Below are 268,710 nucleotides of genomic sequence, written 5' to 3'. Positions count from 1 at the left end.
TAGTAACGAATCAGTCCATATATCAAATGATCCATCAATCAAAGATCTAGGCTGTTAATACATTATTTATATGATCATTAATTTCTACAAGGTAATTTGCTATAATTTAATGTAGCTCTGATTCACTAGATGAATTGATCTATCTATTCCATCAGGTGCTGAATCTCGCACCCTGAGATAAAAAATATATTTATTACAAAGAAATCTATTAGAAACTATAGAATTTAATTTATATATTTGGATTACTAGTTTGTCAATTATCATGCTGACTTAAGAAATTTAGATTCTAAATAGAATCGTCCAAGTTGACAAGTATCAGCAAGCTGATATCGAAGCTGCATGCAAATAAATGCATATGATCATAAAATGAAAGCACATGGTAGCGTTTCGTGCTATAGAACTTAAAGAATAGTATTGGCCTGTGCTATTTTATTGATTTCGATTATTGTTTTGTCTTATATTATATATTTCTATCGCTCTATATATTTTTGCTCTGATTTATTTTTGAGATATTTGTTAATATATGTATCAAATTTTTTATGGTGTATGATTTATTTTTTATTCCTCTATACTGTAGGCTATAAGCTTTATATATATATTTTTTTAATAAATTATCAGTATTATTGTGGAAGCTCATATCTGGGCCTATAAAGATTTTTATGAGACTATATCCTAGTAAAAACCACGACCTGATTTTTATAATTATTAAAATATTTTCATGCTCTACCGATTGATGCCAAGCAGGAGGCTAATCGTTATTTAATTATAAAAAATAACGTGACAATATATATATATATATTATATATATATATATATATATATATATATATATAAAAGCGAAATGGCACTCACTCACTCACTGACTGACTGACTGACTGACTCACTCACTCACTCGCAGAACTAAAAATCTACCGGACCAGAAACGTTCAAATTTGGTAGTTGGCCCTTTTAGAGGCGCACTAAGAAATATTTTGGCGATATTTTAACTCTAAGGGTGGTTTTTAAGGGTTTAAAGTTCTCTTAGCATGTATATTCTTCTTATTCCAATATCTTAAAATTATAATAATTGAAATGTCATACCATATGTTGATATACAACTATAATCTAGAGCGAGTACCTCTTCGAAACAGTTGTTCTGGTAACTAAATCAAGAATTTTGTCAGGTTGACATTAAGTTGAGTTGACTTTGTTAGGTTGACACCAAGTTGAAGATTGAAATGCATTTATCCAGGACCTCCTGAATTCCAATTTATCCAGTTAGCCAAAATTAGCGTTTTCTCAGCTTTTCTGCGTTTCCTCACCTTTTTCAATAATTTATTGATGGGAATATATTAAAAAAAATTCTATACACAGGTTTAGCCGAGGTGGAAGAATTTTGTTCATCAAAGATACGCCGATATAGTAACAGGTGTTTTTCGAGATCAAATTGACATAATACTTTCAAATTCGGTACAGAGGTCTACATGCAGGCGAGCGAAGCGAGCCCGCTGATCTCATTTTTGGACGATCCAGTCGGGAGTCCAGGGGGCGGAGCCCCCTGGTTAGACGGATATGGCGAGCGAAGCGTGCCTGACGGCTAGTCTATTATAAAATAGTCATGTAAGTTGTACAAACATTCATCAATTAACACTGCTATCAATATTTTCTTAAATTGTGTGCATGTGAGTACTTTCAAGTGGTTAGGTGTGGAGTTATTATAATTTGATAGATGCGAAGTGCCAGTTTCTTTGTGATTTAGTAAGACTGAACAATGGAATTCTCTAACAGTCAACAGAACACAATTATCTTAATGATCGTGTTTATATTTCACAGCTGGCTGTATGCCATCTTATAAATTTCGGGGATGCGATATTTTGATTTTTCACATCCTCACTCGCTCACTCACTTTTTTGCCATCCACAGCAGTTTTAGCCAAGGATGAATTATCCTTTTAATGTCGTTCAGCGAGTTTCCCCAAGGATGAGACCTAGTGCAATCGAATTGTTATATCATAAACCTACTATGTTCCAAATTTCGTGAAAATCCTTACAGCCGTTTTCGAGATCCGTTGAACATAAATATATACCCATATAACCATATAATCACATAACCAAATAACCAGATAACCGGATAAACACATAGCCATATAAATATATATACATATATACAGAAATTGCTCGTTCAATATAATAGGATTATGGCCTAAACCTTAAATATAAGAAAATGAAGAAGAAGAATATCTTGTTTTTTGGTGATTTCCCCAATCCATTATCTCCATGTTTTTCAATCAAGGACCATGCAGCCTATGTTTTTGTTTCATATGTTCCAATCTAAGTTTAATTTGAGTAATCATTTAGATAGAAGTCGGATAACATGTCTTGTCATGCAGCGTTCCGATCCTACTCATGACCGACATCTATCTGTGGAATGGAAGAGTGATGGTGGGACAGATCATGTGACGGACATGTATTGCATGTACCATTCTAGTAGGCAGTTGTCATTCGGAATCGGAATGCTGCAAGAAAATTGTGGCCCGGGTGTGAGCACCACCTCCGTAAACAAAGCCATAGTGCATTCTGGTGACGTCAGCACAGGTAGGGCTCTTACACCAATAAAAATTTGTTGATTTCAGCTGATCTATATCAGCTGGTGTTTTTATTGGTGTAGGAGCACTAACTGTGCTGACATTACCATCAACCAACAGTCATGCACTATGGCTTTGTTTATAGAGGTAGTGACGTGAGGCGCTATTTTGTGGGTTGTGGTCAAGAGGAGTTATGGAAAAGAGTGGAATAGTTCTCGAAAAGTATAGAATAGAACGACTTTATTTGATGATGTAACAAAGTTTGAACATTAATGTCCACTCTACCACTTGACAACGATAAGTATTGCATGTCGTAAAAGAAAATAATATGAAGGTGGAGTGAACTATAAGTTTCAACAACTACAAAAAATATGATCGAGGGTTTTATATTTGAGTGATGCTTTTTATGAAACTGGATTATTTCAATGTTCAATGCATGGCACTTTGAGGATGAAGTAATACGCGTTGTCTGCTTCCTTATATTTTTTTTATTTTCCTTATATTTCTAAAAAACATTGAAGTAATCCAATTTCATGCTTTTTTCAAATAAGGGAATTATAAATACTCATAGGTGTTCATTTTTCGTCATTAATTTTTCTTTGAGGTGGACTAACAGATTAGGTGGATGAAAAGTAAAATTATCTCCCAGAAGAGGTCATGATTTTTCAAGCCAAGATAATCTAAACGTTTTAGGTCTATTAGCTTCACAAATAAATCTTCCATTCAAATAACAAAAAGCTTTTTTCATGAGAAGGAGGAACATTACTCCGGATTTGATAACTTGAACTGCATTCCACAAGATCAGACGCAAACACCATGCAAGAACGAGATAAACGCATGTTCAAAGCTACTGGGTTATTTGTTAACATTTTCATCAAAATACAATACTTTCGACATCTCAGAATGCAATTCCACCCATAAGAAAGAACTCGCTTTGTCTTATAGCAGTTCGTCTCTGCTTTGTTGTAAGATACAAGAGAAATATAACATCACTCCTCCAGTAGAACTGAAAAACATTCAACACAAACTCCAGTAATTCCATTTTAGATGAAGACTATTCATAAAATTCCTCTCACCAGATCACAGAGAAAATTGAGACTCCTGAAATAATATTTTTGTGAACATCCTTATTGAATTTTTGAACTTATTGAAAGGTGCTCCGTGATAATATGAAACTATCACTCCATGGAAAACTCATGAAAATATAATCTCCTTCTCATCACGTAGTTGATTTTCTTTCAAAAGCACATATAAGCGAGGTGTTGGAGATAAGTCAAGATCAGTGTATTGATCAATAGTATACATGTGTATGCATTTGATGCCAACATACATTATGTTGGTGTTTGGTTTTCTGACATGCGGGGAATATTTGGGTCACGCTTATCAGATCTGTAACATTGTTTGCTGTTTCGCAGGCAACGAGATGCTCTGCAAAACTAAGAGCAGAGCTGGCAAGATTGATCTGCACTTAATCCTCAATATGTGCGCCAAGAAAACCACAATATCGAGATAAGATTGGTTAAGTTTCCACCGCGCATGATAGTTTTCACATAACAAATTTCTCATTTCACTCTTGTATAGAAGCGTCTGACACAAGTGTTCAATATCTTGCTGTAGATGGCAGGATCTAATGAATTTGGCTGGACGATGGCTAGAAAGAAAGTTCTTGTCTAGTCTTTAGTCAGCTTCATTATTGAACTAGATATATTGTTAGTTCTATATTCATATTTTCTGCCCATAGTTCGATTAAAGTTCACATCTTTAGGAATCCTATTATATAAAGCGAGCAATTTCTTTATATATCTATATGGTTATTTATGTCCAACGGATCTCGAAAACAGCTCTAACAATTTCGATGAAATTTGCTAGTCTATATAGGAGGTTCTTGATATAAGAATTCGATTGCACATGGTCACATTTCTGAGAAAACTCGCTGAAGGACATGAAAAGGATAATAATTATTCATCCTTGGAAAAACATATTATAATTTCGTCGTCTGTCGATAGATGCGAGTGCGTGTGTGGGAGTGAGACAGAATTATGTTCAGCTGTTGAACTATTTGCAATCAATCAGCTTATCTCACGAGAAATATTATCTAGAAATTTTAATTGACTTGATCAAAATAATCTGATTTGTTGACATGACATGGTATATCATTCTAAATTAAAGTAGGCTATATCAGAATTTTCAAAGTTAATCATTATTTTACAGTTTTGAGTGATTAGTGAGTGTTATTTTGTTATCCAATTTGGTTGGTGAACAATCTGAATTAGAACTTTCCTGTTTCCAAATGTTTGGACCTGAATTCAAATGTATGGGACATACTTTTTGGACTATTTGTAGTGTATAAATCAAAATTCAAAATTGAACAGTTTTGGGCTGTGCATATTAGTCCTTCCCCAATCATTTAAACAATTGTGTTCTGTTTATCAATAAATAAATAGATATTAGCTATGCTTTCGTACTCCGGAGCGAAGCTCGATACCCCGATATTTAACGTTCATTCGTTCTCATGAGTAGAAATATAGAAAATACAATTGGCATTGGGAGGTTCATGAAAAAGTATTGACATTGGAATGAATTATATTATACTTTTTCCTCAGTTCAGTTTCGAATGCCAAGCACTGAATAGCCATATCAATTATAATCGCTATTCAGTATTTTCAAAGCAGAGCTAATGAGGAAGATTTTCAATATCTTGAATGATACCGTTGATAGAATTCAATTCTATATATCTGATAATTCCAGTGATATGACCAGAGTGTGTGAAATGTAACATTAATTCTATACATGATAGCAATCCAAATCAAAAATTCAACTTGATCTCCCAAATGCTGGATCCAGACCAATAAATTCAAGTTTGAAAATTCATAATTTGTCATGTCGTTTGCCGGCACTGGCCCCTTGCCGGTGCCCTGTACTTGAGGAGGTGGATCATGCCAGGTATTTAGGTATCAGGTGTATCAGGTATTAAGTGTTATAATTGATTCCCATCTAAGGTAGAACTACCATATTGATGAAAATGTAAAAAATTGAAGTATCCAGTTTTCAGATTTTATAAGATTAATTTGTTAAATGACATAAATATAGCTAAATTGATCTATGTGGCATATGCACAGTCTGTCTTGCAGTATGGGATACTGGCCTGAGGGGAGCGGCCAGCTGTCATATGAACAAAATTTTTTTGGTGCAGAAACACATAATAAGAGCATCCCTGGGTGAACCTAGACGCTATCCAAGTAATGAACATTTTAGAGATTTGGGAGTGCTCACTATTAAAGAATTATATTTTAAAAATTTTATTCAATATATAAATAAATGTAATTTGAGGCTCAACATGAGAGACACACCATACAACCTAAGAACAATGACCATAAATCAGGTAAGAATGGATCTAAATGTATGCAGGCAACAATTCAAATACAAAATTAATAAAGTTATGCTCCTGATTCCAGCGAGGATCGTAGAAATCAGCTGCAAAAAATATTATTCTAAAGAAATAGATCACTGGTTGAGGGAAAATGGTGACATACTGGAATCTTTTTGATGATCTTAAAAATAGTTTTTACCCCAAAACAGAAATAATCATACAAGAAACCCATAATAATAATAAAATAGTAATAAAAAATAAATCGAAATAGTAATAAATGTAACTAAATAATGCTAATAATGAAACATAAAATCTAATAGTAATAATCAAAACAAAAAAAATCACACAAAATAGAACATAAATAATAGCAATAAAAATCGCTGTATCGGGAGAAATTTTTCAATAGGTTTCTTTTGTTATTCATGTTTAGTAATGTGTCAATTATAAGAATTTTTTAGTAATATTGTATTTTTTTGTTTTTGTTTTTAGAATAGAATTATAATTATATTTCTTTTCAGTTTTATGAAATAGCACAACTCGCATCCGCGCTCAGATTCTTTCTTTGCGGATGCTAATCTTTCCATAAAATGTAATTTATATTTATGTTTGTAAACTGTATTTTAAATGTAAATAAATTTGATTTGATTTGATTTGATGATACATTCTATTAATAATTAGTGAGTTTAACCTCTGACAGTGCTATTTTCAATACAAATTTCTGAAAGGAATTGAACACAATTATTGTAGTGGAACCGGAAAGTGGCTAACACAAGATCAGTGGTTTGATCAAATCAATTCATTCATGTAAGATTCTCAAGAACCGCTGCATATCATCTTTATAAGTATATATATGGTATAAATAAATATTATATCTTTATCAGTATTCAATTATTTTGAGAATTCGACAAATCAAATCTGTTATCACCATAAAGATTCACTGACAGTGATGCAACAGAAAAAAATAAAAATTAATGCTGTAATACATTTATTTACAGCGGTTCATGTGTGTCCCCAAACCAACTTCTTGTACTACCACCCCTTTGGTTCCGCAACTTTATGTAACACCGCTTCAAGACACCCGTTCAGACGACAGGTCTAGGGACGTAAGAGGACGTCGCCGTCAAGCCAAATTCAACCGGTAAAAGTTCACCGCCAAAACAAGGTACTGTAACCCCGACGATAAAGCAACGTACAGACCAACGAAAGTGCAGTGTAGTGAAACAAAGGTTCATTCGAGAATGTCAATCAAAAGTGGGGATTCAAAATTATTATGAAATGGGTTATATGGGTTACTATCGACGAAACTTGGGTTCAACGGGCTTTTCTTTCTTGAGTAATTCCATGTTGAAATTAACTTGTTATTTGATGACTGATATTGTTTGGTTTTGTGACGTATTGCTATCTAAACGGGGATAGTAATGCGCCCCCGAATCAGATGAAGAATGTCAACAAAGTAACATGAAATTGTTGTTTCTTTTGTTCGATTTTAGTTGCCAATGTTTATTGAAGCTGTTTGTATTTTTCAATTATTTCAAATTGTAGTGTTATTCTATAGTATAAACCTATTAAATCAGGCATGGCAAGATTAATGGAAGTTTTCTTGACTCTAGCCCGTTCACCTGCATGAATTAGGTATAGAGTCAGGTATTTTCTAGATGTGTCGGCCTATTTTCTAAATTCTAAATTTTATTCAAAATTATCTTCTTTATCACCTTTAAAAAGGTAAGGCACACAACTGCGCCACTGCTGCTGAATGTTTAGCGAAAGGCACACAAGTGTATAAATCAAAATTCAAAATTGAACAGTTTTGGGCTGTGCATATTAGTCCTTCCCCAATCATTTAAACAATTGTGTTCTGTTTATCAATAAATAAATAGATATTAGCTATGCTTTCGTACTCCGGAGCGAAGCTCGATACCCCGATATTTAACGTTCATTCGTTCTCATGAGTAGAAATATAGAAAATACAATTGGCATTGGGAGGTTCATGAAAAAGTATTGACATTGGAATGAATTATATTATACTTTTTCCTCAGTTCAGTTTCGAATGCCAAGCACTGAATAGCCATATCAATTATAATCGCTATTCAGTATTTTCAAAGCAGAGCTAATGAGGAAGATTTTCAATATCTTGAATGATACCGTTGATAGAATTCAATTCTATATATCTGATAATTCCAGTGATATGACCAGAGTGTGTGAAATGTAACATTAATTCTATACATGATAGCAATCCAAATCAAAAATTCAACTTGATCTCCCAAATGCTGGATCCAGACCAATAAATTCAAGTTTGAAAATTCATAATTTGTCATGTCGTTTGCCGGCACTGGCCCCTTGCCGGTGCCCTGTACTTGAGGAGGTGGATCATGCCAGGTATTTAGGTATCAGGTGTATCAGGTATTAAGTGTTATAATTGATTCCCATCTAAGGTAGAACTACCATATTGATGAAAAATGTAAAAAATTGAAGTATCCAGTTTTCAGATTTTATAAGATTAATTTGTTAAATGACATAAATATAGCTAAATTGATCTATGTGGCATATGCACAGTCTGTCTTGCAGTATGGGATACTGGCCTGAGGGGAGCGGCCAGCTGTCATATGAACAAAATTTTTTTGGTGCAGAAACACATAATAAGAGCATCCCTGGGTGAACCTAGACGCTATCCAAGTAATGAACATTTTAGAGATTTGGGAGTGCTCACTATTAAAGAATTATATTTTAAAAATTTTATTCAATATATAAATAAATGTAATTTGAGGCTCAACATGAGAGACACACCATACAACCTAAGAACAATGACCATAAATCAGGTAAGAATGGATCTAAATGTATGCAGGCAACAATTCAAATACAAAATTAATAAAGTTATGCTCCTGATTCCAGCGAGGATCGTAGAAATCAGCTGCAAAAAATATTATTCTAAAGAAATAGATCACTGGTTGAGGGAAAATGGTGACATACTGGAATCTTTTTGATGATCTTAAAAAATAGTTTTTACCCCAAAACAGAAATAATCATACAAGAAACCCATAATAATAATAAAAATAGTAATAAAAAATAAATCGAAATAGTAATAAATGTAACTAAATAATGCTAATAATGAAACATAAAATCTAATAGTAATAATCAAAACAAAAAAAATCACACAAAATAGAACATAAATAATAGCAATAAAAATCGCTGTATCGGGAGAAATTTTTCAATAGGTTTCTTTTGTTATTCATGTTTAGTAATGTGTCAATTATAAGAATTTTTTAGTAATATTGTATTTTTTTGTTTTTGTTTTTAGAATAGAATTATAATTATATTTCTTTTTAGTTTTATGAAATAGCACAACTCGCATCCGTTATCGCCATAATGATTCACTGACAGTGATGCAACAGAAAAAAATAAAAAGGTGATAATGGAAAACAGTAGTTAATTATTTATTTATATTATGTCCTCAATAAAAAGCTGTGGTCTTCATCGAAATAGACGTTATTCATGGAGAAGCGGCAGAGAGGGAATCAGAGCAATCACTAGCAATCATAGAAAATTCCCAAATTATAATTGAATGATATTGGTTCTATACAATCTCATTGAAATCATTGAACGAGCATAGTGAGCTCTTACTGATGACTAGAGCCTTGAGTCGTTGTCCGTTTGTGTGTTTTTGTTCGACAATAACTGGAGATTGCTTTCTAGTTTCAAATTTACAAAACATATAATTATAAAGATCGAGTTCTACGGCCAATGAAATTGACTCAATCATTTGTTCTTCTTAAGGATGTTACATAGCATTCAAAATTAATGAGAAAAAATATCAGTCACAATACTACCATCCCTGAACTCCAGGATAGACAATGGTCAATTCAAGGATATGGAGTTGTCAATTTTGCTACATTGAATGCACTCATAAATGTGAGAAAAAATTGTTATTTTGTTGTTGACAGATATAATATCAAATTCTGGACAATGTAAACAACGATTCATACTGAAACATGATTCAAGGAACACACGACTTGTATTGGGTAATTATGTTCGATCAGCCAGTTGTTCAGCCACTGATATCTCAGTCATTGACAATACAATGGAATGTGACAGTCCAATTACACCCAATGTGAATTGATTCCCTGTGACCTGGATTGAGGCTAATTTTGTGCAAATGGTGCATGAGAACATTGGAGGAGCCGCATGCATTGGACGTCTTCTACAACCCTGGAGCAACGACAGTGAATCTGGAATAAACAGAGATTCAAGGATGGAATATCAAGTGTTGGCTCATGAGTTGTTGGAATTTTTGCTCGATGTTATCGTAGATGTTACAAGTTGTAACGAATCAAATTCTGATGGGTAAATAAAAATCCCTACTGAAACATGATTCAAGGAACACACGACTTGTATTGGGTAATTATGTTCGATCAGCCAGTTGTTCAGCCACTGATATCTCAGTCATTGACAATACAATGGAATGTGACAGTCCAATTACACCCAATGTGAATTGATTCCCTGTGACCTGGATTGAGGCTAATTTTGTGCAAATGGTGCATGAGAACATTGGATGAGCCGCATGCATTGGACGTCTTCTACAACCCTGGAGCAACGACAGTGAATCTGGAATAAACAGAGATTCAAGGATGGAATATCAAGTGTTGGCTCATGAGTTGTTGGAATTTTTGCTCGATGTTATCGTAGATGTTACAAGTCTTTGAATATTACCATTGACTATTACAATTCAATTGTTTTTCAGTGGAAATGGACCAAATTTCAGAAAGTGAAATCATAACCCTATTTCGGACTCTTAAAATGTTATCTAAATTTTGGAAAGAAATAAAACAAGGAGTATCATTCGTTTTTCTCCCCCGGTCAGTGCTATCTTGTAAAAATAATGAATAAAAATAAATTTATTATTAAAAATGCAACAGTGATAATTCGTACGAGTGTCGTGATCCTTCTAATGTTTGAGTAATACTCTTGAGAAAAATCAAGGTTTGAACTAATCCAATAATCACATTCATGGACATCTCTTTGTTCATCAAGATGTACAAAAGTTCCTTGAATAATTTTTAATTTTTGAAGAATGTTGTGCTATGAATATTGAAAAATCAAGCACATAAAGAACATCAATGATAGAGTTTGTGAAATTAAAATTTCTTTGAATTTTAAATTCTATTGTATGTTATAGTGGATATTAAGATAAGTGCATCACATAAGTGTATAGCATGAGCGCATAAGATGGGTTACTGTAATAATTGATATCACAGTCAGCCCAGAACAAAGATGATTTGCATGGAATAATGAATGGAATCTTTCTCCCATTATTTGCAGCTATACTTAACCTGAAAGTTCATGAGTTATCCTCATTCACATAAATGCTTTGATTCATTCAGCATCTATCATTGAAAAGTTCTATTCTTGTGAATGATAAATATCCGTATGTCTCTGGAACCACATTTTTGTGAAGTTTATTAATCGGCAAAAGCAGGGATTGAATCACTTTTCAAAATTGCGTGCTCAATCACATTCCAGAAATAGGAGTTGGAATGTATACAAGAAAAATACTGACAGGAACCAGAACTAAATTATTGAAAAACAAATAACTTATGTTTTCGTTGTTTTTTAGTGAAAATGGACTAAATTTTAGAAAAGTGAAACCATAACCCTATTTCTGACTTTTAAAATGTTATCTAAATTTGGGAGAGAAATAGTGCAAGGAGTATCCTCAGTTTTTCTCTCTCAATCAGTGCTTCTTCGTAGAAATAATAATAATAATAAATATTTGAACTACTCAACTGATTCCTCCTCATTGAGTTCATCATGGAGTTTACTTACAGAATGTTGGATTGAATGCATCGAAGTCTCAATGAAAGAGTGGATTCTGAACTCTATGAAGTATTCAATTTCAAGTTGAATAAAGTCCTCAACTTATTTTTACTATCGTTATTAATCAAGTACAGCTTCTCTTTTCAGTGCTTGAAAAGTATGCACTCGATAAAATAAGTTGGATCATTATCGTTGAGAGCGCAGCTCAGTATCCCAGGGAATTCACAGTAGGGTTCTTAATGGAATAGCACAGAATGCTCTTAGCTGACTAGAGAAACAAACAAATAACTCTCCATCATGATCCACTCCAATACTATGCACAATGATGGATGATGTTTGCTATCAGCCCTTTGCGACTCAGGCTACTATTTCTGTAGAAAAAACGACGAATTTATCTCCTGTCGTGGATGAATTTCAATAAGCAGTATTTTACATTTTTTGGAGAGTTGGAGTTGGTGTTCAGTATTGAATGTTGGAAGTTTTCAAGCTCTAGTATGTTGGAGCATTTTTGAGATTTTGTGTTGAGGCATTTTAAGCAGTTTCTTTGGGCAGAATTCATCAGTTCTGATTACTGATATCATCTTCTGTGATGAGAGCTAATCATCATCTTATTTTCCATGTATTGCATCATTCTCTAAACACAATATTATGATAATTATCAAGGTAAATGAGTGTTGATGAATTTGAGAATCTCTCAAAATTAGAACTTGTACATCTCGGTTGAGAATGTTCTGATTTTTTCCAGATATTTAATGGTGAGTATTAATATAAATTTGGAAGTTGATTATCATGATTCATATAAAATTTTCGTGTTATTGACCACGCGTTGAATGCTAATCATATTATTTATTTATTTATTTAGCGTATGGCAGTATACACAACACATTTATGATCACAAAATTCGAAAAAAAAGAAAACAATAGAAAATTCATATATAAATCGAATGAAAATATCTTAGTCACTTTTGACCTGGAAATTAGAGGCATGCTTCCAGGGTATTTAAGTAGGCTATTGATGCTGGTTTAGCCACCAGGAAATCTTCATGTGCACCTGTGTATGCTGATCTGGGACATTCCTCCACTATGTGTCTCACAGTCTGGACTGCTCCACACTCACAGAAAGGAGAGTCAGCCTTCCCCCACTTATGCATCAGATAGGCACATCTACCATGATGAGTTCGTACCCTATTCAATGCCGACCATGTTTTACGAGGCAAATCGAAGCCTGGTGGCCTTTTGGTTACAAATGGGATGTCAATGTTCTGCTTTGCTGACCACGCTTGTTGCCAGGCCTCAGTTATATGGAAACCTGAATCTAAGGCTGTAATTGCCGTCCTAACCGGTGGCTTACGAGATTGCAGACGTCTCTGATTGGCATCTTGTATATCCTCATGTATTGGCAGGCTTCGATTTTCCTGTATCTTCTTGTACTCTCTAGTAAGGGCATTCATGCGTCGAAGATTTGGGGGTGGGATGTGACTCAACACCGGGAGCCATTCCACAGGGGTAGATTTTAGAACACCACCTATCATTCTCATTGAGTTATTTAGCTGAACATCAACCCTATGAACATGAGAGCTATTCATCCAGACTGGACTTCATATTATAGGAGTAGGCTAATACCCTTCTATCAAACCCAATCTTTAATCAAGTTATGTTATCAGTGAGAAGGAAACTGGAAACTGCACTATAATCTTGTTTTGGCATACCAAACAGAAGTACTCCCTTTCAATGGGAAGAAGAGCACTCTGAGAAGAAACTAATATACTCCAATATTATTATTATTAGATAATTAGTCATATTGACGAGAATATAATATGATATAGTGGGTTATTAACTGTATATCACTACAACAGTATAGTTATATGGACGATAATATAATAATTATAGTCTATAGTGTATATTACTTCAACAGTATTGACTGTGAATAATAATGTGAGTATGGTGTATAGAATAGTGTGAATAATAACAGTATTGACTGTTTACAGAGAATAACCCATATTATAATTCTCGTCCATATAACTACTTCTTTAATTATAAAAATATTGAAGTTACTGTATACTGTGCTTCCATATTATCCCTCAATTGTTAATATGTTATGTACGGTTCATTGCAGAATACTGCATTGAAAAAGCTCAATACTTCAGTATTCAAGCTTAGAATGTCAGGTACATTATTTGATAATAAAAGCATGTCAAAAATCAATCTAAACAGGAAAAACGAGTGAGAAATCACAGATTCCTGGGAAGGAATCATCATTCCTGCAATACTGGAATTGCATCGGCGCCACACTCAGCACCTACACATTACTTCGATTATATCCAGCCGGTATTAAAACGGTTCAACTTCGACACCTGTCAACGTTTCCACCTACAACAGTCGATTCACACCAACCCAACAACAACAACAACATCAGTCCAATGTCAACAACAGATGAAGCAGAGTGATCATTGATTTGATGGAGTTGGAACCCTTTCACCGCTCGGCTACTAACAGTTGAGTTGCAACTCTGCTACAACAAATGATGTTGTAGCTGTAACAACTCGCGTCTGTCCACGCCGATGGTACTTTGCTGACAGCGTCATTACAAACGGCCGGCCGGCACTGTATTGATCGTCCACAGTAAAAATACATCGCTTTAATTGGCTGCTTTGATTTGTTGCAAATGAAGGGGAGTGTAATTATCGGTATATATATATTATGTTAAATTGCCCTCGTCAACTGTTACCATGTTCAGAAACAGCTGATCAAATCCTTGACCTGACAATGAAATAATATATTATTTTATTTGTACCTGTACCTTGTGTAAATGACTGTAAATATCGGTATATATTATGTTTAATTTATTGCCCTTGCCAACTGTTACTATGTTCAGAAACAGCTGATCAAATCCTTGACCTGACAATGAAATAATATATTATTTTATTTGTACCTGTACCTTGTGTGAATGAGTGTAAATATCGGTATATATTATGTTTAATTTATTGCCCTCGTCAACTGTTACCATGTTCAGAAACAGCTGATCAAATCCTTGACCTGACAATGAAATAATATATTATTGTAATCGTACCTGTTCCTGGTGTAAATGAGTGTAAATATCGGTATAGTATATTATGTTTAATTTATTGCCCTTGGCAACTGTTACTATGTTCAGAAACAGCTGATCAAATCCTTGACCTGACAATGAAATAATATACCATTTTACTCTTGCCTGTAACTTGTACTTTTAATTGTAATATGTACCTTTCTATATATTCTAGGGACTACATTCTCAATATTGTCTCAGTTCAGGAGCAGTGGCTCAGTTGTGTGATGTGTCCAGAGGAATGTATGTAAAGAAAACTCTACTATAGCGGTGCAGGATAAAAAACGTAATCAGTAAAACAGGAAAAACCTCACCACACGCTTTGTTATGTATGTCATATCACAGGTAACGAAGAATAAAATGTGCAGTTCACTTGTTTTCCAAGACATAAGCTACACATTATTATCTAGAAATGTCAGTCAGGACAACTTATCGACTTCATAGCTCATCGTACAGGAACAATTAATATATTCCAACAAGAATATTATTCGGCTTGGTACAAGTCAGCTATTTTTTATAGAAAGGTTATTTGAAATACAGAATACAGGAAACCCAATACATTTAAAGTTAGCATGCCATGGGTAGAATTGACAAGAGCGGGTTCCAATCAATTACATTTCTCCAGATCATCATTGTTCCCGGAATTAGGACGAAATTCATTTTGAGGTGAACTGGAAAAATTCTTTTATGATATAAAATGGTGTTAATTCTCTTGAATATATCCTGTTCTGAATTCTCAGATGAAACGTATTGAGCTTCAGTATCCTGAAATCCAAAATATTGAACAGTTTCATAATATTTGTATTGATAAGAACAATATAATAATATCATGTTATGATGAATTTATATAGGTAGAGGTTCCGGTCAGAGTGTAAGACACAGAATTAAATTCTATAGAACATAGAATATAAAGTATAAAACATATAATTACAATCTATACACTCGGGCTCCGCTCAGCTTACCTTCAGCTCACATTGAAGAAATTGACCCAAGCTCATTGTTGTTAATTGGGGATGAACGTAGAATATTTTCCAGCTACTCATGAACTTTTATGGGTGAACAATCATTATTACATGATTGAGATAATAATCTGCTCTTCCTCTCTATACTTCTGAACTCCTATCATTAGAACAAACAATAATAAAATATGTTATGCCAATGATTCATAACCATGTTTTAATTTGAGGGTTCTGTGTATAATGGAGAATGCCATCAAATTATTAATTTTTCTCTGAGACTTATAAACATTATGTATACCCTGGTCACATGTTTGTATTCGGCTTGGAATCGGATCTTTATTCGTGCAGTTGATTCGAATCCATGTATCACGTGATTCCAGTCTTCTGGTCCATCAGTTCCTTTGGAAGTTGGTTCATTCGTATCCTGCAGGAGTTTGCCAACAAACTTCTCAATGAGTGATAACTTTACTTCCTACGACCCTCTATTCTTTTCCCTCCTAGTTCATTATTTTCACCTTTCTTCAACTGGTCAAGAAGTGCCTTCAGAGTCATAACATTTCCGAGGAAGTCGTTAATGAGTATTTGAAGTTGCAAGTTATGCACTCTCTGCGTTTTCATTGGTGTTGTTAAACTTCCACTTCCTCCTTCATCTGTGTACAATTGGATATTCTGATCAAGCGTTTTTGTTCGATTTCTATTTTTCCTTGTCTTCTTTGGTTTTGAATCGTGTTTCTGTGAATCAAGAGATTCGTAGTAAAGGAGAGATTGGTTGGAAAAGTGGAATCCAGATGCAGGACACGTATCCAACCACTTTTTCTCTTGGTAAGCCTGTAATTTTTGGGGCTCGGAGTTTTGATTTTGAGGGCCGAATACTACAGGATTGTTCGATTGAAATGCGTCTTCTCGCTTCGGTAAGGGATCTTCCACTGCATTGAATGGAAGAGTATCAACAAGCAGGTTTTTATCTTATTCGATTTGAGTGGCTTCCTTATTACATGACAATCTGTGGAAAATAAAACTCCAATGATTTATTGCCAGGTTTTTAGTATGAGTTATTGGAAACCATTGTTGCAAAACGGTATCAGTTCTATGATATTATGATAAGGTTTCGATTATATAAATAGGAACTAAAATTGATTGAAGATAGCATAAAGACTTCTCCCGTGGATTAGGTTGTTCATATCCAAAATTTCAAGACAACTTTAGTCAACTAAAGCCGATTCCAACTACAAACTGTCAATTATTAGCCTACTGTTTTGGCTGAATGAGAGTGGCTGAAGCTGCGTTTGCACCAAAGTTATAAACAAAATGTTAATAACTTAATCCTTATAGTTTCTATTAGATTAAACATAACTTATTTTACACATGATGAACATATGTGCTTGTCAAGTTCCGTTAAATCTGAAAGAATCTATAAAGATTGAGTTATTAACATTTTGTTGATAACTTTGGTGTAAACGCGGCTCGATTATGAGAGATACCAGCGTCAAATAGCTTCAATAGGATTATCGGCTGAGTTAACAGTGATATTTTGAAAATAAAAGCCATGAACCATGCCTATAACAAGCCCTATACAAAATTTTTTGCCGTATTTTCTCTATGGTGCTTGTTTGAACAAACTTTTATGATCGTGATTTTAGGCCGGTAAAAGAGTGTGACTTTGATAATGACTATGAGAATGATTATCATAACTTTGCACTTACCTGAAAGATACGGCATCCCACATAGTTGTAAAACTGCTATGGTTGTGATCAATTTCAAATAAGCGGAAATCATCTCATGGGATGAAATTTGTGTGATTAAAAGTGTAGATCAATTCCAATTTAGTGAACCATGATAATTTGTCGTTGTGTAATGTGTTAATTTGTGTTGTGGATTTGAGGTGAACACCTCAATATTGTATCTTTATGAATAGATGTAAACAAAAACATGAAATATTAATAACCGTAATAAGCACATGATTGCGGCAAACATATGATCACTTGAATAATATACATTTTTCTTCAATGTTGTTTTCTATCACGAACTGCTCATTATTATATCAATTTTTGCTATTAGAAAAGCTCGTTGTCACAGTGAGTGATTAATTCATTTATTGTAAAATATCTGACTGCTAGTCGTTTTTTCTAATAGCAAAAAGTGATTCATTTTTCAGTAAAGATTGGTAGTACTCATCAATTTTATTTACTCCCGAATTGTTCTCCAGAAGTAATTATTGCTCATAGGGTGTTCCAGCTTGAAGGCAGACAGCCAGCAGCGGCAAACAGATGTATGCAGACAGTGGGAGGGAAATCCCTCCATAGATGTTCAAATGTTGCAATGCACACTAAACACCAAAATTATTAACAAAATGTTTTTTCTCCGTCCTTATAGATTCTATAAGATTTAACATAACTCATCATTCACATGATGAACATAGTTATCTGTTTGTCAAGTTCCGTTCAATCTAATAGAATCTATAAGGACGGAAAACGCAGCTTTGTATCTGAATAATATTATGTCTGTTCACGCTTGCATGTAGACGTTTGATTTTTCTTTGTCCGTCTGTTTACGGATGTCTACTGCTGCGTGCGTTTGAAGAGAGATGGGAGAAATAACCTCTGAAAGTACTAACTTATCTCTCAGGTTCGAGATTCTACAGTGGGCGATTTCCCACATATCAGTGTAATTGAACATGACTGGAACAGTAAGATAATATTATTCCCATTAGTTCGAATTGGATTTATACTTGCTCGGCTAGACTGAGTGGGAATAGTTCCTTTAAATTTCATTGAAACCATTGAGATTATAATTATTCTCACAATAAAGGTCACTGAATCACATGTTGATATGTGGGAATCCGCTTTTTATTCAGTGAGAATAACATTCCTTCACTCAAATATAATGCAGTTCATCAATATATAAATAAAAATCGAGCCTCAAATTTTGACACTCAATAACTTTTTTATGTGTGCACCGAATTTTATGATTTTTTCAGTTCTGTTCGTTATATGTTCAGGACCAGGCCTATCAAATTTATAATCCGACTTCAGGAATCTTTCCTTCGGTCCTTGAAAGATTACATGTAATCCTTATGGGAGGGAATTTGTGAGCTGGCCACACACAGAAATAGAAATCAGCTGTTATAAACATTGCGTCATTCAACAGACGTCGGCAGATAGTAGACAAGAGTGTGTGCTGCTCCATAACTGCCCATGTATTTTATTCTAAACGCCCCGACTAAAAACAAAATGACTTCTGTGTGTAACCATCCAGCAGTGCGGCCTTAGGTTAAGACTGTGCAAAGGCTAAAAATAAACTTTCTACTGGTGATATTTTTCAAGGTTTTTTGATTTGTATACTATCAAGCTATCAAAATGAAAAATTTCTCTTAGGAAAACTTTTTTTTCCAATCATTACTTTTTGAGATATGAGCGCATAAATTTCAAATTTTCGGGACAGAACATTTCAAATTCAGTAAGAGATGAATCCATGAGATTTAGAGGATAGATTCTTCATGGTATTGTTGATCTAGTTAAGAAAAAAATTTCTGAAAATATATATTTTTTAAAAGTTATTTAATTTACCAAAAATAACTTAACTAAAAGTTACTTTTGGTAAATTGAATAATTCTCTTAAGAATTGATATTTCCAGAACATTTTCGTTTTACTAGATCAACAATACCATGAAGAATCTATCCTCTGAATCTCATGGATTTATCTCTGACCGAATTTGAAATGTTCTGTCCCAAAAATGTAAACTTTAGTCGCTCATATCTCAAAAAGTACTGGTCGGAAAAAAATGTTTTCCTGAGAAAACCTTTTTATTTTAATAACTTGATAGTATAAAAATAAAAAAAAACTTTGAAAAATATCACCAGTAGAAAGTTGATTTTCAGCCTTTGCACATCTTTTCAGACTTGCATGTCAATTTCAGACATTGCCTTGTTTGGAATAATTGTGCTGGCTTCGGTGTTCAGAATTCATTGATATTCAGTAAATTATCTATTTTTCAGTTGGAAAATTATCTATATAAATAAAATGCATCCAGTTGAAGTTTGTAATGAGATGCATTAAACTATTTCGCGGTACGAAGTTCGCCGGGCCAGAAAGTATCATAATATAACTGGTGATATCACATAAGTATTTGGTTCGATGTTACATTTTTTATTGGAACAATATCTCGAACAGGAAAACATTCACGGTATATATTTTCATCTAAATACCGTGGTAATATTTATAATAGTAGTTTGAGTCCCCAAATTCATATTTCTACTTTAGACACGGTATATTCCATGTAATTTTACCAAAGTGAATTCAATAATCTCATTAATCACATCATCAAAACAGAACAAAATTAGCTTCAACACGCGATAGGACTCATTATTCCATGCCAGGTTGAATAATATAGTCTTACTCATATTAACTAGAGTAGAGTTTATATGTGGAGTTTAACGGACAAACCTAGCTTGAATTCCACACCACTCCAATCTCATTATTCAAGGATTTATTTATGACTGCTGAGTACTTCCTTACAGTCCTTAAATTGAATATTACCGAGCAGTGAAGTGGGATTTAACGTGTTTGCTTAACATTATGGGTGGGGGAGTAGGCCGCCTATACGGAGTGGCTGGAGCCGTAACTCATACATTATTATTTGGGTGGAGGCTGCATCTGGCATCGAGCATAAAATCATGTTGGCAAGGTGAAGCGCTCTTAGATCATAAGCCACTTATCTGGCATGGTGAATCGCAGAGATACCATGGAGCGATCTACCATAGCAGCAACAAACCATAGCGATTTTAATATATTATTGTGAATTTGAAAGCCATTCCATAGACATGACGGACAAAATTTTCCAGCAAGGAAAGTATTGAAAATATCAAACATTTCATTAAGGTAGTGCTCTCTAGTCTATGTGGGTTCTACTATTCATATTTCCTCTTATTAGTATTGTATTATTATTGAATGAATAAAATTGGATTGAGAAGATTTGAATAAAAATGGATCTCATTTTTCATAACCTTCATGATATTGATCCAAAATATTGATTGTAATCTCGAAACTTCATATGTATGATTAGTGAGCGAACTTCTAGGTTCTATTTTGATCCAGTGAAACCGAACTTCAATATCAGTATTGCACTACTATCATATTTTTTTTCAAAATAATAGATTTTCTTCATTCTCCTAAAACTTCATTCCATTATTATGAGAGACCTAATGCAAAATTTATTCACTTTGTAAATCTCTATTTGCATTTCTAATTATTTGTAAATTCTGACGAGATTTGTATTTAAAACATCTTTGATGATTATGTCCTATACATGAACTCACCGAGATAATTCATTATCCAGCTAATTGAATAGAATTGGCGTGTTTTTCACCGCACTCACTTCCGTGTTGAATTTGTTTGAGCAACTAGTGTGTTAATTTTCAAAATTGCTCAACATCTGGAAGGAATAATGCTAAGAATTGAAAGGCTAAAACTAATTTCGGACTATTTCTGTCAACATTTTGAGTGAAACAATCCTCTGTATAGTATCTTATATTGCAATGTTTTTCATTATAAATTTAAATTCGATTTTGGGTTTGGGAGGGTCACAGGCTTATCCTTCCCCTTTCATTCATAACAAGCATGTTTATCACATGCAGCACGTTTATGAATGAATAGTATCAATGAATAGTACCAATGCGGTACTGTAAGTTATTCATTATCATGAAAATGTCGAAATGATAGGATGACGTAAGTAGAATTTTTATGCAAAGCCCACAAAAAAGTGTCTGATGCAGATCGATGAGTTTCAGACTAAACTGTAGCTTTGATGATGATGGAATCGCATGTAGATGTGCAGGTGTCTGCTGAACGGTAAATAATCAACTAGCATCACAACCTACCATCTCATCCAACCGCTGTAAATCAGGTTAACCAAAGCGGCAAACCCTGTGATGTGTTATGTTGTGCTGGCGCTTGTTTGATCGCTCAAACCACCACACCACCTCATGGGCATCCATCATCAATCACAGTGTTGCTCCATTGACAATGCATTGTTCCAGCTCCTCCTTAGCTCAAAGCTAATTCCTTGCAATCATCTCCGTATTCAGCCTATCTGGTTTTGCTAGTAAATCACGCGTTACCACACAACAAGAGGATCGTTGGAATTGAAGATACTGTTGCACCTTCACAAGAAAAGTGGCTCAACTCGGGGAAGTGTATTTCTTATCGGAAGCAAAACAGTGCTTGAATCGAGTGTCTTTATAAATGTATAATATCGAGTGGTGAGAGCATGTAAACGAAATGCCAACAGAAAGGATTCTCTTAAAAATTCTTAACTACCACCCCATAGGAAAAAGAGATATTGGTTAACCTAGAAAAAGATGGCAATAAAAAGTGAAATATGTTATAGCTGCTGAGAATGTTGATTTCAATTTTAGAAATACTGTACCAGTAATAATATAATGAATTGGATATGATAATATAATGTTGTGAGTCAGAACAGTCAAGAGCCCAAACCTTGGATGAAAGAAGAAGACGAAAAGAAGTCGAATTAAAAATTCATTATAATATACGATGATATCGCAATTCAGTTGAAATGCATGATAAATAGAAATAAATGTTCATCATCAATAGAAAAAAATTCATGATCAGAATTTTAAATGTTCTTGTTTGTAAGCTTGTTAAACTATTGTAATGATATCGATAAAATGAGTTCGAAGCTGATATTTGATTCCAGAAAGTACCGTTATCATTGAAGAATAATTATTCTTGGTTTATTCTTAAACATTTCTGAAACTCTTTCATCAGTGAAGAATAAATAATTGAGATGATATCTGATGATGATACTAATATCAGAACTAGATTCTGATCAATAGGTTATGATATTGAGTGTATTATGTTATTTGATATTCTGTACGTTATGATATTTAACGCTTGATAGCTCGCATTTTGACATTGGCATGATTCATAATCCTCCCAGATACGCACTCTAGTAATTCACGCATGCTCATCACGTTTCTCACAACAAACCCTATCATAACTTGTGTACCTAATTGCCTCATAGTGTAACTCAAACTCCAGATTAACATCAATTTCTCCAATCCAAAATGAACTGGATGAATGGGTCAACAGTTATAATTCGAATCGATTGAATTGTCTGTAAAGCACATTTCGAAGCTTTAATTCTACTTTTTCCATTGCGGATGATGCCTACATGAGCTTTTTGCTTATACGTGGGTAATGGAAAGTGCGTTTGTGGGTTGATGAGATGATAATGATAATATATTGTATATTTCAATTAGAATAAACTGGATGAATCAACAGTTTCACATTTCTTGGAACAAATCAATCTTCATCCACTCGATCTCTTGAGTATGAAACTCGAGATTCATGTACCCACTACTAGAAAAAGCTTTTCAACAGCTTTCGAATAATCAACATCTCTTCGACTCCGCTCGCACTTGGCATTCACACTTGATATTCTTCTGTAGTCTTGCGCTGGATTCCCGCTTATTATTCGTGCTCGGATACGCCTAACTTTATTGTACCACCTCTGTGCTGTTCTGAAGCTTGCATCCTGCTCTTCAGCTGCGAAAGTTGTGGCACAGTTTAGAAGTACCCACCAAACTCGGCTCAAACAGCAAGTGCCAGTTAAATACACAACTTTAGCCCGAACCCCTCCCCTGAATCTTTGGCCCATTGTGAACCTATTACTGCACCGAACTTGATCCGTGTTGTAATTTTCCGGCGTGTTACTAATACATGCAACGCGCTCCTGTGAGTTGCCTGCCGCTAATCCAAGTGTTTACATCTCACAAATACGATTAGTTGGTCGCAGCTAACTGAGGGGTTGACAGTGCAAATTTGTCACTGTTCCACTTCTAATAGACCGCCGCTATAATTTATCAGGAAACAGTGATGCATTGGGTCGGGCAGCCGATACAAGCAGGCTGCCACACTACACTACTTCTAGTCAACAGCTCCCTGCTTGTTCGGAAACTTTCCTGTGGGTCAAAGTGTAGCGCTTGAATGATCAAACACTGATTCGTTGCACAATATCATCGAGTAGAGTCTGAGTTTGTTATTTAATATACAATGAGAGCATATTGAAAAATATGAAAACTTGTCTCTATCTGAAACATTTATTTGATTCCGCATTCGATTCTCAGAACATTCACTTTTAAACTCATTTACCCCGATTTTCAATGTAAAAACATCTCTCACTTTTATAGATTTTTTTCTGATGATCGATGCTCATGAATGTCCAAGTGTAGATATGAGTGTGAGCCAAGAATGTGGATGGCACACAGTTTTTGCTTGAACTTCAAACTAGAGACTCACCCCAACATATAAAAATATATATAGAAAAATGGAACAGGTAATTAATTGTTCATCACACGTCTAAGATATTCTCGTTCAAAGTTTGATGTTTGATGATTAATTAAAGGTAACACATACTGGTCTCCCTAGAAATTGAATGAAAATAATTTAAAACAATAGATTGAGTATGTTCGTTCACAAATTAAAATTCTTGTATTAGAACTTGCACTATCCGTTTCAAATTATCTCCCCAATTTGTAAAAAGTAATTCAATTGATAAGGTACTTGTACGAGTATATTATGTTTCTTTTTATGTGAATATTCAATTGAGCAGATAAATGCATTTATTCATGGATAAATTAGTGAAAAGTTTAACGGAGCTCCATAACTACTAAGAAACATAATGTTAGAGGATATGAAATCTGTGGTTGGAAAGAGCCACAGTTATGAATGAGTTTGTCTCTAACATTCGAATATATTAATTATTTTCCTGGAACCAAGCAGCTAAAACTGTCAATGTTGCAATGAAAAAACTTCATATACTGTCACAAGAAACTGTTGTATAGACTCGAGTATCCACTCAATTTATTTTTAACATTATATTCAGACTTTTCCTGATGGAAAATAAATATTTTCTCAATCACCAATACCTGTTTCTTCGAACTGTGAAATCAAATATTGCACACAGCAATGTTGTGCTTGTTGTCAATACGATTCAGAGTTCACCTCGAGAACGAGTTCTTTGATCAAAATGACTCCCCACTACACGGAGCAATCATTCAAAAAGAACTCTTGAGATTGTGAACTCAACAAAGCCTTCACGCCCCTGAGCAAAGGCAAGCTCTTTTCACTTTTTCTCCTTGGTTGAAATCTCGACTTCATTCCCCAGAAGGCTGGCTGTTCTGTTTTTATTATACATGCCAGAAGAAAGCTAATTTTGAGAGCGTGATTTTTCTCTATCTCCCAGCTGCGTTTCAGATTCTCTAGAGAAATCTCAAACTTTGATTTGAACAAAGAATTGTAAATCTTTGTAATGATGAATATTATACTTCACTGAATTCACATTAACCCCTGTGTCGTTAGTGAGAGAGTGTTGGATAATAATTATTACAATAACCAAGAATAATTAAGAATCTAGAACAAAGAAATGCTTAGTAACATCACTCATATTCCTTGTTATGAGAAATATTTTTCAGTAAATCATTTGAGTAAAAATACACACTTCTTTCAATGGAGTTTGAATCATTTCCGTTTCATATGATAATAATTATTGATTCTATGTAATGCATTGCTCTTCTGATTCCAAGTTCTCTCAAATGCAGATCAGTTTCAGGAATCTATAACTGAATAAATCATATCACAATAAATTTGAATTTAATGTGGTATCCATAGCTGCTATCATGAAAAGTGAGAGAATAGAAAAAATTCAAATTATTTTAGAGTGTATCATTTATCCTTTTTGATGAAAGCAAAACAGTTCAATAGTTTTTGAATCGTCTCATATGTTGAGTAATCCACATGTACTCTGTGAATAATAAAACTTCAAGTTGAAAGCTTTCCAAGGATGAGGGGTAATAAGAACTCACGGATATGAAGAAAACGTTTATTCAACTTCCAACGTTGATTTTTTTGACAAATATTTTCAATTTACTATAAAAATATCAATTATTGATTAGTTATCTATCTACTGTACACCATAAGTTTCAAGATTTATCAAGATGGAACACGGATATAAGAGACTCTTGAGTAGAATACAGTGGAATATTTTCACAAATGGATCAAGATTGCATGATATTTGAGCTAGTTGTTGGATTGGTATTTACAAGAGTTCGGTTACAGAATTTCAGATCATATTTTTCAAAAGAGTACATTCAAATATTTACTTCAATTTACAAAATGATTGGTTCGTATGATACAATGTATCTCACTGACTTCCACCTTGAATGCGTGTAAGAACAATGATTATTCCGAATGATTATTGATGAATGATCTTCTCCAGCATACAACACATTTCTCAACAATGAAATACAGGAAATCTCTGAGGAATAATGTCTTATATTTTGTTTTCATACTTCAAAAAAGTCTAGTGCTTTCACAAAATTCTCAATCTCTTCTATCTTAAAGACACAAAATCTCAGTCCTAGCAGTTAAGAAATTCTAGAAGTTGTCAATGTAGTTGTTAAGAGATTAATTTTTCAAGGAACTCAATTCATCATCACAAGAAGAAATTTCCATTGTACATCTCGAATTCATTGGATAATTGGAAAAAGTTTTCAAAATTCAAGTGATGTTCCATTTAATGTTTATTGGAATTTATTGAATATATGTTTGATGGAATGATAAATTCTGATTGATCACATTTTCTTGATAAATTCATATTTATTGACACATTATAGCATTATTCCGATAAGAGATATTTCAACCAAAATTCAATTTTTATCACCATCAGATCAATTTGCTCAGACGAGTACGGAAAGACGATTCTAATGAGAAATAAACTGACCTTTTCAAATTGAATCAATTCTCTCATCACCTCACATGTAATCCATTCTATGGCAAAGTAATCACTTATCGAAATTAGAAATGGAATTTGCTTGCTAGTTCTCCTCTCGGTAGGTTCAGTTGACAAATATTTATCGATTACTCTAAAGTAAGTGGAAGCAAAGCATAACTACCCTGAAGCCTGGTTCAAACTTTACGATTCGAGTTTCTGAAGTTTATACTGCAAGTCAACAAACTAATTACAGATCAAATACCATCACCCACACTCTTGAATATTTCTTGATGAGATAAGTAATCAATCTTGAAATTATGTTATCATGGAGCGCTGTAGAAGGAACTTGCTAGGTTTCTGGTTCCAATTCCAGCAAAAGCTGATTTGCATGTTTGTTTGTAATAATTACTCATTATTTTGAATGCGATATGGAACATTTTATTTAGTCAGTCTATCGCTCTGTTCATATACTCGATTGCAAGATTAATCTTCAAACAATACTTGATTACAGAATGAATCTTTAAACAATATCTCGTTATAGAAATTTAATGAGTTCATAGAAATGTTATTTGTATTCCCATGCTGTACAAAACATCAACGAAAAATATGTATCTAAGAAGCTGATACAATTCTCAGTCCTTACAGATACATGACAAAAAATGCTACGGAATGAGATACCAACCAATGTGATTGACTTGAGTGAATTTATTTTCTAATGAATTACTGTATTTGTTTTGTATCTGATTGATCTCATGGAATAAGAATGGATGATATAAACTAGAAATATTTCTATTAGAAAGCTGTTCCTTGAACGAATCAATGTCTTTTCCTGGAAATTCAAGTTGAAAAGATCTCATGAATTATAAACATTCGATTAGGCCTGATTAAAATACAATATCCATAATATTGTATTCGAGTATCTTACAAAGAATATTTTTTCAAAAGGGTCCCATACACATGACATCAATATAATATCCCTGGCAATTCTAGAGCCTGACTCTGAATCAACTATGAGTAGTTCACGCAGAATGCTTCCTTCTAGAAGATCCCCATTTAAACTATTCCTATAAATATCACTGGGAATTTGAATGAATTATGACCCTGATATAATATCACTCTCTCATTCAAGTAGTTTTCGTTGAATGCCGTTCTTGTGAATCTGATTAACCATACTTTTATATTATAACTGCATCCTTCTGAATTTTTGGATAGAACCTGATGCAACTTTTCTCTCACACGAATACCGCAGTTTACATGGTCATCTTCGTTCTAAGAGGAATCATTACATATTAATTTTTAGAAACTACATAGACATTACTTATTTGTCTGCGATGAAATTATAGAGATTTACTGGAAATTATAGATTTGATTTTGAAACGACAACTTTTTTTGTGTAGCCTAAACAGAATTTCTCATTATCTACGAATATTTCTTTATTTGTGTAGCCTACATGAAATTTATCATTCTCTATGAAAATCTCTTTATTTATGTAGCCTACACAGAATTTCCCTTTTTCTATGAGAATATCTTGAACTTGACACTTTTATTCCAGAAACTTTGAATAACTTGGACCTTGATACACTATCCAGAGACAGACTTCGGTAATACAAATTCGAGAGCCTCACAGAGAATGTTTCATTCTTGAAGAATCTTTACATATTTATCCTATAATCATCCACGATAGGCCTGACATCAGCACAACTCCCATATCATTTGGATAGCTTACACAGAATGTTTTATTTTAAAAAAGTATCATACACATCTCTTTCATACCTCTGGAAACTCTTACAGGCATGACACTGATACAACTATCAAATTTGAGAAACTTACACAGGATGTTACGTTTGAATACAAATTTCTCTTGTATCTTGAGAAACTCGGATAGGCCAGACACTGTTACAAATCCCTTATTAAAAGTAGCTAGCACAGAATGTTTCGTTGAAAAGAGTCTTATCCAGTAAGTAATATACATCTCTGAAAATTCCAATAGGCTGATCTGATACGACCCTGTATTTGAGTAGCTTACACAGAATGTTGCGTTAAAAAAGTCTCATACAGAGCTCTGAAAATTCGTAAAGGCCCGATAGGACAGTTGTATTTGAGTAGCTTACCAGAATGTGTCGTTTTTAAAAGGGTTCACGAACTACACCGATATCTCCTGTATTTGGAAGCGTTTTTTGACAGTGCCGCCTCCGAGCGGATGAATGGGGTTCTGGGTCATGGGTCGTGGGGGCGGTGGCGGTGGTGGCGGGGGTGGAGGCGTTTCCATGGAGGCGGCACTTTTCTTTAGGCGTCCGGCTTTCTTCTGACGCCGCTTATCGTGCTGGCAGTAGAGAAACGCGAACACTAGCACGTTGAGGAGCAGGAGGAGGAAGCCGACGGCTAGAGTGAGACCCAGAGCGGCCGCCTGACTCTTCCTGAGCAGGGCTTGACCCTCTTCGTCATCACCCACGTCACCCTCTCTGTCGCCGCTCAGCAGCGGTGCCGTCCCGTTATCGCTGCACTCCAACAGCATCACGTCCTCGTCCGACGGTTTCCCCGGTGACTGGGCAGGCGGGGAGCGCGTGAACGATTCGGCTCGCACCACTCCTGCTCGACACACAATACTAGCGATTAGACAGTGTACAGATAAGTTCGTTATTGAGCCGCTGCAATACACCCTAATGGGGAGGTTTAGGTATTATAGATTGGAGAGTTTCATAGATAGGCTCAATTCTACTGAAAAAGATAAGATCGAAATGAAATTCAGGTAAATGATTTCAATTAAATGAATAAATAAACAAATACATCTTAAAAACCAATTCCAATATATTTCCTAATTTACAATAATTCATGTTCCTCATAGGCTAATTTGTATGATCACACTTGATTATTACAAATTGAATTAGTAATAGAGAAATGTGAGTCATACATAATGGATGGATATGATATAATATTGGATTGAATCAATATGTCAATTTAGCAGCTTTCATGCACGCAACATTCATGATGATGAAACTACTAGGCCTAATTTTTCAATAAATAAAGTCACATTTGATAAACATCAATCTCACTCAATAATATGAATATCTAACGAAGCATGACTCTCACACACCACAGAACGTTAGTCAATAGTCATTACAATGTTTTCACAGAATTTAACTTTCGTGGAAAAGTTTCGAGGAAGGTGGAGTGAATATCATGTATACTATGATCTATCAAGTAAAAGAGAGTCAAAGATCATCATTCCAGTTAGCCTTCGAAGATTTCGAACTTCATTTTTAGTGAACTATCTACTTTCGCATCATACTGCTTATAATAAAGTTAGTTCATATGTGATTCAATTAGTGATATTTTCAGACGATTGATTGTCTATTATAAATCGAAAATGAATCGAGACGGAGAATATTATACCTGCTGAACACTTTCTATGAAACACATTTTTTGTCAAACTTGTTCAGGGAATGTCTAGGATATGGTAGAGAAAAAGATAACATTGGTATCTCGATTTCAATTCACGTCTCAAAGAAGAATGACTTACAATAAAATATCTATTTTTAAGTTTGTATGTAACTATTGAAAAGCATCAGGGGATTCTGGAACAAACAACGTATCACAACAAATTGACGGTGATATTTATTTTACTTCTCAACAAATTTGTTGCCGTTATCTTCAATTTACTACGAGAGCCATTGTAGAACGGGGTTTAAGAAGAGGTCGTATCAAACTACAAAACATGTCCTTTCATCCCCGTCTACGATCGATAGTGCATTGGAAGAAAAAGTACTCTAGTGACTCACACAAGTTTACTGCGAGAGTAATCTGTACACCCACACATACACACATTTTGCCCTTTTTCCGACCAATCCATTGATTCCTCTTTCAATTCTTTTTTTGCTAAACGAGAGTAAGTAGGTTACTCTGTGAATGGGAATCCGATGTCAGTGAAGCTTTTTCGTTCGGCAGTATTGTGGAGAAGATTCTATTGAAAGGAGGTACAAGAACTGACTGAGATTTGAAAGTGATACTATGGACTATTCCCATTTTAATTTTATAGGACTCAATGACTAGTTTTGTAGACTACATCAATTTATTATTTATTTTAAGAAGTATGGGTACTGTGGGATTCCAATTTCATGATAAGAGAAACTCTTCATATTTGTGTACATTGAGCGCGATAATACTTATCATCCAAAATGCTAACAAGCTCTCTCCAACCATCAAGAAAATAGTTAGCAGCTAGTGTCAAATTAAATAAATTTCAGAAAAAATGCTTCATTCTTCATCCAAAACGTGGAGTTTCTCATTTCACTTGAGTTAAATTATGTGATCGATAGGAAAGAATACAGCATTTTTACAAACTTTTCATATTGATCCAGGCTTTCAAATTCATCAACAGGATCCCTTTTTTTCGTTCACATTATCAGATAATGCCCGCATTATTCACTTGTTTGTTAGTAATAAACTATGTTGAGATGACGACATAATCTAAAACCTTGCACTTGGCAGGAATCAAACTACTATTGTTATCCATTGCATAGTGATGGTTGTTATTGTATATTTTGTCATTGAATACTGTTACAAGATACGTATCACCAGATAATCTGCTCAATTAAGTCTGTGAAATCTTCGTATCATATTCAGCATGTTACTAGGACCGAACAGAGTAATAGGATAACAGTGCTGCTGGCACAATGAGCTGGCAAGCTCAGTCGGGATCAGTTTTGACGAGAAGTTAGAGAGACAGTAATGAAAGGAGAGCGTTATGAAGACGTGCTTACCAGAATAGTAATAGCTCTCCCTTTCATGGAAGTGATGATGCCTCATGCTGACGTCACCGTCGCCCGGTTGATGAAGCTGTGGTATCAAATTCAGCCAGATAGCCATGCGATGTCCCCGGTAGTGACTCTTCAATCTCGGTTTTTGAGCTACAACAAACATTGCAATCCCTCATTTAGAAGCGCTGTCACGGAAACTATTCAGCGCTGATGGCTGTGCATGCAGAATCAAGTTCTACCGGTCTGGAATTAGTAGTGTATTCACTACAGCAGTAACATTATGCAACGACAGAATCAATCAATTGATAAGATGATATTGTTTGCAAACGTCATTTTGAATGAGAGAAAAAAGCGTATTCTACAATGGAGTTATCAGAACATAAAAATGCTTATAAAATGCAATTCAAATTACTCATATCATTTACAAACATCAAGTTGAGTGAAAAAGATGGCCATTTGGCCAAGCCTTCAACCAATGAAGAATATTTCAATTATTTACCATAAAACTTCTTCAGACAGATCGAAGTACAAGCTTGATGCTACCAAAAACCAAAGATTCCTAGAAAAGTGAAGGTTCCTAAAACAATCATCAATCCTGGAAATTTTATTAAAAATCTTCTCAGTATTGAAATATCATCCTCCACTCATGAAATTTTCATCCACTGATGCTTATTCAATACTTGATACACTTTCCATGTCATTCAACTTCATATGGTATTCATCCTTCCAATTATTATTTCAGTTACATAATTTTGTTCAATTTCTGAGCTATGTCAATTCAATATCGTTGATTACAATAAGTGTACAAAAATCATAACGAGCAGAAAAATAACTTTTCTCTGAAATTCAGATACTCCATTATTCTCATTGTAGATAATCCATTTCTAACATAGCCTACGGCTATACTCAGAATGAGAATGGCAGAAATTGAACCCTTCATAATAGATGATTTGTAATTATGGATGGATGTAACAATGAAAGAGACAAAAAAATAATTTATAATATCAGTGATTATTTATTATGAATTTATTAAGCTTTTGATAATTATCATCAAATATAATGAATAATATTATATCACATCTTATTAATAATCATGAAAATGTTCAGAGCTGCCATCAAACAAAGAATAACAACCACTGACAGCAAACTCCATTGTGCTGAAAGATCGACCATTCGCTGCTTCTAGAAAATACATTCTGTCGTTTTATTGAACTGTTGAAACACTCCGATACAACATTCGATGAAAACAATACCAGTGTTTCCATTTCCAATTCTTGGAATCGAATCGTTCTATGTTGTTCATTCCCGCCATCTACGCTTCAGGCAATGTTTTCGTATGAATTTTGAAGCTCTTCATCGAGAGCGTAGTCGTATTGTTTGCAAGAAATCTTGTAACTCGGGAGACAAGAAAAATTAGGATAGGGTGATATAAAAAATGGGTTCATAATAGAATCTCAACGCACAGTAATCAACCGGAATAATTCCAGACAAAATTGAATGTCAGAGTAATTGACTCAATGGTTATGACTCGACTCAGACTTTGCAGTTTTATCGGAGAGGATGATGTTCTTGCTTTGACTTGGCTCCACCAAGTGATCGTGTAATGGAACGATGAACTCATTAGCGACGGTCTACATTAAAACAATGAAGCGGAAGAGAAGTTGAGGGCTAGAGATGGAGAGAGATGGAGCGATTACAGCGTTTCTTTGCAAGTCCAGACTAAATGAGCAGCTCCTTCCTCTACTTAGAGCAAGATTTTGATATCGAGAATGTAAGAGATGAGACTCTGAGAGCCTTTCTGGATGAGAAAGATGTTCGGAATTATAATTTTTGATGGATATCTCATGATTACCGTTATGACACACCTATTTTCTCTAATCTCTCGTCCCATCAACTTTATTCAACTCCGTCTCTCCTTATCACTTCCTTCCCTTGTAAAGTCTATCACTGAGAAAATTTTCCATTCTCTCGTGTTTTAACATGGATGTTCATCGCTACGTGATTTTGTTTCATACTTGTTCAACAGAATTCATTGTCAATTTGTAGAGGTAATATTTTGTGCGAAAAGGAATGTAATCCTGAAGTCAAGAAAATTGAAATATTTATAAGTCAATATTGAACCTGAAGTTTCTCCTGCTTGTACAGATAGATTGATCGATAGTCTTATCAATGATACTCACTTATTGGATCTGTGAAAAATTTTCAGGGTTTTCTCTTCGATCTTTTATACTAGGAACTAATTATTTGTTGGACTGGTAAGTTAGTTCAATAGATGAATTGATATTTATTATGATAAACTGTAATGAAATGATAAATGAACTGTATTCAGGTGGATGAAAAATATTGAGAATAGAATATATTTTGTACTCCTCAAATTATTCCTAAAAACCAAAGTTACACTCCATTGCATTATATTTGGTGGTAGTTGAGCCCTAAGTAGTATGGAAATTATTTGTCTCGTGAATTCGTATCAGACCTATATGCACCATGTTCACATTCTTGTTCAGGGCTATTCTATTTAAATAAAAATCAGAAACCGATGTACCCTTTTTCTGATATTTATTCTGAAAAAATAGTTAATAATAGTTGATCATTTGTTATGAAAATATTTTCAATAATATATACTTATTTTTTAAATATACGTGTTAAAAAAGTGAACTTTGATTTTTAACTTTCACCCATATACACTATCTGCGTTTAACCATAGAGAAAAGATAGCATATTAATGCTACCCTTCCTCTATTGGTTCAACGTGAAATTTGGTTTACATGGAGAGTATTGTCGCATTCTATTATAATTGTTTACATACCTAGTTTCAACCAACAGCTGATTAATCTCCGTTAAAACCAGGGTGGTGCATACGGCCTAATATCGGGGCTTGAGTTCTACAATATCTTTGATACTAGGGTGAGTGTTGAACTGTATTCATTGAACAAGAACTATACAATCGAAGCACTTAACACCAAGAACAAAGGAATGTCACAAAGATAATATTGAAATCAACGTTGCTGTAGCGACAGGCAATGTCTCGAGCCACGGCAGCAGATCATGGTCAGGTTTGAACGATTGATTAGCAGGCCGGCTACCTGTGTGTGAGCCAAGTGGGCCAATATTGACACTGTTAATTCGTTGCCCCGCTGGGGTTTGATTTGGACTTATTGTGGGGGAAGCGAGCGGCACCAACACCAAAGATGCTGGGTGACGAACGAGGTCAATTAGAGCGCCTGGCTGGCTTGATTAGTCGCCGTTCCACCAATCAAGCGTCTCACAGACGTCGAACCCGTTCGCCCCCCAACCAACCCTAAATTCACCCAAAAAAGAAAATAGTCGCCTCGGGAGATTGACCTCTCACTAGAAGTTCGTTTTTTTGGGAGACTGTAGACGTGTGTGTCTCTCACGTTTCGCCTAGCAAATTAGAAAACTTTCGCTCTCTGCTATGGCGAATTTCGCCTGGCCTCGACTGCATGACACCAGAGCTGGAGCCCATCATCAAACAGATCTGCGCTGAAATGAATTCTCGCCTTCTCCAGCTGAGAATGGGTTTGCTTTTCACTGTTCTCGATGACTGAGATAATTTCGTTTGCATTTATTTATCTCTTCTCCTCCTCTATCATTGCTTTCATCTACAACCTTTTCTTCTTGACTTTGTTGAATTCCTTTCCACCAGAATGTATTAGTATAGCCCATTCTGCCTTCCACACCACTCTATAAATAGTCTATCCAGCTATCTTATTAGTTTCTTTCAGTCTCGACTCCCTCCGATTCTTCAACATTCTGGTTTTACTGTGACTCATTTTCGTTATATTTTCATTTCATTCTATCCCTTCTTATTTAACTTCCTTCAATCTCCACCCTTTCCTCCACCAAACAATTTTCTCTGCCACCATTTCTCTCTTGCTGTCTCACTCCCCTACACTATTATTTTCATTTCCTTCACTTACATTACTATTTTTCCCTTCATTTGTCCATCTTTACTCTTTTTCTCCCATTGAGTAATCTCCATCTAAGTACTCACCACATCACCTCCACTTTAAACGGAATTCCCATACCTTCCCCACTTTTTTCTTCTACACTTCTCCTTTTCATCGTTCTCCCTCCTTTTTTTCACCATTATCTCCATTTTCATGCCTTTTTCAATTTTTTCCTACACTTCCCATTTCCATAGTTCTCCCTTCTTTTGCATCTCATGGCACTCTCTATAACTTCCTTCATGAATTCACCGTGATGGGTGTTTATTTCGTGGATGTTTCCCACTTTCCCCTCCTAACCCCCTTTCTCTTACCCTCCCACTGAATCCTATATTTTTGTCTTTATTGTGACTTTCTACTATCATTAATAAACAGTATTTATTTCTACTCATATATTTTCTTTTCCCCTTCATCCTTCTCGTATTTCCTCCTCTTTTCTCCATCACTACCTCTTTCTTCCACTCTTTCTCAAATTTCCTCATTCTTTTATGAAACGATTTCCCCATCTTTACTTCTCTCTTGCTGTTTCTCTGTCTTCTGTTCTCTACTTTTCCCTATTTTTTTCAAAATTCCCTTTTTCTACTCACTTCTCCCATGACTTCCTAGCTTGAGTTTTTCTCTCCACTTTCACTCTTCGCTATATTTTCTCTTCATTCATATCCCTCCCTTTCATCTTATAAAAATCTCTTTTATCATTCTTCTTCATCTCATCTTCTCTCTCCATCTTATATTTTCCCTCCTCTTCACTAGCAATGTTCTCTTCATCTCCACTCCTATCTTGCTTTCTCTATCTCTCCCACCCTCCTTCTCCTCCAGATGCTCTCGACTTGTGCAAGGCAATTGGGAGTCGTTCCACGCGAATGACGTAATAGGCCTACATTTCTCGAGACCGATGAGAGTGATACACTATTGTGTTCATCAATTTGAATGTTGATGTCGTAGATAACAAGGATCCTTCAAGCTTTGTTCTAACTCGAATGGAATTCAACCAAGGACAGAATAATGTCTGCAGTAACATGCAGAACCCTGGAGCCTCAACTGAAATTGGGTCGAATGAATTCCGAGACTAATGCTCAGTTAGAATTGCATTTTCGCTGTATGGATTATTGCTTTGCATTTACATACTTTTTTTTCCAGTGTGAATATTATTGTTTGGTTCCCACAAGTATAGATAATCAAATGAAACAAATTATTCCTTTTGGGAACACAGATTTGGTGAGAGAGACACAGTAAAGAAAGACGAAACTTAGTCAAGAGTTTTGATTTGATGAAATGGCATAGATAGCACCTGGTTTCATTTTTTATTTCAGGAATTTACAATTCCTCTATTCATCCAGAGTGCTGTTGATTATTTCTCCATTACTCGAATAAACCACTCTCATTCATGATCAAATTCCGTCAGGTTTTGCATGGTTCTACCTTATTTTGGCACCACCACGATTATTCTGATTCATCAAATAACAACCGTTCTATATCAATGGGCAAATATTCTACAAAGCAAATTCATAAATGAAACAAATGAACAAACAGAATGTATTAGTAGTGGTTTTTAAATTTTATTGAAGATAAATCTTGTAGCAATCCAAAAGCATCCGGCAGTTTGTAAAACAGACATTCTCCCCATGTGATGTAGTCCACAATACGCATTTATAATAGTGTTTGAATTGAAAGAATGAGGTAAAAATGTCCGTAGTAACAGGGTTATCAGTGATATCTGCTTAGAAAGTATTCTATTAAGTACCTTTACTAACTGAAAAATCCATGCAAAGTATTAACTGATAAGATCTGTGATCAGAATCTATATTGCAGTATGTAAGGCTCACATGGAGATGGAACTAAAATAAAGATTTGAATATCAAATTATTATACTCACCAACATTCAGATAGAATTGGGTTGAAGGCGTGAAGGCTTCCCAGTACAAAGATTGTCTATGCCTTGTTTTGTCCTCACCGGCTTGGCGTTCATTAGGATTTCTGAAAAGTAGAAGAAGAATAATTCAATCAATTTTAATTCAATTTGATGCTAGGTATTATTCTTAACTGGGTCTGACATAGCAGTGGATGTGTATTGCAGCAATTATTCCATATTATCATGTAGAATCAACGAAATATATCAGTATTTAGTTGGAACTGTTATTTCAGAGGTAGAAATATCCAATGTACCAAGTATTCTAGGTACATGGCATATTCTAGGTACATTGGAAATATTTATATGGTGTATGTGAGGTGAGTTGAAATAATGTACATATGACCCGAATGTTGGCATGAGAATTTTGGTTAGTTTTTGATGACTGCCGCAGTCAACAAGTCAAAACAAAGGCCACAAAAACTCAAAGAGAGCATGATCATTCACCAACCGACTACAAACGAAAGCAGGATAGGTATGTCATTTTAAATAAAATCTGTATAACAACTCATGTGAATGCTCCGTTTGCGAATCAAAAATAATAAACAAAATTCAACAGGGAAATCCAGTGCTTGTTATCACTAGCTTTCATTTGTATGAATATGAGGGCTTCACATTCACTTTAAACGGAATTCTGGAATAGAAATACCAATGTGATGAATAGGGTTAGATCAGCCCACTTGCTTGCCAGACGCCGCCATGAAACGCCACCAAATTTTATAGAGCACAAGTCCCTTTTTGTTAAATTGTATATTTGAAAGATTTAAAGTTTGAATTCATTAATTAATTTGTATAAGACTTAGTGATGCTGTATTAAAGCGTAAGTCATATAGAAATTTATTTATTCCCTTGGATAAGACGACTTCGGCCACCAGAAAATCCAGGACGACAGGAAATTCGGATCGCCACCATCATCTTGTGAATTTCAGCACGTGAGTGATAATTATCGAGAAATATATGAATTTAGGGCGCCCTCAGTGCTTCGAGTGAAATAAGATTTTAAAAAGCTTGCTCGTCGAGGGGATATAAAAATATTTAAATTATATAAAACTTGCGCAAGTCTTAAGAGGTACAAAAAACGTATTCTATTAATTAAGAACTATATCAGATTTATATATCTAAGGTGAGTTGAAATAATGTACATATGACCCGAATGTTGGCATGAGAATTTTGGTTAGTTTTTGATGACTGCCGCAGTCAACAAGTCAAAACAAAGGCCACAAAAACTCAAAGAGAGCATGATCATTCACCAACCGACTACAAACGAAAGCAGGATAGGTATGTCATTCTAAATAAAATCTGTATAACAACTCATGTGAATGCTCCGTTTGCAAATCAAAAATAATAAACAAAATTCAACAGGGAAATCCAGTGCTTGTTATCACTAGCTCTCATTTGTATGAATATGAGGGCTTCACATTCACTTTAAACGGAATTCTGGAATAGAAATATCAATGTGATGAAGATAGATACAATAGAAATTCATAATTGAATTCCATTAGAGGTTCCGATTCTAATAACAACCTTACTAGGTTAGAATTAATTGGATATAATTATTCATATAACCTGAAACACAGTTTTGGGGCTTGATTACTCACAGCTTTCGAGTTTGACTCACACTTACGCGACTCAGGTCGAGAAGAGACTCGACTCTAGTCGAGAGCATGTGTTTCCAAATGGTGACACTCAGGCCAGTCGATTCCAGTCTCCGCGACTGTCACCATTTGAAAACACATGCTATCGACTAGAGTCGAGTCTCTTCTCGACCTGAGTCACGTGAGTGTGAGTTGAGCCTGAGATTCAAGAATCAAGATGCAAAAGACTGTAAAATGGAATTATTTTAATTGAGGAAAAATAACAATATTTAGAGGAGAATTTGACTTTTCCTACAATCTAATATCAAAAGTTGGAATAGAAAATGACCACTTCACATTATTAATAGTTTTTCGTGGCCACTCTATTCAAAGAATCTGTCCAATCTGAAAGCTTTTAACCACATTTAAATATCATAATAAACATAATTTCTCCTCAATATAACCTGCCCACAATCCTATTCGTCCAGTATTCAATATTTGAGCAGGAAGGAGTATAAAAAATTTATTTCAGAATCATTGTTGTCCCACAAATAGTTATCATGTCAATTCAACCACGTTAAATCTTGCCATCATCATGAGATTCCAAATTTAAATTGGCTGCCTCAAGTTTGTCATTCGGATTTTCTGGTTGATTCGATGGAATATGGCCGTCTTTCTACCAACGGTTGGCTCCAGAGAAAAATAAGGTAGTGAAAAATGATGCCGGCACTTACATAAATTCTCATCATCCCTATTACGATTGAAATTTTCCAAAATTAAGTGAGCTTGTAATGAAATTCCAGCTTCCTTCACAATCCTTGAGTTATTCGCATAATTTTCAGCTCCCCTTGCAAAGCACAGTGTATTCAAGAGTTGGAGACGGAGCGTGCAGTAAATTGGATTTGCTCGTTACGTAAATATTGTACCCTGCTCCATGAGGATTATTTGAGAATCTGAGATGGTGTACCTCGATCCTCTCCTCTCCACCACTCTTTCTCACTTCTTGACATCAGATTTTTCCATCTTTTTTCTCCAAATCATACTCTGTAATCTCTTACTTTGAGCCGGCTTCTCCACTTCGCCTTCTTCTTTCGAACTTATGAAAATTGTATTACCTCCACTTCGCGTACATCTGTCCTAGATCTTGCTAGATACTACTGCAAGGTAAATCATCAAACTGAGGTTTGGCGACTTTCCTCAGAGAAAAATCATCTTCGAAGAAGGAGAATATGTATGAGTTACAAGAAAACGAAATCAGCTCGTCATATTACACGGTTTGAACTTGGTCCCAGATACATTTGATATTCTTCACTTCCAAGTAATTTACGTCATTAAATATCTCAGAAATAGGTCCTGAAGAAAATCTTCAAGATTTATGGTTATTGAAGTATCAAAGGGATGGTTGGAAAATATTGTCAGTATCCATTTTTAAAAAAAGGAATATCGCGAAAGATGTGACAGAGACATGCACGTTTTCTGGTGCGAACAGACTTATTATGTGTCATGAACACGCGCATTTTACTTCTCATCAGCTAATGAAAAGCTTATTATAAATGGAAAGCTCAACAGAAATCGATGTGTGTGTAAATGGCTCTACATCCTGAAAATTAATATCAGAAAATAGAATAAAAATCAAAATTTAACGTTGTGGATTTTAGTTGCTCAAATTCCATCTATATTAGGGGTATTCAGGATGTTGGAGTTAGCTGGCTAAGTCTAGCTATCCGCTAACTCCTGATATTTGCTAAGTCTGTATTAACTCAATGCTATAGTAGTACGTTAGAAAAAAATTAACAGACGAGATAGCAGATAGCGCAGGTTTGAGTCCGCTAACTCTGTTAAAACGGCGGCCATATTTGTTTTGGTCATATTTGGTAGCAAAAGTGAGGTTATGAACTTTGAGTTACACAAATTATCCGCTTGGAACGCTATTGCAGTGAGCTTATAGCAGTTGGTTTTAGATGGAGCGTTCACAATTCAGAGTTAGCAAATAGCACTTTAGCTGGCTAAAACGACATTGTGGATATCCCTAGTATCATTGAATGTGGGTTTCACAGAAATTACTATTAAACATTACTCTATTATACGCTATGGTTCAAGCTTAAGCTATGAGACATTCATAACAGTTCTTATTAATTGTCACTGATATCCACAAATGAAGTTGAAAAATAATGGAATTCAATACTTCATATTATCATACCTCATATCCTCATTATTGTTCCCCACGATCATGTGATTGAAAAAATGGATTCAAAAATTCTTCTGTTGGTCAATACCATAGCCATCTAGTCTAAAGAATGATGAGCTCTTTTTCTGTTCTAAAATACTAATGAAATAAGAATTGAACAATGAATTCCTCATTAGAAACTCTTAGTGCTATTGCTTAATTAATATGTACACTCATTGTCTGCACTATAAGAACTGAATTCACCCAATCACTGCTCAGCTCTTTCACTGCACACTACTCGAACAAGAACAACACTAGTTCAAACGGTTTCCGCCTTTTGAGCCTAAGCACCAATCCTCCACTGGCCTCTCTCCGCATGCCTCTGGATCTCGGTGAACACCAGGTCAACGTGCTGGTATCTATAAAGATCGCTGCTCCTGACATATTATCGAGGAGCATCCACAATGTTCCTCAGCACCTTATTTTGGAATCGTTGTATAACATTGATGTTGCTGTCTTTGGTACACCTCCAAGGATTATAAATTAAATATTCATTTAGAAGAAATGTCTAGTCCACTTTCATCAAAGTGTATATAATCAAGAATATCATGATCTAATAGGCATAAAAGAAAATAGCAATGCAGATTTATTCGTTTAGGCTATACAGTATGGTTCCTATAATTTCAAGAAGAGAAAAAACAGGAACAAAAGTTATTATTAGTTACATTCTGTATGTGGAAGATTCCTCACGGCATTGTCGAGAACTGGTCAGACTTGCAACAACTCATTTCGATTTCCAACACTTGAAAGTGAAATCGAATCAAGTAAGCTCATTCATTACTTTCTGAAATATCAGAATCCTCTTGCGGGCCATAGATTTGGAGGATTTAGGCAACGGGAGAATTCAGTCAGTAAAGCAGGAGTGCTGGAGGAAAGCACTGAGCTATAGGTCAATCCTGCACTTCTATCGGAACTGCTGTCTGAGTAGTGAGTGTAGTATGCTTTGAAGAGCTTTCCGTTGATTCCAGATAGACGAGTTGGAGCTGAATCCCTTGAGAGAAAAGGCACATTTCGACTAGTGAATTCAAAAGAGGGAGAGAAGTAATCACTGCTACCAACATTCCCACACAAGAAAATCAACAAAAGCCCCAAAGACTTATCACATTGATTCGTAGTGACTTCTTTCTGTCGAAGCGATTCACATTGCACAACACTCTCATCGTTCACAGGTTCGGTCAGAGATCGGCATTGATTCAAGTGAAGGCTACTTGACAGGATTATTTCAAAAACATTATCTAATTATTATTGAATGAAAATCCTAAATAAATGCTGCAAATCACCACGAAGACCGAAGTTCTCATCGAATTTCCATCTAGCTGTTAGCCCTGTTGTCAATGTCTGCAGTAGCAGAGGTCTTCGGGGTGATTTGCAGAATTTATTTAGGATTTTCGTTCAATAATAGTTATATATTAATTAGCATTTGAATAAATGCATTCTCTATTTAATTCCATCTGTAAAAACATTATTGTTCCTCTCACTGCGGCGGTCATATTTAAGCTTCATTTAATGCAGAGGAAGAAAATTGATGTAATCCTTTTTTCGAATGTAATATCGTATCGTATGAAAAAATCTGTTGTGGTACACTCACACAACTTTCCTTGCTCATTGAACTGGGAGCCTCATTTTTAAACGACAATAATTATTTAGAGAAATAACATAATGACGATTGGCGGCAACATAATTTATTATTTGAAACTACGATCAGACTACTGTATAATGTGTGTATATAATTGTTTTCAGAGTATTTTTTCCTTTGTGTAGATTGTGGATTCCGATGATTTTTTAAAAGAAGTCAAAACAGCTGTTCTTCAGATGAAATATCTCGACTATGTGTTATTTTATAGACTGCTCTACCTACCTACCTCATGCATGAGAATGAGGTTACAAAGTACATTTCTCAAGGATGGGGTGAACCCCCCATTAGTTTCCCAGAAAGGAGACTCATGCCAGTTGATGGAGCTGATGAATAACTATACAGAGTATGAATTTGAAATAAATCAGTCGAGTAATTTTTGAGAAAATCGTGAAAAATATGATTTTTCAGTAATTATCCGCCATTTTTCTCGAGAATATTACGCAGCTCCTGCAATTTTCCCAGAAATGAGACTTATGTCAGTTGATAGGGCTTATAAATAGCTATACATGGTATAAATTTAAAGAAAATCGTTAGAGCCGTTTTTGAGAAAATCGTGAAAAACATGGTTTTTTAGTAATTATCCGCCATTTTTTCCGCCATCTTGAATTGAATTTTATTGAATTTCTTATTGTCGGGTCCTCATGGTATAAGGACCTTAAGTTCAAAATTTCAAGTCAATAGGAATGGAGTTATCGTGTTCACAGACATACACACATACACACATAGACACACACACACAGACCAACACCCAAAAATCATGTTTTTGGACTCAGGGGACCTTGAAACGTATAGAAAACTTGAAATTGGGGTACCTTAATTTTTTTTGGAAAGCAATACTTTCCTTACCTATGGTAGTAGGGCAAGGAAAGTAATAACAATGGAGTTGTACGGTTTTGTTTTATTGTAATACAGTAACAATCGAATGGGACGGTTTTGTTTTAATTACTTTCGAATATCGATTCGTGGTATTAGAGGATTTGATATTATAAAAGAAGTGTAGAAGGTGAATAAAAAAAAATTTAATTGTAAATTGAATGGTTCCAATGTAAAAAGCTGTTTTGGAATCGTGGAGAACAATCTTCTGATTTTATTACGTTGTCACAGAAAGAAGACATCATGAATAGAAGGAGATATTGAAAATGTTTGATAATTTTAGAATTTTTTAAATGTTGATATTCAAGAAAAGTCCACTATAGTGAAAATTAATAAGGGTAACCGTCCACTGGAACCGTATGCAACTGATCCGTTCGTCCGTTGGATCGGACGAATCTACCGGCCGTTAATTCGGTCGAACACTGTCGTCCATTGGAACAGTTTTTGTCAGTCTAGTTCAGTAGTTGGCTAGTTACCAGAAAGTGAAGTGACAATCTAGTTAGTAGGGAAAGTCATTCTTCTGTGTATGTTTACTCACAACGATTATGAAAAAAGATTTATGAAACCAAACAAGTTCAAACAACAAAAACAGACAAGACTGTGAAACAATTTTGAGGTTAGGATGATGTTGTCTCAGACTCTCAGCTCGACTTCGTCGGGATAGAGCCCGAAAATCCCAGTCAATTCGGATCGTGAACTTGATCTGCCGGAGACGGCCGTGCACGGACATGAACCTGTTGCAATGGACGATCATCTTTATAGCTTTCTTTGTTGGGGGATCGTTCAGGCGAGTTCGGTAGTTTTCGGCCGATGCTAGTTCGGACGAAATCGGTTCCAGTGGACGGCCCACCTAATTGTTACTAGATCCATGAATATCTAGTGGAATCCCTTATTTAAACAAAAACGTACTTCCAGTAAATCGATAACAAAATTCATAGAAGAGTTTTTTGACCATTTTTGAATAGGAGAATACAGGAATAACGATCACTTATGTTTCATTTTAGAAAGGCAAATCAGTGGATCTCTGTCCACATCATATGAAATATCATCCAATTTTTCAGGGTGTGTGGGACATCATCATATTACTTTAAGCTTCGCTTTTTTGCTGCTATGATTAAGCGATGGATACAACAGCTTCAAAAGCTTTTCACCAGATTGGTCGTCGTTGGAAAGTGTGAAAATGGAGTTTGTTGGCTCTCTAACACAAAAAGAAGATTCATCACAATTTTTTACTCAGTGGATAACTTTTTGGTTCTGAATGTATTCGCAAGTTATAACACGTTTGATTACAGAATGATATATCCGTATGATCATCTCTCATTATTCCATGATCATCTCTGTCCGAACAGTACTACCATAGAATAATTTGATCGTGCATCATCAGTAAGTAGTATCAGAGAAAACTACTATATAATATACAAATCTGTATTCTGTCGTAGTACGATAGAGAAAATAGAGTGGTTAAATATGAATTCTACAGGTTTTTAATGGGGTTGAATGTTAATATTGCAATAGGTTGACATTAAAATAGTTTACACGTTGATAATACATAGATTGAAAAACTACTTTAAACACTGAAAGAGATTCTGAGTGAATAAATGTCACATTCTCTATGCAATTGTACTACTCCTTCAAGAGTTGATAAATTTCAATGCTCACCTGATTTGGAGTAATAGGATTTGGTGTATTTGTTTTAACGGTACATTAAAAAAAAATATCCAGTCATATTCACAGAAAGTTCTTTCAAATGAACAAATTCTCAAAAAATATCCTTCAAATAACAATAATACTTATCCTCAAAATATTTTTTCGGACGATGATACAATCACATATTATAATAATTATCATATTACGGACGATGATACAATCGCATATTATAATAATTATCATATTAATCCTACTTTGGACATTTATAGAATTCAGGAAGAGAAGACATTTTGGAGATAAAAATTCAGGGTCTCAACAGTTTGATACAATCTTGAGCATGTATAAGCATTCTATCACACTAAAACCGATTTTAAAAATGGAGTCAATCAAGCATCTCAAACCCCAATATGAATTTTCTAAACTCGAATCAATTAGAATTTCAAGAGAATCGATAGATGATCACAATCACCTCAAATTTTAATCACATTTTTCAAATGCTCATGAAATGAAAGTCACTTCCTACAGAAGTTTCTTCATTATAGAGTCTTCGATTGACGTGTACATTTCAACCAATGTTTACATTGTGGACTAAATACGTTGTACATTTGAGACCAGCATTGTTGAGGGTTTACTTTAATACTATTGGATTTGCAACTTTTTCCTTCCAACACATTTCAGAGAAGTTACATTCACTATAAAAATGTCATATCACACTTACACAATAAGCTACTACATAACTACAGTAAGAGTACTCAGCTGCATAAAAATCCTCCACGGGTGCCCAACTGCCCAATCCCCCTCATACAAACGCACCCATAAATTTGAAAAAAATTCTTCAGTCCTTAGCTAGTCGCATATTGAGATGTGAGACGTGACATGACGGGACCGTACTCTGCAATATAAGCTAATATCATATTATAATGTTTACACGAGCAACTTTGTCCCAATGTGAACAGTTTGATCATTACATTCATAAGCCCCATTAAAGATTACAATCTTTATTTACAATCCTCATTTATACTCTGTATTCACTCGAATTCTAAAAATTTGAATGTGAAAAAATATATATTTGATTATTCTGTTTCAAGTGTTCATTCAAATGTGCTATGTACTGAAGCTTTGGAAACAAAGTATTCATCAAAGAGGTTCTGTGAGGCCAGTAATGATCTGTTCGTTCACAAATTGATATGGGAAATGAGCAATTGCTGATTGGAAATAGTGCTGCATAGAGAATTTATTGATGAGAACTCGTAGTTGGTAATCAAACATGATGATTGACTCATTTATGAGGTCTGCCTTTAGTAGTCACCCATTGATATCACTACGGAGATCACCCAGTAAGTTGTGCAGCTATATCACAATGAGCAGTGAATCGTGTGCGGTAATTGACTGGCGCTGTTACAATGAGCGATACTAGTAGCATTCAGTACTCACCCAGTTTTTATGTAGTTGCATAAATAGGTCATCAACATTTCCGACACAGCCAGGTCTTGCCGTGTGTAGTTCATCGGAAAATGAGGCATTCCAAGCACAAACGGATGACCGAACATGTAGGGTAGCTCGTCTCCTCGTACGCTGCCAAGCCTCTGAGAAAATAAGATAAAAGGGTATCATGTATTATTTTAGATTATTTGCGTACTATTGCAATCATAGAAAGAATGGATGAACCTCATGGATTTGAGGTTCATAATGATACATGAGACTACTACATATGAATAATTCTATCTTTTTCACATTTTATTATGTTCAGTCTATGGTTGAGCTAGTCATGACAAATTTTGCAATTGAATAATCCAAGACTTGTTACAAATTTGTTCTATGGAAGTCAGAGAATACGCGAAAAGGAAAAATGTGTTAAGGTGGAATAAAAGCGATATTGTCAGTTTCACAGTATCGAACTAACAATATCGTTTTCATTTTACTTTGATATTATAGAGGAATTTAACAGCCTCACCGTAAATAGTGTGAGTTTTATTAAGAACAGATACATCACTCAGGTGGATGGATCTTCAGCTCAATGAATTGTTTGAAGCAATCATCATATGTGTAACATTAGGATGGAATAGGAGTTGAAATTGGATTATATTATGAGATAGAAATGGATATATACAAAAAATTATATAGAGATCAACATCATAATACACCTCATGGATTAGGCATCAGGATGGAATAGGAGTTAAAAATGGATTAGATTATGATATAGAAATGGATAGAGATCAACATCATCTTCACCTCAAGGATTAGAGGTTTCGTCTTTCAAATAGCCTGTTTCGGTATAGAAATTCCTGATATGGAGATATGAATGAAAAACTATGCTGATCTCTTTATAATCTATAATGTAGCCTAATATGTAGTCTTCATTTCCATATCTCCAAATACGAACACATGGAAAATTGCTCTCTATTGAAAATTAGTTCAATTAAGTTGAAAATATATTTGAAAAATTGATAAGCAAATCTTTCTGACTTCACAAATATAAATGACTGCATTCTGATAAAGAAGAGAAATGCTAAAATAGAATAGAGTTTTCATTGAATTCCAACTCAGAAAAATCTCTACCACTATTCATTCAAGTAAGCTGAATTAGCTACTATCGAGGAGCGGATGACTTACATGGGACACTCTTTTACTCTACATTAATAACTTGTCAATATATATTTATTGATCGGTAATTTATCGGTCTGCTAAAAGATCAGAGAATTGTCTCTCTATCCTTTTTGAGTATCTGACGTAGAGAAAGCGTTTTTTTACCACTGGAATAATATACAGTATAGAATGGATGTGTGGATTCCCTAACCGCGATCCCCCTTCCACTAGTGCCCGACTGTAATGCTGCCAAAATTATGTTTGAAAAATCCACTCAACAAGACCAAAAAGGTTATAATCGAAGAATCATGCTAGTGTCATATTTAGTGTAATATTTTGAATCATCGCTAAATCTTTTAGCAATGAATTATATAGAATCTATATAGGAAATCAGAACTGTAATTTTGTAGATTGATTGTTCTAAGCTAAGGTTGATTAACATCAACCGAGATGAGTGTATTGTTACGAAGAATGAGAGTTTGTATATTATTGTTATTTTTTGCATCAGTGAATATCGAAAGATAAAAAGCTGAGAGTTTTGTGGGATGTAATAGTGTCCTCGTTCCTTCTCCTGATTTCTATTATCTTCTGAAACATTTTTGTTTAATATCGAACCAATCACTATTATTTAAAAAGCGACTCTGTATACGATTTTGATGTTCAAGCATTTTTTTTTTTATTTCCGTTTCAGAGGTACAATATTCTGTTTTTTTTTTGTTTGTACAATCCCATTCTCAATTGAATGCATGTTGATATCCAACTAAAATGAATTTTCTAGCATCCTGGCAACAACATTCATGAAATCGATTATTATTCTAATAAATCTGCCTTCAAATATTATACAAACATGATACACGGACCAATGTTACTATTATTTCCATTTTCCTCTAAATTTAATATTGGGAACGAGATGCCCTCTCCAACCTTTCCATAATATATAATCTCAAACAATGTGATACAAGGGTTTTTTTTCATTTACCTTAACTGTAATACCGGTCTCAGAGACCAGCAGTGATATTTATTTCTATGTTTCTATATTTCGATATTTATAAAAATATCAAATTGAATAGGGTCTGTTATTGGATATCGAATGCAAGGACAACAATAGAATAGTCCATAAATCCACTATTACTTCTCATCTCTTCATTTCAATCCATATTTTGAACGAGATTTTTATTATTTTGCAGAGCTATGAGTTAAACTGAATTAGTTCAGCTACATGTTATCTTTTTTTCATATTTATAATATCATATTCACTAGGGAAAAAAATAACGAACACAGCACTCGAATAACGTTGCTCCGAAATGTTCCTCACAGCCATGTTGAATGATATTCTTACAGAGGCAAATCACTTCATTCAGTTATTTGATATTCTATTTATTGTGTATCAAATATATTCAAGAGGGGGGATATCTCATCTACTGAGCTTGTTATGAGTCACTGACAAACTTTTTGCAAGCTCACATGCAATTCACAATGTTATTTGCACGTGAACGATAAACTCATCTATTTGAAACTCCGGTGAAATACGATTGTTGAAGGGAAAACCGATATCGTTAGGTTGGTTGGTGTGGAACTTCTACCTTCTTGAAACGCACTTTCGCGCTGTATGTTATCCAATGCATCCATGTAGAATGTATTCAGGAAAGCGAGTTTTCTCCCGTAGCAGAAGACGGATTGGAATTGTGAAGAGGCTACGAGATATCATGTTTGTTCTTTGTAACTCAATATTTATAGCAGAACGCCCCCAAACATATAGCCTACCTACCTGGAGTTTCTTCTTATTTTTCCTATCTTGATTCTTCACATCGTGTAGCTTTCATGTGAACATTGGAGTTGAGATCAACCAGGTGGCTGCTTGGTATGATAAAGAAGAATATAACGAATTTGGCAGAGACTATTCCTTATTGAGGGTTCCATAATTGAAATGTGATGAGAATCTCCTGAATTTGGTGGAACTGAAAGGGTCCTCTATTCAACCCAGCCTTGTATAAAATACAATGAACTTCATGCAATAATAAGCTGATAATTATGTATTTTTTGCTAAGGGTGATGCCCGCCTGACATTCAAGCTCATGCGTGAATTATGATGAGAGATGAGTGTACATGCAGTTTTAGGTGGTTCCAAACCACCAGCATGCGATTCCGAACTCATAAATTAGGTTTCCAGGATTCGACTCTTCAAGTCGTCGAATTCTATACAATGAGTCGCATATTGAGACTACGATATTCAAACTTAGAAATTATTAACATGTTCATCCATAGAATGAAAAATAACCGTTACTGTAATGTAAACGTACACAATTGAAACAATAATATCCCTACAGAGACACACTTACTTCATGCTAACACAGTAGACACACTGAGGTGTTGAACACACCAATTTAATTTTGCATGTTTCTTTGAAAAATATGGAGAAAAAAGGTACTTAGCCCATAATTTATCATTTCTTAATCATTTTTGCTCCAAGTGCATACAGCAATCGAAAGTAGAGCACTACTTATGCATATTTATACCAATTTCAGAAGTACGTATGTTCCGCCTGAGTGTTGGAGCTCCTAATCTGGTTTGGAGAAAGGCTTGATCATTGCCAATGACAACTTCATCATAAACTCACGTCTCTTCATTTCATTGTTTTGAGCCTCAAGTTGTAGAGAATCATAGCATTTATTCTACTCTGATCCATTATTGTCTACGCTTCGTCTACTCTCTCCAACGCCATGATCATATCACCCCAGCCCACATTGCTAGTTCAACATTGAAGCTTCCCGATCAGAGGCTTTTTCGAATAGTCAAGCTTGTTAGAGATATCTTGAAATACGGTAATCCGAACTATTTTAAAGATGATTTCAAATTTGTCTCTGAAGGTAGGAGGATAGATGCTTCACATACTAGAACCGGAGAAAGTACTTTAAGGATACCCAATCATCGAACTACTATTTTCACAAAATCCTTCTTAGTCAGTGCCTGTCGTGCATGGAATACACTTCCTGTTTCTATCAGGTCTATCGAGAGCCGAGCGAGCTTCAACCTGACTTTGAAAAAACATATTTTGGAGCAAATGACTGAAACTGTCCGGCCCTAGAACGATCACATGACAACCATCCCTCACCCATTCCACCAATATAAACCTTTAAACCATGTTATAGAACGAATTGTATATATATATTGTCACGTTATTCTTTATATTTAAATAACGATTAGCCTCCTGCTTGGCATCAGTCGGTAAAGCATGAGATTTGGTATAATCAGGTCGTGGTTTTCTAATAGTATTCAGTCTTAAAAAATCTTGATAGGCCTAGATATGGGCTTCTCCAATAAATCTTGTAATTCAATAAATAATAAATATATATATATAAATGATACTTATACTATAGTGTTGAGGAATAAAAAATAAATTGCACACCATGAAAGTTTCATACATATATTACACAAATAATGCAAAGATCAATCGAGGCAAAAAATATATATAGAGCGATAAAAAATATAATATAAAAAATAGAACAATAATTTTATATCAGCAAAATATCACAGGCTAAACTTTATATTCTAGATTTATGGCACGAATCATTACCATGTGCCTTTATCTTAAAATCATATGCATTCCTTTGCATGTAGCTGCGACATGCACTTGCTAATACTTGTCGACTTGGATAATTCAATCAAAAATATGTGCTCTAAGATCAGCTTGATAAATTAGCCACTAATAATCCAAATATATATATATATTAAAATCTCTAGTATTTAGTAGATTTATTTGTATCGAATATATATTTTCATCTCAGGGTGCAAGATTCGGCACCTGACGGAATAGGTAGAGCCATTCATCTAGTGAATTAGAACTATGATAAATCATCGCAAATTGTATTGCAAAAAATTAAATATTATATGCATATGTTTTAATAGCCTAGATTTCGTACTTCTTTGATTAATAGAAATTTCTAAAAATATTGATCTATATATTTTTCTTTCAATTAAATACCTTTAATACTAATTTTACTTGCGCAAGTATTACTCTTATTAATTTCTCAATTTATAATAACCCTTTCGGCGAGCTAGCTTTGATCATCAGATTAATTCGAAGCACTAGGGCGCCCATCACTAAATTCAAATTTTAATCACTCACGTGTCGAAAATCTTCTTGTAAGCCGCCGATGTCGATCCAACTCCATGTGGTCCGGGAATATGGTAGCCGGAATCGTCTCCTCCAAGGGGTTATAAATTTAATTAAAATGAAAAATGACTTCTGCTTCACAATAGCATCACGAAGTCTTTTAAGAAATTTAATAATTTACTTTAACTTTAATTTTTTACAAAATTATTAATAAGGTACTTCGCTCTAAAATATTTGGGGTCCTCTTATGGTGGCATCTGGCTGGCGAGTGCTGGTTCTTCCTTTTCAAGTTTTACAGATCCTCTTTCCGACTTTCAAATTAGCATAAAATTTAAATATCTTAATCCTCCGCCATTAAGTTCAAATAGATCTTACAAAAATGCCAAAATATTGCTTAGATTATATGATTAATAATTTCTTTGCATTCGAGCCATATCGATAACATAGATTACACAAATTTTTAACACAAATCTAGTACATTTATATAAATATATATAAATATTTTTGAATTGGCCTACAGTTGCCGCCTATTAACTGCCGTTTTACTATTGGTGCATGCAAATTTTATTCGGTATTCATGCGCCTGGTAACTCTTATTTCCTGAATACATTAAATTATTTTTATTTGGTTTTTTATTTATGCTCTTTGCATGCTAGTTAATATTCTATACATTAATATTAATTCCATGCTACCTAATAATTAGCCACGTGGACAGGTGTTTTTTCACATTGCACACCATCCGATTGCAATAAAGCTCTGCCAAGGGGTTTTGGTCAGATTCTACGTTCTTCGGTTTGATCGATCTCTAGGTCACCGATCCGTGAATACATCTACATAACCTCAATCTTCAAATATTTTATATAATAATCTATTTATGAGCAATAAACTTCCTTCAAATCCTTTTTAGGTTCTTGTACCATTTAGCCAGAACAAGCTGATGCTATCTAATCTTGGTTATTATCTGCTTGGCGATATTAGCCAATTACTTTATTTTTAGACCTATTACTATTTCTGTTAGGGCTTTTTATCTACCCAGATTTAATATGTTACACGCGCCCCTGGGTTTGAATTCAAAATATTTGAGAATCACAATGTTTTTAATGAAAACCCACCCTTCAATACATCGATATACACTATACTTTATTTATAAATTATACTCTCATATTTCTATCACAGATCGCAGACATATTTGCTGCATCTCCTTTATACCTTTATCAAATACAATAACAAATTCTCCTCCTCAACACACATAAAATATCATAAATATAAACTTCTAAACGTATTCCTCCTGACACCACTTAAAACATAGTAATTTTTAAATTCGCCGCTTGCAGGGCCACCAACTTAACTACACACATTTCATAATTCTCATAAATGATTCCTTTTAGACAATAATTTCGATTCATAAACTTCTGGGCTTATATCTTATAGTATTTCTTAGGTCTTAATATAAATAATTTTCTATACATCAGGTACAATACTTTCTTTTGCTAATGGTTCTTTGGTTTTGGTAGCTGGTATTCACTTTAAGTCTTTTTCAGGTAACAAACGTGGCATAATTAAAAGTAATAAATATAAAACATATAAATAAATATACCGACATTAATAAATATAATAAATAACAATAATAAATAACTTTTTGGGTACAGTACTTCTTTTTATAAACATATGTTCAACAGACATTACATTCATTTGATTTGGGTGGCTTTGGCCAGCTGGTCACTGGTTCTACAGAATTTGCTGTCGAATTTCATAACTAACCTAACTGCTCAATTTTCTCTCTTAAAAAGGTAATTAACAAATTTTAATTTTATTATCCCCGCTTGTGTCCTTTTTTATCTGATGTATATGATTTAATTACATATTTAAAAATTGTTCTTTTCCTTATTGCAGGCTTCTAACGGCTGGAAGGAATTAAAACATTGGATTGTTGCCACGAGGTCCTATACCAATATTAAATTTATTAAGGAAGGTTAGTAATCGGTTTGATAATAATGTTTTCCTTGATTTCTTATCATATTTATTTCAAATTTGACGATATAGCATGTAGAATTGTTGTGGTTTTCCCGTATCTTGGCTTTTTGCTTGTAGCTATACTGCTGTAGGCCGTTCGGTTATCTGCTGTCCGGTTGTTGTCTGTTGAGGCTGTCCTAATTGATAATTTTTTCATGAATATAAAACCCCGGTATCTGGTATACTTTTCTAAACAAATCCTAGCTTCCTTAATGGTAATTTCTTTTAATCCATTCTTTTTCCAAATATCCTGCACTCTTAACTCATCCTTCCTTTCATTTTCGTTTAAAATTCTCGATCTCGGTTCATTATAAATTAGTAGGCTCACAACAATAAACATTTTTATAATATTAACTTTCCACTCATCAATACTAGATTCTTTTAATAATAACAATATAATATTTTCCATCATATCTACAACACAGTCTTTTATTAATATCACAGCCATTACCAACATTAAACACCATAACAAAACATTTATTTTCTCTTCAATAGTATAACCTCTTATCATATAATAGTCAGGTACTTCCATTTTATTAATATAATTCCTTATTGCTCTTGATTTTATTAACCACTTTCTGTCCATCAATATCCACAAGTAATCCATTCCATTATTATCCAGGCATGATTCCATATTTGTTTTGTTACCAGTTCCATTTTTGTTCCAATTATTTGCTTCCTTTTCTCGGTCACATCGCTGATCATAGCCTTTAAAGCGTATGTGCCGCGGATGCATGACGTCGGTGGTCTGTTCTCCAACCTGGTCCCGGTCCGGTATCCTCCTCGGCCCCTTGAAGCGTGCATGCGGCCTCCGTCGGCGCGCGCGGTTCCTCCGTTTCTTCCGCCTCCGGGCCTTATGATGCATGCTCTCCCGAATGCCGTCCTCTCCGTCCTGATGTCGGCCGTCCGGTGTCCTCGGGCGCTTGCGTCTCCGGGCCTTGCGGTGCTCGCCCCTCTTGTCCGGTAGTCCGTCCTCCCTGGTGTCAGCCTCTTGGTCAAAAATTTTGGGGTCCTTTGTCTCCTTCGGTGGTATCCATTGGTGCGGGTGCATGGGTTCTGTGGCGGTCTCTTGATGCGCGAGTGTGACTTTCAAAGCGGGTAGTATGGTGGCGGTCTCTTGATGGGCGGGCTGCTCTACCTGTGGTGATGGATCTTCGGCGGGTTGCTCTTCGGTGGGGAACAGGATACTTAATAGAGGTTGTTGCTTGCGGCTGGTTTTAATTGCATGGTGGGCGGCGGTTTTTTGTGATAGGCTGTCTTGTATGGGCTCCTGTGTGTCTGGTGCTGGGTTATCTTGTGTTTCTTGTAACAAAGTCTCCGGTAAATCAATTCTGAATGTGGTGTATGACGTTGAAATATCCTGCTTTTCTTGGTTTGTTTCATTTGAGCTTGTGCTTGTTATATCGGGGGTATCATATAGTCCTGGTTTATTAGCTGTAGTTTTCTGTATATCTGGTGGCAGGTCGTTGGGTGTTGGGTTCCGGGTTTTTTGTTGATTCAATCCTATTGCATGTGCTAATGTATAATTTGTACTTACTTGTTGAGGTGGCGGTTTATAATTTCTGTTGTAATTGTTTTGTGTGTGATTATTATGTGAGTTTGATCGATCACGGCCATCATAGTGATTCCTACGGTTGCTCTGCTGGGCATAGTGGTTGGTTGTGCGATTTTGAAATTTTTCATTATTCCAGTTACCATTTTGCCTGTGCTCATAGCGGCGTTCAAATTGAGGAGCAGATCGGTAGCGATCATATGATACCGGTTCATAATTTTGGCTGTTATGCTGATTAAATTTTGAATTATGTTGATTTGGTGCGTATCTCTGGTCTGAGCGGTGGTTTGATATTGCCATTGCAGACTGTATGCCATATAAATGATTTATCAGCTGCTTACAATCAGTAATGGGTTGTGTGGCGAGTGCCATTCTAACTTGATATGGTAGTTTCTTTAAAATAATACTTGCTAATGCCGATTCGTTAATGGGCTCGCTCAATTGAGAATTTTTAAACTGTAGGGCAGTGACGAAAGTGGTACATGCACCGTCTAAGTTAGGGTTGAAATCGCATGATATAATGTCCGCTAGCACGTCCAACTGTTTACTTCTGCTCCAATACTGTTCCAGGAAGACAGCGACAAACTCATCCAATGATGTAAATTCATGGGCTCTACTCCGAAAGAACATCAGGGGTTCGCCAATCAATAAATTAGTCAAATGGAGACGCCAAAAATTCCAAGAGGTAGGTGCAAGAGTTTGTACTAATTTTATCTGATCAATGAATGGTTGAGGTTGCAAATGGCGATCAGTGTTATCAAATTTTCCTAGTCCTTGTAATATACTATGTACGTTGAGGTTGTCTGTTTGAATCCCTTGAGGTTGTTGTTGAATATGATTTTCCAATGCTATTATTTTTTCTTGTGTTATCTGCCATTGACTATTATGTGTAATTTTATTTGCGTTTATTTCTTGATTTAATTGAGTCAGAGTGGATTTTTGAATTAGTAGAGTTCCGTTTAAAGCTTTACAGGTTTCTGTATTTTGGTTGATGCTACCTTGCAGTTGGTTCATTTTTGTGGACATATTAATCTGTTTGTTTTGTATTTCTTTAATATTGTTAATATTTTTGTCAACTGTAGTTGTTAAGGCTTGATTGGCAACGGTAATTTGTTTGTGGATTTCTTGGTGGCAATCGGCCTTAATGTTATTTGTTATATCCTGAATAGGTGTAGTGATTTGTGTAGTTAGGTTATCTATCCTTTCATTGAGTTCACATGTAACCGTATCCAACCTTTCCGATAATCCTGCCGTAACTTTATCCTGACTTTCTTTTTGTAGGGTTATCATTGCTTTTAATTCTTCCCTATGATTCTCTACTTTAGTTTCAATATTATCCAACCGTTGTTCTACTGATTTTATAGCGCCTGCGGTCTCCTTCATACCCTGTTCCACTGTTTGTTTATTTTCCTCTTTTACTGTAGCAATCTCTTTTTTAATCTCCTGCATCATATATCCATTGTTTTTTGTAACATAATATTGAAAGTACTACTAGTTTGTTCCATTATTACCTTTTGAAGCGGATCTAATTCTGTGATTGAAAATATACTTTGTTTACTCAGGTGTGACTCGGCCTCCGGCGATGCGGGTTCTGCAGGCTGCTCCTCGCCCCCTTCAAAGTTGATCTCTACTATCCGTTGATTCAATGGTGTGTCAGCGGCGTCGATTCGAGTGGATGATAGAGGTTGCAGACCTGGTGGATCGAAGACTATCGACCCGACGCTTCCTGGTTCCCTTTCTCGTGGCGTATTGGCATCTACCGTGGTGGGGTTTGATGTGCTTGGAGTCGACAAAGTGGGATCTGTGCAACCGCCGTACATATATGAAACTTCAGAGTTTGCGGGAGTGTGATTCATTATGTCAAATATGATAAATGCTAATTAAACAGTGATAAAAATGATAAGCGAAAATGCTTAAAAAAGAGACACAAACCGGGACTTACAGTGAACAGTGATGTGTAAAGTGTTTGGATACTCTTACAACAAGGTATTTATACTTAAGTTTTTTATAATGCTCTAGCGCCCCCAATGTTTTGTGTTGATTTATTCTTGGCTAGTTTACAGGCTGTGACTTATTTTCCAACCGGCTTAAACACATAATATATTTTTGACTAGAAAGTAATAGCAGTTTAGGCTTATAAAATATAATCTCTCTCTATAAACATGTAATTTTTCACAGTACTAATAATATAAAATTTTCTTTAAAACATATAATTTCTCTTTATTTAAAGCTATTGATTCCCCAAAAAGTAATACAAATTTCTCTTCGTCAGTTTTCCTCACAACTCGTATAAGTTATCTATAATTTTCAGTATGGTTATTGACTTAATTTCAAATAATTATACAATGGGCTTGGCTCTCATCGTCAGTCCCACGTTGGTACGACATGTCTTTGTGCCGTATCCGTGGCCTATCACGTTGGGCGACATGTCTTTGTGTCACGTTATTCTTTATATTTAAATAACGATTAGCCTCCTGCTTGGCATCAGTCGGTAAAGCATGAGATTTGGTATAATCAGGTCGTGGTTTTCTAATAGTATTCAGTCTTAAAAAATCTTGATAGGCCTAGATATGGGCTTCTCCAATAAATCTTGTAATTCAATAAATAATAAATATATATATAAATGATACTTATACTATAGTGTTGAGGAATAAAAAATAAATTGCACACCATGAAAGTTTCATACATATATTACACAAATAATGCAAAGATCAATCGAGGCAAAAAATATATATAGAGCGATAAAAAATATAATATAAAAAATAGAACAATAATTTTATATCAGCAAAATATCACAGGCTAAACTTTATATTCTAGATTTATGGCACGAATCATTACCATGTGCCTTTATCTTAAAATCATATGCATTCCTTTGCATGTAGCTGCGACATGCACTTGCTAATACTTGTCGACTTGGATAATTCAATCAAAAATATGTGCTCTAAGATCAGCTTGATAAATTAGCCACTAATAATCCAAATATATATATATATTAAAATCTCTAGTATTTAGTAGATTTATTTGTATCGAATATATATTTTCATCTCAGGGTGCAAGATTCGGCACCTGACGGAATAGGTAGAGCCATTCATCTAGTGAATTAGAACTATGATAAATCATCGCAAATTGTATTGCAAAAAATTAAATATTATATGCATATGTTTTAATAGCCTAGATTTCGTACTTCTTTGATTAAATAGAAATTTCTAAAAATATTGATCTATATATTTTTCTTTCAATTAAATACCTTTAATACTAATTTTTACTTGCGCAAGTATTACTCTTATTAATTTCTCAATTTATAATAACCCTTTCGGCGAGCTAGCTTTGATCATCAGATTAATTCGAAGCACTAGGGCGCCCATCACTAAATTCAAATTTTAATCACTCACGTGTCGAAAATCTTCTTGTAAGCCGCCGATGTCGATCCAACTCCATGTGGTCCGGGAATATGGTAGCCGGAATCGTCTCCTCCAAGGGGTTATAAATTTAATTAAAATGAAAAATGACTTCTGCTTCACAATAGCATCACGAAGTCTTTTAAGAAATTTAATAATTTACTTTAACTTTAATTTTTTACAAAATTATTAATAAGGTACTTCGCTCTAAAATATTTGGGGTCCTCTTATGGTGGCATCTGGCTGGCGAGTGCTGGTTCTTCCTTTTCAAGTTTTACAGATCCTCTTTCCGACTTTCAAATTAGCATAAAATTTAAATATCTTAATCCTCCGCCATTAAGTTCAAATAGATCTTACAAAAAATACCAAAATATTGCTTAGATTATATGATTAATAATTTCTTTGCATTCGAGCCATATCGATAACATAGATTACACAAATTTTTAACACAAATCTAGTACATTTATATAAATATATATAAATATTTTTGAATTGGCCTACAGTTGCCGCCTATTAACTGCCGTTTTACTATTGGTGCATGCAAATTTTATTCGGTATTCATGCGCCTGGTAACTCTTATTTCCTGAATACATTAAATTATTTTTATTTGGTTTTTTATTTATGCTCTTTGCATGCTAGTTAATATTCTATACATTAATATTAATTCCATGCTACCTAATAATTAGCCACGTGGACAGGTGTTTTTTCACATTGCACACCATCCGATTGCAATAAAGCTCTGCCAAGGGGTTTTGGTCAGATTCTACGTTCTTCGGTTTGATCGATCTCTAGGTCACCGATCCGTGAATACATCTACATAACCTCAATCTTCAAATATTTTATATAATAATCTATTTATGAGCAATAAACTTCCTTCAAATCCTTTTTAGGTTCTTGTACCATTTAGCCAGAACAAGCTGATGCTATCTAATCTTGGTTATTATCTGCTTGGCGATATTAGCCAATTACTTTATTTTTAGACCTATTACTATTTCTGTTAGGGCTTTTTATCTACCCAGATTTAATATGTTACAATATATATATATATATTATATAAACTCATGTTATTTCAATTATCCACTGCATACTGCTGTATATTACTGAAATTTGATAACCCTGATCTACTTTCAGCCTACTTCATTTTATTAATCAATTATTTGATCTTATCTACCTATATAATTATTTTACTTTATCAATTTTCTGTTTTTTTTTCTCTTCAATATTCATATTGATTAAAACTTTTACAATATTTCCATTAATAAATAAATCCTTAGTTTAAATAACGAAATTAACGTTTTGGTAGAGAGTTAGTGGGGAGGATATTTTAATATTCTTCCCAAAGAATGGACATTGATATGTCCAAAGCTCCGCCAATTTATGTAGATGCATAACAATATGATTATTATTTATAGTTATTATATTACAAATTGCTTTTTCATATCATATACAGTTCAATAGTTATTTTCTTAGTCTATATTATGTAAATTCATCTATAACTTTGCTGTATTGTAAGCTATTGTATAAAAGTGTATAAGCCAGTATATATTGTAATCTACATAAATAAAGTACTCAATCAATCAATCAATCCATCATCCCATACCACATTCGTAGTGTTCAATACAAGTAAATCTTTGTGATAGAAGTATTTGATTAAGTCCCACGTAAAAGACACTCTGGGGTGTTAGACACCCCAAACGAAGAAAAAGATAAGGTGGTGACCTTGTAGAATGCTTTTACTGACTGAGAGTGATGAAGAGCAGTTGACAATGCTACAAACCTAATTTAGACTAGGCAAAATTTCCCATCTGTTTGTTATTGTCAACTGCAGAACAGAAGAAAAAATCCCTGGGGTGTGAAACACCCCAGTGTGTCTCTTTAGGGTCATGACACTCTGTAGTAGATCACATTTGAAAATTATAAGATCATCGATAAATAATAAAATTATGTGCGATAGCACTCAGCTCAATTGAAAATAATGTGAGTGCTCTGACCTATCGTTAGTAGGCTGACTCCATAACCAGAATCACTAGATCAAAGTTATGTGCTATTAAAACGCTTGCTGATGGTTCACGACTCATCCATCTTAACTAGTGAATCATTGAAAATAGATCATTCTCTTCATTATTCAAGTGATGCGAGTAATAATCAGCGAAAATGAGAGGAAAAACTCACACCTACCAGATGTTTTCGACTTTAGTAGTTACCTGTTACCACCCACAAACTGAGGAGAACTGAAATTTCCCTCTCAACATTACCCAAGTAGTTTTCCATGTAGGTATAGTTTTCTACAAGGGAAAATGTGCCATTATGTTCAATCAGGAAACTATTGGAGTCTACGTCGACAAGCTGCTGTTACTCTAAACTTTGTGCACTGAATCTGATTACTCACTCGTAATGTACGCTCAGACTATGTCCAGAGTACTAAACTTTACAAAGTACACTCGAAAAGTATACACTTCACACTGATACAAATCCAACTTCGCTCATAACACCTTTTATACAGCATCCACACTATCGCCCAATGCGTACAAATGACAACGAGCGCCAGTAGTGTGGAGGGCTGCTTTGCCAGCGCTCGCCTCCATTGGCCTTTGCTTACCATGGCTCTGATTTTTGTGGAGCGAAGTCCATCAAAGCAAAGGAGAGTGGCCAGCCGTGCATCCACAAAAGGACACACTACTGTGTAGATGGACCAATGTGGCCAAGCTTATCAGCTTGACCAGCGACTTGGTAAGTCACTAGACCAGCGACTGAGCGATAGTGTGAAATAGGCATTATTGTATCAGTCTTCTCTATCAATTACAATCACTTGCGCCCATAATTCTGTTCTACCATATTTTTGTTTTGTAAAATCTAGAGATTAGTTTTCATTCCTGTTAAGTTCATTGCCACCTAGCTTATGAATAAATTCTATTGTTATGTCAATCAAAAACTATCAAGAGTGATCAATAGAACAAAATTCCTACTTAATGCTATGAAATACTATAATACTTTCTTTGATTTCATAAGAATAATTCATTGCAATATCGTGTACTTCCAACTATGAAGTACTGTAGTATAAATCGGAAAAGTTTTTCATTTAGCTTTAAAAATAATTGAATTCTCATTAAAACTCACTTGTAAGAACTCTGTCTCCTTGGTCTGATAGCCGAAGTGGAACAAGTAGGTCCTGGAGCCGTGCCTCGCATGCAGCTGAGCCGTCTTGACGAGCGGTGAGACAGTGTGTCCGTCGCTCAGTGCCTCGAGGGTTGCGTCGCGGATGTTGATCGGGTGCACTATCGGCTTCTCCCAGTCCGTGTACTCGTTTCGCACTGTCGAGAATATCTCGTTCAGGTGGTAGATGTAGGCGTTTCTCACGTAAGTTCTGCAAATTTTGAGTGATAACGATTTGTATTGTGTTGGATGAAACGACTTGAAATTTTTGCAATCATTACTCCAAGTTCAGTTCGAAGTTATTTAATCTTTTAATATCTATCTATGTAAGTGAGATTTGGAGTGATAATAGTGAATAGTTTGAAGTTTAAAGGATATGGATATTTCTCATTCTAGTACAAAGTAGTATAAGAATGGAATTTTGAAATAATTTCTTACATCAGATCATGAACTGACAGACAGCCGACTCGTGTTTGCATACATGTGTTTGCCAAGTTCCGTACAATCTGGTAGAATTGATATTTGGGAATAATCATTATATAGACAATCTAAGTCAGGTTTTAAAGACATTATTCCTTATCTATCACCCATCAATCTTTGGACGTACGATTTTTGCCACTCATTATATTGGAGTTCTTTGCCGTTATTAGGTTCTATTATATTATTGATCATAACCTGACAGACAGCCAATGCGTGTTTGCATAAATCATGTGTTTGCCAAGTTCCGTTCAATCGTAGAATTTATAAGGATGTGAAAAATCGATCGATCAAAAATCGATGTGTGTGTTGGCTTCATGAGCTGCATAATACCGGTATAATGCTGTTTCGGCACTACACTGATGCTTCATGATTAATTCTTCGTAATGAATTAATCATTACCAGAATCTTTGTGATATGTTCCAAAATCATTTGATGTCATATCATCAACACAAGAATAGTGAAAATAATAAATCTGGTGTCAAAAATGTTAGTGTCAGTCCAACCTATGTACTGATGATTATGCACTGAGCGGTGAAACATTGATTTTGTATGAATGAAACCATTCCCTGTATTAAACAAAAAATTGTCCATTTCCTCATTTGCCTATCATCATTATTAAATTTATAGGTTTCAATAGGTAGAATATTACGCATCATAGGCTGACTGGATAGTTTACCTGCCAAATCTTTGGTTGACCAGTAATGGCATAGTCCAGTTTTTTGACTCGGGCCGGAAAAACTTGTTCTTAGGTGAACATTTATATCATAGTTGTCGAGTCTAGTATATCCTCATCTTGTAATTCCCACACACATACTAAATTCGATATTGTTTTGCTTTCCTATAAACTTGTTTTAATAGATGTGTAAGATGATTTTATCAATATTTTCCATACGTTTTAAAACTTCGAGGGTAATGAACGATCTTTTGACGTCGTGTAGGTTTCAATTATCAATATATTATTCCTATCATAATATAACGTAAAAACAATGCAATATTGCAAATGACAAATTCTAATTATGAACATTTTGAAGTTGTATTCCTCGTTATATTACTCTTCAATAGTAATGGCATTCAATTATGTTATAGAAAAGGCCATACTGTTGGTTTCATGTTCTTGAAAAAACAGTCTGAAATCAATTTGGAATGAAATATGAAAGAATGTCATTCTCCAATCAAATATACTAGAGTTTACTTTGATTTTGAACACAGAACGAGAATATCTAGAATAGTGGGGCGTTTATTGCTTTTTGATAAATTTTGAAATATTACTTATTTTGAAATATTGCAATATATATGACTGAAACGAACTATCGATACATGGGGCAAACTTTTCATATTTCCTGAGAAAATTGGAATTGAAACACCACGTGTTCTTTCCTGAAGTTCAGCCTTTTCATTAGGTCACCACTTTTTTCAGTAAACATTTTAGTCCAGTCACTATATACATTGGAGCATGCAATTTATATTGTAGTTCTGTTTTTTTATATATTATTTGGGCACATAAGAGAAGTACAGAACCAGTTTCTTCATGAAAAATTTCCTTGTGCAAGATACAGAGTGGCCCAAAAACCTAGTATTTTCGGCTCATTTTCCAGTTTTCTGCTATTTCTGCCAAATCTCGTAATCGGACAGAAAATTTGCTCTCGCCCTTTTTTCAGATTACAAAAATCTGAATGAAATGAGATCATTTGAAACTCCATATCTCTAATGACTACTGAGTTATGATTTTTCAAAAATGAATGGAATTTTAAGAAAAAATCAATTTTGATGAATTTTAGTTTTTGATCAACAATATCTTCCGATTGTCACTATTTAGATGTATAATTCAAAATCCATCTAGGCGTATTTTTGCGCTCTACAATCTGAGATCATTCAGAGAGCTCTACCTCATATACATTTCCAGGTACACCTGACAACAATGCTCCTTGTATTGTAAAAAACACCTAATTTTCAGCTCCAACCATCATCACCAACTACTATTGTCCTCACATTGATATTTCGCACAATGACATAAGTTCATGAGGTTATGTTCTATGAGAATCACCCGTTAGATGCACTTCATTTCAATATTTCCTAGTGGAGAGGCGCGCTTAAGGACAGCTCAAGGATCAAAATTTCAAACACTCATAACTTTTGACTTGATGCTCAGATTTCATCGTTCTACACTTCATTCTTCTCGGCTCGTCAAGGCAGTCCAACATCATGTATCAAAAGTTAAATTTGTAGTGTATTTAAGCCCATATTCCAATACACAAAAAATGGCCAATTTCTATATTCAAAGATATGTATCTCGGTAACCCCTTATTATAAAAATCATTACTTGATCTTGAAATGTACATGTACAATCATGTTCTTAAAGTGAGATTTGATTGTTGAAAAAATTCCGGAAATTGTAGATAGAACAATTTGACATCATGAAAACGAGACTTCCAATATTTGCAGATGGCTGATCTCTTATAATTTTGGTTATAAATTTGTATGTTATCCACAACTGAATTATTGGTTCTCTTGAAACATTAGAAATTCTATAATGTATTATTTAATACTCATAATTGCTGTCACAACTGGATATTATTCTACCTCATCAATGAATAATTCAGTCGAGGAAATGGGTAGTTAGGCAAATGATATGGACTATTAGTCGTTTAGTGCGATTTCAGTATCAGAAGTGCATACTATACTCTACCCCTATCACACAAATAACATTCTTGATACATTATTTCAATGATTATACCATCTCCGACTAAATCTTATCGCAGGTTGAGGGTTACAGATTTCATTCAGTTCCAAAATGTATCAAGTTTTCCTCATTGTAAACCATTTCTATCCACTTTTTCTAGGTAAGAAATAAGAGTTATTTGGAGATCACCTCTGAGCTCTTCTTCGGGGTTGATTAACTCTTTTTGGTACTAGTGAGAAAATTGGAGACCACAAGGTTTTGGGGCCATAATATATCAGAATCAAGCAGACTGCACTCTTGCTAGTTGAAAACACCCTCCCTATATTACAAGGTTCTAGGTGATGAAGTTTTGCGTTTCTTGGAGCTCGAAAATTGGATCATCTGGAGCAAAGGGAGTTTTGTGTTTCTCCTTTCATGTGAATTCCCAGCATCCTTAGTAAACGGAAGATTATTCCCGAGCAATATAATGAGCCTGATGAAAAGGTATTACACCTGCCTTGTTTATCGGGCCACGTGGGACCTTTGCTCGCTTGCTCGTTCTCTCGTTTCTAAGACGCTGTGAATTACTTTTAATCAAAACTGAATAGAATAAGGTCATCTATCAAAATTTATCCGGCAGAAAAGACAAGGAGCAGCTGAAGAAGCGGGTTTCGAGCCTGTTTACAACGTTCAGCGACGTAAATGAGAAGTTTCGCCCTCAATGAAATGAACAGAAGCGCTTATCAACCTCCAAATTGAAAGTATGAGAAACTTGTTGTGCAGAAACAAGTTTCGAAAGTTGGTCGGAAAAATATTGAAATTGCTACTTTATAAGACCGGCAAGAGAGTTTGTAAATTAGATATTCTGATCTCACCTCTACTCAGGGCAAAGTTTCAAGGCTGCACGACCCCAAGAAAACACAGTTGTCGTTATGATCATAATGAAGAGATCAACCTGACTGCTCAAGATATTTGAGACACGTTATTGAGATGCAAAACATATTATGCTGTTGAGAATATTTGATATGGAGATTGTGAGCTGTTGATTACATTGGAAACAACCACCTAAGTTATTATTCCATGCTCTCTAAAATTCGAATATCTAAGTAATCTAAACTGTAATAATTTTTGTGATGGAAATTCTATTCTTTTTATGATGTTATTCTTCTTTCGACGAAGCATAGGTTCAAGCATGCACGTCCTAATGGAATGATGAGAAATCAAATTACTCAGACTTCCAAAACGAGGTTCACTCAATGTGGTTTCCAAGCCACCCGAAAGCGATTCTGAGTGGAATAAATTGAAATACGAAGTTTGCTACAGTAATCAAAAGGGGGCACCAATTATCAATTAATACAAATCAATTGAGAAAAGATTAAACCTATTTAAAAGATGATATGTTCAAGAAGTTCAACAAATTCCAATAACTTATATTGTGACATATCATAAGATAAAGTCAGGGAAGACACAAAGCTGGAATTATATAAGGTCATGACTATTCAAGTGTTGATATATGTGAACGAATTATAAGTCCTGAGTAGTAAAGAGATAAGCAGAATCCAAGAAGCTGAGATCCGCTTCCCATAGTGTGTAGAGGGAAGCACAAGATCGGATCTTCTCCAGAATAAAGAAATACGAGAGAGAAATCAGAAAACTTCGAATTAGATAGAATATAGATATTGACAGAATGCCAACCGGCAGAATCCTTCTTAAGATGCTGGCAGATCAGAATTAAAAATAAGAAAACGACAATTTTTCAGTTGAAATCAGTCATGCCTATTCCATGGAAGTAAGATGATGATGATAATGATCATTGAGGAATAAATACTTATAGAATATACCACACACAAAATGCTGTCTCGATCAATGTGTGAATGGAGCAAACGGTCCAGGAAGAAAAGAAAACAGTTTTTGACTTCTCATAAATGACTATACTCCGTATAAATTAAATTCAGACTTGTAGAAAAATGTGGTGCAGAGAAATGGAGGGAGATCAGCGAATTAAAGTGATGGATAGTGTCATAGGTAGAAGCGCAGTTAGTTGCCAATTTGTCGATTGAGTCAGTCGACGGAAGGATTCCAGACAGGAAACTCCGTAAGTTTAACATGAGCGTTTGAATACTCACGAGAAATTAGAGGGTTGCTGGCCGGTTAGAATGGAAAATTGGCAGCCGTTGTATCCCTACCTCTGTATGCCTTCTCTGCTGCGCATGTCCCTCCCAAGTATGAAGTTAATTTGTACAGAGTATAGTCTATAAGTTTCTTGTTACCTGTGACGCACAGATGACATTTCCCATTCAATAGAAGGTTCACAACATTTTTCTTGTTGGGAATCTATAATATGGGGTGTGAATAGTAACATCAGTGCCAAGGGAAAAAGAGCTGGATCCAGATACATGAGGAAAAGAAGGCGTATCAGTGTGTTGAATCCGGCCCCACATCAACTGTGTTGTGAATGTGAGGTTCCAACGAAACGAAATGGTTTTTTCGAGTTCAGTTTAGTAGTGATACAGTTGATGGCTTTCTAAGCTGAGAGACATTGGGACAGTAGACGAAAAAACCGTTGATTAACTTGTTAAGAAAAAGTGAAGGAAACAGTTGAAGAGATACCGTGAACTCAAAGATAAAATTCAACAGTGGACCAGTGCTAGATATCCTATCAATTCAACTGGTTTGATCGAGGAAACAGTAGTAGTTGAACGGAAACCCCATTAATTCAACTACTTTCAGCGGGTGATAAACGGTGCCAATCCAATGACTGTTTAGAAAAAGAAATAGCGCTGGGTTTAGTGTCGGTTGCGGCTTATCAACTACTGCATGTTCCTGATAAAGGATTGACTGCTGAAGGAAAAGGATTAGAGAAACTCGCAAAACAACAAACAGGCTCGACAAATAAAATCCTGGCGAAATAAAATGTGTGTGGGACTTCAAGTTAGTCGGCTGGCCATTTTGCCATAGTGAGATAACTTTGAACTGTCAGCATTAGTCAGCGTAATTCTTGGTATATGGCATAAATACTTCCCATTCAATGCTGGCAGTATGACGTAATCATTCTTCACTATTCAATCATATTAGAATATTATATGACTTGGAAAAGTTAAATGAATGAATGAATAGAAAGGTTCTTATTCTCAGAAAGCAACATGTAATAAACATTTGAAATGTTGACTTTACAATAATTTGAAACAATAGTACACCTAGTAAGAGTATGTGTGTGAGGAGGGATATCCATTAATCAAATCAAATTTTATTCTCACAATTTACAAATAATACAGTACAGTTACAGTACATTCATATATACCCTCACGTTATGAGAGACTCACATGTAGGCTTAAGCCTGTGTTTGTGAGGGCCTGGCGTAATTCGCTGAATTTAAAATCGATAAACTGAATTATGAAAATTGATGTTATATTAAATAAATTGAGAAAAATACAGATAAAAAAAAATATATGAGTAAATGTTGATATTATAGGAAGAAAACAAATAATTGACTGCAGAAACAGCCAGTTATAATTAATGACTAAAAGTTAGTAAAACTAAAAGGTAGATGCACTATAACAATGCAATCGAATACCAAGTTATAAAGAATTTTCCAAACTTAAAATGAAAGATGGTGATGACGATGGACAATCCAATCAAAAACATGTGATACCATAACAGTAATCTACACTGGCTACAAAAAAAAAATAATAAGCACTGTAGGACTTGGATTTCGAAGGACCACAGACAAGATCACCAAGTTCCACATTCCCTACCAATATACAGAGAAAAGCACGCGTTCAGACTCCTCTTGGTCACTTATAACAATTAACCACTTCTCAACAAGTCGCTAATACTGGCCTGATCTGTAATTTTGGAAAGTTTTAAGATAGTCAGGTATGTTTCTAAGTATTATGTGTGACAGGTACTGAATATTAGTTGTTGAATATGTTTCATTTAATCTTGGAGTCTGTATATTGTTTATATGTGATGCTCTGGATTAGGATCACTATATTGAATCAATTAACTCGTGGTTAACGGCAGACATTGGCTATGTAGACATTTGAGACTCATGAGCTTTATGTGTGTGTATCTGCCATACGCTAAATAAATAAATAATACGGCAAAAAAATGTTCCAATTATGTGATATAGTTTAATTTTTAATCTATTTGATTTTTTGATTAATTGTCTGTATTACTGTGAGTTGATTATCCATATGAAATGGATGACGCTTGATGCCAAGACAACTGAAACAGTTTGAGATACTAAATTCAGTTGTTACACCATTACCAATCTCAAGGAGACTGGAAATCACAACATTGAGCAGTAGGAGATGAAGCCTCATGATTGGCCGTTAGCTGTTGACGAATCAAGTCACTGGCCGAAACATAATACGCCTACCGTCGAATATGAACATGGAAACCGTTGAACAATAACAAATAACGGATTTCTAGAAAAATAATATAGATAAGATGAGGAAGAATGAAAGAATTACATAATTGAGCCACATCAATGGAACTTGTACCGTTTTTCTTGTTTTATTTGTATTTTCGTGATAGCTAACTAGCTTCATTGTACCGTATGTAGTTATTTCATTCCATCTCACTTATTATATGTGTCATTATTTTCTCTTTTAACTTGTATAATTCCGTTATTCATTGCTGTTCAACGGCTCTCAAGCCCATATTTGGCAAGCTGTTGGTGTGTCTCGTCGTGCAAAGTCAGATTAGTTTTGAGTATGAACTATTAGTCAAAATTGCATTTTTACGAAAATCAGAATATTAAGTGATTTGATCTCACCTCACGTTATTACAGAGAAATACCATTGACTTGGATCAGAGCCATCTCCAGTTAAGACCAGGAAAGGCTTAGCTTGGACTAATAGTGTTACAGAATGGGGGAGTGATCCACATCAACTCAGAACCGTGGATATAGTATAATAGTGATATATTTATTCTTATGTAAAGCTTATCTATTGGGGATTACAGTGACGGTGCGACCGAGTATAATCGTAGCCACAAGGTTCCATCATAGAGAAACTAACTACAGTTTTAGTTCATCTCTGGTTTAAATGACCGGCAACCAACTCACCACCAACACATCCAGACACAATCATTACAAATGTACCTGAACCTAATAGCTAGACCGACAAAGAGATGGTACTTGTACCTGCAATATTATTCAAAATGATGACCGGGACTAATTCCATTGCTGGTATCCCATACATGGAAAGCTAATCCCCGATCATCACGCTCCAATAAGGTCTATTTCCTGATTCTATCAACTCTGGAAGATAACATTGGAGTAATTTGATACAACAATGATGAACCAATAATATCACAAGGGAAAGGACAGATTAGCACCAGCAAGGAGTAGCATACTAATTGATTGAATTCAATATCTAATCGAAGTGGAATCCTGAAGCTGAACGCCTGGAGATACATTGAGAATCAGACTCCAATGATTCTACAGTTCAAAGTGAACAGAGAGGGATCAAATGAGCATTTTCTGTGTCATCCAATTTAATATGATCTCTGCTTATAAGATAATTGATTTAACTGAGTATAAATCCTCAAGAATAATTCTATTATTCAATGAATCCAATGATTCTACTATTCAAATTGAACAGAGAGGGATCAAATGAGCATTTTCTGTGTCATCCAATTTAATATGATCTCTGCTTATAAGATAATTGATTTAACTGAGTATAAATTCTCAAGAATAATTCTACTATTCAATGAATCAAATGATTCTACTATTCAAAGTGAACAGAGAGGGATCAAATGAGCATTTTTTGTGTCATCCAATTTAATATGATCTCTGCTTATAATTGATTTAACTGAGTATAAATCCTCAAGAATAATTCTACTATTCAATGAATCCAATGATTCTACTATTCAAAATTAACAGAGAGGGATCAAATGAGTATTTTCTGTGGCATCCAATTTAATATGATCTCTGCTTATAAGATAATTGATTTAACTGAGTATAAATTCTCAAGAATAATTCTACTATTCAATGAATCAAATGATTCTACTATTCAAAGTGAACAGAGAGGGATCAAATGAGCATTTTTTGTGTCATCCAATTTAATATGATCTCTGCTTATAATTGATTTAACTGAGTATAAATCCTCAAGAATAATTCTACTATTGAATGAATCCAATGATTCTACTATTCAAAATTTACAGAGAGGGATCAAATGAGCATTTTCTGTGGCATCCAATTTGATATGATCTCTGCTTATAAGATAATTGATCCAACTAAGTATGAATCCTCAAGAATAATGATGCTCTTCTCACAATGGAATAACATAAACCAAGTGAACTATTTTCGCGGAATATTGTCAGTAGAGAAAGATTTGACAGTCTCTTCGGGAATCTGTATTGCTGCAAAAATAATAATATTATGATCTACTACGATTAAAAGTAACTTAGATGAAGCTGATACTCAAATTCAAATTCAAATTCAAATTTATTTCTCAAAAAACATACACAATTATAATAATCTAATATTATAACATATAAAAATAATACAAGAAAAATACTATTAAATATATAAAATGATCCCAAAACTGCAGTATATTATTTTTTCATGTCCATCTATGTTTAAGGAGTAGCCTACAAGGTAAAACCTGTGCGTAGACCTAAGTTGCAGTAATATATTTATTCAATATAAACTAAGAAATTGAACCAAAAAAGAACAAAGATTAGTGGAACTTACACACAAATATAAGTTTGTAGATTAAATTAGATAAAAGTTAGTAAAACACAATAATTATTATTCTATGATAAAAAAACAAAACATAAAAACAAGAAACAGTTGGTGCTTAGAAGATTTTTTCTTCAGTTTTATTTGATCTTATCCATTCCTCAATCTCGCAATTTAGTTTTTTGCTCCGGCTTGTATTGGCAACAAAATGAGTAGGAACAAGATTTTTATCCTCTGTGATAAGTAAGTGAATTGTCTTCTACATACATTCAAATCCATCCTCTCTTGATGGAATGTTTCTCTAATAGGACGTAAATTTAAATTCAAGTTTCTTTCACGAAGAAGAAATTTATTTTTATTCTTCTTAATATATATTATCAAATTTTTTATGTACAGCTGTCGAACAGTTAGTACTTTGAATTCATTGAAAAGATCGCTTGTAGGATAAAGTCTGGGTTTGCCTAGAATTGTTTTAATAATATATTTTTGAATTATGAAAAGTTTTTCAAAATGTGTGTTCAAGGCTCCACCCCAAGCTCTTATTCCATATTGTAAGACAGCTTGTGCATAAGAGAAGTAGATTAATCGGGCTATTTTCAAGTTATTTAGTTCTCTAATTTGATGAAATTTATATATTAGAAATTTATTTTTAAACACATGCTGTTTATATGAATATTCCATCTCAGATATGGATCCAACAGTATTCCCAGGTATTTTACTCGGTCCTTTTTTCGAATTTCAGGACAAAAGCAGTGATTTGTTGATTGTTGACAATTGCAGTTTACTTGGTGTATTTTAATACTTTCTATTTCATGAGGTTGTGTTTGGGCATTGGGTGAGAAAGTCATGAATACGCTTTTAGAAGCATTTAAAGTAAGCAGATGCTCATCGAGCCAAGATTGTGCTACTCTTAGACCATTTTCTGCGCTAAGGCGCACGTCCTCCCAGGAATTGCCAGTGAAAGTGAGAGCGGTATCATCAGCAAAGGATACGATTGAGCAGTTCCCAATGTCAACTTTAAGAAAATCATTAATATAAATTTGGAAAAGTATTGGTGATAAAACAGTGCCTTGAGGCAGACCATATTCAGTAAGTTTTTTATTACTTGATAAAGTATACAGCGTAAGTAGTTGATACCGTTCAGTTAGATAACTATTGAATAGTTTGAGAGGTGAGCCTCTGATTCCAAGGTGTTCCATCTTCTCTAATAATCTTGACTGGGATACAGTGTCAAAAGCCTTTGCCAAGTCTAAGAAAGTTGTTAAAGTTTTCTTTTTACTGTTGAAGTTTTCAATTATTCTTTCCAAAAAGTCGGATATTGCATCTTCTGTTGATATGCCACTCTTAAATCCATACTGATTTCTGTTGATAATTCTATGTTTATTCAATGGATTATGTTTAAATGTTTAAATACTGGATTTAACAAGCTACTCCGTCCCTGCTATTCACTGAACTTTGCACGTAGATGAGAGAAAATAATTCTCTAATTCACTCGTATAAATATGTATCATATGTATCACCGTACGCTGTTTAGCTTTCATTCCGCTCCAGCCACGAGCTAGAATGCTCAAGGTGTGAATCGCCACGAGGGAGCAACCTCAGATCCCCGGAGTTGGTCTGCTCGACAACGCAGATTTTAGTAGTGGACCAATCCGTTACCCTCGAATATTGATACCATCCTGTATCAATACAAACATCCATTCATACCCATCATTATTTTATATGATTTGATTTTTTCCAGGCAAATCCATCAAGTTGTATTTCCAGGCAAATGGTGAGCACTACCTGAATCTATACAATGAAATGATTCTCACAGAGAAGCATAAACTATTTTTATCAGAATGTATGATCTATTTTGAATTGTATTTTATAGCCTACGAATTGATAGCAATGAATAACAAAAAGTCAAAGAGTTCAAATTTTCAAACTTTATGAGTGGACATGTATGATCACTGGAGTATGATGAACTTAACGAGTAGACTTCAGCATCATCTCCATTCACAAATAAATTATCATTTTTCCTATTCTCAATCCCTAAATTATTAATTAGAGTCTTATTGAAAGCCTCTAATTCCTCCAATCTCAAGAAAGAGGAACTTCATACGATATTCAAATTGGTGTATTGTATTTTCTTTGGAAGAAGGATTTTTAACAAATATAAAGTTGATTATTATCATTTTAATTGATTAATCAGTTATAGATTGTGGAACCTGCCAGAGTCAATATTGAAACTTAGTCATTGCTTTTCAAAACAGTTAAAAATGGATAATATAACTTTCAACACCTCCCACTCACAGAGCCTTCCAATCAATAACAAAAAATTATGTTCATAAAATTTTCACGAGGTAATAGAAAATTCTAATAATTCCGTCAATCAGCAGTTACATAGTGATTTGAAAAACCCGCAGCTGAAAAACAATAATTCAACCTGTACCGTCAGCCACAGAATGAAAAACAATTAGTCAATACACTGCTGACTGGAAGTTGTTACGTTGTCAAATAGATTTCGTTCGGCTTCCACAAACTGTGGTGTCTGTTAATTGCATTACTGTGTCGCATTGATGAATTCGAATGAGTTCAAATTTGTTTGTCGGCTTAGCGAGTCTTTTCTGCTTTAAATGCCATGGAAAGAGCTGGATTCATTTCATCACTTTGTTATAGCGAGCTTTCAAACGATGCTTTTGATTTCGTGTTTTTTCTGGAAATATCGTTTTCTTAATGAAAGAAACTGTAAAATTCACTCTTCGACTCCTAGAATAAAATTATCATCACGTGATTTATACAGGTATTCTTTTCTCACTTTTGTTATCGTTCAAATTGAAAAAAAAGTAACCATTGTATGAACGAAGAGTTCGCTTCAGCTGCTTTATCAGATTCGAAATAGCATTGTCTCATTCATTTTCTTCCCATTGCAACATCCTACAATCACAAATACACTTTACCATGTGTGCTTCCTTTCAGCTTAAGATGGGAATTACTGTTTTGAAAAGCGACAAAAACGCGATTAGAATCGAAAATTTTTGATCAAAACTCATGTTTGAAAAATGTTTTTTCCTTGTCTACAAATGATTTTGTGAGATCTCTGCTCCTCTACTACCAGGTGAGTAGAGTGAAAAATATGTTCCTGTCCTTGAAGTCTCTTGAGATACATTATATCAAGTAGTGGAGAAAAAGTGGTGGACTTTTCTCTCAGAGTACACTTCCCCTGTGGATAGACTGCTCACTACTGCATTTTCTCGTGAGATATCATCGTAGGAGAGCACATGAGCATGGGTTCAGCAATTGACCCTCAAGCTACATGTCATGTAGTTCAGATTGCTCGTTTCATGTTACAAGTAAGTACAAGATGATTGGTTAGCTCTTAAATCATTCAAAGTTGAAAAGAACGTTGTGGCTTTGTCATTGTGATTAACATTTCCAATACCAATTTAACTTGGTTCTCAATCATTTTTTCATTTTGTAAGTTTTCATTCGCCGTTTGAACGAGGCTCCTAACCTCAATACGCGCCAATAAAAGAAATTCGTATTATAAATTCTACGTATAAAACAAGACTATCATGTTTTCCAATTTTTTTCTCATTCTTTCGTCCTAGTATCCCTCATGTCAACTAGAAGACCAGAAACTTTCTTTCGAATAATCATTATTTTTTCAAAATCAGGTATTTTAGTAGGATCATTACAAGTAGTAATATCCCACTCAAATAATGAGTATGGAAAGATTCAACATTAGACACTATTATTATCATTCATTCCATCTACATGAATCACAATGTGGGAGGATTCAATCAGAGAGTACAGTTCTATGAATCAATCTGAACTATCTTCTCCTTGTGCCCATCCGCTTGCCACAGCTGCATGAAACAATTTCATGGTATTCAGGGAGAACCAGGCACTTGAATTTTCCAGCAATGACGTTCATCTATGCCGATCACTTCCCTCTTCACTACTCTTTCTTGCAATATGAACTGTAGCAAGGCCACTCTAGATGAACATCTAGAGTGACCTTGACTGTTGGAGATCATAACGGTGTGAGTTTTTCATAATATTCCCCAAGTAATGCAACTTTCTCGCTTTCATACTATTCAGCAGCTGTGATAATCCTTCCAAGAATTCAGTATTAGTCACACGATCCACTCATGAAACTCTCAAAATCCTCCTATACAGCCACATCCCATACGCCTCCAATGTTTTAGTTGCAGCTTTTGTCAGTATTCATGATTCAACCTCATATAACAATACAGAAAAAACATAGCAGTGAAACAGTCTATCTTTGATTGGACCCTTTTAGTAACTTTAGTATCAACTATACCCTGTATAATATTATTCCATATTTTCAAATATCTATACTCTGATGTTATGCATTGAAAGGACAGATTCAAGGATTCAAATGTACAAATAACATCACATGTCAACCTAAGCTTATTGTGTGTCCCAAGTAAGTTAGTAGGGCAAACCAATATTAGTGTCCTTCACAAGATCCAAGAGGTTTTGCCCTATACTATAACATCCCATTCATCACCTGGTTGCTTGAAGCCAAACAGAGCCCTTTCTCCTTGTCCCTAGTCTCTCGCAATCCAGTATGATATGCTTGCCAGTCTGTTCAGACTGATCACAAAGCCTACTTTTCTGACTTTCATTTCTGAGTCCAATATTGTGTGGAAATCTTTGCTGAAGTGGTCATGTTCAGTTATCAGAGCAATCAACTGCTTTACCTGACCTCTACCCAACCTCACCAGCCAGGTGGTGAAGATGTAAGAGCTTGCGGTTGCTAGCGGCCATTTGCCAAGTGCTTGTCCAGGCTGAACTTGTCATTGCTGGCGATGTCTGTACTCTATACTTTAGTGAGGTCCACTTCATAATGACAGTGAATAAAGATAGAAGAATAGCGATGCTGATTCTCTGCATTAATTAATCATATTTCTACACTGTCAAAAACATAATTGGCACCGTTGTGGACCTAGAAAAGGATAGTACCACCGGCTTTGTCGAAAGATAGACAAGGATAGCAAAACCAAAGTTGATCAAATACTGTCATTATAACGTGGACCTCACTATATATATTCTGAACTCCAAAGACATGTATTCCTAGAACTGTTTCAATCCCTAATTTTCAATGTACAGTCTCTATGTCCACTATCTCCGCTCATTACCAGGATAATTGTCGTGAAACAACCACGAAAATTGTGAGAGACTCTAAGTACACAAAATCTTGAATTCTATTGATTTAGCAATTAATTTCACAACTCTTAAATTTGATATCAAATTAATATACTTTTTCTCAAAAACTCACCTCAGTATCCGATTTCGCTGGTCTTCCTCGAAACCAAACTCTATGTCATGAGCACTGAAATCCAAATAGCTCTCGGTGGTGGTGGTGCCTATCAATAAGTCTGTGGTGTAGAAATTTTCGGGTGACTCGTTGAGCACGGTGAGCGGGTCGACCTTCATCCAGGGCGCGTAGCTGGAGAGAAAGCGTGGCGGACGTGTGCGGGCCGACAGTAGCGCTTCCAGTGACAAATGCTTGAGGCAGGCGAACAGCTGTTGGTTGCTGAGGGGACAGCCCAGCTGCAGAGCTATCGTCCTCTTCAGCTGGTCTGGTTGTTGGGCCAACGCCCATGGACTCAGCACTGTGCCCGAAAGAAGTATCGCTCGATTGAACAGATCTGTTGCAACACAACAAAAATATGTGTAACTTTATTATAACTAATTTGGTTAATACTGACAGCACAGGAATGATGAATAATAATTGATTAATCGATTAATTATCATTTTCTATTCAATTTATAAATATAAAATAATAATATTATTATTAATTATTAATTAGCACATTTGATTATTGATAGCACAAGATTGCCTCATTTTACTTCACTCTATAATTTTGATGATGTACTTATTCTATGAATGAATAATCAGGCTGAATGATTTCTCCGATGCTTCACATTATGGATAAAATTATTCACTTTATTCTACAATTAGAATGTGGACCAATGGATGTCGACCCCTTCGGATGTGTCATCTTATTCAGGATGTAGACCTATAGGAAATCCTTAAAATTTTGTGGATGGACACAGCATCTTACAACAGAGTACTTCAAGAGCTTGATAACAAGACTAAAATAAAAATGTACACTGTTGAAAATGAAATATCTATAGTGAAGTCAAAGTTATAATGGCAGTATTTGATCAGACTTGATGTTGCTAGCCTTATCAGTTTCCATTCTATTATCAGTTAACAAATTGTTTCATCTCAATTACGAAAATGTATTATTCAATCATTGAAGAGTATTTTTCTTTGATGAATGGAATATTATTGATTATTTAAGATGAGAATCTTCTTCTTCTTCTCCTTCTTCTGGGGTCTATCTGTTAACGAATATTGACAATCATTCTGGCAATGATGATCAATGAAAACAAGAATGGTCAGTTAATATTGAATCAGATATACCGGTATCTATCCTCTATAGAAGGCAGTTGAAAGGCAGAGAATCGGCAACGCTGTTCTCCCAACTTCCTCAACTTTATTGTAACGTGTACTTCACTGTTGACTCAAACGAAGTAAAAGTTGCTGTAATTTGTACTTGAGAACGTGGTTCTGAGTGTTCAACTCAAATTTTCTAGAGCAGCTGTCAACAAGATCATCATTCACACAATGATTTCCAACATTCGTTTGATATTCAAATATCAATAAAACTTGATAGTAAATATTGGTGTAATCGATATGTAGACTTATAGCCTAATCAAATAGTACATCGGACCAAACAATAATTAAGGTAATTGATTTTATTTTTTTAATCGGTCCATTTGGGTATTAGTAAGAGTAATCTATGGTTTCCCACCAAAATTTCTGAAGGCATAACTTTTGGCAGCCTGAAAACCAAGAGATGTTGGTACTTTTTACTTTCCTTGCCCTACTACCATAGGTAAGGAAAGTATTGCTTTCCAAAAAAAATTAAGGTACCCCAATTTCAAGTTTTCTATACGTTTCAAGGTCCCCTGAGTCCTAAAACATGATTTTTGGGTATTGGTCTGTGTGTGTGTATGTGTGTGTGTGTATGTGTGTGTGTGAGTATGTCTGTAAACACGATAACTCCATTCCTAATTAACCGATTGACTTGAAATTTTAAACTTAAGGTTCTTATACCATGAGGACCCGACAATAAGAAATTCAATGAAATTCAATTCAAGATGGCGGAAAAAATGGCGGATAATTACTAAAAAACCATGTTTTTCACGTTTTTCTCGAAAATGGCTCCAACGATTTTCTTCAAATTCATACCATGGATAGCTATTTATAAGCCCTATCAACTGACATGAGTCTCATTTCTGAGAAATTTTCAGGAGCTCCGTAATATTATTGAGAAAAATGGCGGATAATCACTAAAAAACCATGTTTTTCACGGTTTTCTCGAAAACGACTCGAACGATTCTCTTAAATTTCATACCATGGATAGCTATTCATAAGCCCTATCAACTGACATGAGTCTCATTTCTGGGAAAATTTCAGGAGCTTCGTAATATTGTTGAGAAAAATGGCGGATAATCACTAAAAAAACATGTGTTTCACGATTTTCTCAAAAATGACTTGACCGATTTTTTTAAAATTCATATCCTGTATAGTTATTTATCGGCTAATGTAAGACTGGATGCAGTAGGGCATATATATTCATCAAAGCAGGACTGAAATGTTCACCCATCTGCATAAATTGCGATGGGGTAAACTGCGAAAATATGGTGGTGGCAAACCTTAAGAATGAAGATGACCTGTCCCCGGACTCTGGCAACCCTGAAAATGATGATGACAGTGAGGCCGGCAAAGCACCAGAGCACCAGGAGATAAACAACAAACAACCTGGCCCATCCAAACGTCCACAGAGGCAGCAATAATAGGTATGACTTCCTCAAAACTGGAGTAACCACTACAGTAGATTCTATAGTTCTTACTGGAGTAGGGACTATTCACCTAAGAGTGAATTTATAGTCCTGTGAGAGTTGATGCAACGTTGCCAAATCAGCTGATTATAAATAAAAGTACATTCATATTTTATATTTAAACTTTTAAACGTTTGGTGTTTTAAGGTGGAGGGGGGGTGTTGAGGAGGCACTCTGCTGTTTCATCCTCAATAGGACTATTTTTATAAAATCTACTCTAGTGAATACTTTATAATTTTCACACTATAGCACTGTATAACGTGCACTTTTTATTTCCAACAATGACCGTTTTTAGCAATTAGCAGTTGGTCTGAATTCACCCAAAAGAAGTTAGCGCCAAATCATGAGTCTCATAAATTAAATCACCAACCTAAAATATACCTTTTTTGTTCCAACTCTATCATAAGTGATTGTATTGACAACTTAGTGATACTCTAATCACGATAAAAAATACCACATACCACTTTATAAGAAGTGAAAAGGAAAAAGCGATTTTTCGCGATTTTTCGCCAAGTTGAAAAAAAATTAACTATTTTCAATGAGCTATAACTCGCTTCCTATTGAAGATAGAAAAACGATTAGGCAATGAAAATTGTAGAAAATTTAATTTTCTTCAAAAAAGAATACAGCAAAAATATTGATTGAACAATTGGTTCTGGAGAATCGTGAAAAAACTGAAAAAAGTACCAAAATCTCTTGGTTTTCAGGCTGCCAAAAGTTATGCCTTCAGAAATTTTGGTGGGAAACCATAGATTACTTTTACTAATACCCAAATGGACCGATTAAAACAATAAAATCAATTACCTTAATTTTTGTTTGGTCGGGCCGCATTATAATGACTATTTGACTGGGCTATTAACATTGCCTGGAATTTATCAGCTATTCTAATGTTGGATAACTTACTGTAATAATGAAGTTCTATTTTTGAATTAACAAAGAAGGCTTCTCATTTCGACAGTTTGAGCTATCAATAATTTCAAACTGACAGACAGTTTTGTTAAAACAATTTTATTAATATCGTCATTATAATATTATATCAACTTCCAATCATATTCAATAATCAGATCTTGATTATAGCCGACTCAATTGATGCTTCTTATAAACCGGACAGACGACAGAATTCAATGGACAATAATATCATTATCAAATCAATACGATCAAGATCTGCTCGCTCAAATTTGATAGAAGTGAAAAATACATCTCGAATTATCATACCAAACAGTTGATATTTCGAAATGCTTTGATTCCGTTGAGACAGATCAAAGTTTCTATCCTCTATAATTCAATTCCTAACTTTAGAATTGAAGACAATTATATTCAAATTTATCACGTGAATATTTGAATATGGAATGGAAAAAATCAAGAATGATATAAATTGAATAACTGTATACCATACAAGTTTCTCCACCAGAACCTAACTTCTGCTCATCAATTATTTGACTCACACAATGGATAATTTCAAAATAAAAATAAAAATCAACATTGAAGCTGGCAACCATTTGATATTGTTTCTGTTCTCACAAACTCATGTAGAAACTTCTTAAGTGGTCAAAGGGAGAGACAGATAGCAAGTGAAAGAGAGAGAGATTGAATGAGAGGGTGAGTGAGTTCATGCTCTGCGTTCAGTGAAATTGACTCTCAGGAAAGCAGTAAGGTGCATTGAGTTATAGAGCCACCAATTTCATTAGTGGAGCTAATTTGGTACGAATATTGACAATGCTTTGGTGCACACTGCATTGGACATTTCTCAGGGGTTGCAAACCAGAGAAATACTCTACTAGCTAGCTATTGGTCTTCGGTCATTGTTTGCTCCAATACAGGAACCGTACTATGATGATTGTGGAATTTCGTTTGCAATTTCTTGCTCTATCACAACTCTACAAGCATTCTCTCTTCTTATGAACAAATACTGATGATATAACAATATCTAATAATATATTTGAGGAGTTTCTTTCTTAAAAGTAGCCCCCTTATGAAAGTCAGATTAATTTATCATCCTCCTTGAATAAAATCACTGTGATTGTTAATGCATATATGTTAATTCCCGTTAAGCAATTCAGAGATTTACTATTTTTAAAGGTTTTTGTAGATTGGAAGAGTCTCTTGGTGTCTCTTGACCCCCACTTGAGCTGTCAAAAGAACCTTAAACTGATAATAATCCAACATGAAGATTATTTCATCCAAAATTCAGAATAAGTATCGAGATTAGTATTATTATTATAAGTATTATTAATAAGTAATCAGAATAAAGTATCTCCTCAAATAAGTATGTACATCTCTATTGGGAATAATAACTTTTTTGTTATATCTCGTTTTGAGAATAAATCCGTAATCAAAATATCTTATGATTATTTATTCATAAAAATATTGATATGAAATCTCATCATATCTGATCTCATCATATACATTGATAATCCATTGAAATTCTCACAAGTGTACAAAACACTGAAAACCAACAAAGCTTTTCTCTTTCTGTGCTTATAACTCAGTTTAATTTTAGAAAAAATTGGGATTTTCATTCTGAATCATAATGTTGAAGCCAAAGATACCAATCATAGCTTGCAGACACTACAGCTTCTATTTCTACTACTCACGATGGCATCATATTCCTCAGAGACCAACAGCTTGAAAAGCATGAAATGGACTCTCTTCTTGAAGAGACCACTTCAAACTTCCTTGTAGAGTCAAGAGTATAGTCTCTTACATACGACATCAAGGAGCTATACAGAATTTTCTCAAAGCAACTCCGGAGAATGGGAAAACGAATGAGCGCCTACATATACGCTTGTGTGTGTGACCCAGTGTAATAAATATTTATCGTAGTGGTATCTAGTGGTTTTCTTTTTGGCTTTTCTCCAAATCATTTTTAACAATCTCTGGCAGCTTTCCACATTCTACGCTCACTTTTTTTAATCCAATTCACACGTTCCAGAAAATCAGCTCCAAACTTGCTTGCTCATTATGATTTTTCTTTCAAATGAGACTGAAAGTTTATTTATGAAATTAGAAAACTCTGGATGAAATGATATTATATAATATATCATCCCTAAGAGATTTATCTGGTCTGTTATTGTCAATGAGCCCGTGTTGGGAACATATCATGTGGTAAATTGTTCGATTCACAATTTACCAGGTAAATGTTCCGCGTCTCATGGGAGGAATTTTGACAGATTCTGTACTTGAAACCAGTTCCAGTTCCAAGTTCCTGCCCCACAGTCGTAGTCGTCGTTCAAACTTTCAGAGCTCTCATTGGTCTATTGAAATGTAGTATGCGTGCTTCTCTGCGCATGCGCTGATAGCTTGTTTGTTTACCATATCATAGCCATAGAATACATAACCAGCAAAATGATGTTTGATAACCATTCATTAAATGAATTTTTCTCTATAGAAAATTGGAGAGTAATGGAATGAAAGGAATGCACACTTTTCTAGACGGTAAGTTTGTAAAACAGCCTTTCTTCATTCACGCAGCTAGTAAACGACACATTTCATTGTTGTAAATCAACTTCATAAGTGCGCGCCTAAAGCTTGAGGGAACGATTTTGAAATGGCGTTCATGGGAACATTTTGCAATAGTCACGTGATTGAACAATGTACCATTTTTTCGTGTTCCCAGAACGTACAAAAAATTGTCAACTCCTGCTGAAACAGATTTTTAGGAACACAAGTTGTTTTGTGATGACTTATTCAATCACAGGCTAATCACCAAACTTTCCAAACATTGAATTGTTACGGAATTATTTATTAGTGGAGATTCATAGGGAATAGTAGTTTCTGAATCTTTGAAATTATCCTACTCCAATAAAGGTTAATAATTCAATTTGCATGCTATATAAAGTGATATTCGAAATAAATGATGTGTAAGTGTATGTTCCGTTAATCAATGCACCTGCAGTGGAAGTTCCATTAATCAAGTACAGTTGATATTGACTCATATATGCTTTGATTTTGTTTTATATGACTCTTTCATGGAGTCTGTGCTTCACAGTTCACCTTAATCAGGTTTCCCTGATAGTTTTCTGCTCATGTTAGGTTGATTAGATAAGGAAGAGTAGTTCATGCTGTTCACTGGGGACTTATTAAGCTTTACTTGGGCAAAAGGCAATTTAAATTTTATAATCGATGCGTAATAATAGTGTTGAACTCATAAACGGAATACTGTTCTGGAATTATTGTGTGCCTATACTACTCTGCTCATTGGAAAGTGAGAATACTTCAATTAACTAATTGAAAGGTGGGTTTATAATTTGATCAGTGAGATTTCAAGGATGCTTTCTAGGATACTTACCCATACCATAGAGAAACAATAGCTTGAGTAGATATCCCATGGTATAGGGCGTTTATGTCGCAACTTTTACTGTTATCTCAAGTCGATTACTAACGATTATTGTAGATTTTTACTGTTTTGGCCGGGTGAGAGTGTATGAACGGCGCAATATGAGAGATTACCAGCGTCACACACCTTTTTGAGAAAGAAATACGTGGACTATCGGCTTGAGATAACAGTAAAAGTTGCGACATAAACGCCCTATATCATGGGATATCTACTCAAGCCATTGTTTCTCTATGCCCATACCAACCTAATAATTATTACTCCATAATAAGAAATGGCTACAGGAATAGGAAAGCTTTCTAGTCGTTTTTTGTTAACTGAAGCCGATTACTGTCGACTATTGTCAATTATTACTGTTTTGGCCGGGTGAGTTTGTGTAAGGAAATTGCTCAGTACGAGCATAGATGGACGAAATAATCCTATAGTTGCCTTACTCCATGGTATAAGTACTACCAGCGTCACCATAGCTTCACAAAAATAACTACTTGGATTATCGACTTGAGTTGACATTGACATTTACGATATAAACGTCCTATACCATGGTATATCTTCTCATACTATCTTTTCTCTATGGCTTAGTGTAGGCCAACTATCCAATTCGATCTCTGTTCCATGGTAGAGAAAAACAATAGACTTCCTATTGAAAATTAAAAAAATGTCAACCATCACTCTCTAATGACCATCATCTCTCAAATGAATAGATACATTCTCAATCCAACAAATGTTCCAACCAGGAAATGAAATTGACCCACAACTTTTCCTGACCAAACACATATTAATATCCAGTCAACCGATATCCACTGTTGGGAATTCTTCCTTAATGGAACTCAAAAAATCTACAGTAGAATTAGATTGAATTGAAATGCAATCAATTCATTAAAATTGCTTTTGTTTTAATCCCAGGAGGGCGAAATCATGATGCAGTCAGCCCTTTCTTACACTATTCATCAAATGCAATTGAATAGTATAATAGTATGTGGATAAAAAAATTCTTTCAAATTTTTAATAAAAATGAATGCATGTTGATGATAAATTCATGTTTTATTCCCTTTTACAAGAAAAAATCATGACTTAAATGTAGATAGAAAGTTTCAGGAGTTCCAAAATCATCCACTATCTCTCCTGAATAATAAATAGCTTACTTCCTGGTTGAGACCCAAAGTCTCCTTTCTCATCTTATAGGATATGTATTGCGACAAGATTAAAATATTGAATGGCTCGATGCGATTCTATTCAGATAACCACCACTAGGCTGGGAGATAACCAGCGGCAAGCAGTATACAATACGAGAAGAATACCTAAGCCAGCGGGATGAAGTGGGATTGGCATGATCCAATTTCGACCGAGAATAAAGATGGATTAGGTTACCTTTGGAGGAGGCGGAGAGGAGGAGGAGGTTGGCGAGCACTGCCCCCGGACCGTGGCCCATGAGCGTGATGCGCGTGGGGTCCCCCCCGAAGCGCGCCATGTTGTGCTTGATCCAACGAAGGGCTGCCTCCACGTCGCTCTGAGCTAGGCTCTTCTCCTCCTGCTCCTTCTGTAGGTAACCTGCAATAAAATCAATAAAATTAATGATAATAATCTGTTCTGATAGTACTCGAATAGAGCTACTTGGATGTTCGATTACAGAAAATCACTATAGTGAACCGCACTAAAATAGTCCGATGGAAATTGGAAAAGATAAGTGTAACGTTGCCGAATAAGATTTGATCAATGTTGTCCACAGCTGATTATAGTTAACTGCACGATAACAGTCTGATGAAATTGAGACGGCAGAGTACCTCCTCCACTCTCTGCATCAAGAGACGTTGCCAATTCGTCAGGTGTATTGAGAAAACTAGCAGGTAACACGTGCTCCGCAAGGGTCCAATTGGAAATTTAAACTGGAAAATTGACCTACTGAAATCATGAAGAATTAAAAATAGGCCTATAACCATCCTCGGTAAATTGAAAATCATTGTGCAAAATTTCAAGTTAATCAGTCCAGTAGTTCAGACGTGATGATGCGTCATTCGTGAATTCCCTATCCTGTACGTGTATAAGCCAGTTCTTTCCTTTATCAATTGAATCCCATTAATTATCAACTATGAACAACGTAGATCAACTCATATTTGGCATTATAAATGTCATATTTGACATTTGAGATGATGATCGTCGCACTCATCTGATCTAATTTCCATCGAACTTTAGTTTCTTGCGGTTGATTATAGTATCCTCGTAATCATGTGTTATTTATTCATCGAATTATCCATGGCTTCATTCAAACTGTATAAATTGGAAAAAATCACGGGGAAAGACAGATTTGAGTTTATTCTGTTGATTGTCTTCCAATCATTGATTCAATTCTGTACCTGAGTGAATGAATATAATTATTACAGTACAGCGTCAATAATTCGGTCGTCAAGAATCCTGATGGTCGATAATACGACTGTGTCTCTAGGTAAAATTCTTATGTTCTCACTTCACAGTGTAAACAGGCATGTTACCATTAATAATATACGGTAAAATGCTTGAAGAAGATTATATTATATCTTTCAGACCCTTCGAGATGCTAACAGGACGATTAAGTTGCGGTGAAGAAGCCACTGAAAAGTTGTGCAATGATAAACAGATTTTAAGAGTCATTTATACAGATATAATGGATATGGATATAAAAGAACGCTAGCGATCTACATGTCGACCTGACCGTTTTGTTCGTACCGTATCCAGTATCTAATAGCTCTACACTATTACTTTTATGCATCTATTGTATCTGATCACTTTTACCTCTATGACTACTTTCACCTATGACAAGTTACAGTGTAACAGTGTAATAGAACAAGTGTTACAGTGTAAAAATGTGTACAAGTTACAGTGTAATAGTTCTTCTCATTTAGTGCGTTCTCGCCATTCTTTGAAAGTAATTTCATTAATCCGGATATTTTCAAAACAAGATTGGGTCAGGTCTCAATCAATCAGGATATCAAATCAACGCTGTTTTTTCAGAATGGAAATAATTATCTGAAAGACTTCCTGTGATTGATTGTGAAATAGAGGATTTTGTTCGTTTTGTGTTTCGTTCCTGTGATTATGGATTTCGTTTGTTTGAGATAACGTACGAGAGTGACCGATTGATATAATCCATCATGACTGCATTTTATAATAATTACTTTTCATGATCTACTCGTTTATTCTATTAAAAACATAGAACTCTCCCACACTCGTATGTTGCCTAGCATGGCCAGCATTTTGGAACTTGAGTGATGGAAATGAAATGAAAAACAATACTCTTTTGATGTGGATCCAATGAGAGCTGGTTTGTTACGGATTTGTAACAGTAAAATGAATTTGCTGTTTATAGAATGCGATATCGAACTGATAAGAACGCCCCTTGAAGTTTAGACTCTTTCAGATCGTAGTTGATAGCTGGGAAATAAATTTTGATATTTTTAACATAACAGTTTATAATATTTCTCTCTCAATAGCTGTTCGTTACTTATTTAGAAAGATCGTATACGTACTCAGTAATAGCCTTACAGAGACTGTGTAAGTACTCAGTGATAGCATATACAAGAGATAGCATAAGCTATCTTCCCTCTATGGTCAATGACAGTCTAGCAGTGGTAGTTTCTAGTCTACTTGGTCCTATTCTTCGAGATTTGACAGAGGAAGAACATCACTTTCGTTCTCAATACTAGCTAGTAGGAATTTGTATAAAGAACCTCCTCTCCTTGTTGGGATTTTGCCTCTCGTACCCAGAATTGCTAGGATTTTAAAAATAAATATGGAAAATATGAGCTTTTAAATGAAGAATACGAATATGATGGATGGATTGACTGGGGTTAAACAATGTTGTGAGTATAATGAAGTGTATGAAGCAAAACGCTTTCTCTAATGGAGAGTGCTCATCTAAGGAGAGTGCGCTAATTAATTATCCAGTAGCTGAGGTTGAACAATGCCTCAAGATGGAGAAATGCTGTTCCAAGTTTATTTCCAGAGATTATGAATGAGTTGTTTCAATTATTTCCACCCAAAACTTCGGTTTTCTCCAAGTTTCACGAGTTTTATTCTCAGTCGAGCAAGTTTATTTCTTTTATAGAATTAATAAGTTTGTCGAAAGAAAATTCAAGAAATTTCTCCCAGTTGAGGATTTCTACGTTTCATCCTCTTTTGAAGAAATGATGACTGTCAAAGTTGATAAGGAGAGATTTGACTGAAGTATTGATATTTCACTCTTTAACTTATACCTCGAATACCTATAGTGAGTTTCACGTTATGAATGCAGTAAAAGAGGGCGATAGGAAGGGTTGGTTACCGATTTTCTTTATCCCCCACCTTTCATAGTCGATAACAGTGATTCAAGTCATTCCAATATATCCGATTAACTATTGTTTATTCTAGTTAATGATAATCAATTTCTTCACAATTATATTCAATTACCAAGGGAATATATATAAATTTATATTATATATATATATATATAAAATATATATTTTTTTTCTAAAGATTTGATAACAGTCTGGTTACTTAAGGGATTTCTAAGATTGCCATCATGGATATTCTTTTTCTACACATGAAGACAAAGAGATTGATACCATTTTCAAGTCTGTACCTTCAAGGATTATTGAGATACTCGGTTTTCTAATTGTCAGGTTGAGCATAGGCCTAATATGGAGGGAAAAATGTAATTTTGGGTGCAAACAATACTTTTCTCTCTTTTTCCAATGACGCTCCAGAAGTGAAAAATGGACTTACAGCCCTCAACTTGATGTCATTTTGAAGCTTTGGGAATATTTTACAACACAGTCTCAGTAATAGTAGGTTATGTTCACTGTGAATACATTACAGAGTGGAATGTGTAATTTCGTCTCCGAAGAAATTGTATGTTTCAAGTTATTGAAACTAAGTTAATCATGGAAAGAGTAATTTAGATGAGATAAATATCTAGAACATTATATTTTGGGTGGTTATGTACACTTTGGTGGTACAATTGATCCAATATCTCTCACTATAACTGAATAGAAATTAATATGGAAGAATTTATCAGTTATGTCTGCCATCTTGAATTTATCAATTATGAAAAATATATTCCTTGCTTTCTCATTAATATTCTTATTTGGCTGGTTGAAACGGAGAGATTAAGACCATTTTCAAGTCGTTTAATGATGTTAATTGGCTCAGCGGCGAGAATGACATCTAAAAAAAAATCATAACTCCAGAACAAAATGTGATAAAAGCTTGAAACAAACGGAATAAGATCATAGATTCTATTTCAAAGGAGTTTTGTTTGGTACTTTATATCCAAAAATTATCATTGAAAGTAGTTATTCAGGAAAAATTATCTTGAAAAATTGAATGTTTTTGAAAATTGCATTTTTGTAGGTTAAAATTATGTTTTAGGTGGGAATGTGTAATAACGAACTTGGTAGAATATAGTTCATTATGATTCGATACGCGTTTACTGGAGGTCTCTATCATGGTGATTTTTAATTATGGTAAAATAATTTAATACGTGATAGTAGAGGTGAAAATAGGAAAAAGTTCTTATAAACATAATATATGAATAAACGCTACATTAGCGAGCTATACAGAGTGAAAGATTTCGCCCGGAATTCAGTTCCTGTGGTGAAATACACCGATGCTGAACTGTTTGGGCACTAGTTTTTGGAAAACGTTTGGTTGATCCATATGGAAAAATATCTGAAAAATTGAATAAATTTAGTCTGGAAGCTGTAATGTGAGTAGTTTTTGAAAAAGTCTAAGTAGAAAAACAAAGAATTTTACGTTCGATGCCCAATAACTTTCTTCAATGACCAGTAAACAAATAATTTTTCGCAATAAAAATTGTAGAGAATTTAATTCTAAAAAGAATTATGTAAGCTGTGTGAACCAAATTCAAATAAAAGTTAAATAAAATGTATTCTTATGTAGTTAGTACATTACACCACAAACATTTGTATAATAACATATGTCCTTATAAAATACCTTGTACTTCATAACCTATATTGAAATCTTGCTACAAAAGTGAGCATAAGGGTTTCTATTTTCCATATATTTACTGTATAGCATCGAATATCGTTAGAGTCATCGTTACATAACTATACATAGCTAATACAGTATCAGGAAGCGATTGGCTCTGAGGTTAGCCTACCGTCTAATCTCATATTAGATTAGGTATAATACCCAACAGTATTGGATGGGTGACCGCTTAAGGCAAGTTCAGCTAATTACAGTACCAGTTATGGTTAAGCATCCAGTTTCAAGCCTTCAACATCGATATTATCCTTCATTATGCTCTCCATCACTCGCGCACAAACTTGAAACTTACACCACTTGGAGAATCAAGTAGAAAAACAGCTTTTTTGTTTAATGATTCTACTCATTTCTTGTTCTAGGACGCGAATAACCTGGAACATAGTCACGATGCACGATACTTGTTCTGTGAATAATGCAAGGCACACGTATGACTTATTTCCTTTAATAAAATAATATTGGGCTATGAGAGACCAAACGACGTTGAGTTAATAATGGCCAACTCTTTATTAGAAAAAAATTCACCGGCTGTATATCACCCCATACCGCAACATCCCGCCGTGAAAAAGCTTTTAATTTTCTACAGCAGCCCTCGATGTGGGGAAAGTGAGCCCAGTTACTGAGTTTGGGTTAAACTTATTCATAAATAGCGAGCATACGAGACGCTATGTTACTGAAAACCGATTTCAGCCTAGTCGTTTTTCCCTCGACATTCGTATAATTTCCACTGATTCGAGAAAATGACAAGGAGGTAATTTCAATTCAATTAGATCAGTGTTAGTTTCGCTGACTTTTCTATATTCTATGTCCTATAGGAGATCTATTATTATTGTAGTGTTGAAAAAAGATGTTGATTTCATTGTCTTCTTGTGGTGTGTGAAAATGTAGATTGGGAAATGAATCTCTGGTAAGATTCAAGATGATTTCAATAATCATTGCACTTGCATGAAAACTACAAATTTTTTTCACTTTTAAAATGTTTATTCCAATTTAAAATTGTTCAAATGTTTCAACTCTTCTATTTTCTTTGTTGAACAAAGAGCAGGATTATTCTCAAATCAAGCATTTTCTCTATTTATGAATAATATGATAATATAATCGATAACGCTATATCGTATACCTAACCCTATACATTTCCACTCGCACGTTACTTACTACTTGAAGAAAAGGTTAAATGAGGGATATTTAAGTTGAAATTCAAAATCTCAATATTAAGTGAATCCATTTTGAAGATTATTATATTCATAAATAATCTGTGGCTATAGCTAGAGAGGCAATGACAGCTGTGCTTTTAGAATATTAAGTTTGTTTTTTCTTGCAAATTCATTTCTTAAATATGTGAATATTTCCGATTTTATTGATAATAATGTGAAATATTTCTTCTATGCTTGGGTTTGAAGCATCTAGATTTGAAAATATACTTCGTAAAAATAATTAAAGACTGAAAATTTTTGTGAAGTGAATAACTACAAGACTTAGCCTATTTTGGAGTAGGTATAAGTTACCTTATCTAAATTTGGGAGAGGAATAGCACAAGGTTACCTTATTTTTTTTCTCCCTATCATTTTGATTGTATGAATCGATAAAGAATAGAAGAATCAATGATAAGATCATCCTCAACCCTCTCTCGATAAGATAATAATTCTCTCGTGTTCATGGGGAATTGAGAATGCAGATTTGTACTATTTAGAAAGGAAAGCATTATACAACACTCAAAAATCAAAAAATCTGGTGTGGCGCACTCACACAACTTTCCTTGCCGTTATGAAAATTGATCACCTAACGCTAGTGTTCTCGCGCATCTCAAGTCTACTATTCTAAGATCTGAGCCAGCTGATGACAGGACTATAACGCTGGAGACACATGAGGTCTGCTATCTCTTCATAGTGAATGATTCAATAGAATCAACAGTTGCCAACAGTTTGCAATTGAATAATCACATTTTCTCGAATTTCGAGCTTATTTTCAATTATAGGTGGAAATGTTCTTCTTCTTCTTCTTTTGGTTCCTATCCGTTCCGGATGTTGGCAACCATTCTGGCTATGATGACCCTGTTGACTGCCGCCCTGAACAGCTGTGCTGTGCTCATTCCATACCATGTCCTCAGGTTCCTAAGCCACGATATTCTCCTTCTTCCAGGACCTCTTTTACTTTCTACCTTGCCCTGCAATACAAGTTGGAGTAGCTCGTATCTGCTTCCGTTTCTCATTATATGTCCGAGATATTGGAAATGTTACTGAACATTAATTGTAGAGATTTTTATGCTGAATCTTTTCCACTTGAAATTTTTTTTCAAATTGTATTTGAAGCCTGATAATGGGGAATCCAAAATCACACTTTGCATTGATGAGGCGGAGCTCCTGAAATTTTTACAGGTATGGGACTTATGGCAGTTGATAGAGCTTATCAATGACTATTTTAGGTATAAATTTAATCAAAATCATTGGAGCCTTTTTTGAGAAAATCGCGAAAAACCCTGTTTTTGACAACATTTTCGCCATTTTAGCCGCCATCTTGGATTGCATTTGATCGAAATTGTTCGTGTCGGATCCTTATAGTGTAAGGACCTCACGTTCCAAATTTCAAGTCATTCCGTTGATTGGGAGATGAGATATCCTGTACACAGACGCACATACACTCATATACACACACACACACACACACACACACACACACACACACACACATATATATATATATATATATATATATAATATATATATATATATATATATATATATACAGACCAATACCCAAAAAACACTTTTTTGGACTCAGGGGACCTTGAAACGTATAGAAATTTAGAAATTGGGGTACCTCAATTTTTTTTCGAAAAGCAATACTTTCCTTACCTATGGTAATAGGGCAAGGAAAGTAAAAATGTGTTGATCATCCCATTTTCTAATATTCATCATACTACCTATTTTATTGCGTGTTTCTCAGAGAAATTCATATGTTTGGATCGTTCATCTGTTTTGAAGCTCCGCGTTGAAATTGCTTTGTGCCATGGTTGCAAAACACACGCGCAGCCCGAATGTTCATTACTTCGTATTTTTTCATGTGAGGAGCGTCGAGACGCTGGTTGATGCTGGTCACAGAGCTTGCAGGAGAGATTCGGTGGTCTTACGTGTAGCGAAATTGAATTGTGGCCTGCAAGAGAAACTTTTCAGGAAGACATTTTCTCTGAGGATTTCAGCGTTCATGCTTGAGAGATAAAAGAGTAGCCGTCAGCCGAGAGCCGACAAGCTCGCATCTCAGTCAACCTTTGCCAGCACTCTCTCCGTCCGAAATCTCCAAAACTCATCCAAAAAGTGAGAGCAGATTCACGCTTCACTCTAAACTCAGCATGAAAATGTAATGAGTTCATTATATTCTCTCCTTGAACTTGGAGCATTGTGTCCAGTTGAAAAAGTTCAATTTTGTTGATGAAAATACTTCTTAATATTATCGGGTATCAGGTAGAGATTTTTTGTAAAGACTCCGCTGGGGACACACCTGTTATGCCGCATTCCGATCCCAACCCGATAATAGAACGGATGACTGCATGTCAGCAAATCAAACAACGGAATTGGATGGCAAGCCTCACCTGTCCATCATCAGAAAACCACCCTCCCTCTACCCGCCACCTACCCACTACCCTTTAGAAGAATCGGGCATGAGTCGGATCGGAACGCTGCATGACAAGTGTGTTCGTCACCAGTTAAGCCCCATTTCATTGAGGTAGGTTGAAAATATCAGGGAGAGATTTTCAAAGACTTAAATGATACTTGGAATAAATGTTTATCTTTCGATTTTCGAAACGCAGCTACCTTTAGTGTCCAGTAACATGATTGATTATACTATCTTCTGTAACTATCCTTCAATTCTTAATATTATTTGAAGATGTTGAGGGATGTGGAACATAAACTCTCAGCCTGTTCAAAGATAATTGAGCGAGTCATTAGTTTCTGTGTCTCTCGAAAGTAATAGAACTTATTCACTGCATTCAACTCAAAGGAGGTCTTTTGAAAAGAAACGGTCTCAGGTTCACAGATTGCGAGCGGCAGCAGTTGCAGCATTACGGAGGCGAGGGTCGTTCCAGATTGCAAAACGTGGATGAGATACGAATAGGATGATGGAGCTACGAATTCCAAAGCGCCGACTTCGACTCAAAGCGTAATTCCACGTCAATATTCTTCAATCAGTGAGCCGAAGCACTTTCAACTTGCCACGCCACGCCACGCCAAGTCATCACGTGTGTTCCGCCTTAACCAGTTGGCAAGTGTTTTGAGAGCCCCGCCCAACTAGCTACATCAACCTTACAGATGCAGAACACATTCATGAGGATTGTCTGTATAGTTATAGTCATATAGGCATATGGGCCTATGCGAACTTATGTACAGACAGCCAAAGTTGTATAAATTGAGATTGCCACGACTTCAATCATTTCTACAAAGTTTGTCAATATATAAATTTCACGAGAAAAATTTTCTCTGTGGAGAATGCAGTGAATGAAAGTGGAGATTATTGTGAGATTATTGGACATTCACGAGAATGTCTATTTGTTGTTTAAAATAATTTGAGATATGTGTTTTGTTGAAATTATATTTATTCATCTATCACATTTTGTACGAATACTTAACATGAGAAAAGGCACAAGAGGCTCATTCCCAAAACTGTCCCATTTCCAATGTATACTATTTGTTAGCTAGTTCCCACTACAGTTACTGTATGAAGTTAATGAGTACTGTAACTGTATTTCCTACTACGTGAGTTGCAAGACGACTGCAGCATCTGTGATCAATGGCATGTTTATCGAAAGTCTGTATTACCAGCAAAGAACTTAAATTCAAGTTGTAGGACAGATTATAGGATAGATAATAGGTAATAGATAATAGATATAGGATAATAGATAATAGATTATAGGATAGATAATAGGTAATAGATAATAGATAATAGGTAACGCAGTTCACACCTCGTTGAATGGTTAGAGGGATAGCACAATAGATATGATATCCACAGAGCACACGAAAATGTCTCTCCATTGTTTGAAATAATTATATTATTATTCCTAGCCGCTAGAGTTATGGTTCACTGATATTTAAGAGTGATCATTCTGAGAATTGAGAACAGAAAACTGTGCGTCCCTTACTAAAGCAAACATAGAACTGAACTATGAAAGTATTTTATAAACGACCCTCCTTTGTTTTCTACTGTCATCATTACTTCTACTAACATTTCAAAATGTATAATCATCACTAAAAAATATACTGCCTTATACTGTTCTGGAGTAATCTCTTACCTTGATTATGATACCATGCTATCCCACCTACAATTCATCTCACCAGTCTTCACATCATAGTAATCAATCAGATTTTGATTTTCAGGTGCAACCAGGGAATTGAAGAACCGATGGAATAGCTATCATTTTGGTCTCAGTGATTGTGATGGGTTGTTTAACTATTGATTTAGGAATAATTATATTTATTGTATGAACCATTACTGTCAGCGATAATTTGATATCGCCGTGCCTGCTTATCCTTCATGCTGGAGAATGTCAACTTAGATGTGCTCATGAGAGAATACATCTCTCAGGCCCGGCTGCACAAAAACAAGTTGAATTTTAACCGTTATTAATTCCACGAGAACTCATCGGAGATGTCCTTTTTTATTACACGGCTTCTCTAATTGGTTCTCGTAGAATTAATCACGATTAAAATTCCACCAGGAGTTTTCAGTCCTATTATATGGTGCGGAGTCCTGGACTCTGAATGAGGCCATTAGTAAAAGACTTGTTTCATGCGAGATGTGGGGATACAGAAGGTTACAGAGGATATCATGATCACATGACAAACATTGAGGTTCCAAGGAGAATGGGGAAAAACATTGATATAATTACCACCATCAAATGAAAAAAAAATCCAGTATCTGGGACATGAGAAACGACATAAGGAATGCTCTATTACGAGTGATTCTCCAAGGGAAGATTTTTGGAAAGAGGGGCCCAGGTAGAAGAAGAATTTCTTGGCTAAACAACATCTGATCCTGGTGTGGGAAAAGCTTCATAGAAATAGTCCGTATTGCTGTGGATGGAGTGAAAATCGCCATGTTGATCGCCCACGTTCGTAGAAGAAGAAGAAAATCCAACCGGCTTTTCTGCAACTGGCACTCAGTGTGAGAATGATTTATGGTTTCAATCACAGGATTGATTCTGGAGAGCCATATAATTAAGAAATAAAGAGAATATATCAAGAAAAGGTCGTAGGAGACGTGATGAAACAAATGAGCCATATGAAAATAATTTGAACAATATTTTGTAAAGCTGGAATTAGTCAATGTGTTGCATATATCACCATAGTAAATGGAAGTCATCGTTTGTGATTATTTGTTGCCATGAAGAAAAAAATAGTTTTAGAAGCCTTAAGATCGAAACAAATTCTAGACACGATTTTACATTTCAAACTTTGCATAATATGGTCATAGCATAGGTTTCTTTATTGGAAAAATAATCACACAATTAGTACAGGAAAGGTGTATGAAATACCTATTGATGTTGTATTAAGTCAAGAGTCAACTTGAAAGATGATAAATCAATATATCCATCGTGGATTACAGCTGAAACCTATCCATATTATGAGAAACCGCGCGCCTTCTGGAGGGTTAATATGCTTTGGAACTTTTCATTTCTAGAATGACACTTTTTGACCCAGCTTTGTGCCATTCACTCTTTCTATTTTCTGTCTCTTTTAGCCATATTCCTGTTTCCACCTTCATTCTATTTCATCTTCCCAAGTCCGCAAAGGATGGGATTGGCGTCAGGAAGGGCATCCGGCTTTAAAGAAGCAACTGCCACAACAGAAGATGAGATGCAGCCTAAGATTATCGAGAAATGAATCGCAATGGAAAACGCATTCAGCACTGAGAAGAAAGCTTATGCATTTTTATAATTTCTGATTTTCAGAAACTCCTGGAGAAAAGTGGGTGAGATTGGAGTGATTAAGCAGACAAACTCCATCGTCAAACTCAATCGAACACGGAGCGAGCTCTAATTTGACTTCTGAAATTGAGGAAATCTCACTTCAAAGCATCAGGCTGACTACATCGATAATCTAGGTCAGGAAAGATGAAACTTTGTAGACTTCTTGAAGATAAGAGCTTGTGGAGAGGACGCTTCCTCTACTGGATTGATGGGGGTTGATTACCAAATTATTTTGAGAAACAAATTGAAGCAAATAGAGAAGTTTCAATATTATATTACATCGACCCAAATACAGACCCTAGAGGTTCATATTATTCGCCCATATATGGGCGTTTAATTTACTTGTTTGTATACTGTATGCTTTTTTCTATCGAATAAAAAATTCGAATTTGAATTATGAATCTCTAAAAAACCATGATGAATACTTTGTTGGGTATCAATTTGGAAAACTTCATGTTTCAACTAAATTCTCTCAACATATTATTCATATCAGACTGAATATCAAGTATATAAATCAAATGTAGTGTTAGAGTGGATGGAATATACAGCCCAATATTTCAAGGGATAAAACATTCCGCAGGTGATTCGGAATTTTCAAATAATAAACCGAAAAAAGCAGCTACAATATAAGTGATGACAATTATTTTGATGAAAGCAGTTCATTACTTCTTTGTGTTTCTGCTCACCTAAAATTCCTAGACGGCACAGTGATTGTGAGAATGAGAAATTCTCGAGAATGAGTATCTTTTGTTGTTGCAGCTTACCTAAAATTCCTAGACGATAATTGACAGTGACTACAATGATGTGGCCGTGGCTGGCTAACACGCTGCCGTCGTACGGATTTCCCGCGTTCCATTCGAACGACTCGCCGTGCACAAACACCAGAATCGCGTACGGCGCTTCCGCTCCCCGGCTTCCTGTCAACAATACAATAATAATTATTCATACGACTCTATTCTCAAGAGGTACTCAGCATGACAAAAAAAATATCGTGACATTTTACCATTACAGGGGTTAAATTTGTTTTCTGTTGTAGGCTACTCTTTATAAATTAAATCGAGGAATAAAATTCAATTTCTAAATAATAGAACATTGAGGAGAACAGCAAAATTTGATAATGGAACTATTTTGTAGAAAAGAAGCGAAGAATGATTACTTTTAAATTTTATCTCTCATTCATCACTCAATAGGCTAAATAGCATCAACCACCAAAAATTATAAATCTCGGTATGGAAGAGATTGAGAACTGTTGATCATTCAGTAGAGTGAAAATTCCAAAGGAGAATATAGTGGAAAGGTTACGTGAAGATTGAACGATTTCTTAGAAAACACTATGATTGTTATTATAACTATTGTGCGTAAGTATGCAGTGATGAAGCATCACGGTGGAACAATTTGGATTAACCTGATATGTGTATTGCACAAGAATGGATGGATAATATTTATGCTCTTGCATTGTTTTAGTTGAATCTGATTAGAGCGAATACAAACGTACTCACGTGACTCAATTATTCCAGTTCCAAACCTTCAAATTTCTTATATGGGCGAATTGAACCAACAATTTTCTCAGAAGATAATAACTGTCTTAATTGATGCGGATATACAATTAAGATCTCTCAACCTTCTCTTCTCCCACACCTGAGTCAACAAAACTGAAAACGATCCTGAGTGTTCCAAATTTATCTCATTATCTCACAATTCCTTCGCTGTCAGCAGGAAAAACTTTCAATTTTCCGCAATGACATTGCAAGGCACCGGCGTTGCCAGGCTGAATGCCTCAAGCAAAGACCCGAATATTCTCAAGATGGTGTTCAATTTAGCGGAAAAATCTTCATCCGAATCGTTACTGCTGCACGCTTTCCCGGGCTATTTTCCGCTCGGATATCTCCACCGTTCAACCGTTCCCAGACATACTTTCAAAGTTATGTGCGTCATCATGAATATGTTGTTCCACCTTTTTCTGCCTGTACAGCCCACTCCTATTCACATGTAATCGTTCTGCAATCACAGTCAACTTGAAGCTTCCATGGAAATATTTGAGTGAGATTGTTTGAAGAGTTTCCCTGAAATGTGAATAGTACATCACCTCCTGTAAATATGATATTCCACGTTTATATAAGATTTATCGATTTGTAGGCTCCGGATACAGGATCATCTCCAATACTCGAGCAAAAGCAAACTGTTCTTGTAATCATATTTAGCATTTCGCGTGTGGATTTTTGGGTTTATGAGTCTTGGTATCGGATAATAATTGAATGAAGTCTTCCAAAATTGAATTTGATAGGATTGTAGTGAATCATGTTTCTAATCTCATGTTCCATGTCTCATTTCCCATGTCTTATGTTTTTATCAGCACTCGGAGAATAAACAATACAAACCACTGTGAACAGTTGGAGCGTGATAGGATTCTTGTCGTTAATAATGTTCATATTCCTATAGTAATATTCATGAAGTTTTTGCTCTTTTGAAGTTTTTAATAAGACGTTTGTACTGAAAACGCCGAATCTATAAGATCTGTCATAGTTTACTACATCTTTGTGTTTCCATTATAAATGAATCGTCTACGTTGAGGAAGAAGTCATTAACTCAAAAAATTAAATTTTTGAAGTTTTTATATATCACTACATCTCACCAAACATTGTGTCAGAAGTTGGACCATAGAGAGAATAAAAACATGTACACCTTCCAGGAGAACTTCAATAATGTGTTAACTCTTGAAAATTGAGTCTGTATAGTGGAATCGACCACAGTGATCAGAGAAAAAATTCTGATTTTTACAGGAATAGATCATTCATTTAGTTGTTAAAATTTATTACTAGATTACACTCATATAGTTCCGGCAGAATGATGTATACCGTATTGTGATAGCCTAATGATTGTTTACTAATCTCATGTTCACTCATATAATTATTCTGCATGCAAACAATAGCCGAACGAGTGTCAAGGGAGCTGTATCGAACTTTTTTTGTTGTGAGAAAAGTGTGAATAGAGCCCACACATGCTCATGCTAATAGTATGTAATATGCATAGTATATCTTCTATAGAATGCGTGATAGTGTGCACTGAACCTGTGATCGGGTGGGATAATTTTGGAGAAATTACTTTGTAACGAATTTACGAAGTTGGGGCTGTATGCGGATGTCTGGGGGATAACATGGCTGGAATAAGGTGTGAGCGCAATACTTGCTGTCACTGCAGTGTAAATGACCTGAGAAAATATTCTCTGCTGTTTTCTGTACCAGCATCCCAAAACTTCTTTTTCTCTCGAATTAAAGAAGGTTACTTTAGAAAAATAGTTTTGCTGCAGTTACAGATTCAATTGACCTGATAATTTATTTTCCGTATTACGTATTTAAGTTAAAAGTATTTTGAGATTTTCGTGGGATTTTTTATTCATCAATGTACAGAATCACACCCTTGGAATTGACAATGTTTAACTGTTTGTAGTATGACAGCTATCTAACTGTCTGAAGTAAAATTATATCAAGATGAAATACAGAGAGATCCAAAAGTCAAGAATTTCTGAACGCACATTTTCGTAAATAGAAGTTTCCGAATAGATGTATGTGGAATTCTGGTTGCCCTAGATCCTGAATCGAATCAAATATAATGAAGCATGAAAATGGAATCATAGATAACATAGCACCAAATTTCTATTTATTTTGTGATCTAATGCAGTTTACATACATTGAATTGGCGGTTTCTTACTCAAAGTTCTGCTAGTACTTTTCTTATCCCATGTGAGCCTACAATCACTCTTGAGAATAATTAGCAACAATATCTGCCGTTATATGTGATCGGGAGAGAACCAATTCAAACTTGAGTTCAATTTCCTTTTTAAAATGGGAGATTGATACAATATACGTTCTAAAGCTTCCAACCCTATAAGCTGCATCATGGAAAATCGTATAAGCGTAAAACAAGAGTGATCTCTATACAAGCGATTTTATCGACAAAATTACCTTACTCCTACGCGTATGTCGGAAGTAATCGAGCATAACTCGTTTATAAGAGTATGCTCACCTCTACTCTCGTAAGAATGTCAGGATCGCTTCTAACACTTGGCCTGCTACTTTTTACACCAACAAAACGTTATTACTCATTTTTTGTCGATCAAATATCTCTCTCAACTTTGTTCAAATATTAGAATACTATTCAAATAGTATTCTTCATGATATTCTCCAAGGCAATATTTGGATCGTTATGAATTCAGTGTATAATCCGTGTGGCTCTGCTACGATCTCCCTTGAGAAAATACATTAATTTCAGCTCAAATCCTATCTTCTTCCTGCTCGGCCAGATATTCAAACCACACTCAGTAGCCTAATTACTTCCAAATTGTATGATATCTATATTATTTATCTACCACTCTCTCCCTTCTTTGAGAGCATCCACTCTTTCTTTTCCTTTTAAAATTAAGGTTGTGGATCGTATGCATAGAGATATATTATAACTCCTTCGATTCTCTTCTACATGAATAGTTCAGGTACTGTCTACATTGTTGATTGATTGAAGGATTGGAATTCCACTATAATGATGAGCTCTGAATTATTTTCATTTATGTTATTGATTTCATGAAGACTATGATTTTTCTATAGAGTTCGATCTTGACCCGTTCAAGGGATGATAATAACACTCATCCACAGTCACAATTTCACATTGCGAGGATGCCAATCATTGCTACCCAGCTCTGTTCTGCTATCTTTGCTCTATTATCACTACTCTGATCATTACTAAGAGTGATTATCGGTGTGTGTGGTAATCTGTGTTGAAAGAGTATCTGATTTCTTATTCTGTCTCTACATGAATATTCTTCCAGATTGTAACATTTCCAGAATAACTCAATCTCTCGAATTTGTGAAATTAATATGTTTTTTGGGGTTTCCGATTACGTTGATCCACTCATACTTCACGACTATCATGATTGTGTTGTCTACTATACGAATGATAAATAGCAAAGAAAAGTGGTCCGTTTATGAATCACAGGGTTCTCAAACACGCACTAATTGTACATGGTTAAACGTATAGGTTAATAGGAAAATGTTCAATCAATCAAGGAAAGTGAGAGGCTGCTTTTCTAAACAGAGTATATTTGTTACACCATGTTTTCACACGAATTATTTGTAATGACAACAGCCCTCCAGGTGTATTTGCGTCTTTGAAGCCAGCTTTGCGAATCTAGATTATAATTCTCAAAATTGAATCAGTAGACAAAGGAAGAGGGGAACGAATATTTTGCAGATTCCATCTTTTCGCCGAGACGAGAGCCAATTAATATTCATACCAGCAGACATCACACTAACAACCTGTTTATCTCTCCGAGCTGCATAATTTGCACTAGTCTGCCTTTTCGCTGTGCTCATTTATTCTTAATATTATCTTTCTTTGTAAGTGAGCAGATCGACTTTGTCGTTGGGGTTGGGGGGATGATAAGCACAAGTGGATGCTGAGCGGCCATTTGTTTTTGCCGCCTCAAAGAAGAGGGAGAGATTAAGTTGATGATGAGAGAGAAAGAGTTGGCGAGGGATGAGTTTCTCAGGTCTCTCGACTATCGACCGACCTCGTGTCGTCATTGGAGGCCCCGCAGGAAGAGTTGCGGGCGTGTCAGAGGTGATGTCTCTTAAAAGCTTAGATAAGAGTTCCCAGTGGGGAACGGTCCGTTCCGGCCCCGTACATAAGACTATCATATGTCTCTCTCTCTTACCCCACCACGTGACTACAAGAAAGTTGCCTCCTCTTCCCCCCAGAAGCAATCTGCCTCACAAGCTCGAATATACAGCTTCATCGGCCATGAATAATTCACATGGTGTCCCTCTAAAATGCTACCACTTAAATCATGACCCCCTTGCAAGTGTCACCTGATTTATAAACACCACCCATCTCCAGCAATGAGTGCGGCAATTTTTAAATCCACTAAATTGCTTGGATGATGCAACCTTCTCAAGTTGAAGCTTTCTTGGTGGAGTTAAATTTCAAACTGTAAGACCGATGAAAAGAAACTATCATCTTGACCACCGATTATGTATTTTGAGTGCATTGGGTTTGAGAGGTGAACTTGCTGGAATCACTAAATGTGAAGTCCTCTATAAGATTAGAGCAGAGATTACTCCATTGGATCACAGATCATTGTCAATTCGATCAACTTCTTTGTCGATGAATAACCATGGATAAAATAATATGGTTCTCAAGATGTATGTTCTAGTATTCAATTGGGAGGGGAGAGTAGAAATCGAAATTATAGATGGATTGATAATTATTATCAGTGCAAACCAAAAAGATTTATTCTGCGTTACTTATAAAACGCAGCTCCAGGAGCTGGGAAAGAGATCAAAAACCGTGATTCAAATGGAAAATATGAACTGAATTCAATGTCCTGCTATTGAGATCCCAATAATATGCCTGTTTTTCAACGTTTTCTCATAGTTGAAGGCCTTGATTTCAAACTGTATAATCGAATTCTTCATAATACTTACTTCTTCCAATCACCCTGAAAGTGCCTTCATGTCTTGAAAGTTCTGTCACGCCTCTTGATCCATTAATTTTTCCCTATGAATTTGCTACTTTAAATAATCAGGTCACACATAAATGAATCCCTTTCCTCTATAATCCAAATTATCTCAAGTGACTGCTATTAACAAGTTATTACTACGCGACTTACTAACTGGGACAATTATGGATGATTTTTCCTCCTCTACAATTGCAATAAATCAAGCTCGAGTGTCTTCCAAGAGTCAAGAGACAAGCTGGAAAATATCCTCACTTGGAAAATATAAAAAAATCTAACGAGGATATTCTCATTTGCTCCAGAACGTTATGTGTCTCGTCCTCGCCTTCTGATTTAACGCAGTTTTTTATTCGAATAGACGAAACAGCTCAAAGTTGAGAAGAGATTGAGGCTGACGGATATGAAGTAAAAGGATCAAAGGAGAAGAACATGACGAAAAAGTTAATGGAACCTGGATGGGTGAGTCTGCTTTTGAAAAACAACGCTGGTCGTGACAGAGCTTGCAGTTCCATCAGACAAGTATCTCTCAACGAGATTTTCTCGCGAAGAACAAACATTTTCACAGATTTCAATTGAGCTTGAAAATGGAGTAAATAAAATTGTAGAATATACAAAGCACCCTCAAAAGAAGAGGAATGAGGAACATTATTTCATCCAGTTTCTTTTTCGTTTATTTATCAAATTCATTCATTTCTTCAGTTTACAAGTATTGGTATTATCGTCTCTCAACGGTGGTAGCGAATAATACTAATTTGAACCAGTTTTCAAGTGAAGCTATTGAATTCTCTCACAAGGAAGACAAGTTGAACTCCATGCGAACATGTACTGATAATACTAATCAATTAAGCAGTTCATCTTCAAATTACCAGATATATCACAATAAATCTCATAAATCCCAACAATAGTAGCTAATAATATTAATTTGAACCAGTTTGCAAGTGAAACTATTGAATTCTCTCACAAGGAAGACAGATTAAACTCTATGCGAACATTAATTATGATACCAATCAATTAAGCAGTTTATCTCCAAATTACCAGATATATAACTTCAAACCAATAATCTGATAACTTCATGAATGAATAACTAATACCTAATGAATTAAATAACTTTGCCGACTTCGACGTGGCTATTCAATACTAGTATTTAATTAGGGACAGCATCAGCTAACAGAGCGCAATGTATACTGATTAATTACACAGCATCTGGAATGCTAATTAGATGACTAGATTGCACCACTATCATTCAACCTGATGTGATAATAGTGATGGACACCTCTATTCAAATCATTCACGGCCAGATTCCACCTCCTAATTGTTATAGTCTCACACCTCCTATACATTAATAATAGTAGAGCCTATTCCAAGCTTTTGAGTTCCATATTGTGAACGCTTGTTAAAATAGGTTTCACCAGGTCCGATGAATTTGTGTTTCGGGTATAATAATTCTAGTTCCCCCCCACCACCGAAATAATGAGCATAAAGCAAAATCAGTACAGTCATTACAGAAAAAAGTACAGTCATCTGAATTTTTGACGGTAAAGGTATTTTTGACGTCCTGACTGTAAAGTAAAAAGGGCGTTCAGCGCAAAATACCCTCTGAATATGAGCAACAAAACTGATATTGTGTATGATGGGGTGTTTACTTGAATTAACTCAACACCTCACATTAACCTTGTTTCCCCCCCCCCCAAAAAAAATCCATATTCGCCACTGGTCTAGATGCAATTGTGGCTCACTACAATAAATCACTTGTCACTTTATATCAAAATATGATTTGAATAAAATTACTGTATTCAATTAATTTATTCTGTCGTGAAGTGTATATCGCAAGATATGATCAGCAATATTTCTAGATAAGACCAATATCAAATTAACTAGTTTGAATAGTGATAGTGGACAATTAAATAGAGTTCAACAGAAAGATTCCAAAGTACAAAATAAACTTTCAAGGATAGTTTCAAGGAAAAGGTTTTTCGAAGAACTTGAGTGAAAAACTTCGAGAGGAAGCTCCTAGGATTGGGGGAAGATTCATTTTAGAGAAGTGAATAAAATGGTAAATAAAAGTAAAGTAAAATAGTTTTCTATAATGGTGAATCTCTTCACTGAGGCGGATTGAAATAACCTATTCTCAATTCAAACAATACATTTTCCCAATCGAGTTGATCTTTATAGGCTTTTCTGGGTTCCGTTGATGTTGTCTATTGACTGATAAGTAGCATGTGATACGTTTTCATGACCCTGTTTAGGGGAGAATCTTGCCAGCGGCCTATCCACGTGAGCTACTTTATTATTTATGCTGTACTTCCATCCCTTCTGCGGCATATTCTCTCGTATGTAAACTCACATCTTAGCATCACTCAATCATTCATCTCCTTTATAACTCCATTCTCCACCTTAACAACTGAGAATATGGGAATATTTGATGATAGTGGAACAAAGAACTGTTCAGCAATTCGATCCAGAGTTATCAATGATATTGTGTGATAGGATTGGATCTCCGAGAAGAATTCCTTTGAAAACTACTTTTCTTCTTCTGTTTGGTGATAATTGTTATGAACATCGTACATCATCTTATTAAATAATTAAGATGAAGATAGTAATTAATTGCAAACGAAGGAAGGCTATTTCTTCTCTTCTATAATATTTGCTGAAGTTTACTGCTATCAATTCATTTACCGGTATTTGAATCCTTGATTGGTTGGAAGCTTTTAGTGGATTTGTTCATTGAAATGCACAGATTATCATCATTATCTAATTGTCACCTATTTTAGCAACTAGCAACTACGAGCCAGGAACTTCAATAAAAAATACTAATAAAATTCAACTTCAGGTTTATTGAACTCTAAATAGGTAGAACGAATTATTAAAAGTCAGGTAACATGTCAAATTTTCAAACAGAACAAAGTGATTCAGCAATTGAATAAAAAAAAAATAATTCAATTCCAATGTACACATTTTGGGAACCTACTAACTTGCTGTATTTAAATTTGGGCCTCGGTCATTCTATGGAATTGAATTTTGAGCTTAATAAGAAAAACAACAAAAGTTTGGCACCCACCATTTTAACAATATTCAAACTTGGACTCTTCAGAAACACTCACATACACTTCAATAAAACTCACTAAACTTGAACTCACACGCACAAATAATTTCCTGATTCTACTCCTACTAACTCTATAAAATTTAGTTTCCTATACAACTAGATAAAAATTACTGATAACTGGAAACTTAACAATTTGTCCCTCTGGAAGGGAAATGGGCCCATTCAGAGGACCGAGGCTCGCACACCGTTACATGTTTTCCCAGTTACGTCTCAATCCGAACTGAGGCCTTTTTCACTGAAAATTATTCCCCCTCCACGAGCGTTGAGCATGGCTTCCAGTCAGCCAAAGCTGCAAAAAGGGTCAATGGTCGTACAATTCCCAAATACAGTAGCTTTTTCGACAAGAAATTGAAACTGCATTTGGAAAAAGCACGAAAATTGCTTTAATCTCGACAACTAAGCAACAAGTTAGCAAATTCAAACAAGACAGAGTCAATTCTCAGACTAAAACGCAGGGTTCAACATACAGTTAGAATCAAAGTTCATTTCAGTTCAAAAACCTGAAAAACAATATAAGATACACAAAAACAACTACAATAATACCCACTTGATATTCACACTATTACATTACCCCCTCCCCTAAAAAAAAAGAATTCACTTTCATTATTTTTCATTCACACTTGCTCTCTCACTCTAAACACTTGACACTCTACTGATACTCTCATCTTCGGTTGACATCATCATCTTCGCCTGCAGCTAGAACCTGGAACATCCCTTCGATATGGATGGGGTTGGTCGAAGAGATGCACCCATGCACCTGACGGTAGCACCTAGCATCTCAGCCCGTCAGCCAGATCTATCAGCTGATAACGCTGCTATCACTGTAAACGCTGTCCTCGGCGTAATCAGTAAGGATCTCCGCCACCGATGATTCCAGAAACGTGGAATGACCGCAGCATCAATGACGTCATATTCCACAACTCTCTCAATCACTTTTTCAACATAGAATTTATTTGGGATGTGCCAGTCCCAGAAAGAAATAACTAACACTTGTTCAAAATAGAAATGACCGGACCCTTTGAAATTAATTCAACTCAAAATATTCACTTTTCACATAAGACAACAATAAATTTGAACGCATAATCTATTTCCTAAAACATAAAATACTGTCTCAAGTTATTTCATCTCATTATCCTCCTATCAATAAATTTTCAAAATAGATAACAATTATTCTATCTCTCTGTCTACGGTTTCAGAACAATAGCTTGCCAGCTTGCATTTCCAGATTAGCCTTCAATATTGTAGTCATAAAGCCGCGTCCACACTATGTCGATCGACTCTGTCGACCCGGTCGATCGACAAAGTCGCTCGACACCTTCGACTGTGTCGATCGACAAAATTGCCTCAGTACATGTGGACGAGTCGATCGACAACCATCATAAATGTTCATACATAATCGAGTGTTTTAAGTGTTTTAGTGTTTTAAGTGTTTTAGTGTTTAGTGTTTGACTTTGCAAATATCTAATTTTCTTTTCCACCTCCACTTTTTCAATGCCAAATGACACCGCAATTTCCATCAAACCATCATGCCGCTTGTTTTTGTTTTTATAGTCAACATCACTTGAATCCCATAAGTAACAACGATCACGGTACATTTCAATAAAATTAGACGTTTGGGTATCACTCCAATTCATTTTCAATAAAAATCTAAGCACTTGAACAACAGTATATTCACTATTCACTAACTAGTATATTCACTAACAGTATATTCACAACAGTATATTCACTAATTCACAACAGTATATTCACTAATTCACAACAGTATATCACTATTCTATTTTCTAAAACGGCAGTGACAAGATCGACACGTCCACACTGGTGCGTTCGACTCGACTTTTCTTTGATCTGGACCGACCTGAATCGGGTTGCGTTCGACTCGACTCGACAGCGCTCAACAATGTCGAGCGACACGTCCACACTTGTTCGACATTGTCGATCGACTTTGTCGATCGGTGTCGATCGACATAGTGTGGACGCGGCTTAACGTCCAACTCATTATTGATTCAATTATCTATCACGTTTTCAACTATTTTCCTTTTGTCTCTACCACTGTTTATTCTATATTCCTTCTCATGTTCTTCTTCTCCTTCTTTCGTTTCACTTTCACTCTCGTTCACAAAATAATATAATTATGATTTACTGTTCTACTTTTAATTTTCATTGTTCTAATCGTACAGTCCAAGGAGTATTTTATTCTCTTTCCAACTGTTACTTTTCTCTCTCATCGGTCATTCTCACTCATACACACTCATTGATATCTACACCGTCAACACTGTTTCTCTCCCTTTCCAACATACACTTCCGAGTCAGCTATCTCTCTTTCAATAATTCAGGTCAGATCTACTCGCAGCCTTAGCTTAGTCGAATAATAGAACTAAACCATGAAATAAAACACTTCCACTACCACTACTTCTTATTGATGGTCAATTTCCCTATCGCCCTCTTAAGATCCAGCATAGTCGAAAATACCTTCAATAAAGAATTACTACAACTATGGATTCCCGATCCATGTTCATAACAGCAGTTCACCCAACTGTGTTATCTCTCTCATTGAATTCAATCTCATCTTGGGATTCCCGATCCCAAAACCTCTCAGTCCCGCTGAATCGTCATCATCACTCGATAACACCGCCTGTATTATCCTCAGTACCTCAGGCCCGCTTAGTAAAAAAAAATCACATTTTAATCCATTTTACCTTATTCACCAATAATTTATGCCCAGAATAAACCAAAATCTCAAATTACAACCTACTCGATCCAGCCGTAAAGTAAGTATTCAGTTCAAACGGGCGGAAATAATACTATTCATTCATCATTCTTCCATAATATGAAATCTAATCATCTCAATCTCTCGCACCTAACTTTTTTTCCCGAAATACAACTGGATATAAAATCAACTTCATACCTCCTTGGACTATCTCTTAATTACAAAACATAATTTTAAAACAATTCCACACAAAATTTCCCTTGACGAATTACGCGATAATCATATTTGAACAAAAAAATTACATTATAACGTTTTTTAATTCAACAAAAATCAATTTCTCCCTATTAAACAATGCGCTCTACATTTTCTATATTCCCATCAGTCTGGTGCAATGTTGCCTGCTTCTGCCGTCACCGGAAAACTCATATTACAAATTTCCATTCCATTGTTCTTGGACTTAGATCGAATTTCACTCGGCAATATCCCCAAGCTCAACAACGGACAACTGATTTCCATCTGCATAATATGTTCAACTACAAAATAATTTTTAATTCAAATTTTCAGATTTCAAAACTCCTTTCATAACAGAAACTAACACTTTTCATCTCAAAATATTTCACGTATCACACTTACATAGTTATGTTATCACAATAAAATGTTATGTTCCTGCTCGTGTTACTAAGAAATTATTAATTTTGAAACAGGCTGTTTTCTCAATACTTCTTATCAATTCACAAAACTATTGATTTATCTGGCATTTCAATGTTTGTCATTTTTGCAGACAAACCCCACACACATGACACATAAATGGTGGAGGTATTTTCAACCCTACACCACACCTGTCATCATTTCTGTAACCGAAGATATCTTTGTCTCTATTTATTAATCTTCCAAAATATGAAATATATAAGAATACATGTGGTTCGATAGTCATTCTTGCAGACTATACCACCGCTGCGCACCAATGTAAACAGAGAAAGGCTGTTTCTTCTCTTCTATAATATTTGCTAAAGCTTACTGCTATCAATTCATCTACTGGTATTTGAATCCTTGATTGGTTGGAAGCTTTTAGTGGATTTGTTCATTGAAATGCACAGATTATCATCATTATCTAATTGCCACCTATTTTAGCAACTAGCAACTACGCGCCAGGAACTTCAATGGAAAATACTAATAAAATTCAACTTCAGGTTTATTGAACTCTAAATAGGTAGAACGAATTATTAAAAGTCAGGTAACATGTCAAATTTTCAAACAGAACAAAGTGATTCAGCAATTGAATGAAAAAAATATAATTCAATTCCAATCTACACATTTTGGGAACCTACTAACTTGCTGTATTTAAATTTGGGCCTCGATCATTCTATGGAATTGAATTTTGAGCTTAATAAGAAAAACAACAAGAGTTTGGCACTCACCATTTTAACAATATTCAAACTTGGACTCTTCAGAAACACTCACATACACTTCAATAAAACTCACTAAACTTGAACTCACACGCACAAATAATTTCCTGATTCTACTCCTACTAACTCTATAAAATTTGGTTTCCTATACAACTAGATAAAAATTACTGATAACTGGAAACTTAACAATTTGTCCCTCTGGAAGGGAAATGGGCCCATTCAGAGCACCAAGGCTCGCACACCGTTTCATGTTTTCCCAGTTACGTCTCAATTCGAACTGAGGCCTCTTTCACTGAAAATTATTCCCCCTCCACGAGCATTGAGCATAACTTCCAGTGGAAAAGCCAAAGCTGCAAAAAGGTCAATGGTCGTACAATTCCCAAATACAGTAGCTTTTTCGACAAGAAATTGAAACTGCATTTGAAAAAAGCACGAAAATTGCTTTAATTAATTTCGACAACACTAAGCAACAAGTTAGCGAATTCAAACAAGACAGAGTCAATTCTCAGACTAAAACGCAGGGTTCAACATACAGTTGGAATCAAAGTTCATTTCAGTTCAAAAACCTGATAAACAATATAAGATACACAAAAACAACTACAATAATACCCACTCAATATTCACACTATTACATAATATCAAAAGAGAGGTTTCTTCTATCAAGAGATATTCTCATTTTGATGGAGTTTTATATTCAGGAAACCTCCGATATATTTCCATCTATTGCTCGAGATACATTAATTAGATAATAGAGCTGGTATAGAGCCCTATGTATTAATATTTGAATGATGGACTATTACAGTTGAACTTAGTTTAGAGTTGAAAAATTGATAATTCTATTGTATGAATAGAGAGAGAAGCACTAAAAGCATTAGTATTTCTAAAAAAAAGTTTTGACCTATAGGTCTGAATTATTTCTACTCATTTTTGCAGGAGTTATTCTCTTAAGCAAAAAGTACTGTATTTGATAACCTTTGATAAGACCTGTAGTGATATTAAATATGATAAAACTTTGTTTATTTGGACTGTTAGAGTGGACTGTTTAGAGAACTGTTCCAATCACCTTTCAATAGAATTGAAGTTTTTTCAAAAGCAATTATTCATGTTGTATGCTTATCCTGAAAGGTGATTCCCACATCATTCTCATGCGACAGGGAAGATGATACTAGAATTGATACCAGGGGAGAATTATTAATCAACAATGTCAGAAGATATTTGAAATTGAGAGGTACTGAAATCAAAACCCTGAGTACAAATTATTGTTATGATTAGGATGACGAAACATGTTTCACAAGGTGTTTCTTACACCAATTTCATCATGAAAAAAGTGGAAAACAATCTATGTCAGAGGAAAATTTAGTTCTATCAATGAGGGGATAATCTGGAACGGAGGAGATTAAAGGATCTGATTTGATCCAGCATATTCAAAGGATGTGTGGTACACTAGATCTGATATCTCGACTCCAAGGCCTGGGTTTCTAGTAGCTCAATTGGATCAATATGTATCTGGTATCAACCCAGACCGTAATTGGGTTCTGAACACAAGAACGTTGATGAGCCATGAATGGCTATCGCTATCCGTACTATAAAGAACAAGACTGCAGTCTGACATAGACAAAAAAAGAATTTGATACGGAAAAAATGTTTTTTCAAGAATATTGAGAGATTCACTGAGAGCATAAATATGAGGAATTCCGAGAGAATGATACTCTGGTAGGGTTCAATCAATGGTGTAGAATTATCTCATTTATTCCGATAACCATTATCTCATTTTCGGAAGGAAGTGACATTTTTTCACCTTCATTTCTGAACTACAATTATGAATTATTAATATTGGCATTATTGTACAGATGACTCTTAAATACTGAGCTCATAGTTCCAGACCATCATTGGAGAATACTCAAATGTGTCTTAGCAAAATTTCAATTATTATTTTTGATAGTTGAAATCAATGTACCTAGAATACATTTTCTGTTACAGATGATATTTATTATCATATGATTTCAATACATTAGTTACCAGAACGTTAATAACAGTCTAGTCTTAAATGTATTAAAAATAAAGATGGTTGGTTGATATGAAGAGTATTATTTATTCAATATCTAACATGGCGCAGTCGAAAATAAGATAAAACAAGAAAGTTATAATAGAATAATTGAATTATTAAATGTTCAAGTGAGAAGTGATAGCTCAACATTGAAAATGAAATTCAACAAACCAGGTATGCTAGTTGTACATGGGGATATCGCAGATAATTTTGCCAACTTCAAAGAAGAAGTAACAATCTTAAGCAACACAGTGCTACCGAGACTGTAAAGAAATCTCGAGAAATACAAGTAGCTAGATTGAAAAACTTACTGGGACCTGATGGACTTTAATTGTACAACACATTATCAGGGGAGAAAGACATTGAAACGGTTACCTCAATTCTTGAAGTTTTGGAGAAATATTGTAAGCCTAAACAAAACATGACAATGGACATCTACAAATTGCTAACCAGAAAACAAAGTCCTAATGAACCATTTGATAGTTTCTATGCAGATTTAAGAAGATTAATAAAACCTTGTAACCTCAATGACCAGGAAGATAAAATTATGAAAGCACTAATAGCACTCGGAGTGAACTCGAGAGAATTACAGCAAAAACTTCTTCGTGAAGATGCTAATCTTGAAAAGGTAGTCAACTTTTGCAAATCAGTTGAGCTTGCGGATAAAAATTTGGAAATATTGAACAGAGGCACTGAAATCATGAGAGGTGTTGACTCAGTCAAACAGACGCCTTCCATCCCTACAGCTAAGTCAGGTAATCCTATTCTTAATGAAAAATTTAACAAGTCGTCAGTAATCAATCACAAATGTTACTTCAGATGTGGTAGAAAACACTCTGGGATTTGTCCAGCTTTAGGGAAGATTTGCAACTATTGCTCAAAACCCAATCATTTTTCCATAGTATGTTGATTCAAACAATCCCAGCAAACTCATGAGATTAGCAGCAAGGAAGATCAAAGTTATGAGGAAGCGGAAGTAATGGAATCACCTCATGAAATTGATAGCATTTATACTGTAAACTTACTTAATAAAAAACGGGTATGGTTACAAGAATTGCTTCTAAATGGGCATAAAATAAAATTCAAGCTTGACAGTGGAGCTGATGTTAATATTCTACCATTTAACTTACTTGGAAAATATGGTATTCCATACAAGTCATTGGAGAAATGTAATGTACTGTTGGAGGCTTTTGGGGGTTTTAAGATAAGACCTGTAGGTTGTGTAACTGTACAAATTGAATCTGAGTCTAAAATATCCATAGCAAAGTTTATAATTGTAAAGTGTCCTCCAGATGTTCCAATCCTAGGCCTAGAATCATGTTATCAATGATACTGCATTGCTAGTAATTCAAAAGAAGAAAATGATATGATACTGACTAAAGTTTTAGAAAGAGCAAAGAAATTTCATGTAAAATTCAACTTCAAAAAATTTCAGTATTGTGTGCCTCAAATAAAATATCTAGGTGTAATATTTTGCGAAAAAGGCATGCTACCCGACCCCGAGAAGATTGAAATAATACAGAAACTTGAAAATCCAAAGAATAAAAAAGATCTACAATGCATGTTGGGAATGGTAAACTACTTAAGACATTTCATCCCAAATAATTATGTCAGAGTTAATATCACCCATGAGAAAACTTCTGAGGAAAGATACTTTATGGGAATGGAACGAAACTCACAGTCAAGCTTTCCAGAGATTAAAACAGGCAATATGCAGTCCTCAAGTATTAAGAGCATTCGACCCAAAGAGCCCAATTGAAATACAATGTGATGCATCGAAGGAATCACTTGGCTTTTGTTTGCTTCAAGAAGGAAAACCATTGTACTTTGGATCAAGATCAATGACAATAACTGAAGAATCCTATGCTCAAGTGGAAAAAGAAATGCTAGTCATTTGCTTTGCCATAAACAAACTACACAACTACGTCTATGGCCATGACTCTGTCACTATTTTTACTGATCACCTACCTTTGGTGTCAGTCATGTCCAAGCCAATGGATAGAATTTTGAACAACCGACTAAAAAGGCTCAAACCGAAGCTTATTAATTATACTTTGGAAGTGAAATATTTACCCGGAAAATATATGTTCATTGCAGATTATTTGTCCCGTACAGGGATCAAAACTACGACCAAAGAGGACCAATCAATGAAAGACTTTATTCACACGCTGGGATCTACAGACGTGAAAATAATTGAACCTAAGCTAAAAGAATTTGTAGAAAAAACCAAAGAAGATGAAAATCTAAGAGACGTTGTATCATATCTGCATGAAGGATGGCCTGACATGGACGCGATAACCGGTGATGTGAAACACTTTTACAGAATAAGAAATGACTTGCAACTGAGTAATGGTTTATTGTATTCTGGAACAAGGTTAATTGTACCTCTAAAACTCCGGAATTTTATAATGAGTCGCTTACATGAAACTCACCTTGGCAGTTCGAAGATTAATTCTCTTGTTGATCAGTTCTACTATTGGCCAGGTATATATTCAGATATTCGCAATTTGATATTATCATGTAACATTTGTCAAAGGTTTAAAAAATCAAAAACTAAAGACCCACTGATCAATCACGACATTCCAGATAAACCGTTTTGTGAAATTGCAGCGGACATTGCAGAAGTCGATAGATTGAACTACTTAATTGTAATTGATTATTATTCAAGATGGATTGAAGCATACCCAATCAATAGCAAAAGCAGCTTTACCATAATTAAAAAATTTAAGGAAACATTCAGCAGATTTGGAATACCTCAAACACTAATAGCAGATAACATGCCATTTAATAGCAGAGAAATGCATCAATTTGCAGAGAATTGGGGATTCAAAATTACCACATCAAGTCCATACCATCCAAAATCAAATGGATTAGCAGAAAAGGCAGTTGGAATATTCAAAACTATGTTTAAAAAGGCAGCTGCAAACAAGCAAGATTTGGAATTGTATTTACTAAATTATCGTAATGCTCCCGTAGCTGGATTGGGATATACACCTTCACAGCTTCTTAATAGCAGACATATAAGAACTAAGATTCCTATACCACATTACGCATTGAATCCAAAAATTGTACCTAATGAGATAATCGACAAGATGGCAAAGAATCAATCAATTCAAAAACTTTACTATGATCGTAATGTATCTAAAAACACCGAAGATTTTGTAGTTGGAGAGGAGATATACATGCAGAATATTCATAACAAAGAATGGGAAAAGGGAAGAATAATTGAGAAATTACCACAACCACGTTCATTCCTGGTTAGAAACAATAATGGCGGTGTTCAGCGAAGAAACACAATTCATATACGAAAAATAAAAAGGGGAATATAGGATAATATAAAGTCTTGAAGAGGGAGATGTTACAGATGATATTTATTATCATATGATTTCAATACATTAGTTACCAGAACGTTAATAACAGTCTAGTCTTAAATGTATTAAAAATAAAGATGGTTGGTTGATATGAAGAGTATTATTTATTCAATATCTAACATTTTCATATTGTTTTTATTAACTAGTATACATTGTATGCTAGGTACATTGGTTGATATGGTTAACAATAGTAATATTCAGTACAATGTTTTCCATCTTCTCAGCCGATAAGTATATCACAATATTTACATTTATATTCTATAAATGTATTTCTCCCTACCTAGAACTAAGAAAAACTTGAACATTCAGTTCACAAAGTTACTCCTCCACTGTGAGTAACTGATTATCAAGTGTGAGAGACTCATGAAATGTAACAGCATCTTACTTATAGTGAGTCACATCCCACTAAGCATCAAACCTGCAATACCATAAAAATCTAACTGAAAAAGAACATCACCCCAAAGGGCAGATCATCAATGAATAATGGAATTAGTTATTTGTGCAACTAGTGCGCTAAGTGACAGTTTGCTGCACCAAAAGAAACGTTTACGCACGAGCCGTAGGCGAGTGCAGAATAATGGTTTCTTGAGTGCAGCAAACAAACTTTGTGCACGTATTTCACATTACATTTTTCCTACAGTTACCATTGAATATGAAAAGTGGGTAATTATGGGTGAAATTCCCTGAAATCCATCCAATGTTTTTCTGTGTAATTTTATTATTAATAAAAACCTTAATTTATTTGAAATTGAATTATAATAATTGAATTAATCAAGGCACATAATGGCAAGGCAACGCCGTTCTCCACTGCCATATTATAATGTGGACCACAGTCAGTGTTACCAACTTGATTTCGATTTTTCTACACTGGTACTCCATATAACCTACTAACTATTTTGCGTTGTCATGCTGCAAATCTGGAGTATGCAAAGTAATACTTTGCGCACTAGAGCGGAAAAGTGATTCTTTGCGGCCTGCAATCAGAGCAGAAATGGTCACTTTTCAAGGTATGTGTAGGAAATAGTTATTTGTGCATCTAGGGACTAAAGTGTAACTTTTTCTCCCTGAGGGAAACTGTTGTTGCCCGAGGCCTGCCGAGGGCAACAATTTCCCTGAGGGAGAAAAAGCACTTTAGTCACGTGATGCACATAACATTTTTCCTCCACCTACATTGCAAAACGTACTACAAAAAATACCTTTCATAATATGATCCTTCGCTTCAACAAATTGTGTTCTAACATTTTTCTTGGGTATTTAATCTTCTCCAATTTATATATGCTTGACATTAGAAAAGAATGGTCCAGTGGTGAAAGGGTGTGCAGTCTATAGATTCACAATATTATTTGAAAAAAAAATGCTAAAAAGAACGAGATTTTTCCGAAATCAAAACGCACACTTCCAAGCACATTGTTTTTAATTTCACTCTGTTTTTCACTTTTAGACACTGTTTTTCACTTTCACACTGTTTTCCACTTTTACACTGTTTTTCACTTTCACACTAAAACTTAATTCTATCCTAATTGCTACTGTAATAGTTGTTGACATTAATTGTACATTGGTGGCAGTTTTGAAAAATTGTGTTTGGTGCTGATGACATTGCGGCTGAACTGGATTGTGGCTGCCTTGCCATCACTGTTGGCGAAGGAAGTTCTTCGTTGCTGGATAATACTGGCATAGGTCTATTTGCAGTATGATCCAAATTAATATTTCGGTTACTATTCTGGTTTAAAATAGCATGTGCTGTTGCTATTTTATTACCCATCGATTCCTCAATGTAGCCTTCGGCTACTGTGAATAGTTAATTCTGTAACTATTATTAGAGATGGGTAGTGGAAAGTAATTATTGCTTAATAGGATATCCTGTGCGATTAGGAAGCATTCGAATGATTGAATATCCTCAATAAATTATTACGCACACTAACTATACTATTGCACCATCATGTTCCATAATACATGTTACGAACTCGTATTGTGTGGTGGTAAAATGAGAAGTTTGTATTAGAAGAGGATATCAAATTTTATACATTCGTAACTATGAATATTAATGTTTCTTCTAGAATTTTCCATGAATTATCCAAATTGTCCAAATTATTTGAAGCCATGACAGGAGAGAATAGCGAAGGGTTTGAAAACTATAGATCATAGGCCATTTTAGGATCTTCACGATAGTGTTAATAATCCCCATATTTTGATCCCATAATAATAAAAATATCATTTAAAATAGTACACAATAATCCATACTCTATGATCTTCTCATAATCGTGAATCGTTAAATGTGCACTAAGAACTCCTCAGCGCTTGGCAATGTTAATGTAAGCCTTCTAAATTACAAATAATTATAATAGTATCTTCTAATCCACTCAATACAATACAAAACAATAATGTTTTTTAGGGAGATAACAGACAAATCTGCTAACAGAAGCTAGCACCCCAGCACCTTGTGCTTCTTTCAAAATACCCATTCCAATGCTTTCGCAATTAGTTTTAACGAGATCTCACTGTATAAAGCATATTTCCAAATTGGGTATTGATAAAATCTATTTTGGTTTATTAATGAACGAGTGAAAAGAGGCTCGTTTCAATTATTTCTCATTGTATAGAACTCATCTATATAGTGTGCATTGAAATGTATTTGGTTTTCCAATCACAGTATTCAGAATTACTGCATTTAATAGTGTCTTCGAATTCTAGAAATGTTTATGTCTGATAGGCTTTTCTCAATATTCTTCATAATCTTGAAATTGCATAGGATATCCCTGATATAAACTGATAATTTTATTCAATTCACAACAAAATACAAAAAACATACAATAAAAATACAAAATTATAATATTTATACAAAAATAGGCTTCATCCTGGGATGTGCTGAGTAGGAAGAAAGGATGAAAAATTCCTAGCCAACTACGGTTTCACATGTAAAATAGGCTGGTATATTCTTGGTGCTCTTGATATTCTTGATATTTGATAGAATATTCGTTATATTCTTGATATTTGATAGAATATTTTTGATATCCTTGATACTGTGAACAGTAGACCTCACGCAGTTAAAAACCACAGCCTCCTCTAAAACTGTCCATCAGAGTGAATCATGTCCTGTCCTGACTTGCCAGCGAGACATCGGTGTGTAAACAACTGATGGCTGTTTGAGTTGTTGTATTGACAATAATTATTATTATCAATAACAAAATTTGTTGTAAACAACTATGCTACTATTATCAAAAGCATACCGAGTTGAAATAAGAGAAAATTCGGGAGAAATGCTACTTCGAGTTATCAATTGCATGCCTCATTGCTTGAAATTAATAGTCCACACGACAGCTGATTTTTCACTAAGTTTCATTGACAAAATTATTAAATTGCATGTGCACGCAATTTATGATTCACTCGACAGCTGATTTATGATGAATAATTCTATATTCTAATTTTTACGGTAATGTTAGCGTACGAAGGAGACTCCTTTTTCTTTTGTATTATCCTTAAAATGCAAAATTTCAAAAAACCGTATAAGTCATATACGTCGACGCGAAATTCAAAGAGGAACGAACATACCTGTCAAATTTCATGTAAATCTATTGCCGCGTTTCGCCGTAAATGAGTAACCTAAAAATAATTATAAAGAGATATGCAAAACCTTCTACTTGAATGGTAGACCTCACTTCGCTCGGTCAATCATAGATATTCTTGATATTCTTGATATGCTTGAAATGGAAACGAAATGTTGACGGTGATTTACCTGTGGCTGGCATGTAGATATTCATGTGGAGACAGTCTTCGCTGTAGTTGGCTAGGAGAGGCACCAGCTGTGAGAGGAGGGTGAGCCGCCCACGCGGCATTGTCTGCAGCAAGGCGGTGCGATTCGACAGGTCGGGCGGTCGCTGCGGACAGACGGTCGGCAGAGTGTCGGCAAGTCGTGTACCCTTCCATGGTCGCGGTCTGCCCGCCCACGCGAACCGTCTCTCGCCGACCGGCGCGGCCGCGTATGGAACCCCTAGAAACGCCTCCACTGGCTCCAGGTAGCGTGAGTTCAGTTCCAGTATCACCTGTCAACACAAGAAAATTGTTTGTAAAAACGTACTCAAAGCTCGCAATTCTATTTTATCAATCAAAGAAGAAATTTCATGAATGAGCTATTTTTGTATTTTTTCGTTAAGACTACCCTTCAATAGGAATAAAAAATAAAAATCCAAGTACCCTTAGAAACTAAATACCCTAATCGAGTACCCTAATTTTGAAAAAAGGTACTTGAATTTTCATTTTTTATTTCTATGAGCTATATTTTTTGTCCGTTCTGTCTACTTCGATTCCTGACTTATGAAGTTCAGATGCGTAATAGAATATAACATAATTATGTGATAGCTGCTAGAAAATGTTGATTCCAATTATAGGAATACTGCAATGTGATAGATTAGATATAATAATACTGTTGTGAGTCGGAACAGGCAAGAGCATAACCTTGAATGGAATAATGAGGAGAAGAAGATGAGATTCGTATCAGATAAAGGATTCGAAATCAAATTATCTACTTTTATACATCCACTTCTATATTTAATTCCCTCTGATTTTAAATACCGTTAAACAATAAGTATTCTAGTCGACCTTTTAAAATATAGAACTAATATTTTTCAGCTTATGTTTCTCATTATCTCAACAATCACTGAGTAACATGCTTCTAAGAGGTTTTATTTGATTCCTTAGCTTATTTTACACAGTGGTACCCACAGACTGCATCTTTGGAATTCTTGGGCGGGGGTCCCAAAGAAGGTCAGTGGTGTTTAAATTCTATCCCAACTTTGGGGAGGCAGCGTCTATGGTCTTTGGGGGTTGTGTGCAACCCTGTTTTATAAAATAATTTATCATTGAGGCTGCATCATATAGGCTCCATAAATATGGAAATTTGAAGAAAAATGTGCGATCTCCGTAATTTTTTCTTGGTAACGTAGCGTTTCAGGACCCAAGATTACTGTAATATATTCTTTATTCCAATGTCCCATAACCACTCACGAAATTTTAATTAAGTTTTCAATAGGGAATAAACATTTTTCTAACCTATAAATTAACAAAGAAACAGGCAATCTGGACAAAATCTTATAATATGTAACAATAAGGCGTACAAAACCAACATATATTTCCTTCAACCGCAATGTGAGTTTAGTTTAGTTTTTTGGTTTCTTAATAATTCAATATCTTCAAGTTTTGAATTACAGTTTGGTGCAATATTCCCATTCTTCTTTGTTTTCAATCTTATTAAATTCGAAATTTTGTTTTGTATATTTCTAGACTCAAAATTTTATTCTAAAGTGAAGCAACATTACCTACTTTTGGACTTATTTTTATCAAAATTCGGATAGGGAACAGTTTTGGGCTAGGCCTGTTAGTCCTTTTTTGATTATTCATCTGATTTGTGTATTATGAAATGTGAAAAAATGAATAAAAAATAACCTTATAAAGGTTCAAAAACCTTTGAACCACTCGATATATATTGGTTCACTTGCTTGGAAGGTGTCTTAACTGACTGAAGAGGAATGTACTTAATGCTCATGTACTGTACTCATGTACTCGTCAAAAAATAGCTGTATAAAAAACCGTTGTTATGATACAAACAAGAATATGATAGATCAAAGCTGAAGTGAATTGGTTCAAGTTTCTTGAGAATTAAGGAAAATGAGAGTTTTCGCAATTCCACATGAGAAACATTAAACTATCGGGAGCCCGTTTTTTATTGTAGTGAGTGTGATTGCAAATGGTGAGATCATTCGAATTGATATTCCTATCCACTGCAAAGTCAAATGCAGAAGGCCCCATTGAGCTGATATTCTCCAGCTAGAATCGTCAGCGCCTGCCCATCCCATTCAGCTACTATTTGCAAATTCCAAGAGGCTTTGATAAATGCTCCGTAGCAAGGAAAAACTCTACTATCTCCGACGTTTTGTCCTCTAGCAAGCTTCATTCCGAAAGAAATTCTCAATCTATATAATTGATGTTCAATGTTCAATTCTATTTCATGGCTAGTTTCATTTAAATAAGAGAACTCGCCTTCTTGAAATCTTTCAATCAAGCATAGGAATATTCGTACTCCAAGCCAGTTACTCACACGTCGATTCTTTGCCGTCCGATTTTTTGACGTCATTACTAATTCTACCAGATTGAACGGTACTCGGCCGACACATGATATGTGCAGATAGATCAATTGAGATAGATAGTTTCATCTTCCAACATTTCATCTTCTAATTCCATCATTATCTTCTAATTCAATAGAAATTTCCATCAAGAATCTGAATTCATCTGCTGTGAGCTTATTGATGGGTTTAACGTTCCAGAAATCATATCAAACACAGAGTACATCATGCAGATACACATCATGTGTTGTCAAGTTATGTTCAATTCAATAGAATTTATAAGGACGGCAAAAAATCGGAGTGTGTGTAACTGGTCTTGAAGGTTCTTGACACGATTCTCATTCGATTGAGATGGAGTTGATAATATTTCAGACAATAATGAAAAGCGCAGTGCACCTCAGTAGACTTTACAGAAGTTACATACAAAAGAATTCATAAAAATGAGCTGCATCGAAGAATTCACTCTTCATACTAAGCTTGAATAAATGGTACTAATTCACTTAATGGTATTAATTGATCAAAAAAGCTATATTTTTTTTATAGAGTACAGAACTACGAATAAGTTGAAAAATCGCCGTGAGTTCTAAAGACAAGTTTTTTGTTTCAATCCCGACACTCAGCATGTTTATATGTGTTTATAGTTTCACTATCTTATATTTCAAATTCTAATCATCTACAATCACTTTATCCTAGTATTCCACATCATGTTTCACTATTACGTCAGAAAAACTATCCATAACATCTTTCGTTGAAATATTCCAATTTTTATCATTATCAGCAAGAAAAGAAATCAATCCATAACATCTTCCGAACTCATCTGCTGTAAGCTTATTGATGGGTTTAACGTTCACGAAATCATATCAAACACAGAGTACATCATTTTCCAAGCATGTCTTGAATTCTCCGCAATGCTATACGTTTTACTGATTCAAAATTCTGGAATCTCTGCGAATATGAGTTATTTGAAACTTCTCATGCAAAGTTGCATGCACGGTACCCATGTCTATCAAAACTTCCATTGAGGATACTTTCATAAATGCTAGAATCATTTTCGAATTGGACGACAATGTGATGATGTCATCGGTGATTAAATTTGATAGACGCTACTTGGTGTGTTGATATGTCAAACTGTTGAAATACTGATATGTGCTAACTGACTTGTGAAACTGGGCGTCAGTTATCTGGGAGCATTATTATGAACGTTATATGAGCTTTAAATCTTAGTGAGATGGGCGTAGTGAGTGAAGACTCCGTTGCTCTATTCATTATCAACTGATTGACCACAACCAAGCGTATTGGGTTGAGTCCATCGATTTCTCTGGCAATGTTAGAAACGTGAAAGTGTAAGTCCCAAGTCCAAAGTGTAAGTGGTGGCAAAGCACGTCAAATCTCATTGCAGCGGAAGTGTTCCAAAGTAATTAACTCTGGTGAGTACGCAGTGAACTTTGATTAAGCCATGTTTGATAGTGCGCCGCCAGTTATAATCGTTTGCAGTAATCATGGTCCAGAAAATCTGAATATTATTGGATTTGGGCAACGTTAATTACACTTCTACTGTTAGTTAGTGACCTACAAACTTTCACTGTCTGAATTCAAATAATATCAATGATGGAAGTTCGATTCAAGTAATGAAGTTTGATTTGAAATATTATCGATTGATCAAAATATAAGGTTTTTCATTGAACTTTACCTATCTTTTTAAATAAAATAAAACTAGCTATGTGTGAGATGTTGATGAGATCAATTCTTTCTTATAAAGATTTATCAGTATCATCATGCATGAAGTATATTAGCGTTCACATGGCTGCCTCGGATTAGTGTGATAGTGGAGATCTGAGAAATCTTCCAACTCCAAACTAATTATTTATTAGAAACAACGTTATTCAAAAACAGTAATGTTTTCATTGTATTCAAAGCACCAATTATTTAGGAGAAAGTGAATCAAACACAGTCAATTGTGTTTCTTGGCAACTAATCTATTAATCAAGCAACCAATCTAACACAAATTTCAAGGCAACTAATTAATTAACTAAGCAACCTATTAATTAACTAAGCAATTAATTGTCAACCTGAGGACTCATTGCATTTGAAAATGCACTCTGATCCTCACTGCTTGAATGATGGGTTGAACTGTTTGTGCCAACAAATTGAAAAAGTTAATTCTATAAAATATTTGGGAGTGATGGTGGATAGATATTTGAAATGGGATACTCATATGAATTACCTATCTTCTAAACTTGAATCTCTTATTTATAGTTTCTACAAAGTAAATCAATTGAAAGACCTGGATGTAAAAAGATCAATTTATTTTGCGTATGCTCACTCGCTGTTTCAATATGCGATTGAAGCTTGGGGTGGTGCATATGATTGTCACTTTAATAAAGTCTTCACACTACAAAAGCATCTTATAAGGGCAGCACTGGGTAAACCAAGACGATACCCAAGCAAGAAACTTTTTGAAGAATTAAGTGTTCCCACACTAAGACAGATGTATGTAACTAGGATTGTTTTGCACTTAAATAAGAATAGAAGTAATCTAGAAATTAGAAATATACCGTACCAAACTCCTTCATTAGCATTAAATAATTTCAATATCAACTTAATAAAACTAGTAGTTTGTCGACATCAATTCACCTATCTTTGCAATATATTTTCAAACAAAATTCCGATAAAATCAATTAATTCAAAAATTACTAAAGCACTTATCAAGGAAATAAATGTATGGGTTAAGCAGAATATATATTTTACAATGCCTAAATGTTAAGAAATCTATTCATGATTCTTTTGAGTTTTGAATGTCTTTCTATCTTTTGTACTATTTATGAAAATTGATTAAGCACTGGGATGTGCTCACAACTGAAAATTTCATTTTTTATTGTATTCTTCTTCATTAGTTTGCATTTAGAAGATTTAAATGTAGGCTGTATGACTTGTTTTTGGTTATCATCTGTATGATTGGTTTTAACACGAAATTATTCAATTCTTATCATTGTATTATTTATAAGAAGACATATATGTATTATTTACAAGAAGTAATACTATAATATTTATTACATAGGTATATATTTCTTTCCATACAATATGGTAAGTAATTAATTGACTCAGCAACCAATCAAATACAATCCATTCATTTATGGGTAAAAAATGTCTTCTCCCGGGAAAACTCATTGTATTCAAAGCAGCGATCATTTAGGAAAAAGCGAATCAAACACATGCCATTTTATGCTAGAGTTATTTGTATGAACTCACCCCTCTGATAGCACCGGACTCTGTTTCGACAATCCGTGAGCTGTAACGCGGTCCAGCGAGGGCAGGCGACGTGCTCAGCATGAACATGAAGAGGCCGAGCAGGCATATCCACATTGTCAGCAGACCACGCCACACGTTCCAGCATGACTGCCACACGTCGCCACCATCACACGTGTGACGTCACATCACACACGCACTCACGCACTCACCACACCGAGCGACCACACAGCACTCACGCCACAAACCGCGCGCTACTCTCTATTATTATTATGTAGCCAATTATTCCGCGCCACGTCCCGATATTAGATAGAGCAGCACCTACACAAAACTCTTTTTTGTTCACCACCTATCTATGGAAGCATTGGTCGTTGCTCACCGAAATGCACTATCCGTGTTCCACCACGTTTATAATTAGCGGTGCATGATATTCATTGTTGGCGAATATTTGGATCACTGGTGAATGCTACCTAAGGAATAATAATGTGAATTCAATTATTATTCGTGAATAATATTCGTAGTGGGAATGTTTTGTAATTGCAGCTGGTCAAGACAACTAAGCGACCAGAATCTAATTGGCTGTGTGTAATATCTAAATGTAATGTCATGGACTAATACTTGGTGTCTTTCGCCTTAGTGATGTTCACCGAGTATTAGGATTATTGAATTATGCTAAAGAATGTTGTGAATCAAATTATTTGTGGATAATATTCATGGTAAAAAAGTATTGACATTTTTGGTCGATGCGATCAAAAGACTAAAACATGCAACTAGCTGTGTATAATATTATTTCTTGATCTTTTTGTGCGTCTGTAATGTTTGTGCTAGGTGGACAACGATCCAATTATACAAATAAGCTTTGTATAACACTCATAATTAATTATTCAAATTACTGGTCAAGACTGTTTGAAGGGCCGATTAATTTACCTCACTTGACCTTCATGTATTTGCAGTGAGAAATAATATTCATGCAATTAGGAGTGGATGATATTTGTTGTTCAAATGCACTTAGTGATGTTGAACGAGGATAAACAAAGCACTTTCTAGATATAATTAATTAGCTTTGCATAATTCATTGTTTGTTGAGTGAACTTGAATTTATTGTTGTAACCTGGTAGAGAACTATCCAAATACTGGTAGATGTTAATAGTATTCATAGTGAGAATGTATTCTAACGACTAACAATATCAATTAGCAGTGGAATAAAATCAATCTTGGACTGCATCCTATAAAGTAGTCGAAGCTTGGTGTAGAGCGTTAGTACAATGATATGTAATTACTAAAACCGAATTAAAACAGAGATTGAGGGCTCGTTTTCTGGACTGTTAGTGCTCTGCATAATCCAAATTAACTAAATGGTCTACTACTTGTGTATTCATAGTATTCGGTATCCATTCTATCAGCTGGACAAAGCCAAACAATTGCAGTTCCATATCAATAATTAGAATTGTATTCGATTAGCTTTGAAAATGTCATACTAAAACCATGGAAATTCAAATATTAAATATTATGTATTAGGACGGTTTGGTTATGCTATAGCTTTAAAAAACCTAGATATAATAATTATATACATGAGATCCAAGCTTAACATTCTATGTATAGTATTCTATAATTTGGTTAAAGGCTATACATTTGGTGATAGGATTACATTTCAATACCTCAACTAAAAGCAAATAACAGTGGAATGTTTTAGTTATCAGTGATGAATTTGAATGACTTCTCTTTTCCATTTGAAGAAGGGACAATATAATAGAAATTCAAATTCCATCCCACTCACTGGTCTACGCTATTTGTACAGAATGAGAGAGAGAGAATGTCATTAACTGAGCTATTCATTTGAAAAGAATTTCAATCGATAAAATGCATTTGATGAGAAGCCGTCTATCATTTTAAATGATAAAGTAATTTTTAGAGTAAATTTCTATTATCTACGTGATGTATTATTCAGATGCAATAAGAGGTATTTATTGGAAACACAATTAACCATTGTGACATCATGGAAATTACAGGTATTTGCAGCAACAAATAATTGATATGGCCTGCCTTCATTTGCATTTGTCGAATTGGTTTTCATGTCATTAGGGAACTAGAGAATGCTTTCAATTGTTTTGAAATGGTTTAGTCTTGAATAAATAGTCTATAACTGTTAGAGCATGAAGCCTGAATACCAGTTACCAGTTCTATATTCTTTGTTCAATTCAAGTAATAAATGTTCTCCATTCTCATAGATCGTTAATTAAAATACTTAATCAATTCCGAGGTTTGATGCAGCTCATCAAACCAAATTGAATTTTTTGGATTTAAATTTGAATGGTTGAGTAAGGTAACTATAATTAGTACCGAACAAATTTGAATGGATTTCTTCTATTTTACTCTTTTTTCTTGCATGGAAACTTTCCCATTGACATCCTAGAATTATCAAACTAGACCTCGTTATGCTATCCACAGTATGTCCAAATATGGATTTGTTATGTGTATTAGAATATTAGAATACATATTTCCAACAGAGCACTTTTAGTTATATGGAATATTTTGGTATGAGATTGAAGATATTTGTAGATGAAAGAAAATACAAAATAATATAATCTTCCACCGATATTGAGGTGAGGATGGTGTTAATTTTCAATCACTGGCGTACCCCTCGATTACACACGCATAAGGTGTTCAGAGATGGTGCTGATTTGTTAGGCTTTTGTGAATTTTCCTCAATAATTGCCTTTTATAATAATTTCTCTATGATATATAGAATGAGTATATAACACTGATGAATGTTGGAAAAGAGCTGAGCTACAAAATGTATTTTCTGGTACAAATAGATTTTGGATGTTTGGAACACTCCTAGTCCAGGCAATGTATGCTCAAAAAAGGGTATAGAGGGAAATGTTTTGAATACAATTTTTGACCCCACAGTTCTGTTAAGAAACTGTATGAAAATTTCACCCCCTACTTTGAAGATGCTATAACAATGAAATGAAAACTTGGAATTGTGAAATGATACATTATTTTAAAGAAAATTCAACGCTCTACAAACCTACGATAAGAATTAGTTTTTATGATGCATTGTTGGAGAGTTAAAGAGCAAAAAATTGGATAAAAACCTGTATTTTCAACAATTACACACCTTCAAGAGCGAATATCTCAGGAGCTGTTGGGAATATCACAAAATTCCATCGAACAAAAAGTGTAGAGAATTCATCAAGCTTCATTTTTGAGTAGTTAGTTATGTCGGTTGAAAGCATTGTTCTCAATATATGAGCGTGGAAGTAAAACGCTGAAAAATGCAACTTTTAAACCACCCTCATCCCCTTAGCACATGAATTAGGAATGGGGACATTTGATATGTTTTCCTCCTAACTATACTCAACATAGCTACAAAGTCAAAAATTTTGTTTTGAACATTCCCTCCAAATTCCTTTGTCAATTGGTCTATTGTTGCAAAAATGGAGATTTCACACTCAACACTAAAGCTGCTGCAAAAGGTGTAGGGAAATTCGTGAAATTATACATCAAATTGAAGAAAATCTAATGCTCTATAAGCTCATAATAAACATGGATTTTTCCCATCGATTTTCAAAAAGTTATAAAAGCAAAAATAGAAAAAAAATTGGTGGCAAACTTGTCTTTTTCAAAAATGTCACACTTTCAAGAGCGGATATCTCAAAAAATAGAGGAGATATAAAGAACGTTGTAGGATGAATATTGTGGGAAATTATGTAAGCTTTAATTTGTTCTATGACATTCAAGTCCTTAGGACTAGTTTTTGAGTTTTATGCGAGAAACCAAAAAATGGACCTTTAAACCACCCCCACCAACTTATCACAGGGGTTAGGGGTGGGGACTTTTGATATGTTTAACTCCTTACTACCCTTAACAGAACTGTGGGAACGAAAATTGTCTTCCAAACATTGCCCTCTATACCCTTTCCTTGACTGGACTATCCACGCGAGTCTTTACAACTCAAAAGGCCTCGCGGGTACCACTTACACTCCAGGGTCAAGTATCAACCAACTCTAAGCAGTTCCATAACTTGGGGATTCAGAAATACTAGTATCGTTCGAATTAATTTTAATGGACTAGGATTGTTCTCATTCCCAATCGTATTACTAATCAACTAGAATCTCACTGCAGAACAACAAACAAGTAGATTTTGATGTTGATACGTCATAAGCAATTTATTAAATCGTTTAGAAAAATGATCAAAATCTGAGGAATTATCGTATAGTAAGAGAAATTGCTCATGGACTAGAGTTGCACTACTAATCTTGTTCTATACAAAAAACACCAACTGTGGATAATGATTTACCGATATTCATTGACTGGATTTTACGGTATGATTGAACCAAACAATCACATTCTTATGATAGTGAACTTCAGTGTGAATCAATAATATTTGAGCTCTTAAATACTCACAAGTAAACTTCGAAACAACACATAAAATGATAGCAACCACACTATTGATTTGCTATAACTTGAAAAAATTATTTTGATAATTCGGCGAGAGATTTGAAGGAGACTGGTATTTTAAAAATTGTATTTTTCCACTCTTGGGAGAGTTGTATAGTAAGTAGTGGTAGTTGTAGATACGTAGCAAACGATGACCCACATAAATAATTTCACTATGAGAATCACCTCACACGTCAGGACGATTTGGCACCATCTGGAAAAAAGAAAGTTGAGATTAGTATGTGGTATGGAATATGACCAGTGATATATCTAATTTTATTTTACTAACATTCATCAGTGGGTCTCCAAAATAATCAGTTTCCTTTCTTTCTCTGATATGATCATCTGGTACAGTTGTCCAAGGGCCATATATATATAATATATATATATATATATATATAATATATATATATATATATATATATAATTGAACACAAAACTTTATTTCTAATAATAATTTTAACATGTTTAGAATTTTAACATGAGTATAATTTGTGGATTTAAGTGAAATTTTTGATATTTTTTGTGTTTGTGAGGGAATATTTTGGTTAGGATTTGTATTTTGGAATTAATTAATCTGATAAATCCAAAATTATTTAATACATACATTTTTTGGACTCAATATAGTGTGTGAATTAAGTTATTATTTACATAACCTCTAGACCGTGTATTCCAAATTAAGGTTTAAAGTAGTTTTGGGCGAATGCCTGTTGTTTTTACCTGCATTGTATCTATTGTCTATGAATAAATAAGAAAAATGATTTAAATATAATACTTTATTGCAAATGTATACAATATCATAATCAATATCGTAGTATTTCAATAAAAATCTCTGTAATGGAAATTCTGATCCATTAAGAATGTAATCTACATTGACTTATCGACAATGCTCTATTTCACTTATCAATAAGAATGAAGAAAACTCATTACAGGGGGAGATTAGAAGAAATCTTTTGATAATTATAATGATAAATTAATTATTAACGCATGAATGGAAATTTGGAGTTGAATATTATGGTATTTGAAAAACTTGTATGGGGAATCAAGTCTTAGAGCATTCCTAGACCTCGTGTTGTAGCTATGAATGTCCGATCCTCTAGCCCAGGAAGCTCTATGTTTAAATCCATGTAGTGCAGCCTCGAGTATAATTATATAGACAGGGAAGAGTGAGAATTCTGGCGCTTTGGAACAGGGGCCTACAAGGGGTTCTGGGAGGTTTCCCAAGCATCATCCTGACTACTCGCTTTTGTGATCTGAATACTCTGCCGAATCCAGTTGAAGAGCCCCAGAATATCAAGCCGTATGTTAGTAGAGGTTGGAAGTATCCATAATAAGCCGCGAACACTACGCTCTTGTTCATATTCAACGTTAATCTTGAGATAGCAAATGTCGCTCTGCTCAGTCGTTTCACAACTTCGTCAACATGATTGTTCCACCTCAAACAAGCATCAACCTCAATTCCTAGAAAGCCACAAGCACCTTTGTGTTTGATTTCTTTCGAATCCATCTTGAAATCCAGTAAATTAGGGAATGCAGGGCGGTTGGGATCATTAATTATTGAAAAATTGACAAAACAGGTCTTCTCCACGTTGACTTTGAGTCTGTTTGCCCTGCACCAATTCTTGATGCTTTCTATGACGAGCTCTCCCTGCCTTAGAAGTTGCTGCAGATTATTTCCGACAACAAGAAAGTTCGCATCATCTGCAAATAGAACACTACTGGCAACAGGTACTGTTACTGGGTAAATCATTTATAAACAATGAAAATAATACAGGACCGAGAACTGTCCCCTGTGGTACTCCTCTCTTTATCTGGCAAGCTTTCGATCTGTATTTATGATTCACTATTTTCTGTTTTGTGTCTTCAATTTCTACAATCTGCAATCTATCCGTTGTGAATGATTTCAGCCATTTTAGTGCTTAACCTCTAAAACCATAATGTCGCAACTTCTCTATCAAAATATCGTGATCAATACTATCAAATGCTCGTTGGAAATCGATAAAGAAACCCAAAGTCTTTTTTTCAGTATCCAGTGACTTGTATATTCGGCAAAAGAAGTTATTAATGGCATCGATAGTCGACTTTCCGTGTCGAAACCCGAACTGACTTGAAGAGAGAATTCCATTTACTTCAAGGTGCTCTGCAACGGTTGTTATAGCCAATTTCTCATACAACTTAGCAAATGAGCTCGTGACTGATATTGGTCGAAAGTTGCTTAATATTATGGTATTTGAAAAACTTGTATGGGTAATCAAGCTTCTCGATAATAATAATAATAGTAAATTAATAAATCATCAAAGCATGAATAGAAATTTGGAGTTGAATATAATATTTGATAAACTTAGATGAGAAATCAAGCCAGCCAACAGAAATACAGGCAATAATGTATTATAGGACCAACGGCCCTTGGACAACTGTACCAGATGATCATATCAGAGAAAGAAAGGAAATTGATTATTTTGGAGACCCACTGATGAATGAATGTTAGTAAAATTAAATCGAACTTCAACTCAACTAGAAAATATGGATAGGAAATTTGTATTTAGGTTATAGGCTTTTTTTTGAATGAAGAATATATTTTTTTATAGGATATGGGTGAAATTTGAAACATTTTTATTCCATATTCATAATAAAAATCAGACACTGTAGCATACATCAAAGAATGATAAAATATGTTGGCGCTCAGAAAATTATTGCCACCAACCCCCATAATGTTAGCCTGGATATAGTGAGCACTTGACCACCATAATATCGTTTTCAACATAATTATCCAATACCAAGAATACCTTTTGGAGGTAATAAATGAACATTTTCGATCGAAAGGTCACAGTCTCCAGGTCAAAACACCGGCTCAGGAATAATTAATTCTCTAAATTGGATCACAAGTCCACACCACAGCTCCACTGCAGCCTGTCGCTGGCCTAATGCATGCTCATCTCGATTATGGCATAAATAATGAGATCTGATATCAGAGAAGAGTGTGACAGCTTTGGCAAACTAATTAGAATAAATTATCCCGCCACCAAATACGGTTATATCCCAAGTTTAAAGTTCAATTCGAACCTTCAATACGGCAATTTATTAGGGTGTGTGCATGGGGAAAGAGTTATCCAACTAGGGCTGATAGGCAACCGTTGCTGGTTTTACATAAATGAAAATCGATTAAAATAGGAACAACATGGTGTTGTGTTGTGAGTTGCCGACGAACAACGATGTGTTGTTCTACAACTTCATGTAATGATCATGTATTGGATGCATTGAAAGTGCCTCATCTGACCTGAAAGTGAATAGCAAATAATATTTGGTCCATTCAACCTGAATGGAGGTAAACATATTCTGTGACATCTGACAGATATTGACGTTTCTATGCTCAGCTATTGTTTTGTTCGAGTTGGATTCGCACTTATGGAATCATTCCAATCAATTTCATTTCTATCAAATCCTTCATTCTTATCCAATCACCTTGTTTCATTCATTCATCCTGGAAAATGTTCAATAAAGAAAAGTCTATAGAGATCAATAATTATTTCAGAGTAGTAATATATTTTGAATGATTCATACTATTGAAACTATTCCACTTTTTGTTCTAAAACAACTCTCAGTCCGCATTAGAAGATTCGCAAATATTTCTAGAAATTCTTAATTTGAAGTGGTACTGATCGAATTCCATTCAAGCAAATGGTTGAAATAAATTCAACATAATTAAAAACAATTGAACAATTATCAAATTATGTATCTGAATGATAAGTGAACTTTGAATAAAATAGAGAAGAAGAACACTTTAAATGTATAATATTATCATTCATAGATGATTCGATTGATCGTATTGATTTCATTATGAGAGGTTTCTATCGTCAGATACCCATGATCACGTACCTTATGTTAATATGAAATCCATCATCTTCGTGTATGGAATGTTCAAACAAAAGACTTGAATGATAAATTTATGTCATGATCTAACATTATTCACTCTTCAATACTATTTATCTGTCCTCCAGAGGTTCACAAATATGTTTGGCTTATCCAATAAATAATCATTTATTATAATCTGGATATGCATTACATCAACCTATATTAATTCTATTGTCCAATAACAATTCATGTGCAGGAAACAATTTCCGAATAATTTGTTTAACTAATGAATCAGTTGCGAAAATGAGTAATTGTTTGAAGCCATTGGGAAATGAAAATTTTGTACCGGACAAACACAAGCTTCAGTTTTCGATGCAATAATTTGCAATCAGCTCATTTACATAATCGATCTGCGGAAGTGAGTTCCACTGATTAATCAAGCTGTCAATTATTTCATGGCTGTCACGTGAGTTTTACGTCATTATTCTGTTTTCCTCTCTGGAATCGAAAATATCTCTAGCAAACATTCTATAAATACATTTCACTTGATACAGACAGAATCACATTTTATGAGAAGGTTCTCAGTAGGCCTTCTTCTCAAAATGAAGGAAAAAGATTAAAAATTATATTTTCTCTCTCTGAGTGAAATTGGAGCAGAAACAGAACGAATTTTTCCGCCACAGACAACACCATTTCCGTGATTAATGAATTACTGTAATGGAAGCAAATGGAGTGATCGATTCAAGTAGATGTTTTCCTTTTTTACCAGTCAAACATTATTTTTTAACCAAAATATACGTTTATCATTATTCTTTTAATTAAAGAAATATATTATGAATATATATTTACAAAATATCATTATAATTTCCATCTGTAAACGTTTATCACATCCTGTACGCTAGTTATTGTTGTAGCGTTGGAATTGAAATTGAACCAATTTTTCATAATAGTATGATGAGCTGGCAAATGATTTTTAGAGGGGAAATGTTAATTGAAAATCCTCATAGTCACTGTCAGAAACCGTCAAAATGTTATTAAAGTGGTCATTTTGAATCTGAGAGTTTCCAATCATTAGCATGAATGTTTTCTTCCACTTATTCAATATGAAATCCGTCCATTATAATATGAAAGTAGAGTCGTATAAATTGCTAGAATAGGAACATCAATGTATGAATTGAAAGCATACAATAACTCTTTGGGTACCATTGGTTTCAAACATAGTACATTTTTGGGGTTAACAACTCTTCAATTTGTAGCTTTGTGCTAATTGAAGTGATAATAATTAATGCTATCTTGAAATCATCAGGAATAACTGAGGTATCTGATCATGAATCCACAGTAGCCTATATTCCAAGTACTGAAATTGAGCGTAATGAACTTTGTCGTGAGATATGAGGTTCGTCATAACATAAAATCACCATGATGATGCTTTGTGCTAATTGAAGTGATAAGTAATAATGCTATCTTTATAATCAGGAATAACTGATGTATCTGATCATGAACCCATAGTATATTCCAAGTACTGAAATTGAGCGCAATGAACTTTGTCGTGAGATATGAGGTTCGTCATAACATAAAATCACCATGATAAAAGCGTTTGCTTAGATATCTAACTCTCTAACTATCTCTTAGAGTGATGTGGGTACTATTAAACATACATTCTCAGGGTCAATGATTTTTCAATAATCTGAAGCTCAGTCTTTATTGGTGATAATCATTGAAGCTACCTTGAAATCATCAGTAATAGCTGAGATATTTGATCCATGTATATTTCTAGTATTGAAATAAAGCGCAATGAACTTTGTCGTGAGATATGAGGTTCGTCATAACATCACTGTGATAGAAGCGTTTGCTCAGGTATCTAAAACTATTACGACCAACAAGAATTTAACTTTTCCATCACAGATTTGATTCATTCATTGCAGTATTCAATCGGCAGATGTCACCTTTCACCTCTCGTGTGGAGACCAGAGCTTCAGGCTTTTTCTCATCAAAACAGTGGCTAGGTAATCTCGTTGAGTTGCCAGGGATTTGCACCAGCTTTGGCCGTAGAGAGGTCCCCTGCCCTACTTGCCTCGCCATGGAGTCTCTGAGGAATAGAGCGAGTAAGTCGGAAAGTTCTCTTTTTCTATTGGATGGTCATGAGCTCACTCCGCCAATCGACAGCAGCAGCAGCAGCGCTCCCAGTCCCATGTGGGCAAAGTTCGTGATTCGAGAGTTGGTCATACTCATGTTATATTCCCTTATGACACTCATTGTTTCATACACTGATTGAAACCCTATTTACAAAACATGATAAAGTACTCCAGCTGCTATTTTCCTCTCGTTTTTTCTCGTGCAGTGTTGTTCGAATGATTATACTGTTTAAATAATCCACTTGCTATTCACTAGGTGTTTTCAAGTCTGCACTGCTTTTGCATTATATGTATTACCATTGTTGAAACAACATTCATGACAAACAGACGCTTCATGAACTCAATCCATCATATAGTCTTGTTACAAATGCAAATTTATATACATTCACTAATGCTATATTAAGTGTTGAACTGATTGCTTTGAAATAGTCCTTGCAAACCAGTCATAGACGCAGGTTGAAATTGAGCTAGAGTTATTAGAATTCAAATCATGAATTGATGGTTATAATGGTATTTTATTTGGTATGATGATAATTTGCTGTGTAGTGATGTTGTCACATTGAATGAAAACTACTCTCTATATTGTCAAAACTATTGACCAATCGTAACAATATGAGGTACTAATTTTGGTTGTTACATCATGAAAAATATAGTGTGAATGAACCCTTATGGTTGGCCGTTGACTGTTTATTTATTTATTGAATAGAGTAAACAATACAGTAGTCGGGAAAAAACAGGCTATTGCCAAAAACTATTACCCAATTATCAAGGATGAACTTTGTCATTGTTCAAGGCTAGATGCCCAAGTATTAATAATATGGTCATGAGAACCGTTGAGGGAAAAATTAAGGAAAATTTAGTAATAAGCAAAACAAACTAGATCGAATGAGTGAGGATGAGATATAGAGGAATCTACAATTTGAAAACCAGTAAACATGAATTCACAAAAATTTCTACAAAAACCACAAGTAGAAAATATTGATATGAATGGAGAGTAAAAAGTAAAAAATGGAGAATAAATGGAGATTTAATACCTTGGACTTGTTCACTGACACTTCTCACTAGAGTGATTACTGTTATTAGAAAAAATAGTTCTACTCGATTCAGTAGGGTTTGTCAAAGAAACTCCAGCATTAAACATCAAGTTGTTGGGCTTACGAGTTCAAATGTCACTGAAAAAGTGGACAGGATTCCAAAGAGTGGACTGAAAAAGTGTAAAATGGGAAAATTGGATAGCTCTTGGCTTTGAATACTATGGCGCATTGGCTTGTTTGCATAAGGATCAGACATTGTTTGCATTTACAATGGTGACTACTATTCCCAGCTTTGTTAGTATTCCTGTCTGACAGCATTTCACCTACCTATTCTATCTCCAGGCGGGTGCAGCAGAAAATCATCAAGCTGGAATACTATTCCCACATCTGTATCAATAACAATCTCTTGAAATCATGAAAGGTAAAAAGTAGTGAAATGAGTATTTCACACATTCTCATCCAATAAAACAGCATTATCGTAGCGTGTTTCTCGGACTGGTAGTCTGTCATTATAATTATTTGTAATGGAAACAGGATCTACCCAAGCTACTTATCACCTTTCATGATTTTAAGAGGTTTATACTGATACAGATGGTGTGGGAAAAGTCAGATAGTATTCAAGCTTGTTTCCATATTGGGAACTACCCAATAGTAAGTTACACAATGTTCGATGACCTCACTCAAGTAAATCGAACTCTCAGATGTATAAAAACCATCAGCTGCATGAAAAACCAAGATACCTGATGTAAGGCCATTAAGATCAGAGGTTCTAGTGAGGTGGCTCAGGTTTGGTGAGAGACTCACGATAAATAGCACATGATGTATTGAACGAATGTCCAATTACTGTATATCTTCGACGGAGAGGTGAAGAGAGTGCATTTGCTCAGAGCTGTCCAGATATTTTATAAATTGTCGCTGTGTGAGAATCGATTGCCCATTTGAGGCGAGCGCTGCACTATCAGGAAATCCATTTCCCACGGGTTGTTTGGCAACCTCTTGGAGAAAGGCCGTTCGTCACCGACTTCTTATTCACCATCCTTTCCCAAATGGGAAAGCTTCTAGTTTGGACAAACCGCTGAGGAGATTGATTCTCCATTCGGCGGTGACTTTATGGCTTATACTTTGCCGAATGACTCGGGGATTTTTCATTTACAAGGGGCTCAACAAGTATCACAGGAGCAGAGACGAACTCACAATAGAGAATGTTGCACGTGACTTTCGTTCGGTCGGCCACTTTTCTCCAGGCTCAAAATTCTGTGTCCAAGCTTTCGAGTTAAGTCTTCAATCACTTCATTTATTCAGGAGCTTTCAATTCGAAAGGATTGTATTCATATTCCTTTTCTTGAAATTCTCTCTCGATCACGAATAGATTAACTCAAAAATAAATTTGAGAATATTTTAATGGTATTTGTAATCGCTCACCTAGTCTTGTAAGATGATATTCTTTGAAAGTGGAGTGAATACAATCTTCCTTGAAGTGATAGTCGAGTCATCACCACGTCCAAACCAAAACCTACTACTACACTAAATACTTCTACATCTGCTTCTGATATCCAGCTGTACCTGTACATCACTAAATTGTAAAGCCCCGCACATACACATCGATTTTTGTTCGTACGGTATTATTTGCCGTCTTATAAATTCTATCAGATTGAACAGATGATGTTTGTCAAGTTTCGTTTAATTTGATAGAATTAATAAGAACGGAAAAAACTCGTACGAACAAAAATTTATGTGTGTGCGGGGCTTAAATCTCAAACTGTCTTTGGCTTCCCCTTTTATTCATTACTTCCAATTTCCATCATTATGATTATCACAGCTGAGCATGAATACAATCGTAGCTGAGCATGGATACAATAACAATAGAAGGAAAAATCCACAGAGATCTTTTTTATAATGTAGAAAGTAAGAAAATGTTGGTTCATTGACGTGTATTTTTTCATTGATTTTACGTTACTCCAGTCTCTCACACTTTTCAAAAGAAGTGTTCAAACATTTGATAACCTTCAGTTTCAACATTCAAGTGACAATCTTCATGAATAGAATATTAGATTAGTCCGCAGTTGGTTCAAAGCTACTTTCAAATAAAGTTCAAGCGATGTGTCATGAAAATGTGATCTTAGTTTGCGAGTCGATTTAATAAAAACGCGTATCAATCTTGCTCGCTTACTTGGCTGTGTGAGTCGGATGAAGCCAAAATCAATAGGACATAACGTCATTATCGCCGAGGATAACCTGATCCGGGCTGTAGGGATATTCTAAAGGAATATTATTTATTGCCAGCCCGAGGAAGAAATTAATCATACGCTTCTGCGAATAACGGCCCATGCAAAGTTTCACACCCTTTGAGGAAGAATTAAAAGTTGGGTTTCAAGAGTTTTGGTACGGGAGGAGGGGTGGAGAGGGTGCTGGAAAAGTGAACGAGGCAGCCGAAAATTCATTGTTAGTTGGTGAGGGGTAGGAGGGGTGAAGAGGCGTTATGAATAGACCGAGAAGAATGTGAAGACTCGCAACCGGAACAAGCCTCGCCATAAAGAAGAAATAAAAGGAATTTTATATCGCGCGCCGAATACGGCTCCAGCTTAGAAGACGACCGGCCGTATCTCAATTTTATTTTCGGCTCAACGTAGAATATCCATTCACGCCAAAAGTTTGTATATCGACTTTAATTTCGTATGAATGGAGATTGTCAGCAATGCAATGCAAAATGGCGTTAAATAAGGCTCATTCATATGGAAGACGAAGTTTCCTGTCTGTAACTGTTACACTGATACTGTTCAGTTCGGAGTGAGTCTTCTGCCGACTTGAACAAGAACTAATTTCTTGACACAAAGGAGACATCTGCTGGCTGTTCCGTAGGCAAACAGAACAGGGAGCAGAACAAGGAACTGGGAACAGGAGAGACGCAATTCCACTGTCGCCGGATTCACGTTTCGCGTTCCAAACTTAGCCGATCCAATTGTTCCTGATCTCGACTGATGTTCTACCACCTCCTCGCTTCTCGCATTACTCACAGTCATTAAATATTCATACAACGCCTCAAATCGATAATTTATTTTATTCGATGTCTCCCTTGTCGAGTTTTCTTATCGACTGAGCACATTCTATTAAAAAGTGAAGTTCTGTCAGCATTGGTGATACAGAAGAATTGATTATTCATTGTTAGGATACGGAAAATAGGATTTTTTAACTAAGCATTTATTCAACTAAGGAAATCTATTCTAAAATTAATAAGCTGTGAAAATCTAATGAACGAGAAGCTTTCAAGCGTATCTTATCAATATTGCAATGTTGGTGAACAGCTTTATCGAAGACCTTTTTGCTCAATTTGACTCAAGAAGTAGCTCATCATTTTGTTGAAAACCAATTCTACAGCCTTTTCATTGTAATCCATCAATAATAATACATATAAGATCATATGTAATGTAACTGTATTCGAAGTGTAACTCCTTGTTGCAGCTAGATATCACTATTTCATTACAGCTCCAAATGAATGCTGATAGAATCATGTATGATGTGAGAAGAGAGTCACTGGATATAGATAAGTGCTCAGTCCTGATGATTACAAAATTAATATATGAATATGGAAAATATAACTCCTAGGAGCTATCTTAACTCCAAGACTTCCTCTTCAATTGATCGTTCAAAACATAATTTTAGTTGATCTGTTGCATAGTATCGAACAAATCATATTCCTGTGATGTCTCAAGTTACAATAGCTCTTCATTCAACCAAATATATTTTAGCTTCAAGACTACCTGTTCAATTGAGAGTTCATAAGATAATTATGTAATCTCTCTCATGATATCGTACAAATCGTATTTTTCGTGCCCCAAATTTGGCGAAATCAGAGCATCATTATGATAAAAACGTTTCCGTTACAATGGCGTTGTATTCTGAACAAAGGATAAAAGCTTCGCTCGCTTAATTGTTTTCAGGCCATTTTGCCATTACTCCACGCCAAACGTATGAGGAAGTCAAAAACAGGCATCTGTATGAATAATAATTGATAGAAGGACGTTTCAATAAATTATGAACAGGAATTATGCATGCTGACTGCCGCACAGAACCGATTCCACGATAATTATTATGCGTCCCCAGCGTCAAAATTAAGTCCGCCTGATGATTCTCTAATAATGATTAATTTCTCATGGCAGGATCGTGTGGTCTGCATAGATATAGCGCGCATCGTGTTATATCCGACGGGAAAGGCTAGCGTATAATGTGAAAAGGCTATCGTCGTCTCTGCTCGTTTTACCTTCTCATTTTTCTTTGGCGGACAAGCTTGTTACATTAGAGTCATAAATCACAATTCACACTTTGCCAGCTCACACTGTACATTTTACATTCACTGGCTGTGTTAGATTTTATTAATCTAATGGAAAACTTACTCCATGTATGAAAGCACCACCGTAGCCGACGTGTTCGTCATTCAACTTAATATGGACGCGATAGATCATTAAGTGTTGAACGCTGTTCTCATACAACAAGCAATTTGCCTAGAAGTAACCTTTTTTCAACCCATTCATGTGGGATGTCTTTAATTTTTGATTATATTCAGGGTGAAATCTTTTCAGTCGTACAGCGGAAACCTCGTAAGGTAATAAAAACAAAATTTTTGCTTACTGATGGATGTGTTTTCTTCCCACTCATTAATATATTCGTCACTTACTTGATTCAAATATATTTATTTATTTGTCACATACTTGATTCAAATAATTTATGAGAGATTTTATAGTATGCTAGCCAACTAGTCATACTATGAATAGGAATTGATATGTGATGATTTGTTGACAAAAATTATGTATCGTATTATTTTTTATAACTCAGCATACTGTTTATTTGTTCTTTGGCATTTTAAACCAACACATTCTATTTCATTTCTATAAATTCTATTACATTTTCATTATAAATTTCCACATTACATTCTTACAATACACTCTTCTCACTTCTATGAGTTTTATTCATCAGTGAAAAGGAAATGATTCAGGTTTGAATGTATGGACTTTTGAAGAAATTCATAGACCTCACAAACGATTCAACTCTTGAATCTCATTAATCAGAGTTGAGAGATCTAATTGATTTTACCTCTGAAGATATTTGCCTACAAATTGATTAGTTAAGATGAGTTCATAGACTAAACGTGACCTGCTGTATTTGTATTTTGTTCATTCGAATTTAGGATTTTAGGTATATTGGGGAATTATGAAGAAGTCTAGACTGGGAAGTGTAATTTCCTTATTTCCTCAATTTAGTTTATTGAGATTTTTCATGAAATATGGATGAGATTTCAGGAAGATAGCTGTAAAGCTCCATCATCATCATTCCATTACGTTATCGGAGTTTGCACTAATTCTGGATTAACGTTAATGATATAATAAGCTACACGGGTTACAGTTGAAACCACATTTGAGCCAATATGAAACATTCGATACTTGAGGAGCTCATGAAGAAGTTACAAGGAGAAAAGTTAGTCTTATCAAAATATTGTAGTAATAATGAGTACGACGGAAAGAGAGATAGAGAATGCAACAACCCGTCATGCTTATTGCAATGAAGTCTTCTTCATGTTTCACTTTCTCATATTATTGCTGTATACTATAAGAAACTTTGAGATGATACTTGAGAAAACTTTAGCTGGGGAAGTTTTGTAGCGAAGATAATATTATAATGAGCAATGTTTTCAATAATGTACAGACCTTTATTCTTGCTACCTTGTGAAATATTCCTTATCTTGTAGAAAAATCAAATTTATATGTTCGTTTGATTTATTCAGATACATGTTTTGTATCGCGATAGCTGAGATGATAAGGGAGAAAAAAATACATAATATTGTGGAGAATCCATTGAATCCCAATTTTGTAGCATACATTATTGTATCAAGTCATTCGATGTGTTGATTACCAATAGTAAATCAATGAATTCACAAAACAATATGAATCAGAAACAATATAAATATTTTTTTAATTCATATAACATTCTAATCCAGATTCAATAAGTCTATGATACATATGTTGTAGGGTTCTTGTAGGATAAGGAATAAAGCACCACTAGTTCAATCAGAAACTACTTCATAGCGATTCATTCGCTAGCAACAACTTCAAATAGAATAATATTTTATTTCGACCAAAATGAAATTACATTCTACGAAAAGGTGTAACCTTTTTTCTCGGAATCGAGAAACTTAATTAACTTGATCAATCAGTCAACTGAAGAGGGATAGTATCCACTCATTCAGCAATAGCAAATATTCTTCACAAACAAGCAGAACTATCTAAATTTTTAATAAAAGTTTTCCAATCACCTTATCTAGCTCATCCAACTGAGAAATCAAATTTCTCAAATAGTGATGTCCCTTGTTCTTGTTGTCAATTTCAAATCAGATTAATTTCCAATTCCAGAAACCGACTTTGCTATATTTTATTATCATAATTATCATCGTGTCAGCTCTGCGAATACTTCTGTGATTTTTTTAGTACCAATGTATCAGCTCCTTCATAACATGATATCAAGTGAAGAGTATGATTTTCTCTTAAATAATTGCTGAAATTGTGAATCGATAGAGTTTTTAATAAATATATGAATTAATAATTCAAGCGTTTCAGTAACAGCCTTAAATAACATCATAGTTACAGACTTCAATGGGAACTACTAAAGCTTATTCTGTGAACTTTCATGTCAAAATGACAAAATTTATTCGGTCAAAAAGCATAATAAATCTGTGAAATTCATATTAATAATGTGTAACTTCTCCATGATAAGAGAAGAGTGTTTTCTAATCATGATCAATGATTATTCATCTTTATTAGTGTAGAAGAATTGAGAGGTGATCATTGTTCCCATAATAATAAATATCGGGGACCGAGCTCCGCTCTGGAGAACAAAAGCATAAAAACGTTATTACGAAAGAAGAAATTATAATCACATTCATAGTTCATACAGAAATGTTCTATCTGATCACAGTAAATTGAGATTAATTCCCAGAGGAATGCAAAAATTTCCCTCACAAAGGCCCGGTTACACAAAAGCCGGTTGAATTTTAATCCTGATCAATTCCACGTGAACCATATCAGAGAAGACCATTTCAAAAAGATGGATCTACTAGAATTAATCAGGATTGAGAATGAACCGGCTTTTTTGCAACCGGCACTGAGTACCTGATTGAATGATTACAAAAGTTCAACAACTGAGTCACAATTTTGACACAGTCCCACACACATAAACTCGCTCACTCACTTCCATCATCAACAGACGACGAAATAATTATTATTAGCTGTTTTTCCAAGGATGAATAATAATTATCCTTTTAATGTCCTTCAGCGAGTTTTCCCAGGGATGAGACCTAGTGCAATCGAATTTTTATATTAAAAACCTACTATGTTTTGAATTTCGTGAGAATCGTTGGAGCCGTTTTCGAGATCCGGTGAAATACAAACATATAAACATCTAAACATCCAAACATGTAAGCATATATAAACATCTAAACATCTAAACATAACATGTGAACAAAAATTGCTCGTTTAATAGTATAGGATAATAATAATATTGAGTGACCTGGCTGGCTCAGGTCTGGTTTCAGAGTTTTCAGGTCGCAACTGATCAATTTCAGGGCCTCTGACATGACCCAATGACTGCTTTTTAGGCAGTCGGGATCGTTGTTCCCATAATATTCTACGATTATTAATTTCACTGATTCAAATGGAGGATTCTTCTGAAAGGCTCAGAACCAATCTTCTCGTCTTCAGTTTCGTTAGATGCGTATCAAACTCATTGTTAATTAAATTGAGACTTATCCACTTTGAGATTCGAATGAATTTATGCATGTCGTTTCAGATTCATAATATTTGAGCATATTTGTGGAGTGAAAAACGATGGGATCTTTACATTTGATTCAATCAAATTGAATCATCCCATACAATAGATGAAACGGTCTATACTATTGCCTATACTATCGCCTTTATAATATGGCCAATATATCGTTATTATTCTAAAAAGTATTCATCTTCAAGTTGGGAAACATTAATTACCATTATTAATATCTTATTAATGATAGATTGCAAGCTCTCGCTAGAAGTATGAACTGATTTGAAAAATGGCCAAATGACAAAAACTCGAAGTGAAGAACAAAAATATTTGCTGGACAGACTCCGTTGGAACGGAAAGTGTAGGTCAAGCTTGAAAAACAAGGATGACAGATGAGAGCAGCTTAGCGGGGCATAGCATAAAATCAATCATTGCTGTGGTAGAATCGTTCGGACGAGGTGAAATTGTGTATCACATCTCTTGTCGAACGAAATTGGATGTCGGAACGGGCGAGAGTTTAGCAGTGACAGCCTTCTGCTCGTTCTGTCAATCCAAGATTACTGGAGCAAACATCTCTTGTTCACTAGCTCACTAGCGCTCTCTGCCCCTTCCCAGCCCCGCTTATAACTACTAACAACCCTTCTCTCCACTGACCATCGCTTTCCACTCTGGCAACCGAATCTGTTTGTTTTGTTCATCTCAAGTTGGTTGTCAAAAAGCTTGTGACACTTACATCGCTTGTTGTGGTTTTCTGCTGAAAAATAGCCGACTTTCTCATGCTTTCTCCAGTCGAAACAGCTGTGATACACTAGTAATATATTGTTTTGCGGGACCAAAGTAATCAGGAAAATTGTTTCTCATGGATTTGATCTGATGGATGGGGAGTAGCATTCGATTAGGCAATAGATTGATTGTCTTATCAAATTTTTCAACAAATCAAATAATAATCGTTTATTGTCATAAAACATACAATATGTTGAGACAACTGTCACTATACATCGACATGGGATGTATGGTTTGTACAATTTTTGTCTTGATTGATGAAAAAATATGAATGATGATGTCTCTGCATAGTTTTCCAAGAAAAACTACGGAAGGCGGAAATGGATTGTGTATTCTAGTAGGTGAAATATTTGACGAGTTATATTTTTTTGAAAAGCGAACCTTTTCAAATTCACTGATCAATGTTTCATTGATTTAACACTCTATTTCAATTTGAAAAACAAATTGTGTTCATCAATGGAGTAGTATCAATTATTTCAATCGATATTTCATGATTTCAATATGATAGTGATGGAGGGATAAGTGTTTCATGATTATCAGATAGAACTGAGAGAGCTGGTGAGGGAAGGAAATCCTATGTTTTTCTTCTACAAATTATCGTGAGCAACGAAGAAAACGCTTTAAAATTACTGCTTTTCAAAATGTCTCACAGCCGGTTCCACCAAAGTCGGTTATCTCATTTTATCACAGTTAAGCAATATATAACCGTGGTTATACAAATTTTTGCGTAGATGAAACTTTTGCTCAATTCTGATGGTTAAAGGATAGCAATTAGAACAATATTATTCATCAAGTCCTGATACATTCCAAGTATCTTCTAATCGACGTGGAAATACTCATCTGAATTCTCAGCAAATGATGAATCAGAATGATATACAGGTATATTCCAGAAATGATTTTTCGAGTTTAAAATGCTTCAGTGAGGATTATCTTGTTACACATAATCAGCTTGTCTACATGAGACTTATTCAAGTGTCGCAACGACAAGTTCCAAACTTTTTTCTATGAATGAGTATTGTAGTTTGCTCTATTGATGACTTCCTTCTACTGTACAATTGAATAAATGAGGTTGAAATTTTCCCCCCTCAGCTTCAATCTTCAATCATATAATATAAACTACTCCAATTTGTGATAAGAAATAATATTAGAATTGCCTCACAATACGCGTATATCAATGGAGCATAATAACATTCCATCTTTTAATAATTTCACAGTTCAAAATGTGATTTCTGATGCACATTCCCAGCATTGCTATTAGAATATTAGCAATTTTCAATTTTGATCGAAAAATTTCCAGGGAAAAAAAGCATTTTTCCAGCGTGCAGGGAATGATCGGATAGAGAGAATTCGGAGATATCATACATGGGACCCAGCTGTACGACTGAGTACTAAGAAGGTAAGAAATGGCAATACACAAATTTGGGCTGTCACTGCAGTTTTCATGCGACTCTACGTTCGGATATTTCGATTCCTTCTCTTAGTTCGTATAGTGAGAGATGTAGGTCATAAATAATACTGCGACGTACATCATCCTGTCATAATCTCAGACACCGCTCTCAAAAATTTCATAACATGAATATAATATGGGAGAAAATTTTGAATATTAATTTGTATCAGACTCCAATCAACGAGTCCATTTTTCGTTCTGCGAATTTATTGATGTGAACGTATTCAGAATGAACATGTATTGATTCAACGATATTTGATCAATACATAATGGAAATTGAGATTTTATTTGGAGAGTGATGCCCACATATCACAGATAATCATCAACTCAACTTGGCTCTCCACTCTGGTTTTAATGACTTTCGGATTGGAATACATTGTATTCTCAAGCTTATTATAAGCTACATGTTACACCGATTTGGAACTTTTCAAAATTAGAATATTGTCTGATTATGTTGAATTAGGGAGTGGAGCAGTTTTGTGATAATGTCTGCTTGTTTCCAATCGTTTTTTATGTATTGTCCATACATAAATAAGCTCCAGACTAGTGCCAGAGCTATTATAATAATAAATTATCATTGAGTGAATCTACTACAGCTTTAGGTGGGTTCTCAACCACTAAGCTTGATTATCCTGTGATAGACTTTTGAAACAGCTCACAATAAGCATATATCAATTAATCATAATACTATTTTCAGGGGAGTATCAGACGTTTCCATTGTCGCGGGAACTACTTTTCAGTTTTCAAATAAAAAAACCTATTCCGGAGCAGACTGGAGGGGTTACGTGAGACAAAATGTGTAATTACATTGTATCTTTCCATATTATCTTCTACATTGTATCTTAGTGTTTAATTGTTGAATTGTATATTGTTTTAACTCATTGTACTTTTGTGTGTTGTGAATACATAAATTGAATTGGATCTTCTACATGGTACACTGTTTCAAATTGTGAAATTTTGAATGAATTAACGTGTATTTTCTCAATGATTTCACCTCCTAGTACAGGTTTATCATTCCCTGGTGCGAACAACGGAAGATATAATTCGGCACAAAATACCGATGTAGCTGATTGATTGCGTTAGCAGTTGGCGTGAAACTGGATGCGATTGGCTGGCAGTATCCCAGCTGCGGCTGAGCCGTTAACGGGCTCTGTATTCGCATCACGACGACTGGGAATTGCAGCCCTATGGGGACACGGCGGCGCACTATAAAATCGACTGACAACACGAAATTTTATCACCTTCCAATTACCCGCCGCTGTCAGCTCACTCGAATTGAACTCGTTCCGCCTGATTGCAGCTCCTCAACGAACAAAGCGGCTGCGAATCGCTTAGTTCCCGCTTCGTACAGAATGGATCACTGCTGCTGACTCCAGATTGATTACTGCTTGCAAAAATGACATTATTCTGTTTACATCTCATCCTGTATCAGACTTCTCACATTATAATTGTATTTTTTTCTTCAGGGGTACTTTTGAATATAAAAAGAAATATAAATCTAAGCACCCTTTTAAATTATTTCGTCACGACATGTTTCGGCTACTAATGCCATTTTCAATTTACTTAGTTTTATATTTTTATTTATATTCTCACATTATAAATTCTCACACTATAACTTGATGTTATGTTACTGAGAGAAATTGTACTCTTATCCTGTTTATATGCTTTCCTGAATCGAATCAAATAGATTTTATTTTCTCAGAAAATAATACAAAAACAATACATAATATAAAATAGTTTGCTTTTGATTGTAAAGTACATAAATATAGAGTTAAATTTCTTGAGATTAATTACTGGCATCAGCAGCCAAACCTTATCGGTTTGTGTGCTGGCGACTAGTAACAGAACAGTTCGAAAATTAGAATCGTATACGGTCCTCACCTTCTAGATTTATCACTTTAGTTGAGAATTCGTATCACGGAGTGAGATTTTATTACAAAAATAGTGAAGAATATCTCAATTGATGATTTACAATTCAACGTTTTGTTTTTAGGAGAAATGGAGTGAAATAATAAATTACTGTCATTAGTAGTGTAGCCGTTGTTGATGTATCAATGTTAAATATTGTGAATTGATGAATTGTCTGGGTCTGTATTAAATTGTGTTATTAGTAATCTATATTTATGTTACTGATTGTTATTTATACTATACCAGCCTATTACATTCTGTATTCTATACTTAGTGTAATGGTGTAACAACACTGAGGAAAAAATGTTTAATTCTGGTACACAGGCTCAGCTAAGGTGAACAATGTTGTTGCAAAATTGCGACAAAGGTATATGACAAGAATCGGCGTCTCCCTGCGTTTCTCAGTCAGTTGGTTTTTGAATCGAGCCTGAAAGTCTGTATGGACTATATGACGGGAGTAAGCACGCGCAAGTGGATGCAAGCAAGCGAAGTGAGCCTGCTAGTCTCATTTGTGGATGATTCAACCGTCGGCTAGTTATCATTATTATTATTACATGCAGTACCTGTATTAACAAAAATGGAAACATGATGTATTAAAATACGTGTACATCTGATAAGGGTAAGTGTTGTAATCAAAAGTGGGCAATGCTCCTTGTGATATCAAATAAGTGTCACACAATCATAACAATACATTCAAAATATTCACGTCTATTGCAACCAGAAAGCACATAGTTTCATGAATATTGTTTTGCAAGGAAAACAATTATTTGGAGTTGCCAAGTATACAGAAGAAACCCATTTGCTTCAATTCATTCTTTATTGTACGTCATAAGCATTTTACACAAATACATAGACACCGTTAGGTACATTGATTTCAAGTAATCAATTGAGTAATTAATCAAGTAATCAAAAAAAACTTCTCCAATTATCTTCGAATTTATTCATGATTAAAATTTAACAGCCTTTTGTGCAAACGGGCCTCAAGTGACAAAACTCACTCAACTTCAAGGATTGTCGTTTTTATTGACTTGACCCATTTTATAACTCATATAATAATTATTCACATGAGTTCAACATGATTATTGATTCACATGAACGTCAACCTGTAATCAGGCATTTGTTCTACGAGGTAATATTCTATCATTATGACAGAGTAGCCTATAAATAACGCAGTCCGCTATCAAATTTCCGTGATCCAATTGCGTATTTGCTGTTTCCCGTTTATGGAGCCATTCTCGAATAAAGCGAGTGCAGAAGCTTTTCGTTGTGGATTCCACGTGCGCTGTGTATCGTGCATAATTTAGATGTAACAGGATGGTGGCCCGCCCCGTTTGAATCCACCAGCCTCCACGAGCCCACCAATATTATCACACATAACGATTCCACTTGAATGTCTTAAACAGCCCGTATGCCGTAACCGTGCAGGTCACAAAGTTGTATCGAACGTTGTTGAGCAGCTCAGTTGCAGACCGGATGACAGAATAAAATCATTGAGTTGCTCGTGAAGTAGAAAAAAATGGTATATACAGGTATAAATCGGAATTCGGAATTGATGATTATAGAGTGCTATCGATCGTTACAATATGATATTAATATCAATTTTTGCAGTGTAAGATGTGAATATTTCCTATTACTTTCCTTGCCCTATTACCATAGGTAAGAAAAATATTGCTTTCCAAAAAAAATTAAGGTACCCCAATTTCTAAATTTCTATACGTTTCAAGGTCCTCTGAGTCCAAAAAAGTTGGTTTTGGGTATTGGTCTGTATGTATGTGTATGTGTGTGTGTGTGTGTGTGTGTGTGTGTGTGTGTGTGTGTGTGTGTGTGTGTGTGTGTATGAGTGTATGTGCGTCTGTGTACACGATATCTCATCTCCCAATCAACGGAATGACTTGAAATTTGGAACTTCAAGTCCTTACATCCATATAAGGATCCGACACGAACAATTTTGATCAAATGCAATTGAAGATGGTGGATAAAATGGCGAAAATGTTGTCAAAAACAGGGTTTTTCGCGATTTTCTCGAAAACGGCTTCAACGATTTTGATCAAATTCATACCTTAAAAGTCATTAATAAGCTCTATCAACTGCCACAAGTCCCATATCTGTAAAAATTTCAGGAGCACCGCCCCATCTATGCAAAGTTTGATTTTAGACTCCCAATTATCTGGCTTCAGATACAATTTGAACAAAAAAATCAAGTGGAAAAGATTAAGCATAACAATCTCTACAATTAATAATGTTCAGTATCATTTTCACCTAAAATTGAAAATAAGCTCGAAATTCGAGAAAATAAGATTATTCAATTGCAAACTATTGGCAACTGTTGATTCTATTAAATCATTCACTATGAAGAGATAGCAGACTTCATGTGTCTGCAGCGCTATTGTCCTGTCACCAGCTGGCTCAGACCTTAGAATAGTAGACTTGAGATGCGCGTGAACACTAGCGTCAGTTGATCAATTTTCATAACGGCAAGGAAAGTTGTATGAGTGCGCCACACCAGATTTTTTTAGTTTTTTTCTATGAAATTTTTCTTCTATGTTCAATTTGGTTTGGAAAAAATGGACGCGGATTGTGAAAATTGTGCTATAGCAATTTTGTTTGATAGCAGTTAGCTGGATAAGCTACAACTGTATGAGTAAGGTCTCCCCAATTCTTAGGTTAATTCTGAACAACGATTTAAATCCTTCATCAGCAAACTCTAATGCTAGAGATGTAATATAATAACCGTGTTTTTTAAATTTCTATCATCAAAACGACTGTCGTAAATGCTTGCAAGAGCATTCTCAGTAGATATTGTAGAAGAATGTAGCCTAACAAGTCCTAGTTGAACACGCTAAATGTGAAAGAGGCTCGGTCTGACGGTTGTATGTTGGAATTAGCAGCAAGCAGTCAGAACAAATATTTAGTTTAGTTAATTGCCTTTGCAGCCGAACAAAATTCAATTTTCTTGCGGAACGAGCAAGTTGTTTGATACACATAAAAGCGGAATTTTCCGATCGACGTTGTGTTCGCTCATTTTCCCGTCGTCAAGGATCCCATTGTTCTCAAGTAAGCCTTTTGAGAAGGGAAAAGTGCCTTGCTAAGTTCTGTGGATTCTGCTGGCCACTCCAACTAATTGGTGTTAATGCAATGCTTTATTTCCGCTGCTCACTCCAAAATGCCAAGCCTTTGATAGGCCATCCGATCATTATTCTCTTTGAAGCAATGCTTCTCTAGATATCTGATCACTATCCAATGAGGAATGAAATGTTATAGAACAATGTCTTCCAACACGATTCAAAATAAAATATACTGTTTAAATTGAAAAGCTACAGAATACTGGATTCAATGGAAGAAACAGTATCATGAAAAGAATGTCTATAGATATGTTTTCCCGACAGGTATCAAATAATAGACCAGAAGGCAGAAGATCAATATTGGAAGGCCACGTGAGAGATGACACTACTCTATGTATTAGTCCTACTTCAATAGACTTGGTAGACTTAAGGAACTAAAAAATATTTGGAATAAAGAACAAGCAATGTTGTGCGGCATTTAAAGAATGGGCGCCAAACGTAGGATGTTGCAACTCATTGTGAATTGAAATTTATTCCATTGGTATTACAGGGAATTCTCCACTATTCAAACGAATTCATCATGAAACAATGAATCCAATTAGTCTTGGAAATGTTATTGATTGTCATCAAAGTAATTTTTGAGAGGTTTTTTCAATATTTCTCAATTGGTAGTAATATGAGGAAAGCTGATCAATATACAACAACTAATTAAATTGATTATTACCTCGAACGAAGAAGACAAAAGGGCAATGATTAAGAGCGACTGTCAGAGACACTCACTAAAAATAGCAAATATGGAATAACCGTCATGTTTGAAGACATAATATGTAAAATAGAAACACCCTTGTACATATAAGTACTATAGCCCGGAATAACATAGTGAATATCATAATTATTATGTAATATGTGTATGTAATGCAATAACTGTCAGATACGGAATAAAAGACATGTATCTAATAAACAGATAAGAATATTTGATGATTCAAAAAATCGAATAGATTACAGTGGGCCTAGTAATATCACACAATATATACATTCAAGACGTATTAAATTCATATTAATAGTTATGATAAGAATAAATACGAATATAATTTTGTGTTCCTTAAGTATTTCAAATTCATTTCACACTCATAAATACATGTGAGTACAGAAAATCGAAATAGAGTCGAGCATAGCAAATACAATAATTCAAGTGAAAAAAACACTGGCATTAGATTATCGGAATACAAAAATATCATGGCAAATACATGAGGGTTCTATACAGGAAAGAACTTAGAAAACCTCACCACAACTTAAAATAATGTAACTTTTTTCCAGGATCTATGTTAGGTTTCCAAAATTCATCACGAAACGCTATACAAGTTCAAGTAGTTCAGATACTCGTTTCTTTCATTACATGATATCCATGTTCTATAGAATATAGAGAACAGCTTTTAAACAGCGCAATGTCTCGTCAATCAATGAAAGTGTGAAACGAACTCAACCCAATTACTGATTACATCGTTTTTGTGAATAAGATGGAAACAGTGTTTGAAGAGAACAAATTGAATTTTCTTTCGCTCGTCTCACAATACCCATTTTCTTGGAAAGGAATAATGTAGAACAAGCAGCTTGCCAATTCGTGCGAGTGAGTAGGCCTACTGTAGGTGGAAGACAGTGATATGAAGTTTGAAGTGTTAAATACGAGATCGAGGATGAGTTCTCGCTTTTAGCGAAACGATGAGTTGTGAAAGCCAACTTTCATGTAGTGATGTGGAGATAAGACGAACAAGAACGTTTCTCCTCTTTTCTCTCGGCGAAAGGTATGAGGTCGCAAAGTTGAACGCCGAAATTTATACAGATACCTTACCGCGTGAGTGATGTGTTCCGATGTTTCCACAGAACTGAATAACAAGAAGCATGAAAGGGGAGGAATTTATTACAACTTCTTTTTTCTTGGTGGGAAACTTGAGACGGTTCGTGAATCTCTCTACAATAAACGTAAGGGCAAGAACGAGCAGTGAGTCATCAATGGGAGAAGATCATAATATAAAACGTGATAAATGAGAAGTTCAGGTTTTCCAAGACGGGATACTAGTTTAACATTCATTACAACAATACATTCAAACACTTAACTCAACGATAATATTCCATCACAATGTGTCATTACAAATGAGATTTGAATATTATTCCACATTCATAACTTCTATAATGCCATTACTTCGCGGCTTCAAACAAATAGAGAGATTTTCAATAAATGAATAAATAAATAAATAAATAAAGGCTTTTATTGAACGAAATTTCATTACATTTTAGGAAATAATCAAGTAAATGTTAATACATTTTTATTGTCAACATTTTCTCCTTGGCTGAGTGCCGTCAGGAGGTGTTGGCAAGCTTTTTATATATGAATATTCTAATATTATTCATTTATTTTTAAAATAGACAATATATACAAAAAATAAAAATGGAAAATACTATTTTACAGAGGAAGAGAGGGTAATAGTACATCTTGTGTGTATGGATTAAAAAATTATGGATATTAAATATGGATAATAAAAAGAGATTTTCAATCAAGGTAAAATAGTTGATAAGAGTTTAATAGGACATACTCGTAGAAGATTGCCTTGGCTGAGATATCCAAGGGTACAAAAAGACCTGTCAGGACGATATTATGTAGATTTCAGCTTTGAAATTATGTTTACTCGTTAAACCCATATCCACGACCTAGAGGATTTGTCTTTGTTTGCTATATATTTCTTGAATATATTTCCCAGTGAGAGCTGGGTGGCGCCCAAAAGAAACCATACATTTGGAAAATCATCATAAATAAATCAAATAAGTTGTTGGTTAATGTTCAATATTACATTTTATTCAAATTCAGTTGAGCTCACAAAATAAAAGAAGTTCAAACATTATGTAAAACAAGTTACAGTCTTCAGATTTATCTATAGTTCAACAGGATGAGTTCTACGATTTCATTGGTACTGAATTTCCAGAATTTCAACATCTGGGACCTGGTAGGCATTGAAGTGATGAGCAGAAGTCAGCCTGGTTCCTGGATATCTCCTATTCCCAATGTTTCCATTCCAATGTTCTCTTTCTTTTTAATCTAGTTCATAATAAAGATGTACTTGTTCAGATTTGAAGAAGAAGCGTTGGATATTCTGATTGCGGAACAAGGAATGCTGGAGGAGAATTAAAACATGAAGAGGAAGAAGTTAATGAGAGTGGAGGATGAAATATAAATATGGAATGCTGGAGCAGGAGGAATATTTTGGGGAAATTAAACACTAACAAGAACTAAGACAGGTTGTTGAAATAGTGATAGAACCGTTTCTGTAATGATAACAGCTCAATAATGAAGCAAGAAACTGAAATCAACATTTAAAATTGAAGAAACCAACCCAACATACAAGAAAGAAAAAATAGTGGATAATGCAGAGGAAAAATATGAGGAGTATGATAGAAATGAAGTGATGTGCACCCAAAATAACACTTACATTAATGCCCGCACACTAATATTATAAATCTATTCCATCTAAAAAAGCACAAAATCAGAACAATGATAAAGGAGAGAAGCAACAGAATAAATCCAGAACTATTTCTCTCTCAAATTTAGATAGTTTATGAGTCAGTCTCAATGATATTTTGGTACCAGTTCTCACAATTCGTTTTTTATCTAAATTGTTTTTTTCTGGAATGGATAATGAAAATACATTCACCCTCCTTATACAGTCTACACTGCATAATAATATGAAACATTCGTCTGTCCTGCATTGCACTAACGAGGAACTAGCAAGCTGACCCCATCAGCAAGTACAGAGAACATAGGATGTTAGTTCCAACTTGACTCGGCAACCAAAAGACAAAACAATAGCTACCAGTAGACTCATCTACCATTGTTAGTCTATGTGCAATGAAACACTAACTGTCAAGCCAATAATTGTTTGCAGGAGAGAGTCAAACAGAACGCAAAACCTCTTGTCTGGTAATGCATGCAGCCACCACAGTGTCCACTTGTTCGAGACTCTGACACACAGAGAGCAGCACTAACAGTTGCTGCTTCATGAAACTACAGTACTGATATCTATAGTTAAACTGGTTACTTAGTTACTGTACATGAAACTAGCCAGCTTTGATACAATTCGGTTGCTGAGTATTTGGGATTATTAGAGTATGCTACCAATGCTACATCATTCAGTATGGATCCACGAAGCACTTTGATTGAATTAACTAGACCAGTGGCGAAGAGGAGGGTCATGAATGAGAAATTAATATGATCTTATTACAACTTATTATGGTCGTCTCTTACTAAATAGTAAGAAAGAAGTAACAGAGCGGAGGAAATCATTAGCAGAGGAGATAATATCCTTTCATTCAAAAAACAACGATTTGATGTTGAAATTTAAAAGCAAAATTGTGTCACTTCTACTAGTAGTATTCATCCACACTGAACTCAGGGTTTCCATTTTTGAATACAATATTCTATTAATTTGATGCTGTTTCCAATATATCACTATTAAGCTTATAGTTGAGCTTACAAACTAGTATGATACTAGGAAGATACAAAGTGGTCTCTCACTTGAGAAATGCTTGAAAAACTGATCTATATCTATTTCATGAGCTTCAATTTGAGCTTGTGAGTTTCTAACATACCAAGCTATTTTTTCCTGACATTCTAATCAACGAGTTCCATACTTGCTCCAGGGCTTTCACAGAATCAACAGACAATAATACTTATACAGTAAAAACAAAACATAATTCTGCTTTCTACCTCATCGAACGTTTTTAGTTCAAGCATCTTCAAGTGTAGCTGACCTGATGATCGATTCTTCATCATAAATATAATCCATCCAAAATGGAATGAATTCATCTGTCAAATGGATGCTGAAGGGATACTTCATGGTGTATTCCCACTATTTCACTTTATTTTTGGATCTTTTGATTCTTATCTTCATGAGAATTGAACTGCTTGAGGGGAAATCAGAGTTTAATACTGAGTGGAAGAATTGATATTGAATTATTCCGACAACTGATAATGAAATTTGATATAGAGTGTCGAATTATGAAAAATTGAACGAGAAAAACCTGCATCGGAAAGATGGTTGAGGAAGAAAGAAAATAATTTGAGTACCCGTCAGTCATGTCGTTGCTGAGTTGTAACAAGAACTACAAATTAGAGCCAACGGTGAACTAATTACAGAGTCTGACAGAACCTTGGAGAAATTGAGCATCTTATGCCCGGAGCTAATTTGTGGAAGAGTCTCAATAATAGCAACGAAGACTCAATAGACATCAAGAAGAGGAACATGTAGATGGCGGCTAATGAGAAACTACCTGCAAATAAAGAGAATAATGAGATTTTAGGAGACAGTGAATAATGTTGAGGCTGCTTGGTCATTTCTCATTACAGAGCACGTAGTTAATGGGAAAGCGTTCCATTTTATGGTATCTGCTTCTCTGTAGATCTCGAGCAATCTCAATAGATTGTGGAACTCAAAAGAGATGAATTATTATTATCTCCAATCAAGACTGGTTTCCCCATTGTCCTTACTATAGACGTAATAATCGAGAATGACATAGTCACATTGTTGGAGCCATTTCAGAATAGCCATTAAGAGTTCGATTCATTTCTTTATTACTGCAGTAAAAACCGGCATTATCCAACTTTTTTGAATTTCGAAGTTTGGAAAATGGTGCCGAGTTTAGACCTATAAATTCTCTGAAATGAGGCTTCTCTTAGTTACTCTATGGCTTCTACAAAGCTACAATATTCAATGGAGACAGAAGAACATTCTTACAAGTCCAAGGAGGAAAATTGTTGTGTAAGATTGATGCAACGTGATTATACCTCATCTATTATCATCAACAACCTGAGATAATTCTCCATTTCATAGAGCAGTCTATGAAAATGACTTTCTATGAGTTTCAACCTTTCAACGACAGATACATGGCAGTTTATTTTTCAAAAGAATAATAAGAACTTGATTCCAGCTCAGAACAATCTTGATCTATGATAAAATTACGTTATTTTAACTCAATTCTAGCTCAGAACAATCTTGTTCTATGATCGAATTCCGTTATTTCAACTCGATTCAATTTAATTAAAGTTCAAGACATTCTATAGTTAATTGGAATTTGTTCAGAATCGAGAATGCAGTCTCCTATTCATTTCCTTTGTTAATTTCTATCTATTGATCATCCAATGCATCGTTCGATATTTTAACACTTGATCAATCAAATAGAGATTCCAATCTGAAAAGTGTGAGATCAATCATTATAATAAACTTGAACAGCTCTCAGCAAAAGGAATTTGAATTTTTGCGAAATAAGAGGATTGGTTTGATTTCGATAATGATTCAGATATCCGCAGAATTATTCGTGCACGAAATTCACGCCCGGCTATCTTTCAAAAGATTCAAATATTTGATGAACGAACCTTTTCCATGGATGTTCAATCAACCGATTTTAATGGCTTAATATTTCCAATTAATCGTTTCAATTCTGTTCGATTAACGTTTTCATGCATGTGTTTTTGAAATTTGTGTACGATTTCATGGTTTTAATTTCCACTCATGAGAGATACGCATTTCCGATTAATAATTATTTATTTCATCTTTAGGCTCATCACGACATGCGGTTTTACATCGAAACAGCTAATATTCTCGATTAGATTAGAATATTATCATGAATAAAATCAGGATACTGATGAGCTTCACGTACTATTTAATGTTCAATGTCATAATTCAATTTATAATTTACAAGTCAAATACTCTGGTGAATGAATGAATGTTGTCGTAATCCAAAATTTGCACATTATTTTCGGCAATTGCAATAATTAATAGTTTTCTATCAGGTATCTTTTGAAAAAGTTGTTTGCACCACTGAGAACATATTCTCAATTGGAATAGTAGAAAACAAGTGGACAAACTCTTTGTTATTTCTAATCAGTAGCTTGAAGTATGAGAACCATGAGTTCGATATATCGAATCGAAGTGATTAAATTGTAAACGAAAATGTTATACCATAGAAAATGTTGAGAGCGGCAAATTCTAATGGCCGCTGGTTTATCGTATAATGCAAATTCGAACGGCAACATACCGTTCAGGCGTTTGAGGACATCATCTATGAACGATAAAATATATTTCCAATAATGCAGAATCTGCATGCATGCCTGCAGGCTGCGGTTTTCGAATTGATCTTAATATTGGAATCAAGAGCACGACTTTATATGACAGCCATGTGGCTCTGACTCAGACCTTTACTCTCTCAATCTCTCTCTTTCTTTCTCACTCACTCATGCTTTCTCTCACACACTCACCCTCTCTCTTTCTCTTCCTCTTCCACACTCTCTCTCTCTCTCTCACTCTAGACATGTATTCAATAACTGTGGCTTCAGCTCAATTCAACCGGAATCGATAGACTGCTATTCAAAAGGAATACTAGTCCCCTATCGAACCGTTAGTGACATTATAGATCGGTCTGGTTCTGAAACAAAGTATGCAATCATATTTCTTGATGTTATGATTGAGAATATTCATTTGTAACCGTTGAATGTATGATATGGAGCTCCAATCACTTTCAAAAATGTTCTTCTGCATAACTAATTTCTTCGATTCACAGATTTAGTTTTCTTATTCAATCTCCATTTATCAAACTCTGAACTTGGATTTTGACTGTTTATAATATTTAGAACGACCTATCTATATTCTTATGAAATAGGTAGTTTTGAATAATAGTATGATCAGTCAGAATCCAAGTGCACAGTTTGGAAAATGGAAAGTGAACAAGGAAGATAAATATGTGAATTCAAGAAATTTGTTATACAGAAGAACATTTCTCAAAATTCTGTATAGTACAATACCGGAGATTGAAACTTCGTTCAATTCATTTCTTGAAAGTTATATCGGCAGAGAATTCATTGTTTAGTGGATTGTTGATAACTCGTATGAAGAAATCGGTGATCGTAATGGAAATGGAAAACCATACGTAATTTAAGCATTCCAACAATGAGTCTCCTTCGGCAGGTATTTTTGACGAAAAGTTTTTACTAATACATACCATTAGAAGTTCTGAATTCTGACCCTAACCATGTGAACTTTGAATTATATGATTGATTATATTATCATATCCATGCGTGGATATGATCATATATGATTATGTGGAAGGCAAGTTGATGCATAATGAATCCAGTTGATAGGAAACAATTTGTTGAGCTAAGACTAGAAATGAACATCGGAAATGCTTATCTTTATCGGAAATATGTTCATCTAAATGTCGGAGATAAATATCTTTATAGGATCGTAATTAAACGAATGAATTGTTCAGAAAATCATGAATTCAAGAAAAGCAGAAAACAGTAGCGAGATATCATGCTATAATAGAATATTATTTAGAATGATATTTAGATATTTTTAAGCCTCAATCAAAGGTATCCAGTTTATCTCTTGGTATCTCTTATCTCAATATGTGTATTTTACTGTCAATATGATTAGCAACAGAACTGTTCTTATTTATTTGAATGAACCGAAGTTTGAAGACGATGAATACAAAACACCTCAAGAAGGAAATAGTTGTCATAAATATAATATTAATGGTGAGTAATCACAGTTGGTAGAAGCGATCGGAATTGATGAATTATTTTAAGTCATGAAGTTAGCATTTTAGGTTCAATTTTTTCCACTTTATATTGCAAGCTTCATATATTTTAGTTTATTCTATATCACAGTTTATATGAAAAGCATTATAATAAGCTTTATATATTTTAGTTTAGTATAGTTTATTCCATATCTCAGTTTATAATAAAAAGCATTATATTGCTCCACTTTTTTGATAATTTACTTGCTTTTTACTCGCTAGCGTATTGTGAACTAGACACACATCACCAAAATAACACCCAATGTAGAAGGATAGACTATCTGATTAGCATAATATTTATCTTCATACCGTGAGCAACTTTTAATTCCCCCATATCCTTTCCAATCCTCATTAAAATAAAATGCTTAATGCCTGTGTGTTGTCGATGCATGGCGAGCACTAAACTCAAAGGACGAGTCAGCTTTGTGAGGATGAAACTCACGCTGCTGCTTTTCGGAAAGTAGGCGCACATTATGTGACCCGCCGCACACTACGTGAGGCTTTTTGCTCCCACATGCGTTACAACAAAACGTTGCAACCCAACCCACGCCACTTGCCATAATTGGAAATATTCCAAATGATCAGACCCGTGAACAGATTTAATATTCGGCTGGAATTGTGAGTCGTACCTGGCAAACTTTCTATTTGACTTACTATTAGTGCTTTGTTCCCGGGTGACAAAAAGTTTAACTGCTCACACGAGTAAATAATCATTTTTCCAACATGTGAAAACATTTTTGACTCGTTCTAGTGCTACAGTCGAGAGAAGTATTCGGAAAACCCATATTGTCCCAAAGCGAGCTGAAATGACGGAATGAATTTTTCAACTGAAGTGGCTTGGTTTTTTCAGAATTCCATAAATTGAACACAAACAGTGATCAAAATCACATTATTTAGTGTTCAAGTTTTTTCAGTTTGAATAACCTATGAAAGAAGTAATATCGTAGAGTACATCTCAAACAGGTATGATGCGTATAATCTACTTTCATTCACAATACATGTAATAATAAATCTATAAGGCAAAGGAAAGAATTAGCTTATACACCTAAGGGATAGGAAATTCACGAATGACGCATCATCATGTCTGAACTACTCAACTGATTAACTTGAAATATTGTATTTATTTATCTATCTATAGAAAACTTATTGACCAAGAATGATTATAAGACTATGTCCAGATCATCAAGGTTTCAGTACGTCAACTCTCAAGTTGACACTTGCGGAGCACAGGTTTCCTGCTAGTATAGAATATTTGTTTGATGGTACCTGTATATAACGCATTTTCGAGTGTTTCTCGTCTATGCTTGATTTGGAATAATAATATTTTTATCGGGGTATTCACACGTTCGCAGTCTGAAGTATTTTCTTCCATAGTCGTAGAATCATTAAACAAGAAATCATTTCCACAGAGTATATGTATAGTTCGTAATCTACTCACAAAATTTTGTGAACCATCATTTTCACAACTTGAGAATTTGAATGACGTAGAGGTAATTGAATGTCCAATTCACTAAATTGTTCAAATTAACTGTTTGAATATATTTCTCAAATTCGTTCACATTTCAAAAGTTATCCACTTGCAAGATAATAATGAACTAATCTGCATAATTCATTACTTCATAGCTTTGGAAAGAATTGAGTCAATCTCTCAATACATTTTTGAGAAAACTTGCCTAGAACTGGTATTTCTCAGTTCAAGCTTTCCGAGAAAAATGTCAGGCTATTCCATAGTAGCGGAGGTCAGAAACGTCTGAGTGAAAGTGAGGAATTCCTGTTATTGGGAAAAGTTCCCGAGGAATCATGTCGCGTCGAAAACTGGGGAAGAGGGAGCAAAGTTCACTGCTCATGTATTCCATATTGGGAAAAAAAGAACATGAATATAGACTGAGAGACTACGAGAAACAACGTACATACATCGAAAATCTCAATATTTCTTTTTAACTTGTGAAAGTGGCCGATTTCACTCACCAATTCATTATTTTCCAGGCACTCAGGCTAGCTACATACATAGCGATTTTAGTTCGTACGAATTTTTGACGTCCTTATAAATTCTATCAGATTAAACAGATGATGTTTGCCAAGTTCCGTTCAATCTGATAGAATTCATAAGGACGGTAGAATATCGTAAGAGCAAAAATCGATATAACAGGGCTTTAGTCACCAAATTCAACTTACTAAAATATGAAAATCATTTGTTTCTATGAATTCCAATTGATAGATCATCAATTGCAGATGAGTTCTATATCCAACCGATAACATTGATTCAATACAATTTATATTCATATTTTGACTCTGAAGAATCCAGAGTCACTGTGAAGAAATTCACGATATTGGTTGTCATACTAGGCTTTAATCTTATATTATTGTAGTCTATTCAAGTTCATTGGAACATCCTCATTCATAATATGAAACAAAAATATTCATTCAAGAATTTCCAATAAATACTCTCATCAATCGAGAAAAGTGTGATAAGAATATTTGATCTCTCTAAACTAAGGGCGAGTAACTAAAGGCGAGTTTCCTAATAATGATGATTATTATCTTGAAAAATGTAAATCGACAAAACTAAGATGGATTGGAGACGGTGGAAAACTTTCAAGTTGAATAGCCCAAGGCTGTTTAATTAAACTGTTTTTGAGATGAAAGTAACGCCTGTCTTCAAGCAGAGTTCAGAATTGAAGGAAAATATCACTCATTTGATAATCAATTGTGAATGAGCGGGCAAAAGTTTAGGATTAGCCGATTTTCTTTTCCATTTTAAGTGTTTGACCGACTGAAGTTTATAAGGTTGGGAAACGAACGGTTGTTAGCAGTGTGAATGTTCGAGAGAAGAATGAATAAAGTGCTGAAACTCGAGTGGTAAGAAGCTTGCTCCAGTGATAATCTACTGCGGTAGAAGCACATTATCACTAGACATTATTGAGTTAATTTCCCAATCGGATTAGTGGACGCTCAGAGGGATTCGGCAAATGTGCGTTATCATGGTAAAGCTGGGCTCTAGTGAGACTCACCAATGGCTTGAAAGCGAGGATATCCAGATGCAGTACTCGCGAACGTGGTATGCGCACGACTAAAATTGGGAGTGCAAGGCTTTCTTGCATAAGCCACTGCGCACGCGCAAGTGTCACTCATCCCTCACTCACCCCATTCTACACTAGAAGAAAAGCTTTCAACCGGTCTTCAAGTCAGCCGCGTTCCAAGGAGATCTAGTTGCTCTAACAACAGGTAGCACGATGAGAAAGCCTTTTAATTCACAGCGGCGATAAATTTGAAATTCCCATGTAATGGGTGAAAGTTTCAGCTCACTTCTCTTGCTTGAAGTTTGTCTTAGAGACTTGATCCTTATCAATGGAAACTTAGTGGAATTTGGAATTTTGCCGGCGAAAACTCATTTTGGTGTTCTCTTCAATACTTGAATGAATTTGCAAGACTCGTTGAGCATCATGGCGAAGTCAACATTTGTGTTTTTTCAAATAGAAAACTTTGTTCGAGATTATCTCAATTTGTCATCAAGAACAAACAACACACAAGTCTCATGAGTCACAAAGAAGTTTATCAACATTATTGACACTGAACAGCTAATGGAAAAACCTTTTTACAGATAGCCTTGAAAGTTTCTCTGATTACAAAGAGTTTATCCAACATTATTCAGACTGAGTAGCTACAGGAAAAAGCTTGTTACAGGACAGCTATGACCATGCCAGCCTCAATACTGGAAAAATGTATTTGGAAGATGAACAACTCAAAATCTGCAAATTATAAGAAATATAGCTATTGCACTACAATTGAATCTGTGTTATCAGAGCTGGCAATGTACTATTCTATACAAAAGCGAAATGGCACTCACTGACTGACTGACTGACTGACTGACTCACTCACTCACTCGCAGAACTAAAAATCGACCGGACCAAAAACGTTCAAATTTGGTAGGTATGTTCAGTTGGCCCTTTAGAGGCGCACTAAGAAATCTTTTGGCAATATTTTACCTCTAAGGGTGGTTTTTAAGGGTTTGAAGTTCGTCTTTTAGCATGTATATTCTTCCCATTCTCTTATTTAATTAATTATAATCGTCCAGGCGAGCGAAGCGAGCCTGCTGATCTCATTCTTGGACGATCCAGTCGGGGGTCCAGGGGGCGGAACCCCCTGGCGAGACGGATATGGCGAGCGAAGCGAGCCTGACGGCTAGTTTATAATATGTTGATGGGATGCTCTACATACTCTCTATATTACATCACTTTCTATAATATTAGTAAATGACTAGAGGAGATTGAAATCCAATTTTTTTTACAATCAACTATTAATCTCATAAGACAGTTATGACGAATATAGTCTCCAATAAGCTGATGGATTATGAGATATACTGCTACAAAACATGAATATTATATAAACGACACAGGGACATTTATGAAATACAAATACCATAATTTCAGGAGATAGATGTAACCTTTCTACGAATAAATAATATAAGATTTTGACTTTTATCCCTGCAGACATTTGCTTATTGTTTTTGTTTACCTTTGTACATAGTTCATACAAATCGATGATGATATTATATTTACAAGAAATTTCCAACTTTGTATCATTAAATTCGGTAGTAGTTGACTTTGACTTGAATTCGAAAACTTGGTTAACTGAATGGACTAAGTCATTGACCATGAATGTTTCGATTTCAAGTAGGAACGTTCAACTCCTTAAATATCTCCTATTCAAATATTGAAGTAGAATCGTATTGAATTTTGGTTTTCATTCAAATATTCAATAGGTTGGCCGTCAAACAGGGAATATTTACATGAAGATTTCGGACGCTGTCACAAGCAGTGTTTATTGGGACTCTGTAACGCCAGGAGTGCAATTCATATTAGCTTAACAAGCATGTTACTAGAGGGAATTGGGGAACTGCGACATCTTTATTGATAGTTTGCGAATGCACTTGTGCACATTGCTCCATATGGCGGTCATGATAGTTGCCATAAAATAATTATGTGTCATGGGATGGGCTGCAGCGGTAGGGGCACAGCAGATAAATAGGCTAAGTTCAACATTCGTGATAATCAGACTATTAGAAACAGACATCTGTTCCCGATTGTCTCCCGAGTGACATAACATGGTGAGCCACAGTTTGGTCGCCATTCCCAGGGCATTTATAGCTGATAATATACAGCGCTATAGACTCAACTGGAATTGAAAGTTATTAAGCTATGATGGAAGCCTCTATGATTCCGATCCAGCTATTGAGTTTCTGTGCTTCGGAAAGAGACAGTGGTTTCCCATTTCAATCCAATAACGGAATTAGTTTCATTCTATCGGTATGGGATATGAAAGATAGTTTCCTAATCATGAAGGCTATCGTTATTTGAGTAAGTAATTCATGTGTAGATAATATATTAATCTATGAGTATCAGGGATGTTCAAAAAATCTTACTATTTACCTTATACATTGAAATCAGGAAGAAGAAAACTTGGTCTGTTCCTTGTCTTTGATAATGGAAATTTGAAAAATGAAAAACCTGTACTTTTTCTGTTTATTTGATTATAATATTCAACTGATAACAAATAAGTATTGGTCTTAAACAACCATCTTGATGAAATATTAAGAAGTTATGAACATCTTTCATTTCTATTATTGTATTAATATTAAAAATAAATATTAATATTGAAGGCATTTAGAGAGTGTTAAGAGGTGCAATATAACATATTACATTGCTCATTAATAGAAACAATATGAAAACTTGTATTACCCTCAATTACATTTGAACATTTCAACTTGAAAATTACCTAAGTTATGGTCGAAACTAGACGTTGTAATATTTTAAATAATGAAGGGTACTACAAGTTTTCATATTGTTTCTACTAATGAGCAATGTAATATGTTATATTGGACCAAGATTTAGAAACTTCACAATTCATGACTGACTTTCGAGAACATTGATTCATTTGATATCTTTCTCACATAACTTTTTCCCATATGGGATAACAGATCAATGTATTCCCTTCCATACCTGAGAGATCCAGATGAACAAAACCATTTCTCATCAAGACAGGTGATACATTCAGATACTTTTTGGATGGTATATTTATGATGATCGAAGGAATTTCTGTTCTCGTTGTTTCTTGTAGAGGTTTTCCGAGCTAGAACACGTTTATCATGTGCATAGCTCAGAAATCTGACAGTCACAGCTTCTTACGTTGCTGTATCAGTGTTCAAATTTGTGCATGCAGCGTAAAGCCCCCGTAACGAACGTTCGGTGTACATTTTTTGTCTGTTGGCTGTCAGACCATTTCTCAAGGACTCACCCAGCTACAAAACACTATCAGCTCTACGTGTATCACAGTCCAGTTTTTGTTTTGCACACGTCTCGCTTAGCAGACCAGCATGCAGTTTACTTTGATTCGACGCTCCACCCAACACATATCATGGAGTCTGTGTAATATTTAGAACGTTGAATACGACTTTGGATCGGTGCTTAATTTCAATTATGTTCTTACATATTTATAATCATTCCAATCTTCAATTTCAAACACAATTTACAGATTATATATGAGAACCAGTATCCTCGTCAACAATCGATAAGTTTGGAATCTAGTATCATCAAATAAAGTAAAACTCTGTTATCTTTGTTGTTGCAGTCTTTTTCAATGAAGCCTGACTCTTGTATATCGAATTGAAATGAAATCTGTAGATATTAGTAAAACAGTCAAAATATTGTGTTTCATTTCATCATAATTTGTATCCTCAACCTATTCTATTCTTATATTACTATATTCAATTTCATTCCATATTCATCAAGACTGATTCAAAAATGGAAATATAATTTATCACAAGTGATACTTACTTCAGTACAACAGACAGAGCCCAAACAGCACTCATAATTACAACAAAACATGATTATGAAAATTCTAAATAGATAGGCCTATGACACAAATATCAGTGTCATGAGTCGGGAGACAGATGTAATGTTACAATATTGTTGGTGAGTGGAAATGAAGCTAAATGCTTTTGAAATAATCTTCAGAGTGTTTGTGTTAGATAGTGGGAACCGTTATTCAAATGTTAAATATTCTTTAGTCAACAAATAACCGCATAGAATATATCATACAGAAAGAAATAAAAACCTATGTTCACTTTTTTTAATGGTTTATTTACGACTATTACGGCAATTTATGATTTTTTTTTCTTATCAAGATTTACTTGATAATGGCATAAATTGCCGAAACATGTCGTAAATAAATTGTACTTTTTTTATTTATACGTAAATGATTGTAAAGTTTTTTATTTATTTCTATTTATGAATAGCCTTAACGAGAAAAAGGTAATATTGCATACTCTTGTTATTGACCGAACCTTATGAGTAGTCTCATAAACTTTGGTCATGAACAAAATCCATATCTCCACGACGAGATCATTCAATTTACACACAAAAGCTGCTCGATCCATGAACTAAGTAAAGTCGGGGCGGAGAAAGAAACCACAAAAATTGAGATAATTTTTGCCGATATCGAAATTTCGATGCGATAACAGTTTTGCTGGAAATCGTATGTAATAAAGTAAGTTTCGAATAGCGGGAGGTAATAGTGAACCGAACTGGAAAAACCGTTGACATTGCAAGAGTAGTTGTGGGGCTGAGTTGGGAGGGATGCGGTGGAGGGGTAAGTGGGGGTACTTTTAACGCACGCTTTTACGCGTCTTGTCTCTCCAGCGGGGAATGTTTGTTTTGAATAGAGGCCAACGCTCAAAATGCTCTCCATACAAAAACATTGTCAACTTTTAGAGCGTCGATCGACCGAAAGCCTTGTCCGAGTTCACGCAATTCACCATTCACGTTCCATCGATAATTCCTTTCGGAAAATTTTTGTCCCTGGCCAAAAAACCACATCGAAGACAAGAGCAGACAGAGCAGTAGAGGCTGGCGCTCTGCTCCGTGTCAAACCCATCCTGTACCGAGAGATTCTCTACGTTCATCCACGCTGATATTTTCACTGGTGGGAATATTTTTTACTGTTGTTCCTGTTCCCAGGTTTTTCTACTTGTTCAGTGATCAACATCAATTTTTTAAAAGCATCCTGCTTGTGCTATTGCCATTATCGGAAGTAGCCTATATTGATTAATTAATTAATCATTATAGACAAATACTACATCAGTAGTAGTGAACAAATACACTCACACTATTTTTTCAATATTCTCTCACCAAAGAAGCGTCTTATTGGAACCTACATGAGTGATGATAAGGAATGATTGAATTATCTATAAGAAAACTGTATACTGATAAAATGTACGAAATCCATTACTGTCACCTCTCTCAAACTGAACGCACACAGCAGCAGACAGACGTCTTCAGACGTGAGCAGACAAATGGTGAAAAATCAATAACTGAAGACAGACAGAAGAGAAAGCGTTGTAACACTCAAAAACCTGGGGAGAGATCTTCTCACCGTCTGTCTGCTGCTGTATCCGTTCGCCTTGGCAACTCTCATGATCTCTCCATGATCTCAGTTGAATATTTGAAACTATTCAATATTATGATATAAGTGTTACAAACCTCCAATATTTGATAATTTTCCAATTATTTCTATGCTCAACTCTACGAATATCATGTTATTAAAGGTAGTTTGAGACGAAGATCAGCTCTTGATCAAACAAAAAATGCTAGCCACTGAACTACTTTGACTCCTCATAACTTGGGAGCAGAATTTGGTACAGTTATGAGTAGCCGTAATAATTTTGGCACATACGTACTGCCGTCAACGCTAGTTGCCAATTCTCTACTACTCTGAGAGAATTTTGGCGACAATTCAATTCTTCATTACTCTGGACACTCCAAGAACCATGGAGGCTTCAATAAAGCCTCATTGAACTAGATAGTTCTTTTGAAAGTAATGTAGATTTTTATTACATGGCAGTTCCACTCCTCTAATAAACCGAAACGAATTCCACAATTATTTTAATGTATTGTGATGATCAATAATGATCGATGATCATGGACAAACGCAGAACATATAATTCAGTCATGAATAATAATGTTCAGTGATAAGTAATAATGAATTAGGATTGGAATATCCAGATTGGGATTCCAGATCATTACACACAACACATAGGCTGACTTCCATCTTAGAATTTGCTTCTCCTGGTTTTTCTCCTTGGAAATTTCATCATATATGAGTATAAGTTGTTGGATTTTAAAGATTCTCTCATTCAAATTTGAAGTTCTTGTATTAAGATACAATTTTTGCAAACGAATACAAGAATCAAATTACTTCCCTGAAGTCTACGATTGATGAGTGATCATAGAAATATGCTTCACTTCCTTTCTTAACCTGCATCCTAGTTGAAAAAGATTAAGAAGCGTAAAATATTGCTTAGTTTTCCCCATAACAAGAGAAATTTGGCTACCGTAATAATTAAAATACCATTCAATTGATTCAGTGTTATCAACTCATTCAATCACAGCAATTGTCCACTGGCGGATTTCAAATTCATCAAATTAGTCAATTCTAATCTTATATATTAAATTGTGAAACTCACTTGGGAAACTGGTTGTTGTTCCAAAAATCATACCAGCTATAGAACGGAGACTTCACAGAATAATTATGACTCTCAGCTCTGATCCAAATGATCCAAAAGGTATTGAAATGAATTAGACAAAAACCCAATCTATTTGAATATTGGTGAGTTAATTCTATTGAAGGCTGTACAGTAATTTGGGTAATGCATTTAAGAAAATAACATCAGTTCTATGCTTTCACTTGTTAATTACATTATGAACATATTGATCCAAAAAAATCGAAAACTGAACATTCTCCAGGTAATAATATATTCTAATTACGTAATTATTGAAATGGGTGTTTTGAAATCAACTAGAAGTAATTGAATTTATTTTCTATCAGCGATTTTGTCTGTCATAATATGTTCAATTTGTCTATAAATCAGAATACATCTGCACAATTAAATAATAGGTAGTAACATTAGACTAAGATATCAATTATTTTATTCATTAGAAACAAGGAGGCCTCTTCATTAGTAAAATCTGCATTGGTAATAATCTTTTCAATCTTTCAAACTACGAGTCATCATCATTCTCACTGATATATTTAACCAGAGACAAACAAGACAAGTATTCACAGTACAATACAAGTGTATAATACAAATTAGTATCAAACGATACATTCTCTCCATGAATGGAATGATCAATTCCAATCCACTTAACTCATCAAACTAAAAAAAACAGTCAATTGGGATGCTCATCTCATTGAAATAGTGTTATTATGGTTTCCTAAGTACAATACTGGAACAATCATTTCGCTCGCTTAATATAATAATGAGACAGGACAATCAGAACCGGTATGAGTGAGTGATGATTATTATGAACGAATTCCAATGTCAGGCACCTGAATTCAGATGACAGATGTTGTACGATATTATATGTGTGAAGGGTGTGACAGAATAAATTATTTCCAACCAGTTGCAGGCAAACGGATACTTGTGTTGAAAGGATGAGGGTACGGTATGCTTTGTGCTGTTTGAGTTGTATGTGAGGTGGTTGTTGGAGGGGAATGGTTCAAGAGGTGGGGGCAGTGGTGAGGGTGGTAAGGGGAAATCCGTTGTGTTCGTCAACTATGAACCGAGTAGCCAGATGACTGATGATTGGTTGGGCTTGTCCTTGACAGTGGACCAGGCACGCTTTGCCTGAGTTTTCCACTCGAATCGCAGCCATTCATTCAACTTGGATATTCCTGCACGTGTTTCCATTCCAGCGCAGGGGTCATTGCACATGGTCGCACCAAAACTGATTCCAATGATGGCTGGATTCATGCCATTGTTTCAATATTCGTGATGTTTGTGGTTGTTTGATATTGTTGAGCTAGGTAATGACTGGGAGCTATAATATAGTCTCATCTAGTTAGGCAGGTGATATTGTATGATATTTCACTTATTCACCCATTAAAATGTCATATGGTGTTGCATAATATTGCATCTATTCATCTACTGAAGTGGCATTGTATCATATTACACCTGGTCTATCATTTCGTATCATAACATTCCGTCTATTGAACTTTTGATCCATTGTAACCATTCAAGTGTCAACAATCATTAACCTTCCGGAAGCCGCGCCCTACTCAATCACACGAGCAGTCGCGTGTTGTATTTTTTACAACATCCTATTTTTATGTGTTATGTACTCTGTTTACTGTCAAAACATATTAATCAATTGTTTAATTGATATTTCCATCTCATTGGATTATTTTACGCCTATGAACATTTGTATGATTACCTTTTCGTAGCCCAATAAGGTACACCAAGCAGAGCCAACAGTTCTGTGTTATTGGTTCGTTGGCAGTCTCTTTCCCTATCATATGCACTACTTAATATGCACTGTCGCGACTAAATGGCACCTGAAGATTCAACCATTGCTCCGTTGATACTTCATCTCAGTGGAATGATGGGGAGAAAGTTTTGTAATGCATAGGTGACTCATTCACTGACTCCACCCCATTCAATAGTTTTGTGCAGCGAAAAAACTGACACTGTTGCAACAGCTTTTTACAACAGCGCGACTGCCGGAAGGTGAATGTAGAGGGGAATAATTCTTGAACTGCATTTCAAATTCGCTCAGCTATCCTCTATAGAAGGCAGTGGCAAGGCAGAGAACAGGCAACGCTGTACTTTTAGTGTGGGGATAGGTTTTTGGATCGAATTTGTAGCTATAGAAATGATTGTTTTGCGGGCATTAAACAAATGATAAATTATTATTTCATGTGCATAAAATATTATCAGAAATTCGAGAGGGCAAATAATGCATGAAAATGTTGATGGAATGCATCCTGATCTTGGTGGTTTCAGTACGAGGAAATATATGATCGATGAGAAATAATCGATACAGTATGATATGATCTGGAATGCAATCTGAATAGACATAGAGGAGACTGTTGTGTGTCGATGGACACTCAAATATCATTTCTCAAATTGTCTTTTTATTTTTTGATTTGAAAAATCTGGTGTGTCGCACTCACACAACATTTCTTGCCGTTATGAGAATTGATCACCTGACGCTAGTGTTCCCGCGCATCTCAAGTCTACTATTCAAAGATTTGAGCCAGCTGGTGACAGGGCAATAACGCTGGAGACACACGAGGTCTTGGGGAGTAAACCTTAAAAAAATCCTGCAAGTTCAGATGCAGTGAGGTGGCAGTCCCACCACTGAACTCAACCTGCGCAGCGTTCGTACCGCGGCCAGGGGATTAAACAATTACTGGCAAGCATCAAAATATAGCCTCGGATCGGGACCGGAATTTAAGGACAAATATAACTGGAAAAGCAAACTCTTCGAATAAATGGATAAAGGATACAATTAAAATTGCAACTTGGAATGTAAGGGGACTACTCTCTAAAGAAATAGAACTGGCCCAGCTTCTAGAAAACTCCGGTATTAAGATAGCAGTAATAACAGAAACAAAAGTCAAGTTATCAGGCACAAAATATGTTGGGAACTATATAGTTATATACAGCGGAGTAAAGCAGGAGGAGAGAGCTAGTAAGGGAGTGGCGATTTTCATAGCTAAAGATCTCCATGCAAAAATAAAAGATTACAGATTTATCAGTGACAGAATAATTACAGTCAGAATCAAACATGACAGAGGACACTTTTCTGTGATTGGTGTGTATGCCCCCGAAGATAGTACAGACCCAAAGAAGAAAGAGGAGACTGAAAGTTTCTACATACAGCTTCAGAAGGTAGTTGACAGCATTAACGAGAGAGATGATCTTCTGCTGTTGGGTGACCTGAATGGAAGAGTAGGAAATCAGCCTGTATCTAAGTGTGTTGGTACTTTTGGTGAAGATGTGGTTAACAGAAATGGAGAGAAACTTCGAAATTTCGTGTCCTACAATCAGTTGAAGATCACGAACACCTTCTTCAGGAAAAAGGACATCCATAAATTCACGTGGTCAGCAAGGGGAAGCAGGTCAATAATCGACTATATTATCATCAATCAGAAGTTAGCGAGACAGGTTAGAGATGTAAGGGTGTTTAGAGGCTCTGATATACATTCTGATCATTTCTTACTTGTAGGGAAAATTGATATATTAGCTCGATGGTACCATCATTCATCTGCAAAAAGAATAATAAATGAGGAAGAAATTTTCAAGGTGGGGCTGTTGCAAGATGAAAGTATTAGACAGCTGTACCAAAATCGATTACTCATTTATTTAACAACAACAGAAACAAAGGAAAATATAGATGATGAGTGGGAAAATCTGCAAAATGTCATAAAACAGGCTGCTACAGAAGCTCTTGGGACACGAAGAAAGCGTCAAAACCGAAAAGGGCTCAATGTTTGGAATGATGAGATCAGGGATGCCATAAATGAAAAGCAGAAAACCTTCAAGAACTGGCTTAGTCACCCAACAGAGGATAACAACAATATCTATAAGCGAGCAAGGAACCATGCTAAGAAAATTGTGAGGCAAGTTAATCAGCAGGCATGGGATGTCTTCATATCAAATGTGGAGCATGATTTACATGGTAGACAGGAATTTGCCTATAAGTTCATGAAGTCAGTGGGCAAAGAACGAAAGGAACGTGTCAAAATAGACTGTGTATCAGAAGAAGATTGGATAAGGCACTATAAAAAACTTTGGTTTGATGAGACGTTGCCAGAAAGAGAAATTGTGAATTGTGCTGAATGCCATGTTGATGACATCACCCTTGATGAACTGCTGCTGGCAATTAAACTGTCAAAGAACAGGAAAGCTTGTGGTCTTGATGGTGTAAATATGGAGCTTATTAAATATGGAGGTATGTTTCTCTATTTAAGGCTGCTGACATTGTACAATATGTGTTGGAAAACCCATAGAATACCTGCGGCATGGGCAAGCTCGAAAGTTGTGTCATTATACAAGAAAAACGACAGAACACAACCTGAGAATTACCGTGGAATAAGTCTCCTAAACAACTTCTACAAGTTGTATGCTGATATTCTAAACAGACGTTTACGGGTAATTGCAGAAAACCTGATAGGGGAGGAACAGATGGGATTTCGCAGAGGACGCTCTTGTATGGATGCGGTATTTACCCTGAAACAGATCATAGAGAAGAATCGGGAATACAATTGTGAAACTCACATGGCCTTTATCGATTGGCAGAAGGCATTTGACAATGTTTTAAGATCAAAGTTATGGAATATAATGCTTCAAAAAGGCTACCCCAAACATCTGGTTGCTGCAATTGAGGGTGCATACACCAATACAGATATTACAATTATGTTCGGCAATAATAAGAAGACAAACCAAATTAGGATAAACAAAGGAGTACGGCAAGGCTGTCCAATGTCCCCGACTTTGTTTAATATATATGCAGACGAGATTCTTCATATTTGGAATCGATATGTGGACTCAGGCATTAAGCTCAGCAATACTGTACACATAAACTCTTTACTATATGCAGACGATACTGTAATTATGTTCAAAACAGAAGACCAACTTCAATATGCACTTTTCATGTTAAATAAGATTGGTATGGACTTTGGCATGATAATCGCACCACAAAAATCCAAGGTCATGGCGTTTAAAGGGAAGTGGCCAGTTAGATCCAAGATAGTGCTTGAGAACCAAATTTTGGAACAAGTTAAATGCTTCAATTACTTGGGATGCCGTATCTCATTTGACAGAGAAGATGATGTAAGTGAGAAATTGACAAAATTCAGTGCTGTGTGTGGTGCAATACGTAGAACAATAGGGAAGAAAACAAGACAAGCCACTCAGATGAAGTTCTACAGACTAATGGCTGTACCAATAATAGCTTATGGAAGCGAAGCCTGGGTGTCAATGAAAAAAACTGAGTCACGTATCCAAGCAGCCGAAATGAGGTTCCTTCGAGCAGTCAAAGGTTACACTAAGTTGGATTACATAAGAAACGAAGTAATAAGAACCGAACTGAATGTAGAGTCTTTATTGCGAATATTGAAGAAAGGTAGGGAAGACTGGTCCAGCCATCTACTCCGTATGCCAGCAAATAGACTTCCAATTCAAGCTTGGCACTACAAACCCGATGGGAGAAGAGGCGTCGGACGACCGATGAAGAAATGGATGCCGGAACAGACCAACAGAGTCCAATCCTTGAATGACGATGATACTCATATTTATAGTTTTATTTGTATGTATATCTCAAAACAAGATTTCTCAATTTGTGGTGAGTAGTTGTTTGAAAAAGATGTAGGAGTTCCTGGAATATCTCATTTTTGAAATAATAAGAGAAATAAAACAAATTTTAAATAAAATATTCTCCCACAATGATTCCGCTCTCATTGCCAACAAAAAACCGCATCGCTTTCGCTTTGATTTTCGGAGTGAGCCACTCTCATAATATATCCTATATACCTTTGTGGACCACACTTAATGAGAGGTAACAAGTACAATATATGCAACTTATTTCAATGTCATACATTGATCAAATGTTACTAATTCTGCGAAAATACGAAAAGCACATACGATTATGTGCTTTCCAGAAACTATATTTCTCCACAGTAGATACATGAATTTTAAAGCTCGTTGAAATAATTTTAGGTTCGTGCAACAAGTGTCTACAAGCATGACAGTATACAACACAATAGACTGGAACAGGATTTATTTAACCTGGTTCAGGATATTGAAACGTATTATTTCATGACAAGAGTTGAACAATAATGCCCCTACGATCTGGAATTTTGATTCAATAGTGGGATGATTGTTGAGACTTAGGCACATCGGTCAATTTTAATCCCCGAAATTATTGCGATGATTTTCGAATTTTCCGCGCTATGCATTTTGAATGCGCCTATATGCATACTTCGGGGAATGTGGAATAATAATGGGCTATTATCGAATTTACCTCTTTATTGGCTACGGAAGTAGACAGCCCTATGTGATTTTGATTTGAATCGCTTTAATTAGCATCGATGAATTCATTTATTAGTGGATAACAACTGACAGTATGCCTGCATAATGTTGAGCCTCATATCAATGAAATGCTGTTAGGCCAGCTTAGCCGTGCTGATAAACATTTTGTGGTACACAACGAGGTTCGGAAATCTCCAGCTCTGCAGCCAACCGTAGCATTGATCCGCTGCATGCTTTGCAATTCCACAACCTACTAGTCATCCATTGGCAAAGGTTTGCTTAAAAGCTTTGCGGTCTTCTGTACAGTATTGAGAGACAAATCACCAGCTTTGCAAGGAGCGCCTCATCCCTTCCCCAACTCGCCTCTCGCAACCTCAACTCTTATTTCCTCAACAATAACGCTCGGCTTGGTGAGCCCGGCGAAAATTGAGGTTTGAATGGAATTTTTGTGACTTGGCCATCGCCACATTGCAGCATGTTCGAATAATGAGAAATTGATTGTCTTGTTTCATATTGATAGGAAGTTGATTGTCTGAATCCATTTGATTGCTACAAACACAGAAAATTAGAGTGGACAAACAGAAAATAATGTTCAGCTGGTGGCTTTGATTTATAAATATTTATGTACTTGTTGAGATTCAGCCTACATTTTTAACCTGTCTGGTATCAGAGTTTTGAAGCACTCGAGATCTACTTTTATAAAATAAAAAAAAACCAATGAAAGATTTAATTCTCACTTGAAAAGTTCTTTCGGTATCCCGCTATCTGCAATGTATTTCATTTCTCGATCTAAAAATATTCGTCTTTCACTTCCCACTGTAGGATGAATGGAATACTTCATCATTCATACGAGTATTATCGTTGGTGGTAAACAGACCGTCGAGTTTGAGCGTAACAACTGGTATTATATTGTTCAAAAACTGCAAAACATATTACTTCATTTTTTTCTCAGTGTGTTCATTATATAAAACTTTGATATCATGAACTAACTAAATGATGCTAAATCTTCTATCATCAGTACCAATTTCAATTGCTGCTATTATGGATTTCCATTGAAATGAAATATGAAGTTAGTTGTTTATAGTTAACACTCAATCTATCATACAAATTGGTCGTTCGGTTTCCAGAAATTCTCAGAATCTCTAGATATCATTTGTTGGAGCCAATTAATAACTTCCATAACCATGATGCAATGAGACAGATCCATTAATGAAGCCTGATTGAGTGATAATAGAGAATGCAAGGTTACAATGGAAAAATCTGAAATAGTTATCAAGCTCTCTCAAGCGTTCTGAATCGATAATATCAGAATGATCCTGTTGAGTTTGTTATCATCATCTCACAAAACAGATACAATCCAATTCAATAATTTTCATCTCAAATTGAATTTTAACCCATATTTTTTAGTGATGGAAAGAGCCAACGCCGCTAATTCTATTCGAATGATATGAAACCTCTTTTTCATCCCGGAAAACACCTTTCGTTTCCTCATCAGATGGAAGCTTGATATTTCAATTTTAGCTTCTGCTGTTTTAACAGGAACTCCACTAAATCCTATAATAAGCTCCTTATTTTCCTCTTATCAGTCTCTTTTACATTGCCTGTAATTTGACTTATAGAAAATCAAGTTGAGATTCCCAGATTTCATAGAATCAATTAGTAGAATCACCTTCTTCGAACAAGTGATCTCGAAATTTTCAGATCTCTAGAGATAAATTTGCAAGAAACTCTCGACATAATTGAAAAACCCCTCCGAAGATGAGTGGAGAGTGAAGTTTGATGTAGAATATAACGTGAGATGAAAAATAATGGAGAAGACCAATTTTATTCTGTGATATTATACCTTTCAAGAGAGGTCACATGAGATAAATTCGACAATTCAGTTTCATGATACTCTTACAGAATTTTGGATCAACATACACAAACTGTTAAGAATAGACATTACCCCATTCCTTCCTCATTCCCAGACAGAGTGATGTGTTGTAATTATCCTTTTCAAAATTCAGACGTCCTAAACACTAGTAATCAATGACATAATATCCAGGAAATTCAACATATCAAATCAATATTTATTACAGGCTATGCGGAAGAAACTCATTAGTTAAACCACAAAATCACTGGAGAATGGGACAATATGGAAAATAATTTCATGTGAAATTCATTACAGTCGGTGAGAAGAAATAACATATAAGCAGGTTAAATCAGGAAGTCACTGAAGTATTGGACTAAATGTGTAAAATAAGTCATGTGAGATTTTATTTATCCATCCAGACATTGTATTCATTCATCAGCAACAAATGAATCCAATTTCCCAGTAATTTTTATCACTTCTATAGAAATCAAATTTTTCATAGAAAAACGAACGAATTATTACACCAAGAACTAAGGGACAAAATTATCAGAATAGAATATCATCAAATTACTTATTATTTTAACTACTAGTTTCTATGGGAATGAACAATACACGATGTGGAAGTGATATGATTCAGGTATAGGATGAGAGACAAAATAGTCAGGTTAATTCCATGGAGGAAATATACGTGGTCATTCTACGATATTACTAACAAGCCATACATTCATGGAGTATGGTTGATGTTAGATCGGAATGGAGCTCGTCAGCCAGGAGCGAAACAACAGCACTGCGTCATCATGCAACCCTACATGCTGAGCACAAAACGTTAGTTGTCATCCCGAACCTCACACCAACGAACGAACCGAGCAACTGAGAGCGGAGACAGGGAGCCAAGTGACAAAGACGAACGGCTGCGAGACGTGATTGTACTTTCGACAGAGGTTTTGTACTGCCCAAGTCGTGAGTAGCTGCAGCTACATGATCTGACGAGCCGCACTCGCATTTTCACTGCTCTCTAAATCAAATTGATAAGTTTAAACGACTTTTTGCACCCGCACACTGATGCTCTTCGTTAACGTCTTATTGAATCAGATTTTCCATTTTGCTCGTGACGACAATTCGATTCATTTAAAGGAGAAACGAGTTTAGTCAACTGAAAAAGAGAGATGGGTGGATGATTAGAGACGAGAAAAGAATTGACAACAATGGTCTACTGGAATTTGATTATGGATGTGAAAATCGGGAAAGGAAAAGGGAATTGAAGGAAAAGTAAGAATGATTAAGTGGAATGAATATAAGGTTAGATCAGAAAAATTGAGAAATTAATGAAAAATAAGAAGGCTGAGAATAGTGAATTGAGGGTTGAAAACAAGGAGGAGGATAGAAAACTATGCAGATATGGCAATGTATGGGAAGAAGTGAGAGATATCATACAATGATATGATGATGTGGACAGGATTATAATTGGATGAACAGAAATGATTCTAAGAAGATACTAATCTTCCCAGAGAAATATGGAGGGGAATGGAGCGAAAATAAGAAATCAGGAAGCCCGAGAGGAATAAAATAGCGAAAATATAGATAAATAGAAACCTGAGAGTGAAAAACGAGGAAGAATGTAGGGGAATGAGCTTAACATTTACATTATTATGAGCTCATTTATCACACTCCGTCAATCAATCAGTATATATACTGTACGTTGCATGAGTTTTCGTATCAATCAAGAAAACAGAAATAATTGAGTTATGTGAAATTTTTACCTCATTGATGTCAATCCTGATTCATCTATGAAGAATGACATCTTGTTTCATTTGGCTTGTTTCATCTGAAAGTAGCCTGAATCATTATAATGATGACTTAAAATAATGAAAATAGCCACTAATAATAAAAGCCACTAATTTCTCCCAAATTCAACAATACTAATGCTTTTCAATTAGCCCTTGAACTATTATTGATAGATTTCCATTGAATCTTATCGAATTCCCACAGTCTTTTTGTGATAACCTCCTTGTTAATCTCCAACAACAGTTTGATTATTACGAAAATTTATCCTCAAATAAACATGTTCACTTCCAGTAGAGAATCTGTAGGAGTTTCAGAATGATTAATGAAATTTTCATCTCACAAAATACACTCGAACAGAAATTTCCACTTCTCAGAACATATTTCAATACTATTCATGATCCATGAAGTGGCCAGAGTACAGGATTAAGTCTCTTGAAATTTTCGATGAAATCAATATTTTCCAAGAAAAAACTGATCGAGGTTGAAGTTATTGCAAGGTTTGATTAGAATCAGAGTTGTTAAATTAATCTCCTTTGGAAGATTCCCGCTCAAAATTCCTCGGATGAATATTGATCATGAGACTCTCTTGTATTACATCAATAACATTCATGAATTCCTTCAATTTTCTAGTGTCGAAAAAATAATCAGTTTCCAAGTTCAATTTTAAACCCTTTTTTAATATTTTCCAAACTCAGAAAAAACAAATCTCTCTGTGAATATGAGATAATCTCTTGAAAGAAATAAATCGTAACTTACTACAGCATCCTGGAGCTATATAGTATTGAAAAATAATTGATTTAGTCCGATGAAAATGTTGTATTCTCGCCAAGCTTTTTTTGACTCTAATTCTTAGAAGCTTTTCTGTTTCTGAAATGTTGAATTATTATTGTGTTTCAATACATTGCTCACTACTAAGTAATTCCGCTACATTCGGATCATCTGATTTGGAATGGTTTTCATCTGGATGATGTAACTGTCAAAGTAATGAATCAGCAATGATGCATCAATTAGATAGCGAGCGATATACGCTGTACCTCACTTGATTAAGGCTAAAACTTGTGCAAAGGCTGAAAATAAACTTTCTACAGGTGATATTTTTCAAAGTTTTTCGATTTGTATATCATCAAGCTATCATCAAAATGAAGAATTTTTCTCAGGATCCATGAGATTCAGAGGATAGATTCTTCATAGTGTTGTTGATCTAGTAAAACAAAAATTTTCTGAAAAAATCAATTTTTGAGAAAGTTATTTAATTTACTAAAAATTACCAAAAATAACTTTTAGTTGAGTTATTTTTGGTAAATTGAATAACTTTCTCAAAAATCTATATTTTCAGAAAACTTTTGTTCTAATAGATCAATAGTATCATGAACAATCTTCCCTCTGAATCTCATAGATCCATCTCTTACCGAATTTCAAATGTTCTGTCTCAAAAATTTTTAATTTAGGCGCTCATAACTCAAAAAGTAATGATCGGAAAAAAAATTTTTCCTGAGAAAACTTTTTCATTTTGATAGCTTGGTGATATACAAATCGAAAAACTTTGGAAAATATCACCAGTAGAAAGTTTATTTTTAGCCTTTGCACAGCCTTAAACTTCCGACCTGTACTCTATTATTGAATATTGAAAAGTCTGTAATTGTTAATTTTTCACTGTCTCAAGGTTTTCAAATGCTCACTCCCATTAAATATCATTCAATTGATTGTCAGGGGCGGCTAAATGATTGTCCTTGTAGCAGTTTTCCACAAACGGATGTTGTGAGATATTTAGGTTTAATAGTCGATGAAAAGCTCAGTTTTAAGCAGCACATCCTATCTCTCAAAAACTATTTATACATGTTCATGCGCAAATTCTATTTTTTGAGGTATCTGTGTCCATTGAGTGTCATGAGGCAGATTTATTTTGCATTTATGCACTCCAGACTAAACTATGCTATTACTTGTTGGGGTAGTACTTATCATACTCATGTGAAGCCGCTTTCTGCATTACAGAAGTATTTTGGAAGAATAATGATGAAAAAAACAAGATTGCATGAATCCTTTCTTCTCTTTTTAAATTTAAATATTCTGCCACTTAGATAAATGTTCTGCCACTTGCCAAGACCAAGATCCACCATGTTCCAGAAATCTTTTTTGTTCTTAGGTCCAAAATTCTTCAATAATTTGCCTGACAATCGTACCCCATTTACAGTTGATTGATCAGAGAGTGGCTATTCGGTCTTCTTCCGGAGGCGGTCGAAGCTATGCTTTTTGTTGTTCAATGAGAGATCACATTTCTCAAATTCTAAAAGTTATTTTAATTACTATTTTTTCTGTTGTTAGCTTTCATCTTATTCTTTATTTGTTGTATGACTTTTATTTCTGTTTCTCAACGCCTTGTTTTTCATTTCCTAGTTATAATTACTGGATACATTATGTGAGGAATTCGATAAACAAATTGATTTTTTCTACTATAAGAGAGTTTTCAGGGTCTGCAGCAATTCCTCCATGCGTACAGGGAAGCTCCCCTTGCATGAGAGTATTTATTGTCAAGAGAATTAAATGTATATGATATTCATAATTGTATTATTTATTATTATTAGTTTATGCTCTAGATGATTGAGTATTATTACGTATGCATTGTTTTTGGCAATAAAGTTTATTATTATTATTATTATTATTATATTATTATTATTATTATTATTATTATTATTATTATTATTATTATTATTATTATTATTATTAGGGTTACACCAATTATTACCTTGAATTACATAAAATATAGTAGAGGAGTCCAATCACTGCAATCTCACAAGATTTCGAATCAGCCAAGTCCGAGAAAAAACTACTGAAAGTAGAATAAAAATGTTGTGAAAAGGTGATGATAAAACACTTCTCGTAACCGAGACCCGGAAATATTGGAGGAGACAATTCATAGGTTGAAATAGGTGAGGAGGCTTGTTGGTGGTATATTCATCAATAGCTCTATTCAAACGTCGAGGGAATTGTTTATGTGCAAATAAAATATCGTCAGGTGCGAATCAGGAGTTGGCAGTGCTAGTTGGCAAGCGCGCAGTCCCTTGTCTGGGCTTCTCATGTTCGCCAATGATTTACTTGTGGGATGTAAGTTGCCAGCTTGCCGCCACCTTTTATTTCCACCAAGCACAGGTAAACTTTTTCCCGGGACCCTGCAAAACATTCACAGAGCTCGCACCCACTGCAGCTGTTGAATATTTCTGGGTCACGTTCACAAAAGTCATGGGGCTCTAGAAATCTAGCCATCTTAGGTCAAGTGAACAGGGGTGAGCTCTATAATCCTTTAAATTTTCAAAGAAATGTCTAATTACTATCATAATATTTGGCATCATTTTGATCAAATAATTCAATGATTAATGCGTTAACAATGTCAAATGGAGTCTCTCCACATTCTCCAGTAAAGAAGAGGTGTTCAATAATATTATAGGTCACTTCTGATTCCTTACAGACGTTTGTCTTTTATTTTCCGATGAGCTCATCATTCACTACTGACTCCTTACAAACGTTTGTCTTTCATTTTCCGATTAGCACTTATCCTCCACTATGATTCCTATATCGTTTTGATGAATTTTTTCTTATCACTTTGATGATTTCATCAACTTTTAGTAGTACTGAATGTTCTGATTGCAAATTCAAATCTATAAATATAATATCATTGATATACTTTTTCATATTATTCATTGGGTTCATACCGAAGAGTTGACCGTTAACTCCAGCTGAGGTGAAGACTTATTTTAATTTAATAGAGTATGAATTCGATAAAGACTTGTTCGAATCAGATGAAGTATTTAATTTTATGAAGCAAAGTTTTTATATGATAATTGCATTCGGGTTTCGGTACCCCAGTAAAATATATCCGGAAATTTAAAAAAAGAGATAAAATCAAAGCCTTTCCAGCAAATTTGTTTTTGAAAAAATACCTCTCGTCAACTATGTTGACAAGTCTTATTTTGCCAGGTCGTTACTCGTTATTCGCTTTTCAAAGTACGGCAGTTGTTGACTTAGCAGTTGAGAGTCAGCGAGGGTGGAATGGGATTCAAGATATATCTGGGGAGTTGGATTCCACCACGTCAAAAACTGTCTCACACAGCCTCAAGACGCGAGCAGGCAGCGAATAAGCCACATATGATTGATGACTTCACATTTTGCTTCCTCAGCTTCTCTCTCACTCACTCTCTCTCGTTCCCTCCTTCTTATTCTCTTCAACGGTTGTGAATGCTTGAAGAAGCCAGAAATTGCTCGCTGACAGAGTGTATGACTCATTTTCTCTCAACATTTATTTCCACGAAAGAGCATTTTTTACCGTTGAATTAAATTCACGCATACAAAACCCTATTATGGTACACTTTCTCCCTTCGAATTGAGGAGTGAACGCTCGCTTTAGTACTGAGATTTTATAAAGATGTGAATAGATATATGTAACACAAACATATGAGCTGAACTTTACCGTGTGAATACTTTTTTTGGTATTCAGAATACGAGGAAATGTATTCGATTCACTTTTCAGGTATTATCAATTCTGAGAAGCTTGACTCCCATATCACAAGTAAAAGATTCATTCCCCTACAGAAATAGATTTTTTGTGGTAGTGGTATATAAGCTGCTGCTTTTATATATTCACTTACACAAATGCGAGAGCACATAGTTTCAAAAAAATTTAAATTAATATCATGATGATTTTATTAGAATGAAATTTACTGGATGTTTCATTTTCACAGTGATGTGTTTTTCCAAAGAACAGTGGCGAGTAAGTTTACTGGAGTCTAATCTCACCATGACATTGCTATGGTGTATATTATTATGTGAAACACAAGAGCTTTTGAACAGTTCTCTTTGACAATGAAATTTAAAAAAAACCTGAAAGATGAACAAGTATTTTATAGGACTCATGGATTGACCTGTTGAACGGAATGGAGGTATTTCTAAGTAATACAAGTTATGAGAGAAAAAATCTTCGAGGTCTTCATCTCACATTTTCCCCAGAAGGCGTTGTTGGACAGTACGTTCCACACTCCAAGAGTTTATGCGGTTGTTAAACGTGACATGCAGACTATGATGTATTATGTGGGAGTGAATGTGGAAATATGACACATATTCCTTAAAAGAAAAACATTTTTCTCAAGACAGAGGGATGACAGTATCATGGAAGACGACGTCTTTGTATCTCGGGGGATTGAATCATAAACATTGTCAGAAATTGGATCGCTAGCCTGGCGCGCTGGAGGGTGATGAACAATCTGCAAATGCAGCTTTCTTTTTATTACCCCTGAATCCCCTTGAAAAGTTAATGAAGAGCCCAGCATCTTTTTTCTCTTTGTCCTATCCGGTTTTTATGATAGCATTATACTCATGAATAAATAATTTTGAAAAGTACAACATGGAAATTCTTGGAAATGGAAAATTCACTGCCATGACTTGTCATTTTCAGCCGTTTATTATCAACAATATGAAAAAAGATGAATGCCTCTAACCTCCAACATCCAACTTCCTCACTGTCACGCTTTAACATCCACCTGTTACAGGAAATCAACTCGGGAAATAATACGACCCCACGAGCATTGAATCTATTGCTTTGCAAAGATAAAAATATCGCTGATATGAATTTCTTATTGACATTAGCTTGACATTTCATGACGTCAATTTAACGATATACACTCCACGATCCTTATTCACAAATTTCTTCTGGCCAGTCTACTTGCTGCAGTAACCTAATATCTTTAGAGGAAGAATTTCTCCTTATTTACCGAACAGGAGATTCCAGACAGACATGTCTTTGAGCATTTCTCGGGACAGAGTTAACCAGCATGGGATTTCATCAGGAATTCAGTAATTATTTGCATGGTATTTCCGTCATCGAAATATTTTTGAAAGTACTACATCAAGGCATAACCTCCAAGATACGACAGTGATCCATTATTAAAATTCCGCACTCAATCGCAAATACACAGTATTCCATGGTCTCAATCCATGGATTCATTCCTCTATGTTTCTCAATAAAAATACTTCATGGTTCGAACTTTGGTGGTTTTCGGATTTTCAACAATTATTGAATCCTAGTTCATATAACGGCCACTACGAACTGAACATATTCATAGAAATTAGAAGAAAATAGGACCGAGTTGGTCTGGAGCATTGTAACTTGATATCACTGCAGCGGTCATGAGCTAAATGACAATTCCGTCATTCCAAAGACAGTAGAACTCTAGTTTATAATAAAAAACTACCTTTTGCAAGAACAATAATGGAATAGTTATTTGTGCAACTAATGGAACTTTGCGCACGTATTTCACATTTAATTTTTCCTACAGTTACCATTGAATATGGAGAGTGAGTAATTATGGGAAAAATTGCCTGAAATCCATCAAATGTTTTTCTGTATAATTTTATTATTAATAAATAAAATTGAATAATGTAGTAGTAAATGAATGGCGGGGCGGCTGTGTGCTGTGTGGGTGGTGGCTGTCCTCGAACTCGGTGTCCTTGATTTTATTATAACGTGAAGTGAGGTGTACCACAGTCATTGTTACCAACTTAATTTTTGTTTTCGTGCACTAATCCTCCATATAACCCACCAACTATTTTGCGTTGCCATGTTGCAAATCTGGAGTGCAGAAAAATTTTTCCCGCACTAGAGCGGAAAAGTGATTCTTTGCCTTCTGTAATCAGTGCAGCAATGGCCACTTTTCTGTGGGAAAAAGTATTATTCTGATAATTATTTGTATCATCAGGACTACCCATTCTTTTTGGTTCTTTATCACACATTACAATCTATTGCCAGGTCGCTGGACCAATTGCATACTTACACTACATTAATTAACAGAAAAGAAAAAAATAAATCTAGGCACTAATCATAGACTTATAGAAGAGTGATCAACAAAGCAAAGTATGAAGGTGATCATAAAATACTGCTCGTGCTGGAGCATCAAGAGCAGACCCAGGAAGTCACTAAACCACTGTTATCAAACCCTCCCTATGCATCAATACTTGAATAACGGTATCGTATTACTCATCAAGGCTTGATTACACAGTTCTATCTGTGGCGATGAATGATGTTGCGGACACAATTTTTGGTTGAGAAATATGAGAAGGTGAGAGTGAGTGCGTGCGTGAGCGCCACCTATGTGGACAATACAATAAATCACGATCTATTGCTTTGTGGGTGGAGGTGGGGGGACATATTTCATCGTAGTGTGTATTCGGTGTGTGACGAATAGACGGTCGTTCATCGATGCCAGGATGGCTGCGAAAATGAAAAATCAATAGAAATGCCCGAGAGTCGATCACTCACTGTAATGGGTCGTTCTCCTCTTCTGGAGGATTGCTGGTGCCTCAGAAGAGGGGGGACCACCCTCATCCACCCCCTAAACTCATCACCCCGTCGAAAAACAACTTCAAATTTGAGCGGCGGCAGCAGGCGAGAAGAACTCTTTGGCTCATTAGAAATGTTTTCGCACAGCGATTCCGTTATAAATTGCTCAGTTCGCCAGTCGCCCCGGGCTCGACGAAAACTACACACTCGCCGAAGTTGAGGAGGTCTGCGAACGGCGAGTGAGTGCGAGTGGACTTGGCTACAAACTCATAACAACGGCTGTAGCCAAGTCGGTTCATTGTTAACAACTTCCTGCCTCCGTTGCTGACAGTGTTGCCTGTCGATATACAGAGAGCGAGAGAGAGAATGAGTGAGTGAGGACGCTATCACCTGATTATTCACCACAACACACGCTCACAGCTTTACATTGTTGACTTCTAATTCAGTCTCAACTTTATTATCGTTACCTGTATCAAGAAAATATTTGATCGGCAATGTTGACGACAATCTTCTCTCATCTTCATCGTCTTCCTAGCTGGAGAATATATTTATACATTGGAAGTGTTCAAGGCAACAATAGACTGTTGCTTCTTCCAGGGAAGATCGGGTATTGACTTGATTGAGATGTTTCAACATTCATCAGTTTCAAGTTTTCCAGTACTAATAAGCAATTGATACTAGTGGTATAAACAAAGCATATAGGTGGGTTGGAAACTTTAGCCCGTAACAATGCCAATCATCAATCATCATCATCATCATCATCATCATCGTCATCATCATCATCATCATCACCATCACCATCATTTCTCTAGAGGTTGGCTATGCAATTTTCAAATTCGAACAACAATAGTATTTTTGGAATGGAACAATTTCAATCAATTCCTATTCAATTCAATACGAGAACATTATTCTATTGTCGCTTGATTTTCAGCCTCTGATAATTGGCACAATGAATCAATATATCTGTAGTTACTAAATCGAAGCCAAACATAAAACAGCTCCGAGTGATATTGTCGATTCCCAATCATAGGCCTACCCAGTAAAGAGAATGGAATGAATACGTTTTCAATGTATGACAATAAAATTATTATAATAACTCAATAAGAGTACAGTATATTAGAAGAGAAGGGTGTATATAAATAATTATATATTTATATAATTTTTTTAACAAATATTGTGCAGTTATGAGGAAACATCAATATCACAACATTCGAACAGCTTGTTATACATATTATAATTACTGTTCGAAAGCTGTTGATCCAATTTTCTTCATCAAATAAACACAACACAGTTCAAACTCTCCACTTAAAACAATAACAATTTCCACTCATGGATCAAACAAAACATTAGTCTGTTTCCCAATTTATCATTCCCATTGGTGAACAGAATGTAGGCGGCAATTGAGAAAATATTATAATAAGTATAGACTGTTTCGTATTTAGGTATTATTCATATTATTCATCATTGATAATACATCAGGATGTCAACTATGTCGTATATAACCTCATCTGATCTTCATCTCACCATTGATGAATAGAATATATTCATATTGTTATTCATATTGATATCAATTCATATTGTCTTTGATGTCATTACCGCAATGGTTCTGTTCATGAAGCACATGGATATTTTAACGAGAAAATTTCATAATAATATTCATACCAAACATTCAATAAAAATTTTTGTGGAGCCAACTCAACCCCTGATATAATGATTAAAAACTTGGATGAGTTTGCGTGATCCATAATATACACATTTTGCTACATGGAATAATTTCAATGAATGGGGTGTTTGATGCCATGGACTGCACTATTTTGTCTCCGATCAAAACATTGTTTTTCATATCCCAATTATCAGAACACGTTTTTGAACAATATGGATAAAAGCTTCGAGTTTGAAATTCTCTCATATAAACGAACTGATGTATCAGTTCTGAAATTCAAAACTTGAACTTTGTCGATTCTTGTCATAAAATCACTATCATTTGAAACCTGATTTCAATAGATTATTACATCCTTGTAATCAATATCATAGAATGGACTTATTTTCAATAATTTGTATTTTTTACATTCAGGGAGATACATGAGAACTATAACAAATATTCATTCTTCATCATATTATTTTCTGTAGAAGTCGATTGAATACAAGTTGATATTCTTTAAAAGATCTTCTTCCTACATTCAAGGGTTAGGCTATAATGCTTGTTTCGACTCACAAAAGCTAGTAATATGCTATTAATTTTATCAACTTGGCTACAGTAAAATTCACAATATAGACTAAAAATATGAAATAATTGCAAAGATTATGTTATTGCTATCTTTTCAAATGCCTACCCACATCTCTTTCTTGTGTTGGATTATAATAATTATACATTTTTATGGCTCAATTTCTTTGAAAAGATGTTATAATTATTGATTAACGAAATCAATCAATTCATTCATTATCAAGTTCATTACAATATTGAATGAAAAAGACTAAGAAATTGTCAAAAACCACAGATTTATTCATACTTAACAAGACCGGTTTCGGTTATTACACCATTGTCAATCTCTGATAAACTAAATACAAGAGCAGCAGAATTTATACTAGTAGGCGAGTACTGCTATTGGTCAAGGGCAAGAACGCCTGCCATTGGAAATCTGTGGTTTTTGACAATTTCTTAGTCTTTTTCATTCAATATGAATAATTACCACAATATCAACTTCTCAACTACACAAAAAGTTCATTACAATATTGAGGGATATTATTGTGTTATCACGTTAGAGGTGCTCCCAGTTTCCAAATTCCACGAGTGAGTTGTCTCTTTTTGTACACCAATTTATAGGATTTGGCAGAGTTTTATTACTGGGGTAAATAATCATCCTACCAGAATAAGTTAATCATTATCGGAAAATAAATTAAATTATTTACAGCTGTGATAAGTTCTAAATTCAAAAGTTCTAAATTCGGTCTCAAAATTTTATAGTTTTTTCAAAGTTTGGAATTTTCTAATTAATTGTGATTGATTTTATTCAATTTTGAAGTATTTTCAATTTAAAAATAATTTTTGTGTGTTTTGAATTGTAAATTGAGTGTGTAATAGGAGAATGAGTGACACATAACCTAACTACATTTGGACTGTTGTATAAATTAGAATTGGAACCGTTTTGGGCGTAAGCCTGTGGTACTCTTCTGAAAGTTGTGTAATTCTGAATGATTGAATGATTGAAAATAAGTGGCGTCATGATAATCAGGCTATATGCAGTTGAAAGGTTTCTCAAAGCAAAAATGGTATTTTGTTCTTAATACATGATAGGTCATGTACGATAAATTTCCACTTCAACCAAATAAGTTGATCACTCTCGAAGAATAGCATTATAATAATGAGGCTGAATGCAGTTGAGAGGTTTCCCACTGTGAAAGTGTTTCCGGCGGCCTCTGAATCGCGCAAAGTTTCGAGATGCTCGTTCTGCATTGAGGGTTGGCTCTAACTGTTCTACAGCTGCACTGTTGGCTGGCGGAGGTGGCTGCAACAAAGTTAGCACTAATGTGGCTGCCTATCCTGGGTCTCTGCCACACATTTGCCGGCTACGATCCCTCTAAATGATCACAATCTTACCAGCTTTCCCCTTTTGATCCCTGGGCCTATACCTAACGACAAGCTGTTACAAGCTTATCCACACACGGTCCAGAATAATTTAGGGCACAGTGTTCTCGAAAATATCCATAGGAAAATTCTATCTGTATTGATTCTTAAGTGGAATATCAGCTCAGTATATGGACCGTTGCCGTCATTATTATGAATACACGGTCCAGGATATTTTAAACTTTTGAGAACTCAAAAAAATAATATCTGGTCATTATATTAATTTCAAATTGCAAATTCATTCTAGTTTGTAGCAAAATGGAAGTTATTGAGAATTCATGGAAGCTGCTTTGACATCTCTTGAAGAGGTTTTATATAAATTGCAATTTTGCGTCAGTATACCAAGAGACAATAATTATTTATTGAGATTGGATTCCCCAAGGGTTTAATCATAGATAAAAAACCGTAATCAAATATTATTCACCTATGGTATAATCTAACATCACCCAAAAAAATAAATTGAATCGAATAGTTTGTTTGCTTTTCAAATAACTAATGTTTCAAATTGTTACTGAGTATGAAAGCATATTCTATCATACTTCCTGGATTCCATCATGGTATCAGAGCTAGGATTTCAGAAGATAAGAATGCTTCTGGTTTTGTGAGAATGTATGTAAATTTCAGCCAGATGAGCTAATAGATGACTCCTATTTCAAACATTTTGTGATAAATAATAAATAGTCAATGAATTGTTAGAAACTCCAATCGTACTTTTTTATAATAGCTTGGGAATAAGTTCAGCTCAATTGCAATCAGGTAAATTTAATATACTTCTTTGTCAATCCTTTTTTCATTGTTATAGGAACAAATCGTCTCTTCACATTTATTCGCTTGCTACAATCCTCGTACTTTTCTCAGTCTTGACACTAGGAGAAATCGTTCTCTTGGAAAACAGAAAAACAGTGTTTGTTTCGAAGAGCACCCAGCTTTTCGCTACAATGCGAGAGATTTTATCCAAGGGAAATAAACAGATCTAGATCCCAATCATATGGTAATGCAGAAGACGTTCCATTCTTTCTGGTTATTCAGTGTTCGGGGCCCGATAATGTTCTTCAGAAGGAGGAAATCAATAAAACGCGCGAAACTGAGCATTCCTCCCGAGCTGGCAAAGGGCCAAGTGGGGCATTCAACTGGGGGCATGCTGCTTCAGTGGGGCATTCAACTGGGGGCATGCCGCTAAAGTGGGGCATTCAACTGAGGGCATGACGTTTAAGTGGGGCATTCAACTTGGGGGATTCCACTCTGTTCCACTTGCCGCTCCGGGAGGGACTCCGCACCGCAGTCAAGTGACACCGAAACGAATCCCAGATGATGGTCACCCTTGACTGCCAAGTATGGTGCCACCCGATCATCTCCTACTAACCTCGTTGAAAACAATAACACACACACTCTAGACGTGACTTCTGCTTAGGAGGGATCTGAAACTTCTCAGGAAATCGTAAATTGAAAGAAATTATCTCAATTGGTGTGATTTTGCTTTTGCGATGACCTTCAACTGAATAGATATTTCTCCAGTTATTTGAAAAGTTTGATTGGCTTCATTCGCATAGTTCCACCACTACTTCTCTCAAGAGTTTTTATTGAGAAATTTTTGATAAGTAGTGTTATTTCTTATCAGGTAGGTAATAGGAAAAAAGTTATTCATTAGGAAAATCATGATATTCTGCTATTATGAAGTTGGGAGAGCTATTTCTCAGGAGAATAATGAAAAAAGCTTTATACATGTTATGTATTCCTTATCAGTGAGAATTGGGAGAGAATTATACAATTATTCATTGTATTGAAGAATTCAAAATATTCTGCTTTTATGAAGATATTTCCAAGAAAAGCTATTTCTATAGAGTTAACAAATGAAGATAGAAAAGTTGTTGTTCATGTTATGTAACCTGCATTTGAGATGATCCATCTGAATTTCTCAATGACTGAATCAACATATTCAAATTTTCTCGATGATTGATGTCGTTGTCGAAGTCTGGGGATCACAGAGAGCCAGTGTCATGAACTTTAGTAGTTTGGTAGCATAAAGTTAATCATTATAATAAACCAGATAAAATGAATAATTGATAATTCTCCTTCTCGGTGTTTCTGATCAATTTGGCTATTCGCTAGACCTCAAGAGAGGCCTCATCTTTAAGTTCAGCAAATGAGTAGAGTGGCCTATCATTAAGTTCCTACTTTATCGTGCTCAGCAATTCTCGACGAGGTGAATTTCTCAATGCATTCAAAAATGTTGACATATTCTTACATAAAAACAAGTAGAATGTAATTCTCTTCAAAGTTTACCTATGCAAGGAAATATACTATAAGGTTTTATAAGAGAACAAATTCAAATGCTTCATCTGTATTATCAAGCAAATAAACCAGTGATGTGTGTGAGAGGTGAGAAAAAGAGAAAAGAGAGAAGAAGAGAATATACACAGCCGAGTAAAAAAGAGACGCAGGATGAATTAAGTAAAATTATTTCATTATTCATGTAGAATTCACAATTACTCTCAAGTAAAATTATATTTGAATTAGACATAATAATTCTTTGGGTCATTTCAGAAAGAGAAACTAGGAGAAAATATTATACAGCAATACAGAGCAATGTTATGAGATGCAAAGAGAGAGAGCCTCCAGCAGAGAGGCCAAGAATGAACACGAGTAATGGGAGAAGGAAAGAGAGAGAGTGACTCAGGTGCTACTTTGGACAACAAAAGGTGCTAGCAAATAATAAACTGTGCAGGCACAACGCACATGAACCCCACCCCCTCCAACCAATATTAAGGGCGGGGTGTTTTCGCGACTATCGCCGCTCTAGTCTACGACAAAGTGCAGAAGTAAAGTCAACTATCCCCCCCCTAAAAACCCTCCAACCACCCCTCCAGCCCATCAACTTTGCCAGTGTCGACATGATTCACACTAATTGGAATTATACGCTGTCACCTGAGCGGCCATTTTTTAAGCCCATTTTCCTTGTTCCCGAGTCGGCCGATGAAACGTTTTTCCTGTTCCAGCTACCCGGCATTTCGCTCGGATCATTTCAATTTGAAATTCTCTTTCCTAACAGTGCTTATCAGTTGCAATCGCGGCAAATCAAATAACGCTGAACATGTTTTGATTTCAAATTCTCTTTCCTAATAGTCCGTTACTGGAAGTCATGAAAAAATTGAAGAGAACAAAAATACGATACATTCCGGGTAGTGTGGTTGTGATTGCCGTTAATTGGAATCATCCACTGCTAATTGCCTCAGATAACAAGTGTTACAGACGTTTCCATGTAAAACAATGACTTGTTGATAAAAATCATTATTACCATCATCATCATCATCATGCATTGCATACATGGTCTCATTGTTCAATACATGAGTTAGGCCCGTATTCAGATACTCGGTTCAAACGGAGAAATTTCAGCTATTCGTTTAAACCCCCGTATGAAACACTTTATGATAAATGCAACCATATCTACAAGTAAGAGTGGTTTAGCGTTAAACTTATGCCCCGTTTCACCAACCTTGGTCAAGGCATTTGTGAACATGGTTAAAGTCTATCAGATGGTCAAATCAGAAATAATTCGTTCCACCAACACCAGTTGAGTTCAACCACGGTCAAACCAATGGTTAAGTTTGATTGCCGCCGAACTGGTGAACAAATTATTTGAACACGGTCAAAAGACTGGTTCATCAATTTCCTTGCTTGTTTGTAGGTTAACATATGTTTTCGATGCAATGAAAAATTTCAAAGTTTTTAGTGCGATTGAATTTAGTTGTAGTAAGTTATTTATTAGGTTTGTTCTCGGAATTTTTTAATTAGTAAATTATTATAGTATAGAAAATAAAGGAAGATTTTGAAAAAGATTTGCTTTACTCTTTTATTACTCAGTAGGCCCATATTATTCAATCCTTAGATCAACCTTGCTGCTTCAATGTATCTCATTAGAATTGGAATGTTCTTTTGTTCATGAAAAAAATTGTCAAAGATGATTGTGATTTGTAAATTCTTTGTACGAAAGTATTCAATTCAAATTTGAAATATTATAAATTAATGTAGATGTGTGACTATACAAAACGTCTGTGCCAGGGGCGTATATAAGAAGGGGGCCCAGGGGGCCCGCCCCGAAATAATGAATATAAATCAGTACAGTAATTACAGAAAAAAGTACAGTAATCTGAACTTTTGTCGGCCTGACGGTAAAGTAAAAAGAGCATTCAGCGCAAATTACCCTCTGAATATGAGCAGTGAAACTGAAATTGAGTATCATGGAGTGTTACTATTTTACTATATTACAGAATTCAATTAGGATTTTTGTTTGATAATAATTATTGATTCATAAGCATTTGAAAAATTGCAATATCTCAGTAATTTCTATCCATAAAAATCAGATGTATTCAATAGCAACAATATTAGTGTTAGCATATATGACCGACCCTTAGGGCCGTTTGCACACAGTCAAAACTTAATCTGAATATAATCAGCTGGTGGCTTAAACTCAAAATGAACCACATTATAGGGAACGAGACTTGATATTTATTGATTTAATCCAGTTTAAAATAAAATTTAGGTTGAGCTGAAACTGTGCAAACGGCACTTAGTTGAATAGAGTTCATTATTGGAAAAGTTCAATATGATTCTGTGAAAAGTTTTTGTGGTTTCCTATTCTAGAACATTTCATCAACGAATGCATTGATGCGTGAAAGGAATCCAATGTAGGATTCCAGAAATATTAATTAAATTTTGCAGCAAAATTTCACAAAAGGTGGATTCGTGGAAATAATATTTCAGTGTCAAAGCTCAATAATAACTCCAATTTTCAAAGTGTGTAGTGCATATAGAATGCTCTATTGATAATCCACCTTTCTGAGAATGTTACCCCGCTAACCATACCTGACCGGCTCACTAACCAGCGTTCACTATGAAATATTATTTTTCGTTAAAATGAAAGACCATAGTTTATTAGGAACTGACTCAAAATCAATTGGCTCTACGAAGCTAATACATGTACCTTGTTGGGATTGGAATCATGCCTACAATATTATCCGTGATAAATCTGTACCAGATGATTGTATCTGAGAGTAGTTTCCACAAGCAAATATGATATCAAAGAGGAATAAGAAATCACGAGTCGATCTTGCAAGACTATGGTGAGGTCCACGTTATGATGGCTGTATTTGATTCACATTAGTACTGCCATAGAGAAACAATAGCATAAGCTATTTAACATAAGCTGTTTAACATAGCTTACACTATTGTTTCTCTATGGTACTGCTATCCTTGTCTATCATTCAACAAATCCGATAGCGCTATCCTTTTCTAGCCCCGCAATGTTGCCAGACCGGCAATTTTAACAATTTCAACATAGTTGAAAATGTTGAAATATATAATTATTTAACAAGGTATTCAATCGCAATTCATTATTAAATCTTCGTAGAATATTTTTCTTCTGCTAATAATTTATTATTTCAAAAAATAATGAGCAGTTGATGCTACATCAGATACACCGGTACCAGCTACCTCCTATAGAAGGCAAGGCTGAGAATCGGCAATCCTGTTCTCCTATTCTTCTCCACTGCCATTTTCACTTGAACCTGACGATACAGATTCCAAGAACTATCGGATGCACGCTGTGCAGTTCTCACTATAAAGGGAAGGCAATCATTTGGCCATACATGAAAATGGTTGGTTGGAGAGAATCTGCGCTTGCATATTGTGTGGGAATAATTGGAATGAGTTGTGGCGTAAATCTCTGAACTTATTTGTGTAAAACGCGCAGAAGTATTCAAATAAAGCGGGGTATGATGCCGAGCCCGAACTCAACCCAATTTGTGGTCTCTTCAGGTGCTTAATTACTATTCTGCATGCAAACGAGTTCCAGAAAATCCAACGCAGAATCTGACGGTTGGCGGGGCGAGTCTCGAGTCTCGAGGCCCGAACTTGGCGAGCTTATTCGCTGTGCAGTCGGGAATTATGTAGCTCAACTTACTTAGAATATTAGCAGGGGGTTCATAAATAAAGTACAGATTTTGGCAGAAGATTACAGCACTTGGAAGCAATTAAACCAATGATTAGATGCTTCCCTCTCAGATCTAGAATTTCAGTTAATATTTATTACTGAGAATCGGAATATGATAGTCGGATAGCGTACACATTTCCTCAATTATCTCACAAATTATCAATTTTCATTAAATCATAGAGTCCATGGAAATGAAGATATTTTGTTAATGAGACAAAGATCTACTTCAAAATATCATATTAATTCGACCATAGTTTTCCATTTATGATAGAGAAAAAAACAGGATTTGATGAAAATGCTTTGCCGCAACACAGTGCTATTTATTCTCCATGAGCAGAATTATTCTTGAAATAACATTTTTTAATATCACTGCTCAGTCAACATGTAATTGAAAATAAAAATACAGTACTTTATCGATGATGTTGATAAAACGGGGAGGGTAAACAGTGAACTAACAACAAGTTCGAATGAAGAAAAATACGTGAAACGTGAAAACACATGAAATTGTTTAGATAGGTCAGATACCATGTTGTCAACTGCGCCACAGCGATAGAGTTTATACTGAACCTGCAAAGCGCTTTATCGAACCCTCAACGTGCTTTATACAGCTATGAAAAAATGTGGTGTTTCATAAAAAATATCAAGTTATTTCATAATTTTATTAGTGTTCGCAAGAGTAGGTTGTAGAATAGACAAAAACGATGCCAGTGAATATAACAATGATTTCTCTAAATGACAACTGGAAATACCTCTTCAGGGTACAGGCTCTCCAATAAAAGGGAGGAATGCCATTCTTTCTGAAAGAATTATAAGTTGTATCTGGTTGCAATTGAGAGGGAAGGTCATGTTCTTCGAATACAATACAGTAGTTTAGAGACGAGGCTTATAAATGAGCATTGTACTCTAAAGAATGTTTCTTATTCAGATTGGACGGCCCACTTTGAGATGGGGACTGCACAGACTAGGCAATACGGTATGCTTATGTGACCAGATTGGATGTAAACAAAGCTTGTTTGAGGAGGTCTTTTGAGTGTGCTGATTTCCCATGGGTCTGCACTCGGCTGGGATTGGGCGGCTGAGGCTCCTTCGCCATTACTCCTAAGCAAATCTTTGATCATCTCTTATTTTCGGCTGCGAAATCATACCGCATGTCCTCATCTATTTATTCGAATATCTGTCCGAGAAATCAATGGAATACAAATCTTGCTGCTTTCAGTTTAGCCTCAGTATACCTCAGTTGTTAGTCAATCAAGGGACAAGCCATAATATTCAATTTTTATTATATCAGTTCTATTCTTGTATTAGTTATATCTTTACGCTAAATTACACTTTGATTCTGGAACTACACTTAATATTTGATAGATATAACAACTGATAGGTTACAAACATTAGTTCAGATAATCCACTCGACATTATTATTATGAATAATTCTTTAGTCCGATTTTTACGGTAATATTATTGGCGTATGAAGAAAACTCCTTTCCTTCTATATCATTCTTAAATGAAAAATTTCAAAAAAAAAACACTATATATTATACATCGACGCGAAATTTCTGCCATACCTGCCAAATTTCATGAAAATCTATTGCCGCATTTTGCGGTAGATGCGGAATATTAATATAAACATACATAAACATACATAAATAGAGAGATATGCAAAACCGTCGACTTGAATCTTGGACTGCACTTCTGCACATGTCAAATAAGGGAAGTGTCACAAAACTAGATGAATGAATTATCACAACCATCTTAAATTTGTTATACACTAATAGATAAATCGCTGATAATACGAGACCACTGAGTCAACTATTAAATATTTTGTTTGTCTACTTTAATTCCAACGAGTTATTCATATTGGAATGGATAATAAAAGCAATAAAAATGGTCACTAAAACAACAACAAAATTCATAAAAGCTTTGAGAGCTCCATTTCAACCACTTTCCAGAGTAATAATATCGTCGAGAACGATACGGACGTTATTAAGTGCCACGACAACGCACCATATCAATGATATTATGATTTGTGGAAGCCGAATTTATTTTCAAATATTTTTCGTGAAATCTCCACTGCAGTATTGTGGTTTTTATTCGCTAGGATATTCATAAATTTCCGTGAATGGTAGCTCGCTGCGGGATATTTATGCTCAGAGTAGAAACCTATTGGCGGAGTGAAGATTCATGATCTCAACCAATTTCATTTTTGTTTTACACTCTGGTGTGGACTTTTGTACTTTCCCCACACAACTTTCTCTGGTTATTACAGCGGTGAGTGTGTTCTGGATGAAGTTATTAGAGCTTCCAGTCAGCAACTGCAATATAAACTTTCTTTTCTCTGGAAAAGGTATCCATGAAGCGAACTGTAGTAAATCTGGATAATACGTTCTCTTTTAATCTACTGTACTCTACTACGTTTCAAGAAGAGACTTGAAAAGTACTATAATTAACATATTTTCTCATGTTGGTGTAAAATCAGTGTCTTCTTGGAAACAGAATGAGAATTGAGTGAGGAAGTTTCAACGTTTATATGAATAAACAAAGCTTCTTGACATCATCATAGGATGCAATTAATTATTAAAGTAATAGCAATTACAATTGTCATTCAATGTCACTCATTGTCACTCTTATTCAATTTCATCGCTACCACAAGACAAATACTACATGACAGTACAAACATATCACATTGTAACGAATTACAGTATAATTATACACTGTAACAGATTACTAGAGTGTGTAACTCAAAATAATATTTCCACTTTCCACCTCAAGCCTTGAACAATAGTCAAGTGAGCATCACATAGAGTGGATTTCATGAAAACATTAGAGTAGTCAGCCTGAGTATAGTTATGCTAACGAATACCATTTTTATGTTCTAGCTCTAGGTGTATGAAATGAGATGAAAGTAATGACGACTCTTGTAATGATGTTGAATGAAGTTTCTAGTGTTTAATCTGTGAGCAGCGGTTGAAATACGAATATTATGACTGCAATTATCGGATTTCAGTTTCGCAGACAACATTGTTGCTAGAAAAACGAGAATAGTTGGCTCGGTTATGATTGCTTTCCTCATTAAGCTCACGAAACCATAAAACTATGCTTAGCCTGATGATTCACATTCCTCCGCTGTCACAGAAGTTTTCTTAATTAGTGCGTTTCAACCTTCTTGTGCAAAACTTCCACTTATTTCATGCATCTGAGTCACGATACTCAACAATTTATTACCTGGATCTAGATTCTTACGACTTGAATTGCTTGTAGGTAGTACAGAACCCGTGAGAAATAACTTTTAAAAGAGATCTTGCACTCTAGCCTGAATTTCTTGGGTGGAAATATTGCCAGGGGGTGGTTTGTCTGGGAAATGCATAAATTATTTTGTATGGATTGGCATAAACTAACCCAGTCGATTATCTTCTAAAAATGTTTTAGTACTCTTTTCAATAAATCTATAACTTGTATCGCTTGGCTTATGAACTTTTAGAAGATTATAAGAAAATTCACTATTTCAATGCTCATAGCATTCATAGATATTTTTTAACTCAAGTCATGAGATTTTTCATTTGTTTGAGAGTATCTAAGTTTTTATTTTGATCTTGTGTGATCATCACTATTTATAAAGTTCAATCAATGTTTAACTGTGAAGAAGAGAATGGAATGATTTCCGGTAATGGTAGAGGTATTAGAATAAAATTATGTTATGTAAAATTATCGCATGCTTATAGATACCGAGAATTATTGTAATAGCTCCATTTTTGGTAATGTACCTTGAGACTGCATGATAAATTTTTCTTCTCTGTCATTGATAAAATGATAATGAATAATGGAAACATATGTTTCCAATTTTATTAACATTACTAAAAATGGAGCTATTACAATATTTATAAACATTACTAAAAATGGAACTATCACAATAATTATTCTCGGTATGATTTATAAGCATGCGATAATTTTATATAGCATAATATTATTCTAACACTTCTATCATTACCGGAAATCATATGTTTCAATTAGCTAGTTATTTCTCACGACAATTGTATTTGACACAGAGAGAGTGTACATTACATCAAGAACAAATCAATGACACTCAATGATCTGATTTGAACATGAAAATATGAAGAAACAGTTTATTGGGAAAGAGATCAGCAGAAGTCATTGTAATACAAGTTTATATTGAAAAAGAGACAACTTGTGACAATGCGATTTGGAAGGAGCTCTCTGCTAAATTTTGACAACAATATAACAGAACTGAGAAGTGGAAGTTGAAAGCACTTTTCTTGATGCTGATGAGAGTTTATCAGATCAATTTCGCTCATGCGATTATCATAACGCCGATAAGACGCTCGTTCTTGGAGTGGAGGATTCAACAAATTGTGTATGAGAACGCTTGAAAACTTGAACTTCTTAATTGGAAGGAAACTTTTGATTAGAAAAGTAAAAAGCTTGTCATCGAAGTTTGGTGATAAATGACCAACTGTTGGCTTATCGCGATGAATTCATCTCATCACAGCGCAGACTCAGCAGGATTTTTTCACGACTCTCAAAGCAATTTCAATTTTCGGATTACTGATTACCACCAAAATACTGGTGAACTATCTCAATCATTCAAGACTTTATTCTCTTTAGTTAATTTGGAATAATGTTTACTCTGAATGTATTTGAGTTCACAAGCATGTCATTTTGAAATGTTGCCATGAACCTTATGTTTCTTCCAATACATATAAAATATTCACTACAATAGTATGTACTGACTTGAGTTATTGTAAGACTATTGGTACTTTTTGTAATTGTAGACTCCCATCTTACTTGGAATAGTTACTGTTTTTATTAAGGTACCATAGAGCAAAACGTCATATCATAAAGCTCTCCAGACGTAAGAACAAGTTAGAAGTTACATTATCCAGTAAATTATAGCTGGGAGAAGTAAGAGATGAATTGCTTCGTGCATACACAATGTCTACCCCATAGTATAGTCAACAAGAAAGTAGACAGAGTGTGGGTTGAGTTGTTTCATGCATAGCGAAGCTTGTAAAAGTAGGGAATTACTTTTTTCTTTGCAGTAGGCTTATCAATAAACTAACTTTCATATGAATTGTCTGTTGGGAGAGTAAATCCAGACAAGCTATTGTACAGTTAAAAGTAAGGATTAATAATAGAATCTCACACTACTGTATTGTTATTGTGCAATGGTAAAGTGTTATGGATATTTATGAGTATCGTCTTCCCACGTGATCTATACATGAGATTTTGTTTCATTCACATTATCCACTTTCATTCGATGGAAATCATTTCATATTCCCCTTCAGACGTTGACTGTTATCGTAGCTCAGTGCTCTTATCTAGCAATTTAATCTCAAAATTGATATGCGCTTAGAAGATTTCTCTCAGATCAGAGCGAGAAAGCTTAACAACAATTGGTGAATAATTTAAGAGAGCAATTCATACTCTAGTCGAACTCAAATCTTTAGAGATTAAGTTGAAGGGATGGAAATTCTTTCATTAAATGGGAGTAGATGACTGTCTATTGCACTCAGCACTCATTCCAATCCAATGAGCTCAGACGGTATTCCTCATTCAATGGCTTCTGTGATTTTCAGCAGATTTCTCTACGCAATCGGCTACCGATTACTGAGAAAGCGATGAAGTTGGAAATATTGATTTGTACTTATTCTCTGAGACGATGCACCGTGCTTCGGATATGACATTCATGTGATTTAGAGAGCTGTGATCTGATTATTTCTTTGACTCAGCTAGGTATTATTGTGTAATTATTATTAAACGAAAATCCAAATTAAAGTCTATAAATCACCCCGAAGACCTCTGCTACTGCAAATAGCAAAATTATTCAAATAATTTTTGGACAGTAGCTCTCATCGAATTTCCGTATAGCTGTTAACCCTGTTGTCAATATTTGCAGTAGCAGAAGTCTTCGGGTGATTCACAGCATTCAATTTGGATTTTCGTTTGATCATCATTCTTCATGATTAGCATTTGAATCAATTCAATTTCTCAATAATTTAGATCTGTAATATTATTATTGTGCTATAATGATAAGATTCGAAAATTTGAATAGTTGGATGAAATTGTCGATTCATAGCAAATTATTATGTACTGACTTCAGAGCTCATGATATGTCAATCTTGAACGAACTTACACGATACATGGAACTATAAAGCAATGAAAGCTCAAAAATACTACAGATGTCGTTTGAAAAAGTATATTTGATAGGATTTGTCGCCATTGTCCCTAGTTACAAGTTCTCTGCAGTCAAGAGTTCAACTGTAAGTTGTTTCTTTCTATTTATCTAGATTTTCATGCATCTTTGAGAAGCGCCATTTAATCACATTAGATTATTCCACAGTGTCCAGTTTTTCATCAGTGACCAGTTTCGTGTTGAAATAAAATGTCTGGTCTCAGAGAACTAGTCAACAGATCATCACTGATATCAGCCTATCAAAGATTAATCGTTACTAAAATATATTTAATAATTCAGAATTACACAACTTTCAGAAGGGTACCACAGGCTTCCGCCCAAAACGGTTCAATTCTAATTTTTAAAACAGTCCAACAATGGCTAGATTATGTGTCACTTTAGCATTCTTCAATTACACACTCAATTTACAATATTGGAACAAGAATAAGGATGACAATTATTATGCCAAACATAGTTTAATTCGAATAAGTGTTTTGGATAATTTGAGGATGTGATAGGCTAATAGTTATTCTTTCCTAAATATTTCTCGCAAACTTTTCAAGTGCGTCCTTTTCCAAACACTCTTAATAATGCAGGTCAACCACACCCACCTCAAGGTCATCTAGGTCAACCACACCTACCTCAAGGTCATCCAGGTCAACCACACCCACCTCAAGGTCATCCAGGTCAACCACACCCACCTCAAGGTCATCCAGGTCAACCACCCCAACCTCAAGGTCATCCAGGTCAACACCCTAACCTCAAGGTCATCCAGGTCACCACCCTAACCTCAAGGTCATCCAGGTCAACCGCCCTAACCTCAAGGTTGAAAAAAAAAATTAAAAAAAAAATTTTAAAAAGAATTAAAAAAAAATTTTAAAAAAAAAAAAAAAAAATTGAAAATATAAAAAATAAAAAAAAATTTTGAAAAAAATGGAAAAAAAATAAAAAATAGTAAAAAAAAAATATAAAAAATAAAAAAAATTAAAAAAAAAACATAAAATCGGGAATAAATGGGAAAAAAAGGGAAAAAAGGGAAAAAAAATTCCCTCCGGATCCCGAACTGGGGTATAAAAGGAGTTGTTCTACAAGGAGTGGGACATTGTGTCTAGTGCAGTCGTGACGTCAGTACATGTGTGTGTGCCACCAGTACGTGTGTGTGTGATTTCGGTGTATTGGTTTTGGATTACTTTCATCTTTATCAACATCAAGAGTAAGTACCAGTGCATTTTATAGTTCTATATATATTTATATTATATTCATGATTCAACAATTAAGTCCAAAAGAGTAGAATTTTGAAGTAGTTTGAGACTGACAATTAAATTCTAAAATGACTTAAATTCGAAAATGACAAGTTTAATTATGAATTAGGTTCCAATACATAGAGTAAATGACATAGTCAAAAATGACTAGTGTAATTATGAAGTAGGTTCCAATACATACAAGTTAAGAGTTTAATTGTGAATTATGTTCTTTGAGTTGGTGGTTGTAATTCAACCTAACCTAAAAAAACGTATAACAAGTCTTTGCCCTAGAATTAGGCTGTACCCACAATATGTTTGACATATATATATTTATATTATATTCATGATTTAACAATTAAGTCCAAAAGAGTAGAATTTTGAAGTAGTTTGAGACTGACAATTAAATTCTAAAATGACTTAAATTCGAAAATGACAAGTTTAATTATGAATTAGGTTCCAATACATAGAGTAAATGACATAGTCAAAAATGACTAGTGTAATTATGAATTAGATTCCAATACATACAAGTTAAGAGTTTAATTGTGAATTATGTTCTTTGAGTTGGTGGTTGTAATTCAACCTAAACTAAAAAACGTATAACAAGTCTTTGCCCTAGAATTAGGCTATACCCACAATATGTTTGACATTGATAGTGTGTATGTCGTTTCAGACATGAGCGGCAATGGTTCTAATGATCACGAGCACCCATCCCACCTCAGGAAGTAGATCCTAGACCCCCATTCACATTCCCCCATACAGCTCCCGACCATCATCCCTAGAACATTTAATATAAACACCCACGAACCTCCATCCCTGACCCACCCACACACCCGACCCACATCCTAGGTACTGATTCACTGCCTTCATCCCCCACATCTGATGAAGGTATATATATATATAGAGTTGAATACTGCATACCATACTAATACAATATTGTTCTGCATTGTTCCAGATGAGCAAAGCTGCACGATGTCAGAAAACAGCAAACTCAGTGGACGAGTTCGTTGTCCTGGAGGAGGCATTCAAATCCGACTCACGACTCTATACTACAATAATGCATACAAGGATGAGCCTGCCAAGATTTCCACACCTTTCTGAGCAGTCTGAAGGATAAAATTGTTCACAACATCAGTCAACAACTGCAGACACATGGAGCAATGAAGTTCAATCTAGTATTGGAGGCAACATATTTCGCAGCACCCTTGATAAGACCTTCTTCGAACAGAAGAGTTTCAGAATGTCGCCTTCAAAACTCCAAACTACACCATCTTCAGTATCATCAATCTTCCAGACATCATCAACCAAGTGTGCATGACCCTACTGGATGAGGAGTCAAAATTCGAAGGAATTCCAGTGGATGGAGTCTGCTTATCATCAATGGATTGCTCATCAGAAGTAGACCTCAATCCATAACACCAGTCATCAAACCACAACCAGTCATCCAACCGCCACCAGTCGCCCCACCATCGTCACCAGTCGTCCCACCATCGTCACCAGTCGTCCCACTATCGCCACCAGTCGCCCCACTATTGCCACCATTCGCCCCACCATCATCACCAGTCGTCCCACTATTGCCGCCAGTCGCCCCACTATCGCCACCAGTCGCCCCACTATCGCCGCCAGTCGTCCCACTATCGCCACCAGTCGTCCCACTATCGCCACCAGTCGCCCCACTATCGCCCCCAGTTGTCCCACTATCGCCACCAGTCGCCCCACTATCGTCACCAGTCGCCCCACTATCGCCACCAGTCGCCCCACTATCACCGCCAGTTATATAACCACAACACCTACATGCATATAGCTTTGATCGTAGGCCTACATACTCAAGTGGCGCTCGGCCAGCATATTCATCTTTGAACTTTCCAAGCACCATTTTGTTTGCATCCGAGTAGCATGGGTGGTCTGCAGGGTACTCTGAAGTGTCAAAGATATCTTTAAGCTGCTGATTGTTGATGATGTCATTGTATAGGTTCTCAGTTTTCACAATGTAGAATAAGCTGTCAGTATCCTGATAAAGCAGTTGTAGGTTCTCTTTGTATATAGGTTTCATCACATCGTAGTGGAACTGGTACATAAGGGTCTTGCTGATGTCAAGCACTGATAACCCTATATAGATGGGCTTATTGAGCTCCACTTTCTCTTTATGCATTGTAACAGCACAGATATTCTCTCCAAATATGATATGATCTTTGTACACTGGTCGAGCAATCAGTTTCTTCAATCGATTCTCATCATTCACTAGCTCCATACTCATTCTTTTTCACACATTCCCATCGTCTACCAAACACAGCGTTGTTCATGAGTTTGAAAAAGTTCTTTTCAAACTTATTCTTCGACTGCTGTCAAAGTCTAGTGTTTAACATGATGTAGGGTGCTAGGAAGTCCTCCTGCTCAAACCTTACACCTCGATGAACTTTAGTGATTTTCATTCCATGCTGTACTGCTTGCTTGAGGGTGCGGTAGTGATATACATATCGTTCACGGTTGCTTAGAGCTGTCATGAGTCGTACATGATTAGATTTGAGAGTTTTTTTTGTTCTCTGCAAGAAATGGGAAATCATTGTCCTCATCATGCAATTCGGAAGGGTACTCAATGTCCACCTCTAGAATGTATCCAATCTCCATATCATCCCCTAAACCTGTAATACCCATTGTTACTGCTTCCAATTCAGTCAGATGTCAACTCAGTCAAATGTCATTGATACCAGATGGTGATAAAGAATCACCAGTAAGTTTGCTGTATGGTAAGGGAAAGTATTATTGTAATAATGTTCGAGAAAGTAAAATACTATTGAATGTATAACCATTGTAATATGATAATAAAGAAATAAACCCTCATTGGCTGATCCACTGTCTAAAACTACCCTCATGTAATGATGTAAACATGTATGAAATAAACCTCATTTTTTGTGTTAACCATTGATTGAGAGTTTCATTAATTCATATAGGTGAAAAAATCACCTTACTTTACTTTAAGCATTGTAATTTCAACGACCCCCACTCCACCTCCCTCTGTCACATGACCAATGGCTACCAGCATTAAGGACTCTAGCTCAAGATGGTCATGCACGACCTGTCACTCTACATGCTCATGGAGACCTATCACTCCAGATCAATATGTACATGGTAGACCTACTGGATCAAGATGTCCATGAGAGACTCTAGATCAATATGGTCATGCTGCTCTAGAGATCAAAATTGTATTGAAGATAGATATTTTCAATGACTCCCACTCCATGCTCAGACATAACATATTCTCAATGACCCGCACTCCTCCTGTCACATGTCTGTATAGCATAATTGGGTCGTCCACTCAGTGGTCAGGCAGTCAGTTCAATTACTGATCAGTCTGTTCAGTTACTGATCAGTCACTGAACAGTCACTGATCAGTTATTGATCAGTCACTGTTCAGTCACTGTTCAGTCACTGATCAGTCTGATCAGTAACTGATCAGTCACTGTTCACTTACAGCAAGCTGCAATGAGCTTAGACATAGTTGTTAAAGTATACATAGTATAGGAGTTAGAAGAAGGCTAGAATTGCTCATTATTGCAATCAAACAGGTATATTGTAGGAACAATAGTTAAGAGTACAAGGCACATCCTGCACTATCAACTCCTATAGTAAATTTCTAAGAGCTTCTAACACATTGAAGAAGATTTATCTCCCCAACATACAAAAAAAACGGGATTGTGTAGGATATTTCCTTATGGATAAGCCGACTTTATCATTAGGAGACGATATGTATATTTCCAATGAGAAGAGTATATAAATAATAAGTTTGCGAGTAAAGCTGTTTATGGTTTCCTGTTCTAAAAATTGCTCCACTTCTTGACCGCATATCCTTTCCATTCAATGATTAGGAAAAACATCCTATTATCTCATTCACACAAAACAATGTTTCCTCTATTCCTTCCACTCTAATAAAAATAAAAGAAGGATATATGCGGTGTGAATCATTTCCCGCGAACTCTATTCTTAGTCCAGGTGTGAATTTGTTCTAGTATGAAGTGTTTAGTCCTTCCACTCTTATCAATATTGAAACAGGATATGCGGTGCAATTATCTAGTTCTATAAAAACTTATTACTTCACTTCGCTAAAAGCAATCTACTGCTGATAGTCTCACATTCCATGTATCAAATTCTAAAGTCACATGAAGTTGTAGGAAGGATTACTGGCAACCCTTGGCTGCATTACTGTTACAACTCACGCATTGAATGCAGAAAGCTTAATTGAGAGATCCATACATAGTAAAACATTATTGGAAATGCCAATTTTGTATAAAATTAGAGCTCTATATGATTTCATCATAATAACTACCGATTGCAATATAACTAATAGTTGTAATATAACTTGAAAGATATTGACTAAAGTGGAATTGTCTGTCATATCAGCTCCATTCATGAATGAAAATCGTCGACCTTATACTGAAATGAAATTGAATAATCCAATATTAACTTAATATACTCACTGTTCTCTGTAAGGCTTCTGAAATTATTAAAATGGAATAGAAGTTACCAAGTACCTACCTTTTTTTTTTTTTTTTTTTGCATTCTCCCATTCATCGATTCTGATAGAAATTCCCAAACCTGAAATTCAGATTTATCCCAGTTCTGAATTGAAACAAACCCATTTATTCTAATAAATTTATAAATTTCGATTCATAACATCATATAATATCATAACTCACTATCCATAAATGTTTCCAATAGAAATTTACTATAGGAGTTGATAGTGCAGGATGTGCCTTGTACTCTTAACTATTGTTCCCACAATATACCTGTTTGATTACAATAATGACAAATTCTACCCTTCTTATAACTCCTATACTATGTATACCGTAGGAACAATAGTTGATATATTTTACAGTTTGAAAACCTGGAAGCATTGTATGTGTCAAACTATTGGATAGAGGAAGAAGTTGAGAACCCCAACATAGATTTGAATTATGAAATTAGAATCAAGCTAGATGTTCTAGAGCATAACCCCAGTAGGAATAAGGGAAGAGTTATTTTCTGTATCTGATTGCCTTGACCACATCATCAGCTGACTTGCTTTTAATTGGTATAGCAAAGGCGAACTTACTAAGACAATTGACAATAGTAATATCTATAACCTTTGCTCTGTTGAGCATATGGTATCATCTCAACAAGGTTAGCTTGAAAGAGGTCATAAAGACCTTTGACTGTAACCTTTCTTGTTGGGAAGTTCCAACAAGCTTGCTTGTGCAGCTCTTGTGCTAATACTGTCTTATCCATACTGGATATATGAACTTGCTAATTAGCATTTATATAGGCATCAGGCTGTTGAGCTCAACCATCATGAACTTCCTACATGGTATGATAAAGACAAGTTTATCATAGAAGGATGCTCCCTATTGTATTTACTATACCTTAAATGTCTAAGAGTGCTTACTCTAGAAGTTGGAGGGTGTATGGAATAAGATGTACAACATATTTCTCTTGAAATAACACACTCTCTCTTTTATTGATACATAACATAATATATATAAACTGAGCATTCATATGAATAATAAGATTATTTACATTACAATTCAATAGATTCAGTCCAATATATCGAGAACTATCCAGTGATATAATTCACCCAATCTATCACTTATTTCGCAGAATCCTTTGCTGAATGAGAATTTCAAGATGGCTGCTCCCTTGCATAGGTCGGTATAGCTTGACACTTCGGCATCATGAAAGATGGATTTTAGTGTCTCTAGAAAGTTTTGAGCTGTTCCAAACGGTTCTGGTAGGTCCTTATCTCCAAACTTCAGAAATGGTTGTACAATCCATTGGTTGCTGGTTACTAGTAGACAGTCTCCACACTCACACATATCTGCTTGCTCCACTGCAGGCTGATGTTGGCAGTGGTAGTGGTAACAGCAGGAGTACTAGCTGGAGTAGTAGCTGGAGTTCTAGTTGTAGCTGATGCTAGTTCTTTACAGCACGGTGCACAGACCTCAACTGATGATGACCGCTTCCAAAAAGTCTTGCGATGTGAATGTAGGGCAAAGACATGTGCGCAGTGGATTTGTTGACACTTCCTGGCATGAGGTATGACGTCACTTTTCAAGCAATTTTCTCAGAATGCTGTACTGGGATGCATCACCATCTATTTTATAGTCATCATTTGATAAGGGACGTGACCGTTTAGCAGGGATAGTACTGCTTCCTGACTCATTGACTTTATCAATGAGCTCATCATGTGATGAGGAATGTAACCGTTTAGCTGTTGTAGTACTGCTAGCTGCCTGAACCTTGGGAATTTCTTGAGAGTCAATCATCTCTTCCTCCTCATCCTCCTCCTCCTCCTCCTCCTCATCCTCCTCATCAATGTGTGCTAGAGTGGGGATCTTGTAATGTCCATGTGCAAGAGTTGTAATTCCATCATCTAGAATATACCTCTTCTCATCAGCTTTGCTCAGTGCCTTCTTTCTCATGACTTGAGTCATGATCTGATGTTTCCTAGTGCCAAACATCACTTGTTCTCTATAGATATCCTCATCACCTCTATAGATATCCTCATAGTCTTGGAAGCCTATGTAACGTTCAGCATCTGGATGCATTTTTGAGAGTTCTCGCCCAAGTATTGGTCTCCTCACTCCTTTAGCTTTCTTTATCAATCCACTTGTCAGCTGATTTGGATCACTATTGTAACACCTACAGGCATATAGCTTCGATCGCAGGCCTACATACTCAAGTGGCGCTCGGCCAGCATATTCATCTTTAAACTTGCCAAGCACCATTTTGTTTGCATCTGAGTAGCATGGGTGGTCTGCAGGGTACTCTGAGGTGTCAAAGGTATCTCTGAGCTGCTGATTATTGATGATGTCGTTGTACATGTCCTCTGTCTTGACAAGGTAGAATAAGCTATCAGTATCTTGATATAGGAGTTGAAGACGGTCCTTGTAGATGGGCTTCATGATGTTATAATGGAATTCATACATGAGGGTTTTGCTGATGTCAAGCACTGTCAAACCAATGTAGATAGGTTTGTTCAGCTCCACTTTCTCTTTATGCATCGTAACAGCACAGATATTCTCACCAAAGATGATGCGGTCCTTGTACACTGGTCGAGCAATCAGTTTCTTCAATCGCTTCTCATCATTCACTAGCTCCATACTCACCCTTTTTCGCACATTCTCCATCATCTTACCAAACACAGCATTGTTCATGAGTTTGAAGAAATTTTTCTCAAACTTATTCTTCGACTGCTGTCGAAGTCTGGTGTTTAGCATGATGTAGGGTGCTAGGAAGTCCTCCTGCTCAAACCACACACCTCGATGAACTTTAGTGATTTTCAATCCATGCTGTACTGCTTGCTTGAGGGTGCGGTAATGACATACATATCGTTCACAGTTGCTTAGAGCTGTCATGAGTCATACATGATTAGATTTAGGAGTTTTTTTGTTCTCTGCCAGGAATGGGAAGTCATTGTGCTCATCATGCAATTCGGAAGGGTACTCAATGTCCACCTCCAAGATGTAGCCAATCTTTTGAACATCTCCAACACCCTCAATACCTCTGCTCACCCCCTCCAACTCATCTTTCTCCATCCACTGGAATTTCCGGCATGGAAGTGGTTGGCACATTGCCCAGCCATACAGGTTGTTCGCATCTGTGTACAGGAGATATGATGTAGGCTTCTCGGGGTCAATAGGCACTCCTGTGTAGGCATTGTTGGCTACAGCATGACGGTGTATACAATTTGTTATTCCTCCTCTGATACCTCGCTCGATAAACATGTACATGTCATAGTCAGTAAGGAGCTCAAGCTCGTCTTAAGTATATTTCAGCATGACATCAAAGGAAAAGCCTGGAGATGTAAAGTGGTGAGCACAATCCAAATCATAAGTCTTCATGCATACATCGTGGGAGCTCTCAAAGACATCAGCCAACAGGAGAACATCTGTTTTCAAGTATAGGTTGCTGTATTCTCCCAGAGTTCTACAACTGAATTGGTTCCACACAGTTTGAGCATGTTCATAATCATCACTGCTAACACTCCTATCAACCAGCTTGCTGAAAAATGCCTCTTTGGGTGGTAGCAATGTTTCTTCGAGTCTCTGCCATGAATCACAGTAGTCGTAAGGAAACACTCCTTTCCTTGAGACAAGGCTCAATTTGTTTCCAAACACCTTGGCAGTATGTGGCAGCACTTTGGACAAGTCTTCTGGATTCGATGCTGATTTGACTAGGTTGGTGACCAGATTGTCTAAACTATCAGGTGTAAACCTGAATGTATCGATGGTCATACACCTTATCTTTATTGAACCATTCATTGCAGGCCTCACAGAAATCAGCTGCATTATGTCGTTCTTTCTCTCTTTTGGTTAGTGGGAGCAACTTGATATTCCTGCAGTCAATTGCCTCATCTAAATCTTTTGCATACATGGTGAGGGTCTTCATGAAATGTTTGGCGGCATCGGGACCCCTGTAGACAATCGGCTCATGAGGGATTAGGTTAGTGATTGTCAGCCAGGAATCTTCCAAATATGGGTCCCGCACAAAGTATAAGCAGTAACTCATTGCCCGATGATACTGGATAACTTTGGTAGCTTCACCAATCCATTGTTCATTGTCTTCATCAGGTTTCTCCAGGATGCACTCAAAATCGGCGTATGCTACAACAGGAACTCTATACTTTTGCACATGTTTCTCAAACTTCAAGGTTGGAGGTTTACCATCTTTTCCAACCTGTGGCATGATGATTCTTGCTGTATTATTGCTAGCACAATACTCCTCATGCTCAGCCATCCTGCGTTCTCCATCTCTGTTCTGGGTGTAATGGGTGAAACATCGTCTGCAGATGATAATTTTATGCTGATGTTTTGTGAGTTGGGATCCCACAAGTTTTTCAAAATTTTTAATGTAGCAGTAGTGGCTATTTGATTTATGTTCATTGTCATCCTCAAGGGTGCTGTTTTCATCATCATCCTTACTCTCACAGAGGAGGAGAAGATCAAAGTGATCTGCCTTCATTGCATTTCCAACTCTTCTTGGAAATATAACGTTCTTCTCATCCACACCATGAATATTAACTGATACCTCCGGATTATCTTTCTCGAATATATCGATTTGACTGATGGTAGTGGGAAATCCAATGCCTGAAAAGTTGTATCTCTCCTCCAATTGATAATATCGGTCATTGACTCGTTCAGGATGGCTGCCTTGTACATGTTTGGCGAGGATGGCCCATTTGAAACATTGCTGGTCCTTGTTTATAGGATTAACGATTGCCTTTCGTGCTGATAGAAGAGGTGGAAGACTGATGTAGGATGATCCACGCAGGGGAATATGTTTGCTAATCCTGATAAGCAATCCATCGATGATAAGCAGACTCCATCCACTGGAATTTCATTCGAATTTCGACTCCTCATCCAGTAGGGTCATGCACGCTTGGTTGATGATGTCTGGAAGATTGATGATACTGAAGATGGTGTAGTTTGGAGTTTTGAAGGCGACATTCAGAAACTCTTCTTGTTCGAAGGTCTTATCAAGGGTGCTGCGGAAATATGTTGCCTCCAATACTAGATTGAACTTCATTGCTCCATGTGTCTGCAGTTGTTGACTGATGTTGTGAACAATTTTATCCTTCAGACTGCTCAGAAAGGTGTGGAAATCTTTGGCAGGCTCATCCTTGTATGCATTATTGTAGTATAGAGTCGTGAGTCGGGATTTGAATGCCTCCTCCAGGACAACGAACTCGTCCACTGAGTTTGCTGTTTTCTGACATCGAGCAGCTTTGCTCATCTGGAACAATGCAGAACAATATTGTATTAGTATGGTATGCAGTATTCAACTCTATATATATATATACCTTCATCAGATGTGGGGGATGAAGGCAGTGAATCAGTACCTAGGATTGTGGGTCGGGTGTGTGGGTGGGTCAGGGATGGAGGTTCGTGGGTGTTTATATTAAATGTTCTAGGGATGATGGTCGGGAGCTGTATGGGGGAATGTGAATGGGGGTCTAGGATCTACTTCCTGAGGTGGGATGGGTGCTCCTGATCATTAGAACCATTGCCGCTCATGTCTGAAACGACATACACACTATCAATGTCAAACATATTGTGGGTATAGCCTAATTCTAGGGCAAAGACTTGTTATACGTTTTTTAGTTTAGGTTGAATTACAACCACCAACTCAAAGAAATAATTCACAATTAAACTCTTAATTGTATGTATTGGAATCTAATTCATAATTACACTAGTCATTTTTGACTATGTCATTTACTCTATGTATTGGAACCTAATTCATAATTAAACTTGTCATTTTCGAATTTAAGTCATTTTAGAATTTAATTGTCAGTCTCAAACTACTTCAAAATTCTACTCTTTTGGACTTAATTGTTAAATCATGAATATAATATAAATATATATATGTCAAACATATTGTGGGTACAGCCTAATTCTAGGGCAAAGACTTGTTATACGTTTTTTTAGGTTAGGTTGAATTACAACACCAACTCAAAGAACATAATTCACAATTAAACTCTTAACTTGTATGTATTGGAACCTACTTCATAATTACACTAGTCATTTTTGACTATGTCATTTACTCTATGTATTGGAACCTAATTCATAATTAAACTTGTCATTTTCGAATTTAAGTCATTTTAGAATTTAATTGTCAGTCTCAAACTACTTCAAAATTCTACTCTTTTGGACTTAATTGTTGAATCATGAATATAATATAAATATATATAGAACTATAAAATGCACTGGTACTTACTCTTGATGTTGATAAAGATGAAAGTAATCCAAAACCAATACACCGAAATCACACACACACGTACTGGTGGCACACACACATGTACTGACGTCACGACTGCACTAGACACAATGTCCCACTCCTTGTAGAACAACTCCTTTTATACCCCAGTTCGGGATCCGGAGGGAATTTTTTTTCCCTTTTTTCCCTTTTTTTCCCATTTATTCCCGATTTTATGTTTTTTTTTTTAATTTTTTTTTTATTTTTTTATTATTTTTTTACTATTTTTTATTTTTTTTCCATTTTTTTCAAAATTTTTTTTATTTTTTTATTATTTTTTTACTATTTTTTATTTTTTTTTTATTTTTTTTCCATTTTTTTCAAAATTTTTTTTTTATTTTTTATATTTTCAATTTTTTTTTTAATTTTTTTAAAATTTTTTTTTAATTCTTTTTTAAATTTTTTTTTTTAATTTTTTTTTTCAACCTTGAGGTTAGGGCGGTTGACCTGGATGACCTTGAGGTTAGGGTGGTTGACCTGGATGACCTTGAGGTGGGTGTGGTTGACCTGGATGACCTTGAGGTGGGTGTGGTTGACCTGGATGACCTTGAGGTGGGTGTGGTTGACCTGGATGACCTTGAGGTAGGTGTGGTTGACCTAGATGACCTTGAGGTGGGTGTGGTTGACCTGGATGACCTTGAGGTTGGGGGTGGTTGACCTGGATGACCTTGAGGTTGGGGTTGGTTGACCTGGATGACCTTGAGGTTAGGGTGGTTGACCTGGATGACCTTGAGGTAAAGGCCGGTCCTGGGACACTTGCGTCCCAGGACCGGCCTTTTATATCTACTCAGAGTGGTGTACAATGTGCATTATTAAGAGTGTTTGGAAAAGGACGCACTTGAAAAGTTTGCGAGAAATATTTAGGAAAGAATAACTATTAGCCTATCACATCCTCAAATTATCCAAAACACTTATTCGAATTAAACTATGTTTGGCATAATAATTGTCATCCTTATTCTTGTTCCAATATTGTAAATTGAGTGTGTAATTGAAGAATGCTAAAGTGACACATAATCTAGCCATTGTTGGACTGTTTTAAAAATTAGAATTGAACCGTTTTGGGCGGAAGCCTGTGGTACCCTTCTGAAAGTTGTGTAATTCTGAATTATTAAATATATTTTAGTAACGATTAATCTTTGATAGGCTGATATCAGTGATGATCTGTTGACTAGTTCTCTGAGACCAGACATTTTATTTCAACACGAAACTGGTCACTGATGAAAAACTGGACACTGTGGAATAATCTAATGTGATTAAATGGCGCTTCTCAAAGATGCATGAAAATCTAGATAAATAGAAAGAAACAACTTACAGTTGAACTCTTGACTGCAGAGAACTTGTAACTAGGGACAATGGCGACAAATCCTATCAAATATACTTTTTCAAACGACATCTGTAGTATTTTTTGAGCTTTCATTGCTTTATAGTTCCATGTATCGTGTAAGTTCGTTCAAGATTGACATATCATGAGCTCTGAAGTCAGTACATAATAATTTGCTATGAATCGACAATTTCATCCAATTATTCACATTTTGAATTTCATCATCATAGCACAATAATAATTACAAATCCAAATTATTGAGAAACTGCATTGATTCAAATGCTAATTCATGAAGAATGATGATCAAACGAAAATCCAAATTGAATGCTGTGAATCACCCCGAAGACTTCTGCTACTGCAAATATTGACAACAGGGTTAACAGCTATACGGAAATTCGATGAGAGCTACTGTCCAAAAATTATTTGAATAATTTTGCTATTTGCAGTAGCAGAGGTCTTCGGGGTGATTTATAGACTTTAATTTGGATTTTCGTTTAATAATAATTACACAATAATACCTAGCTGAGTCAAAGAATAATCAGATCACAGCTCTCTAAATCACATGAATGTCATATCCGAAGCACGGTGCATCGTCTCAGAGAATAAGTACAAATCAATATTTCCAACTTCATCGCTTTCTCAGTAATCGGTAGCCGATTGCGTAGAGAAATCTTCTGAAAATCACAGAAGCCATTGAATGAGGAATACCGTCTGAGCTCATTGGATTGGAATGAGTGCTGAGTGCAATAGACAGTCATCTACTCCCATTTAATGAAAGAATTTCCATCCCTTCAACTTAATCTCTAAAGATTTGAGTTCGACTAGAGTATGAATTGCTCTCTTAAATTATTCACCAATTGTTGTTAAGCTTTCTCGCTCTGATCTGAGAGAAATCTTCTAAGCGCATATCAATTTTGAGATTAAATTGCTAGATAAGAGCACTGAGCTACGATAACAGTCAACGTCTGAAGGGGAATATGAAATGATTTCCATCGAATGAAAGTGGATAATGTGAATGAAACAAAATCTCATGTATAGATCACGTGGGAAGACGATACTCATAAATATCCATAACACTTTACCATTGCACAATAACAATACAGTAGTGTGAGATTCTATTATTAATCCTTACTTTTAACTGTACAATAGCTTGTCTGGATTTACTCTCCCAACAGACAATTCATATGAAAGTTAGTTTATTGATAAGCCTACTGCAAAGAAAAAAGTAATTCCCTACTTTTACAAGCTTCGCTATGCATGAAACAACTCAACCCACACTCTGTCTACTTTCTTGTTGACTTTACTATGGGGTAGACATTGTGTATGCACGAAGCAATTCATCTCTTACTTCTCCCAGCTATAATTTACTGGATAATGTAACTTCTAACTTGTTCTTACGTCTGGAGAGCTTTATGATATGACGTTTTGCTCTATGGTACCTTAATAAAAACAGTAACTATTCCAAGTAAGATGGGAGTCTACAATTACAAAAAGTACCAATAGTCTTACAATAACTCAAGTCAGTACATACTATTGTAGTGAATATTTTATATGTATTGGAAGAAACATAAGGTTCATGGCAACATTTCAAAATGACATGCTTGTGAACTCAAATACATTGGGAATAAACATTATTCCAAATTAACTAAAGAGAATAAAGTCTTGAATGATTGAGATAGTTCACCAGTATTTTGGTGGCAATCAGTAATCCGAAAATTGAAATTGCTTTGAGAGTCGTGAAAAAATCCTGCTGAGTCTGCGCTGTGATGAGATGAATTCATCGCGATAAGCCAACAGTTGGTCATTTATCACCAAACTTCAATGACAAGCTTTTTACTTTTCTAATCAAAAGTTTCCTTCCAATTAAGAAGTTCAAGTTTTCAAGCGTTCTCATACACAATTTGTTGAATCCTCCACTCCAAGAACGAGCGTCTTATCGGCGTTATGATAGTCGCATGAGCGAAATTGATCTGATAAACTCTCATCAGCATCAAGAAAAGTGCTTTCAACTTCCACTTCTCAGTTCTGTTATATTGTTGTCAAAATTTAGCAGAGAGCTCCTTCCAAATCGCATTGTCACAAGTTGTCTCTTTTTCAATATAAACTTGTATTACAATGACTTCTGCTGATCTCTTTCCCAATAAACTGTTTCTTCATATTTTCATGTTCAAATCAGATCATTGAGTGTCATTGATTTGTTCTTGATGTAATGTACATGTGACAGAGGGAGGTGGAGTGGGGGTCGTTGAAATTACAATGCTCAAAGTAAAGTAAGGTGATTTTTTCACCTATATGAATTAATGAAACTCTCAATCAATGGTTAACACAAAAAATGAGGTTTATTTCATACATGTTTACATCATTACATGAGGGTAGTTTTAGACAGTGGATCAGCCAATGAGGGTTTATTTCTTTATTATCATATTACAATGGTTATACATTCAATAGTATTTTACTTTCTCGAACATTATTACAATAATACTTTCCCTTACCATACAGCAAACTTACTGGTGATTCTTTATCACCATCTGGTATCAATGACATTTGACTGAGTTGACATCTGACTGAATTGGAAGCAGTAACATGGGTATTACAGTTTAGGGGATGATATGGAGATTGGATACATTCTAGAGGTGGACATTGAGTACCCTTCCGAATTGCATGATGAGCACAATGATTTCCCATTTCTTGCAGAGAACAAAAAAACTCTCAAATCTAATCATGTACGACTCATGACAGCTCTAAGCAACCGTGAACGATATGTATATCACTACCGCACCCTCAAGCAAGCAGTACAGCATGGAATGAAAATCACTAAAGTTCATCGAGGTGTAAGGTTTGAGCAGGAGGACTTCCTAGCACCCTACATCATGTTAAACACTAGACTTTGACAGCAGTCGAAGAATAAGTTTGAAAAGAACTTTTTCAAACTCATGAACAACGCTGTGTTTGGTAAGACGATGGAGAATGTGTGAAAAAGAATGAGTATGGAGCTAGTGAATGATGAGAATCGATTGAAGAAACTGATTGCTCGACCAGTGTACAAAGATCATATCATATTTGGAGAGAATATCTGTGCTGTTACAATGCATAAAGAGAAAGTGGAGCTCAATAAGCCCATCTATATAGGGTTATCAGTGCTTGACATCAGCAAGACCCTTATGTACCAGTTCCACTACGATGTGATGAAACCTATATACAAAGAGAACCTACAACTGCTTTATCAGGATACTGACAGCTTATTCTACATTGTGAAAACTGAGAACCTATACAATGACATCATCAACAATCAGCAGCTTAAAGATATCTTTGACACTTCAGAGTACCCTGCAGACCACCCATGCTACTCGGATGCAAACAAAATGGTGCTTGGAAAGTTCAAAGATGAATATGCTGGCCGAGCGCCACTTGAGTATGTAGGCCTACGATCAAAGCTATATGCATGTAGGTGTTGTGGTTATATAACTGGCGGTGATAGTGGGGCGACTGGTGGCGATAGTGGGGCGACTGGTGACGATAGTGGGGCGACTGGTGGCAATAGTGGGACAACTGGGGGCGATAGTGGGGCGACTGGTGGCGATAGTGGGACGACTGGTGGCGATAGTGGGACGACTGGCGGCGATAGTGGGGTGACTGGTGGCGATAGTGGGGCGACTGGCGGCAATAGTGGGACGACTGGTGATGATGGTGGGGCGAATGGTGGCAATAGTGGGGCGACTGGTGGCGATAGTGGGACGACTGGTGACGATGGTGGGACGACTGGTGACGATGGTGGGGCGACTGGTGGCGGTTGGATGACTGGTTGTGGTTTGATGACTGGTGTTATGGATTGAGGTCTACTTCTGATGAGCAATCCATTGATGATAAGCAGACTCCATCCACTGGAATTTCCTTCGAATTTTGACTCCTCATCCAGTAGGGTCATGCACACTTGGTTGATGATGTCTGGAAGATTGATGATACTGAAGATGGTGTAGTTTGGAGTTTTGGAGGCGACATTCTGAAACTCTTCTTGTTCGAAGAAGGTCTTATCAAGGGTGCTGCGGAAATATGTTGCCTCCAATACTAGATTGAACTTCATTGCTCCATGTGTCTGCAGTTGTTGACTGATGTTGTGAACAATTTTATCCTTCAGACTGCTCAGAAAGGTGTGGAAATCTTTGGCAGGCTCATCCTTGTATGCATTATTGTAGTATAGAGTCGTGAGTCGGGATTTGAATGCCTCCTCCAGGACAACGAACTCGTCCACTGAGTTTGCTGTTTTCTGACATCGTGCAGCTTTGCTCATCTGGAACAATGCAGAACAATATTGTATTAGTATGGTATGCAGTATTCAACTCTATATATATATATACCTTCATCAGATGTGGGGGATGAAGGCAGTGAATCAGTACCTAGGATTGTGGGTCGGGTGTGTGGGTGGGTTAGGGATGGAGGTTCGTGGGTGTTTATATTAAATGTTCTAGGGATGATGGTCGGGAGCTGTATGGGGGAATGTGAATGGGGGTCTAGGATCTACTTCCTGAGGTGGGATGGGTGCTCCTGATCATTAGAACCATTGCCGCTCATGTCTGAAACGACATACACACTATCAATGTCAAACATATTGTGGGTATAGCCTAATTCTAGGGCAAAGACTTGTTATACGTTTTTTAGGTTAGGTTGAATTACAACCACCAACTCAAAGAACATAATTCACAATTAAACTCTTAACTTGTATGTATTGGAACCTAATTCATAATTACACTAGTCATTTTTGACTATGTCATTTACTCTATGTATTGGAACCTAATTCATAATTAAACTTGTCATTTTCGAATTTAAGTCATTTTAGAATTTAATTGTCAGTCTCAAACTACTTCAAAATTCTACTCTTTTGGACTTAATTGTTGAATCATGAATATAATATAAATATATATAGAACTATAAAATGCACTGGTACTTACTCTTGATGTTGATAAAGATGAAAGTAATCCAAAACCAATACACCAAAATCACACACACACGTACTGGTGGTACACACACATGTACTGACGGCACAACTGCACTAGACACAATGTCCCACTCCTTGTAGAACAACTCCTTTTATACCCCACTTCAGGATCCGGAGGGGATTTTTTTCCCTTTTTTCCCTTTTTTCCCTTTTTTCCCATTTATTCCCGATTTTATGTGTTTTTTTTTTATTATTATTTTTTTTTTCTTAATTTTTTTTTTTAATTTTTTTTCTAACCTTGAGGTTAGGGTGGTTGACCTGGATGACCTTGAGGTTAGGATGGTTGACCTGGATGACCTTGAGGTGGGTGTGGTTGACCAGGATGACCTTGAGGTAGGTGTGGTTGACCTGGATGACCTTGAGGTAGGTGTGGTTGACCTGGATGACCTTGAGGTGGGTGTGGTTGACCTGGATGACCTTGAGGTGGGTGTGGTTGACCTGGATGACCTTGAGGTAGGTTTGGTTGACCTAGATGACCTTGAGGTGGGTATGGTTGACCTAGATGACCTTGAGGTTGGGGGTGGTTGACCTGGATGACCTTGAGGTTGGGGGTGGTTGACCTGGATGACCTTGAGGTTAGGGTGGTTGACCTGGATGACCTTGAGGTAAAGGCCGGTCCTGGGACACTTGTGTCCCAGGACCGGCCTTTTATATCTACTACTCTGCACAAATTTGAACTCTCTGGTTGACAAATGGTTCATCTACTTTCTTTTCTCCTCTCTATAATAATCAACCAATCGATCAAGGATAAACATTCTAGTGATATCGTTGAGGTAATGAACTAAATCAATATTGATAGTTCAGGGGTTGGTTGGTACGGTATTAGCTGTTCAAACTGGAAATTATTCCTTAAGCATGAGAACTTAAATGTGTTTTTCAAATGAACCAATGATACTGACTCTATTAATCACCTTTATAAGGAGAAGTTCCACAATATTTATATTGCCAGTGTGAAATAGTGATATACTTCTCCTAACAGTTCTATTTTCAACATCCAATAAACTTTTATTTGAACGTTTATGACATCAATCAGTTGTTCTACCTCTCAATGTAATCAAAGTATCATTAGTATGGATTACAGTGAATTATTTTGTTGTAGTCATAGTTATTTTCTTTGAAAACAAATTATTATTATTTATTTATTGATTTCCAACTCAATTTTTCGGTAGAGTTATATAAATATGTTATAGATGAAGTGAATTGTCTTTGTTGTCATAAACTACAGAACACTCAGTTTGACTGCAGCAGAATTCTGATCGGTCGAATTTTGTGATGAAGTCCGAACTGAACACACGCACACAACTCCTGCACATGTGTGTTTCTACATGAGTTCACAGTTGAGTAGATGATGAAAGCTCCCACCGTCAAGCACTGCAGGTGAACAAATGGAACAGCACATTCTAGTTTGGCAATCTGAGTTCCAATGTTGATCTAACTAGATTCGGGAATTTCCATTGGAATAAGCAAACAATCCTTCTTCGTTCCGACTCGCTGAAATGCCCACTGCTAGAATATGCATATCGTCAACTGGGGAGCCACCAGCCACCAGCCACCTGTACCCTGTTATCGACTGTGCCGCGCCCAAAAACGTTCATTTGATATTTTTGGCAAGAGCAATAAATGCGGGGACCATGCGCTATAGAACATATTTCAAGCCCAGCGCAACACTTATTTTAGCACAGTCATCACAACATTCTACAGTCACTAAGCCGAGAGTCGAAGAGCTGCATTAGACAATCTCCATGGAATTGGAATATTCATTGATTAACTATTATTATTAAGCGACACGTTGGCTTTTAATGAATTATCATGCACATTTACGTTCTAGCCGTAAATGAAATTTATATTGTAGCCGTAATTTAAAACAAATTTCATGGAATTATATTTATTTATTGATATAAATATAATTCACAGTTGTGACGAGCAATTTATTACTGTATGAATATTCCCTGCTTTTCACAGTTTTTATGGGTATCCTCTGTTGAATAGGTTATCGAAGTTATTGGAGCTAGAAAATGTGCTAAACCAAATGGAACTTTTTACTGATCACTGTATTGTTGGCAAGTGATTTGACTTCAGAAACGGGTATGTTTTGCTCTGTATTTAATACTATTATTCTTGATATTGGATGGATTCGATTGTATGTAGCCTACATTCGACTGTATCGCTTCTCAAATCATCGGAGATATTACATGATCTGCTCATTAATATCAATGACTATCAATGGAACAGGAATTATCAGAGGAAGATAATTATATTTTTAAATTGATAAATAATGCGATTGTTGTCTGAAAGTAGCAAAAATTCAACAGAAAAGTAAATATAGACTACCTCCACTACTATAGCATTACTTTCCTGAGAGTATCAGAAAGTACAAAGATTCTGAAATTCATCTCGACAAACCTGGTGACTTGAGAAGAACAAAAAACCAGGATGTGCTGGTTCCTAAGGAAAAGATCCTAATGCCTTTTGTGAAGTTGAATGCGATGGGAGGAGCGGGCCTCTTGCAAGGGAAGGAAATCCAAGAGAAGGGAATTAGAAAAGGTCAAAGGTCAATCCAACTAAGCTCAGCTCGCTTCTTTGACCTCAAACTCTGCAACTATCACAAACAGATAACAAAACATCGGAGGCAGCAGATTTTTTGACACCACACGGTAAATCAAAACGGCTTGTTAACAAGTAACTTTTTCATGAGAGATAGATGCGGTGTGTTTATCTGATTTGAAGATTTTATCTTTCCAAGACAGGATATTATGAAAAATACATTGCAATGATTGATACTTCAAGACAAAAGGTAACATGATTATTGTGAGTAATAATATTTTATGATGTAATGAAGATAAACTATGTCTAATTAATTGAGATTATTGTGAAAAAAATTTTATTCTATTTATTTACATTGAGTGTAATCATACTAGTTGCGGGAAGGAACAAGATTTTGAAACTCCAAAACAGTGCAAAAAGTCTACAACAAAGTATGAAACTGTTCTTGTTCCAATCGTTTATCACAGTCCAAAACTCTAGATAAGGTTATATATGTGTCATATCTATGTTGGGGATGATAAAAGAGAATAGATCAAATGGAAATCAACTGGATTGGTTTAAACTCATGCTGAGAGGGTTTTCCTTGAAATCATATTATGAGGAAATATCTTACTTTTTTGAACAAAATGAAGCTGAATTGTACATTGTTCCTTGTATGAGAGTTCATTCAATAATTCATCAATTCCACTAGGATAATAACCAATTTCGACAATCGCGAGATTTCTGTTACCCCGAGGAGCAGTCGACCGTGCTTTGTGACAGTACCAAACTCACGTAGTGAGCAAAAATTCTCGAAATAATGTAGCACCACTGTACTGAAGAATTCAACAGGCGTTTTCAACCGGTGTTTTGAAAAGCCAGTGCTGGATTAGTAAGTTTTTTCCCTTGGGCTCTATTATCCCAGGCCGCAACTCCACCATTATCATTTCTTTGAGTCATGAATTATGGACCATAATAAAGGGTGTTATGCAAGGTGATATATCCTTCTTTGCAACAGTTCCACCTTTTCATGGAGGTCGCCTGGAATTATTGATAACGGGAATTTCATTTAGAGCTGTTTTTTTCAGTCTGTAGCTTCTCTCCCATACTGTGAATGAAAGATCCTGAGTATTTAATAAATTTAGCAGGTTTCTCTAAACGCTTAACAGATAACAGCTAAACTAAGCTCAGCTCAAGCTAATTCCCATCCCTATCGACTTAAGGTACGGTATTCTAATTGAATGATTTACTATCAATATTTAAGCTCAAAACTTATATTTTTTCAAGCTTTCTCATTTTTGTTAACTTTGGTCTTTGACAGAGAAATCCAGGGCTTTCGAACAAAGAAAATCTCCACGTTCACGTTTATGCAGGAAAAATTGATACTCAATTAATATTATCAAGAATATAGGTTTCCTAATAAAAATCTTAGCTAACCATTATACAGATTTTCTGTTTTTTCAGTTCCGAAGCAAATAAGCATCCAATTAAGAAACGAAACTGAATGTCTTCCAATAAGGGATTTGGCATTACAAGTTATGATGTTAATCATGCTATTATAAGTTCTATCAATCTTGACAAACATAATGATGAATCATAGAATAAATTATCTTTGTTATTGTTAATTTGGGAGAGTGTGTTATCATATCAGGCATCCCTGTCTTATAATACATACATGTACAATGCTATCGGTTCTTGGATTGGTATCAATTTGAGGCCTCTAATAGAAAATTGCTGCAAAACCATTTCCCAGTAGTTCGAAACCAATTTGAAGCTGTAGGTCTTCTAACTTCTCATCGAAATCTTTAATCAAGCAAAACCTATAGTATCATCCAAAAAGTCAGATGAACGACAACATTTCAACGTTCTCTTTTCTTCTATGATAATTTTTGTATTCAATCTTTGATATTCTGGAATTGTTAAGTAATTTTCATCAATTCCAAGATCAGAGAGCTGCTCTACAGTTTGTATTCAAGCTGTAGGTCTTCTAACTTCTCATCGAAATCTTTAATCAAGCAAAACCTATAGTATCATCCAAAAAGCCAGATGAACGATCAACATTTCAACGTTCTCTTTTCTTCTATGATAATTTTTGTATTCAATCTTTGATATTCTGGAATTGTTAAGTAATTTTCATCAATTCCAAGATCAGAGAGCTGCTCTACAGTTTTCTGATACAGAGCATAGGAATAGAGCGTGCTTATTTAAAAAAATCTGTTGTGGCGCACTCACACAACTTTTGCTCATTGAACTGAAAGCCCCATTCTTAAAGGAGAATAATTTAGGGGGATTACATAATGACGATTGGCAGCAACATATTTGAAACTACGATCAACTACTGTATATATATATATATATATATATTATATATATATATATATATATATATATATATACCTCCTTCTCGTGCATGAGGTAGGTAGGTAGAGCAGTTCATAAAAAGAACACATAGTCGAGATATTTTTAATCTGTAGAACAGCTGTTTTGACGACTTTTAAAAAATATCATCGAATTTCACAATTTATACAAAGTACTCTGAAAACAATTTATTATATATATATATATATATATATATATATATATTTATATATCAAAGGTTCAAAGTCCATTTGTCAAGGATGGGGTGGACCCCCATTAGTTTCCCAGAAAGGAGACTCATGCCAGTTAATAGAGCTGATGAATAACTATACAGGGTATGGATTTGAAAAAAATCGGTCTAGTCATTTTGAGAAAATCGTGAAAAAAATGTTTTTTTTTGGTAATCATTCGCCATTTTTCTCATGAATATTACGGAGCTCCTGCAATTTTCCCAGAAATGAGACTGATGTCAGTTGATGGGGCTTATAGATAGCTATCTATGGTATGAATTTGAAGAAAATCGTTAAAGCCGTTTCCGAGAATACCGTGAAAAACATGTTTTTTTAGTAATTATCCGCCATTTTTTCCGCCATCTTGAATTGAATTTTATTGAATTTCCTATTGTCGGATCCTCATGGTATAAGGACCTTAAGTTTAAAATTTCAAGTCAATCGGTTAATTAGGAATAGAGTAATCGTGTTCACAGACATACACACATACACACACACATACACAGACCAACACCCAAAAATCATGTTTTTGGACTCAGGGGGCCTTGAAACGTATAGAAAACTTGAAATTAGGGTACCTTAATTTTTTTTGGAAAGCAATACTTTCCTTACCTATGGTAATAGGGCAAGGAAAGTAAAAATATCGTAATTCAATTTTATGAGTGAGTAATTGAATAATGTATTGAACTAATGAGAAATCGTCTATCTCTGTTCCACCTCAAATATATTCTGATTTGATAGATATTGATTTCGATCACGGAATCGGTTTTTGTAATCATCTTCAGAACATAAAATCACAACATGTCATGAAACTTGTTTCTGAGAGGAGAAGTCTATTCATATATCAACATTGGTTGACCATTTTTACTTACCTTGCCCTATTACCATAGGTAAGGAAAGTATTGCTTTCCAAAAAAAATTAAGCTACCCTAATTTCAAGTTTTCTATACGTTTCAAGGCCCCCTGAGTCCAAAAACATGATTTTTGGGTGTTGGTCTGTGTGTGTGTATGTGTGTGTGTGTGTATGTGTGTATGTCTGTGAACACGATAACTCCATTTCTAATTAACCGATTGAGTTGAAATTTCAAACTTAAGGTCCTTATACCATGAGGATCCGACAATAAGAAATTCAATAAAATTTAATTCAAGATGGCGGAAAAAATGGCGGATGATTAGTAAAAACCTATGTTTTTCACGTTTTTCTTGAAAACGGCTCTAACGATTTTCTTCAAATTTATACCATGGATACCATTTATAAGCCCTATACTGGCATTATTCTCATTTCTGGGAAAATTTCAGGAGCTCCATAATATTATTGAGAAAAATGGCGGATAATGACTGAAAAACCATGTTTTTCACGGTTTTCTCGAAAACGGCTCTAACGATTTTCTTCAAATTTATACCATGGATAGCTATTTATGAGCCTATCAACTGGCATTATTCTCATTTCTGGGAGAATTGCAGGAGCTCCACAGTATTCTTGAGAAAAATGGCGGATAATTACTAAAAAAAACAAGTTTTTCACGATTTTCTCAAAGCTTTGAATATAGAAATTGGCCATTTTTTGTGTATTGGAATATGGGCTTAAGTACACTCAACAATAAATCTTTCACTTTTTGACCGAATTTGATTTATGATGCATGATTTTGGACCGCATTGACGAGCCGAGAAGAATGAAGTGTAGCACGATGAAATCTGATCCTTGAGGTGTCCTTAAGCGCGCCTCTCCACTAGGAAATACTGAAATGAAGTGCATCTAACTGGTGATTCTCATAGAACATAATCTCATGAACTTATGTCATTGTGCGAAATATCAATGTGGAGACTATGTAGTTGGTGATGATGGTGAATATTAGGTGTTTTTCACAATACAAGGAGCATTGTTGTCAGGTGTACCTGGAAATCTATATACGATAGAGCGCTCTACCTAATCTCAGATTGTAGAGCACAAAAATACGCCCAGAGGGATTTTGAATTATACATCTAAATGGTAACAATCGGAAGATATTGTTGATCAAAAACTAAAATTCATCAATATTGATTTTTTCTTCAAATTTCACCCATTTTTGAAAAATCATAACTCAGTACTCATTATAGATAGAGAGTTCCGAATGATCTCGTTTTATTCAAAAGTTTATAATCTAGAAAAAAGACAAGAGCAAATTTTTCTGTCCGATAACGAGATAAAAATAGCTGGAAAATAGCTGGCATAAATAGCTGGAAACTGGAAAATGAGCCGAAAATACGAGGTTTTTGGGCCACTCTGTATCTAGCACAAGGAAATTTTGCATGAAGTCTGGACTTCTCTTATGTACCCAAATAATATATTAAAAAATCAGAACTACAATATAAATTGCATGCACTAATGTATATAGTGACTGGACTATAATACAACATCTACTAGACAAGATTAGAATAGATTTTTGCATTATTATGTACTTGCTTTGTTCAAATAAATCATTTTTCTATTCTTTTCTATTTATTCTATTCTATACTAGACAAGATTAATGAAAATACGATTCTAGAATTTTCACAAGGTTGTTCCGAGTAGCAGGTATTCTGAGCTATTTTGTGAAGAGGTGATATCTGAAAATCATGGTCGTTGAAAGTTTGATGAGAGCAGGTCGATAGATGAGCCCTAAGCAGTGAGCAGTCTGAGGCTGAGCAGTTAACAGAGTGTCAGGTGCGTCGTAGAGCTTCGGGCCATGGAACATATTATTTGTCAACGTGAGACCCTCCAGCCGATTAATTGAGTCTGGAGATTGCGTCACGAGTATGTGCGAAAATTGATTGTGTCCTTCAAACTCCTCCTCACTCTCCAGATCAATTCGGACGGCGGCTTCCTCATTTTTCGATCTCAGCAATGATTTCGTTCCAGGCAATGATCTCGTTTTCAGCAAGGACTTAGAATCAAGCCTTCTCTAAGAAAACGAGGCGCGCTATATCAACAATAATCACCTGATATGCTTGGGTTAATAACACCGCACTTCAGCCTGATCGAATCTCTACGATCGATTAGATGTTTAACCTAACGTTTGGTATGTTGAGTCGACATCGTATTCTCTGTATGATATGTAATATCTATGCTTGAGCTATTTTTCACAATAGATAATCTGAACAAAGATTTTCAAAACGAGACAAAATTTTAATTAATTTGAAACTATTGTCCGGTTTCCCCAAGCTCGTTCATGACATTTGATCATGATCATGACCTCGTTCATAAACATGGTCAAATCAGGGATGCTTCACAATGAGTGCTCTGGAAAATATTATTTCTATGGCAATAACACTACTATAGTAGTTAGGTATCATTATATTGATAATTCCAGTGCACACTCTTGTAAATTGAACTTCAACATATTCAAATATAATATCTTGACTGAGCTTGATGATACTGAGCAAATACTAATTCATAATTGTTCAAAACTGAAATGATACACAAATAATATGGTTATGGAAGATAATAAACTTGAATGGATATGAATATATTGATTAAAATAATCATGGTCTTCTGCAGGGATTCCCTTCTTATTCATCCCGGTTCATGATAAATGTGATTCAATAATGAGTTCTTTGTTCGAACTCATAAATTATATTTATCCATCTACCCTTTCTATTTTCATCTTCATTTTCTTCTCGAACCCACCTTCCGTCTTCTCTTAGTTTCCCACTCATCATCTACCTTTTCTTCTACAAGTTCCTCTCATTTATTATTCTCCATTGTCTTTCTGTGATTTTCATTTCCTTCCAATTTTCTATATTCCCTCGAACCATTTCCTTACTTCTCTCATAAAGAATATTCATATGGCCTCGACTTTATATATAATTTGAGGCCTCACCATTATTATATATTAGCCGGACCGACAAATAACTTGCTTATCTTCTATCTTCTTTCATGCTAGCCTAGATAACCTTCATCATTTTTCCCAAATTTTCTCATCCATCTCTTCATTTCTCATCTTCTCAATTCTATCCTGAGTATTTATTTGTTTCACTTGATCCCTCCTCTTATATTTTTCCTCTTTCTACTTTTCATTCAATATTTCTTCTTCTCTGTATTTGTTACATGATATTGTCCTTATACCCCTGATTTCTACCAATATTTCTTCTCGTTTCCTATTCATTATCCTATCTACTCGATCTAGCGCGCATTCTTCGAGAATATTATGTAAGATTCATTAACTCCGAACCGAATAGAAATGATTCAGGAAATGAGAAGAAGTAAAACAAAAGAAGGAGGAAGTGTTATAATTTCTGGGAATGAGAGGCGCAGCACGTTGGAAGCTGTTAATCTTGAATTGTCTCCCCACAGGATGTCCGTTGTATTTGCATAATTGAAGAGGAACCCGAAGCTCTACCAAACAGTTTTCATGGAGCTTAGAAGAGCCAGTAATTCTTAGCCGACTTCTCTTCGCCCAGAAGCTACAAAACGTTTCTCTGGTTCCAATACGATAGCACCGAGAATTTTCGCAATTTATTCTCTCACAGACGACTTTGAATATAAGACGGTGTAATGAGCAAGATCACAGAGACTTTTAAGTACACACTCTTCTCAAATGCTATTTTTCTTCCAGAGAATCCGATTCTTCCCAAATGCACGTACCTGCCAATGACAGAAAATCAATATCCAACTCGAGTGGACTACAGATGGTTCTTATTCAAAAGATTAGATCTACTCTTACCGAGCAGAAATTACTCTAGTAGTTAGGTATCATTATATTGATAATTCCAGTGCACACTCTTGTAAATTGAACTTCAACATATTCAAATATAATATCTTGACTGAGCTTGATGATACTGAGCAAATACTAATTCATAATTGTTCAAAACTGAAATGATACACAAATAATATGGTTATGGAAGATAATAAACTTGAATGGATATGAATATATTGATTAAAATAATCATGGTCTTCTGCAGGGATTCCCTTCTTATTCATCCCGGTTCATGATAAATGTGATTCAATAATGAGTTCTTTGTTCAAACTCATAAATTATATTTATCCATCTACCCTTTCTATTTTCATCTTCATTTTCTTCTTGAACCAACCTTCCGTCTTCTCTTAGTTTTCCACTTATCATCTACCTTTTCTTCTACAAGTTCCTCACATTTATTATTCTCCATTGTCTTTCTATGATTTTCATTTCCTCCCAATTTTCTATATTCCCTCGCACCATTTCCTCTCTTCTCTCATAAAGAATATTCATATGGCCTCGACTGTGTATATAATTTGAGGCCTCACAATTATTATATATTAGCCGGGACCGACAAATAACTTGCTCATCTTCTATCTTCTTTCATGATGGCCAAGATAACCTACATCATTTTCCCATATTTTTCTCATCCATCTCTTCATTTCTCATCTTCTCCATTCTATCTTGAGTATTTATTTGTTTCACTTGATTCCTCTTCTTATATTTTCTTTCTCTTTCTACTTTTCATTCAATATTTCTTCTTCTCTGTATTTGTTACATAATATTGTCCTTATACCCCTGATTTCTACCAATATTTCTTCTCGTTTCCTATTCATTATCCTATCTACTCGATCTAGAGCGCATTCTTCGAGAATATTATGTAAGATTCATTAACTCCGAATCGAATAGAAATGATTCAGGGAATGAGAAGAAGTAAAACAAAAGAAGGAGGAAGTGTTATAATTTCTGGGAATGAGAGGCGCAGCACGTTGGAAGCTGTTAATCTTGAATTGTCTCCCCACAGGATGTCCGTTGTATTTGCATAATTGAAGAGGAACCCGAAGCTCTACCAAACAGTTTTCATGGAGCTTAGAAGAGCCAGTAATTCTTAGCCGACTTCTCTCCGCCCAGAAGCTACAAAACGTTTCTCTGGTTCCAATACGATAGCACCGAGAATTTATTCTCTCACAGACGACTATGAATATAAGACGGTGTAATGAGCAAGATCACAGAGACTTTTAAGTACACACTCTTCTCAAATGCTATTTTTCTTCCAGAGAATCCGATTCTTCCCAAATGCACGTACCTGCCAATGACAGAAAATCAATATCCAACTCGAGTGGACTACAGATGGTTCTTATTCAAAAGATTAGATCTACTCTTACCGAGCAGAAATTACTCTACAGTGTTCTCGTACGAAATGAGACTACAAACTACTTCATGGAAATTCTCCTTATGTCAGAAAATCTACAATTACATTATGAATAGCACTCAACATCCACTCTTTCTTCATTACTATAATTTATTCTAGAGATATTTTTAGATTCAAGCTGATTGAATACAATAAATGGAGTTAATCTTATGCAGTATACCATCAGGAAAGAATAATTTTGCTTTTCGCTCCGATTTGAGACAAATTAACCATTAATACAGTATGGCAAACTTGATTTCTGACAACTATCTATATGTATGTTTGCTTTTGGAATCCAATAATAATCATGATCGGTCACACTCAATCCACGATTAAACTTACAATAGCCTACATTTGTTTCCACACAAATGAGAAAGAATACAATGTTTCAGAATATTTTGTATCATCATCATCCTATTGACCTTAGTCCACCAGAGATTGGAATAAAATGAATATTGGCATTCGTCTCACTCATCTTTGGAGATTGATGATGTGAACATCCTGGTCTTACATATCGGGAGTCAACATTCTATTTCTTGAGTACAATACAACGAACAGAGTGATAATATTTCAAGAGAAGGATTAAGATCAGGAGATTGGATTATCTACTGCTCATGTAGATACATACATAGATTAGTGATAAAAAACAGTTGTTGATTCCACGAAGAATGTGAAGTATTATAGATTCTAAGGCGATAACAAACATCCCTTCCACTCAATTTCTAGCACTGGAGTGCATCTTCTATGAATACTGTCGATCACGAATTTCTGTCGAATATTTTCGAGATCTTACATAGTTCGATCAGTATTTAGAATCGTACTTAATTGTGTGGAAATATTTTTGACCGAACGTAGTGAGGTCTATGTTTTAACTCTATGTTTTAACTCAAAAATTTTTTTGTCTGTCTGTATGTAACGCGATTACGGCCAAACGCGTTGATAGAATTCTATGAGATTTGGCAGGAATATTCCTTTTTCAACTGCGCGTCAATTTATACATGAGGTTTTTTGAAATTTTGCATTTCAAGGATAAGTTGAAAAGAAAAAGAATTTCTCCATACTCTGATATCATTATATTTTATCATCTACTTTGAAGATAGGATCGATCACACTATAGAATTATTCATAATAAATCAGCTGACAAGTGGATTATTCATTGCATGCATTACACAGATGTCTGGTCGTGTCTATTTCCATAAGGTAGGGTTTGAATATTTTTTATGACGCGTGCCCATCATTATCAATATTCTCACATTTGAAAAACAATTTTAATAGGTGACTGAAAATGAAATAAAAATTATTAAATAAACTGAATAATGCTAAAGAAATTATAATATTCTTGATTTTACAAATTAATTTTAAAATAGTTGAGAAATATTTTTATCGGATGGAAAGATTATCACGGAACTGGATAAATCATATGGGATACAAATTCAAACGTGAACTGAGTTTATTAACATAAGTGAGTTTTTGATCTTGGAGAACAGTTTTTGAGAGTAAATTATGATTCAACTGAATCAAATAAAACAGGTGACATCAGATACTTGTGAATGAGAAAACTGCGTGAGGTCTACTGTTCACAGAACAACTAGTTAGAAACTTTCATGAGTGCTCTCAATTGAAATCATCACATGAAAATTTCGGTAGAATCTTAATCAGAAGACGTGGAGAGATGGCAGCCACAAATGCTTAAATTGGCGTGAGAATCAGTGTTCCAGCCCACATATATACCTGGAAGGCATTAACGAGTACTCTCAAGTTGGCGGACAACTGGAATGGGAATTGACCGGAGTGAGTCGTCGAAGGAAGTGGTTGCTCGAACACCATTGAGGGGAGCTTTGGAGCACGCTTGGTGCTTGGGACGAGGAGAGGAGAGAACGGTGGAGAGAGGAGGTCGTAACTGTGATGAAGCCCCGTTCACGGTGATGAGAGGAGAAAGAGGAGGAAGAGGAGGAGGAGGAGGAGGAGGAGGAGGAGGAGGAGGAGGAGGAGGAGGAGGAGCAGGAGGAGTAGTAGTAGTAGGTGGAGGAGCAGGAGGGTATGAGACAGGAGCGAAATTGAACTTGAGTGTGAGCTCGAGAATGCGAGAGACAAAGTTCGAGAACAGGGATCTCAGTGGTTGTCTACTCTGTCTGAAGCGTCATCAAACATACAAGGATCAGATTTGCATCAGCAAGAGATTGCCAAGATGCGGAAGCTCTACCTGTGAAGTTCTGACATTTAACCGCAACTATTTGCGATCATGCCACGTCATACAATGTGACTCTGCCTTGGGTCGCGTTCTGTATATAATTTCACCTTGAAACATTTTTTTGATGGAAATTCTCCATGACTGCAGACTTGCAAATCTACACAGTGACTATGAATGGATACAATAGGAACTTGCACTTCAGAACAACTGTTCATCTATTGAACTCAGAAATTGTTACACTATCAAATCTGTAACAAATTTGGATTAGTATCAAGAACCTAGATGTATGTACGAGAATTATGAAGGGATTTGGATCAACAGGGGTTTTCGATACCTACTTCAAATGTGTTCAATGAATTCATTGACTTAACTTAAATGTTTTCAGCTTATTGAAATCATTGATGAATCTTCTTCTTCTTCATGTACCGTTTCCATGGCGGAGATCGGCAATCATGATGGCGATTTTTATTTTATTAACATTGATTAATAATAATCTAAATTTTTCTAACTCCAACGCAACGAGTATACTGTAGTATACTGTTTTCACAGCACAATCAATTATAAACACGAAGCCTACAGCATATAAACTGAAGTTCATAGTCTCTTTCGACTATTATCTCCTATATCACTTATCAATTTGTTATCTTACTGAATTCTGAATGGTAGTTTAGTGTCATTACAATCTATTGGTGCAGTTTATGAGTGTATTTTCATGGTAGATGTAATGTAAGTTATGGCTTTCATCATAGAACATTGCCGTAGTCGAGTGAATCAGATGCTGGCTTTATGATTCAGAGGCCCGGGTTCAAATCCCGGCCCGGGCAAGATATTTATCTCGGGTCACTCCCGTGTCTCGGATGGACACGTTAAGCCGTCGGTCCCGGCTGCCTAAAAAGCAGTCGTTAGGTCATGTCAGAGGCACTGAAATTGATCAGTTGCGACCTGAAAACTCTGACACCAGACCTGAGCCAGCCAGGTCACTCGATATTATTATTATTATTATCATAGAACAAGTATGCCTTTCATGTTTCACCATTGACGAAACGGTATTAGTATTATAGCGGGAATTCCATGGATAATGAATCAATACATGGGGAAATACCATTCATTCCGTATTTCAAAAGAACTGATGATAGCAGTTTGTCATGGAATCCAAAATTTATGAGTTCCATCTAAATATCGTAGAATTCTATACTATAGAATCGTATGCTCTGTTATTTTCTACACATAAGATATAGTGGATACCTACCTAATCATTAGAAATTCAATTTCTATTATTTGATCATATCTGTTCAATATCTCTTGCCAAGCCCTGCACACAGACATCGATTTTTGTTTGTACGATATTTTCCCGTCCTTATGAATTCTATCAGATTAAACGGAGCTTGACAAACATCATCTGTTTAATCTAATTTGAATTCATTTGAAGGACGAGAAAATATTGTACAAAAAAAATCGATGAGTCTTTAGCTAGCCTAACAGTTGTCAAGAACTGTGTAGGTCTACTATGAGCTCTTGAGAACTGTGGATTAGACAATGTAAAAACAAAGTACTTTTAATCATAGTTATCAAAAATTGTGGTTTTTATCGAATAAATATCAGTGTAAAGTGTGTCGTCAGTACAGAAAAAAGTACAGAAAGTCCCCAAGTTAAGTATCAATGGCGCTGACACGTTTTTCTCGGAGAGCGTTGGCATGAAACAAAAAGGAAGTGAGAACGAAGTTCGGTTGGGAATTAGTTGTGTCGCTTTGTTTCAGGCCTTTGTTACCTAAATAGAGAACGGGCACTTCTCCAATTATCACCGATTCAGGATGAGCTCGAGTTCAGTTGTGTAAGTAGTTCTTCAGACTACTCCATCTTGGGTTCGGATGCTGCTGCTTAGGACATCTTCTGCTGGACCGCTTCCAGAAAGTTATAAAAGAATTATTGCAAAAAGGGAAATTGCTGTCAACACAATCTATCTCACTGGAAAATTAATGTGATACTGGAGTGGTAGTATAGTAGTTCATTAAATTTCGAGATGAATTGCTTGCATGCGGTGCAAGTGATGAATTACATGTGGGCGATTTTCATTTTCGCCCACATTAAGTGAATATTCAGTTTTATTATTTATCATGTTGTATATTGTGTGAAAATGGAAAATGAATTTGATTCGATTTCGATTGCAAACCCATCTATTCTCACATTCATTGTAGGCCTATATATAGCTCAGATCACCAAGATGAGGTACAAGATTTTTATTTTTACAATAAATACATCATCAAATAATATACTTTCCTATCTTCCATATTAACATAATATGGTTCATTGCAAACAGTAGTGACGTGGAAGTAGCAAAAAGTCAGTGTCACACCAGCGCCATGCCACCGCTACATTACTTCTGTGAGAATTAGGACTTGTGTACAAGATTTCTTTGCTTTTTTGCAAAATTCGAGACTTTCCAATCTGAAGTATAACGAATTCCATGAAATATTGATAGTCTTAGAATAGATAAGATGTTCTGAATTCACATGGTTCACATAGAATTTACATATTTGTTTACATAGTCATCTACATAATCTACATTCACTGCGTCTATGGTTTCAAGTAGACTATCAATTCCGTGATTGCCTGTTGGAGGATTTGAAATTAACTAGTTACTAGTGAAAGTTGGGTTCTTTAACTTCGAATTTTTGAATTAATAATAACGATTGTCTAAACATATTGTATGTTTTATGACAATAAACGATGATTTGATTTGATTCGTTTTGATACTTCATAAAAAATCAGAAAAATCTGTATAATGCGGCGATCTTAGTTTGGACAAGCAACTAATACAATAACTCCACTTTTCCCCTAATTATAATTCGAAGATCCAAAGGTTCAAAGAACCTCACACGTCAATTAATTATATTATATTTTATTTAGTATTTTACAAAGGTGACTTTCTAGAAGTATTTTAAGCCTAGGTGATGATGATGGGATAATATAATGAAGTTAGAGTTATGAATGAATAAAAATTATAGGTTTTTATACTATAGTAGGTAGCCTTCTATCAGTCCAGCACTGAGTTCCCATTTCATGAAGTGAAGCTGCAGCCGCATCACACTTCGCAGAATTGGATTATTGTTTCTGAGATGACCCGAGTTTAATGTTTTTGGCGGGTCCCATGTAATGCGGGTCCCTGGCTCACTGCAAGATAGATAATGGGACTTTCAGGCGAACACCGATCATTAGCACCTTCTTGTTGATGGTAATTAAAGCTAATACAGGCTGAGCTCAGTCTGGCTCGTCCAATCAATAATGACGCCCGGCCGCAGCTGGGTGCGATAAGGCGGAGGCACAGCTTCTCAGCAGTGCCTGTAACATTGGTCACAAGATACTTCTGTTTCCATCCTCGTAGTAATCCACCTCTTTAAACGATCTTAAATTCCAATAATTTTCTCATTCGAAGATTTCTGATTGGAATTTCTTATTCATGTCGTTGATAATATACTTATTAACATTGTACATACCTATTCCCATGTAGCATACACTGCTTAGAATATACTACCACACTACTTTCAATTAACCATATTAAATCAAACTCTTATTCATCAAACTCAATTAACTTCCATTGGAATTTATTTTTTATGATTCATTAATAATTCAAACAACTCTTATTTATCGAACTCAAGTTATTATTCATCTTGTTAACCATATAAATTTATTCACACTGTTTTTCACACACACTAACTTCTCAAGTAGAGCGGTGAAAATATACTACCTTTGTTTCCTCAATTCCAATGAAAATACGAGATTTTGATTGGAGATGGTAATCAATATCTCGTATTTTGATGTTTCTTCTTTCTTGAAAACTTTCTAGATTTTCAAACATCGTCACAAGTTTCATGTATCTATTCCAGCAATCAACCACTTCTCCAATTAATTCCTTCTTCCAACCATTATAATATTATAGATATTAGGTATAAGGTTAATTACACAGGTATAAGCTTATAATTACTGAAGTGTGATAAATTGAATTCAGCATGATAGTATAACGAATCTAGTGTACATAAAACGGGGAAATTTTGAGTATATCAATGTTCATTTTCTAGATAGGATATGTAATAATATCCATACTATATCACTCGACCGAGAAGGAAAGAGAAAGTGGGATTGTGAATTTTAAAATTGTATTTGAAATTTATATTTTCAGACATTGTGAATACATTTCTGCATTCAAGTCTCTATGAGTAGATGCTAAGAGTTATTATATATTTGACAAATTATATCAAAGCTTTTCACCCCCTGCACTTTTCAGTCATCTCGAGTATGATCATACAAAAAATATTGAAAAACTGATAAAATAAAATAAATAAAATATAAATGCATATGTAATGATCATGATCCATGATCTTTCAACAATCGAGATCTTCTCGTTTTCAATCAGAAATGTTCTTGAACTGAAGTCTAATCTTCGTTATAAATTGACCTATTCAAATTTTAAAAGTTCCATATTCATAAGATTGCGACAAAGCGTCTTTTTACTATGTAAATCCACCACAATACTACCATCTCCAATTCTAAGAAAGCTATTTATTGCGAATGATGGATTACAGCTCTGCTTTGAAAATAAATTCTCATTCTGAAAACGTTTTTGAATGGATTGAATGCACATTTTGGTATGAATGCGTACAATGGCTGTTTAAGGCTGTTTTTCGATTCATTGCTGCTCGGGATATAGGATTGTAGACGTTCATGGCATTTGCTTGTATCAAACAGCGAAATAAAAAGCGAAGCCAAAATGTAGAAATGTAGTGAAGTGAAATGGGATGGAGCGAGAGAGCAAGGGAACGAGTGACATAGCAGACAAACGGAAATAGGAATGACATGGGGCTGCCCCTCGCAAAATAGGATGTGCGATTGCTTTGAAAATTTATGTTGTTCCTAAATTGAATGACTTCGTTTTGAGACATAGAGAGGAAATGTCTCAGCCACATCTTACTCTTCTCTGAAATGAGTTCGGGCGACGCTTGTATTGCTCATTGTATCTCTCCTCTCCAACTTACTCTCTCGAATTATCTCTCTCACGCATCTTCTTCTCTCTCACCTTCTCAACTCATTGCTTTTTTCCCCTTCGCCATTAAGTTCCCTCTTATCAATTCACATCCATTCGCAATTTCATCCCTTTTTACTCACAATTGCATTTAATTTTCTTTGAATAGAATTCAATTACTGAGAAATCATTTCTGTTTTCCTCTTTTCAATGAAAATATAGGAGCGCGATCCAATTAATATCCCATTGTTCATCCTCAATGAATTGATCCGAAGTGAATATTGGATTATCAATAATTATTAGAATAAGTGTATACTTGTACTGGTATACTTGTGAATGTACATTCTAGTATTCTTCAAAATTGGATTTATATTATCTAAAATGAATCAAGAATGTATCTATTCTACCTTTTCATAGATAGGAAAAATACCAGCTATCACTTTCTTGAATCCTGATGGATTATTGTATATCAATGCTTTGGAGTGAGAATATTAAAACGCTTGGAGATGATATTCAAATTATACTTGTTGGAATTTGTGAGAAAAACCCATTTCGAGTGGCGATGGGCTGTCATCTGAGCTTTAGCTGCCTTCATAGGGCCGTATTCATGAACTCACAAAGACCAATCATAATGATTCTACTATAGTCTACCGCATGAAAATAGTCCGATAGAAATTGGAACAGATGAGTGCAACGTTGTCGAATAAGAGTTGATCAACTTTGTCCACAACTGATTATGAATGAGTATTATTTGATTTTTTTGTAATACACCTGACGAATTGGCAACGTATATTTTTGCAGGGGGGTGAATAGTTACTCAGCCGTTTCAATTTCCATCAGACTATTTTCGTGCGTTCCAATTCCCATCGGACTATTTTCGTACTAAAACATTTTTTATTTCAATTGTTATATTCGTTTATGATCGACTATAAAAATGTGAGGAACCGTTCAAGATTTATTCTCAAGAACAATATTACAACCAAGAATGTCTGATTTGCCAAATAAGAGTCAATCAGCGAGTTAGCTAAAATTCATTAGAATAGGTCAAGTTGGTTGGCTGAGAACATACTTTGGAATCATTTATAAATACTGACCCAATACTTAAATGGGGCGTGCATTGGTCGTAAACATACCACACCGAGTTGAGCTGAGAATACTGTCGATATCACCATGGTGACAATCTGATAACTGTCGAGAAGTGTGCTTTATGAATTTCTGAGCTATATACGACCGCTTCACAACTCCAAACTCAGTTGAGCGTTGATTATAGGAGACGCATCATATGAGGAAGCGTTATATTTTTGAAGCGATGCTTGAAAGCTCAACTTGGTATCATCAAAGTTGGAATAGAAGTAATTCAGAGAAAAATGTTCTGTAGGCTCAAGTTTATTTTTTTTTTTTTTTTTTTTTTGAGGGGGGTGGGGCAGCTAGTTTCAGTGATTGCAAGTCCTAAAGTACTAAATTAAAAATTAAAGTATGATGTCTGCACACTGTCTGCAACATCTGTGTCATGTTATGTGTGGAGCATAAAAGTATCAATGGATACAATGTACGAAATATTGCAAAATAACTCGAAATACAGAAGAGATTTCTTATAATTCAAAATGAGATGAAATGTTTCAATCAATCAGTTTTCATTATGTTTCGAGAGAATATCGGTGAATCTTGGAATGGTCTGAATGAATGAATGAATTCAACCGCGATTATTTTGTAAATGGATCTCCCCAATTACGCTAGTAATCTTTTTGGATGAGTGAGATTTAAGAATATTAATGAATTAACGACACAATACACCAAAGACAGTTCTGCTTTTCTCAAACTTTTCAATACGATCAATCAATACTGGTCAATTTTATATTCTAAACACAATAATACATTCACAAACCCTGGATTCTATAGCCGAAGTGAATGCATACAGCAGCAGACAGACGTAACCAAAATTAAACTCCTGTATTTACATGTAAGCAGACATATGAAGGAAGACGAATATGTATGTACGTTGCAGCATTCGAACACATAGGGAGGGATTTTTTCCGTTTGCTGCTGTGTGTGCGTTCGCCTTCAAGATTCATCAAAAGCTGAAGAACATGAGTAAAAAGTGGAAGAGCATCTTGAATCTTCTATCATCAATTCTCGTAATTATCGAAATAATCATCAACCACAGAGTTGAGAAGCATTCAAATTTCATGAGAAATAGGTGTACATGGTCGAATGGTGTGCTCTGGAGAATAGCGATCATCTACACAATTTATCCACAGCGTCACAGTTTTCACACATGCCGAGCTTTTAATAAGGGCTCACACACTGATCCACATCTCACCCATTGACGAGCTGCTGCGTCGTTGGGATGAGTGGATGGGTGTGTGTATTATGAAAGTTTAGCACTTCATTGAATTGGGACGAGGCGTTGATGAAGTTGATGGTTGTGGGGAGGGGAAGGACGTTGTGGCAGCACTTTGGAGAGCTTACAGGAGGGACAGCATTTGCATAGTGGCGGCCTCTGGCGGTGGCCGCACTAATTAAAGCGCGACGCTGGCTCTAATTAAAGGGGACGTGCTGACAGCAGAGTGACAACCGCCACAAAGAGGCAGGCAGCCGCTCACCTTTTTCTGGCCGGGATCTGGACAACTGCATAAGAAAGGTCGAGGACATTGATATAGCAGCGAAGGCGCCAGGGGATTTACAGCTAATGCCGGCAATTACCGCTGCGGAAGTAGCTCCTCTTGGCCATTACGCGGCTCGGCTCGACGAGAAAAGCGTAGAATCAGGTCTCCTCCTCCCCCAACTCATTTCCCCTCCAGCATTGTCTCTCTCTCACACCCGGAAACTGGGGCATTTACATTAGAGTGAACCCCCCCCCCCCCCACCAACACTACTCCTTCCTCCTCGCAAGAAATGTGCCCCGCCAATTCCAGGCGGCCATCTCTCTTTTGTGCTGTAGTGGTGCTGGTGGTTCATTCAGGCCGTGAATTACAGAGCTCGCTGATACGGGATAATAATGTCCTTCAGCAAATACTCATTCATTCGTTTCGGCTCAATGTGCCTGTCTGTCTACGGTCGGCATCGAAGAATTGTTACAGAGCCGTCTCCGGTCTTCCGTTGTTACTCTCGGGGTAAAGCATTGCTGCACCACAATGAGAATCACCAGCTCTGTACAGTGAAAATGGTGTGTTGTTCCAAACTGTGTTCAATACTGTGTTCCAAACTTCAATGAACAATAATTATTATCGATCAGTAATCCTCGAATTTGATCAATCTCGAAATTATTTCAATCAAACTCATGAGAATCCAGTACTGTGTTGAAACTTCAAAGAGCAATTATTAACAATTGAATCAGTAATCCTCGAATTGAATCAATCTCGAAATTATTTCAATCAAACTCATGGGAATCCAGTGCCAAGAATGACATCCTTTGTCAGACAAAAGTGACACGGTCATATCATAACTTAAATCATGAAATTTACCTCTCTTTCTCAGTCGGTCTAGTTGTAAAGGTGATATTGTGATAGTTATCCATACTGGATATCTGGTCTTTTCATTCAGATTGTTTTCTCTTGAAATATTTGATATAATTAATACATTTTCATTATTTGAAATAATCGTGCGCTTGAAACTTGCATTCTTGTATTGAAGGTTGGCTGTCAGCTTTGGACAGCTTACTGCATAGTGAAATTAACCTGTCTCCCTACCATTTTGCATAGATTTTTCTATCATGATTTCCTAGCAACCTTGACTTATTCAACAAGCAAGATGAGTCTATACTTCTTATTCTGTAACTTATTCTATCAAGATAAGACTTGCTTATTATAAGAGGAAAGAGCTGTGACTTACAGGTTTGAGCTTGTGTGCGATGCATGCTCTCCAAGCCTCTGTTACGAAATAGAATCTCCGCATTTCTCACCCACTCAAATTCAGAGAATTCTTCCATAGACCACATCTCACCGTCACGAACTTACACTAGAAACTTTGAGTAAGAGAATTTCAACCAGAAAAACAGAAAAGAACAATCTGTCAGTTCATTTCAGTATAGTGTGTCCTGTATTAATACTTGGAAATCAAGTTTTCAATCACAGGGAAATAACTTCATTTGGACTATATTTACTATTCAAATTCAGGAGTAAAACAGTTCTGGGGTAGTCCAGTCGATTCTGACTCAATCATTGATTTGATTATGTGTGTTTGTTAATAAAATAGTAGATGAATGAATGCTTTCTTCTTATGAATACTGAAGAATAATGAATCGAAGTGAGCAGATCAGGTTGAATTCAAAGCTCTTATACTTTTCAAACAATCTGACCTGGTAAAGATTCTAGGTTTGATTTCTGAAGAGGATAGTTCTGTGGAGAACAGTCTCTATTGTAAGAGTTTGAGGTATTTCAAGATATTTTCTACCCACCCCTTTGCAGTCGTAGAAGGCGATTGGGCGGGCAAAGCCGTTTTTGAAAATCTGTTTCGAAATCAAGACAGGGAAACTCGAAAAAACATTTTGCCAAAATAGCAAATTACACTGAATTTTGTATGTTTTACCATCTACATCATTTAGGTATCATTCACATGAACACAAAAATGTTGACACTAGAAAATTCATTATTTTAATGAATCGTTCATAAAAACAATTGTGATTTAATTTGTTTCGTTTCATGAGATACAGCACCAGATTCCATCTCAACTATCATTATCACCATTATCTGCGTTATCAAAACCTGCAATACCTTTATAATACTGTGATAGAGTTCTGATTACTCAGTCATATATTGTACTAGAAAATCCATTTATCTGAGCTACACAACGGACCTTGAAAGATTGATATGAGCAGACTGTGATTTTGTTACCACGTTATGAATGTTCAGATTGATGTCTCGACGTATTCAAGTATTCACCTTGAATCGAAGCAGGAAGAATTCACAAAGCGTTGTCTTTGTTAATGCAAAAAGCTGGAATAGCATCTCGCGAGACAAGAGAGAAGGAAATTCAGAACAAATAGAATGAAATTGTTCAAACAGACGACAAGAGCAAACGAGATTGTCAGCTATTTGAGTAAAACATTTCCCAAGCTTGTTAAACAGCTGTGAATGCTTTCGGCACCAGAAAATACTCTCGGAAAACAATACAATGTGCGAGACGTCTTTGGAGAGGAAGCTCACCACCACCTTTCAGAGTGCGGCGGACGCTTTTCCATTAGAAGGACATCTCACTGCACAATCAATAACCAATCTCATCTATCCCATCTATCCGGTGTAGGAACGCATCTAACCCACCTTTCACTCATTTTCTTCCACCTTGTGCTCTCACTCAGTCTGGCAGCCTCACGGCGTTCCAACATTAATCTTCTCTATCGACCCAAATAACAATCCCATTGATAAAACCATTCTTGTGAGCTCCCTCCTCCCCCCTAATGTTGTGGCAAGCATTCATGGAGGAGAGCTTCATCGTTATTTTTTAATCAATCTTCATCTTCTCCGCTACATTTCAACTTGTCCCATCAAATTGAGGTTGTTGGCATTGTTTGTTTACATCGCCGCTGGCACCACCTACCAAAATATGTATTGGACTCATTGCATCATTTCTCATACATTGCTTTCTGCAAAAATAGATGATCAACTCGTACCGAAGTATAGTGTCGGTTATTTTTCACTCTTATCGATCGTCAATAGCTTTATTCACAAAATCATTCCACTAAAGCTGCGTTTACACCAAAGTTATTAACAAAATTTTATTTACTTGATCTTTATAGATTCTATTATATTGAACATAACTTATTATACACCTGATGATCATAGATCATATATGTGTTTGTCAAGTTCTGTTCAATCTAATAGAATCTATAAGGATTAAGTTATTAACATTTTGTTATCAACTTTGGGGTAAACGCGGCTTTACATTACTATTTCTCTTCACTACTATTCTAGATTAAACATTGTTCTCTATTCTTGTTTTCATAGATTCAAGCTTATGGAATGTAGATTATTCGTTCAAATTATAACAGCTTGTACAATAATAATAACATTCTGTGAATCAGTCGTATAATCCCAAACGCAAATCTCATGAATGACCCCGCGATTCAATGAACTGATGACATAAAAATTGACACAATCGACCCTTTTGATATAGTATTCTCGGGATATGTAGAGGGCTAATCATACTCATGAAAACTGGAAGAAGACACAATTTTTTATCGAATTAATTCAAGAAAAGAATTATGATCGAATGTAAATTCAAATCCTTCTCTTTTCTTCAGTTATCAAATATTGTAAGGTTGTTGGAATCCTTTACACATGTTACATTTTCCCAAGATCTTTCACTTTTGAATCAGTACAATCTATACAAGAATATTTATTTTAACTGAAATACCGTTCAACTCTTGCTGATTTTGCTCAAATATTAATCTCACAAAAGTGAATAATTCATTGATATTGTTTCATAAAGTTGTTCGTTTACCCGTCCTACCTACTCTATCATGATTGATATGAATAATGAGAAACAGAAACATTGTTCAGCTATTCCAGGAAACTCTTTTCAGGCTCGGTTCTCCAAATATGCACTCTAATTATCACAGAGTTCTGCTAATTAGTAGAGCGCCTGGAGAAGGCTGATCAGATAGTCCTGCAGCAACGATTTTTGGCACACAACTACACTGCGTTCAGCCGGCTTCATATATTTATCATCGTAAAACTCACTTCATAAAGCGCTCTATCCGGCGGTTTAACCCGTCCGGGAAGAGCAAATGAGAATGCCAGGGGAAATATTCGGCGCAGAATGAAGCCTGCTACAGGAATTAATAATCTTTTGAGGCAGGAGTTACGTTTGGCGCACGCGCACACACAAAGTACAAGAATTCCGGCTTTGAAAGCTGGCTAGCAGCTATGTTTTAGAGACAACGGGAATCTGAGGCACAGGATTAACCCGACTCACCTCAGTTCATGATGATGATTATGATCATGACTACAACGGTGATGATGATAACATGTTGGTATATAGAGATAACTCTTGTACGGCATCATCATAATCATGATCATCATCACACCCTCATTACCAAACAACAAACACCAGCCTCACAACCAGATGAAAGTACTAATGCTGTGATTGCAAGTGTGCGAGTGAGAAAATTCCACAAATAATCAAGTTTTAACACTAGAAGCTGCAAAAGAACACGACTTATACTGTTTTGATGATTTGTCAGAGAATTAATAGCTTTCCTCTCATGATCGAATTAATAATACGAATTAATTTTCTACTTTCCATTTACGATTCTTCCAATGGAATCAGAAGAGGAGAGTTGTCAGTAAGAATGAGAGAAATGTACAAGTCGCTGATGTACACTATCAGAGAATCTGATGGCTATTCTGCTATTCGATAATTTCGAAAGCTGCTTACAATTAAAGGCCCAAGCCAAAGCTCCCAACTGAGGTAAATATGTATGTGTATGATACAATAGAAGTTCCATTGTATGGAAATGGAATGCTCATCGAAATAACACCGTGAAGTTAATCATAACTGTATTTCAGAGAGTTTTGAAAGCTGGTTAAGCCCCGCAAACACACATCGATTTTTGTTCGTACGGTATTTTGCCGTCCTTATTAATTCTATTGGATTAGACAAATGATTTTAAACAGATTAATAATGATAATAATATAATAATAATAATAATAATATTTTATTCTCAACAAAAGTATAACAAAGACAATGTAATACAGTTGAAAAACGTCACAGATAAAATTAACAGAATAACATAAAATATCAATCTTAAAATAAAACTCTAATAACATTTAACAATTTATTAAATTTGCAAGATTATGATAATATTTTTTCACTCTAACAAGAATTCGTCAACCTCATAGAAAGCCTTCTCACTGAGAAAAGAATATAGTTTTGTTTTGAATTGTTTTTCTTCAACAATATCTCTCAAATCAGCCGGAAGTTTCGCAAAAAACTTTTGTCCCCTATTTGAGTAGGTGTTTTCTCAAATACACGCAGCCTATGTCTCTCAACTGAAATGTTATTCCTTCCTCTAGTGTTATAGCCATGAATATCTGAGTTGACTTGGAATGAATTCAGCCTATCCTCCACATGTAATATTGATTTAAAAATGTACAATGATGGAACAGTTGCAATACTTAGGCTACTGAAAGACTCCCGACATGTCTGTTGAAATTTGAGCCCCTCCAGGTATCTTATTGCGGACTTTTGCAGAACAAAAATTCTTTGAATGTTTTGCTTCGAGGTACTCCCCCATAATTCAATGCCATAAGCAATGTGGGATTCAATCAGTGCATAGTAGACACTTTTTTCTGTTGTTTTAGGCACCCGTTTAACAATATTTCTAAATGCAAAAAGTGACCTACTCAATTTCAATGATATCTTGTTCACATGATCCCCCAATTAAGCTTGGAATCCATCGACAAACCTAACATGTCCACAACAGTACAACTTTCAATGTTCGTTTCACCAAGTGTTATGGTGGGGTGAAAAGGACGATACTTATAATCAAAGGTGATGACATGACTTTTGTTTGAATTTATAGTAAGGTCTGAATCATTAAAAAACTGCACAACCTCATTTGCCATGTTATTTGCCTCAATCTCCAAGTCTATGAGATCTGATATCTTAAATAGCAAGGTACAATCATCGGCATAGAGAGTAATTTTATCAGTGACAGGAACATTGAATTGAATATCATTTATATATAATATGAAGAGTAATGGGCCTAAAATGGAGCCTTATGGTACGCTCGTGTCAATGGTAACTTGGCTGAGTTTACTAACCCATTAGGTGTAGATATTCATGTGTACTGGAACTTGTTGCTCATGTATGATGCTATCAATCTATTCGCCACGCCTCTGATTCCGAGCTTTGATAACTTGCATAAGAGAATATCGATATTAAAACTATTAAAGGCTCTTGACAGGTCCAATAGGAGCGCAGTTACATAATCACCAGCATCAATCCCTTTCACAATTGACTCAAAAAAATTTACCGCTGCAGTGATTGTTGACTTTACCTTCATAAAACCATATTGACAATTGAAAAGCAAATCGAATTTCAACAGATAACTCATAATTCTATCACCTTTGACAACGTATTTAAAACTGAAATAGATCGATAATTATTAATATCCATAAGATTACCTTTTTTTAGGATAAGAATCACTTTGGCTATTTTCAAAAAGTCTGGAAATATACCTGACTTAAACATTGAGTTGATAATGGATACCAATGGCTCTGCTATTTCATGACAACATGCATTAATTACTGACAATGGGATTTCATCTGGGCCCACAACCTTTTTAGCTTGGATTATGTTTGACAAGTTACGTTTTATCTTGCAAAATTCATAAGGACGGCAAAATATCGTACGAACAAAAATCGATGTGTGTGAGCGAAGAGCGAAACTCTTAATTACGGAACAAAGGCCCAAATCAAAGCTTACTAACTAATCCAATTATTGTATGATACTGTAAGAGTTTTATTGTGTGGGAATGAAAAGTTTATAAGAATGACACTGTGGAGTTCTACTGTACTTTTGATGTGAACCTGCACACTATTGCCTTTGTTAATCTAGGAATAGAAACAACATCAAGGTGCTTCCACATTCGTGAAGTCAATCGAAACAAAATAAGCTCCACCAAGTTGACTTTCCCAGCCTTTTTTTTTTTTAATTTGAAATGTACCTGGAATCGATGAACATATAAGCATCGTGGCTGCGAAACGTTTTCTGCTAAATTGCTGACTAGATTCTATTGAGACCCTGCGGCTGTATGTTGGCTTGCAGAAAAAAGAGACCATTAAAGGCCCGTTTCATTTTGTTGATAGCTGAGGCTCAAACGGAGGCTTAACATCAATGGACGAGTGTGTGTGTGCAGCACCGTATCGGCCGAAATTTCAGAAATTCAACACACATCTCATCAACAGTGATCCAACTCTGCAGTAGAATTTTCCGCTCATATTTTTAATCCTGTCAAAAAAATCTAAAAATTATTATCCGCTCTCCGATGTATGCCGTTCCAATGTATAAAGCAAAATTACGTCCCAATTTTTGAGTAGAGTAATATTGTAATCTTTTTAGTAGTCTTATTATCAGGCCATTTTCAAAGCTCATTTATCTCATTATTTCTAAGCTCTGCATTTCATTTGTCTCATTCATCGCTTGATATTGCATATGGTGGATTCGATGAATTCCATTTCATCTACGATTTCTATCTAATAAATTTTATTAGAAAATATTATGTTTGATATTATTCTATTTTGACGGTTATTGTGGATATTATCATACTAGTATGATGGGTACGATGAATTTTCTTATTTTCTTGGAAACAATGGATGAGATAATAATGATTTATGACAAATAATAATTGTGAGTTCTGATGAAAGTAAAATGAAAAAGTTGCATTGATGAAACTCAACTTTTTTTGGAAACGGAATACCCGCTGGATATTTAGACAGTTTCATTGTTGCAATTGGGGAAAATCAATAAAATTCATTGGTATATGATTTGTAAACTCAGAAAGCTAGATTTAACAAGAATCACAAAATATTTTCCTCGTTCCAATTGTGAATGTAATGATTTCTCATGTGGCGCTTCCCAGTTTTATTTTTCAATAAAATTGTTCCAATCCATTAACCTCTCCAGATTTTTATTATAAAAATATATTTATAGCATAAGATGAGCGATAACAATCAGTGTAGAGAAATCAAGTGAATTTAATTTTCCGGTGATTTCTTTTCACTGCCAACTGAGTTCAATTTCGGAGTGATCGCATTCATGATTGAGCCACTAAATGTCTTCATTGTTATGAAAAATCAAGCTTTACAAGGGAAGCACTAACGACTTCAAGCTCCCGCTACTCATCCAGAAACTCCGCAGCCTTTGTAGAATCGGCTGCAGCTGTTGTAAAGAATTTGATCATTCCAGAATAAGTAAGAGAAAAGCAATTTTGCGCTGAGAAGGCAGTTTCTTCATTGTCTTGATCAACTCAGTGGCAAATGCAAAGGCACCATTTCTCTCACTGTATCATTAGCGAGGGAGAAAACTCGTTTTATGTCATGAGGAGCTCATTCATTTTTATTTCCTGGAGCTCCCATTCTGAAGTCGGCCCTCTTATCATTATGAGGAGAAGACCATAAAAACTTGTATTGGAGTGGTATTTCGGCTCAACTGTATCATTACATAGGAAACTTCCAGATCTCTAGCAAGAAAAATCCTTGTCGAATCTCCCACAGATGTGTCTTATACTTCATGTATGTACTGTGGAGTTCACTACGACGTTATCGTAGAATCGTTGTGGTATGTAGAGTAGTGCATTTTGATTACTGACCTCGCTGGAAAGAGCAGTGGCTAAAGCTACTGTACAGTTAATTCTGATTTCATTCGGTTGGCAACATGGATTTGGCAATCAGTCATTACTCATTAAACACGCTTCATGGCAATCTAATTTGTCAAATTGACAATAATGAGAGAACATACGTATAGAAAATACAATTATTTGTAAAAAAATAGACTGAAGTGCTTCAAAATCAATCAGATTAATCAGCTATCATCTGGCTCAATTGCGTTGCAATCAGTAAATAAAATTTATGCTCCTTAAACTATTCTATATTACTATTAACTGCTTTCAACTTTGGCTAACCAGTTGACAGCACGACTCAGTGACGTTGCCATTATCTCTAAAGTATTATATTCATATCAGATTTCATATAGTGCCGATTCGAACGTTAAAATTCCAGGCTTGGAACAAGACTATCGAACATCAAATCGCAAATTTAGTACCACCCTTTGCTCTAAAAAATTTTTAATGAATCCTAATCACTCACTCAATGATAATCTACAATAAATTATAAGTTTAAACTTCTCATCGAAGTTTTCTTATGAAGATTATCTTTATTGGATTGAAGTACTTGAAGCTCTCATAACTTCCTATCCACGTATACTTAAATAACAAGAGACTAATTCTGGTAGTGAATCCATAATTAATCTCTCTAATCTGCAAATTATGAGCAATTATAGGACTGTAAAATCAAAAACTATTTCATCGTTATTTCAAGATGAAAATGATTGATTGTGAGCCTCCAGTTGAAATAACAAATTTCTTCCGAACTCCTTGTAGGACTGTTTCCTGTGTTTGTATGGAAATGACATTTTGGAGCAGTACTCAACTTACCTTCTTTGTCTGGACGATTCCCAAAACTTATTTCGAACAATCACAATATATCTATGATATATTATTGAGTATGAATCTTCCAATTTGTGCAATCTTAGCTCTAAATCGATCTATTTGAATCATTCATGAGAAAACAATCACCAGCAGCTCCTAAGAAGTATGTGAGAGCTCATTTGCATTGCACAGATTTGCATATTGCTCGAGAATTGAACCGCTTCTGGAATCCAAACAGTAAGCCGTGTTCGCTTGACTACGAAATTTGAATATTATCACTTGATAGCAGATTCATAACAATCTTAGTAAATAATAATCTCCAACAATAGACAGTCTCTGAACTAGTATAGAGGAATTCACGAGAACTCGATCAGATGATTGACTTCTTCATAATAAAATAATATTTTTAATGATTCATAAAATCAATAAAAGAATTCTCTTTTTGAATCTGTACCTTGGATTTTCTAGAATTAGCTCCTCAACTAAGAGGAATATATATTTATAATAATATTTCATGGAATATATTATGAAAATATAGTTCCTTATCGCATGTAAGAGGATCTAATCTGGTTAAAAAAACAGTCAAATTCATTTCAATAATATTCTCGGTAGGTAAAATATCGCATGCCCTAAAATCATACAGTATCGTATTCACTGCGTTTACCTACCGTACTGATTCTACCTTGAATGTGTGAAGAGGGTTGCATATCTAACGCCTTCATTTTATATTGTCATTATTGAAGTTTGTGGGATCAAAGCATTCTTATTCATTCTAGGGATACATTGATAAACAGAAAAGAATCATTATACCATTTTCGTTTTCGGTTTAATATATTGTACATTGTTCTATAGGATTGATTAATAATATTGTAAGCCTGATTCGCGGAAACATTTTTCACATCACATATCTTGATAAAAATAAACTTACATTATGATAATACAAATGAAATATAATACAAATGAAAAATAATATTCCATAGTAAATAGCAGAAGTATAACTCAGAAGATAAGCATCGTTATTTAGAATAATTTTGATAGGGATTGGGGTGGGTAACGTGATCACACTGCTGTCATTTTTTATATTGAAGAAAGTGTGGCATCACGAGTCTGTTGGCACCATTGGACGGGTGGCCACTCACGCTGGCTCCGTTGAACATCATTCATGAGTTCAAAATTTGTATCAACCTACATGAAGTTGTTCTCTCATCATTGTCGTATTATTGCTATCATCTATGCACAGATAAAAAGTTCATGTGAGCATTATTCTCAAAGGAAAACGAAATCGATTTGTCATATTATAAATAATAATCTATTCTAGTTCCAGGATTTATCATGGAAAGTCTGGAACGAATGAAAGAATTAGTACAGAGCTAAGACATTCAATTTTCCTCTTCAAATTCCCATCATCTTTAATATATTTCCAGTCTACAAAAGTATTTCACAATGTTATAGCAATGCACTTTTATGATCGTGGGAGCTGATTCACAATTGAAACACAAAAATAGAAGTGAGATTGGGTTTATTCAGCTGTTATTTTATTCTTCTTTTGAACTCACCCATGCTATCGCCTCTGTTCCATCTATTTATTCCATGCAATATTCACAATTCCGTTCTATTCAACGTTATCCACAGAAGCTGACCTAGATAAAGCAGTACTCACCAACAGAATGGGGTTTTCCTTCCAGATGATCGAGTAAGAGAAAACTCTAATATTTATTCCCGTGTACTGTTTGGATGGAAAGCATCAATATTTTCATAGTATGGAAAACTAAAGAATCAATTGTATCCAGGTGGACATCGTTTCGGAATATGAATGAAGTAGAAACCAATTCCGAACAAAAGACCACTACAGGAAATAATACAAAATTCTATTCTTCATAAACTTGCGATATACTACAGGAATCCTTCCCATTGAATTTATCATTCCCAGCAAGTGACTGTCAAGGCATACTGAATGCACTCGAATCAAGAGACTTTTTCATTTAGGTTAAGTTTTATCAGTTTCATCCCCATTTCCCCCGTCATGTGTCGTTCTGATGTCGGTTCACGATTGGTCTGCTGCTTCCATGATGCCTCTCACTGACACGTCAGCTCGCTCGCCCTCAAGTAGGTATGATTATTTCAATAATAGTAATAATGACGCAGGTATGTTTCTAGCAAATAAGCTCCACTCTTTCAAAAAACTTTTCAAGGCTGCTCACCTTAACGTACAATCCCTCAGTTGCCACATTGATGAACTCAGAGCAATCTTCCGTTTTCAGGACTTCAATATAATCGGAATTTCCGAATCATTTTTGAAGCCCAGTATTTCATCAAATTTTGTTGCATTGCCTGGATATAATCTTTTCCGGAATGATAGATTAAATAAAGCTTGTGGGGGTGTAGCAATTATGTGAAAGATGGTATCAAAACAAAAGTTTTAATCACATCTAAACAAGAGTATTGTTCCAGACCAGAGTTTATGCTACTTGAATTATCCTTATCCAGTAATGATAAATTACTCGTTGGTATCTGTTATCGCCCACCAAAAATAGGTCATTTCACAGATTTCGAAAATGCCTTGCTTTCTCTTATGCCTTGTTATAACCGTATACTAGTTATGGGGGATATGAACACCGACTTGAACATGACGAATCGTAACTTTGACTACTTTCAACTGACTACAATTTTCCAATGCCTAAACATGACTATTTTACCCCTCGATCCAACTCATCATACTAATGAATCAGACACACTCATTGACCTTCTCATTGTTAGTGATCCCAATGAGGTTGTTCAAGCAGGCCAAATCTCAGTCCCAGCTATTTCTAGACATGATTTGATCTACTGTGTACTTTCCCATAAGATACCCAAGCCAGAACAGAAAATTATCACTTATAGAGACTTCAAAAACTTTGATGAAGCCGCCTTCCTGACTGATGTGGCTCAGACTCCATGGCATCAAATTGAAGCATTACCCTCAGTTGATGACATGGTCAAGACTTTCGAGAATTGGACTTTGACTTTGTATGACAAACATGCACCTTATGTGACAAGGAGGATTAATAGAAAACGACGAGTACCGTGGATGACTGAAGACATACTTAAGATGATGGGACGTAGAGACAAAGCACATAGAAAATTTAAAAAGACATTTGACTTGGACAGTTTGATAGAGTATAGGAGCCTTAGAAATAGGGTTAAACAGGAATTACGGAACTCAAAGATTAGGTACTTGAATTCGTTTATGACAAACAATAGACAAGACTCTAAATCACTTTGGGAGGGAATAAAAGAATTCGGGCTTGGCAAACAGAAATCGAATCCACAAATTGACTTACCATTGAATAATATATATGACCATTTCGTTTCACACTCTAACCAACGCGACGAAGTTGTCATTGCTAATCATATAGATGATCTTGAAGAGCAGGTTACAAACTTAGATTTACCAATCACTGATCAATTTCATTTCCATCCAATCTCAGAACAAGACACTCTCAGAGCAATTCAACGTATTCATAGTAATGCTACGGGTGTAGACAAAATTCCTATTAAATTTATCAAGAAGATGTTATTTGCTGTTTTACCAACCATTACATACATTTTCAACAAGTCACTTGAAGAAGGCATTTTCCCTGAAAACTGGAAGTTTGCTCTGGTTCGCCCTCTAAATAAAGTTCCATCACCCAATAAAGTTGAGGATTTTAGACCAATCAGTATTTTACCTGCATTGTCCAAAGTGCTAGAAAGACTCATTCATGCTCAAGTTGTAAAATTTCTAGACAACAATAGTAAGCTTCATAACTTCCAATCAGGCTTTAGAAAATTCCATTCAACTGAGACAGCTCTGCTTCGTGTCACTGATGATATAAGGTTAGCTATGGACCAAAGAAAATGCACCATCCTCACCCTATTTGATTTTTCTAAAGCATTCGATACTGTTGATCATACAGTCCTTCTGAATAAGTTGGCTATTCTTGGTTTCAGTCACAACTCGTTAGTTTGGTTTAAATCCTATCTATTAGGTAGGAAACAATGTGTATCTGTCGGTGACAAAAAGTCAACTTGGAAAAACGTTATGCATGGAGTACCACAAGGTTCAATTTTAGGCCCTCTCCTCTTCACTTTGTATGCTAATGACCTTTCTTCCATTATCAAATTCTCCAGTTTCCATACTTATGCAGACGACCTTCAAATCTATTTAAGCTGTCCCATAACAAAAATTGATGAAACAGTTGGAATAATGAATCAGGATATCAATTCGATAGTGGAATGGACAAAGAAAAATGGCCTTAAGCTTAATCCCATCAAAACACAACCTATTATAATTGGATATTCTCGTCTTATAAACAATATTGACCTTGAATCGATTCACAAAATTAGTGTAGACGGTAATGACATTCCTTACTGTAGCTCAGTTAAAAATTTAGGCATTATTATGAATAATACTCTTGACTGGTCAGAACAAGTGAACAAAACTTGTAAAAAGGTATTCTCAGCCATGCATGCATTGAAGAAAATGCACGATATCCTTCCTAGAAACATTAAATTATTATTGGTTCAATCTCTCATCTTCCCACATTTAATGTATTGTAATTCTGTTCTTAATGATATGCAAGTCACTCTGAATGATAAACTACAGCGTTGCCAAAATTATTGTCTACGTTTCGTCTACTCTCTCCAACGCCATGATCATATCACCCCAGCCCACATTGCTAGTTCAACATTGAAGCTTCCCGATCAGAGGCTTTTTCGAATAGTCAAGCTTGTTAGAGATATCTTGAAATACGGTAATCCGAACTATTTTAAAGATGATTTCAAATTTGTCTCTGAAGGTAGGAGGATAGATGCTTCACATACTAGAACCGGAGAAAGTACTTTAAGGATACCCAATCATCGAACTACTATTTTCACAAAATCCTTCTTAGTCAGTGCCTGTCGTGCATGGAATACACTTCCTGTTTCTATCAGGTCTATCGAGAGCCGAGCGAGCTTCAACCTGACTTTAAAAAAACATATTTTTGAACAAATGACTGAAACTGTCCGGCCCTAGAACGATCACATGACAACCATCCCTCACCCATTCCACCAATATAAACCTTTAAACCATGTTATAGAACGAATTGTATATATATATCATATAAACTCATGTTATTTCAATTATCCACTGCATACTGCTGTATATTACTGAAATTTGATAACCCTGATCTACTTTCAGCCTACTTCATTTTATTAATCAATTATTTGATCTTATCTACCTATATAATTATTTTACTTTATCAATTTTCTGTTTTTTTTTCTCTTCAATATTCATATTGATTGAATTTTTTACAATATTTCCATTAATAAATAAATCCTTAGTTTAAATAACGAAATTAACGTTTTGGTAGAGAGTTAATGGGGAGGATATTTTTAATATTCTTCCCAAAGAATGGACATTGATATGTCCAAAGCTCCGCCAATTTATGTAGATGCATAACAATATGATTATTATCTATAGTTATTATATTACAAATTGCTTTTTCATATCATATACAGTTCAATAGTTATTTTCTTAGTCTATATTATGTAAATTCATCTATGACTTTGCTGTATTGTAAGCTATTGTATATAAGTGTATAAGCCAGTATATATTGTAATCTACATAAATAAAGTACTCAATCAATCAATCAATCAATCAATCAATCAAGTGATACCAAATGTTTATGCAGGGAAATCTGTCACAATCCTACATAAAAAAATATTCGAGACTCTGATGAGCCACACAAATATTTTGCCTCACCGATTCCAATTTTCCAGTGGGCTGCAGTATATTTATTTGTTTTGAGAATCACGCATCTAATATAATCGTTGAATAGAATCGTAGAATATAATATAATGCATCAGAATAGAATCGTTGATTCGAAGAATGAATTCTTTCATTGATAATCCTGATTTCTTTCTGACCTTCTCATCTCTGAGCTTGACAATCATGATTTTATAATATGAGTTCACCTGTGTTATTCACGATATCCATTATTTCATAAGATGAGAACAGCCCTAGAATAGATAAACCCCATTAAATGTATGTAGAGAGCTCTAACACTTGGGCCATATAATACGTATATAGGACGGATACGAACCTGCACGAAAAAATATGAGGTACGAGAACCATAAGACGAAGAAGAATAATAATATCCTGGATGGTCAATCTGAATGCCTGTTCCGTAAAAGCATCCAATCGATATATTGTTCCGGCTAATAAAGGTGATATAATTGCCTATGTATGTAATGATAGGCACCCTAAGAAAAATATGCTAAAGAATGTTCATAACAAATAACATTACTTATCATTCAGTCCAGCATAGAATACAGTAGAGCATTTCATTCACAAAATATCACAAGATCTTCAGTACTGAATTAAAAAAATTAAAATTTGGAAAATTTTAATCTCATCGATAATGAGTACGTTACACTTGTCTGTATTTCTGAGTACCATGAAAGAATTTCATATTTTTGAAGATTTTCTTGGTCGTGAACATGGTTCGAGGGAAATTAATCTGAAAACTTGAGTAAATAGCCTGAGGAAACTGTAGGCTGACAGATGTGACCCGTCGTGTGACAGAGCATGATCAACACGGAGAAAAATTTAATTACGAGCCTACTCTTAAAAAGTTCGCGGAAGTCTTGGCTGTTTATTGAATCTGGGACGGAATTGGGCTCTCGGCTGCCGGTAAAATATTCACGACAAACTTGACGATTATTCATTTAGTGGCGGTGCCAACGCACTTGTGCCTGCGAAGAAATTTAATTGAATAGCTAACAAGCTGTTTTCCAAACCAATATTTCAGTCGGCTCTGCGACCTTAATAATTCTGAGCTCATTAGAGGCGAACTTTCTTTCCATCATACACTTCCGGCTGGCAAACTTGCCGGAATTAATGTAAGTCGGTAAGGACAGGAGATAAGTTGGAACGTCTCCAATCACCATAAACTATATCGATTCCAGTGATCATGCTCGCGGAAAACTACTAAGTAATTCATCATAGGGGTTCGATAGAAACACATAGGAAGTGCGGGAAATATGACATGCATCTTGGATGAAGAGATTAGGCTATCTGATTTGAGCAGCTTGAGAATATAATAAATCCATTCCTCCGATTATTTCCTCAGAGATTTTTTGTATGATAGGCATCAATAATTGATGTCCAGGAACTCTCATTTACCATCATTATTACAGACAGTAATAATTTATGACTCTGTTCAATTATCAATCATTCCTTATGGTTTAACAAGATTCCTTCTCAAAAAAAATCCTATTGGAATGTGATAAATTCACTGGCAAGGCAATCACGTCGATGTCATTTGATGAAATTTACACTATTCATTTACAAATCAACGCTGCTGCAAAGTTTATATCTGCTTCTGGAAGTATATCGGAATAGAATATTAGACAGACAGTATGTAATCATATTTTAATCATCTATGTATGAGATATGAGGTATCCATTCGCCGTGCAATATCCATGGGCAATCATGGGTGTCTGCAAAACGTTAAAGTATCCGGTGGAAAAATATATCCAACCCAACTTGACCATATCCCATTGAAGATATTTAAGATGATTTATACTTCATAAATGTTGATTAATTAGTCGTTCTTCTTCAACTGCATATTTGTCATGTGATAGTATGATATGAAGAAGAATTTGTGTTGAGGGAGTCAAACAGACCCCTACTGATATAATCATAATGAAAGGATTGATATTTTCTGATGCGAATCTTAATCATCAAGCACTCATCAAACTCTGACAACTGGATAATAATGCAAGGCGTGAGCGATAATAATGGATGTCACTCCACTCAGTTTCCGGTCCGCTGATCACAAAAGAAAAAACCGCTTCCGATGATTGTCAGTTATCGATTGATGTTTTTGTTCGCTTCGGATTCGATTGAGGGGGTTTTATGTCGGAATGATTGATAACGGTCCATCGATTCAGTATATAGCTTGAGCTTCAAATATTGCTTTGACCGATTAAGCATTTCCTCTCGACAGTGGTGTGGGGAGTAGGCATTATATTGCAGCGTTTGCTTTATACACATTTTATAGCTCTCCTTGTTCACCAAGAATCTCTTCAAACGTATTCTCTAATGAAATATTGAAGCACCATTTTATTAGAATTCAAGCTTTGTAAGTTTTGCTCATCGTCCACTATAGAGTAGCAATATTAAATATTGTATTGGGAATTGACTTTTTCATCTGATCAGGAATCATTCATCGAGGAGTACTATGTATGGAAAATACCAACACAAATTTTCACCACTGAATCCACTCTAGAGGACTCCAATGATAAGATACATATGGGATAATAAAAATTATAAGAATCGGCTTGTGAGAATGACAAGTTCTCCTAAAAGAGGGTTTGGTTCAAAATTCAATAAAGTTTTTAAATTCATATTGGTTCTTATAGGCAGGATCAGTAGAGCTCAGCCGAGGAATGGGAAAAGATATTAATGTCGATGAAAACACTTAGAGAGTGAGTCATTCGAATTTATTTCTTACTTCCTAGTTTGTAAGGAGTATGAATTATGGAATTAAATGATTTTCTGCTATGACAATCCCTATACAACTTGTCGGTATCGAATAAATGAATCCAATAAATGTTTGGTAGAATTTTGACATTCACATTGATTACAGCAGCTATACTGTATTCATTCCCACAAGCTCAACAATGAGACGTTGGAGATTGTTTTTTTAATTAATTCAAATAAATTCACTTTTAAATTACTTTAATTCACTCTAGAAGTATTTTCAAATTTGAAATCTGTGATTTTTGTTTGTTTTGGATTGTTAGTTGGTGTGTAACACAAAAATGTGGAAGTGAAATATAACCCAGCTACATTTAGACTGTTGTATAAATTAGAATTGGATCCGTTTTGGGGTTTAGCCTCTAGAATTTCTGTAATTCTAATGTTTCAAAACTTTCTATCCATTTATCCTGTATTTTTCAGTATAGCGGTATCTTTACGTGATAACACAATACAGTCCTTAGCTTGTAGAAGAGGCATGTATGTGAAATTCCTTATCCTACTGCAATCATAACTCTGCCCGGTTAACTAGTAGTTGGAAGTCAACTTGTTGCTTCTCTCATGAACGTGACAATGATGCTCATTATTTCTCGTCTCTCTCCCGAGGCTGGAATTGAAAATTCCACGCCGTACAGTGAGATGAATTCAACTATGATGTGGCGAATCGAGACCCAATTATAAATTCATGAGTGGTACGTAATATTAGAGATGAGTTTGTGCTCATTCGGTTGCTGGTCTATTGTAATAGCTGTCTGTTACTTACTCGCAATATTCACTACTCTATCTATGACCAATAAATCTATAAATCTACTTCTATGGATTGATATGAATATTCAGTAGCTTCAGATCACTTCTATGGAGCTCACTTCAAAGATGGTAGTTAGAGCATGTATCCCATAGCCTTACTCAAAAAAGTGACTTGGAAGTACTATTGTATGAGAAAATCATACAATTTAAGCTGTCGAATACCATTATCCACCCTATCGATACTGTGCAAGGCTACAATAGAATTAAAATTATCTTTTTACTTTCCTTGCCCTATTACCATAGGTAAGGAAAGTATTGCTTTCCACAAAAAATTAAGGTACCCTAATTTCAAGTTTCCTATACGTTTCAAGGTCCCCTGAGTCCAAAAACATGATTTTTGGGTGTTGGTCTGTGTGTGTGTGTGTGTATGTGTGTGTGTGTGTGTGTGTGTGTGTGTGTGTGTGTGTGTGTGTGTGTGTGTGTGTGTATGTGTGTGTGTGTGTGTATGTCTGTGAACACGATAACTCCATTCCTAATTAACCGATTGACTTGAAATTTTAAACTTAAGGTCCTTATACCATAAGGATCCGACAATAAGAAATTCAATAAAATTCAATTCAAGATGGCGGAAAAAATGGTGGATAATTTCTAAAAAACCATGTTTTTCACGTTTTTCTCAAAAACGGCTCTAACGATTTTCTTCAAATTTATACCATGGATAGCTATTTATAAGCCCTATAAACTGACATGAGTCTCATTTCTGGGAAAATTCCAGGAGCTCCGTAATATTCTTGAGAAAAATGGCGGATAATGACTAAAAAACCATGTTTTTCACGGTTTTCTCAAAAACGGCTTTAACGATTTTCTTCAAATTTATACCATGGTTAGCTATTTATAAGCCCTATCAACTGACATGAGTCTCATTTCTGGGAAAATTCCAGGAGCTCCGTAATATTCTTGAGAAAAATGGCGGATAATGACTAAAAAACCATGTTTTTCACGGTTTTCTCGAAAACGGCTTTAACGATTTTCTTCAAATTTATACCATGGATAGCTATTTATAAGCCCTATCAACTGACATGAGTCTCATTTCTAGGAAAATTGCAGGAGCTGCGTAATATTCTAGAGAAAAATCGCGAATAATTACTGAAAACCATATTTTTCTCGATTTTCTCAAAAATTACTCGACTGATTTATTTCAAATTCATACTCTGTATAGTTATTTATCAGCTCCATCAACTGGCATGAGTCTCCTTTCTGTGAAACTAATGGGGGGTTCACCCCATCCTTAAGAAATGGACTTTGTAACCTCCTTCTTGTGCATGAGGTAGGTAGGTAGAGCAGTCTATAAAAATAACACATAGTCGAGATATCTCATCTGTAGAACAGCTGTTTTGACGACTTTTAAAAAATCATCGGATTTCACAATTTACACAAAGGAAAAAGTACTCTGAAGACAATATTATATACACACATATACAGTAGTCTGATCGTAGTTTCAAATAATTATGTTGCCGCCAATCGTCATTATGTTATCTCTCTAAATTATTGTCGTTTAAGAATGAGGCTCCCAGTTCAATGAGCAAGGAAAGTTGTGTGAGTGTACCACACCAGATTTTTTCGTTAGGGCTACTCTTGGATAGAAAGGAAAAATAGAAATCTGAGTATGTTTTTTTTTCTAAATTGTTCATTTACGTCATGTTTCGGCCATGATGCCATTATCAAGTGATTGAATTACTTGATCACTTGGATTTTTTTATTTTTCTATTTTTTATTTCTACAATAGCATACTTGGTCTAATTTTACTAAAATCTATATCAGTGCACACCTATGCACTCATCCTGAGCTTTCAATTCACGTATCTTCCGAACTAAAAAGTTGAAAATCTATTCCAGGTAATTTTTTACTCCACTATGTGACTATTGTTACTGAGTTAATAGTAAACTACTGATTTATAGTCATTTTCACATGGTTAAGTTTATTGAATAAATCATCAGTGATAGGATAGAAATGTAAATGAAAGTCCCATTTATTTCAAAAATTGTATTTGGAAAATTGAAAATTAACTTTTATTGGTCAATCCCTTACCTTATCATCCACACTCATATCATAGAGCAGAGAAATATAGGGCATTCCAACATCAGCAAAGAATATTATTCATGCGTTTCCGGGTTAGAGGAAAATCTTCATCCTTATTGGATCACTGCGTCCAATCAAAATACTTTCGAGCCAGCTAAATTTTTAGTAAGCCATCAGCGATATTTATAATCGGGAAGTCAGCATATTCATATTTGCGGGTGTGGTGTGATAAGGGGAAGCCGTTAAAAATTTGCCCTATTCGAAAAAGCAGGACGAGACGTTGAACGCCATAAATAACAGTATGCAATTGGCGAAGGAATGCGACGGAGCGGCCAACCACCGCCGTCCTTCTGCGGCAAATTTTTCGTAGCGTACGAGAGAAATGGATTGCGGCGAGAAAAGAATGCGTGAGGGAGACGAAAAGGGGGGAGGGGCGGCAAAGGAGACGCACGAGTTGGAACGGATGAGAGGAAATGTGTCAACTGGATGTGATAGTGGGGAGATGGGGTGAACACGCAGACAAAATACAGAAGGCCATCTCATAAATCACAAGAGCCAGCTGAGCATGAGCACACGCACACGCCCACACACTCACCTGCAGTTACACATTTTCCAGTAATTACGTTGTTGGCTAGTTGTCTGACCTATAACTGTCATCGTGCTGAAAGAAACCGGCCAACTTTGCCCGGCGTCTTCACTCGCACGCACGCGCCCCCTCGGCTTGTTTATACGCGCCCCAGACAAATGTACAGCTACGCAAAGTATACGAAAAGTGAAATATGAGATACCCTGCGGACAACACAATAAATTTTCCAGGCCACAAAATTGCTAAAATCAAGGAGGCGGTGTTTTGAACGTGGTCGTAAAATTCATTGTGAGGGTTACAGGAAAGAGGTTGGACAGGAGTGAGTTGATGTCGAGTAAAAGTAGTAGTGATGTACTTAGTTGCAACTCTCTTCAAAATTGGTTGAAAGAGAAGATTTAATGATCTTTGTTCTCAATGCAATCAATGTACGTTACGGCATCTGTTTGCTGTGTCTTGTAAGCATCTAGCACCCCATTTCGATCCGATCTTGTTTGTGATTTGGTGTTATCTTGAACTTGTATATTCCCTTCTAATTTTATTCAAATAACACAAGGATGCTGTAACTGGAGTGACTAAGATTTCTGTCTGAATTTCTTGGCTAGATTTCTTGGCTAGCTCACAACTTGAGGTGTGAACTAGGGATGGGTATCGATACATCGATGTTTCAACATCAAACATCGATGTTTTTAACATCGATGTTTACTGTTCGATGTTTTTCACTTATCGATGGTTTTACCTAGACTGTGAACAGAACAAGTGGGTCGCCGTGTAAATTTCTGTTTCGATCAATGGCAGTCATCAGCTGGCATTTATAAAACATTTAGAATTAACGAACTAAAATAGATATAGATATTGAGATATAGAAGGTTCATCACGAGCGTGACCTACACTGGAAGCTGAAACCTAATCTACCTGACCAAACTCTCACTGTCAAATACTAAATGCATGGATAACGGATATGTAACTCATTTGGAATAGAATTTGTTAGCTTCTTGAGCTAAGCCAGTTCCATCACCCATATTTCCCTCGATCTCATTATGCATCTTCAACCTTCTATTTTATGAAATTATGCTTTGAGGAACAGATAATCAAGCGACATGATGTTCAGGCCACCTTTTTGTTCAGGTAGCTTTTTCTATCACATTCCTCCCCTCTTGTCTCATTCTAGAGACGATATTTTGTATTGAATCCCTTCATGTGCTTAACAAACCGCATCTCAGCTGATTGAATTGATTGATGTTATTGATATTGATCATTAATTCTACAGTGAAAAGTAGCGAGCTTCAAGAATGTGGTCTTTATGGGTATTATGATGAGTTCCATGGCTAGATCTTCTTCTTCTTCTTCATGTGCCTGTCCGCTTCCAGGCTACCATGGTGGTTAGTTCCACTTTATCCACAGCTCCACGAAACAATTCCGCGGTATTCATGGAGAACCAGGCTCTCAAATTTTTCAGCCATGAAATTCTTCTTTTGCCGACCCCTCTCCTTTCCATCACTCTTACTTTCAATATGCACTGTAAGATATCGTAACGGTGTGAGTTTCTCATAATATGTCCCAAGTACTGAATCTTTTTCGCTTTTATACAATTTAGCAGCTGTCTTTCTTTACCCATACTTCTAAGAACTTCGACATATGTCACACACGATCCATCCATACAACCACATCTGATACGCATCCAGTCTTTTTGTTGCAGCTTCTGTTAGTGTCCATGACTCTACTCCATACAACAATACCGAAAAAAACATAGTAGCGCAGCATTGTAACTTGAGTCATGGTTGAATTGATTGGCAAATTAATAAGTGATCATTTTGAGTATAAGATGTGAGCCAAAAATTCCGCGCACAATGAAAGGCAAAAATTATTTTAGTTGTGTTGAATAGTGAGTTGTTGTGTTTTTTCCAGACTCGACATTTTTTTTAAATACTCAAATTTTTCCATTTACTGGTGATTTGAGTGGGTTATTTTTGTTTTTATCAAGTTTTTTTAATAAAAAAAATTCAGTGTATTTTTTGGATTCAAAATTTCAGAAAATTAGATACATAGCAAATACATATTGTTTTGGAAAACTTCATCTATGAAAATTTGGGAAAGAGACAGTTTTGACCTCAGCCTGTTGTCCTCTCCCAATCATATTATATTTCATGATTTGTGGCTCTGTTGATGGATGAGTAAATGATTATTTCTATTGCTATCCAACTTTTGAAGGATACGTTTAACATATTTCCACTTTCCCCACTGAAAGGTCATCAATCCCAATCCTCAGCTCTCGAATGCCTCAACTACTCATTAATTGCTCTGTTGGACAGCTCCAAGAGGCACAGCTACCTTTTGTGCTGATAATTTCACGGATCAACGTTTCCATTGACAGGTTATTGATTGGCTACAAGCCCACTCCTAGTGCTACTGTCTACTGTGCTACTGTGCTACTGTCATAGACGATTGCTACTGTGGTCACACCGTACAGTGCACAGTGCAGCAGAATAATAGATGATCCTAATGAGGCACGGCTCATGCCATCGCCTCATCACCGATGATTGGTCTGATCCTCTTCTAATCAGCATTATGGCTTAGGGCAGCCTTGTCACCATCCAACTACTATGACAAGTGTATTTGGTCAATGCTCCACTTAGCAATCCATGTGGCCTTGTGATAGAGTGCTCACAACTTTGTTCAGAGATGAAATTTCTTTGAAATGAAGACAACTTGTTTACGGATATTGTGAATGATAGATTTCTATGTATTATTGTAACCCACTCGAATACTATCGATCTCCAATGAATATCCAATGAAAATAGAATATTGTTATGCACGCTTGGGCGTTTGCGTAATCACAGTATGATTATTGAATGAAAAAGACTAAGAAATTGTCAAAAAACCACAGATTTATTGATACTTAGAAAGACCGGTTCCGGTTATTACACCATTGTCAATCTCTGATAAACTGAGTTTATTTGACAATGGTGTAATAACCGAAACCGGTCTTTCTAAGTATCAATAAATCTGTGGTTCATTGGCAATTTCTTAGTCTTTTTCATTCAATATGAATAATTACCACAACATCAACTTCTCAACTACACAAAAAGTGACAGTATGATTAGATGAGTTGAGAGCACAACTATTGAAAAAGCATAGACTTCTTAAAAACTCACCCTTCACTTTTAATAGGGATCAATTATTTACCAATTATTGTTCCATAATGCTGTGCTGAGATACTGTATTTTTTCCAAGTATATACCAGTAAATGAATAGATAAATGTATGGTGAATATATAAGTATAGAATCATTAGATTTCTATCGCAACAAAAAGATGTTTTAACAATTTTACCTATTTATCACATAATGTAGAACGAGTGATTTTCAAATCCGTCCAAGAAAAAATTTGAAAAATAATATTGCTAGTTTTCAGATTCATTCAAGAGGATAAAATTACAATATAATTTAGATAGCGATCATTGAATAATTCGATATAATATCTTGAACTTGAACATTGAGAATGTATTGATATACTTAGTATCAATGTGATGAACTATTTTCACTATTCTTGCTCTAATGTACGTAATCTAAATAATTTCATTCAGTTTGTTGATATAATATATGTCTCCTTCACGTCCCAATTACAAAAACGTTGAAAAGTTTAAAGCAGTAGCTTTGAGACGTTTCTTCAGATACTAGTCATCTCGAAATATGAATTGGTGTTGACATTGTATCTTATTATCGACCATACTGAACTGATAACATTTCGTACACATTCCCGGTTGAATCAATTTTTTTTTCATTTGTTACCAACGATTGTGGTGTGATATATTTGATATATACAGGAGCGGTTGCTAAGATCCCTAGCTTGCAAATAAATTTGCAAAAAGTTAAGGCCGTCCGGCTCGCAAATATGCTGGTACAAGACCACAGCTCTAGCTCAGTAGCAGATGCATGAATATTCCAAATATAATGAATCACCATAGGGTTCAATAACTGATGATCAATAACTCTTACCGCTGCTTTCGTGAAGTTATTGAAGAATACCAATAAGGAAGTCAAAAAGATAGTTGGTGACTGATTATCAGTAACCATATATTCAATCGAGAATAATGAAAATCAACTATGGTTTTTCTAGTTGATCTTTAAAACGCTTGTCATGAATACAGGTATGCACCAATTTATCCTTTCGAAATTCCTTGAAACTTACAGCGCCAGTTCTTGAAGTTCTCTGGATCCTTATATGATATACTGTAGACTTATTAATGTAAATATCAGTAAGATTTTGCTGGCTGAATAATATTACTATCATCAAAGGATGATGAGTAACAAATGCTCTGAATAAGATCAATATTAATTGAATCACTAATCATATATGCTGCAGAATAATAATGCTTGCTACCAAGACAGCTCAAACTGTATATCACGAGATGAATTAGGAAATAATAAAAACTTCTAAGATCTTGTATGCTGACATAAAACATAAAATATATTCCCACAAAACAATATATACAAAATATCTCTTGATTAATATAATTTTCTTTGAATAAATAAATTCTCTAATATTTTAATAATAATCACAGGATTCGTTAGCATTCACAATATTGTGAGCT

The 268,710-nt window shown here is 35.4% G+C and overlaps 1 protein-coding gene and 1 long non-coding RNA gene across 3 annotated transcripts; both read right to left on the bottom strand.

Moving 5' to 3' along the window:
* Positions 1-10,438: 10,438 nt before the first annotated feature.
* On the bottom strand, positions 10,439-17,730 carry LOC111059936. The gene is made up of 3 exons (XR_005570699.1): positions 17,488-17,730; positions 15,788-16,787; positions 10,439-10,532 (listed from the first exon to the last, which is right to left on the bottom strand). It is a non-coding gene; the product is annotated as an uncharacterized LOC111059936 (long non-coding RNA).
* Positions 17,731-25,668: 7,938 nt separating this feature from the next.
* On the bottom strand, positions 25,669-163,713 carry LOC111059450 (neuroligin-4, Y-linked). 2 transcript variants are annotated; one of them, XM_039423218.1, is made up of 12 exons: positions 163,637-163,713; positions 129,950-130,196; positions 125,543-126,009; positions 119,911-120,217; positions 97,803-97,955; positions 85,437-85,616; positions 77,098-77,470; positions 61,942-62,188; positions 46,596-46,747; positions 37,172-37,272; positions 31,334-31,480; positions 25,669-29,162 (listed from the first exon to the last, which is right to left on the bottom strand). In XM_039423218.1, exons 3-12 carry the CDS (start codon positions 125,654-125,656, stop codon positions 28,717-28,719), a joined length of 2,220 nt encoding a protein of 739 aa, XP_039279152.1. In that variant the 5' UTR covers positions 125,657-126,009; positions 129,950-130,196; positions 163,637-163,713; the 3' UTR covers positions 25,669-28,716. The 2 variants fall into 2 exon arrangements, with proteins under 2 accessions (XP_039279152.1, XP_039279153.1); XM_039423219.1 differs by having other exon boundaries at positions 130,169-130,196; positions 163,637-163,685.
* Between the last annotated feature and the right edge of the window lie 104,997 nt (positions 163,714-268,710).

The sequence above is a fragment of the Nilaparvata lugens genome, chromosome 3 (assembly GCF_014356525.2).
Source record: "Nilaparvata lugens isolate BPH chromosome 3, ASM1435652v1, whole genome shotgun sequence".
Classification (NCBI taxonomy): Eukaryota; Metazoa; Arthropoda; class Insecta; order Hemiptera; family Delphacidae; genus Nilaparvata; species Nilaparvata lugens.
The sequence above is the reverse complement of the archived record's forward strand: the minus strand, read 5'-3'. Positions and strand labels throughout refer to the sequence as shown.

Excerpts from the sequence above, each read along its gene's own strand:
- LOC111059450 (XM_039423218.1), bottom strand. The coding sequence starts at position 125,656 with ATGTGGATATGCCTGCTCGGCCTCTTCATGTTCATGCTGAGCACGTCG. Across the intron at positions 97,956-119,910 it reads TATCTACATGCCAGCCACAG|GAAGCCGGGGAGCGGAAGCG; the intron begins GTAAATCACCGT and ends TATTGTTGACAG. Across the intron at positions 31,481-37,171 it reads CCAATTCTATCTGAATGTTG|CTCAAAAACCGAGATTGAAG; the intron begins GTGAGTATAATA and ends TGTTTGTTGTAG.